General features: G+C 34.4%; 1 protein-coding gene and 3 pseudogenes across 22 annotated transcripts; 1 reads left to right on the top strand and 3 right to left on the bottom strand.

Annotated features, from left to right (window-relative positions):
• The first annotated feature begins 84,489 nt into the window (after window positions 1-84,489).
• Window positions 84,490-228,120, top strand: IKZF2 (IKAROS family zinc finger 2). 22 transcript variants are annotated; one of them, XM_039844683.1, is made up of 9 exons: window positions 84,490-84,682; window positions 86,547-86,613; window positions 88,140-88,188; window positions 88,983-89,090; window positions 174,350-174,616; window positions 180,822-180,989; window positions 212,780-212,917; window positions 220,783-220,926; window positions 226,326-228,120. In XM_039844683.1, exons 2-9 carry the CDS (start codon window positions 86,611-86,613, stop codon window positions 227,048-227,050), a joined length of 1,602 nt encoding a protein of 533 aa, XP_039700617.1. In that variant the 5' UTR covers window positions 84,490-84,682; window positions 86,547-86,610; the 3' UTR covers window positions 227,051-228,120. The 22 variants fall into 22 exon arrangements, with proteins under 22 accessions (XP_039700617.1, XP_039700625.1, XP_039700629.1 ...); XM_039844693.1 differs by having other exon boundaries at window positions 84,492-84,682; window positions 86,547-86,650; window positions 88,986-89,090; XM_039844699.1 differs by lacking the exon at window positions 84,490-84,682 and adding an exon at window positions 85,100-85,372 and having other exon boundaries at window positions 86,547-86,650; window positions 88,986-89,090; window positions 174,350-174,538; window positions 226,326-227,230.
• Window positions 141,836-141,954, bottom strand: LOC120587764 (uncharacterized; annotated as a pseudogene).
• Window positions 228,121-250,631: 22,511 nt separating the features above from the next.
• On the bottom strand, window positions 250,632-250,750 carry LOC120587791 (uncharacterized; annotated as a pseudogene).
• A 25,731-nt stretch (window positions 250,751-276,481) lies between these two features.
• LOC120587760 (uncharacterized) lies at window positions 276,482-276,600 on the bottom strand (annotated as a pseudogene).
• Between the last annotated feature and the right edge of the window lie 11,758 nt (window positions 276,601-288,358).

Raw genomic sequence — 288,358 nt, 5'->3', positions numbered from 1 at the left:
ATAGAATTTATCAGAATTTCTGTACAGGACTCCAACCTGTAGCAATACTGAAAACAGAGAAATGCCTGGGTAAAATTGTATGTTTTGTGCATTGCAATTTGTTGGATCACAAGCATAACAAGTTGGGAAGTTGAAAAAAACTTTTCTGAAATATCAATAATAACAAAAGTCAATTTATCCATGGTAGAGAAAACCTAAATAATCTATTCCTTCTATAAAAAAAAAAAAAAAAAAAGAATGTTAAAATCTCATTATAGAAAGAGGTTATCAAAGAATAGGTAGCCAAAAATGTAGTCCAAAAGGAGTGTTATAAACAGCTAATTAATAACTATATTGTACTTTTTTCTGGATTTTGTGATACTTGTGGTATTTGTCAGCTTTTTAAAATTTGTGATTCCCTGTAATTTTTTCTCATTTGAAATAATTAACTATTATGATTAGCTTTATTTTCATAAAATTCTGTATTCCTTTTCTTAAGAAAAGATCACAAAATAATATAAATTTCAAGTATTACAAAACTGGAATCTACTCCAGAACATATTGTAAGCTTTTACACAGTTTGGGAGTCTTGAATAAAGAATAGAAATAATTCTGGAATAGTAGAGTACACGACAGTAGACTACTATAGAGTTACAGATAAAAAACCTATAGAGTAGTTTTTAATGGAAGTTGGGCAATTTTGCCTCCAAGGGAACATTTAGCAATGTCTAAAGACATGTTTGATTGTCATGACCGATGGGAGAGCTACTGGCATCTAGTCCGTAAAGGTTAAGGATGCTGCTACAATACCCAAGACATTCCTCCACAACTGTTTAAATTATCTGAATTTGTCCAAAAATTATCTGGTCCAAAATGTCAAGGGGCAAGGTGGATAAACCCTGGCCTATACTAAGAATACGAAAGAGAAGATGAGCTTGTAATTATTATATCAGTCTTGATACCAAAAAAATAGCCATTCTGACATGGACCAGGGTGACTCAAAATGAGACTGTGGACCACCCCAGCTTGTTAAAACAGATAATATAGAACAGGGGTGATGGCAAGAGAAAAAGCACACCAGAATTAGAATATCTATTTCCCTGGTATTTCATGTCTAAAACTGTCACTAATATCCAAGAGAGAGAATATTGATAAGTAACATTGAATTTACATTGCCATCGTCCTTCTCTATAATTTGTTGTTATGACATCCTTAGCTTTCAAAATCCTGTTTCTCCCTGTAAAAATGAAGTAATTTTTCATAGAGTTGTTATAAAGATGTCTAAAGTGCCTAGTGCCCCTTCCTTGTAGAGTTCATTATATTGAGTTAGAACAGGGGTGGTTCATGAGGCATGACCTGAAGGTCTTCTTCCCATCTCACACTCCCCAAACACCTTTAACTCTGAAGGCCAGCATTGCCAGAGGGAGAGATGCCAATAGGAAAACAAAACAAAACAAAACAAAACAAAACCCTGGAACAAAGTTTTGCCCTAAGCTTTAAAACCCCAGCCTAAGAGTAGTCAGAAGAAGGCCTACTGAGAATGCTGTTTGCTTTGCTTTGCTTTGCTTTTTTGCCTACCTTGTAGATTAGATAGGAGTTTCTAGAGAACCAAAGGGGTCAAATTAAGGGACTGACACCATGATATGGAATGTCCTGGGTCTTGTTCTCCTTTAAAGTGAGAGGGTGATGATGGAGCAAGGGCAGGTAGAGAGAAGACCTCTAAAGAAGGCTGATACCCCAAGAGGAAAGAATGGCTCACTGTCCATCTGGAACTCCTAGAAGCAGTAGCCTCACACATGCCACTGTGCCATGGAGCAGGATAGCAGAGATGGCCGCAGGGTACTGTTGGACAACCTGAGGCAGCCGGCAACTTTCCCTCACCCCAAAGGACTAGATAAGAAGTGCCCTTTCCCAGCGTCTGTGAACAAAGTGCAAAGTTATCAGAGAGAGAGAGAAAGAGAAAACGAAAGAGAAAGAGAAAGGACTAGAGATGTCACACAGATACGAGGAAGGGATGCTACAATGAGAAGAGGCTTGCACCCTCTCCCTCAGTAGCAAATGAAACCTATGAAGTCTTAGCAGGTGTCAAAACTGTAGAGTTATTGCACATCTCAGCAGAGGCCTGCAGAAAACTGATAAAGGCCCACCCCCTTATAGCCTGTGTAATCTCCATGATTTAAAATCACATTCAGACAGAAAGAGGGAGAGAGGTAAAATCCTGAATTTAAATGGGTTTAAACTTCAAATACCTGAGAGAAATCTTGGAAATAACTAAAACTGCCTGGACGTGACAGGATCACATTTTCTAAGTTTAGTCATGTGATTGCACATGTTGGTTTAAAGCTTATGAAAAATCATACACTATATACATATATGGTTTCTATAACTTCTCAACTAATCTTTTGAGTTGTCTTAATGAAGTCCCAAATTAAAAAATAAGTGCAACCCTGCAAGAAAAATCTCCAGATAATCTTTAAAGAAAGGCATATAAATCAAGTAGAATAGAATACTGTTTTTAGGAATCTTCTTGGTCCCTAGAGAGGATAGAGAGAATCAATATGCTGCTTAGAAGACAGACTGATGTGGGTAGCCCCTGACAGACAAAACTTTGAAGAGCAAATTGCCAGGTTTAGCAGAGAACCAGCTGTCCTGTTTAAAGATACATTAAATATTTATTGAGCAACAAACGAGCCTGTATAAGGCGTCATACTAATTATGGGGCACGAAGAGAAATAAGAACATTCCCTGACTCCAAGGAACACATAAGGACTTTTCCTATTTTACATGTAGTATAGCACCTAGCACATCTAAGAGAGAGAAACCATGTCTTTATGGATCCTAAGAAAACTAAGAGGGCAAAGCCTTGAACTTCATTGAACTGCACCAAATTAAAATAAAAATTAGAGATGATTTTGTCTCAACTAACTTCACTTATTAATAGGGCTGAAGCATTCAACACCAACAGCAGGCTATTTGGCATCTAATTTCAATCCTAAATATAAAGAATAACAGTAATTTAATCCTGATTCAGCCATATCTATGGGATGGTATCAATGATGCTAGGCATCTAAACAAAATGCAATGTTTAATCTCTTTGAATGTTCCTAGAAAATGTTTCATCTTTGTTTATGCCATTTCTGTTTTAAAATGAGGTTGTCAAAGCCAATATTTAAAAGTTAGCTTCCTTTCGTGGCTCTCATAGTAGATGAGATATAATGAATAGGGGAATTCATGGGATACACTCTTTATACCCAAATTACTTGGAATAAAATTTGTCTTTATAAAAGATGAAAGACATCCTAAATATGTTGAAGAAAATTATATACATATACACAGGCCCAAATACAATAGTCATCCATCAATTTTCTGAGTTACAAGAAAGCACAACGGCAAATAAAACAAAAACAGATAAACTCTGTGGAGTTGTCTGCAAAGCATTCTTTTATCGATACATTATTTCACATGATCGATCAACCATGAAAATCCTAGGAAGGCGAACTAGATAACCATGGTCAAAGTAAAATGAAAACCCTAGGATGGCAAACCTTAACTTTTTGATGGGAGCAAAAACAAAACTTAGCAAGAAGGGACTGACACGCTTAACTGCTCCTGTGCAAGGAACATTTGCGAGGACTTTTAGAGAAATGCTCACAAGTACATTTGTGCCTGTCGATCATTTCCACCTTTTTCAAGCTACCAATCCATTTAGCCTAATGACTAACTCAGTATTAAACTGGACAATTGAAACCACACAACCATTACAGGGAAAAGTGGGGAACTAAGTTTTGTTGTCGTTGCTATTATGGTTTTATTTGTTTTAGGATAAAAAATAGCAGTAAATGGATTTAGGATTGTCAAAAGAGCTGGTAGGAGGTAATTTCAGCAATTTGTGAAAAAATGTAAAAACAGATTATCTTCCTAATGAAAACTGAGTTTATTCTAACCCTTAAGATCAATATCATGTATAATGTAATGCTATTGAAATGCTATTTAAATATTATTGAAATGCTGTTGAAATACATAATTGAAAAGGGGTAATAAATATCAAAGATGAATAGAGAGTATTATCCTTATCATGAAGAAAGGGATTCCTCCTTAGTATTATTTCTGTAAGATTTTTTTCTATTATGCTAGCAAAAGTACTGAAATCATTGAAAAGAAAATCATTACATACAAAAGAATTTTAAGCTATCCCAATGGAGCAGTTAGTTAATAGCAAAGGTGTGAGGAAGAGTCTGTGCCTTTAAAACATAGTATTGCAAAAGAATGAAACTTTGGTGTCAGTTCAAATTAATAATGACTTTTGAGGCTGATCCTTGGATGGTAATCCTCTCCCCTTAAGTGAAAGAATGTGTGCACATGTGAGCTTCCGCCAGCTCTGACTCAGCACTTTGTTAGACAGTGACAATAGTGCCATCTACTGGCCAACTACAGTATCATTCATCCAAAATGACCAGTAGATTTTTCCAGCAAATATTATGATAAAAAAAATCTTTAAATTATGTGATAAAAGTATAAATTCTCTAAAATATACGAGAATATGAGGATACTCTTTCCACATGAATAAGAAGTCCCTTCTAGGCTTTTTTCCCACTAGTCATTTTTGTATGCACTTATATATTATTTAAAAAACTGTTTTTGCAAAATAAATTGAAAAATATACCTTATATGGTGGCAGTAAAGATTTCATGGATACTTTGGACAAACTGCCACCCTCTTTTCAAATTTATTTTTTCTGTTAGTTTCCAGGCTATTTTGCAAATCTAATTAGCCATGAAATTTTCCTTGTTAAATTTGGGGAATTTGTTTCTGGAGAAAACTACACAAAGCAAGACAGTGAAAGAAACATGTAGATGTGTTTATAACTTTACTGTATTGCTGCTAAACATTCTCAATAACGAGTTTCGAATGGTAATTGTGAATTCCTTAATGTATTTTATGTATTAACTATCCTATAGAAGAGATAAAGTTTGAAGTCCCTGAATAAATAGACCACATATATGAAATTTCAGTTAAAAGGCATACAATTTAATTGCATCTTTTATGTTAGTCACTAAGAGTTCATAGACTAGGCCTGGAAGAAAACAGTAGGCTTTCGTCAACAAATACATTTTTTTTTTTAATATAAAATGTGACTTGAATTTGTATACTATACTTGCTAAGCCCATTGATATCATAAGTGCTACAATTGGGCAAGTAGTAAGAAAATTGGTTGTCTCTGAGCTTTTTTTAAAAATATGGAATCAAGAATATTCTGCCAAATTTTTTTAAATGCAGCATATTTCCAAGGTGTACACTGGGCTGTGATAAAGGGTGGGAACATATTTCCATCACATGCCCCTTGCTGGCATTAGTTTGACTATTGCCACGATCTTACCTTTCAATTAAAAAACACATCTGTGCTTCTTACTTATTCCAGCTATTTGTCAGTAATGAGCCAAAATAAACATCATAAGAAGTCTTTATTATGAAAGTTCAGAAACTTTCTTATTATGGTATGGAAACTGTAGAAATGAATAGAGGGGTAAGGTGTAACTTCATAGCAATCTTGTGAAATAAAGCAGAAAGTCCTGCCTTTGCTACTTGAAGATGTTTCACTTGTATATTCTAGGAGTTATAAAATCTCTCTATCCATTTCCACAAATTCTGACCAGTTTTTACCTTGCTCAGGGGTCCCTGGAGTCCATTTTCTCCCTTCACATCCCTTTAACCCCAACCCAAAGCATTACTCAGGAATGCTGGAGTATTGAAAACCAAAAGTCATTCTCTATGGGTCCTCTCAACACTCCCCCGGCGAACATGGCAAAACAGGTTAGTGAAGTCAAAACATCTACCAGACATCTCAACAGTAAGGGGAAAAGCATCTGGGCCAGTCATCATGTAACCATGGCTCAGGACGCTGGTGGTAAGTGAGACCAGGTGACAGGATTCATGCGCCCAACTTAAGAGTCTGGACAGCTCTGATCTAAATTCATGAAGCTACTTTTGCAATACTCACAGAATCTCAGTAGCAAGAGAATTCTGAATTGAATGACAATGATGATGACTACATTCGGCCTCATTGCTAAAGACTTTTAACTATATTTATCTTTCCGAAGACAGACCAACTTCAGCGTGAATCCAGCCTAGTTTCTCAAGAATAGAAATGTGCTTCCATTTGCACATGATGAAAACTGGAAAAGTACGAGTGGAGATAAGTGTTACCATAAAGGGAGTATGTTATAAAGGGCTCTGAGGGAAAGTCTTCAAAAAGCTTCATTCGGTACTGAAGCAATTCAACATGCTTGTGAAGAACTCAATCATGCTGGACCACTGGAGGACAGGAAGACTAGAAAGTTGTCCCAGAGTAAACAAACTGTTTTTGGAATAGTAAAAAATATGTTTTCATGGTTTAGCTCAAATTGCTTCTCTGCTTCACTCATCGCCATATGTTACAAAAGAGTCAAATATCTTCTGTTTGGAAGACAGAAGTCATACTTGCCTTACAAGCTCACCACACTGCATGGAAATTCTATGGTTCGGAAAGGTGGATGCTTTGACTCCTCCCCTTTAGGAAGATGTCTAATCCTGAGGCCAGCAAATAGTACTGGAGAAAAGGGAGAAGGGGAAGGGAGGGGGAATTACAAATCTCTTATTAATCTCCACTATAGTAATACTTTTAAACTCACTAAACTGCACTTTTGTTGAGAATAGGGAACGTGCCTACTCTGTTCATAAAATCCAAGCACTTTCTGCCTCAAAAAAAAAAAAAAGAAAGAAAGAAAAGAAAAAGGCCCTCGTAATGTTTTTTGAAGTAAATTCCATAGATGATTCCTGTGTTTATATTTTAGAAAGTTCTTTTATTACAAAGTTAAGTTTGGGGAAACTATTAACTATTTAAAGTCCAAACTAAGGAAAACGTGTACCTCCTCAAATTCATAATACTATCAAAAATTATTTTAACATTTGCAAATTTTGAGCACATTCTAATTCTGAGTTTCATAGATTAGGAAACAAATTAAATCTGCTCAGTCATTCATAGTCGTAAAGAAAATAAATGTTACTTTTTATCCTGATAAAACTATAATATTTTCATGAAAAATAAATTAGGCATTAGAAATATTTTAAAAATTAGATGCTGGAAACATCCTTGTCTCTCTCCTTAAAATATATTTAACAATTCTGTACTATAACAATAATCAAGTATTTAAATTAGAAAGCTTAAATAACACCTCTACAGGAAATTATTTTATTTTCCAAAGAAAGGGAACCTTTTAGTACATTGTGGGCAAGAAAAGAAAAATTTGATGATAGCAAATAATTTCAACCTGCATATATAAATACCAATTTAATTCTGAATTACACCGTTTACATTTACAGATCATTAGCACCCTCTTGTGGATATGGATAAATATGACTCATCAAGATGCTTTCATACCTGACTTTAAAGTTTGAAATGCCTTTCTTTCAAAGGTGATTTTAAACCAAATTCAAATAAAATATTCATTTCCATGTAATTATGGGGTATAACATGCTCCGAGAATATATATCTATATATATGTAAACACATACTATATATAGTAAAAGATACATCGGCAAATAAATCTCAAAAGATTATGTGGGTCATATAAATGTCCAAAAAATTTCTGGTAGCCTTAAGAATATCTTCCAAGAATACGTTCTCTCTCCTCCGTTATTTACAAACTTATATAGAGGCTTTCATCCCCCAACAGCCATGACCTAAGAGTGGCTCTCAATCATGATTGCATATTAGAATTACTGGGGGATAATAAAATAGTAATAATAATAATAATAATAATAATTATTATTATTATTATTATTATTAACACCTTCTCTGGGCATCCTACCAAACATTAAATCAGAGTACCTGGGTACAGGTCAAAGAATCTGTAGTTTTATAAATGACTCAAACACAGCTAATGTTTTAAACCTCTGATCTAAAAGGTACATATAAAGAGTCTTCAGTCGGAAGAAAATATATAAGATAGAGAGAAAAGATGAGTCCATATTACCTGGAAGTGTGAGAATGGTAAAATGTTGAGTCTTATCATTCAATACTACCTGTCCTACACAGGGGCTATTAATCTAGAACTACAATAAATGAAAACAGGTGTTTCTAGAGACTTTGCAACTACTTTATAAAAGCACCAGATTCATTCATAAAAAATATATTATTGTGCCAAACAGAGATCCTATAGATATAGATGTGAATGAACTACATTTTCTTGGGAAAATCACTACCTGATTTGCACAAGTTCTGCTCTACTATTTTGATCAGGCCTTAAGCATATGGACAGGTGTTCATTTTTAAAATTCTTAGGTAATTAGTCTGTACTTCGAAACATTTAAAAATGATCAGCGTCTATACCTTGGATGTTTAAAGGAGTTTTGTGAACTTTGGGGCCATATGTGAATGCCAAGTTTACTTAATGAAAAGGCTGGTTTTACTGCTAGTAGACACCTAAAAACACTCCACAGTTCATAGTAATAAGGCTGAATGTAATTGAATGTCAGCGGATATCGTGATTTACAAAGTACTTTGTACCCTGTATATAATGAAAACCTTTGACACTGAATCCTAATATTTGATGAAACATGATAGTGGCTTTATTTCCAATAGCCAACTTGACCTAGAACCTTCTATCATTTTTATGGTGAACTGCTTTACCCTCTTTCTACCTGTGACTCATGTTTTCATCTATAATTGAGGGGGGAAAAGGTACAATTTGAATTTTACCTTTTTTTTCTTTCTTCAGCTATTTGACATATTTTCAAAGCAATGAAATGAATATCTTAGCAAATATATCAGAATTTTATATATGTCTGAAAATCAACTTGAAAGCAGACGTCTGGGGAAAATGACATTTACCTCACTGATACTGCCTTCGCCAAAAATATTTTTGGAACTTGTCTTTGGGTCCTGCTTTTCGTGCTGGTAGTACATTTTTTAAAACATCTATTTCTATGTCTAAACTTTGCTTTGGGTGGTGGAATTCAGTTTTTGAACAGCATTAAAAGACATTTGAAGTCAAGACTAATAGGTATTCGGGTTAGGCCAGAAATAAGCAACTTAAAATAAAGCAAAACAAAATAAAATTTGTAGAATTATAATCTAGTAAACATGATGGAGGCGGTACAGTGGTTGCAAAGCAATCCCGATGCTTTTATATTTGCATGCTTATTAAAAATAATGTTGTAAAAGAAAAATACCCCATCCAACGACAACAAAAAACTGGGAAGGAATGTAATTGTAGTTTAAAAAGCAAGCTCATAGTTCATGTCCATTCACTAAAAAACAAAATATTTTAATATTATAATAAGAAACTTAGCAGGATGCTTTGACAAAACATACTTCATAAATACCTCAATAATTAAATATTTCATAAGAAAATCGAGAGAGAACAAGAAGTAAAAATAAAATTGGTAATTCAAACTTTAAAGAAAAATTTTGAAAGTTATTTTGATAATATTTAAATGGACATTTTTATTCACTTTAATGTCAAAAAATAGCCTCCCCAAACTTTAATCTCAAATATTAATGTACATACTACCTACCTGGCGATATTGTTAAAATGCAAATTCTGTTTCAATAGCCTTTATTTCTAACGAGTTCGTAGTTGGTGCTGATGCTGCTGTTTCTTGAATTATGCCTCAGTAGGCACAGTGTAGATTTCATCTTGTTATAGATATTCCTACATAGTATTTTCTCCTATTTTCAGCACTTTCAAGTATTTTTTGAAATCTCTGGACATACCATTCTTTTTTTTTTTTTTTTTTACTTTTTCTTTGTTTTTCTGGTTGGTAACGATGAATAAATAAAAATCTTCTGTTACTGTAGATTGCCTGAATCTATGTTCTCAGTGCCAGAAATTTTCTCAAAAGCCTCTACCTCCTTGGCCCGTGTGCCTCCCAAACCCCACACCTGCAGCTTCCACTAGGTGCCTTGACACCAGAACTTAGTCTCTAGCTCAGTTTATTGCCCACTTTAATTCTTCAGTGTGATTCTATGTAGTAAAATGGAACTGTAATATCAACTTCCTGGTCCCGTGATGGTCATAAAATTCAATGATTTCGCTGTTAGAAAAAAATCAGTTTTGCTTAAAAACAAACAAAACCCTGTGATCTAAGGCAATTAATTCATCTCCAAAGTACCATCATTTGCTAAATTTTAAAATAATATTCGTTTTTATGTTTTGGTTAATATGAAACATATTAGTTCCTTTTATATCAATTCTGTAAGATTAAGGTGGAATGATGATTTCCTCTATGAAAAGAGGTGAGAGGTGTCTGTCCTAACTTTAAAGTCAAAAATAGAACAGGAAATTATAAATTAAATTATGACTGGATAGAGTATTAGTAGCTTTGAATTAATGGTTTTCCAATAATACAGAAATTTATCTCGTATAAACTTTTTATTCAAAACTTTGTAATTAGGACAATAAAAAGACAGGAAAATTTAAACTATGATAAAATAAAATCTCAAGAAATTTTTTTAATGCCAAATTTGGAGAATGAAAGAAAAAATTATCAATAAGATAGATATATTATGTATTATTAAGCAATTTGCTTACAATGAAATTTTCCAATCGGAAAGTCTTGTGATTGTGAACAGTCTATAATGAATTCATGCATAATTAACTCATACAGATGCATAATAATTAGAAAAATCAATCAATTCTGAGGCTTTCTAAAAATCCAACACAGACTTATGTATATTTTTACTAGATGTGTCTGTGAATTGCTTCAATACATATCTCCAGTAACCTGACTCTAATTTATAATTCTCTTTATAGTAATAAAAACAAAAGTTACAAGTGAATGTGTCAAAAACAATTAAATATTCTATCTGCATTTCTAATATGGCAGAAAGAGCCCTGGTCTGCGAATTGAACTCCTGGAATCAAATTTTGGCCCCAGCAGTGATTGGCTCATGATCTTGAACAGGTCAATTAAATTCTGACTTCTGGTTTCTGATTCTGAAACAAATCTTTGATGTTAGACAGGAAGATTTTAAGAATCAAAAGAGTCAGCTCAGCCTCAAATCTCATTCTAACCTTAAACTCAACTTCTAAACTCTAGTTCCTGGGCTTAAGAAGCTTAGAACCTTAGATCTGCTAAGACTAGATAGATATCTTTGTCCCTAGTCCTGGTAGAGGATTCTTGTTTCTCCCTTGCTGCTTGTGCTTCTGCAATGGCTCTTACTGAGGACCATAGTTATCCCTTAGGTCTGAAATGCAGACCTATCCCACCAACACTTTCTTAATCCTTAAGACTTTCTTCTAAATCCCCATGCGCATAACTACCTTCCTCACAGGGACTCCTAGGCTGCCTGGACTTTTGGCTAAGACTTCTTGCCAAAATCCTCGTGACTGAGATCACGTCATCTGCCTGGGCTCAATCCACTGCCAAGTCGCTCATCACACAGCCAGTCTTACTTAGGTGTTCAAGGACGCTCTCAGAAACCAGCCTGTGATAATACAGGTGTTGTAATAATAACACTCACCTGAAATATCAGGGGCTAGTCACGGATGGCAGTCTGAGGGTGACAAACGGAAGACACTACTGCAAAGCAAACAGGTCAGGTGGAAAAAAGTGAGGAAGATGAATACTTCACATCACTTCCGTAGAATTTTTTCTTTACCGTGTAGAATTGTCATGAAAAGCAGCAGATTAAGAAAATGACTATAGTTTAGACAACTGCTTTCTAATATCCTAAAATCAAGGCACAGTGAAGTTTATTTTCCCATAGTTAATTCAACCTCTGCTTCTTGGTTAAGTGCCAATATTTATAACCTGTTATCTCTTCTAAGAAGCTTCATTTAAATAAGTGGAAATACACTGAAAGAAGGAACAGAAACAAATTTCAGCATTGACCATTGAGAATTTATTTTTATTAACATACTTGCTCAAATTACTTCTTTTCCTTGATCTCTACTGCCTCTCTTTTACAACAGCAAAAGCTCAAATACAACAAATGTAATAGATAAAAATGTGTTTAAGAAGTCAATATTAAAGCAGGACAGCCTCATGTTTGGTACCTCTCTTCAGCAAACACTACTTCAGTAAGACACTATCCTTTCCAATGGTTTGATTATTTTTGAAACGTGTATGATTCTTTGATCATTTGTTTGTGTATTTGTAACAACAAAAAAAAAAATCTTAGAAGTATACACTTGTCTCTGCATAAGAACATGGGTCGCCGGGTCCACAGAATTAGAATTTCCAATTGTGAACTAGAATTTGTATTAACTAACTAATCAAGTTATTCTGGTGCTGCCTTTCCAGAAGCCACTGAAGAATCAATGTTGTATATTCATTTTAATTTAGCTCCTCTGCCTAAAATATTAGGAATGCAAATGATTTTGTTTGATGAGTACACTTTTTTTTTTTTTAACGAAGACTGAATTTAAATATTTTTAAATAAGTATGCCAATGTCTCATCCCAAATCTCTTACCGACCCAGCAGCTCCAGAAGGTACTCACATGCCTGGCCTCTAGGCATTGAACTTGCTACCCTTGACTTAAGTTATCCCAGGAAAATATCATTACTAGTTGCAGTGAGGTATTTATAAAACAAAGTAGACATGTTACTGTGTCAATTTTTACTACTTAGTTTTAACTAAACTTTCTTTTCTTTCTGTTCTGGAGATATCCAAAAGTCAAACAGTCAATAGCTGTTGTTATTTAAATCTAAAAATAAGGATCATCTTTTAATTTAAAGGTTTTCTTTTCAATGACGGGTAGACTGAACAACCTTGGCACAATGGTTTTAAAATAAAGGCAACATACTTTTAAAAATTAATCTATCATATCTAAAAATAAATTAAATCACTCTTGAATACTGGGCATTATTTTAAGTATGTGAAATAAATAATTTTACAAAGTCAATAAATATTTACTGAATAGCCACTATTATTTAATAAAAGGTACTGTAGACAAAAATAGGGTAGAAACAGATTCAAATTAAAAATATATACTATTTTTCTAATCTCTCATTAATGGGGCTTACATATAAATATATATTATATATATATGCGTGTTCATGTATATACATAAATATAGATTGATAGCTATTTCATTTTTAAGTGCTTATTAATTTTCACCTAATTTTTTCCCTAATTATAAATATTTTGTGACGTCTTGAAGCGTATCTTCACATTCTATGCAGTACATATGAGCAGAAGATTTTAAACTATGTTTTAAAGTAAAAATGTCTGAAAAAAGTAGGCAGTGAGTTAAACAATGTTCTCAAAGGAGAGGTGGTTTCAGTTCTGAACGTTTCTTATGTTTCAAGCTCAGTATTTTCTAAAAGTTAGGTATTAACATTAAGTTACATTTTTTACATACAACTATTTTTAAATCAAAACCAAAGACTGCAGACACTATTATGGTTCTGAAATGAAAATGTCTTCACACGAGTCCCTGTTTTCCAAATACACAGTATAGGATATTCACCGTTTTTTGTACCTTCATGAGGACGCAGTGTTTACAATTGTTTTTTCATTTACTAACCAATGTACACTAAAAACAAATTGCCTCTTTTTTTTATTAGCTGGGTAGTTCATTATAATTTGGAGATAAATGTGATCCATTACATTTGTCTCATTCCAGAATATTCTGGAACAATCGTTAATTTTATAATGTGAGTTATTTCTAATTGTTCTTGTGTGAATAGGGCACATGATATCTTGGTCTTAGAAAAAGTGAACTTTCTAGTTAACCATAGAAAAGTTTAGAATTCAGTTATCTCAGGAGAAGTAATTATTTGTATATCTTGCAGCTTGTGGAAATTGAATGTAAATGAATCAGATACGCAGATCCTTTTGTATTGTGACACTAACTCTTGAACTTGGAGATGGCTTTGGCAGCACCCCAAGCTTCAGTGCAGAGGGTATTAGACGTTTATCTGTTCATATCCTATGGTGAACAACAAAACTGCTTTTGTTTAAAGAATAACTAACAGATGAGTAATGTAGTCACTTACCCAAAGTCAAATTCCATTGTCAATAAGAGATTTGGATTGTATAGTTTCATCTAACAACTATGTTGGAATTTAGATTTTCCAACAAAAGTCAGAAAGCAACTGCTCCTTCAACTGTACTATTCTTTCTTAAGCATACACCAGCAATTCATGAAGTATTTTCATTTGCTCGGTGTTTTTAGAACTGGCTCTTGAACTTATGTTATATTGTAAACTTAACCCCTGGAATAAATTGGTGTCTTCTCTGTTTATTGTCAGTAGAATTTTTTTTTAGTAGGGTTTTTGAAGGTTGCTGGGGTTTCTTCTATTTTCCTTTTCTTTTTTTTTTTTTTTAACTTTGCTTTCCTTTGTTTTTAAATAGCTTTTAAACACTCATTTAGCAAAAGAGTCAATGTGGAACTAGGAAGGCAATTCTTTAACAACATTTTTAACACTTAAAATTCCTGTGACCATTACTGTTATATAAATAATTTTGCTCTTACAGCAGGATATAAATGCAGTTAAGATACATCTCCTACCAAAGTGCAGACATTAAGCTAACTGCACTGAGGTTTGCTGCTGGGGTACTAAATATATGTATATGCAGTTAACGTTGCATCTTATCGTGAAAATGCCTAGGGCTCAGAGAGGGTTAAGTTGATATCAATTTCTGTGTAGCACCCTATGTGGCACCCTCCGTCCCTCCCATTTCAGCTGATTCAGCTCTTCTCCTAAAATAAGAAATAATCTTTAAAATAAAATAAATAAAAACATGCCCTTTTTCTTTCATGGAGATATCTATAATGCTGCCCATGGAAAAATATCAAGCTAGTACAAACCTATCTTTAGTACATATGTTTGCACAATTCTCCATTTTAATTGTTACAGTATATCAACAGTGTCCCCGCCACAAGATTATTTCTTCTCAATCATCTTTTTTTTATTTTAACAGATTTTTTCACCTAATTTTATGCACCTTTTCTATTGCCTCTTTCATCACTTTTTTCTTTGCCCAGCAACTTATTCTTTCAAATACATTTTGATTTTCGCATGATTATATTCCTTTTGACATCATGTTTCTACAGGGTACCTTTTTTGTGAACTCTAGCATCCATGATACACTCTGTCTTCTCTCCAGAGTATATTTACCAACTTGGTCTCTGATAAATGAACCTGAAGCTTAAACTGCCTTTTATTTTACTGTTAGCCTGTTTCTTTATAATCTACATTCTGTTATTGATTATTATTATTATTTCTTCTCAATTTTGCAGTTCTTCTCATATCCCAGAGCCACTCAAAAGATTATTTCTAGTTTATAACTATAAAAGAACTCTGTTTCTTTACATGGTACCAAGTAATCAGAAATTGTTCAGAACATGGCATTTTAGCATTTACAATAAAAATGAGAAAATAATCTTGCCTTAAATCTATATACTTTTTCAAGACCAGCATAACAGAACAGTCACCAATAAAATTTATGTTTAGGGTCATAAATGGTGGATCAATGTATGAGTAAGAACACATGCCTTTCCTTTTTTTCCTATAACCACGGCACCGTTAATCTAATAGTTTTTTATGTTCTTTGAACCCTCAGGTAATGACTATAGCTAAAGACAGGATATTAGGTCATACAGTTATCTGATTTATTGTTTTATGTTGCACATGTTTATATTTTCAGATTTTTCACCGTGATGACAGAAAATCTAGACCCGGAGGAGACTGTTATATGAAGTTTCTCTAACATTCATTAGATTTATCTGAGGACTCTAATAGATACTTTTAGTGTGGTCTCTCCTAAATGCATTGAAATTTAAAGTAATTAATTGAAGTAAAACTCTGTATTGTGCATGTGTTCTGAGTAATTAACTGAAGTGAAATACATGTATTGCTAATCTTGCATGCTGTGATTAAGATAGAAATAAAGACATCCATCAGACGAGATTACTTCTTCATCAAGGAGGCGCAGAAATATCTCCACAGCTGTTTGGCTCATTTTAATTGTATCAGTCTCTCATATCATGGGTTTAAGTGAGGCACTATCCCTACTCTCCCCCACCCCCTTAAAAAGAAAAATATTAGAATATGAGTATACTAATCAGCATGTGAAAGGAATTACAGCGCTTTTAAAGGTCTCCTCACTAGTAAAATTAGATTAATTAAAGAAACAAAAGGCATTTGTGTATTTACTGATCTATTTTCACACTTACATGCATAAACACAGAGCTGGGAGGACCATCTGGACCCTCAATTCTATTATCAAATGTGTTTAAATAATTCCCTCTGGCCTAACTCCTTTATTTAAGAAAAAAAAAACAAAAAACAGAGAATGTGAAAAAAAAATCATATTGATGACCCACGAAAAAGCATTCCTCCCTCAAATATGAATATAGGTTATAAAGTATTTGCTTATTCAAAAACAAACAAACAAACAAACCTCTTACTCGCCGGTTTTGTGGTTAGTTACTCAGAATTGCCTCCAGTAATATAAATTTGGAGTTGGGGTCACTCTGAGAGGACTGGGGAATAGCAGAATAAGACCAGAAGTTGTCTCAGAATAATGAATGATTTGACACAAAGTGAATTCTTGAAAGCCAAAGTTACCATTTCAAGAAATTCATTCTCTTGTGGTTCAGTGAGCCATGAGGGAGGTGAACTGAACAGAATGAGAATAAATCAAGATCGGATATTTCATGCATATAGAGCCGTTTCTTTGGGTGTCTCAAAATGCTGCAAGTAGCAATGTTTCTAATGTCACTTGTGTGATAAATCTACTTAGTTTCATCATAAAGACTAAGTAAAAAACTGTGAACTTAAGAAATTTGAGACAGAAATACATATCCATATTCACAACAGCATGAACTAGCAAAAAAAAAAACCCACTTCCTATCTAATTATTTATGAATACTTTATCAATTATTTGTGCAAAATAAAAATTTAATTTTAATAAACTATGTTTTTTCATTCTGTTGTATGTTTAAAGATTCATATGTTATCTATCCTTTTGATGCCTCTTTTGTTGAACATGAAACCAACATGACTTTAGACTTTCAGGTTTCAGGAATCTGTAAGTCAGAGTGGTTTAGATGCAAATGTGAAAAGACAGAAACGTATAGATCCATAGTGACAAAAAGCCTGGACCATACACTTTACTTAAATTGGAACAACAAATATTTATACCACTAAAAAAAAAGAAGAAGAAGAAAAAGAATCAATAGTGATACTGAAAGTGAGATTCATTTATTGCCCAGAATTTAAAAATTAAAAAAAAACTTTAATTATAATTGCTAAGTCAAATAGCAGCATGACCAATAAATACATTGAAAAAATATATGTTAAAGTAAGAGAAAAAAATGGAAATTGAATATCTTGTAACAACTAAAAATGCTATTGTAAAAATGCATTTATCGACATAGAAAGATGTAGATATTATGCTAAATTAAAAACCAAATTGTAAAATAGTGCTTATATTTATATCCTATCACATAATATATAACAAATAATATTATATTATGTGTAATAATAATAGATAATATTTATGTAGATATATTATCTATTGGCCTAAAATCATATATTCTAGAAGAAGATACAATAAAATTTTAACGATAGCCATATAAAATGGTGATAATGTATTCATACTTTTAATCATCTCCTTGTCTTCTAATTTTTCTATAATAAACATGTATTACTTGCATAGGAAAATATTTTTAATTTAATTCAGGAGACTTTGGGTTCATTCTGGCAGTTAATTAACCATATGTGATTCAGTTTCCCCACCTTTCTAATGAAATATTTCCCAGTAAAATATCCATGGAAACACAACAAATCATATAATTTATCAACAACCCAGAAAATTAAGAAGCTTCAACATTAACTGAACGTTTCTTAAAGGAATTTCCCATAAGTACAATGTGAAAGAAATAAATTGAGAAATGATGAGGAGCAGCCAACTCATACAGAGACCTCTCCCTCTGACTCCAAGCACACCCTACGACAGGACTATGGGGCCTCAGACCCATGGGTACTGATCCTTCACAAATAGCTTCCTAAGCTTGTCAGAGTTGTCTCCTGTTCTTGCATCTGGTCTTCTCTTTTAACATCTGGAAGGCTGAGCTCACAGTAATCAAAGAGCCAGGGACACAAGTGGAACAGCCGTCTAAGAAGGGAAGAAAGAGAAAGAAAAAGCACTCGGAGCATAAGAACCAAGAATTTCAAGAATGAATTTCAAGATAAGTCCAGACCAATCAGAGCACTGTCCCTTCTTGGGGAACAGAGGCTATTTTCCCTTGGGAAGGGGAAGAAGCACAGAGCTTTCCTCTCCTGGCCAGAAGCCCTCCTTATTCTTAAAACAGAGCAATGAGATAGAAATAATTGTATCTAATTCAGAGGGTGATCAACAAAGAACAGATAGATAAATACTTGGCTCAAAATCACATAAAAGTGATAATGAAATTCTGAACTCTCATAATCGACCTTAGTGCCCCAAAGAATGAAGTCAATGCTTGTAAGCACAAATGCCAAAGATAAAATCATGTGGCATCATCAATGACCAATAAATTGAAGAAAATTGTTTTTATATAGTTTTGTTTTCAAACTGATGGTTTCTTAACTGGTGGTTCTGATTTTCTTGAGCCACTGAAAGTGATAAAATTATCACTATTATTACTTGCATTTTTTTCTTATCTCAATAGGTTGTTCAAGGATTATGATTTATAAGATATTATACATAATATCATCATTATCATCATCATCATCATCATCATACATACATACATAATACATAAATAAAGCCAATAACCTCTGGAATTACCTAATCACCATGATCTGTCGTTGTTTTAGTAATCATTTGATGGTGGACTCTCATTAGTTTTTGAACTACTTGAGTAGAGGAATGAGACCTGTTAACTACAAAGACTAATACCATGTTTTGCATATAATGTGAATTTTAAAGTATTTTTTTTAATAGCAGATTAATTAATCCTAGGTAGTTTAGGGATGATGGTTACAGGAGTTTTTTTATTTATATGATACTTTTTGAATTTTTCCTGGAATTCTTGCTATAAATGATAATTCTACCTAAGCTTCATTTGGTAGAAAAATCATCAATGCTCTCAACCAAGGACATCATTTCAATTGATACCAAATAGGAATTTAAGTGCTGCTAAATTCACTGCCAACTAAGGACAAACATAGATAAGGTAATATAGATTTGAGTCACTTTCCACTAACTGCTGGAGAGTGTTTTTATTTTAAATGAGGTAGAGATAATCTTTTGCTGATAATCTAATATGCAAACTTCAGTGTGCAATTTATGCAATTATGTCATTATTAAGTATAACGTCTTCTACGGATTACTAAATATGCCTCCTTATATAGCAATCAGCAGCCTGTAAAGAAGATGAAATACTTTTTCCATAAGACAGGTAGAAAAGCCAATTAGTCTAGGTTTTGCATCAACTAGCCTTTGATTTGATGCTTGATATTAATTGTTTTTAAGTGTGTGAATGTTATGTTATTTAGTGTGCCTAAACCACAAATGGCTCCTGGCGAGACCTGATACCATTAACAATAAGATTAGCAGAGGAAAATTAAAAAACACTCATGGGGATTGTTTGTACTGTTTTTTTGTTGGGTATGTTTTTGCTCTGTGGGATAGAAGACAGTTTAAAACAGCACTGCATGAAAAAAGAAGCGACTGACCGCAGGTTGCAAGTATGCTCCAGTGAAGCAGAGGTTTCTACAGCTCCTCTCAGCAAAGGGGAGGTTTCTAACGGTCCCCTGCTGACTTCAAATGTGTTCACAGCCTGCACCCAGCAGCCACAGTGGAAACTTACCGGTGTGATAATAATCACTTAGAGTGAGACTGTGGTGCAGACCCTTCCCCCGCCCCTCCCCCAACCAGAAATCCCCTGAGTAAAAAGCTTTATCCCCTGGGGAGACACAGAGATGCAAAAGCATGAAAACAGGTGTACAAGTTTCCCTAACACTTAGAAAAATTGGGTAGGAACAGCTTTTCACTCTTGATATCCTCAGAGTCAAAAAAATTTAGCACAAGCACATTGTTACTTGAGCTTTACATATCTAACTTAGAAGTGCCTTAAAACATTTGTTGATAATATTTTTCATATGTTAAAAAGGAATACTTTTTGTTTAAAACAAATAACTTCTGGTATAGGGGAGCAGGTATCAATTACATGTGTGAATAAAATTCCAGAATAATACATACCAATATATTGTTATTTTCTCTGGAATGTGAAATTCAGGGCAGAATAGAAAAAATTATTTTCGCTTTTTAAATTTCTGCATTTTCTCCTTTGTTACAATCACCATATAGAACTTTGGTAATTATTATTATTATTATTTTGGTGACTATTTTTAAAGCTCTTTTTTTTTAATGTTTTTTTTGAACAATTTCCTCTAATGAAGGTGAACTATGTTCTCTAAGAAAACTGACAACTTTTTGTAAAAGGTGGTAGGTTACACATAATAATACATCTTCAAGGTTCAGCATCTTATGGATCATTAGATTCAGGAAGGTGATTTTTAATTAGATTTAACATTTGTATGTCACTTTCCAGATTATAGAGTGCTTTGCTCATTCATGACCATATTTTGTACAACAACAGCCCTCTGAAGTGGCTATTATACTAATTTTAAGGAGTAGTATAATCAAAGCAAATTGGAAAATGTCCAAGTCCAATAAAACACTATATACACTAAACATATTTTTGCTACATTTCACTGAACTATCATGGAATGCTGTCAAACTCTAACATGAGAACGCTAAATGCTGGTGTTTCTGCCGTATCGATGATTCACTCATTTGGGAAGGTTTATGAGGAATAAATGTAAGAAAAGAGAACACAAACAAGATCTAGTTGGTATGCAGGTGAACTTCGTACTGCACCCTCATAAGTCAAGATGTTCTATTCATTCTCTCACTCATCCTTATTTTTCACTCTAGCCAAACACATATAAAATTGGAAAATGAAATTTCTGGGAAATCACTAGATGTTTTCTACAGATGTGGCTGTCAATGCTAGTGCAAAACTAACCTTCCTTCAGATTGAAAATGTCTGTAAAACCCCGCATTCCAGGTTAATTAAGGATATATTTCAGACTTGCTTTGTAGATTGTTTTACATTTATAGATCCCAAGGCAGGCCAAAACTGAATCAGAATTTTTGGGGGTGAAGTCTTAGCACGCATATCCACATTAAATATATGTTTATATTTAAATCTCCACAGGTGACTATCATGCTTTAATTATGAAATATTTATAGAGAAATGTAGGATCATAAAAAGAAAGCAAAAATATCTGATGGGGAAATAACTTAAAAAGTATATACTCCATTTTTCCAATACCAAGATTGAGAATTAAGATTACTTACCTGTAATTAATTAATTGAGTGCAATGATCAACTGAATTTGCACCCTTAGGATATTTTACTTGAAATCGTGTCTGCCCTAGTACAAGGTCCCTGTGGTAAAGTGGGTATTTGCTAAGTTTCTTTTGTCGGTATGCAACCATTTTTAATTTTGTAAAAGTTAAATATCAGAAACGTTTTACATGGAAACTGAAAACTTTATCAAAAAAGTAAATTCCAATTAAATGAACATAGTTTTCTGTTTATGAGCATATCCTCTTTTCTGTCACCAAAGCACTTTTTTAACTGAAGCATGTGCAATCTAATGAGGTAAGTCTTGCATACGCATATTGCTTCCTTCAAGAGAACTCAGAGAATGGATGCTCAGTCATCACTCCAAATTTCCTGTAAGTGGGGGAGAAAGAGTTAATTCTATCTCTATATGTGTATAAGAAATTGAGGCATACACATATTAATACGTTAACAGGAGTCTGTAGCAAGGCCAGGAATAGAATCCAGGTTACATATTTTTAGACTAGTGCCTCTTTGATTTTCACACACAATATGATACTTACCCATATGCTTTAAAAGGACACAGCTTTCAGCAAGGAGAGTAGCAGGAAAGAGGGAACATAACCCTAGAACTGAGTAAAAATCTGCATGGCATAGGCATGCTTGTGTTTCGAGTCTTTTCGTTACGTGCAATTCATGTACGTAGCATGAATTTTTCCATCTCATGGTTGCAGTAGCCCTACAAAATAAATATTATGCCCAGTTTCCAGGTATAGAAACTGAAGGTCCACGATTTGCAAATGGAAACTCGAGTTCTCTGGACCCATTCCTGGAAGTAATGAAAATTTCTTCTCATGGCACATAACCAGTGCTCAATAAATATCAGCCACTGCTATCCCAGCAAGTCTCACTCTGAGAACTCACTGAGGACCCCACACTTACTAGGCCAATCACCTTTTCTGTTATTTGCAGTGGCAGGTGGTCAATCACAGAATAGCCACTGGTCAATCACATTTCCTCAAATAGTATTTTAATACTTAATGTGATAGAAGAAAGATTTTCTGCACATTATTTAGGTCTGCATTAGTTCGAAGTTGTTAAAGTACCTAACACTTATTGAGCATTTAAGATTACCTGGGCTTTGTTCTAACTGTATTAATTTATTTAATTATCAGAATAATGCTATGAAGAAAAGATACCGTCATTACAGATAACTTCGCCATTTAATAAATAACAGATAACAAGTTGTGAGGCCAGAACTCAGATCCAGACATTCTGGCCGTAGAATGCACACTCGTAAGCATTTCACTCTGGTGCTTCCTGCTAGGCTGTGTACTTGATGATTTCATTCCCATCTCTGTGCTTCACAGATGGCATCTATAAACTTGTTTTATTACTTTCCATTCCCAGCATTTTAAAGCCTCGACTTCTTTTGTCATGTGGATAGGCATCATCTAGACTGAGTCATGGAAGGGGATAAAGGAGGATCTTGATTTCTTATTACCTGACAAGACCTTTGCTTTGGGATTATAGGATTCCAGAGTTCCACACCTGATGACACCATTTGCTGCTATGTGCTCTTTATGTCAAGTCAGCACATTACTAATGTCCCTTGAGTCTTAAAAATTGAAAAATAGTGACCATAAAATTTGATACTGCTCATTAAATTAAATGTAAAATAAAATCTTGCATAAATAAAATTTAGTGTTAACTCTTTTTAACATGAAGGGTAATATATTAAGAATAGTGTATTTTAAAACAATGAAAGAGTTTCAACATTAAAAATGAGTCTCCTGATTGGGCTGCATGTGGCAAACTGGTATTATCATAGAGTATAGGTTCCTCATGAAAGAGTTTTCCATATCTGTAGATTAATCCATGTTTCTAGCCACTTATATTATGCAAAATGAGATTTGTTTCAATGCTTCCAATATTATCTGCTATTAGTTTACAACAGAGTGAGAATATTTGTGAAGAAGGATTATAATTTAACGCTTCTCATAACATGCACACACCCACAGAGAGCAAGCAAAGCTTTCTTTTAGTATATTCTTTATATAACCTCGTGAGCTGAGCCTCATTTCTTCCCCCAGGCTTAGAGTTGTACCTCAGTCCTGGTGGCTACTACAGTGACCTAAGAAGTCTCATGTTCTCACTCCATAGCACTGTGTATGTATATTGTCATTTTCAATAAGTATCATATGTGCCAAGGGTGGGAAGTACTGGCTAAGGTATTGTTCAGTATTCTAATTAAGTGTGAAAATATATTAATCTCCTGTACAAACCTACACACACAATGAACAACCTATATAATTTGTAATTATTTTTCCCAATGTTATATGTGTTCTGATTATATTTATTGAATTCTAATTTTATCTGTTGGATCTATTAATAAAAAATACTGCCTCATGTTATGAATCTTTTTACATTTTCATTTTCTAGTAGTCATTCTTATTATTTTACAAAGGTATCTGTCCACATGGAGTTGGGATGGAAATGGTCCTTCACCCCAGTTTCAGAAGGACTGCTCTAGGCTACATCTATCTGATTAATAGGAAGTTGACCCTCTCTTCTCCTGATAGAATCTCTCCATGCTTATTTATATTCAAAGGGTCAGCTTGAATTTATTTCCTCAGCTCTGAAGCCAGAGATCATACCTGCCCCCTTGAGGTTGGAGGAATCATAGTCACTTCTTAATACGACACCACTAGAACATGGAGTTATGATTCTGATAGGGTTATCTACCCCAAGGTGAAATCTGGCTAGTAGAAGTCATGCTTGCATTTGCTTCTGTATGGCTAGTGTGAGAGCATCTTCTCCTTGCCCGATGAAACCTTAGTAGGGCTGCCAATGATAAATGCTATTTCTGCCCTTTATGTTGTCTGAAACCTTGACTGTCAAAACTCTTTTCTCACTGCTACCCTCAGTCTGGGTTGCCAGTGTTCAGGCTGGTTGGATTGCCTTATGTGGTCTGCTCCAGGTTAATAGAACAGCATGTGGTCATTGCTCTTTATGTATTCCATTGCTTCATGGATTCAGAATCATTCTAGTTCACCCTTTTGACCTCATTTAAGGGTCAGCCCAGTAGCCCCATTTCTTTCTACCCATATGCTGACTTTATCTTAGGGAGCGATTGCCCTTATATGCTACAAAACTTAGGTCAAGGCTACCTCAGCTCAACCTAGCAAATTTCAACAACTTTGAATAAAGTGGAAGTGGTTTGGAGTCTTGATCCTTTTCCAAATAGCAACCGGGCTTGGTCACCTTGTCACCAGCAGGCCCTAAGAGTTGCTCATTAGTAGCTTTTTGCCAAAGACCATATATCTCGTATACTAATTCTGCTTACCTGGAAACCCCCTTACATATTTTAAAATTTTCATTAACCTTAAGATTCTTCATACATCACAGTTCATTTTAGACTTTAGCACCTCTAACGTTATCCTGGCAGTCAGTATCACCATAATATTTAAGTATGTGGCCTTTCTTCTGTTTTGCCAATTTAAAATCTGATCCTGTCAGTAACTTCCTGGGAAATTACACTGGTTCTTTTCAATAGTTTGTTCTTTTTTTTTTTTTTTTTTTAATGCCTTCAAATGCAAATTCATAAGTTGCTAGTACCAATTTCCCTAATAATTTTCTTCACCTTTTACTGCTTGACACTATCAGTGAGATAAGAAAAGAATTTATCAAATGCTCTGCTTCCAAGAAATGAGATTTTCAATTGAATGTATACCTGAAATCTAGCTTTGTCATTTGCACTTTATTCACTTTCTTTGGTCAGGTGCTCTCTAGGACACTTCTATGGTGATAATAATAGTTAATATTTATTCAACATCTTCTTAATACCAGGAAATATATGTTTAATCTCATTTAATCCTCACAGCAATCCTATGAGGTAGATATTATCATCATCCACATTCTACAGATGAGGAATTTTGAAGCACAGAGAAATTAAATTGTCCATGGTCCCCCAGCTGTAAGTGACATATTCAGAACTGGAGCCCCAGGCAATCTAAATTCCAAATTCAGCATGGTAACCACTATGATATACTGCCTAATTTTGTTTCTAATTTCATTTTAGCTTTATACAAAAACTTACCATAATTCTATACATTTTCATGAAAGAATATATCTTTTTAGCATATAGCTCTTCTCTATCTCTCTAACAGTTCTGCTTCTTATGAACCAAGGATAATCATGTCCTTTCACAGGGTATTCCAGTAGTGAATTCCCTCTTTCCTTGACTCTCAGGTCATATTCATTTCCTTATGTCACAACCTCAGCTTCATTTTGTTTCTTAATCATATTTTGCAACCACTCTGGTCCCTATATAATGCACGAGAAAAAAAAAAAAAAACAGATGGCCTGACCAGATTAACCTAATGTATTTCTGTCAAGAGTATATTGTTTGGACAAATATAGAGAGGAGCACATATCCCTATATTTATCTTACTTATCTTAGATATTTTTAAAGTGAGAACATTTTTAAGAGTTTATTTGTAAGGTTAAAGTTGAAAGAGATTTGGAATTCATCTAATTCAACACCTCATATTACCGTTGGAAAAAAAATAAGCTTTGGAAATGTTAAATGACCTGTCTATAGTTAAATATCTAGTTCCTTAATTGTTTTTTTCAAAGCAAGGCTTTCAACAATCCATCAATAGTTAAAATGATATTTAATTTGAAATTTATATTTATTAACTATCATTTTCCAACATCTTTCCCCCCACAAGTTAATAGGCAGTAAATTTAAAATATACCCTTTTATTATTTTGTATTTTGAATTTCTAAAGTTATGCTTATTTCAATTATATCCATAGAAGTAGATTTAGAATGAATAAAAGACCAGATGTGACATAAAAACTTCTACTTTAATTAAGGAACACATATTCTAAAAAATACATCTGAAAGAAGTGTATACAAAAATTCTATAGCATTTCTGATGACGAAAACTTTCTGAAAATGTCAAATATAGGCAAAGAGAATAGTAAAAATAGAAATATGGGTTTTAAAGCAATCTCAACAACAGAAAAACAGCTATTCAGTGGAAAATCATTCAGCTACCCTTCTCTCTATTAGCTTTTCTTTTTTCTCCTTGAAAATAGAACAGATTACTTCTCTTATTCTAGCAACACTATATTGATTAGAGTAGATGCCCATTAACTGTGATTGTTTAATTCATTATTTTGACATAAATGTTACTTACTAACACACTTTATAAACGATATTCTGGTTTTAAATGTAAGCATTGGCTTAAAAAAGAAAAAGAGCATTACAAAGAAATGTTTTCAAAATCTACAATTTAATGATAAAAATCTGCATAGGTAGGTCAAGCTGGATATCCAGGAAGTCTGAGAAAATTAAAAATTGTGGAAAAACTCTGAAGTTTCAAAAATGATATAGTTCTAATTATAACCAAAGTCATATCCTTTCATGCATCTGATCTTCATATTAAAAATAAAACTCAAAGGTAATGTGGAAACTAAATTTCACTACATATTATATGCTTCATTTATGAGAAGAAAAGTTTGCAAACAGGGGCTTGAAGGATGGTTTGACAATGATATAATGGAAAAGAATGATCTCAACATAAAGGAGTTTGTTTTCAGCATTTTTCCCCTGGGCTTTTTTTTTTTTTTTTTTTTGAATGATAGTCAACCACTCTAACAAGTGTCTCCTTCTCGTAAGCCTTTATTCTCCTGTTCCATGAAGGGCTTATCCTCCATAATGAAGAGACTGGTAGCTGAATAAAAGTACACTACCTACTTTTAAGAGCTATGGTTTTAAACCTGGAAAGGAATGTGTTTCAGAATGTAAATAGTTTTTTAAGAAAAATAATTTTTAAATAAAAAATTAAGACACTTTGTGTTATGGTCATTACAACCAACCTGGCTTCACAGACATCCTTAGAACAGCTGGGGAGGTCCCAATGAAAAGAATATTGGGTTAAGAATCTGAAGGGCTTGATTTCTCGGCCAAAATTGCAGCTAAAAAAACTGCCAATAAATTGAGTCAAATCACTTACCTCTCTATTCTAAAAATGTTCTCATCTATAAACTGAAAATGACACTAATTGTTTTACAGTCTCCATTTATTATTCATTTGAGTTTTATTTATGTATTCATGCCTCAATTTCATGTCAAAATAAATTCAAAGCAGCTTCCAAAATAAATAGAAAAACATAAGTAGGAAAATTAGAACAAGAGGAAAAATATGAAGAGTAAAAATAAAATAGAGTCTGGGGAAGGGGTTGGTAGACAGTATGAATGACATATATTTGGGTGTAAGAGTTTCTGCAGTCAATAACCCCATCTTAGTGTGAATTAATGTATTCATCTTTGCTATCAGAGACAAGCTTTTCATAGTGAGAAAAAGTAAAGAAAGCACAAAAATTCCTAAATTCCTAAGGAACATAAGGTAGATAAACATCCTGGAACTATTTTCCAGTTTCGCTCACTGCTATATACCTAAAAACAAAGAGGTAGATTTCTAAAATTTAATGTGGGCCAGTATTGTAGGACTCTGCCTATATATCCAAATTATCATATAATTTTTAATATAAAAATCATAATTCCAGAAGTTTAAAGGTATTTTCATTGGTACTGATATATGAATAATATTATAAAATATTGATTTTTTGACACTACTACCATTAAAATGTTATAGAAATATTTTTAATAGAAAAATATAGAATCTTCATGTGTAACTTACACTTTCGAATACTTTCTATTTTTGTCAGTGTCCAATTTTTTTTTTCTTTCTCAGCCCCAAAATATGGAAATAGTTTTTGGAGACTTACAGATGCAAAAATGAGCCTTAATAATGTTAGTGTTAGCAATTAGTTCCATAGCAACGGTTACAGGAGCTTTTACATGGACACACATTTCTAAAGACATTACGTTTGTAACTCACAATAGTACAAAGAAACTTACACTAAAATTATCTTTTGCATCTGGTAAAACTGTAGGAGTACTTCAAATATTTTGAGGATGTTTCTTAAAAGCTCTCCCTCAGTCAATTAAATTGTATTGTTTTGTTTCCAAGCTCGTGCTATTTTATAGCAAGACTCGGAGACTAAAAGTGATACTAACATCTTCTAGCTAAGTGATTTAAATGGTCATGATTTTCAAAGATTAAAAAAGAAAAGAATAATTTTGCCACTCTATTTCATAATTTCCTTTCTCACATACAAAAAAATTGTATTCCTTCAGAAAACCTGCTAAGTTAATATGGAAGTCATTTCCACTACAAGTACTGTACTAAAAAATCACAGTCACCCTTACAGTTCATAGAAAGAAAATCAAATCTATTTTAGTGAAGTTTTCATAACAGCCTTTTGGCTAATAATGTTGAAGAATCATGATATATTTAAGAGATATTAATTCTAGTAATAGTCATTTATCTTTGATGTCAGAGAGAGACAAAGGCTTGAGAAATAGAAGATTTACGATGACATATTATAGACTCACTTGGTAGATGTTAGATTTTTTACTCTTCCTCTGAAACGACAGATAATGAAGCTTTATCAACTTCCTTTTATTAAGGCTAAAAATATATCCTATAATAGGATCATAAACATTTAATGAAACTCACAGCTGTACTGAATTTTAAAATTAGGAGAGAATGGAAAAGTAGTTCATAGAAAAGTAAATCAGACTAACTCATACATTATGAGTTGACAACCTAGCTGTTTTAATTTAATATATCTCTGGGTCTGACCTCTCTCCTAAAGTTCAGACATATATTTCCAACTGCCTAAATAAATCTGGATGTACAAAATGAGTTGATTTTCTTCCCAAGCACATCTAGATATCTGAGACAAGTCAGCGAAGAAAGCTCAAATTCAAGAAGATAGAAAAAAGTGACTGATATTCCTTTTATTCTTCCATTGCTTTCTGGGAAGAAGATTAAATTCCTTATTACCTCTGTCTTGAGTTGGGCTCCCCAGAAACAGATTTTGAAATGAGGATTCGTGTGAATATGATCAATAAGAAGTTTTCCCAGGAAACACTGGTAGAGAAGTAGAGAAATAGTAAAGCAGTTTTATTATGGAGAGTCACTCTGGCTTTGTCCCACGAAAGATATCTGAAGATAGTGTAGGTCATGCCTCACATTCTCCTGACCAAGGCAGGGTAGCTGGTATATATGTACCCCTGCACCTGTCAATCATTGGTTAAAAACTGCTCCTGGGAAGATATAAACTCCTAGGTACTTTAACAAAAATGGAACAAAGCAAGGTCTTGCAACCTGAAGCAAACCCTCCAACAAAGAGACACAGTGCTGACAATTTTAGAGTGAAAACATGTCAGGAGCCAGCATGCATGGGAATGGAGAAAGATCTAAGCAAGTTACAGTGGTGCACTTGCTGGGTCTGTTCCAATCTCCACTGTGTTGACTTTTTAAAATTATTTTCCTAATATCTATCTTCATTTTTTATTAATTTATTTATACATATATTGTCTTCTCCTTTATTCCTTCTCTTGGGTGGGAGGTCTCAATTGCTAACTGTAAAGTGCTTTATATGGACAAGATTGTAGTTCTTTCCATTCTGTTCCACAGCTCATTGATGTGTATTATTGGTCAGCTCCATGTCTTAAAAACTCAAATATGAAAATGCCTTCAGATGAGATATGTTTTCTCTAGTTCACCAGAATCTCCTAACAACTTCAGTCACAATCTAATTCAGCTGTACATAACAAAAATTCAAAGTAATAGTGATTCTCAAAGCATGGTGCCCAGATACGTTGCATCAGCATCATCTGGCAGCCAACAAATAATATGATTTTCTATAATGTCATCAAGGACCCAGTCTCCTCCCACTTCATGGTACAAGAAGGTTGCTTTAGCAACACCCATCACCTCCCCAGGCTAAGCAGCAGGATGGAAGAAGATGCAAGAAAAAAGGTTCCAGGGACTTCTGCAATGTATTTTTAAAAAAAGAATAACGCAGTTTATAGCTCATTGTCTTAAACTAGTAATGTATTGGTAAATGTTCGATAAACAGCCCTTCGATTTTCATATGTAAATACTCTTGACATGGTTGATTTTAAGCTACCAACTTGAACAGAGATGAGGAGAGATATGTGCAACTGATTCACCCAAGCCCAGCCAGCTCCTGCAAAGCACTGTCCAGAGCTCTAACGCAGGGCCACTCCTAGCTACAAGAAAAAGGCATTGACATGCAGGTATTATTCCAAGAAATCATGCACTCATTAAAATTTAAGGTTCTATTGTTAAGAATGAAAGGAAGAATGGATATTGTGCAGACACTGCTTCTCCCCACCCAATATGACTTCCTTTGCCCCACACCTGAACTACTGCATACATTTACCCTACCTGTTTGGATCCTATAGAAATAAGTCTCTGCCTCAGATGGTGCCCAAAATTGTATTAGATGGCTTTCAAATACAAATAATTGCTTATAAGAAAAGACTAGGGAATTATTACAGATGCCAGAATAGCTCAGAATACACTGCATATGATCATATATACATGAAAAGGAGCATAGATATGTAGATAGATAAAGCTCATTCAGTAACTAAAAAGTCCTATTTTTCTTTGCAGTAGGAAAAAAATAAAAATAGAATATTAAATTGTCCATTTCATGATACTGTGAGAAGCCATGTGGTGCTCTAAAGAAACAGAGGCTCTGTTGACAGGCAGACCCGATTTTAAACCATGACTCTTCCACTTAGACTTTCTGAAAGTTTGTTCATATTCTTAAAATTGTATCCTTATGTGTAAGCAAAAAACTAATTAAGTAAAACAAGAAACATATTTGGTACATAATTGTTTACATATCTTCAAAATTTCCTTACATGAAGGAGCAATACTAAAAAGGAGTACTAGATACGGTTGCATAGCAACCTCCCATAAGAAAGAGTACTCCTATTTTGTGTATTCATGGGGTCAGATAATGTTAATATAAGGAGCCTTTAGTAGCTTGCTCTTTAGTTCAAGAATTTTCTTGTAGAAAATAAAGCCATTTACACTCTTCCACCTTCTCCTCCCTACAATATGTCGGCTAGTCCACACTGGGTACAATTTGTAGCCCCTTTGCCAACTCACCTGTCTTAGCTTCCTGCATCCTTCTCATGGGAACCATTACGATTAGACTGGATCCACCTGGATAATCCAGAATAACCTTCCCATCAGAAGATCTTTAATTTAATCACATCTGCAAAGTTCTTTTTGCCATATAAGGTAACTTTAATAGGTTCCTCGGGTTAAGATGTGGACATCTTTATGGGGGCCGTTATTTGGCTTGCTACAATCTGTCCAATTTGGCTCCAAAAGATTCATGTACCTTCCATATGCAAAATACATTCATCCCATTCCAAAGTCCCCAAAAGTCTCAACCCATTACAGCATCAATTCAAAGTCCAAACTATTATCTAAATATCACCTTCTCAAAAGTCCCAAATCTCATCCTCTAAATCACCTAAATCAAGTGTGATTAAGATGCTGGATATGGTCCATTCGGGGGCAAAACCCTCTTTTATCTCTGGACCTATGAATCTAGCAAACAAGTTATCTATTACCAAAACACAATGGTGGAACAGATATAAGATAACTGTTACTGATATTTTCATTCAAAAATAGAGAAAATAGAAAAAAGAAAGAAAGAACCAATGAAAGGAAGAAAGGAGTCATCAGTTTCAAGCAGTCGAGGTTGATTATTCCTGAGTATGTGCAACACTGATTATGTGCACAACTTTTCTGACTTCCTGAGTTGACAAGGATCCCAGCAGGGCTTATCTTGGCTGCCTCTTTCTCTGGCCCTATCTATTAAACTCCTGACAACACTACAGTTTTTACTGTAGAGCTAATGGCTTCCTCTTAATTGATTGATCTGCACCATGATCTCCATTGTTCTTGCCAACAACCTTAACTATGAAGTTCTCCATTCTCTGTTTCGGATAAGACAAGTCCCTTCAGGTAGAGCTGCAAAGCTCTCCCTCCTTATGGCCTGCCTTATACTCTGGGAAGAACCCCTGTACCACTGCACCAGAGCAAGGGGTTGGGGGTCTGCTTTTCCAGGAATGAAACTTACATTCTACAAGTGGTCATGGGGGAAAGTGGTGGCTGCCCCTGGTCTTCTTGGCTTCACCTTGTCAACATGGAATTTCAGCCCTATGAGTGAGCTGAGAGAAGAGGAGGGAAGGGCTACAAACAAGGCCTCAGTATTCTAGGTCTGTTGTGTCTGGGCCAGAGTTTCCGACTTACAAATGGAGGCTGGATAGATAAGGGAGTCCTCTCAGCCATGCCTACTTCTACACCATGGATTTGGAGGAGGGGGGCGGGTAGGAGGGAAGCGGGGGTAATAAGACCTTCTGGCAACCTACTCCTCACATAAAGATATCATAGCCCCATATAGGAAGCTGGAGAGATAGGATGCCCCCTCTTATATGCACACACCAGGACTGAGTTTATACAACACCAAGTGAATAATGGAGTGAGTCAAAGTTCAAATGTTATAAATTCGCATTGTTCTTACTGAGAAATAGTGGATTTTCTTGATGAGGGCTTCTGCATTCACTGTATGCCCTTAAAGCAATGTCACAAGTTTTATATGAATGCTTTTTATAATTTTAGCCTGTTAAATTCTTTGCCAGAGAGAGAGTTATTGCTCCGGAAGTCCTGCTTTCTCACTTTTTAAGCTTCCTTCTCTTCCCCTGTAACATGGAGATGATGATAATGGTTGTATGAGCACTGACTGAGAATGATATGTTTTCAGAGACTGAGAAATACTAAGTATTCAAAAAAAAAGTTACCTATAATTAGACAAATATACAGTGATATCTTCTTCCATTTTAAACATATATTGATAATATTTCTAACTTAACACAGAAGTAGGAGAGATGTATTATAGGTTAGGAAAAAAATAGGGGATCTAAGCCTCAAACTATGGAATATTCCATAGAGTAGGCAAGTTCTAATTTCAGTTCTGTCACGTACTCTTAATAAAATTTTTGATAGTTTATTTCACTGCACAAAAATTGCTTCATATTTAGTCTTGTTCTTTACCTTCAGAGTTTGCAAAATGGTCAGATATGGAACCTGCCCTAATGAAGAAATAGCTCAAGGAACAGTACTCTTTTCTTCATATGAAATGTAAATAGAGAAGATCATCTGGTAACACATTCTTGTCAGGAAATAGGAGTTGGTTGAATATATGCATCAATATTTGTGACATGAAGACAAAATGTTCTACAAGCAGGTAGTTCCATCTTTCTTCTTGGAATGCTGAAACTCTATTTGACCCTGGAGCAAACCCGAATGAAAAACAATCAGCTATTTTAAAAAAAAGATTAGCATTATACCTTCTGGTGACTCACTTAGCAGTTGGACTTGCCCTAACTGGTTCTGTTGTTCCTTTTTCTGCATTAGCCAGCCAAAAGATTATCCAAAGTAAGCTGTTTTTGATTTCTAATATGGACTAAACCTATTACTCTTTTAGTTATGTAGATGAATTTATACACATTCATCTCTGATTTCTTCCAAAAACAAGTTCTATGTATTTGTAAGCCATAAAACCTGGACTAGGGTGAGTTAGAAACACTACCTTAGAACTAAATGACATCAGTTTTGCAAGGCCAGTCTCAAATTAAAACGACTTTCATGATGTATGTAAAACCTCTGAACATTTAAAAATAGCTTACCCATTTCACTGTTTGATGCCTATAATTGATTAAAATATAATCTATTTGATTTTAAATCATTAGCTCTTATTTATGTGCAAATAATCTTAGAATATTAGCCAATGCAAATTATGAACAACTTAGTTTGTTTTATTTCCAACAGTGCAATTCTTTAAGATAAGTCTTTGATAAATGGAGAAGAGATTGAGAGAAAAGGAAATTCTCTGAGAATGATTGTCATGGAATCATGAAAGGGTATATAGACCCCAAAAGAAAAAGATCTCCTGTACACATATACAAAAATCAATCCTTTCACAACTGTCCCTAGGCTAATACAGAATCTCACCAAGCTGTGCTACATTAAAGTTGTATTTGAAGGTATACCAAAAGAGGATACTAATGTGTGTGTTCAAAAAGCCTCTATAATTTTTTGTCAGGGGCACAGATGTAGTGTAATTTAAAGGGAATCGAATAGTTCTTCATAGCTTCAAAACAAACATGAATCAAATGAAAGGCACAAAAGAATCTAGTATGAGACATAGGATTTTTTTTTCAACTGTATTTTCATATAGACCAACAAATATACGTCATTAATTTATCCAAGTCATGTCCCCATTTTCATTCCTACTAACAGATTATTTGTAACTTCTCTTTTTGCTCTTAATAAATGTTGCCAGTCTTAACTAGTTTTTTTTTTAATTTTATTGATCTTCTTTTTCACTTATATTTTATTTCATTAATCTGTGCATTTGCTTATTATTCTACTTTCTTGCTTTTATTCTGTTGTTCATACGCTAACTTCCTAAGTTCAATGCTTACCTCATTATTTTTTCTATCTTTGTTTTCCCTAAGATGTATATATAAAAAGCTAAAAATGTCTAAGAACTTCTATAACTATGTCCCATAAATTTCTAATATAATGCATTCACTGATATTAAGTTTTAAATTTATAATTTACATTATTATTTTTTGACTCATAATTGTTTAAATTTAGTTTCCTAGTTTGCCAAGATAGAACTAGATGCTTTCTTTCCTTACTTAGTTTATAAATTAGATGAATTTGGGGCTGAAAATACAATCTACACATCAATTTTTTGTTATTTATAGAGATTTCCTCTGAGCGTAATAGGTGGCTAATTTTTATAAATAATCCATATGTGATTAAAAAATCTACATTCTGTTGTTTTGAGCATCTATACCAATAGATTGAGTTTTTAAATGTTAGTAAAATTTTCTTTGTCATTATCACATTTTTGTTTAGCTTGGATTTATTGACTTTTGAGCAAGGTGTTAAATTATGTAAATATGGTGATGGATTTGTCAGTTCTTATAATTCTGTCCATTTTTATTTTTTATATATTTGAGGCTACTTTGTTATATGCCTATAGACTCAAAAATGTTTTATTTTTCTAGTAAATTAAAACTTTATAATTAAATATGTACCATGTTATCACTAATAAATTTTTGTCCTAACGTCTATTTTCTCTTGTATTAATACTTATGTTATATTATTTTTGGTAATTATTTTGTGGTATTTCTTTTTCTATCTCTGTATATTCAATTATGTATAGAATGTTATAAATGACTGTTTTGTGCAATGTATAGCTGTGCTTTCAAAAAATTTGTTTGGGAATCTCTGTCTTTTAACTAGCAAGTTGTACTAATATATATTATGATGATGTCACCCAGCATACCTGGATTTGTTCCTTCCATATTATTTGAACTTTCCATTTACTATTCATTTTCTTTGATTCTTTTTTCCATTCTTTCTGCCTTCTAAGGGAGGATGATTTTTTTTCTTCCTATTTTTTCCTTAACCAGTTTAAAATTTGCATATTCTATTTTTATACTTTTAGTGATTATCCTTATTATATAACACACTTAAAAAATTTAAAGGTAATCATTATACAGAGGGGACTAATTAAATAATTTACTTACTTTAAACAATAGGTTATAAAGTGTTTTTTTTTTTAAATTAGGAATTCCTATATGTACTGACACATAACAATCTTCAATTATTTAGTTTCATAAAAAAATGCAAGGAATAGTTATGTGTTTATATGTTACTATTTTTGCATATACATGTATGCAAATGAATTAATATACACAAAATATCTCTGGAAGTATACCTAAGACACTGGTAGCAGTGGCTGCCTCTGGAGAGAGAAAATAGGCACATGTGAAATAAATGTGGGAAAGAAAATACTTTACACTGAGTATCTTTTGTATGTTTTGAATTTTGTTCAATATCCACATATTACATTTTCAAAAGAAGCAACGCTTTAAAATATGTTAACCAATACTTCTCCCAAACAATTCAAGAAACTTAGAATGTTTTAAATCCAATTTTCTCTGTTTTTATATCTAATCTATCAGTTAATATCTAAGATATCAGTTAGATATCGCTGCCTAACTGACAACTACAAAATCCCAGGAGCATTCAACAATAAGAAATCATTTCTCACTCTTGTGTCTGGGTTATCTGGGTATGACCGAGCTAGGCTGGATTGAACATTGGGTCTAAATTGCATTGGATCCACATCTGCTTCCAGGTGTCTGTCATCTTCTGTGAACCAGTGGCCACCTGGGAAGCATACTCTTCTCATTGCAAAAAGCAAGAGAGAAAGGGCAAGAACAACAAGAATGCATGTTTTAAGACTTTTTTCTTACCGCATCTGTTAGCATTCCATTGACCAAAGCAAGTCCCAAGTCCAAGCTCAATGTCAATGAGTTCGAGAAATAAATTCCTTCCATGCATGTGAAGGATAGAAAGTCAGCGAATATTTGATGAATAATCATCAAATCTGTCACATCTAGTATTTTAGCTCTTCTTTGCTTTGAAATGTCCCCAAATTTTTCTATTTTTAACACTCAGTATTTAATTTGATTTGCTTAATTCTTCACCAACTTGTTTGCCCAACATTGCTCCTTGCATTTCATTCTTTTTCACTTAGTTCAATTTCTGTCTTAGTACAGAATTCTCCCAGCAAGTGTCCTTGAGTAGTAAACTTTAATTGTCTTGTTTAGAAATGTGTCTTGAATGATAACTTAGTGAGGTATAGAGTAGAAAGAGCTGGAACTTAGATTCAACAATTGAGTATTTTACAATATTAAAATGTAACTGGGATTCATAACTCTGCCAAATCTTTTGTATGAAAATTAGAATTTGATTGGGAATAAATGGACCTTAAAACACAGAATGAGCACATCTGGGTATATACTCAGACAAATATGAGAATCTGGAGCTGTCAAATATCCCTGAACATCCCTTGCTATTAGAAGCAGTTATTTCTCTACTATCTGACAAGATAGTCATTTCCTCGAGTGAGGACATCATAACAACCTCACTAACACAGTTACCTTGCAAAATAAAGCCTATTCTTCTCAACACCCTCCGATAATCTTCATTGATTCCAGACCTATAACCAGAGTCAAATCCTAGCATACCCCTGGGGTAAAGTACAAAGTCTAACCATACAAAGGAACTGTGAGATTTTGCTAAATTATATTGACAGATTTATGAGGAATATGAATTCTAACAATGTTAGATCAGTGGGATAGGATAGACCAAGGTTAGATCAGACCAAAGTTATCAATATGATGTACTCATCAGAAATTCTGAGTTTAATGAATAAGCTTCAGCAGCTGAATCTAAAAGTTTGTTTGCTTAACTGAAACATAGATTCAGTGATGGATTATAGCTAATGAAGGAAAGATTCTAGAATTTCCCTTGCATAATGTAGAGGAAATAATCTAAAACTGAAGAAGGCAGAAATGTCAAATTGTATGGACATATGTCCTGCACACTCGCCTTCCCATGATGTCTCACAGGACAGTCCAGAGTATACTCTCTTTTTCAAAACATTGAGAAATGCATGATAAGGGGCCATGGGCATCCTTGAATAGCACTGTAAAATCTGATCCATGTAGGCCAGGGAAGTTGCTAAGAAATGCTACCATTGAAATGCACTTCCTGATTTCAAAGAGTATAATGAGATCTTGAAATGCTAAAGCTAAGTAGGTATGATTAACTAGAAGACAACAGAGATATAGATTGTCTATATCTCTTATTTGCAACATATATTCTACCTTAAGACACCTGAGAGTTTTATTAAACAAGATACCATTCCCCATGACTCCCTGATCACACACAGGTGCACAAAACCTTCTGATGCTAGTTCACAGGATAACATTCTTGCTCCTATAATGAATGCAAAAAATACTTTGAAAGAAATATCAAGACAATTTGGTGACTTGTAATAGGATCTTAAATAGAGACTTTCTATCATCTCAGAACTAAGATCCAAAGTTTAGGAAAAAGAAGCATTAAGTAATCTCACTCTCTAAATAAAGTAGCAAATAGTTGAGTAAATAGTAGGAGCTAGATACTCATTTTGGAGATAAGTAGCACCTGAACCAGCAATTTCCTCCCCAACTATAATCCCAGCTATAACCCTGCCTTACTGTCTATATAAACAGAAAACACAATAGGAGTGAAGTACCGTGTTTTATATTTATTTTATATTTATATTTATTCCCCCCCCCGCCGGCCCACCATAGGTGGAAGAAGACAATGAGGTGGGAGGGATGCTTCCCTTCTCCAAGATCAATAAGAGAGGAACTCAAAGAAAATCACTCATAAAAAATCGAAAGTGCATGCCAGAAGTGGAGAGTGACATCATCCAGTTCAGCCAATGGATTTTTTGTTTTAATTTGAGCCTACTAGAACCAAGAAAACTATGTAACTAGAAAATGATAACAGGACAAAGACAAGAAGGTAATGTATCACCCAGCTACTCCATCATTTATCATTGCAGAACTGCCTAAATTTCTTGTGAGCCAAGAGACACAAATAAAAGGTTTAATCCATCTTGCTGGTACCTAAGAAGAAAACCTGCCAGGTGAGGGGGAAACCAGCAGAGACTAGCCAGTGAGGATAAACATAGGAGATGGAGAGTTCTGGAAGAGTAGAAACCTGACCACTGGTGATACAGGGAGCTCAGGGAGAATAGAATCTTCTCTCCAAATGCCACTAAGTGATGGCCAAGTTTTGACAGTCGATTTAAAGCAGTGATTCAAGAAAAGTAAAACCTTTTTTGTATTTGCATCCTATTGATTTCAAAAGGTTTAATAAATAGGTTCTAAATATGTAGAATGCTAAGAGTGTGGGAAGCCAAAGAAGAAATAAAGAAGACTCTGAGGTTTCAACCTGGGGACTTGGGGCAACGATGATTTTCTTGACTAAAGGAAAGAGAGGGAGATGACCAGTTGGGAGGGGGCTGCAAAAACTAATGGGTTGAGTGTTAGCCATTTGAGTTCCAGGGGTTGCCGTGATTTCTGAATGGAAATATCCAGAAAGTAACTGAAAATACATGAAGGAAGGTAAAAATGGGGTCAAAAAGTACAGATATGATGGTGCTTCGGAAAGAGTTGCTCACTGACTCTGTGAAAGGGAATAGATTTTCCAGGGTAGAGTGCTCATTAAGAATATTCACAGGTCTAAGTCATAATGAAGAGTTCCGTTTGTCCATTTCAGGACACCAGCAGAAAAATTAAAATATTTAAACATTGTATTAAATTATTAATGGAAAAACTAAAAATGAGTATCCTATGCCTTTTAACTACTCTTATTACTTTATTGATGAAAACTGAAGCTCTTATATTTAATGATATTGTATTTATAATAAAGTCTCTTCTATTTTTTATGAAAAGGGCATGGCTTTCTTTTGAAAAAAGCCAAGTTTTTTTGAAAGATCTTATCCTGTCACTTAACAACTCTAGCTTTGCTATTCAAACAGCCCGGATTTGTCCTTAATGACCAGACAAGTGTCTGCCACTGTAAAATAAGGCAAGTCAAACTTTTATCTTTAAGAAAGTTAAAGTTAACTTTCTAAAAATGATTCTTCATAGGAATGAGGAAACAAAAGGTATAAGGGCCTAATTTCTTGGATAGATACTCATAACCAAAAATAAATGTTATATTTATTTACTTCTATAAGTTTGGTTTATACCACCTGAACTTCATTCATAAACACTAAAAAAGATTAGGCTCTTCATTTCAAACAGAAGTATATGTATCCAGATGTTCATGGTGTTTAATAAAGCATATTCTAATATGAATAAAGAAAAAAATCTTTAATCTGAAAGCAAGGGTATTCCCCCCGCGCCCCCCGTGGCACTTTATGACACTTGGCAGCTCATTATCACACTTCACAGAGTCTCATGTCAGCATGTCAGATTTCTCTAAATTTTGACAGAATTAAAGTAGTGCCATTTGATATAATTGATATTGTACAGTTAATCAGGCAGTGGCTCCATAACAGAGTAACATTCTCAAAAGGCTTAATTACTGAACTGTGAAGATTTACTGCCATCTGGAAGTTCCTTCCCAAAGTTCTGTTCCTGGATTTTATGTAGGGTTCACAAAAATAACTTGGTCCATTTAGAAATCATGCCCTCGATTTGAAAATTAAAATTGTTATTTTTGGAATCTCATTTGGCCTAGAGATCATAGAAACCTTATGAAAAATAAAGGAGCAATGGCAAATGAGATGGAAAGAAATAAAAGTGGAAGCTCTGGAAATTATTTTCTTTATGTAATGTTTAAGAGTACAGACTCGGGAGCCAGATGGCTAGATTTCAAGCCCCAGTTCCACCATTTACTAACTCTGTGACCTTGAACAAGTTATTTAAACTTTCTGTGCCTCAGTTGCTTCATCTGTGCAATGAGGATACTAAAAGCATTTATATTATAGGGTTAGAGTGAGGATTAAATGTGTTACCAGTTGAAAAGTGCTTTGACTTATGCCTGGCACTTTGTAAGAACAATGTAAATTTTTGACATTATTGTTAGTATTGTTAGTATTAAGATATTAAAATTCATTTGTCCTCAGGATTTTTCTCATCCTAAGAGATAAATACACCATTTGAAAAGTATCTTCTGGGCTGTGAAATTATCTATGCCTAAGGACTAATAAATTAAATATAAAGTAGCAACATCATTTCTCAGGCATCTTATAGCCAGGACCCCTACTTTTGAGTAAGAGATTGAATCCAATTCCCTCTGAATTCCATTCTAGTCTCAGAGTCTATGATTTTATAAAATTAATTATAATGAGTACAATTGACTGAACATGTCCCTCCAAAATTTATATATATTGAAGCTGTAACCTCCAACGTGATGGTATTTAGAGATGGAGTTTCTGAGAGGTAATCAGGTTTAGGATTAGTGTCCTTATAAGAAGAGACACCAAAGAGCTTGCTTCTTCTTTCTCTCTCTGTCATTGGAGGACACTGCAGAAAAGTGTTTATCTGCAAGCCAGGAAGAGAGCCCTCACTGGGAAATCTAACTGAATGGCACTTTGATCTTGGACTTTCCAGCCTCCAGAACTGTGAGAAATAAATCCCTATTGTTTAAGCCACCCAGTGTATGGTTTCTATGGCAGCCCAAGCTGACTAATACAACAGGTAAAGTAAGTGATAAGAAATTTCAGAAAAGGAGGCTTTCATCTAAAAGAAACATTCATTCATGATCTTCTTTCTGTTCATGCAATATCTATGAAGAACAAGAAGACAAGCAGCAGCGGAAGGGAGGGAAGGAGGATTATTACTATTGTTGGAATTCTCTATTGGTAGGAAGTTAGAAATAATTTCTAGAGAGGAAGTAAGGTCTTCTGCAGCCTGAATAGAACCTCATGAAAATATAGCAAGATATATAAGGAAAAAAAATGGTTTTAAAAAGTATGTAAATCTTAGTCATTCCCAAGAATGAGAAAATTAGACAAAACAGAATTGATTTTATTAAATCAGGTCATACATTGCTAATAAGACCAGATTTTCCAATTTAAAATTTATCATGAATATTTTTATATCATCACATATCCTTCTATTATTGTGTTTTTTTGTTGGGGACTCACGGTGTTTCATTGAATTGACATACTACCATTTATTTAACAAATACTAAAGTGATGGAAATTTACATTGCTTTCATTTGTTTAAGGATATGATGAATGTTCTTCTGACTATAGTATTGGACACATCTTAAACACTCCTTTAGATCCTTTCATTCTTACCTGTCTTTATATTGGATACTTATGTGGCAGCCAGTGCTGCACATACTCTGGCCAGCATCACATAAATGCAACCAGCTAGCATTTGCCTTAGGCACCTGTGATGAGGCTCACCTACTACCCAGGAATTCTCCATAGGCTCTAAAACATGGGCTTCCAGGGAACCCCTTGATGCCCATATTTCATGGAATGAAATTTTGACCACTAGGAATGAAAATTGTGAGATTTATGCTTATCGCCCTTCTCTTCCATGATGGACAGACCTGATATATATTTCATAAAGATTCTCAGATGGTGCTACAGAATTTAGCAACCAGTTGTCCATAGTGATTTTCCTCTTTCTTTTCTTTGCTTGCCTTGACCAACCCTCTCCAAATAAAGCATATATACATACACCTTTGTTTTAGGTTATGGGGAACAAATCAAGAAAGATGGTATCAAGAATAAATTTTGAAATCATATCCTCAATGGTTATTCAATGGTCAGACATTAATGAGGATCCATTACAGATAGTAAACCCTTGTTATGCAATGGCATCGCAATTACTAAGGCTTCCTCCTTTGGTTGATTGCAATGAGGCATAAGTAGAAGGTAAGGCATCTGAATGGTATGGGGGCAATTATAATATTATAAGGACTGTGGCATAGGCTACCTTTTGTTAACAGCGTTAGAATCCTTGGAAAAAACTCATCTTCTCCAGCTACAGGGCTCACTTGGGTAAATATCAGGCTCAGTATACAATTAAAAGGGTAGCAGAGCTTAAATGAGATTATAAGGCAGCATCTGAACAGATATTCTATCAGAGGTAGGGCCCATACAGGTAAAGGATTGGACCTGAGAATTGAAATGAGAACATTTGGATGGGAAAAGCTGAGAATCACAAACCTTCACATTCTCCTGAACCCACCATTTTGCTGAAGCAACCTCTTTGCCAGAACAGAGGGCCCTTCCCTTGCATGGAGAAACTGCAAGGAGCTCTCCTGAGGTTGGTGCCTTGCAAGATGATATAAGACCTGCCCTTGAAATATATCATTACCTCCAGGCCAACAACCATGGTCAAACCTCTGAGCACTACCATGTATAGCCCCTGCCACCAGTGGAAATCAACACATGATATGGCATTATTTCTTGAGGAGATAAGGCAGCCAGGTTTTGCATAGGATCCCTTTGTACTCTGAGGGCCAAATACTGGCTATGGGTCAGGAAAATCTTCAATTGGCGAAGAAGGGAAACAATAGCAACTGCAATCTCAGGACCAGCAGAACAGTGGAGATTGTTTGCTTCGTTTTGTCTTGGTTTCGTTTGCTTATTTTTCACTCATCTTTCTATATTAAGTCTTTGCAGAGACCATAGCTTTCCTTCACCTTGAATGGTTCTCAGGCAAATTTGACTTGTATCTCTCCTCTTTCAGAGAAAAAGAGCAACTTATTCTCACAAAAAAACATGAAGGCCACATAACATAGTAGGGAGAACTACACAATGGAGGACACAAGCAGATCTCAGTGTTGCAAGGGATGGGCTTTGTTGGACATCTGTGCACCATACCAGTTCCTCCCAGCCTCATATTCCAGACAGTTCAAGGGCATTGATCAGTTCAGATAAGTGCAACCTGACAGCACCTCACATCAGGCCCAGGTAGATCGCCTCTCAAACTGGACTTGAGACTCTGGGAGGGTGGGAGATAGCGGGAGCTGTTCATGTGCAACCTGGAAATGCAGTGGAGTTTCACTTTCTGTGGGTAAACTTTTTTCCACTGAGACATGGAAGCAGGTACGTAAGTACCGCTCCTTTCTCCCTCAGATGGAAAGCCTGACTCATTTTGCATGACTTCCCGATGATCTGAAGATATCAAGCACCCTCTTGTCCATAATAGTGACTGAATAATGCATCTTTGTGCTGACTCTCCCTCCTTCCCTACTTCACGCCACCCACCCCCCGCCCCCATCCTCACTCCTGCTCCCTGGCATAACACTCCAATAAAGGACTCACCCATAAGGCTTTGTTTCAGGGTCTGCTTTTCAGGAACACAGGCAAAGACATGAGATTTCCTAATGTATTTATGTTTCCTTAGGATAAATTCCTATATCTGGAATTACTGAGTCAAAGCGCAGTTTTAAGGTTTAAAGTGTGGTGCCAAATTTCTCTCAAGTAAGATTTTTCAGTTTACTCTCATGTGGAATGTATGAAAGCGGCTATTTCCCCCACATATTCATTAAGGATTGAGGTCATTTTTTACTATATGGTAATTCAATATGTACAAACGGCATAGCCTTGCTATAATTTTTATTTTTCTACATAAGAATAAATTTGGACTTTATTAAATAAGCATATGCTTATTGACCATTTGTTTATATTTGGAGAAGTTTTATCTTTTGTCAATGATATCCATTTTATGTAATTTCAAGATACCTTTATTTATTAAAGTTATAAATAAATCCATAATCTTTCTTATATGGTGACTATATTTTTCTGGTTTGTCATTTACCTTTAAATTTTGCTCATGATGATATTAGACATCCAAACATTTATTGTTACTGTCTTGGAGGTCTGTACCATTGATCAGGTTTTTTCTATATCAGAATCACATTGTTTTATTATGAGAGTTTTATAGTGTTTTAATATGTTATAATGCAAATCTCCTATTTATTCATTTTCGAAAATCTTCTTGGCTCTTCTTACATAGTCATTCTTTCTAAAATCCCATTGGTATGTTGAACTTAACAAGTGACATATGGACTAGGAGTTGACATATCTTTTTCATTTTTACCTATTTCCATTGTGAATTATAGCAATATATTCCAAAATTAAACAATTGTTTAAGGTCTTGAATAAACTTTACGTGGTCTATTTCTCTCTATTCCTATTAGGGCTACTTAGTTTAGACCTTTATCATTTTTGTATCTGGCTTGTTACAATTGCTTCCTTCACAAACTCATTATCCTAAAATCCTGTCCCCTCTTCAACTCATAAGATTTTCTTCAAAGGATCAAATCTGCTTAGTTTTACTGGTTCTCCATACTCTTCAGTATGAATTTACCATAGTGTACAAAGCTCATCATAATCTAGCCTTTGGATATCTCTCCCCTCTCACCCTTCCCTACTTTTCTCTCTCCCATCTCAAACCAAAGTGGGATTCTGGGGTCCTTTAGTTGTTTCTAGAATGGGCAATGTGCTCTGTCCTTGGTGCCTCTGCCCAGGCTGATGCTTCTGCAAAAAAATATCTCATCTTTTCACTGCTCATCTTTGTCTGTCTAATGACTATTCATGATACTTGGCTCAGCTCTCAACTTCTCTAAGATGCCTTTCCTGATCCAATTTTGAATTTATTTTCTTTGCTATGTATTCCTAGCACATCCCATACATACTGCTATCTTTACAATATTTATATTCCATGATCATTGTTCCTAAATCTTTGGAATCAAGGATGATGTCCAGTTACTTTTGTATCCCCAGAGTCTAGCACAGTGTGTGGCATATGAAAGTCAGTCAATATATGATGGCTGTTAAAATGAATAACTTTGTTTTCACATCTGAATGGTGAGGATGGTATTTCAACTGAATAACATTATATAATGATAAAATTAGAAAAATACATAAGAGAGATTTGTAACAATTAACACTGTTAATTGGCATACAAATACAAGGTAAGAGTCAAAGATATAAAGTTAAATGACCAGAGTGAAGGGTTTTTTACTTCTTAGATTAAAAAAGAAAATGTAACCATTCACATATTAAATATTGTTTTAAATCCATTAATTCTCAGGAATAATTTTGAGTTTATAAACATTTTACTTGGATTTTTCCTTTAGTATCAAAATGTCCTTATGATATATAATCACAGTTATTTTTACCTAACCTTTATATTTTGTGACATCCTCAAGTTTAGAAACTTTCCTTTGTTAAAAGGTTGTATTTTACTAATTTTTTTACAAAGCAGTTATATCAATTATCTCAAAAGAAGAAATTATATATTTTTTACCATCTGAAAACTGTGGATATCTATATTCATTTGGAAATGTTTTTAAAGGGCAAGTATACACTCTAAATAACAAGTTATGTATATTAAATGAGTATAGTAAAAGTTGAAAGACTGATCATAATGTCTAAAGTTGCTGACATTTTTACTACATTAAAAAAGAAAAAAGAGTACGCAGTGGAAAGTTTTTTAAGTAATCCGTTAAAAAGCAGTTTATAAATGAATTGAGAAAATGTGATCTCCTAAAACTTTAAATTAAATACAAGTTTTCATTTTAACAAACTACCAAACTGATTTATAGATAGTATTCAGTTTTGCCAAAAGCTTTTAAAAGCTTTTCTTTAGTAATATATGTACATATGCTTGTTTTAATATAAATTTTGTTTTATAATCTTTAACAGTTATGTTAATGTAATATTGTTATGATAAATTTATAGGGGGCAAGGTTTGTTTAAGCAAAATATGTAAATTAAGAAACAAGAGGAATGATCTAAATGTGTGCCCATTTAACACATATTTATTGACTAAATTACTTTCTAAAACATTCAGAAATTTTTCATAAGAGCTCACTTCTGGTTTTCTTCAATTATAATCTTCCAAAAATGTATACTTCTGCTCATATTAGTTTTTACTTTTTGGATGGCTTAAATCACTCATATATTTGCTTCTTTTTAAATGTCCTAATGTCTTAAGCAAACAGCATTGCTTTGATCTCTTTTTTGAAACTCTTTGCTAATGTTAGATCTATATATGTTCAAAGGGAAATTTTTTCTCTTTCTAAAAAGTAATACACATGTAATGGAAATTTTCAGTACAGTACTTGACTCAAAATGTCATGAATTAAAATAATATATTCTTCAAGAAAAAGCAAAGCATTTCTGTTGGATATGTGTTAGGGGAAAGGATAGCCAGTAATTGTAGTTAAGGAGCTTCCAAATACTAAACTTCCCTTGCATTTAACCAAGTCTCATCCTTCACCGTTTTTATGTTTGTTTGTTTGTTTGTTTTTGTTTTGTTTTGTTTTTGGTCTATTTTTTATTTCTCTTTCTGGCTTCCAGAGTTTAGATTTCACCTTCCACAGAGTCTATATTTTCTTATACACTTCATTCCCTCTGACTCGTTCTCTCTTAAAAAGTTCCCAGCCCTTTCTTGCTGTATCTTTACTGCCAAAACACTTCATCCCACATATATGAAAGCAAACTTGAAGATGTGGCTGCAAATCTGCACTTATCTTTGCCTCGTAAAGGAAAACAAAAATAGTGGGGTAGTGGTGGATATGACATGTAAGCAAAACCTAATAATCATTTCTTTCTGATTGATTTCCTCTTCAATACTAAATGCAAAAATCATACATTGTTTGTATTTGAGTGGACTCCTGATAAATAAAAAATATTTTTTTCATCATTTGGCATGAGGCTTGCTGAAAATCATTCAGTATGCTGTTTTACTCCCATTTGAAATGCCAGCATGGAATTTTTAGCATCATGGGTATGTTATGGGACCAACACAACAGACTGAGCATTGAGTCCGTAAAAAATGAACTTTGCATATTTTTAAATATCCTTTTTTACTTAATAGGAAGAAAAAAGATTTAAAAAATAAAATTGACAAAACTCATATAAGGTATATTGCAGATTGCCAACAAAGAACTTTCTGTACTATGTCTAATATGGACATATTTGATCTTTTAAAATCAAATATGCCCTTCAAAATAAAAAAACTGAATGACTCAAAAGCTTGCTTAGTGAGCAATACTTCATGTAGCAAGAAAACAATATTTCATGTCTTAGAAAAAAATTACTTAAAAGTTTCTTTAATCTTAAGAACTGGTGTTAACAATTTTGCAAATCTGATGTACATTTCTCTACATTTGGGATAGATCTCCACTTTCAGAGATCCACTTGGGGGACAAACTCTACGCTGGAAGCAGGGTAACTCTCCTCCACCATCCAACTGTATGTCTCAAATTCCTTCTCATCAGTATAGCGGCCCTTCACAGTTACCACATTCCATCCACAGACAGCATACCACTTTCACAGGAAAGCTCCAAGTCCATGTTCCCCAATGTTTCAAGCCAGAGACCTTATAAGTTCTTTTTTTCTTTATTCTCTAAGTCTCCTCAAGCAAAAGTCTTTTATCTACTTTCATTTATAGTCATTTAAAAAATGTTCTATATATAATTTTAAGTATTCTTTCAGTGTATAGAGTATGCTTTTTATTTCTATAAATGATTGATTTTTTAAAGTAAAAATGGCTTTCTTTTCTAATTAGCAAAACATCGTTGTTTAATGTAAACAGTTCAGACTATATATAGCACTTTTCATCATGTGTATTTCTATTAATATTTTTTACAAAAATGGAAACCTACTGTAACTTCCTTTTTTTCACTTAACATTACATCTTAGACAGTCTATGTCCGTATCCAGAGAAATGATTCACTAAAAATTTCTTAATGACTGAAGTGTATTCCAATCCCCTATTACTGTCAAATTTATTTTCCATTTTCATTACTTGAAACAATCTTACATTCTTGTACATACATTTTTATTCACCCATTGGACTATTTCCTTAAGCTAAAGTCTAAGAAATTCTTTCGATATGTTACAATTTGCCAAATCGCCCTGAACAGTATCTACATCAGATTCCTCTTTCATCAACACTGTGGGAACTCAGTTGTACACTATTTATATTCCCATACTCTCACCAATGCTGGGACTTATCAATTTTTAAGAATAAATCAAATCAACGAAAGATGAGATTTTTACTATTTTATTTGAATCCCTTTTATTTCTAGTAAAATTAATGACTATCTTTTGCCTTTGAGGTAATACTTAGGACGTATTGTCTGTTATTTTCTCACATGGCTTTTCTCTGTACACATGCATTCCTGGTGACTCCTCCTCTTCTCATAAGGATGGCAATCATATTGGGTAAGAACCTCACCCTTATGTACTCAACTTAAATATCTCTTTAAAGATCTTGTCTCCAAATATTGTCACATTGGAAGTTAGAGCTTCAACATATGAATATTGAAGACACAGTGAAAAGGGGGCCATCTGCAAGCCAAGAAACCTCAGAAGAAACAAACCCTGCTAGCACTTTGACCTTGGACTTCCAGCCTCCAGAACTGTGAGAAATAAATTTCTGTGGTTGAAGCCACACAATCTGTGGTCTTTTGTTATGGCAAACCCAGTTGACTAGTACCCTTTCCCACCTCAAGATTATAACATTATTAATCCAAATTTTCTTCCCATAATTTATGATCTTATTTTTTCAATTTAAATCTCTAATTTTAAATCTGAAAATAAAGTTAAGATTTACTTTGGTGTAAATGGGAGGTGAAGTTTTAGCGTTGTATTTTTGCAAATGCTAAGACATTTGTTCTAAATTTTTTTTTTTTTTTAAATATACTCAATATACTGAATGTATAGGAAATGTTGCCTATAGTGTTTGCTAAATTCCCATTTGTGTCCGCTTCTGGATGCTTCAATCTCTTCCACTGATCTGCCTGTTTATTCCTGTGCTGGTATCACAGAGTTTTACTCTATTTCAATTGTCACACCTTAATAATATGACGATATGTTTTGGGTAAATTTCTTCTCATTACTCTTCTTTCTCAAAATGTTTCTAAACAACCCTACATGTTTAGTTTTCCAAATAAATAAGAATTATGTTGTCATGTCAAAAAATGGAGGGAATCTCTGTGTTATATTTGTAAATAAATTGGTAGAAAATTCATACCTTTATAATGCCCGTCTTCTCAACAAGAACATGCAATGTATCCCCATTCACTCTGATACCTTTTCATGTCCTTCATATGGTTAGTTGGTTTGTGTTTTTGCTTCATACAGGTTGTACATATTTCTCGTTAAATTTATTCTTGGCATCTTTTGTCCTGGGCCTGGACTTTGCTTGTAAAGATAAGATGCCCTGCTGTGTTGATTTCAGTCTGGAACTTATCTCTCTTTTTTAGGTCTTGTTTATTTCTAAAAACACCATTATGAAGAACTTTGATAGGCTTTCAATCAATTTTTTTTCTTGAGAACTCCATCACTTAAAATACAGAGCCGGAAATTTTGAAACGAGAGGTTTCTCCCTGCATTACCACATCCACCTCTTCCCTGATTCTCAATAGCTGCAAATTGTGACCTGAGAAAGCGGCCTGCAAAGCTTTGGTTGCTTAGCAACAAATGGGACAAGCTTCTCCTCTCCCCATTCTTCTAGAAATAAAGGCTTAAGCCTCAGGGCCCTGAAGGGAAACATCAGTTAGAAGTTACAGTGAAGAGTCTTCCTTCCTTAATCTGCCTTCACTTACTTCCAAAAGCCCATCCTGCATTCCAAGTTTGGCCACAGGATAGGTTTAGAAAAGAAAGACTTGTCACACTTAAGGGGATTTGCACTGGAAAGTACCTCAGAGAAGCAAAGTGTCCAAAATGCCCCGCTCCCCCCATTCTCCAGGATAACATTCTTCCTGTTCAAGAACCCAATCTTAAAGAATGAAAGTGGCATAGAGGACTCTGCTGCAGTCACTCAGTGGTCTCAGGGCAGGAAGCAGGGATAAACTATATCCATGCATTTCCCTGTGTGTTCCCTGCTGGACAAGCTTCCTTCCATATGTCCCTTTTTTCTATGTACTTCATTTAAGGCCACAAAGATTCATCAGTTCACTCCAACAGCACCCTATCATTCAGCTCGTTTGATTCCCCAAATTTAAGAAATGAATCTGATCCTCTCCATAGCCTTTTTTGCCAGGACACAAAGCACAGGCCACTAGGCAGACCACAGCTTGGTTATCTTCGGTTAGGTGTTTAACCCTCATCCAAACAGCTGTAGGTCAGAGCGAAGGGATAAAGAGTATGGCCTTTATCCTGTGGCTGGGCTGATATTACACAGAGTGAATGTGACTGGGTAATAGCAATTAGTTTTTCTGCCATACTGTCTTTTTTCTTTTTTAACTTTTTTTTTAACTTGAGTCACTTTATTTCAGTTTTCTCTCTTTATACACCACAGAGACTTCAACCTAATGTGAGGGTTCATCTTTTAAATAAATGAATTGTTTAAGCCCAATTTTATTTATATTTAATAATAGCAATATTTGATAATTTAAAATAAGTGTATTAAATTATTAAATTTAATACAATCAGTATTTATGGAACATTTAGTATGTGCTAGGTGCTGTCATACTCCCTCTTCATATAAGTGATATATTATCACTGAATCGTCACATATAGGGCATTTATTATTCTCATATGATAGATGAGGAAACTGAGGCATGAACAGGTTAAGAAACTTGCTCAATAGCACACACTTAGTAACCATCAATTCAGAATTGGAACCCAAGGTAATTGACTGCAGAGCAAGCTTTTCTCTATCATTTTAGTTTTGGTTTTCTGTGCTTTATGCTACTTCCTCTATTTTTAATTTTTTGACCTGTGATCGATACTTTCTTCTCCACTTCTTCTGGTCCCCTTATTCCTGTCCCTCTCCATTTCAGACCTACCCCTTCACATGAGGGAGATCCCCTCCTCTGTTGGAGGGAACTCAGGCAACTACCAAAAAGCCAGATCAGAGAAACAAAATCAGGAGGAGCTAGGTGCTCACTTGACATTCCAGGGATGCCAGCCTGGCCCAGAAATGTTGTTGGACGAGGGTAGCAAAGAGGCTACGAGGCCCCATTCTTTCTCAGTCAGCTCTCTCCAATCTTGATCTGTTAGATATTAGCAGGGCTGACAGAATTTCCTCCACTTTTCATAAGACTATTATATTCCCTAAAGAAATGGCATCTTCCTTTAATTTGCTTCTAAACTCTACTCTGTTTGGAAGAAATTGCCATCTTCGATGTCTGTGGTCTGTGTTTGGTATCTTTCCCAAAGTCAAGCATCCTCCACCCCATCCCACCCCACATAACCCTTGTGGTTGCTTTATTTTGATCAAAGAGGTACTTTTTGGTTGAGGCAGAATATCTTATACCACCAGCACTCTGAAATTAACTTCTTTTTGTTTCATCTCACTTTAGGTAATCTTTAATTCATTTCCATCTACATGAGAAACATTTTTCAGCTACCCAATACCACCATTAAAATTATGTCTAAATATTTTAGGAATGAACATTTAGCTAGAATTTATTTTTTCTGTACACAGACTTCATTTAACTAGAGTGCCTACAAACTAATGTTAAAAAATAACAATAATGATAATAATAAATGATAATGTTAATATTTTATATAATAAAATCATTAACTATGTGTATATATTATAAATTAATTGTTATCTACTAGGAATCTAAATGTCATTATAAATACTACGTATTTATCAAAAAATTCCATTGAGACCAGGAAAAACATTAAAAGAACATTAACCTGCTATATAGCACAAAGTTCACCACTTTCTCATTTATAGTTTGTATTCTTGGATGTAGCAACAAATTAGATTCTGGATGTCTGACAAAATTTTACCGACTCCAGTAAAAGTCAATGGAAGTTTTGCGTGAGTCAGATCATGCTCCTTAAGTTATTTAAAAACTAAGTATGAATTTGGACTAATAGAAGAGAAATTGATTAAGGTCAAGTAGTTTATAATTAATGTGTAGACCAATAAGCATTGCAGAAAGTTTAATTCTAATGGTTATTCCCAAGTAAGACAAAATAGTTTAAAAATTAACTAGGAGACCCCTCGTTGAATCTTACATTTTCTTGAAAATGGTAAGCAGAAAGATGTAATGATGTCTTCTTTTAAAGATATTGTACAGGACTAGCTGAAAAATGTATGTATATTTATTACATTAGTGTTTCACAAAGTAGTATGACGAAAAACTTAAATCTTTCTGCTATAGAAATATAGCAGTAAAATGTCTAAATATAATAGATACAATACTACTAAAACTCATAAAACACAGAATCCTTTCTCACCACTAAAGTCCTAAATGGGGGATGCAACATGGTCAGATTTCTGGTTTTAAAAACGTCAATTATGAAAACCATTAGGATTGTGTTTTTACCAGCAACTGCTTACCACATATCTGGGAATTGTATAATTTTCACAAATGAGGTGGCTAATGCAGTTTTATGCTACGACTTACCTCAAAATAGAACTATACTTCTCAAGGAGCATTCTAGGTCTTGAGATATTGAGTGCCACACAGGAAATTATATCTATGCTCTACAGGAAAAAGAAAAATATCATAAGACATGTAAACTCATGAAAGGAAAAGCAGGAAGAGCAGCAAAAGAGAACAAAAGGAACAGAAAGAGGGATGAAAATGTAAACAGAAAGAAAATTATGACCTCCATTTGGCTATGAAGTAATGATTCTGGTTTTAATGTGAAATATTTTCCATTGCTTTTTAGTTATATTTCCTACATCTTCCATACAAGGAAAATTCACTTAAAAATTATGGCATACAGCTGAAAGCTAACATCATGCCCTCAGTGAGAGAGCAATTAATCCAGGCAGTGTTTAGCATCCAGTTGTAACCCTGTGATCCTTGCATTCACCTACCAACAAATCTAGTTCATTACTATTTGGAATATAATTTTTCTACACTGAATCGTTTCCATAATAAATTACTTTTGTGGCTCTTTTTATTATATCAGAAGCTATTGCTTTACTTAAAAACATTAGTGTAAAATGAGTCTTCTTTACCATATTTTGAAAAGGAGTTTTAAATATCTCTTTGGTCTCAACTTTGAGGACCGATCAAAACTAATGTATTGATATTCCTTATATATTAATATATGTAGTAAATATATACTATATATACATATATACATATGTAAATATATACATACATACATACATACATATATATATATATATATATATATATATATATATATATATACCTAAAACATGTATAGTATTACTCAAGGCCCCTTGAATACATAACTCCTGAGCTACCCACACCCCAGTGTGCCAACTTCAAGTTCAACATGAAGAAATTAAAGAACTTCAAGGTAATAAAAAATAACTTTTACATGCATTGAAAAATATATTTAGTTTTTCCCTTTGCTACCACAACTGACACTGGTCTTGATCTAAAGAAGCTAGGATACACGATTTCACCACCGATGTGACATTTGAGACAAATAGCATGTAAAACAGCATGGTGGAAATAAACAAAATGAAAAAGACCCAGAAAAAAGGACTACTCCTGTTGAACAAACTCCAATGTCAAAGGGCCAGACAAGTAATATAGATGAGTGAATAGAGCCCGTGTAAGTACATATGCATCGCCAAGGGAGTAGTGAGCACTGTGGCAAATTAGAGAAATTTAGAGTACTGTCTAAAAGGGTAGACTAATCTGCTGGTATACATATTTTTTTTCATGCAGACTTATTTATTAAACATTTATTAGTACACTCCTGATCAACACTCATTACCCTGTATTGTCAATCAGTCCCATGGCTTTAAAAACATTATTTGCAAATGACTGCCAATATTATATCCTAGTCCGAACTACTCATATTGTCATATCCAGCTGCCTACTTAACATCTCTCCTTGGACACATGCCAGTCATCTTAAAGATAACAAATTATTGAGCCTTGATTCTCTCCTCTGAAATCCAAATAAGATCCTCCTCTTTTTTCCCATCTCATGGGAAGGCTCTACCACTTGCATTTTCTCAAGTCAAAACCTTCAAGTTTTGATACTTTTCTCTGTTCACCTATCCTTAAATTCAATCCCTCATCCAGTTTCAGGGCTTTACTTTAGAAACATGCTCAGAGTCAGACCACTCCTCACGTCCACCATTACTATCTAATTTTATCTGTGCCCTGAATGATCGCAGAGTCTCTTAACCGTCTCCCTGCTTCCACTCCTGTTTCCTCATAGTCTCTTCTCCATGCGCAGCTAGAGATTCTTTTAGATACTAAAATAAATAGAATGTAAAGGCCCCAGAGATACTTAGTCCCAGGATGACCTTAGTTGGGAAAAAAGTCTACAGTCATGCACCACATAACATTTCAACGATGTACTATGGGGGTAGTTCCATAAGATTATAATGGAGCTGAAAAATTCCTATGGCCTAGTGACGTTGTAGCTGTCGTAATGTCAAATGTAATGTCATAAAGCAACACATTACTCACATGCTGATATAAACAAACCTATTGTTCTGCCAGTTGTATAAAAGTATATCACATACAGTTCTGTATAGTATATAATAGTTGATAATAATAAATGACTATGTTACTGGCTTATGTATTTACTGTACTATGATTTTTTTTTTGTTATTTTAGAATATACTCTTTGTACTTATAAAAAAAGGTTGCTGTAAAGGTGTACTGTGTGTGTCCGTAGCAGCCTCATGCATCTCGTGGTTACTGCCTCTTGATTGCATCATTTTCTCTTGTCCTTGATTTAATCGCATGTTGTTTTGTACAGTAACATGTTGTATAGGCCTGTAGCTTAGGAACAACATGCCTAGGTGTATAGTAGGCTATATCATCCAGGTTTGTGTAAGTGTGCTCAATGATGTTCTCACAATGACAAAATCGCATAACAAAGCATTTCTCAGACGTATTCCTGTTGTTAAGAGGCATATATCTGTTTTCAATACTTCTCTACCTCAGGGATTTGCCCTTTTTTTCCATCTCTGAATGCCACTACTATATACATCAATCTCATCACAACCATTGCTCTCAAGCATTCCAGCATTGTCTGACATACTACACTTGTTCTCTTGTTAATTATTTGTCTTGTGCCTCTAGAATGAAAGCTCTAGAAAGGCAAGCTTTGTCTGTTTTTGTCACTGCTATATTCATAATTCATAAAGGCAAGAACTGTGCCAGGCACACAGTGGTTACTCAATAATGGATGGATGGATGGATGAATGGATGGATGGATGGATGGATGGATGGATGGATGGATGGATGGATGGAAGGACGAAAGGAAAGATGGATGAATGGATAGTTAAGATCTAAATCCAGGCATGCAATCTCAAAGTTTATGCTTTTACCATTAAACACCTTGACTCCTGGATGTACCAGCTCATGAAAGGCCTTATGAGTCAAAACAGAGTTTCAATTATATTCTGAAAGCAAGAAGTTGTTGAAGGGTTTTAAACGGAAGAGTGATATCATTAGATTCATGCTTAAGACAGATTATTTTGACAGGATCCCTGGAAAATATTTCAGATGAGAAAAATCATTTGGGGAGATTTTCAATAATCTAAGCAAAGGATGCTAGTGGCCTGAAATAAGGTAGTGGCAATAGAGATGGAAAGGAAAGGACTAATTAGAAAGTTTTTATAAGATGGATTCATTTGGACCTTGTAACTGATTGGCTGTGTAAGTTAAGTGGAGTGAGGAATTAAGGATAATGTACACATTTATGCCATTCTCTACAAAATGTTGGCTTGGAGGATAATTAGTTCAGTGTGGTCATACTAAGTTTAGATGTCTGCAGGACATCCAAATGGAGTTATCATAAGACAATTAAGCCTAGAGTTTTAGATTTCAGAGTCCCTTACTATAGAGATTATAAGTGAAGGTATTGAAGAAAATATCATCCAAGAAGACAATGAAGATTAAAATTTGAAGAGAATCTAGAATAAAAACATGAAGAAAAACTATGTAAAAGGCAGACACAGTAAGAAAGTCTTGCGAAAGAGAATATGAATGGTCAGCAGGTAAAAACAAAACCTGTTGTTGTTTACTCAGAAAGAACTTACTGGGCAAAGCAGCTTATTGAAGTGCCTAATATATTCTCAAGAAGTAGTATGTGCCAGGAGACTCTGAATCAAATTACACTATCATTCAAAAGAGCCAATGTATAAAAACATCAGAGCAGAGTGGATGGACAAGCTAGAAAGACATAATGGATTGATCAATATAATGTCATGCTTTATATTAAATATGGTATATGATAAATAAGCAATAACAAATAGCAAGGTGCTGGGAAATGTCTAGTAGAGAAATGACAGAAGAAATAAAAGAAAGAGAAATGAAATATCATTCTAAGGCTACCATGGAACCTATTCTACCTCAATCATCTCACTACACTCACTGTTTACTCGTAGAATTTTGCAATACTTTAAAATCTCTGGAGACTGCTTTTTATCAACATATTGGATAAAGAGTTAGCAAACTTTTATTTGCATTTTATTGTAATTCTATTGTGTACAGAGTCATGTTGCTTGTTGTTAATTCTTACAATAAAGTAGTCATTCAAATAGCAAACTCAACTAGGTTTCAATGATTATTTCAGAGCATTATTGCAAGATCTCTGAGATTACTCTTTTAACAATTATAAATGCCATTTTCCGTATAATTTTATGTAATTAACAAACTCAAGATAAATACTGAGATTACTTTTAAAAATATGACTTGTTTAGTAACAGCTCACATTTATTGAATGATTAAAATATATTTGGGACTCTTTTAAGGGGTACACATGTATCAACTAATTTAACTGCATACCAAGTCTATAGAGTAGTTGATGATGATAATGATGATGATGATTGCCATTTTACAAATTGAAGAAGTTGAGGTACCTAGAGTTTGAGTGTTTTGCTTGTTCAGCAAAAGAATCAGTAACTCTTGCTGTCTGGCTAGGGCACTCATGATCATTTTCCTTTCAATTATGTTGCCTTGAATATTTCATCGTGTTGTCCATTCACTTATTTTTGGGTGAGAGCTAGATCTCATACACTACACCACACAAAATGATGCAGAATGTTATCTCTATCATTTTAATATGATGCAGTATTAATTCTTTTTTATGGTGACAGTAGAAGAAAATTATTTTGTGTTGTTTTTTAAACTGAACAATCATACAAAAACTGAATTCAATAATGAAGCACTTATATATAGATTTTAATATGAAATAAATATAAAATTGTGATCAATATTTAATCTCTTACAAATAATGGGCTTATTTCCATTTTCTGGTGAGAAAACCTTGAGAGGGAGCCTCAGCTGACAGAACTGATGACTGCAAAGGGAACACACAGCTAGGCAAGTATTCTCCAAAGTAGTTCCTGAATGTCAAGTCTTTTTGTCCTGAAATCATTTTAAAGGGTTCACAGCACACCACCTAAATCATCTTCTTCTATTTCCCTCCTGCTGCCATAAATTTCAAGTTTTCTCTAATTTCTCATACTAGATCAATGTATTTATTGGTTTATAAGCATTTCTGACTATAATTTTATTCTTAGAAGATATTGATCATCTGGTATAATTCTTATTTTTAATATTTTATATTAAAATACATTTAAATACATTTTCTACTTAATGTAAATAAAACACAGTGTTTATATTTTAATATTTTCCATAAAGAGGTCTTAATGTCACATACCTCTGATTAACATGGGTAAATGTTGTGTATAAAAGGTGAAATAAGAGTTTGGAGTGATTAAGCCAGACAGCAAAGTCACCGGTTTGATGTTAATAACATTGGATAGATCCCTGTATTTCAAATATATGGCAATAGAGTGTGGAGTAAATAAATGAATGAATACTTGTATTTTCAATTCTATTCTAGATAGATAGATAAGTATATGGAGATGCTAGGGAAATGTATGTACATTCTCAAAAATACATAGTCAAATGTGTCCTGTTAATGAGTGTTGCTCAGGGAAATTTATATCAGAAGCACATGGGCACTTGCAAATAAACCTGGTCCCTTGTAATCTAGCAGTAGCATGGTTGAGGGGCTCGATTCATAAGGATGGTTTATTTGTTCATTTGTTTTTAAAAGTATTATTGACTTAGTCTCAGTTCAAAAAGTAAGTACAGGATGGGCTGGAGGGAGGTGTGATGTTGAAACTGTTTAGTATCAAGACTGTGAAGGTGAATACAAGAAGGAACAGAGGTGTGAAAATTGTAAAGAACTCTACACGTGCACATGCACGTACACAAACTCACGAATGAGGACGAGTAACACTGAGAATCTGAGATTGCTGGATTGAATCAACAACGTCAGTATCTTGGTTGTGATTTAATGTTATCATTTTGCAAAATGGTTCTATTGAGAGAAACTGAACAAAGAGTATAAGGGATCTCTCTGTGTTATTTCTTACAACCCGCATTTGAGTATATAATGACTTCAGTGAAAATTTCAATAAAAAGTAATTATATAATTTTAGATTAACTTCATTAAACAGTGAAGTAAAATAAAAATCAAATTAATTTTTTAAAAACCTACTTTTTATGAATGAAAAAGGTTTTTTATATGTTAAACTTATTTGAAAGGCCTCTATTTACCTTATTTAAAAAGTAACATCTATTTATATAATTATTTTATTGTTGATAACTTTGGTACTCTCTTCTAGGGTACATCTCACTTAATTTTCTCATATGCAGATGTATTTGTTGCATGGGCATATGACCAAAAAAGAAATCCAGCCAGGATTTCTTTACAGCATACACGGGAAGGTTATTTTTTTAAATTGTGAAGCGGAAAATACAATGTTTTATAGAAACCGAAAGTAAAAAAAGTAGTTTTACATGGAAAACAGCTGCTGTTTCTTAACTTGGATGGCAATAACAATGTCAGAACAATATTGTAGAACAACAGGAAGGAGGAGGCTGAGGAAGAGGAGGAAGAGAGGATTAAGAGGAAGGAGAAGAAAAATAGCACTTATTAATAATTTATTATAAGTAAAAATCTAAATCTGTTGTTTTTATTAACTCATTTTACCCTACCACCATAAGTTTGATTGTATAATGATCTCTATTTTATAGGTGAGAAAACTGAAACCAGAGAAATAAAATAATTCTGCCAAGTTCAAATATCTAGTAAGAGTCAAAGCCTGAATTAAAAGCAAAGCAGATTCATTTGGCCTTGGGCTATGTTCACTGTATCCAAATTCTAATGTAAATCTCTTTACTGAAGATAAGGTTGCATTAGCTAAATAAACTGTCAAGATACTTAGCTTTTGGCTAGACTATCAACAGAACTAATAACACTGATTATTTCTTGCTAATCTTTAGAACTGTAGATGAACTATGTTGACATCTTAGGAATTTTTGTGGTCCATGAGGAAGAAAGTGAAAAACAAATATTGTTACAGCATTTCCTATAGCAAGGAAGAGAAATAAGCAAGTATAATATCAAACAATAAACAATAATGGTTTCGTGTTCAGTTTATTCAACAGTTTTAGAATTATTAACATGTAAACTGTAGTATGGTGCTAATCAGATCAAATGCACAGGTTTGATTTTTTTAATTTTTACAAAAATTTATTAAGTACTATGACATGCAAAGTAGTATTCTGAAAGCTAGAAGAAACAGAGAAATATGTAAATCGCAGTCTTTGCCCTCAAGGAGCTCAAAATTTGTGCAGAAAGATAAGAAATGTAGGCAAATTCAGGGAGAGTCAGCACGTGCTGAAATTCAAATAAATGGGAAAAATAAAATATTTTAGTATATGAGTATAAATATAATTCAGAAAGGTGTCTCAGTGTCTCAGTAATGCTACTTAATTAACCTTTACAATAAGGTTATTGACTCACAAACTTAAAATTTTACTAGTAATAAAAGTTCGGGTATGACATGTTCCAGCAGCTCTCTGGTGTCCAAGTAGCAGTTTTGTTTTTCTCTTCAGTTTTCTTTGTAGTGTGGCAAATTTATTCCAAGGCTGGTTAACTTTGTGGTTGCAAAATGGTTTTCAATAACCACAATAAGAAGGTGGGAGTGAGAGAAAGAGAAAGTGGGAGAATGGTAAACTGACTAAATTTTGTTACCCCAAACACCAACTAAAGTCTTGTACTTCCTTCTAACCACCCATGTCCTCTGCTGACCTTGGACATTCTCTTTGACCAGGAGAATGCCATATATTAAGTAGGCTTAGGCCTCAATTCATATGACCCATCATACATGAATCAATTTCTGTGGTACAGGGACTCATGGCTATATCACTAAGATTGGCATTAGCTAAAGAGTCTAGTCTTAGAGGCGCAGTCCTTTCTTAATTTCACTCAAAACATGTGGCTTCTAAATAATGAGAGTGGTACAGAAAGAACACTAGGCAGCGATCAACTATGACCACTATGGTCCACTCCACGCAGCCGTACACACCCTTCTTCCCATACAAGAAGTGGCATTTGAGGTGACCATTGAAGAACAAGAAATAAATATACAACAACTCATTATTTTTTTGATGATTTCAGGGGGCACTTCAAAATCTTTTAATAACTTAAGGCCATCACTATATTCAATTTACTGGAGTCTTTCGAGTCTCCCAGAGAGCCATTCAGTTTCAGGTAGAGAAAGCTGTTCTTAGAGGTAGAGTTGTTTTGACTCCTACATCTTATCAAGAATCTTCTTTTCCTCTCCCCACTTCCCCAAGCAAACTCCCAAAGTCAAGGTTTCCAAAACCGAAACCTGATCAGTAAAGGTAGGTGCACCATGATAAATTCAAGTTTAGATATTGAAACTGACCCATGTCTACCTGTATGTCTGTGAAGATATTTGTCTTTCCCAATAGTCTGTGTCTGGAGCCATCTTTGATGCTCTTTAGAGACCTCCAAACTTCTTCCTCTAATTCGTATCACTCATACTAGCTATCTGAGATCCAAATTTTCCCATCACCACTTCCCAACTCTCAAATTTGATTCTATCTTCTCTGTTCCCAGGTCCCACAATTGGTCATTTTTTCTACTACGTATTATAAAACTACTTCACTTATCTAAACTCTCCTTTCACAGTTCCATATTTATGTCACCAAAAAATATTAAATAAAACGGAGTTATCATTTTCTAATCTTATTTCATTATCCACTCCCCTTAAGAGAGGCTTTTTTTCTTTTCATAAAATATCACAGCATAGATTTAGTCTCTAGTAAAGATTACAGCTTTGTTTGCCTTTCTCATATTACTCAATGGGGAAAAGAGAAATTGATCCATGGGTCTTCAGATCCTTAACTCATCACTTTAATTCCATTTTTTCTTCCTTGGATGCTTAGAACATCCAGGTATGCCACTTTTAAACTTTTTTTTTTTTGCATTTATCTCTTTCTTTTCTGTATCTATACCCAAACTATCCCCCCAAGAAACATTGAACCTTCCTTATTACTTCCAGAATTTCAGAAACTGGCACATATTTATTCTGGCATTTAAAACTGGTGTCATCATCAAAAATTTCAAACTTTTTGTTGAATGCTCACATGATATAATGAATTTTTAATTCTTTGCTATCTTCACACCTATTAAGCCATGTGTCTTCTCAGTAATGACTCTCCAACAACATACTAACTCTTGGTAGACGGCATTTTCACAAGGTTCAGACTCACCAAGATTCGTCTTGGTCCTCTCCCACTTTGACCATAAATTTATCTACCATCAGTTCCATTACCACTGTACCTACTCTTCTCCTCCATCCAGAGGTTAATCATTTGATTCTTTTCACTTCACTCAGTCCAGTTGACCCTTCTTGTTCCAACCTTTTAAGTCCTAGTTCCCTTTACCTTCCTCGAAAGGGTAAAGCTTTAGCTGACCTTTCAAGGTTTTATAATTTTCAGTTTCTCTCTCACCATTTTCTTATACAAATTATACATTCTAGTTAATCCGGTTTAATTACGGCCCCATGGACACATCAGTGATTATTATTACCTTGTACTCTATGTTCACTCTCTTTCCTGTAGGAAGAGTAGGTTATTCCTATTTTCATATTTATGCAAATTTACTCCTCTCTCACTCAGCTTCTACCTCCACAAGACTTTCTCTGCCCATTTAAGTACAAAGCGGTCCCTCTTTCTCATGGACTTTATGACACTTTTCTGTATAACTCAATTGGAACTTTATCATGGAGATAAGATTATTTAATTTGTCATATGTATGCATGTGCTCTTATTCTCAAGTATTTAAGATCACTGATGAAAAAGTCTGCGTCTTGTTTCTTTTTACATAAGAAAAACAGTATAGAACTGCTGAATAAAGTGAATGAAGAAAAACTTGGTTCTAAGGCAGCAGGCCTCAATTCAGATCTCCTATCATATGGCTATACTATATTTTGTTTAAACCACATTGCTCAGTGACAGAATAATGGAACAAAGTAAAAAGAAAGCACACAAGTTAATTTTATTAAGCTTTCTACGAATATACCATATGACCAAGTTGCAGGCTTTACATCAACCAAGCCTTGATTCGAAACCAGCTTATTAGATGTATGAGGATGGACAAGTTTCTTAACTTTTCTCTAAGACTCAGTTCCTCATCTTTAAAATGGAGATTGTAATGCTACCAATCATATGAAAGTGTTTTAAAGATTAGAGCAAAATATGTAGCACTCTGCTGAGCACTTAGTAAGTGCTCAAGAAATATTAAATACTATTATTAGATAACCATAACATAAAGGGATCCTCCTATCCTAAGAGATTACTATGTGGCTAGTCTGCCACTAGAAATTGAAAAATACTCTGCACTTGTGCACACTGACCCCAAAGCATGTCATTATTATTACATGATATACATGTTTGCAACAGGAGCTTGCAAAAGACCCAAAGTCTCATGATGTAAAACAATGAGAATTCTCCAATAAGATCCAAAATTTTACACCCGATTCCATTCCCTACTACAGGTAGCTGCCAAAGACATCCTAGATAATGAAAATCCTCTGTGGAGATGATCGATCACTGCTATCCCCAAATGTGATCAGCATCATTGGCCTCTACTGACAAACCTTTCTATACTGCATCTCCCCTTAGCCAGTGGCCATTCTCAGCTGCACAATACATGCCATGATTTGGGTGCTCTAGATTTTAATAAGAAATCGTTTCTCATGTTTCATTCAGAGGCTATTAATTTTTGTTTGCTTCTTGGACCATGTGTGTATTTTTTCCTGCAGAATCCAGAAGTTTAAAAATAGAATGCTAAATCATAAAGTTCCATCTCTGAAGGCATCTCTTTTCTGTTGGCAATCTTGCAGCCTCTTCTCATTCTTTACAGAGCAGAAATCACCAACTTTCTTTTATTGAGTGCCAACCATGTGCCAGACACAATTTCTATGTTGAGAATTAGGACCTCTGCCCACAGATGATGTTATAAAGGGATGAGGTTTGATTGGTAAAGGGGGTGGTCATGTCCCTTTATTTTGAGTTCATTCATTCTCTTTGGGTTACTGGGCAGCAAGCATCTAAGCTACTGCAACTCATCCAAAGTCTGGGTGAGTTTCCTAGCCTTTCAAAGATCAGTTTACTCCTTAAGATGTGTCTCCTTTCTTGTTCTGGGGCTGACAAGAAACTCCAGTAGACTGCAGATGTGCTCTCATTAAGCAATAAATAGAAATTGTCAGTTTCTCAGGTATATTGATGACAAGCTGTATCTTAAATGAATGCTCATTAGCTCCTAAAATATTTGGCCAGAGGGGCAGTTTTAAACTCTCCTAAATCTAGTTAAGGAGACCAGAGGTCATAGCTCTGAATTGTTATTCTAATTAAACAGAATTCTTATTTTAACTAATCCCTGGAATAAGGCAGTGGTATCTTTTTACACAAATCTTGGAATTATTGTCCTGAGCTGTTAAGGTAACATTAAATGCACATTATTTCAAAAAATAAAAAGCAAACCAATCCAAGCAAATAACCAAACAAAATATTTCAAAAATGGGTTTGGAACTGAGTGTGAATTATACATTCCACTCCTTATACCATCTTTATAACTATTTTTCCATAAATATAAAACTATTATAAAATTCAAAAAGTTTATTTTAAAAATGTTTTCTGGCAAAAAAAAATGGTAGAAGGGAGTGTAGACATTATTTGTTTCCCATTTTAGTCTTTCTTTTGCTTCAGATCCTCTTTTTACTGTGAAGCCATTGGATAGGAACATAAAATCCTATTTATTATATAAACTACATTATAAGATGTTTCTTCTATTTCTTTTTAAAACGTCTTACTTGATTTGCTGAGAGTTAAGCAGATAAAAATAAAAGTCATTCTAACCTTCATATCAGATAAAGACTTAAGTGCCCTGACATAATGTGTTGGCCTTCATATATAATCATAAGGCTGACATACTGTCAATAGCACTCAGCTTAGTGCTGAGCAGTGGTGACAGGTGGATGCTGAGCTATCCACAAAGACCCAAAGAACATGTTCCATGGAAGATGCGCCTGAAGCGTGGATAGGAGTGGGACTGGGTTAAAATCTGATTCTGGCATACCTGGATGAGAGCCAACATAGTTTAGAAGAAAACTGAGCAGAAGGCATGAAATTTTTTCTACCTTTTGCCAGGATGTTTACCAGGAACCAAGCTAGGACTAACCTTTCTGGCTAGGTCCAATAGTCTGATAGTGGTCCAGCAGTGTACATTTTAGACCAATGATGATGAAAGTGGTATAGTATATGCACCCTAAACAGTCTGCAGAAAAATCTCTTGAGTTTAAAGGAAGAAAATGTTAGAATTTGTACTTATTTGTATTTTTATCTAAAAAGAAATACATTAAAATTTACTGATATTTAATATATAGGTTACTCCTGGCATCCTCACTAGAACAATTTGTTAAATATCTTTGGTAGAAGAGAACATTGTTTTCTCACACCTTGCTTCTATTAGAAGGGACTTTCTTAGTCAAACCCTTGGTCTTCCACCCCTTTAACTCCATGCTGTCACTTACCTGAGGAGTCTTCTTTCTTGGAGAGAGGCCTGTCCCAGTCCAGCAATACCTAGACTGGGTAAATCTGCTAATTCTAGGGCCCTTTAGCAGGTCCATTTGGCTCTCACATTAAACTACATTCTCTAACCTAGATTTTTGTAATAAAAATAATAATTTGTCTTCATACGTCACTTGTCATTTTATTTCTGTTTGTTTAGCGAAGAAGTCCCATCAAAAACTTGATAAAACATGATAAAACAGTCTTTTATCATGTATGATAACATGACGTTTTCTGAGGGAAGTGTAGGAGTTCCACAACTAGGGGACTTGACAATTGTACTCTCATTCATTCATTCATTTTTAGTCTCTTAGAGTTCACATGTGTATGAGTAAGTAATTTTATGGGTGTGTTGAGTATCTTTCATTGATTCCTTCAGATCCCCTTTATACTCTCCTCTGTGCCATGGGTGACCAACCTCAGTGGGCTACACCCAAGGGCTCCCTTGACTATTAGTTTCTGGTTAGTTATATTTTCTGTGATAACCATTGGCTATATTGCCTAACAGACACCTACAAAACTATAAATAATTAATTCCTTCATGGTAGAAGTAATGTTTTAATAACGAGTGAAACAGTAATTGCTTTTAAAAAGAATCTCATTCTGTGGAGGCCACATTTTGAAAAGGAATTTTTGGAATTATTTCTGCTATTTTTTTTTACATAACTAAAACAGTGTAAACAAATCTGTCATCTTTAAAAAACACCTCTCATATGCTGATATTTAGAAAATTTAAAAACAGAATTTTCTGACACGCTTAAAAATATTTCAGTAAATTTGAAGTACATTTGTCAAAAATGAAATAGTTAATCTTTTGATTACTTTGAAAGAACCACTAATTGACATTAGGGAAAATGCCAATTTAATTTTACAAGTAGAATTTCAACTAAATTTTTGTGTCAATTTGTGAACAGGATTGAAAATTGAGTATCACTGATTTTTTAGTGCAGGCAAATAAATATATATTTCTCTCATTTGGTTCTACCCCTGATTATAAGGGGATTTTTTTCATCTGTGACAGCTCCTAAATGCAAGTATTAAAATAAACTGAACTTCTAAATAGCTTCAACAAAAGATTCTAAACCAACATTTTCAAAATATAAGTTCTGGAAATACAAAATAAATTTAAGGTAGAAAGAGCCTGGTTTGTTCTCTTAATCACTGAATAATATATCACTTATCATAAACCCATAATGGGTTATGTGAATAAAAATAATCCTTAGTATATTAAGGCACTGGGATTTCAGTGTTGAGCTACAGTAGCTATCCTACTTTGATAAGTATAGAAATTGGTACTTTGACATGTACTGCTGTTGTAACAAAACCCAGAAATAAGTGGCATTGGTTTAGTGACTGGCCAGCAGAAGGTGAAAACACAATACAGCAGGCTGGATGTCTGGAGAGTTTTGCTATAGCTCAGCAGGTTTTCAGTAAAGCTGTCATAGGAGACCACATACCTCCTGAGCCTATAGCTCTGGGGAAGTAATTGGTACCATCAGTATGATAGCATGTTGGCCACTACTTAAGCAAGAAGAACAGGCACTCTGAGTTTGGGCAGACTTTCAAGCAGAAACTGCCAAGTGTAGAAAGTTAAGGGATCAAGGATCTCCCATGATTGAAAGTTGGTAGCTTTGGGACCTGAAATAAAAAATAGTCCTGAATGACAAAAGGGTCAGTGAGATTTCTCAAACAACTCAGCACTTCAGTAAATATCAGATTAAGAGAGTTACTACATTTCCATCTTAGCATAATTTTTTCATATTTTTTTTTTCATATTTTTTTTTCAAAGTACCTGCCATTAAGTTGAAGGAAAAACACAGGGATCAGGAAACAAAGAATAAGGCAAGTTTAATAACTATTAAAAACTTTGGCATATGAAACCAACTGGAAGCAAATAGATTAAAAATATCACAAATTTTTTAAAAAAAGAAATCAAAGTGCCAAAGACACTGTGAGCTGGGCGAAACAAGGCCTTAATTCCACCCTGGGGCAGGAAAAAGATATGAAAGCAGCACGATCCACAAGAAGAGAATATTCCTCAACAATCTTTCTAGATATTTCTGTGGAGGAAAATGGTTAAGGAAGAAACTCAGAGAGAGGAGCCAAAGGCCACAAACAGAAGAATCGGGGACAGAACAAGAAACTATCTACATCCTGGGTAGTCCCCCTTCACAGTGCTTACCCAGAAGGATTTAATAATTTCTCTGGGTCATTGATGGCTATGTGTATTCTATTTTTTCCTTTTCTGATTGGAAGCTTTTATTGCAGTTACACTGGAGAGAGGACATGGATTACCAGACCCGAGGAAGGCTACATATTCTGTGGGACCCAAAGCAAAATGAAAATGTGGGGCCCCTTGTTCACTAAGTAGGGAAAAGTTGCCATTAAAGGTACTAAAATATAAAGCCTTCCCTTTTCTTTTATAGTATGTTTGATTTATCATGGTATTTAATATTTGCTACTTAATGTCATTCTAAGTAAAGAAATACTTAATTTTACTATTTATCTTTTTATAGTGCAATGCCATTTTTAAATGGAAATGTAGGAGCATTTAACTCAAATGTGAAATTACTGAAACTACACAATTCTTATTTTGTGGTTCAAACATGCATATATATTTTGTTCTTACTAGAACATTAGAAATGCTATAAACTAACCCAACTGTTTTCAGTCTTCTTCTCGATATGTGCACATTCTTTCAATTCTCTACCTTTGACTTACAGATGAGTAAGGAAGAACTGAAAGAAGGAACTATGGTTGCTCTATCTTTCCCTTTCCTTACATAACAACAGTTCAGGGTAAGTGGTTGGCTAATATGGGGAAAGATAGCACAAGAAAAACGGGTATCATAGAGTTCTTTGGTCTTTTGTCATTTTCAGGATGTTATTGCTTTCTTTCTATGTTCGAAGCAGGGTTTTGGTTCAAATGGAAAGCATAATCTCTCAGGGCCGTCAGTGCCCTGCTTACTGTCATAGATATAACATGCCTATCTTGTACTCAAACTGAGTCCTGCTAAGAGCATCATAGGTCCACTGGAAATCTATGCCCATGGGCAATACAAACACTGTATGTCAGTGGGTAACAAGGAACGGAGGACACACTCATTGCATATATCTGCTCTGCTCATGTACATGCTTCATTATTCCATTTGACTGCACTTAAAAAACACAAGTTCAAAGATAAAATTATTAGTAATTTCATGACAGTAAGAGCAGACCATTAAATCAATTGTAGGGGCCCATCTGTGTATGAGAATCTGTGCAACTGCTCACCTGCGGCCAGTCCTGACAAGACCTGGGAGGGCCATAGCAGACGTGAGCCTGGTGATCCTGGACTTCGAGCTAGATTCAGTGGCTGGACGTGGCCTTGGATGATCTCACTTGGGGAGAGGATCAATAAATTCTCTGTGTGGAAAAAGAGTGAAATGATTGTTTTAGTGAATAAAAAGATACACCATTATTACTCACCAAAACCTATTTCTTTTCTCCTTCAGGGCACACAGACTATATCTTCCAGACTTCCTCATAGTTAGGTATGCCATATGAGTGAGTTGTCATGTGGTAGATGGTGGGTAGAAGTGTTCAGCACTGAATGAGTAAATATATGAATACAAACATAAATACATGCATAAAGTTGCTCAATAATAGGACATTTAACACTTCAATTGGTTCCTGCCACATGAGTGACTATCTTATGTCCCTGATTCATTCAGTTGGACCTCTACAGTTTTGCCCACCCACTGCTTAGACCTCTAAGCAGTTTGACATGTTGACCTCTGCCCAGCACCTGCCCCACCTCTGCTTGGATTGATTTTCTAGGCCTTATTCCGTGATTCAGATACTTTCCACTTAGTAACTGTGCCCATCTTCTCATTCTTGATCTATCTTCAGACACAATTTTGTGTGTTTGCTAATTTTGTGTGATACTAACTTCATACCCAGGTCCAACATCACATATCTTATCACTGCCATTCTGAATCCAAGTGCACCCAGACAACAGCTACCTCTGAGCTCTCCCTCTCTCTCCAAATTTCCTTAGTATTTGACAGAACAGGTTCTTCATGCTCGACTCACTAACTATCCTCAACTAATGTGGTTCATACCAAATATGCACACTTCTAAAAATAAAACTGTTGAAAGAGGAAACAATTTAAATTAAAAATATATTTTATTAGTGCCTAAAGAAAAGGTGATACCAATAATTAGGCATTAATCTCAAGAAAGGGCTTGAGAGGCCAAGGATTGTGTGTAATACCTTATATTATACACGATCCCCAGTAGTATGCTTTGCACAAAGCAAGTACTCAGTAAATATTTCTTTATGGGTTTCTTGGTTATCGAGACTAAAACTTCATAATTTTGACAAATACTGATGTAGTAGAACATGCTACAAAGTCTGTCCCTAATTCCAGTCCTCTTTAACAGTCTTGGCTTGCTATCCAAATGATTATGTTCTGAGGTCTCTCATAGCCACATTTCATCACAGTAATGACAGCAATGAAGTGGCTGAGTAAACGTAGTGCCTGTTCATAAAATCATTTCGAATAAAGGGCTTCAAGATCCTTCCAGCTGTTATTCAAATCTATATCATTATATACTATAGAACATAAAACACCAAGGTCCCATATATTTCTTCTCTCATTGAACTTATACCAGCCAAGCCATGACAGGGCATTGATGTATGATCAAGTTCGTCACTCAGAATTTGTTTTCACAAGCATTCTATTGTTTGTCTAAATTGTAGATAACTGGAATTGACAGTCTCATGGACTTTAAGGGAATTAAATGCATTAGGTTAAAGCTCTGGTGCTTTGAAATGAACAGGCTACATGCAGTGGGTGCAGAAAACAGGGAAGTTACTATGTATTTGTTTTGAGATAAACACTTTGCTGCTGCTGACATTCTGTAACTTTTTCTTATATTTTCAAAAAAAAAAAAAGTAAGCCAAACTGGTTGCCATGGAAATGATTATGATGTCACAGAGGATGATGACTTCTTGTAATCTGTAAGCAGCAAGAGCAGATGTGCTTTTAAGAAACAAAGGTCTTGTTTTCATACAAATGTTCTCAAAATAAAACACAAAGGAAGAAAAATACTCAGAGCAAATAATGCAAAGAAAAATAATTGCTTCTAAATAGAATGTTTTACAAAGTTTTCCATAAAGCCTCAGCTGCTCCTCAAAGCACAACTAGCTTGAACATGGATAGCAAACGTGAAATTACAGTACTCACAAAATTAGTATTCAGGTTGCACAATCTCCCCTTTCAAAGGCTTCAAGCATACTTTATGCATGCACAATTATAGAAGCAGGTAATGAGAGAGATTCTGATTCTCCACCTATTGTTGTTATTGTACTCAGCTAGATAAGGTTTGATAAAATTGCTTTGTTAAAAATAAGTCTAAGTAGTATTTTATTAATTCTATTGAAAGATCTTTTGGCTTTTATTGTAAGATGCATTGGATAATTTTTCTAAAACACATTATTCTGTCCATAGAGATGGGTAGCAACATATCAACTCCTAGTAAAGAATCAAAGCTCAGTCACAATTAATAATCTGGAAGCTATAGTGATTTTTTTTACGGTTTTATCATTTCACATCACAATTAATTTACTTCAGTTATTAGAGATTTTAAAAAGGATATTCAAAGTTTATGACTATGACCTTCTGAAATGCATAGATAGGATAAACAATATATCACATGAATGGTTGTGTCAAAATATATTACAATGCTTCGATTACATCACTTTAAATTTAATCCCATACTTTGATGATCACTTGACGATACCTTCCTAGATTTGACAATAAAAATTTTAAATTTTTGTATAGCTAAATGAGAGATATGAACTGAATGGAAAGGAGATAAACTAACAATTCTGACAATTTTTAAAATATATTGCTCTTAAAGAAATCTATAGAACAATCTTTCAAATGAAAATATAAGACAAGACTAAGACACATGGGGCTAGAATTCTGCATTACTATCAAGTGGTAACATACACATTTAATTTTACTTTCAATTTAATGTCCAAACTAAGTATTCATTGCTATTTAAATGAAAGTTGAATTTGTCAACTTCATTGAGAAATGCAAAAACTAGAAGTACATAAAATAAAAACAAATAAAAATAAAAGAGTAATAATTAAAAGTTCATGAAGTTCTCTAGCCTGAGTTAAAAGAAACTGAGAATAAATAACAGGTGTTTCTGACAGTGAGACTTTAATTCCAGTTTTAGTTCTGTGATCATATTGAAGTCATATACTATTTTCAGACATAAGCTCACTTTTTAAAAGTACATAATATGAATACAGTATTCTAAATGGACATCAATGTTTGAGGTGTATAGTGAGCACTGAAATACTATAACACAACTTCTAAAAAGGAGGACTAAAACATGTAAGAGACAGGCTTTTTATAAATACTACAAAGATTTAGAAAACCAAGATGTTTGTTTAATAAGTACAAAAGACAATAATAGCTTAGTTGATTTAGCCAAAGTGCAAAGGCCTAAATAAATTAGCATAGCATATTTAAAAATAAAAAAGAGAAACTGCATTAAAAGCGCTTTTTAATGAATGAATGTCTAGACAGCATTGGATTATTTTATACTACTTTATTGATGAAGGATTCCATTTCTATGATAATTCTTATTAACAAAGATAGTACCAAATCTGTGTAAATCACTGTTAAGAAATAAGAACATTACAAAAAATGACCTAGTCTTTCTCTAAAATTGCTCTAAGATAGTAAGGGAGATAAGATACACACATGAAAAAATATATTTTGTTGTGAGCTAAATGAAAACATTATTGATATAAATAGATAATAAGTAAGTTAACCTAAATGAAATTACAAGGCATGCATTTATAATGTATGGTAGCAACACGGTTCATGGGCACAAACATATCATGGTTTAATGATTCAACAGAACTAAAGCTGCTTATAAATGTGATAGAGTATGTTGTCTTTTCATATACAAAGGTCTTTGTCTAAATTAGGTGTTTTTTGTTTTTGTTTTTTTGTATCTTTGAGTTTATTACAAAATGCTTAAATCAAAATTTTCCATTTTAAAGATTCCCAGTGAAGGCGAACAAACAAAAACTGGACAATTTTTCATCTTGAGGAGATGTAGTAGTTTGCAAATTACTGAAAACCTTGAACCCCTACATGAGAGTGGGTTAATTTAGCTGTTTGTTGCTATGCGAGGTTTTCTTGGCAAAGCCACAGATGCTCCAATTTACAGTCTGTAAAAAATTTTGAATCTGACATTTTATTAGGAGGATTACATTTTGAAGAGAAGCATGAGAAATGGGTATTCCAATCCATGTGGCAGAGAATATGTTTATTTTTCTGATTTTTCTTTTTAAAAAATAAAGAGAAACACTTTAAAAAACTGGAAGAAATCAATAGAAAAGCAAGGTATAAAGCTATGGATAGCTTTTATGACACTACAATAACTGTACAACTGCAATCACACTAATTTAAGAATGTCCTTTGCAACACTGCTTCTCAGAATATTTGCTTGCTTAATTTATTAAAGAAACATGATTTAAACCTAACCAGCGTACACGGCTGTGTCAGACTTGATTTGATAAGTTACCAATATTAACTCATTTAATCCTTATTTAACAAAAAAAATACGAGGTAAGTTCCATTATTAGTATCCACTTTTAAAAGATGAAGTAACTGAGATTAAGAAGCTTGTCCAGGCTGGGATTTGACCCCAGGCCTTCTGTATCACCAACGAAACTTGTGTCAGTGTCACCTGGGTCAGTTCCTCTTGGAGCACTGAGCTGGGAAATTTTATGTCTGTGTTTGGGCTGATTTCACAGGCTTCCTAGACAATTAGAACAATTAGTGTTACCTCTTTTGCCTGGTTGCTGAGTTCAGAAGTAAGCTTTGTGTTCAATTGAGGCTTTTCCCTAACCAGAAGTTCTTGATGCTTTTTCTTTCCCCTTTGCTTCTTAGTTTCTTTTATGTTACATATAGTTTTTCATCTTATTGTTCTCCGAATTTCCTGTGAATGCAAATTATTTTAGGAAGTATTGGGGGATCAATAATCAATGTCTAACACTAACCACAAGTCAGTCTTGAACAGAACACCTGCCTGTTTTCTAATTTATAAATAAAAGAACTACCACAGACATGGCTACTATGAATCATTTAAGATAATGCATGGCTAAACTAAACTGAAAGATTACCTGAAACCAGTGATCTTAACTTCTTTTAATATCTAATAACAAATATATATATTTAATTAAATTTGGCTTTTTCAAAGCATTCATTCTTTGCTTCTGTGGCATTAGAAGAACCATTAGTCACTAGGCCCACGTTATATGGTAAAGACAAGGATATTTATGATCTCTTTATCATCTGCGATAAAATCATGCCATGTCCTGTTATCTTTCATTAAAGGCAGAGTTAAATGGTAGAGAAAGAAAGACTGTGATTCTAGATGACTTGCTTCTATCTAGCCTGACTTGTACACGAACTACCTAGTTAACGCAGAGAAATCATTTAAATCCTATGTGTTAAATATTACGTGATTAAAACGTATCTTCATTATAGAATTCCACATCTCCTTCCATAGAAAGAGGACCAGAGAAATGAAGTAAGTCAATCAGAGTAAAACAATACAAAGGTTTCCTGACTTCTAGAATTTTTGTTATTAAGAAATCGAACATAGCAGGTACATCCCATCCTTCTCCCTCTCAACCCAGTAATCACTGCTATTCTGAAAGTGGTATCTTTCTTTTCGATTTATTATACTTTTACTACATAAACATATATAAATAAACAAAACATAATATTGTTTTCAATGTGTTTAACAATTAACTTAAGAATCCTTTCGGTTGCCTTAGTTCTCTCAACATGTTTTAGATTTTATCCACGTCGATGTATGTAGTAGTATACAACTGCGGCATAGTATTTCAGTCAAGTTATTCACCTCGATGTTTATTTTCTTGACAGTGGCTTTCAACTTTTTTTTTTTTTGATCATGTTATCCATAAGGGGTAAAAATACAGTTTATGTGGTGACCCAGTAGATATGTGCCTCTGTGAAATCAAAGTTTACTTTTTTGTTTATATTTGTCATATTTTATGTACTCTATTCCATTCTATTTCATATTTTAAAAATACTACTTATGACACACTAAATACATAGCTCGCTAATGGGTTACAATTTGACCTTTGAAAACTACTGTTCTAGGAAATATTTTTTTAAACTGCTATAACGTTCCCAATACTCTAATATTCCTCTAGGATGAAGTGGGAAAGTAGGGATCGGGAAGTGAGTTCAGCTTATAATTTTTTTTTCAGAAAATGAAAGACGTAACTAAATAGGAATATATCAAACACGTGGATAGCTTAGGTACAGAAAACAAGTTTGTTAACAATGGTTTTGGGCAGTGAGGATAATTTCTTATCATGAGGTAGTTCTGAAAAACTATATATTTTTAATTAAATGATTAATATTTTAAATTGATGCTGCAAGCTTATTACAAACTTATTCTTGTGAACAGTCTATTTATAAATTAGAATGAATATTCTTAGAAAGTGAATAAAAACCAATCATTTTAACTTATATATTTATTTGTCATGGAGACTGAAGAATGTCCATAGCTCAGGGAAATATGGATATGGCTTTATCCATATTTCTATAAGCTATACTGATAACCTTTATGTCTCCTTTTTATTGCAGTATGTATTTGCAGACTTTTCAAATGACTGCGTTGACTTAGATGTCTCCTGTGAAGATCCCATAATGGGGGTTTCTGTTTAGTGGAAGTGTGACTCTAGAGACATAAGAATATTTTGCTTTTAGCGAGGTTGTTAATTTATATTTGCTTTGTGGCATTGCCGTCTGACCTAACTACTCCTTTCATTATCAGCTCTCAGTGGACAATGCTTGGCAAAATCTAGTAACTTCGATGACTTAACAAAGCAGTCTTCACGTGATCCAGAGGTCTTAAGCTGCCTTGTTTTCTTACTCTGATTTTGAAGGAAGTAATGGAGTTGGTTTGTCAGAAAGGAAGCTGAATCTGCCTAAGCTCAGAGGAAAGAACAATCAAAACCTAAGTGTAAGGGGAAGCGACAGTTAGGAGGCTATCACCTCAATCAGGAGCCATTTTATGGCAATGGATCTGCAGGAACTTGGACTCTGTGAAACATTCATAAAGCCTCTCACTTGAGTCTTTTACCTTTAATACAATAACTGCTGCAATTTCTAGCCACAGTGTAAAGATATAAGTAATAATGGGCATAGTTAACCTCTGAAGGCATGGCTGTCCATCTGATTCCAGATTAAAGGAGCCAGCCAGCAAGTTGATAGGGAGACTGAAATGGCAGATTAGAGCTCCAAGTGAAATCGACTCATCTATTCCACACTCTCCATTCAAACATTACTTGCTATCTCCTTTTCTTTGATTCAATATCCCACTGTTCCGTCCCCTCCCAAACTTTCTTACTATGCTCCCTGAAACTCATCTCTCAAGCAAAACAAGCAAGCAAGCAAATCCATCCTATATCCTCTCACTTACTTTTTAATGTATTTCCTAAATAAAAGAGCTCTTCCTTGAGGCCACTACTCCCCTTTAAGCTGGAGTGAACATGTAATTTAATATAAAAACCAAGACACTTTTAAGAGTAAAAGGGGGCACTATTAATAATAATGTCAGGACCAGACCACAGATACGGATCAGAACTGTTACTGGCAAACCAGATTATATGGTCACCTTACCTATAGTCCTCTTACGTGGTGGTCATTTTCCTGATTCACTTAAATCAGGGTCAGAAATGGGGTCAGCATACCCCATACAATCCAAAACCATTTTTATAGTGTTTATACTTTTGTATGAAACTCCAGTTCCTTGGATATTCTTTATTTCCTGCTACCTTTTACTACTCTTTCTTCTTGCTGTAATTAACTAGACTCATTCTTCCAAGGCTTCAGCAACCAGTTTAGTATCTTCCTCTATTCTCCAAGATGCAAGATAATTTCCTGATTAAACTATCACTTTTCTGATCATCCAACTCCTAGAGGCCATGACTGCCCATCCTCCATTCTGAATCCTAGCATCTTGTTCTCCATCAGAAATATCAAGTTTCTCTTCACAATCTTCTCTATTTTCATCTCTCTCACTCGGTATGCCCTCTTAGACAAGTTCTTCAACCTCACTGGGATCCAAGGCCTCCATAGCTTTCTACTTTTTCCTATCCGTCAGTACTGTTTGTATTCTTCTCTATATAGCTTACTCAGTGGTCCATTACTTCAACTTATTTCTTTCAATTAAAATATGCTTCTTTGATCCTGCGTCTTCCAGCTAGCCACCTAATGAAATTTCTATACTGGATCAATTCTTTAATTTTTTCCAAGATTATAACTGGAAAGTGAGTTCAGACATAGTTACAGCATCAAGAATATCAATGGCTTATTTATGGTCACCAGCCTCAACTGGTACCTCTATTCTACCCATCAATTTTTCCATATATTTTTTAGTTAGCTTCTTTCATATTCTTCATAGCAACTTTAAAGCTTATTCACTCTTCTTAAACATTCAATCCAATCATTCTTCTCTTTACTCTCTCAGTAAATAACACTGACACTTTCTTCAAAACCTCAACTTCCCATCATGTCAATTAGAAAACAAAAAGATTTGTAGCCATCTTTTCTTGCTTCTCTTAAGTACAAGAGAGATTGCCTCTCCTCTCTGGAGCTAATTATTTCACTTGTGCTCTAGATCCTTTTTTAGAGTCCCTGAGTGGACCTTACTTCACCAATTTTCTTCTATCTTCAATATCTTAATTGCTATCAACACCTTCTCATCAACATTGAGACATGCTGAAGTCTTAAAAACAAAAATTCTCTGAACCCCACTCCCTCCTCCAGCTACTAGCTTTTCTCTCCTTTTACAGCTATACTCGTTGAAATTAGTGTCTATATTCACAGTATCTATTCCCTCACTTATTATCTCAACAACTCTGATCTGTTCTGCCGTTATCACTACAGGTAATATTTGTTGCTATTAATCTTTCTCCTTAGATCTTCTGGTTTTCCTCTAAGACCTCTGAATGGTTCCATTTATATAGTGTATCTCAAATATGTTGCCGTCCCTGTTGAATCTCCTTGGCTTGATTGAAGTTGAATGATTCATTGACGTTCTAAAGCAATGATATCCAAATAATGAGTCCATATTCTCAAGGGTCAGGAGAAAAGTCTGGCCAGATGACAAGGGTCATGTGCAAAATGGCAAGACTGTAGTGGCCTTCACTGTCCAGGGTCTGGCCTTTAGCCTTGTGGGGTTACAGAAACTCAAGTTCCTAGGTCTACTATTGTTCTTAAAAAGGACAACTAATAATGCCTAAAGCGATAAGAAATGGCTGTCCTAAACCCCAGAAACATCATTTATGTATAAAGAAAAACATAATTGTCAAGTATATTCTCTCTACATAGAAAAAATGACATGGAAGTGAAAATATCACCAAGTTGCTCATGTTGGGTTTGGAATTGGTCAACCAGGCTCTGTGTATAATAATCTGTCTAATGGTACCAAGCTTGACAGACTGCAGTGTCCACCCCCACATGAGGAATTACCTCTGAAAGCAATATTCCTAGAGACTTGGGAGAGGGGTACTCACTCTCGTCCATGTTAGATTAGGAAGAAAGATGATCCCTGCTTAAATACGTAGTCTTCTGTTAAGTATTCATTCTCTAACATAGAATCAGGAAAGTTAAATTATTTTTAAGACTATATTATGAGCATACCAGATCCCATCTTCATTTTACCTGTTGGCCGTTTCCTGATCTTTAGGGGAAGCTCCTCCGGGTTCGGGCAGGCTATGCAAAATGCCCTATAGCAAAGTTCCCTCAAAGCTGCCAATCACCTTTCTTCATAAATAGTGTTTCTGGTATTAAATAAAAGTATTACTTCTTTTTGTTTTTTAGAAAAAAACATGCCACGAGAGAATAAATATGTAACTTCCATAACTATGAAAACAGGGACAGAAAAAACTAAAATAGTAGATCTTTATTTCTCTACTCTAATATTCACTGTATTTGAAAATTAAAACTGAGAGAAAAGTCCTAATCTCTCAGGCTTCACTTAATGAATCCTAGCGAAATGTTCAAATTGACCTTTACTACAAACTGAGCTGCTCTCCACTAGAAAAAATCTGTTTCTTGAAATCCAAATGTCATTTAAGAATACCATAACCATTTAAATCACAATGTTCACCACAGAGAGTCAGTAATTCTTTATACATATAGGTGAAGTGTAGAAAAGGGAGAAGTATGATTCATGTTTCTGAGAGCAATAAATCAGAAATGATCCCCTTTGAAACAAAATGTACAAATATGTTTGGTGATCCAGAACTTAAAGGTAAGTTCTTGTCTGTATCTCTTTGTCACCATTAAGGTAAGTTCTTGTCTGCATCTCTTTGTCACCATTAATTATTATTCAATACTTTATAAGGTGGTTATCTTTGAATTCACTCTCAGTGTTTCTCTCATGTCATTCTCAGGACAGAAGAGGTCAAGGTAGGTACAGAGGAATATCTGATGTTGGAGTATTAGATGTCAAATAGATCATGTTTCACACAGGGAGGCACAAGAGTTGGTAGAGTTCCAATGAGTACCCCATTCAATTAACCTAAGGACACTGTAAACATTCAGCTTTCCTTTTAAGTAGTTCAATATTAGAACATTACCCAACAGTTTGTTACTCAAAGGGCTAGATTTAATCATGCAACAGTTTTGCATGATTAATAAATATATTTGGTTATTTAGGAGACAGTATAACGTGGTGGTTATTATATGGGCTTTCTAGAACTTAGACATCTGGACAAGATATCTCCAATCTTCAATTTCTTCATGTTAAAATGGGGCTAATATTACCCCTCTAAAAAATGATTGAGGGCTAAATGAAGTAATGCATATTACATGCTCCAACTTCATTGGAATCAAAGTTATATCAATTTAAAGTGCAATAGATTCTTCATAGGATTTATTCAATAATGAATGGTATGCTTCAAAAACATTGTCTTCTAATAAAGCAGTTTTTGGAATATAGTTGATAGACTTTTGATGATATCTTTAGTCTACTAAGACTTTCCCACCATGACATCAAATTTTAAGTACCTTTTTGCAACTTGAATATAGCTGCTAGACAGATACCGATAGTGTTATTCTCATCCTCACATATCATGTCTTGAGGGTTCAGAATGCCCACACTAATCTCTATATTAAGCTAACCTTTCTCTAAACCACAAGTCATGAGCATTGGGAGAGGTGACATTTGACTTTACTACCTGTAAATGACCTTTCTTTGATTAATTTCCCTCGGCCACGTCACACACTCTCTTTCAGTTATGAAGCAGGAAATAGCTCTTTACTTCTATCCCTGCAGGGCTTTTAATTCCCTAGGTTGCCACCATCTGGCTATAAAAAAGAAGTTTAAATCCCTGGATTCTTTCCTTCACTTTCTGTTTGTAATGCATTCTTCTGTTTTCTTCAGTCTATATAGTATTGTGTTTAAATATGCAATTAGAGTCTGCTGTACTATGAAAGGATTTTGGTTTACAAAGAGTTGAGGCTTCTCACAAACACTGACCATGTAATTCCATGAGTTTTTCACAGGATTAAAAACAAAACAAAACAGGATCATACTCCTACTGGCACTGGTTTACATACCAAATATTTCTCTTGAGCTGCAACCTGTCATCACCCTGCTTTAGAGTATGGTTATCCCCAGCAGAATCCAACCATTGGTATTATAGATCTTTAGGATGGTCTGTTCTCTTTCCACCTCCCAGTTCCAAAGTCAAACGATCATTTTTGGTTTTCTTTCTTTTCCTTTTGGGTGTTAATTATTCTGCGTCTAAATTAATGCTCACTAGATAATGTGTTCTCCTTTCACTGCTAACCTCTTTCTATTCATGAGCGGTGTCTTCAAAGTTTAATCATCTTTTTCTTGTGCTAACACTTTATTGGAGGTTCCAATAACCTCAGTGTACTTTGTGTGATTTTAGAGTTTCTTAGAAGAACATTCTTCCCAAAGTCTTCTAGAATTTTTTTTTAAGCAATAGCTACCTACATGTGACTTCTCTCAAAGTTTCTTGATTTTTGCATTAATGGAACTCATTTCTTCAAATTCTGAACACACGTGCATTTTAAAGCAACTATGATAGCTTTTAGTGACATCTTTAAAAATGTGTACTTTAATTTTTATTCAGAAACCTTTCTGATCTTCACCCTCTTTGTCTAAGTTTAACTCCCACAATTTATAATCCTCATTTGGGATAGAGACAGTTTCATCTGCTCTACAGCAAACGTGCTCTCTAGAAGAAATCCGATAGTCTATTAAAATGTGGATTTAAGTGATAACGTTATCTTTTCTAGGGACATAGGTATTTGTGTAAGAGCCTATCTCTAATTGTAAAGTGACACTCTTAAGAATTATTAAAAGAAACTATTGTTCAAGATAGATAGAATGAGAAAACTCTTACCATGTGGAACTCACGTGCCACCCAGAACCCAAGACTATCAATTTAGTCAGGGAGGCAAAGTTGGGCGGTATTAAGATGCCTTACTTATGGACAGGATTTGGTATCTTAGAATGTTTCTTTTGAAACTATGGTTCAAATTCTGGCTTCCTTGCTTCTTCACAGTGCCAATCTAGGTTGACAGGAGAAAGTGAGAACATTGCTCCATAGCCTGCTTAAAAAGAGAACATCACTTCAAAGGGAGTAACATCTAACAAAAATAAAACAAGTAATCAGTTTTAAAACATTGTGCCTATGTGTGCTTGTTAATCTTTTTCAGGGATTCAGGTTATTTTAGGGTACCTAGTCTGGATGATTACATTCTATATCTAGCACAATAATGCCATCTAAATAAAAAAAATTAATATGTAATTAGCCTCCAATTTTTTTCTGTTATTAGGAAAGTATTGCAATGTTTTAAATTGTCCCCTCCTATCTTCTGCTAGGAACAAAAGCAAAAGTTAAAAACGTGGAGTTAATTCCTTGAACAAACAAAAATACACTTTTATCCAAATTCCTTAAAAAGCCAACTAGGGTTTTTAAACCTAAAACAGATAAAATAAACCATCTAAAGAAAACAAAACTAATATTTCATAATAGACCATTTAACTACACCACCTTTTAAACTTTTTTCTTTTACTAATCGCATTTAGTGGTTGCATTCCTTGATTGTCAACCTGGTCCCTAAATTATCAGGTATTAACATGAAATAATTTGTTTATGAAACAGAGGGGTTACATAAATGTATTTTACTCAAAATTATATTAATATACAATTTTAATCACTTCTATTTATACTTGTAAAATTTATATTACAAGTACAAAGGCATCTACATGCTTCACATGGCCCATAAGCCAGAGCTGATCTGTTATAGATATTTGTAACATGACTTGTGATTCAAGATTGGACCAGATTCTTTATGGAATGAGAATGTATCTGTGATATTCTACCCTTTTTGTCCCTTGAAAACAGAGTTTAACCCATGGAAACTAGGTGAGTATGTGATTAGCTCCATATTCAATCATTCAGTAAATGTTTATTGAGTACCAACTTGTGCCAAATACTGTGCCAGTTCTGAGAAAACAAGTGTTAGCAGGATAGGCATCATCTCTGCCCTTAAAAAGATGCCATTCTAGTGAGGGAGTTCGTTTTTTAAAAGCTCAACAAATGAAAAAAATATTTACAAATTGTATAATGAAGGAAATGTGCACGGTGTTAACATAGAGGTTGGTCCAGGGAAGGTGCAGTTTTGATAGGATGGTACAGAAAGGACCAGGAAGACCCAGCTATGTGAAAAGAGGTGGGGTCAGGTACGTTTCTCCCCACCTTCTCACCCCCTCCCCAAGGTGAGATTTAACTACCCAACTGGATATAGTAGGCAAAGAGTATAGTATTGCACTTCATTGGTGGGACATTTTTATGCATAGTCTAACTATGCTTTTAAAATGTGTACAGTATAGTTACAGCAACAGAAATATATTCTCTAACTGCTATGAAAATACTGTTGAGAAAAATTGTGAACAATGTGAATTAATACAGTTTATACAAACATTCCTTCCCATGAGTGGAACTCAGTCTCAGAGCCAGGAATATTCAAGTGCAGAGGATGAAACAGAACCCCTAATTTTAGTATGTAAACAATCTTGTCTTCTTTGAGGTGAATTGGCTATATCATGACCTGCAAATGGGAAAGCAACATAAGATGTTCAAAAGAGGAACAAGTTTCCCAAAATGGTCTAATCCCCACAGTGCTCATGAGATTTTGGCCATTCTAAAATTTGGGAGCCATTGCCCATCTGCCCAAATTCCCCATTCTTGGGGAGACAAGAGTACCAAACATAGTGTCCACTATGCTTAGCCACTAGAGGGAGAGAGTGTGCCTTTGGTGATTAGGGAGCCAATGAAAGTAACTCAGGAGAAGGATAGTCTTTCAAGGGAGCTAAATTAAGCTCTAATCAGCCAGGGGGCAAAGACTTTATCAACAGTGGTAGCTTTGGGGAACTTGAGGATGATTCCTTAAGACTTCACAATGGATCCTCTTCTAATAAATAATTAAATTGCTTAAACTATCCAGATAGTTCCTCTTAATTTTTAATATGTTTTAATTTATCTTTACTAAGAACCTCCATAACTTTGCAGATACTTAAACACTTAGGCTTAGCTTTTGGGAGGGATTTATGGCAATTTAGAGAAGTTATGTTACCTTTTATATACTGGAAATTTATATAGTATGAGCAACATTCCACTTTTCTAAGATAACTTGATTAAAATTTTTGCTACCTATTGGGATGATTAAAATGATTTGTGGAATTGTATGTTGTCTTCCCAAATATGACTTGAGGAAAATTACTTTTATTTACATAATTGTCAGGTTAAACAAAAATTGGCTTTACCAACATGCATAACTCTCAGGAACTGCAAATCGGTTAATCTCGTTAGCTGTATGGCATCATTTTCCATAATTTAATACTGGCTCAATTGTTAATAAATACAATGTATGAAACAAACTTTTAAAAAGTAATTCATCATTAAATCTCAATTTAGTATTATACAAGTTATATGGTACCCATTATTTAGTGTGTATCAATGTGAATGAACTCTCAACCCATCTCAAAACCTAAAGAAAAGACATTCTCAAAAATTTCCCGGACATAGAGTGGTGCTTAAGATACAGATCGTGATTTTATTTTCAATGTATCATTTCTCCTTCCTCAGTGGGGAGGGAGGGTGGTACCACGTCAGCAACTATTTCTAGGATTCTTGAAAGGAGTAGGAGTATGGTGCCTGCTCCTACTCTTTCAGCATTGATTTTCTTCACAATCTGCGATATGGTTTCTCAGAAATGCTGTTTGGCAGTCCTGATAATTTCATATGTTTTCAAACTTAAGCCACCCAGACTACGCAGTTCAGTATTTTCAGCTCCTTTCATTTTCCTTTTCCCTTTAATTATAGAAGTCTCTATTCCCATTTTTTGCAAATGTGGTCAGGAAAGATGCTAAACGCTACCATTTGTAGAAAGAACATGCATTTAACACGAGGATCTATATAAGTTCTTCTCAAATAATAAAAGCTGTGACTGATGATATTGATGGGCAACACGTTACTCCTAACAACTTTTGGAACCTCACCTGTTCCTTGAACTCTGGTGGGTGTGGCAGCTGCCTGGGGGAGAAAAAGCAAGTAAACACTTTAATTTTAAACCTGCACTGTAAAGCACTTTCCAAACAGTAATAGTTGAGCTTCATTTCAGACCTAAATTTCCTTCTCAATCCATTCCCAAGGACCCCTCTACCCTGATTCGTGTCCTGGTCTAGCGGTGCCGTTTACTGAAAACTGTACCGCATAGTTTATTGCGAAGCCCGAGTGGGTGGGTCCACGCGCACACCTCGACTCGGGCCAGGACGCCGATCCCGAAGCTTCGCGTCGGGCGCCTGGATCGCAGTCCGCTCCTTTCGCCCGGCCTCACCACAAATCCCAGTTTGAAAGAAAACTTCACGCGGCTGAAATGCACGTCCCCTCACCGTTGCAATCCTTCCTTCGCAGCCGGCAGAAAATGTGAGATTTATTGTGACTCAGGGGGCGTGGGTGGGAGGGGACTCTTCGTGGCACTCTCGGAAGCGGGTTACCTGTGGCACCTCTCTGGGGGCCGGGGCCGCCGTCCAGGGGGCCGCCGGGCGGGGGGCGCCGCGGCCGAGCGCGCGGGTGGGCGCGAAGGAGGAGTGCGCGCGTCGCGGAGCCGCCGGGGCAGCACTTGTCCTGTAATCGATTGCCGAGCGCGCCGAGCGGCCCAGAGCGCAGACACGCGCCCTCGCCAGCCCGCGCGCGCACACCCACACACTCACACACGCACGGGCGCCCAGGCCCCGCACACACGCACACACGCGCGCGCGCACGCACGTCCGTCCGCCCGCGCCCCGGGCCCCGCTGCCCGTCGCCGCCGCCAGCCCGCCCTCCGCCCGCGGGCGTCTGCGCGAGCCCGGCCGGCGGGGGAGATGTGCTCGGGCTCCGGCGGATCGGTTTCTCGGGGTTTGACCAGCTGTCCCGGGCTAACCCTGCTCCTCGCTGAAGATGGAGGAAGTAAAAACAGGATTACCCTTAGCTACAGATCCACTGCCTTAGTTTCCACCACCAACTGCAGTGCACAAACACACGTTAGGCACAGGAAAGAAAGAAAGAGAGAGGACACACTAACAGTAAACACAAACAAAAGGGTGATGGGATTATTTTACTGCATGCACTGCTGAGGTAAATCTCCGCTTGGCTTTTGCGTGGTGAAGAACAGCTCTTGTTTTGTCTTCTGATTCATAGATTATATATAAATGTGTGTCTGATTTGCAAAGGGGGGAGTGTTTTCAAAGTTAAGTGTAATTATATAGCATCTCGTTTTGCACTGTGTTGTGATCAAATGACTTGTTGCTGTTAACCAGTAATAATAATAATAATAATTAATAATAATAATATATTTTTTTTCTCCGGGAGGGATGGATTGTGGTTATGATTAGGGTAATAATTTCTGTAAAGGACGCTCAGGGAATCGGGTTGAAGATGATGTCCTCTGCTTTAATTTATCGTCCCCTCCTTGTAATCTTTCTGGGATGTTAATCGATTAATCAGTTCTCATCTCTATAGCTGTCATGGATTTGGACTTGTTTTGCTTTGTTTTAACTTGAATTCCAAGAAAGGTTGGGTAGCCTGGAGTAAATTGTAGCTGTCTAGATAGAAGGTAATATCCAGATTTTGTTGGAATAATAATAATAATAATAAAACAGGTATGACACATGTTAAAAAAGCGGCAGTTAAATCACTTTGACAGGTTCTAGTATGGGCGAAAGAGATGGAATTAAGATTTATTTATTTGTTTATTTATTTATTTATTTACTCATTTAGCCAAGGGCGAAAAACAGTCCTGTGAAGTTGGCCTAGGTTCCTTGCTGGGTTCTGCCTGATTGTCCCTCCCCTCTAATTCCCCCCACCCCCCTTTTCTTTCAGTTTTCTTGTCTTAGCTTTTGGTCGATTCTTAAAGAACCGGTGGATCAAGTTTTTTCTCTTCTTGTTAATCGCATTGCTGTAGCACTGACTGACCTCTGTCTCTCTCTTTTTCCTCTTTCCTGAAAGTACGTGGTGCCATTCCTGAGTGACTTTTCCTACTAGACCATCCCAAAGGGACGAGGGGGAGGGGTGAAAGGAGGAGGTGGAGAGGAGGAGGAGAAGGGGGGTGTTCCTTCTCTCTCATTTCTTGGTTTTGTTTATCAGCCGATCTGTTTGCTGGATTTGGGCTCGGAATGACCCACCTGTAAAGTGCTTTTCCTTCCTCCTCGCCTTGAACTCTGCAGGGGGCTTGGCTTGGAGGGGACAAGGGAGGGAAAGCGAAGGGGGAAACACAAAAAACTTCTTTCTTTCTCTCTCCGTTTATCTTCAGCCCGACATTGTCACCTCCTCTTTGAGGGGTTAGAAGAAGCTGAGATCTCCCGACAGAGCTGGAAATGGTGATGAATCTTTTTTAATCAAAGGACAATTTCTTTTGTATGTACATTTCGTTTCTCTTTCTCCTTTTCTTTTTCCTTCTTTCCTTCTCCCGAGGGTTAATAACCATTTCATTGATGGGGCAGACTTCTTTCGCTTCTCCCTGACGTTTCTTTTTTAATATGTGTGTGTTAAATGTGTACATTTTAAAAGAGATAAACTCATTTGTAAAATATCCGAAGAACTGCGCCCCTTTTAAACTTTACAGATGCCTTTCTTTAAAGCCTTATGTAATCATAATTTAAAAGAATTTGATAACAGTACAGCAGGTTGAAATTTAAGTGCTATGTAGTGGCTGAGTTGGGAATTTGATCTGATTATTCCATAAAGAAAGAAAAGTTTTTTGGGGGGTAGGGAGGGTGGTGGTGAAGAAGGGGAGGGGAGGGAGAAGGGAAGTGGTTTTGGAGACAAGAAGTGAAGCTGCCTGTTTTCCAGTAAGTAATGGAGAAATTCCAGGAGCCAGGGCTAAATATACTTGGCGATCAATACAGAAATGGCTCATTGTGAATAATTTAGCTGCTGGTGCAGTGAGAGTTTTGAAACTAAAGGCAGAAAGGACCAGGGCCAAAGAAAAAAAAAAAAAAGTAAAAATCTCCTCAGGACATGTCAATTCTTTAAACTTTTTCCTTCAAAGAATACAGTTAGCTTATCGATCTTTTCATTATGTAAAATCAAAGCTAGGGGGTGTCATCTCATACAACTTACTTTTGTTTCTGAGAATTAAGTTCTTGTTTTGCGTCATTGGTGCATGAGAATAATTCCCCAAACTTTAAAAAAGTGATTCCCTTCCCAACAGCAAAAGTTTATGAAATTTTTAAAAATCAGAATGTATTAAGTAAGCTTGGCATTTATATCCAACCATGGTCTGGCAGGAAATTAAGGTTACATTGAACAGGTGCTTACACAGAACTTGGGGTAGGCTAAAATGTCAATACAAGTCCGAGAGTTGGGTAACTGCTGCAGAAATCTTAGAGACACACTTGGGCACTAAGTTTTTTTGTTTTGTTTTGTTTTATGTTTGTTTTCCCTCCCCCCTCCCTATTAGAACATGATGAACCAACTTGCAACAATTGTGAATAGAGCTATCTGTACACTAGGGAAGTCCGCAAACTGCAGTGTGATTGTGGGAAGTAGTGAATGGTAAAATACTTAAATCCCAGTTAAAACTGGCACGTTTCAGATGTAACCCCCTATTTTTTTTTTTTCTTTCAACCAAGTCAATTCTGGTTAAGGGAGTCATTCCTTTCTTGCTACAGCCCATCTCACAGCACACTTATCTTTCCTATCTCCAGCAGGAATCAGATCATTTGCAGAAAGAGTTCAGTGACTTGCAAATGAGCACATACAGTACATTGTAGTATGTTTCTTGGGCACAGGTTGCAGCAGCAGCAACATGGGCTAACTGCTTGGAGCTTCAAATAAGTTAAGCATTTTAATGGCAGAACTGAAAGGAATCATTGTGTTAAGAGTATAATCTTTTGTATTGCAGCACTGCACTTTGACTATGGAAACAGAGGCTATTGATGGCTATATAACATGTAAGTATTCATTTTCATTAATTTTTTATTGGTAATAAAATTATGCTTTTGTATTACCTATATTTTAACTTCTCCATTATAAGTTTTTATGATGAATTCAATACTCTTATTTTCTCCTTGTTCACAGCTTTACCATTACATTAGAGAAAATAACAGCACACAAGTGAAATAAGAAGGAAATGTAGAAATATACTTAACTATATTAAAGATAACATGTAAATCAGTAGTAGCTTAGCAGATCCATACTTTCGTATTTGATTAACTAAGTTTAGAATAGATCAGGCTACATATATATCTACTAGTATATACTAAATATTTACTACTCTGTAACCTAATTTTTCAGACACATAATGTGAAAGAGGATTAGCTTCCTTCAGTTGACATGTTTTTAGCCAATTCTTTCAAACATCCAACTCTGATAGCTAGTATTTTGGAAATGCTTATTATAAATACCGTATGCTTAATGATTAAATTAGAAGTTAAAAGAAACATTTTTTTTCAACTAAAGGATACTTTAAAAGTCAACTATTTCAATTTTTCTTATTTTACAGTTAAGATTACTGTGATGATGAAATTTTCTAATTTTTTTTATTGTGGGCTAGTTGTGGTTTTTCATCATTTCGTTCATTTACTATATATTTCTAAATGATATTTCCTTATAGTTTCTTTTAAGGGAAAAAATGTATTACATTAAAATTTCAAGGCTATTCATGCCACTGCATGTATGAAACAAAGTTGCTAATTAGATTTTATATGACGATGAACAGAAACCAAAAGATTTTATTTTGTGAAAGCAGGTGACAATGAGCTTTCACCTGAAAGGGAGCACTCCAGTATGGCAATTGACCTCACCTCAAGCACACCCAATGGACAGCATGCCTCACCAAGTCACATGACAAGCAGTAAGTCTTCATTTTATGATTTTTTTTTTTTCTATTTCTCTAGTGACAGACGTGAATTTGTTAGGTCTGTGGGGTCCTCTCGCAGTGTGGTGTAGCTGCTGCTATAGATTTTGCTAAAGAAAGAACAACAGAGATTTATTCCTGTTCATTCTAGTATCATAAAACATGAGCTTGCTTACTAGTCTGAACTATCCCAAGGTGGCATTTGGGAGCTGGTGCTTACCTGTATCAGGTAAGAAATGTTAGGCTTTGCTGGTTATTGTTTTGACTTGCCAGGTTTATGACTAGATTTGTTGTTGTTGGGTAAAAAAAAAAAGATGGAAACAGGTCACTTCCAAAGGACTCTTCACAGTAAAAAAAAAAAAAGAAATTAATTTAATATTGCCTTGGTACAAAAGTTAATCCATTAGTGGTAGAATTGCAGTGTTACAGTGTTACTTGTTTTTTTTTTTTTTTTTTTTTTTAATGTGAAAGTTTTTCTCTAAAGCATTGGAAGTGAAGTGTAATTGAAAAATTTGTAAAACTCATTTACATCTATTTCTCTAACAAAGTGAAAGTTTTGTTTTAGAATAGAGAAAAACAGAAAATTTGGAAGGATGTTTTGAGCTTACAGGAATAGACAGTTTTGGCTACTATTTTTAACGAAGAGTCTTTCATTGATGGAGTAATCATTGTTTTTCTGTAGTAAAAGAGCAATTTACATGCCAACATGCCGTCAGTGACAGAAGACAAAATACTTTAAGAATATGGTTTGTTTTTCCTTCTATTTTATCAGTTTAGTTATCAAGTGTAAATTCTGTATTATTCCCACTCAAACAGTTTGAAATTTTGTGTTTCTCCTATACTTTTGGTATGTGTTATATTCTTATGTAGAAAGGACTTCTGACTTATATGTAACTTGTTTTAATTTAATTTAAAAGTGTTCTATTTGAGTGATATGTGAAGGCAAGGCATTTTCTTTCCTTTTTTTAAACAAAGATTTAATAACTAAAGAAAACCAAATCATCTACTGGATTATGAGCGTATTCTTAAGTTAATTCTGATTACCAGAGAAAACAAATTTTTCTTTCCACTTTCCTCTTACGGTCCTCAAAACTTAAGGTTATTATAAAGCTACTAGCTTTGTAAGTAGTAAAAACTTCTGAATTATAAGCAAACATAGAGTACTACTGAATACATTTTGCAATTCATTAACTTTAAGTGATTCTAGCTATTGACTTGAAATTTTGATTGAACGATGTGAATTTACTTATTTAATAGTTTTCTTTTTATTAATATGAAACACTTCCTAGGAAGCTTTTGTTCTAAAAGCAGTCATCAAAATTCCTTTATCACATAGAAAGAAAAATAGCGAGTGAATACATATTAAATTATAGTGCTGATCTCTCATAGTGGATCTTGTAGCATTAATTTATTTTTTTGCTAGTAGGCTTGATTCGATAAAAGTTATGCTACTACTTTAATGTAGGCAGTACAGTTTTTACATTTTGCCATTAATGTTACTAATTCCTTGGCAGAATAGATTTTTATTTCTCAGATATTTTTTGTATAACTTCCTAAAGAGTAAAGATAGATTAATATGCAATTTTTGTTAGCCAAATATTTAGCTATTGGCTTTAGAAACATTGAATATAGGGGGTAGATAATAATGTTAATCATAGATTTTGACTGTCATCCCCTAGCCTCCACTAGTTTGTCAGCAGGAAAATGCTTTTTAATTGGTTAATTGGCTCCTTTATTTGTGAATTTGATTCTGGTTTTACAAGTAGTAGGTTCAAAAAAGCAGTTCACCCATTTATTTTAAAATAAGTAGTGCAGAGTGTAGGCATGGTCATTTGAGCAAATAAGAGCTGTGCTTTTGACATTTGAGCTTTTCACACCCAACGACAGTAAAATTATGTTTGGTAGAAAGGTTTTGTTTTTGTTTTTTAAACTTACTAGCCTGTGGCAATTTCATGTTAGCATGGTTTTTGGCTAAGCTGCACATGTTTTTGCGTTCTTTTCCAAAGAGTTGCAGGTTAAATATTTTGGCTCTCACTTCAGAGCTGTCTGTTGCATCCTTTATGTAGCCTCTATTTACAGTATCTAGGTTACCCACTTAGGTGTTAGATGGAGAAGATACCCATTTTTCCTCTCTGTTAGATCTAGGAGAATATCAGCATTTTAGATTGCCAAAGCAAATAGTGGTAGAGAGGGACTCTTGTCTATTAATTTGAACAAGAGACTTAGAGTCGGTCTGTCAGATGTTTTTCTGACTTGAAATAAGTTTTTTTGTGCTTGTGACCTGTCAAATCACTTGTATCCAAGATCACTGGTTTTTGTAAAACCCTTACATGCTTTGTTGACTTTATTAAATGAAAAGAGCTTAATTTATTTTCTGTATTTTTTTTTACATCTTCAAATATACTTCCTGAAGGGCTGTTGCTTCTATAAACAGAATTGCAATTTTGATTGAAAGTATTAAAGCCTAAGGTAAATGTGAAAATTTTTATGTTAGCCTCCAGTAGCAGCCAGGAGAGGAAAGGAGTATATGTATAAGAGGGAGAAAGTTATTTTAAAACAGCTTAGAAAATAAAATAATTAAAACCTTTGATTTTTATAAAATAATGAATATTCGGGCCATAAAGTATTGACAAGATGTGATAACTCATTTATTGTGGCTTTAGCAAAGTGGTCAGTTTTACTATAAGGTCCTAGCCATTTATTTAGGTTATTTGATGACTATACTAAGATGAAAGGTATCTGTACAAGTTGCTGCCAGCTATTGTATAAAAATAATGACAGCAGCTATCATTATTTGACAGTGCTAGAAGAGAGAATCAGTGACTTGGGAGAGAACTAAAAATGTTATAATGCCTGACAGTTTTTGGTTTTAAAATTCAGATATAAGATAATCTTAAAAAGAAGTAAAGGATATTAGTGATCTTAACATTTTATAATGACTACTTCCTATGTTTTAAAATGAATTTTCTTAGAAAACTTCAAACTTTTTCTTCTGGAATAAGGATGTCTTTGATAAGAAGATGAGCATTGTTGCCTGAGATCATTAGTGTACATATTGAGTCTGCTGACAATCTTCAGTGTCAGGGATGACAGTATATGCCTTGATGGCTACTGGAAATACACAGTGTTAAGTGATTCTAAAAATAGAATCTGGAAGTTAAGAATCTGAGACAGACAACTCAGACAGAACAATATAAAAATAATCCATATTGTATTTCGGCCCATCAGATGAAACTTACTTTGTGATTCCTTCTCTTTCTGGGTTAGCTCATTTCCAGTTCTTGCAGAGTTGCTTCAGGATCAGTTTCAAACTGGTCTGTGCCTGCTGCTGACTATTTTGAATACATTTTAAGGTTCGAAAATTATAATTAATCTTATTTTTCTTATCATCTACTTTTATAATACCAATGAGTAAATTTTATTTGGAAATAGTTTAATGGTATGAAATACAAAATACAAACTTCGTTTCTATTACTTTAAAACCTTCACGCGGATCAAGTTCGAAGTCAATACTATTTATCAGTCAGTTTGATGGCTGGGTGGCATGTATGGAATTGGAAGAAGTAGTAATTCTAGTTTTACAAGACTCTGACCAATAATCAGGTCAGAGAATCTAGCTTATTCTTTTTAGAGTGCTTTGCACTTATTTATTTTTTTTCTTAGTTGCCATTTTTAGAACCTAGTGAAGCAGAAGTATATTATGATTTCCATTTTTCATATGTGGAAATGGAAGCTTAAAGAAATCACTTGGCCTCTTAGCAGAAGGAAGAAGTTGTCAGGATTGAGACATAAAACTGATATTACCTTGTAGGTTAGTTAGATTACTTAACTGATATTTCTCTGTAATGTCATTATCTCAGCGTGCCCACCATGTCCAATACTGACCCATGTTTTGATGACAAAAACTGTGTTACAGAAGTAGAAGAGGGTTCTTATGAGGATGGAATAATATCAGATAATCTTGTTAAGCATATACTTGAGTGTGCTTTTAAAAATATAGCTTGGATTATGGAACTCACTAGCTTTCATATAGCTTAGTTTGGCAGTCACCCTTGGTTGGATTTCTATAGGCTACACCCTAATATAACACCAGATGGGCTTGATGTAAAAACTCACTCTGTTTTGAATTGTGGTACTGAGGCTTGTGTATACACCCAACATACCTTATATTTAGTTTTTACTTGTTAGGAAATTTTAGAATTTGATTTGATTACTTTATATCTATCATTGTCATGGCTATGTACCAAAAGGAAAAAAAAAATAACTAAAAGAAGTATGTACAGTGGAATATTACTCAGCCATAAGACAAGATGTGACATTTGTGACAACATGGGTGGATCTCGAGATAGTCTTGCTAAGCGAAATAAGTCAAACAGAAAAAGTTGAGAAACATGATTTCACTCATATGTGGTATATAAAACTGAAAGAAACAAATGAACAAGACAAACAACCAAAAATTTAATAGGCACAGGCAACAGTTTAGTGGTTACCAAAGGGAAAGGGGGTGGGGGAAGAAGGAGGTAGATAAGGAGAAAAGGGGTTAAATATATGGTGTTGGAAGGAGATTCAATTTCAGGTGGTGAACACACGATGCAATATACAGGTGATGTGTTATAGATCTGTACAGTCAAAACCTATGTAATTTTATAACCAATGTCACCCCAGTAAACTTAATAAAAAAAGAATTATAAAAATAGAAGTATGTATGTGTAGGGAATTAATTACAAAAATACTGTGCTGTATGTTTTCTTTGTACCTCATTTTTCCCTTCTCTCCATTTTCAGACTGCTTCAAAGTTAGAATAAAAGTCTGTGTTCGAGAAATAAAACAACTTACTGTAGAAGCGTTATCCTTGTGCCTCTATCTTTGTCCAAATCTGTCTTCCCCAGATTTTTTTTTAAATGTAAATGATTAATTAGGTTCTATTGAGAGCCTTCCTTGAAGCTGTGATGAACTGAGGTCTCTGCGTCTCATGCTCTTCTCTCCTATCTTTGAGTAGTGATATATTCTGATCTTACAATGTTCTGAATGATCAGTAGCAGGGTCACAGTCCTAAAATGAGTAGGACATGTTGTTTTCTTTGCCTTTTTCCTTTCTGTTTATATAAAATATATTTATTGATCAGTAGTACTTTTCTTTTGTGAATTAATTAATACTCAGAATATCTCTGCTTTGAAATAGATAAGGAGTATTTAGGAACTATTTCCCATATCATAAATGTTTAATCACACTGGAATGAAAGGAGAGGGCATAATTTGTTGAGTGTAGATGGGATGCCCACCACTATGCTATATGCATCTTATTATTTCACTTAGTTTCCTTAACAGCTCTGTGAGGTAAGTAGTTACTCCATTTTGTAGCACAGAAAACTGAGGCTCAGAAACTATAGGTTGTAAATGGTTAAAAACACAAGCTTTGGAGTTATATAGGCCTGTGTTAGAAGTCCTACTTTGCCACTGACTTGCCGTGTGACCTTAGGCATGCCACTTCACATCTCTGAGCTTCAGTTTCCTTATCTGTAGAGTGGGGATAAGCAATATCTGCCTCAGTGGACTGCTGTGAGGTTTAAATTGAAGCAATATATGCAAAATGCTTAGAAGAGTTTCTGGTACATTCAATAAATAATAATAATCACTGCTGCTATCAGAGTAGTCAAGTTAGTTTTTCATCGACCTATGACTCATAAGAAAAAGAGTTTGTTTTCAAATCCAGATTGGTTTGAAATTCAGGTCTTTGACTCTTTCGTTTTTACTACATATGTCCATGGAATAGAGGCAGGCATTTCTAATAATTTATGGTAAGAATCGAAGAAAAAGACCTTTTATTATTTAAAGCATCTATGCAAATTTCAGTTAAGAAAAAAGTAGTTTGTCTTTATATTAGAAAAATTTTTTATTGGGTTTCCGAGTTTTATGTTTTTGGTTATATGTAAAGAAAAATCATTACTTACCCTCAGTGCTCCAAAGACATAGGTTGTTAAGAATGGAAAAAGATAAAGTCCTCTTAACAGAGTAACCTATTCATATCTAGAGTCAGTTCTTTTTTAGAAAGTCTGCATCTAAAATTTCACTTTATTGATGCTTTTGGTAATACCATTCATTCTCATTTGATGACATTCATCAAGTTGTAGGACTGATGGTTGCTAATTGTGCATATTGAGAGTAATAGTTTAAGCGTTTGAAACTTGAAGTAAGCTTATTAATATAATGCCTATCACTTATAGGCATTTGACATGTTGTATTGTTCTGGTTGATTAATTCAACAAGTATTTATAGGCTACTTTTTATGTGTCTGGCACTGTAAGGTAAATGCAAAGATAAATAATATACCCTGTTTGTCCTCCAGGAGCTTACACTCTAGTTTGAAAGACAGACATCTAAACAGGGCATTATGCTGTGGTAAGCTCAGCATTCTGATTATTATGGGGAGCGAGGGGAGTGCTAGTTCTGAAGACTATCTCGAGGGAGAGGCTGTTTGAGGTGAGACTTATTAAATGAATAGGATTTAGGAGAGAAGTAGAAGGCTTTTTCAGTAAGCACACCCACAATGGGAGCTGAGAAATAACATGTTTTGGGGAATACAAGCAGATTGGTATTTCTAGAGTGTAAAGTTGGAGTCTAGGATAGGAATTTGAGACCTGAGATGAGAATTAATTCTGGAATTAATCAAGGTAAGATGATGGAATATCTTGTGTAAGAGAAATACTGGAGCAAGTTTCTAGGCAAATATTTCCATTTAGTTTAATTCAGGATACAGAGAGTTTGAAGCACCTATGGAATTTGGGAGAGGATAGCAATCCGGCAGGTAGATAGATTAGACTCAAGTGTGAATTTTTCTAATTAGAGAAATTGAATAGGTAGCTTGTGGTTTGGTTTCTTTCTATCCTGTATTACTTTAACAGTAGTTTAATATTTCTTAAAAATTCTTTCCTAAGTAATTCTCAGCATTTGATCAGTGACCTTACTTCCCCAGTTGCCCCATTAAATCAGAATTCTCTATTGAAATGTATGAGCACAGGTTTTAATGAACTCTCTTTGCTTAGTGGAGTCCTTTTATGCTAGTCTCAGAAATTAGATTAGTTGATGTGATTGACTCACTGATTTTTAAACAAAATATGCCGGCCCTTGTCTTTAAAATTTTGTTGTATATTTAATATCATAACCTTTATGGTTATACATTTTAAAAAATCCTAAGGCTAATGTATGCCAAATACTCCAATGCCTCTACTGTAATGATTTGTCTTTATAACCTGTTTCTTTACATATAAACGTATAATTTAAAATATATAAGGAAAGATTTGTTAACTCAATACCAGCCAGTTCTAGCACATTAATAGTTAAGGAATTTATTACTTTTATCCAGAGCTTTTTTGAAAGCTTTGAGGTAAATATACATATACATAATGCATAAGATATATATTATTTGAAAATGATTTGGTATATACTTAATAGTTTTAAAAGTTTATGGTATTGTGCCCCCTGGGGTAAAATTACCTAGAGGGAAAAGTGTAGTATAGATAACATCTTAATTAACATATTTATTGCCTCAAAATATCTATTATGGAACTTCATCTTAAGAATGTAAGCTCTGATTACCCAAGACACTGTGGAATTCCAAATGAATGTTAATGATGGAAATACTTCATCTGAGATTTCCTGTATGTGGAGATTCAGAACTCTCTAGAGAGATATTTTTCATCTTTCAAACATTGATCCAGCCAACATTTATTAAGCACTTACTTTGTGTGATGCACTGCTGATGATGGGGCACAAGAAATATGTTCGTGTTTTTTTTTGTAGAGAAGGACATTATCTTTCAGGGTGCAAATGAATTTATATTTTATATGAGATATTATAATCTTATTGAGTTTAGAAGCAAATAAGTGTGATGTGCTCACCATGATTTATATCCATTATAGATGAATGAATTGCTTCTTACCTTTTACTGTCAAGAGTTCTTCAAAAGTGTATAAATTTGAAAATGCCCAATGAAACAGACAAAAAATACAACCAGCTTTTAAGATAGGTTCCCACAGGATAACATTTCCCCAAGAAATTTTTTATAATGCCAGATTTGGGTCTCAGCCTTGCAAGTTCCAAAACTTGCTTGACAGCACATTGAGAGCGGATTCATATCTCAGAGTTGACTCACATTAAACAAGTTTACAAAATTGATATTTAGAATCAGAATGTCAGTTTTTGGTTAAAAACAACAACAAAAAAAACCATACAAAAAACCCCAAACAATGAACATAGGCTCTGGATCATTTGATTTGATCAGATCATTTTGTTCTTGTGAATTGACCTGTACGGGTCATCAGAGAAGATCATTTTGTTAGGAAGAAATCAGAACAAAGGGAGTAGTTCTATAATTCAAATATTTAATGGCATCAGATTAAGAGAGTCTAATATGATCGGCATCACAATAGAGATACATTGCCATTTGGATCGTTATGGTTGAAGTCTTTTCTCCAGTTCATTCTCTCCTAAATGGACATGGATTTAGATTCCCTAGGTATAGATTCAGCCAACATACTTCTGAGAGTCATTTTTTTTCCTTGACTTTCTTGGCTAAATTCCCCAGGTTTAGTGTTTAACTTACATTACTTTATATAATCAGGTTACAACCAATTCTTGCCATCCTAAGGTGCGTTCATTTTCTTTAGTGTAATTTTACATTTCTGCTTTAGATTTGCTAAATGTTGATTTTATAGCTTAACTCTATGAAAGCAATCTTTTAATGCCTATAAAGGATAACCCAACTATTATTATAAATTCAGACTTCCATTCCCAGAAATGTTGATTGGAGGTGTAGTTTAAGAGGTGTTAATATCTATTATAAATGAAGATGGAAAATAGCACTGCCACCTGAGAAAGACACCTTAAGTTAGCTGGGGATTTAGAAGAGCTTCAGTTTATAGGTCAGGAGGAGCAAACATCACAGCAGTTTCATGAAATCATTGAAGCTATCTGACTATGTCAAAGAGATTTTATAGAAAATTATGCTAGTTTAATTTAGGTAATAGGGAAGGCTATCTTAATTACTGAGTGTTAATTTAAGAATATTTTTCAAAGCATACAGCTTTATTTTGGGAATACATTGATTACAAAGAAATTAATTGGAGATTTTCTAGATGTGAATCTTTGGGGGAAATGACCATGCCTCATCTTTTCATCCTCAGTATAGAGTGTCATACTGGGGCATTGTGGGAGCCCAGTCACTATTTGTTGAATTAAAGAACTACTTAAGATTAGCATATTCCATATGTGTACTTAAATAATGTGCTTCTGATCTATTTGAGGAAGTTTGGAAACTTAATTTCTTAGATGTTGAAGTAACTCTGAAATCCTTCTTGTGATTTTTTTTTTTTTCTGTTTGAGTATGCATTTATTTTAACCATGTCTCACTCTAGAAAGAATTTTGTAATCTTTAGATCAGCCCCTCAAAAGATGATCTCTAAGATTCTAAATAGCTCTTAAGTTTTCTGATTCTATACAATTTTGTTTAGTCGACTCGAGGTTAATGTAAATGTTTCTGTGAATATTTTATGGTCGTCATCATCATCTTTATTACTAATATCTTTATATAGCCCATTTAGAGTTTACAGATTGACTTCCACATGCTTATAATTTTAAAATTAGTTCTCTATCACTTATTTAAAACTGCTTTTAGTAGCATGTACAAAATGGAATGCTTCAATTAACTTTTCTTATGCACTGCAGATATTTTGAGGAGCACATAATTAATCAGTGTAAAGTCACGTTCTAATAAATTAACATTCTGGGTGTCTACACCTTTGACATTTTTGTCATTGCCCTCTTATTATCATGGAAGCTGTAGCTCTCCTTACACCTGACGATGTCAACTCTACCTGCTTTTTACTAAGACATCAGTATGCAGGGCTCAGTCATATTTTGAAGTGCTAGGACACTACATTGCTCTGTTTCCATTGAATTAACTTTAAGAATTTCTGGTTTGGTTCTGAAGAGGCATAGTTTTTTCTACATTATATAAAACATTTTCTGTTATGGTAATTTTCGTGATGATCCATATTTTGTTGTTTAAAACAAACATTTTAACAAGTAACATTTACACATGGATATATATTTCATCAGACATATCTTACAAGTCTTTGAATAAGACATGCCAGCATCTTTACTACGTAGATCATCTGACAGATTGCCTTATTTTCGATCCATTGTTACCTTTTTGACTGAAAAGTAGAATTTCTATACCTTTCAGGGCAGAGGATATATGTTTAATTACTAATGGAAACAGGTCAATTTATTTCTATTGGAAATGGTTACTTAGATAATCCACATATCACTTGGAAATTTGACCGTTTAAGAATTTTTAGGTATTAAAAATAGGTAAGTAGTACATAATCATTTTTAGATACTGCTTTAAATTACAATCTTAAAAACACTGGTTCTAATATTTTGAAATATAAAATGAATTCTATTGTTGAATGTTTACAAAATATTCGAAAGCAGTGATAGATTTGTTTTGGATATAATAGAACTAGAAAAAGAAATATGAGATATTTTCTGTGAGTCTGCTGTTTTTAAACTCTCAAAATATGAATTACACATTGCCATCTGTCTAAACTATGACAAATTAATGACCTAATGATAGTTTTTGGATTCAGTTTTTTTGGAAACAAAAACAAAAAAGGAACACACCCCCCACCCCCCAACAAAACACAATTTAAGAATAAATTATTATACATAAATTGTTATTAAGTAAGGCTGTTTACATAAAAAATTTTTTGATGAATTTGAGAGTTTTAGTTGGTCCCAGAGTTTGAGTCCAAAGTCTGAGAACAAATTTGTAGAGGTTATTTTTTCAGCAAATCAGAGAAGTTATGGTTAATAAGAAGTTGCTTTCAAACAGCTTGTATATATAAATTGCCATTTTTGTTTTTTAAAGTGTGTGTGCGCGAGCATGCGCATGTGTGCACATGTAAGTAAATGCAAAGAAGAAGGAGCAAGAAGGAAACTCAAATGATTGATAGATTTCACTTTGGGGTATGGGAGGATAAACAGGGTATTTAATCATTTATTCTAAATAGTTCTACATTATTTGGATCCTTTACAAAAGATCTTTTACTTGTGTAATTAAAAAGTAATATGGTCAACCATCTTCTCAAAGAAATAAAGTATGGACTCATTCTGTAAGAAAGCCAATGATGCTCTGATCACATAAGTCTGACCTTGAAATTTCAGATATCATAGACTCATCAAAATGTACTACTCTCATTGATAAAGAATACTGGTCAGGGATATTCTCATCTACAGATGCTGTCTACAGACTTATTAAATAATATTTTAGGTTTAGTCTGAACATATTTTCTTAATTGTTATGATACAGTGGAATGTCCAGATAAAGTTATATACTCTGAAATTTTGAGTGATAGTCATTCATACTGTGAGAAGTCGTAAAGTAAATAACGTATATATAAGTATACTCTGGTGATGGTAAGGAAACACTGTAGAATTATGATACTAAAAGAAACCCGAGTAGAATAAGTTAAAACTTATACGTAGATACTCTCATCTACCTTGTTTAAGTTTACTTTTTTAAAAGAGCCTTAGTCTCCTTTTCATTTTCATAAATATAAAACGCCACTGAGTACTGATGATGTTTTACATTAAAACTTTTAAAGATACACTGTTTTTAGCAAGACAGCTGGTATGTTGCTAATGGGAGTAGGACCTGTGAAAATAAATTATATGAGAGGAAAGAATGGAAGTGTGAAATATAGAAGAGAATATAGGAGGGAATATAGAAGGGAAATATAGAAGGGAACATAGAAGAGACCTAGCTCAAAGGAAAGAAAGAATAAAAAGGGTGAATTCAGAAGTGAGAGACAAGCCACAGAATCCACCAGAATTAGTAGATGTGGAGGGAGAAATAGAGCAAATGAAGTATAGGATCTTTCCCTCCTTTTTTGTCTTCTTTCAGAAAACATAAAGAAGAATCTGAATTTGTAAGTTAATTAAAGAAGCTACTTGACTGAAGGATGAGGAATGTAGCAGTAAGATAAGAATGGTTTCTGGTAGAAGATAAATGATAAATATTGATATTCGATAATAAAAAGTAGATTTCCTCAGATCTGTGAAAGTCGGGGAATAAAAGATGAGGGTAGACTGTTGAGAAGAACTGGAGCCCTAAAGGTTTCAGACTAGAAAGGCTGGAAAATTGAAGCAGTGTAAAAAGTCAGTTGTACCTAGAATAGGTTGTTTGCTGTCAGAAAACAGTGGCGTTACTGATGGTCATCTTGGACTAATCTATTGCTTTTATCTTTTGTGAAAGTGACTGTGTAATATATACTGTGTGTGAGAGATATCCTAACTGGTTGTCTTCCTGTATTATCACTGATGCAGTAAACTTTGGTCTTGTTCCTCAACTGCCTTTTTACTTCATTTCAGTGGAAAAGGGTGTTGGGGAATTAGGGAGACCATAAGCTTGTCAGAAGAAGTTTCTCTACCTCTGCCGCCGCCGCCGCCGCCGCCGCCGCCTCCTCCTCCTCCTCGTCCTCCTCCTCCTCCTCCTTTTCCTCCTTCTTTTTCTCTCTTAGGAGGTGGCAGTGAAGAAGGACCTTGATATTGAGCAGATCAGATGGGGTTTTGCATCCAGATTTTGTTCTCTGCTCTCTTGTGTTTCCATTTTCCTCCTGAAGTATCTAAGACATCAGCCCTGAGTGTTTCAGAAAACTTTCTTGAGATCCTACTCTGTCAGGGATTTAGAATTCTTAGGTGCCTTATACCCACTAAAACACTCTTCTAAAATTAACCTTGTGATAATACTGCAGTAAAAATTTATCAGACGTGAGATGAAGTTTACACATGTATTATTGTTAAAGGAAAGGTATATTAAGCCCATAAATAATAAAAACAAAGTCAGGATTTATGTTTAACTTGCTTAAGAAAACAAACATTTTAAGCCTATTAAAAGTAACATATTTTATTTGTAAAATATATTATTTGAAATGCTTTCACATTTAACATACAATGTGCTCATTAAAGCTTAAACTTATTATTTATTTAAGCAGTCTTAGAAGAATCTACTCTTCCTGGCATTACTTAAGCATTTTATTTGTTACTAGAAAATAATAAACATATTTTTAAAAAATTACAGAATTAAATGAATTTTCCTCTTGCCCTCCCTCTATAGTATAAAAAAGTGAGTTCTGATATGTATCAAATGTGTGACACTTAGGCAGATATTTCATCTTGTGAAGTCTCAGTTTGTAAAACAGGGACATTAATATCTACCTTATCAGAGGAATGGTGAGCATTTGAAATAATATGTGTAAAGTCTCCAGAATGGTGACTGACATGTGGTAAGTAAACCAGAATGGTAGCTATTATTTTTTTGTTAGATAATGAGTATGAGAAAGAACTTGAATCAAATAACTAAGAAACATTTCGCACCAACATGTTATATCAAATAGTCTTCTCGGAAGGACATGCTTTTAGTCTGCTTTTAATCAACAAGAAATAATAATTTAAAAAAAGCTCAAAGCATTGCCGATAAAACACAAGATCTCAACATCACTGACTGGATATTTTTGCTCTTCATCTGTCTGAGTGCTGTCAGATAGCCCTTGTTTGAAAAGAAATGTGTGTACAGATATGAGGCAATTATTAATTCTGTTGTATTCAAATCAATTACTAAAGAAATGAAACTAAAATTACCTAATTAAAGCGAATCACAAATAAACCTGCTCTGTTTATGAAAGATATAATTGAAATGGTAATTATGCAGTAGTAACGCATTTCATTTGAGGACCACCATTCAGATGCGTTTGGTGGCAGGACTTGACTGCTAGGTGCTCCCACCTGACCTGGTCCGGAGTGATATTTCCACAGGGATTTGTTTACTTTTTACTAGATATGTTGGTGAGTGAATTCCCAGTATGGTTCTGAAATTTCGTGAATTTCCATATTCATGGTGCTGTGTGTCCTACATCAATAATGCATCTCTGTCGCATATCTGGAATTCTGAGAACTATGTATCAGACCCCAATAATGTCCATTTTTTTCCTCTTATCCTGTGAACAATCAAGGAGAAAAGTGGATATTTGTTTTAAAAGATTTCATAGCAGACTGCATATACACAGACTACGCATAGGTCATTTGGTTCGAACATGCAGAAATCTTCATAAATCTCAATGAGATCATTTAAAGATACACATTTTGCTTTAAGCGTTTGAAGTTTAACTTTTCTTGGGTCAGAGTTACTTTGCGGGAAGTGCATAGAGACAGTGCAATAGGTCCTTAACACCGAAGGATCCTTTTTATCTAGGATTAGCTTCTTTAAAAACTAGGAAGCCTTTATCACTTCCTATCTTACTTTACTATTACTCCTTGAGTCCTGTGTATCTTATCTCGGCTCTATGACTGGGATCTCCTTTAGGGCAGGGAGATGACTGTAGTTTCTACAGCCTGAGGGTAGCAGACAGAGCCTGACTTTAAAGTGGACCAGACTTGGATTTATAACTTGGCAGTGCTGCGTATTAGTCTTCATTTCCTCATTTGTAAAAATAGGGGAGGTTATTGGTTGTTTCTTGGGGTTGTTGTGAAGATTAATAAAATAACTTTAGTAAAGCTTCTATCATAGTGCCTAACACATTTGAAGAAATAATTCAAGAAGTATGGGTTTCTTTTTTCTACAAAAGCTGGCTAGCACGGTGCCTTAAACATCGTAGACTCTCAATTAAAAAGGTCGCTTATTAATTTTTAAATATATTATGAGTTAAGATGTGTTGGTTACCTGACTGGACAAATTAGAGACGTATCTCGGTATTCCAGTATGTTATTACTCAGATTAATCCCACCAATTTGATCACTTCAGCACTATGTACTGAGGATACCAGTGACCAACTCTCCCAGCTAGTCTTTTTACCCACAAAGCAGTTATAAAATAAATGCTCTAAAGTTATTTCTAGCTTAGACTCTTTGACTATCTTCTCAACACTCATTCAAACAGAATGCCACATTGGACTAAAAGCTTAAAGTACTTAGAACGTCACATGGCTTCATAAAAATACATCTTTCAGGCCAGTGTCACTCTAGAATAAATAGAGAGATTTTACAAAAGACTTTAAAAGATTGAAGAGCATCTTGAAATTCACTTTGATCCATTTTGGTTATTTGTTGGTAAGAAGTATGAGATAAGAGGTATTTTTGAGAAAGTTCATAGTTTTAAAGTTATTATTAATTATTATTATAATTTATCTAATGAAGATTTCTGATCTCCATGAGCTAAGATTTCCAAAATTATAACCTGGTCATTTAGTAGGCATACATGAAAATGGAATATAATACCAATGTGTGTTTAGTCAACTCTTATCCAGTAGCTAAATCTCAAAGGTTATTTAAAAACCTGTGAATCAGATAGCTCTTCCTTGAAACTGTACACAGTTCTGCTTATGCGAGATTGTGAGACCAGACCTCAGTTTTCTTAGAGCATTGTGATAATTACATTTGTCCATACTGTTATAATAATACTTAGGATCAGATATACAGTCTTTACAAGTTTTTTCCCCCAGTTTTTATCTGAATCATCTCTTGAAATACTGTTTAAATATGTCCAAGTAATTTTAGATGAGTAGTCATTATCTAGTTTTACAAACATTTGTTTGTAGTCATTCTTATAGCTGCAAGAAATAAGACAGTGCATTTAATAGCTTGGAGAATAGCAAGTCTTCTCATTGTTCACACTGTAACAGATCATCTTAAGAAGTGATCTTTTTATTGCTTCTCTACCTTGGTTTTCTTTTTTTTTTTTTTAATTTTATGACAAAATCGTATGTTATTTGGAGGCTTGTGAAATGTAGTTTGCTTGGCATAAAGTTTTGTAAATTAAGCCCTTAATATTTAACTGGTATATATAGGAAAGCAATGTACTTAAATACTAACAGAAGTGCTTGTATCTATATAATAGCAATTTAATGATGACAGGTCATCTGCATTTTTATGCTGAAAAGAACCCTTTGTGGTAATTAATCTGTAATTTTCTGTTTGCTATTTTTTTCTTTATTGTGTGAGTGGTTTCAGTTCAATTACTGTAAAACACTTATAGCTGCTAACAAGGTGTTTTTAATCAATTAAACTGCATTGTTACTCACTCTGGTGTCTGTTCAAGATTGTAGGGGCTTCCATACTTCCCTAGCTACTTACTTTCAAGCGTAGAGTTCATAGGTATTTTTGGATGTTAATATATATTCAGGACCATGTATCTGGATAGGTACAACTCTCATGTTTGATGCCTATTGTATCTATCATTTTATAATAAAGCAGTTTATTGCTTTAAGATGCTCTCATGCTTTGCATTTGGTGTTTTTACTTCTTTGTTGCCTATGACAGACACTGGGCTTGGTTATTAGAATCTATTTCCAATTGTCTCTTTTTACCATGTGTTTTGATTTTCTAGATTGCTGGCTGTTGAGATAAAGGAAATCATCTTCATATATTAGCAACCCTTATGTCTCGATCTGTTGGTCCTCTCGTTTTCTCAGTGTATTTCTTTAGATATTGCTGATGCTTTAACTTTCAAATCTATATTTGGTGCTATTTCCTTCTTCAAACTCTACATCCAGTCCATCAGAAACCATTGGCTCCATTTCTGAGATGCATCTGGAATTTATGTAATTCTCACCATGTTCATTCCTACAGGCTGAGCTATCATCATTTTCTAGTCCCTCAAGGCTAAAATACTGTAAAAACTGACACCTGGTTTTCCTGCCTCCATTCTTGCTCTTCCATTCCCTATAATCCACCCAGTAGGCAGAGCTGGACTTACTAAAATCTAAATCAGATTGTAACAGTCCATTACTTTAAACACAAAAGTGTTGTTGTTCTTTTTAATTAAAACTAGAATAAATTTAAAATTTTTTCCCTATAGTCTGTAAGACTTCGAAAGGTATGGCTCCTGCTTCCATCTCTGACCTCCCCTTTGCCCATTCTCTTTCTTGTCCACTGAACTCCCCAAATACCTCCCATCTTTCTTCTCCTTGGACATGGCAAATTCTTTTCCATTGGAGGGTTTCTGTACTTTATGTTCCCTCTTTTTGGAGCCCTCTTCGTTCATAAATTTGCATGAAAACCTCCTTTTCTTATCTCAACTCAATTGTTGCCTCTTGAAGAGGCTTTTCCTAAGCCCTCTTGGTAAATAAGCCCCTGTCAGGCATTCTGTTAAATTACTCTATCTTATTTTCTTTGTTATACTTAATGGTATCTGAAATTATCTAATTTATTTATTTGTCTCTTCCAGTACACGCTTGAAGAACATTTGCCTCGGTCACTGATCCAGCCCCAGTGCCCAGAATGGGGCCAGAAACATGGTAGATAATAAATTTGGGCTCAAGGATCAACTAAATTTCTGTCCTTTACCTTCCATTAGTAGAATTCTGTGTGTGTACACACTTGTGTAGTAAACACAATGGCTTACACTGTAATTTCCATTTTAAAGCATATATTTTAGAAATTTGTATATTGAGGCCAAAGGACACATGGGGAGAGAGTATTAGAGCAATGATTTAAAACTTTGTCTTCTGGCTCTTGGCTTGGTGTTTTTTCCTTACATAATATGCTTATTTCTTCTTTTTATTTATTTATTTATTTACTCCACTTATAGAAAACATTGAGCACCTGTCTGCTCTGGAACATACCTGTGGGTGCAGCTGTTCCTATGTTTTGGGGTGAGGCTCAATGTAAATGGTTAAGAGTACTGACTTTCAAATTTCATAGACCTGGGGTCAAGTCCTGGCTCTCCTCCTTTATTTTAATGTTAAACCTTAGAGAATTGCTGATATTTGTTTTTTTTTCAACTATGTGACCTTGGGACTGTTCCTTGGATTTTTTACATTCAGTTCCCTCAGCTATGAATAATAATATGTATCATAAGGTTTTAAGAAATAAATGTAATAACTAACGTAAAGCACTTAGCTCATTTTCTGGTACAATTGACTGTTATTGTTTATAGATTGTAAATATTTGCATATGGTTTGTATTCTTATAGTTCCTAAGTACTTGAAATATAAGTAATATCAACTCAGTCTAAGGTTATCTCTTGCTTTCTAGAGAATATTTTTCTGACTATTGTTGTAACATTTAGAATATTCTTTTCCATTAAACAAACAAAAAACAAGTTTGCCATCTGCAAAATTCACTGTTTCAGAAATCCATTGTGGTGTTTTACAAATCTATTTTATAATGGTAACTTTATTTAGCTTTTCTATTTAATTTTATATTACACTTAATAGTATTTTAATTATTATGGCTGATTATCATGGTAATTTAATGGTCTCATAGTACTTAGGAAAGGGAATGCTTTATAAAAACAATCAGATCTCATTTCTTTAGTTCTTAGGTTGTTTTGGAAATACATATTTTTTAAGTTAGTTAATTAGGTGGAAAAATTGCACATTATAGCTTTTTAGAAAAGAAAATTGATATGTCTAACCAAAAATTCTGATAATAGATTAGGATCTAAAGAGGAAAAAAACCCCACTATACTATTGATTGCAAATTACCTTTATTTGGGTTAGATTAACTGTCTTTATTCTATGACTATATGGGCATAATATAGATCAATAAAGTGTTCAGAATGGGGTTAACTACGTGGAAGGAAATGACGTTTTCTGAAACCTACAGATGGGAAATATGAGAATTAAAAACTAAGTTGATTAATACTGGATCACAACAGTGTCCAATGATTAAAGACTGCTAGGTAGAACTGATATAATAGTATTTTCTTTGGGGAAAATAATGTCTTAATTATAATGATGTTCCACTGGTATTTAGTATAAAAGCAATTCATTGAGAACATACATCGGGTTTAAAAGAAGACTTAACCTCTGTAGTTTAGTAGTCTGGTGCTTCCGATGCAGATTTGGGGAGAGGTTTAAAATTAGGCTGTAAAGTCAGAAGGGCGGGACTTCAGCTAATACACTGTTTGCCCTTGACCCCTTCTCTACAACCTGCCAGTAATGACAGGTCTTTGATAAGTGTGACTGCCTTATAACCATTTTATTTACAGTTTTTATAGCTAATGAATAATAAGAAAAAATTCTACCAGGACCTGATTGTTTACCTCTCTAATAGCAATTTACAGATGGTGCATGCTGTGGCTGTTACAAACCGTGTTCTATAATAGCGTTTGATGTAAGTAGCCGCTCACCATTCTGTATTGTGGTTGGAGCTGGAGAAATAGAAAATTGGTCATTTCCCGGCAGATAGCAGTAAGTTTCAATTCAGTCAGAATGCTGTATGTACTGCGATAGGTTTATAATTATTACCCAAAGATTGATGGTTTTTTGGTGAGTGTAAATTTGTGCAGCAGTAATCCATTAAGAAATCAATAATCATTCCATTCTGATGTGTAGTTCCTATTCACTGTTATAAATGTGTACCCAGAGCTGCAACCAATGCCTTTTATAAAAAAATTGTAGTTGACACTATTGGAAATGAAGAGATTTATAACATTATTTTCTTCAATCAGATTTTTTTTTCTTTGCCTGCGTTCTCTTGCCCCATAGGGCATACCTAATGAAACGCTGCATATTTTCTTAACATTAAAAAGAAATTATTTAGATTTCTTTTACTGTTTGTCTCCTTTTCTTCATCTTTTACTTAGTTGTTTAATGGCAAATTACTTATGCGTTTAAAGTACCTCAGTCTTTCTTTCTCTGATATGGAGGTGATTTATTACCAGATATGATCTGGAGAGTAGTAGATTCTTTCTTTTAAAATACAACGTTAATCTTAAGCTATACTCTCCTTATAAAAACAATTCTAACATTTATTTATTCCTGGTACCTGCGGAGCACTGTGCTAGGTGCCAGTGGGGGAAGCGAAGTTTATGGCCACGTTGACCCTCCTCTCAGAAGAGCTTATGTTTTAGAGAAATAGAGACAGAAATCAGCACAAATAACATAAGGATGTGAAGAAAGAAGAAAAGTGGGAGGGAGGGGGAAATGTCGGCTTTGAAACCATCCCTTACGTAAGTTCCAAACTGGAGCTTTGGTGTGAGGCACGATGATAGTGCTGGGGGTGACGGGGTGTGGGCAGAAAGCTTCATCCCGCAGGGGATGTGGCCAGTGTTACAAAACTCTGCTATGGTTTGGGGCTGGAGAGTAGTCTAAGTAAAGATTCAAAGTACAAAATGACATAGAAACAGAGTATAAAGTTACAACAGTGGAGAAAGATATAAGATGAAGAGTAAAACCCCCACTGCCCAGGTAATCCCAGTCCTCAGATTCTCCTGTCAACCAATTTCTTATTTATTCTTGAATACTTTTTTAGTTTTTACTAGTGGGTTCAGTATAGTGCTAGTTCAGCTATTATGTAGACTACCACATCAATATAGATATTTTTTCTTTTCTTTTAATGAAAATAGGCTTACGCGGCACGTATGGCTTGATTTTTCAATTAGGGATTTTTTCATATCAACACTTTGTTCTTGAATGCATATAATTGCATTATACATCGAGGATACACCACGATTTACTGAGCTGGTTCTTCACTGATGAGCATTTTGTTTGTTTCTTTTTTGCTATTACATAAACAGTGCTACCGTGAATGTCCTGTCTTTCCATTTTCCTTAGCGTACATCCTTAGGATAACTTGGCTGTAGATTTACTATGTCAAGAAGTCTGCGCAGTGACCATTATGGTGGATAAAATATGGTCACATTGCGTTTTACAAAGGTTACCAATTTACGCTACAAGTAGTTTGTGAGTTTCCGTTTTGTTACCTTTGACAACATTGAATCTTACCAATTTTGGTTAATGTGATAGAGGAAACTGGTATTTAGGAATATATGATATTTCTTAATTGTGGATACTTAATCTTTGTTTCATATGTTTATTGATGGGAATGTTTGTGCTTAATTTCTGTCCCTGAAGAACAATTCTGCTTCCGTATTCAACATAAATTATACTTAAAAACTCTAAGAAGTAGGAAAAGGAAGAAATAAGTTTTATTTTGGATCTACATGTTGAGGAAAATTTAATAAGAGGATACTGTTCTTTTGATGTTAAGTACAAAATTCCAGATGTTAAATACTCTGCAAGAGAAGATGTAGCTTTTATTCCTTATCTGCTTTTATTTTACTGGTTCATTTTGATAAATTGCTTAACAAATTCTTCCAAGTTATTGAGCATAGCACTTCAATAAAGTTCAAAGGTTAATGAAATCTTAAATGTTATATCATGAAACCTGGCTTTCTAGGTAGCGGCAATTCTTTTAAGGAGAAGAGAGTGCGTACCTAAAGAATGGAAGTAACAATCAATAAATACAGAAAGAAAAATAAGGCTTTAGATAAGTATTTGAATAATTACATTTAAGGTGTTAGGTGAAGTAAAGGGTATGCCTCACATAAGGTGCAAGGGGGTAAGAAGCTGCCTGTGTTGCTCCCCATTTCTCCTCCTTTCCTATTTCAAGAGTAGTGGAGCTCTTTGTAACTGTCAATTGATAAGCAAGTCAAATTTCCTGGAAACTCACTAAGAGAAGCTAAAGTCTAGTATTCTTTTTAAAAATTTTTTTGTACACTTTTCCAGGAAACTACTAGGTTTGGACTCACCCTTTGTTTTACTCACACGGGATATTGAAATATGCATGAGAGCAGAGCACGTTCTTTGCATGACAGATATGTTTTTCATGAGCAGTTATACATCCAAATGTGTCCTGTAGTTTTGTAGCTCCCAGTCTGTCATAAAAAGTCAGATTTTCGGGGCCTGATAAAGAGTATGCTAGAGTTCACCAAGGACTGGGCTTGTCTTTTGACTCAGAGGTGAAGCAAAATTGGACCTCTTCCCATTTTTCCCTTCCCCAGAATGGTGGTTTGAGGACATAGCTGATTCATCCTATGCTTTTTTGTCTACAAAATCACATTAAAAAATATCAGGCTTCTAAGTTCTCTTGGGGCCACAGGTGTGTGTGTGTGTGTGTGTGTGTGTGTGTGTGTGTGTGTGTGTGTACACTCATGTCATTCATCTCAGCACTGAAAATAACCTTGATGAATCAAACACTGACTTAGAAGTGACTCCAGAGGTCATTTAGAATAACTTCCTAAACAAAGCAAGAATATCCTTGACAGCATGCATGGCAGGTGGTCTCTGGGATTGTGCTTGACCATTTCAGTGCTAGAGGAAGGAAGCTCACTGGTGCATTGTTGATCAGCTCTAATTCTTAGAAAGTTCTTCCTTGTATTGAGCCCTCATCTGCCTCTTAGGAGTATCACTGCTTTTTACTAAGACACAAACTAAATACTAAGGGTAGTTGTAGATGCTTTGTTCTATATTAGTGCTTGTAGAGTAGGTTTTCATTAGATTTTAGAGTTTCATATTGTCCCTTGTCTTTAAAAGATTATCCTTAATTTCTTCTCCAGAATAATGTCACAGTTATAATCCTGCCTCTTTCCATCTTTGTCCAAATAGCTACGAATATACCATCTAAGCATGTAACAGAAAAACTGACTACTTTTAATAATTTGCATCTTATTAATGTTACTTTTGGTTATTTTATCCTCAAATAACTTTAAATCTTTTATTCAACAATTCAGATTGTATTATAGTTTAAACAGTTTTGCCTGCAAACTGCATGTTTTGAAGACAAATCCATTGATTATGTTGCCATTTCAAATGCAATGCAAAATTTTGACTTTGTGCATAGACTTTTGAGCAATTATTATGTTACTTTAAAACTTGAAGCTTTGAGGCTTAAAAGTGAGATTTAAAAATGAAGAGGGATATGGAGAGGTATTGAAAAATTATATGAAAGAAATGGATCATCTTTCAGGGGTTCATTTAGCTTAGGAAGTGGAAGCATACCAAAATTTTCCAGGTGAAATTTCTTATGAAAGATTTCTAGGTGAAAATAAGATAATATGGAGCCCCCTGACAGGGGTTCCTCCGAGGACATTTGGATTAGCTTATGACTTTGTATTTCTCCCTTGCCTAAGTGGCAGTTTTACTGCACCTTTATTGGATTTACTATTGTAATTGGATATGGAATTGTGCTGGGAAGCATATATTTCAATACGTGCACCTTAGCAATCTAAATCATTAGAATGATGACTCACGTTTCACAGGGAAATTAGCTATCTTTGTCGGTGTGTGAACATTTGCGCAGGAACTGACATGAGCTGCGGAGGTATACCTGTGTTCCATGTCACCTGTGGCAAAACCTAGCAGTGTGGAGAGTGGGGATTTCTCTTGATTTAGCTAGGCGAGGTTTTATTAGACATGGCTTTGCTTTATTTTGGAGAGTTATATCATTAGGGGATTCACTGGTTGATAAATGATTGGATGTCTGTTTAGGAAATGTGTTAGCCCATTCAGTTATGTCACTGCAGATTTTATAAGGGTGCTTCAACAAGTTCACATAGTACCGTTGGGTCTCCCATTCTGGCAAGGGACATTATGAAATTCTCAGGAAAAAATAATTTTTACAACCAAATTATTTAAAAAATAGTTAGGTAATAAAACCTTGTTTCCCAAACTTGCTTGATCATAAGAATCATCTGAGATGCTTGTAAAACTAGTCCCGACACCTCATCCCAGGTGTACTGAATCAGAATATTCAAGGATGGGACCTGTGATTTTGATGATCAGGCACGTTTAGGAAACAAATACAGGAATCCCTCGTTTCATCGTGCTCGGCTTCAGTATGCTTCATAGATGTGGTGTTTTTTATAAATTGAAGATAAAGCCATTCACCACCAAAAAGATCATGACTGACTTTATTGTGGGACTCGCTTATTTCAGTTGTTTGGAACCAAGCCTGCAATATCTCTGAGGTGTGATTGTAGTATATCTGCAGGGAACTGGGAAGGACTGCATTAGGAAAGAAGAGAGTGGTTGCTCCAAGGAGCTAGGAAATTACAGCATGTGTTACCGTCAAATGCTGAAACATCTCTTACATTTCAATGATGGTATAAGAGTATGACTGAACTATATCTTTAGAGTTTACAGGGATGGGAGGAAGGTGGCGGTTGCTCTTTAAAAAAGTAAACTTCAAAGTGTAAAGACACGTTTCATTTTTTAATTGCAGTAGGCAAAAGGTCTTTACTCTATTTTGTTCTTTTGCTCTGCCTGCTTTGGTCATTTTCCTTTTTCTCGGCCTTCCAGGTTATTTTGTGGGGGACGTTTTATACAACCATGTATAACAGTGTCACACTGCATTTTACTTGACTGAATATTTTATCTCTCCCTGTCTCTCTCAGTTGTGTTCCTTCAGCCTGTTTACGAAAAATAGACACATGTTCCTGTTTCAGCCAGGGAGCTTGTGCGTCTGTTGACACTTCAGAAATAATCAGTTTAGATTTCAACAGCTGATTAGTGCTCAGTTCTAACCAAACTGAGAAGGAACTCTTAAGAATGGTAACAGATATTATTCTACTTAGTCGTCTGTACAAAAATGTAATAATGCTCATTTTAAAGCAATGCTGTGGTTTTAAAGGACTTTTGCTATAGTTATGTTTTTTGTTTATTATACCTCAAAGAAGTTATCAAAACATTTAGTGAGCAGCCTGCCAAGAGCAGTTATTCCAAGAGTAATCACAAACATTAGGTTCCTTTCACTTACTGCAACTCTGAATGTTAGAAAAAATATTGGTGGAATGCCAAGAGTATCCTATATGATCTGCTAAAATGTTTCACAAGGACTCCAGCTTCCACACTGAATTACTACTGAAAGTAAGAAATACAGCTAATAGTATCAGCATGGCACCCAAGACTGATTTGCCTAAGATAGGAAGCCGTATCCCCGTGGGCTGGAGCCAAAAGGAAAGAAGAGATACACGTTTTAAATGCACTTTTGCAAAGACTTACCCGGTTGACCTTATATTTCTCCAATAGTCTGTGGAAATAGACTAGAGATAGAATTAGAGAACACATAGAATCGATAGAAATAATAGAATAGGTAGAAATAGAATCAGAAAGCATAAAACCGATTTGTAGAATAGATCCTATATGAGAATTATTTCAGTATTTGCTGAGTACTTACTTTAAGAAAAATATTGTGTAGAATGTAAAAAAGAATGCATTTTTCCTTTAAAGAGAATGAAATTTAGCATAGAGAAATAAATTAAAAATTAAATATCAGTTGAATATTTTAGCTGTTGAGTTTGATACAGTCAGACAAACAACAGAATTTCCCAATTATATTCGTATAATTAAGGTAGGGGATACACTTATTTTTTAGGAAGAATTGGGAAGTCATCTACCTTCTAGTTATATTCATAGAATTAATAATTTTCTTTCTGTAGCCTTGTCACCTATTTCTATAATACAAATATGTCATTTCCCTTCTTGAGAACCTCCATGACTCCCCTTACCTACGGAGAGCTACAAAGAGTTATATTATCTACAAAGAGCTAATAAGCTCTTCAGAATTTTATACTACACCCTTTATTAAACAACACAATCTATCTTTTTAGCTTCATCTTCTGAAATTCCCTTTGACATGTACCACGTTTCAACCAGACACTTGCCATGTCTTAAACATAACAAGTTCCTTGATATTATTGCCTTATCTTTCATAACCGCTTCCCTTTTCCTTGAACTTCTTTCCCTTTTTCTCAACCAGGCAAACTTCCTCCCAGTCCTTCTTAAAGACCAAATGTTATTGCTTCTTTAAAACTTTAGTTACTCCCCTGTATTTCAGTAACACCAATTATGTACATATCTCTATTATAGTATTTACCACATTCTGTTGTTCATTACTGTTTTATGTCTGTCTCTCATATTAGACTTTGAGATCTGCCAGGGCAGAGACTGTGTCCTGTTCATCTCTATACCTGTAATCTTGCCACTGTACCAGCCACAAAGTAGGTATACTCCTCTCCAGTGTTTTATAAACAAATGGCTAAGGGAGAGTAATGGCCTTTCATAAAGTGGATGGGAGTAGGGGGCTGCTTTTGAGGAAAGAGAGGTGGCGGTGGCTCCTTTAGGTGGAGGAATAAAAGAGAGATCAAGCAGTAAAAGGCCAATCTTAATCTGATTTCACCTGTGCTTACGTGAACAGGATTCATATAGGATGGCGACCTCTGAATCCAGATCTGTAGAAAGTCATCCACTCAGCACTCAAGCCTATTCAGGTCTTGCTTCATGGTTATTCTTGCAATTTGGAGCTGGGCCTCATAGTAGTCTAGAGTATTAATAAGCAAAATTCCAATGGACTTCCTTATATGTGTCATCTGTAACAGAATAATAACAGTGGTACACCCTTTCTTCTTTGTCCTTCTCATATTTCTTCTCTCCCACACTTTCATCTATCCTGTTTGTGCTGGCTCATGGTTTTAGACTTCTAATGAAACTTCCTCTGGCTAAACCTAGGGAAATTTGTTTCAGCTCAGTCATTTGCCCTTTGTGAAGCTGACCTATTTCATTTAAAAAAATGAGGTTGTGGTGGGAAGAGTACTTAGAACGCAGGAAGGGGCATGCCACCAGTGCCCCAGCAAAGGTTATGTAGATAAGGCTAGCTTTAATGAAGTGTATGAATTGTCTCTGGGCCTCTTTTGCTATTCTTTTTCCTTTCTTCACACTCCCCTTTAGAAACCCACTTCCCTTGTGGTACTTTCTTGCTGCTGCTCTGTCCCACTCAGTCCTGCCTTCCTTTCAGGGTTGCGTGATGCGGATATTGTCTCCACAATCACTCTTCATCCAAATCAGTACTTGTTTATGGCACTTGGAACCCTTTTTGTCCCATCATAGAACAGTTCAAGTTAACTCATTCAACTGAGATTTTAGAGAGTGACATAGTTTATTACTTTTGTTTTATAGTAGCATGTATGCTTTAGTACAGGTTTTTCTAGAAATAGAGAAGTCTCAAGTTGTTGTAATAAATTTCTACTAAGGGGAATTTCAGGCACCAGATCAAACTGGAGGGTGTGAAGGAGAAGTTTGGGACCATGAATATTATTTATTTGTTTTCTATCAACTTAGTAACATTAAAGTAACTTCTTCCGGCCCAAAGATAGTACCAGACCTGAGTTGAGATTTTTTTTTTTTTTTCACAAGTACAGAATATCAGCACCGAAGATGAAATTTGTGGTTTAAAATGTATTAGAGAATATTAGGATCTGGAAGTGACTCCTTGGCCATTCTTTGACCCTGAGCCAAATAATTTTTAATGGGGAAAAGCTATAGTGGCATCTGTAAGCCATACAAAGCTTGATTGAGCTAATAAGTTTTGAAACTGCCTTTTCCAGTTTGTTGGAGTTAGTGTTGTTTACTTTTGTTATTATGTAAGGAACTTCACGTTATAGTTTTATAAATACTTAACACATTTCCAAAGGTCTTTGAATACTGCCTTAATATACACTATCTCAGCCTGGAGACCTCCCAGCCCTGTCTGTGCGTAAATGGTGTTCAGGCACGTGTAGAGTGAAAAAGGTGTGCTCACTTCATAATTTCCACACTTGTCAAAACTCTGCCGTGGAAAGCAATTGCAGCTGTTTGGATAAAGCCCCTGTAAAACCACAGCTTCTAAATATCTGTAAAAGATAAAATGCCACGGCTTTAAAAATATGTTTTGTAAAAATATCTCCAGCCTTTCTATTTTGGTATTTAATGCATTTATCTTAGGAAGGAGGGAAAACCAGATCGGTTGGAAGACACAGAGCACGAACTCTTTATAATATAACAGGGGTTGGTTTTAGGTCTTTTATAAGCCAATTTTTTAAATTAAGAGTGTATTTTTGTTCTGATTCCTGCATGTGGTGGTAGTTACAAGAATCTACACATGTTGTAGAACTGGACACTAAAGGGGAAAGAAACTCCATTTTTTTTCTGTATGATAATTTAAAAAATAAAATGATGGAATAAAGGAATGCACTTTGTATTTAAAACCAACATAAAATGACGGTTACATTTTCAGAATAACCAATAAAAATACTTAGTTAATGTGGCATTTACCTGATCAATAGTATTAATAGTATTGTGCAAACTAACCATTTATGAAGAAATATATTTTAAATCAAAAATCAGCATTTGAGGTATAAATTTTTCCCTGTATAGGCAGTAGTGAGAACAGAGCTATGGCAGTTAGACTTCTGGTGGCAGTGGTGATAAATGCAGCTCAGTGACTAGACACCAGTGCTTAGCGTCTGCCTATGTTCAAATCCTGGCTCCACTTACCTACTCTGTGACCTTGTATAAGTTACTTAACCTCTCAGTGGTTCATCTCCCAGTTCCTTAAAAGATTGTGAGGAACACCTCTCCCATAAGGCTGTTGGGAGGATTAAATGAGGTGAAGCACGAAACTGTCAGCAGATTTTGGGGGCACCTAGTAAGTGATCCCATAAATGTGAAATGCTGTTATTAAATGACTGTTGGATAAATGGCAGTAACTTCTGTTTCTTTCTGGGGAGACAGTATCAAGTGACGGTGGCTCATTTACATGTTGGTTTGTTTATGGGGTCAAGAGATTTGTGAAATTAATTTTTTTTCATAGTCCAGCACACAACACTCAGATGTCTAAACTTTTAATGTTTGTTTGTTTCTTTCCTTTCCTATATGCTTTTAGTTCTGAGCTTTTCTCCTAATGCATTTTACCTTAAACAAAAATGTTTAGGTATACCAGTTATGTGAAGGATTTATAATATATGTGTCATATGTAACAGAATAATAATAGTGGTACACCCTTTCTTCTTTGTCCTTCTCATATTTCTTCTCTCCCACACTTTCATCTATCCTGTTTGTGCTGGCTCATGGTTTTAGACTTCTAATAATATGGGTTATTTAGACTTCTAATAATATGGGTTATTCTTTTATAATATGGGTTAATTTTCCTGGATTGTGATTATTGGATGTGAAAATGATGATTTTAACAAAACATTTTGATTATACATATTTTACTGTAAATGTTTTTAATAGAATGAATGCAGGTTAATTAAGGAGAAAAAGAAAATATGCATAAGTAAAAAAAAGGAAAGTACTAATAATCTCACAGTCAGACCAATTACTGCAAAATAATAGCAGAAATTATCATATAGCATTTATTGTGTATCAGGCATTGTTCTAAGTGATTTGCATATAACTTAACAACTCAAAATCTACACAGATCATTTTCTATTCCTATGTAAACATAGGAATGGCTCAGGTCATCTAATAAGAATTGTTAATGTGACTGTTTTTTCCCAACAGTATACGTTCTAAACACTGTTTAATATTGCTAAGTACATCAGACACATTATGATTTTAGCAACTATAGAATATTATATTCTGTGTTAATGAACCCACGTACATCTAATGGTACATCTTTTTGTGTTCTTGTAGCCCAGGGAAAATTTGCCATGTAAGATGTTTATAACATGACTTTGTTTCTCCTACAAATACTGTTATTAGCCAGAAAGTCAATAAAGTATCATCTGTTATTCTTTCTCATTAAAAGAGTTGCAGGCAGTGGTTTGGTATATCTAAGAGTTTTACCGTGCATCTGCATACCTGCTCTACAAAGTAAGAACGCTCTGATGTTATACAGCTATTTTTTTCTCCCCATCATACACCCAAACAATGTGATTCTGTGATAGCTATTTCTTTCCTAAAATGTTTTAAAGTAAAGTAAGATCTAAGTACTTATGCTGTGTAGATAACTAGACTTCCTTGGTTCACTGACATTTGGCATGTAATAAAGAAATTATCTTTTAGTTTTGATGGGAAAAACTTGGCCTAATGCCAGTTATGACTATTTTATGATAGTACATGGGACATATTTGCTGAGATACACATGGTTTGAGTCATGCAGTGCCTTCACCTATCCCTTTAATTTATTTTTAAGGCAGGAGATGAGAGTGATGGATTGGTTTCAGGGTGTGAACACCAGTCTCTGATTGTAATTCGGGAGATATGTGGATCTGAAGTTGATGGGCAGGCTGCCTGGTTAGCCAGGTGAGCTTCCATTATCTCAAGAACCTGTACCGATTAGTTTGCTATCATATTGACAGACCTCACTATGAATACAGACATTTTCCCAGGGTGGCTGAGGAATAAAAGGAGATATTCCATCTGAGTTTTAATTCTTTCGTTGTTTCAAGCCTATAGGATTTTATCTAACTAATAGGATAAATGTTTATTCAGAAGGGGACTGGAAATCTTATTTTCCAGTCACCATTTCCTTCCTTTTACCTCAAATTAGGGCCAATTCATATCTAAGGCATAAAATGTGTAAGTTTATTTTCCTAGGCTAGTGTCTTACATAAACTAAAGTTCAATACATTTAACAACTATCGAGTGAATGAAATTAGATTGAGACCTATATAACATGAAATATGCTTGACATAATATACGTGAGTGTGTATATTTGTTATACAGCTTTTCACAGCTACCGAGCTGCACTATTATCTAATTTAGCTTTGATTTTGCTTTCTTAGGGCCTGATTGAAACTGCTTGTTAGCAGCTTTTAAGAGTTAATATGCATTTGCTTTAATTCTAGAAAGTTTTCCCTGAATAGGTTTATGTTTTTGTTTCTTAAGAGGCTTATGCTTTGATTAAGGTCGTATTAGATATATTGGAAGATCAGATCTTCACACCTTTGGGGGCACTCTATGAGGAATTTCTTATCTAATTTTCACATACTCTTTCATATACTTTAGGAATGCATTAAGTTTGTACAATGATTTATATCACATAGTCAATTAATATGATCAGTAATAATTACATTTCTCAATTCCACCCAACAGTAAATCAGTGGGTGAACTTTGAAAGTCACAAAACAAAACAACAGAAACGCCCCCAAACCCAGTCTTTCTTACTTATTTTATTTTATCAAAATACTCTTGGATTTTTCTGTAGCAATTATATTTAGGATCCATCAAAGTGAAACTGTCAGTTTATTTGTCAGTAAAAAAAAACCAAACACCTTTGTCCCTACAACACACACAGACACACAGGCACACATACATACACCATCTCTTTATTTTAGAGGAATATTAAATTTTAGATTTCTCTGAAGAAGCTAAAGATAACCATATTTTTTTTCCAGAAATCTTACTGTCATTAGCAAAGATGAACATTGAAAATATATTTTAAAAATTCAGTCAGCTATTATTTGAACCTAAACTTTGGAGTTGGGTATCAGTATTGAAGGAATTCAAGAAGTCATTTAAGGTCAGAGAACAAGGCTGCATTGGGCAGGACTGATTGCTGTAGGTTTATTAAGAGGTGGGTGGTGGTGCAGTTTCAGTGGGAGATAGGTATTCTGTTAGCCTGCTAGCACTTGCCATCCCTGTGATAAGCATAAAATTATCCATTTAGCTTTATTTCTATCAAACTTGTATGCCCTGCCCCTCCTTGTTGAATAGATGCCAAATTAAGAATATAATCCTAGTCAGATTTAGAAACATGCTAACAAAACAAACACCTTCTTCCATCTCTTCACCACAATTAGAAAAAAATCTGCCAAATGTCAGTGAGTAAAATTGGGAGAGAAGGAGAGATGAGAAGGAGAGGGAAAGAGGGAGAAAGAGTTGGGGTGGGGAGAAGAAACAAAACTTCTTACTTCAACAATAAATGAACTTTCTTTTTTTCTTTAAAAATTTTATTGAAATACAGCTAATGTAGTTTAGTATACGTCATAGTTATTCAACATTTATATGCTTAAAGACGTGATCACTGTGATAACTCTAGTAACCATGTATCACATACAACATTATTACAATATTATTGATTATATTCCCTATGCTGTACATTACATCTCCATGACTTACTTATAAGTGGAAATTTGAACTTCTCATTCCCTCGTAAAGGAACGTTCAAACATGATTCTCTCTTTGTTTTTTGGAGAAATAGACACTTGTATAGATTTCTTGAGATTGTATATTAAATTAATGTAGCATGCTTACCAGAGAGAGCTTAAATATTAATATCATTTGATGTGTATAGTGGATAGATTCCTGTAGGTTGATGGAACAGTGAAATTACATCTAATAAATACCTATTCTCCATTGGCTTCAAAGTTCACTTGGGAGAGGCCCTGGAATACTGGGAGTTAAGGAGGAAATTAGATTATTCTTTCCTCCAGGCTGGATATAAGATATTTATACACCTAAATACTGTAAAGATTAGAATACTCTCTACTCACCATTTCAGACAGAATTAGAGTTGTACCATCGTATAGTTCCTGATTGTCTCTTGCTACAGCTGTGCCAAGAGCTGGGGTGTATATTAGTCTTGGCAAATAAAATAGACTCATTTTTCTGTTATTGTGCAAATGATCACTGGATACCTATACTCTTTTATATGGATTTTTATCACATGCCTATCTCCACTTCATTTTTAAACCTCCTAAAAATTTGCATAGAAGTGTGGAGAAGGAAAGCTGTTTCTATTCCTTAGGAGGACATTTGTTCACACCAAATCTCTTGGTGCCACCAAATTCTCCAATAGGAATTTGGAGTAAGAGACAGTGAACCCATGGATTCCAGGAACTTACTTGGTCACTGAGTTCCTTCTGACATACCTGTAGTTACACTGAGGATACTGTTACCTCTTACACTACTCAGTCAGAAGCAGTAGGGGCTACACAATAAGCCAGAACGTTTTCATAAGTATCTTTAGGAATCGTGGCATTAAAGTGTTTCTTTATTTAGTTTAGAGATTCGAAAATTTGGAGCATAAGACTACATCTACTAGAGATATTTATGCATTACTATGGAATAATTAAAAATTATATAATTAAGAGTCATAATATATGGTGACTTCTTTATAATGTACTGGTAAATTGTAATTTTTTAGCATGCTTATTGGTTTCGTAAAGGCCCTAAAAGGACTTATGTTCATCTGTGTGTAAAGAGAGAATAAAACAAAGACCTTAATGCATATTTAATTCAGCAGATATTTATTAATCATCCCCAAGAACTTGGAAAGGAAGACATGGTCCATATCAGACATTTAGATCCTTTTAGAATGTTCATAATTATTTCTAATAGATGATAGAAAGTCTATATTTTTAATGATTTTTTTCTTTCTGTATTTTAGGGATGCTGTTTTACTTTTGTAGGGTCCAGGGAGATATTTTATCAAACCAGTCAAATTTATTATTGAAACATGCATTTGCAAATAATTTAATTTTCATAAAGCCCTGTGAGGTAGTTACTGTTGCTCTTGTCTTATAGATGAGACATGGAAATATAATTAAAAGCCATTAAGAGGTAGAGTCGTGATTCAAACGCATGATGTGTGACTCCAGAATCCTTGTTCTTCGCTAGTATGACAATATTTCCCAAACTACAGGTTATAATTTATTATGAATGGGAAATAAATATAGTGTGTTTCAACTAACACATTAATAAAAATTATAAGAACAAAAAATTAGAATATAAGCTATTATCACATGTATACATTATGTGTAATAAGTGTATTTTATGAAACCATTTTATGAACATATTTTAGATAAACATAGATGTACATATATATTGAGTTGCAATAAAAAATGTATTTCTTGTTGTATATTTAGATCAAAAAACATTTCCAAGGCACTGAACTATACTATAGAGCCACTCAGTGCCTTGAAAATAGATGTTCAGTAAATCTTTATTAAGTTGAAATAATGTATTATTTTTTTTAAAACCCTCATATAGTGTTAGGCTAAAAGGCTTCTGCTGAACATATAATTTCTTTGTGGAATAGGACTGAAAATATTTGTCCCAGAGTTCATTATCAATGAAACTGTAACAGTTTATATTCCAATCCCTAGCTTAAATTCAAGTCATCTTTCCCAAATTTTTCTGGTTGGTAACTTTTATTGCTTTAAGACTTAGCCTTTTATAGTTTAATGCAATTAAATAATAATCATAGTCCAAAATAAGTGGGGATTCCTAAAAAATAAGTTAACAATCTAGATTCCATTAAAGTAATAATATATTATCAACAAGTGGGGTTTATTTTAGCAATGCAAAGATGATTCAATAGTAGGAAATTCACTAATATTTGTCATATTAAACTAAGAAGATAATCAAGAGATTATCTCTATAGACATTGAAAAGACATGATAAAAATTAACAACCATTCTCAACACTCAATAAAATAGGATTTAAAGGAGACTTCTTCAGTGGGATAAAATATATTTATATCATCCCCAAAGCCATTATGATTAATGGGAAAACACATGAGGCATACTCACTAGCATCACAAACAAGAACAAATTTGGCTCATTTCCTTCACTGTTATTTAATATTGTGCTGGAGGAAATTGCCAGTGCTGTTAGGTAAAAGGAAAAAAGTATGGGATAAAAATTAGAAAGAATTGGTATTTACAGATGATGACATTTTACATCCACAACCCTCAGAGAATCACTTGAAAAATAATCACAAACAACAAATTAATTCAGTAATAGGGAAGTTCAAAGTTAATATATAAATTTCATTTAATTGCACAATATTTATATTAAAAATATGCAAAAGAATGCTTAAAATGGGAAGAGAGACTATAGTCTTTGAAAGGTAGACTCAACATCATCCATATCTCATACTGAACATCAGCAATTGGAACAAAGTGAAAGGTAAAACCATAATAGTAGTAGAAGAAAATATGAATTTCATATGGTCTGAGAATAGAGGTCTTTTTAAATAAAATTCAAAATCCAAAAGTCAAAGAAATATTAATGTATTTGAATTTATAAAACTAAAACTTCTGTATGGCCAAAAAAATATGAGCAAAGCTAAGAGATAAATAAGTTGGAGGTAAAAACTGCAATTCATTATGAATAAAATCTAATATGTCTAATACATAGCATCTTTTAATAATTGATAAAGAAGACCTAATGGAAATCTGGTTATCTTAACAAATAGTTCACAGAAAAATATCATTGGCTTTTACACATGTAAAGAGTTTCTCAACTTTATTCAAAATGTAAGAAATTAAAGCACACTGACAGCATTTTTTAATCTAGTACATTAGCAAAAATCCAATGTGTAATAACATATTCTGTTGGCAAGGCTACAGGGAAACAAGGATTTTCATACATTGTTGTTGGGAATATGAATTAGTATAAATGCAAATTAGAACAAATGCATATAAGCTTCGATTCAGTATTCGTATATCTAAACATATATCTTACAATATATTTGTAAAATGTTAAGCTTACAAATTTATTCATGGTACATTGTTTTTAATAGCAAAAGATTGGAAACATTTTGCAGAAATTGTCCATCAGTAGAGGCATGGTTAAATAAATCAGGTATATAAATGATGGAATATATGTAGGTGTACAAAAAATAAGGAATCTTATAAACACGGAAATATTTCCAAAATATATTGCTGTTTAAAAAAAAAAAAAAACAAGAGCAGAGTAAAATGAGCTACATTTGTGCAAAAAAGAGAAATTACTGGCAGTTATATTAAAAATATCAGAAAATATATACAATAAAGCAATAAGCTGGTTATTTGTTTGGGGGGTATGTAGATAGATGGTTTATAGCTGAGCAGATTAGGGATCAGGATGGAGGCAAGACTTTTTATTATATAGTTCTTTTACAAGACTTTTCACTATATACTTTAAAATTTTTTTTTGAACCACACAAATATATATCTATTCAACAAGAACAATAAAAGAAAAGGCAAACACTAAAAACAACAAATGAACCATGCCACTCAATGTTAAAAACCAATTGAACAAAAATCAGAACTGGCATTCATCTTAAAAACTATAGGACATTGTTCTACAACTTACACTCTGAAAATTATGTTGTTAAAAATCTCTGTATTATGCTCTACCTTGCTTATGCTTATCTCCTTGAAGCATAACAGTGTCATATTGCCATACTATAACATGATGGTAATAGCAGTAATGTTAGGAGTTTGTTTTCATTAGTATTACAATACAGTTCATAAATATAAATATATAGTATGAAAATACAAATGAGAACATCTAACATCTATTCAATATGGGATTCAAGAGCCACATCTTAAGTGTTGGTAGAATTTATTTATTTGCTCTGTGAATTATTTAAACTTTCAGAAAGTTGGCCTCTTAATTTGTAAAAGGAGATACCAATGTTTAACTCAGAGTTGTAGTCAAGATTAGAGTGAATGTCTTTTAAAAAACACTTAGCATAATAAATACTGAATACAAGCACTTATTATGCCTGTGGTTATGTTAGTTATGATATGCAGCCTTAAAATTCCAAGGTGGATATTAAGACAAAATGCAGTTTGCCACTACCTATAATATTTACTTGAACAAAATAAAGGTGGGGGGTGATTACAAAATTTTCAGTGCTGTAAGTTTGTGTCTACTTGTATTTTTCATTTATTGAGAGTTTGATAGGATTAACTGCTAAAATTACTTTTAAAATAACCCCAAATTAAGTACTTAATATGGAAAATTAACTGTTACATTTAAATTCTTTGAAATATATTAGATAACGGATGATTATTTTAAAAATGGCATACCCACTGGATGGAATAAGATACAGTTATTAAAAATTAGGTACTATAAAGATTTTTATGGCATAGGAATTTTTCAAAATACAGAAATTTAAAAGACTGCACAAGTTTATATAGTAGGATCTCAAATTTGTAAATAAAAACCCACTGTATATGAATCTGTGTGTATATTTCATGTAGGAAGAATATGCATCAAATGTTAATAGTGGTTATCTTTGAGTGTTGGGATTATATTTGTTTGCTCTGTTTTCTTTTCTGGATTTACAAATTTTCTACAATGATCGTTTATTACTTTCACATATATAAAAACAGTGCGTTTTACATATACTTTGAAAATAGATTTTAGGATGACTAGAGTCTAAATACATGTACCTCCTAAAGGAAAACAGTATCAAGCTGTATTAACTTTGTTAGTGGAATCTTATTCCAGTCGAGTAGAAGCTGGCACCTGGAAGCGCTGTTGGCCCTTCTGCGTATTGAGGAGGGGTTTATTTTGGTAAAGTGACACTACCACTGTGGCTACTGCAGCGGGATCAGATCTCAGGTCACATCAGTTCAGTAGCTCAGCATGGAGCTCAGCTCTCACATTGTGGGCCACACTAAGGGTTTTTTAGAAGATAATCCCTATGCGTCTTTTCATGCATGTACATCTGTTTATTGAGACCAGATACAGATCACAAGGTATCGGGGATGGTGAAAGTAGTGCATCAGGCTAATGTAAGGAAAGTTTGTTTTTGTGCTGTGAAAATGCAAGAGAAATGTAAAGGCAATGTGTAAAGTTCTGCCATTCTTCTGCTCAGTTTTTAAAAATTCCTCTACTTTCCAATGAAATAATTCTATGTCTTATATTTTCTTCATTATTTCATTTTTTTGCAGCTGGTGTTACTCTTGTTAATATCAGACATAATACCCATTTTGACTACATTGGGAATATTCAGTGAACTACTGAAAAGGATGTTTTGTGGGTTTCTATTTAGTAGTTTCAATAATTTTTTTTTTTTTTTTTTATTTATAGTCCATCCTCCTGATGATTCGATTTGGTATCCCTGTTGTCTTTATATCACCTTTTGCCTAATTTAGGATCATGCCCCTGATTTTTTTCATTTCATTAATCAGAGCTCTTGAGAGATATTTCAGCCTCCTTCATTTTAGAGATGTCAAAGAGACATAAAAGCTAGGGAGTTATCCAACGCTACACAGTTAGTAAATGGATAAACTTTAAGTCTTGACTTTTGACTCAGCATGTATTATACGCTACCTTGTTCCAGTTATTTTTAAAAATTCTCTCAAGTATTGTCAAGAAAAGTCTAGGATATATCTGTTTTCACCATATGATAGGTGCAATGATAGATACTTTGAATAAAATTTACGTTAAAAAAATTTTAACTCTTCTAGCTCTAAAGTACTTAAAAATTGGAGATGCTTTTTAATACCATCATCCAAGTATTACATATTAATTACACCTTAACTACCTGTATTATTTAATGTGTTCATCATAGTACTAAATATGAACAAGATTTATGAAAATGAGACGAGATACTTTTAGATTTTTTTAAGTGGCAAAGGGCTGTTAGATATTTGGTATCAGAATGGAATACCTACAAAAAACAATGTTTTTTCTTTAAAAGTAGTTAGACCATTTTTTCATTTAGAAAAGCAAGATTGGCCTAAGTTAAATAGGAAAAGAGTTTGATTCTCTCTTTCCATAACCTTTTTTTTTTTTTAGAAACCACAGAAGAAATTTCTTTTAAAAATAGGATTAATGTCACACATATTTAAATACTAATTGTTTGATCCATTTTTTTTTAGTCATTATAGTAATGCCTTTTTTTAAAGAGAAGTTGCCAAGTTTAGGTAACTTTATATCTTAAAAAGTGGAATAATTCTTATATACTATATTTCTGGTTATAAAAATGTATAGATTGAAGATAATGTCCTCAGAAAGATTACACATTTATCTTTTGTTCCAGAGATGTTTTATTACTTGAAGAAGGCAAAAATTAAATAGTGTAAAAGAAGTTATTTCAAAACTCTTAAATTTTAATGCAAACATTACAATGAAATAGAGTTTTCTGATAAGAGTTTGGTTAAACTGTGAGCATAGCATTCTCGCAATAGAAGTTTTGAGCATGGTGCCAATCTATCAATAGTCTTGGCTAATCCTTTTTTTTTTTCTGTTCAGAATTCTGATATCCAATGTTTGATAGGAGGTCAAAAAGGATCTTTGCACTTTAGCCTTTTGATTTTGCTTACAGTTTTATAAGATGATAAGCTTTCTGTAAGCCATATTATTTTGGTTAGGGAAATATACTGCTACATTTTGCATTTCTTTAAGTGTTTTAGAGGAAATTCATTAAGCAATTTGGGACAGTTTGAGTGTGTCAGAGGTTATATGATATATTGTGTATAAAGAAAACTTTCAGATAAGACAAAAACCAGTTCAGGAATTAAACATCATTCCTTCATCCTGTGTGTGTGTATGTTCCTTTGCTACAGTGGTATTCTCTTCCCTCCTTCCCAAACCTCTTGTGTATTTTCACTAATAGTGATGTCAGGTTCTTTTGGGAGCAGTTGGAAAGGAAAACAGCAGGAGAGAAGAAGATTGGATCTTTGGGGAATGATTGGGAGGAGAGGTAGTGGGGGAATTGGTTTCTATGGGTAGCTCGTGGGAGAGAGCTCCGCCATAGGAGAGGAGGAGTCAGGTCTTTTGGGAGGTTCAGGGAGTAAAGTGTCAGGAATCGAACATTTCAGGGAGTCACTGGAATTGAAAGAAACAGAGCACTGATGGAATTCATTTGGATATTCTTCAACAGAGACCAGTGAGAGAAAGCACTGCGCTCCTCTGAGAAAATTCTGGGTCTGAAGCGGGTGGGGTGGCGGGGGGCGGTGTAGAATCGCTTCACTACTTTTGTTGTTGGCTCCACTTAGGTCCCTGGTGTAAGGAAGGATCTAGATAGCTGTAGTTACAGAGGGGTTGGTTGTGTAAATCTCTTCGTGTATGTAAATGTCAGTTCTGATTTCTTCTCCTTTTTACTCTCTTACCTGAGTATGGGAATGGCTGAAGGCTTTATTGCTATATCTGTGTTGCATGCTATGTGGATCTTTTAAGGTGTGACCTTATCAAAGTTGGCATCTAAATGCAAAGGAAAATGCAGGGCAAGCTTGTTCTAGTTGGGGTTCCTGTCACCAGACCATAGCAATGTGGAACAATGGATACATTAGCTGAATTCGTTGGGTGCAAGCAGAGTCCCTTCTTCCAGGCTTGCCCTTATTAGTGTTTAAAATAGTGCCGAGTACTGTGAGTACTATCTGTTAAGAGAACACCTTCTTCCCATTCTCTTCTTTCTCTCTATCCTTTATGAATATTTTAGGGGGAAGGCTTTTGTTTGAGTAGTTAGAAAATGTGGAAAAACAAGATTACAAGGTCGAGGTGAAAGTAGTACAAGATTGGAAGAATGAAACTCTTTTTCTTCACTCAGAGTAAAATGATACTTTTGGCTCAAGGCCAGAGACATAGGAGTTAGGATGGTGCAGACAGGACTGGCAAGAAGTTTGTTAAGGAATGGGCTGAGAGAGCCTTGTCTCTGCCCTGTGGTTTACTGTTCTATTTGAGTTTTAACTCTTTGTTTTTTGTCCATTGGAAGCAGTATTGATAGAGAGATTACACCGAACTTAAACCCACAGCAAAACAAAACTTTTAAAACACTTGTGTGGTGGTTTAAGAGACAACCAGGTTCTGTTTTTAACTGTGCTACTAATGTTTTTCTGAGGGATTGCAGTAACTCTGGGCATAGTGGAATAGTTAACTCTTTTTCTCTTTTCATTTTTATCTATATTACAAATAGAATCTGAGGCGTGTGAGCATTAAAATAATGGAAACACCACCATTTCTATACATGTAATATACATCTTCTGAATATGCCATTTATGTGACATAATTAGTATTCTTGTTATTTAGTATATTTCAAAATACTGTATAGTATTCTTTTTAGAAAATTCAAGGTAATTTTAACTTTTTTCTTATAAATCTGATATATTTGTGATTAATAAAGATTTTACAGTATGTATTCCCGTAATAATTGTTCTGATTTTTAACAATATCGTTAGCAAATCCACCTACACCTTAAAACAGCTCACTCTTAAGCTCCCTTCACACATTGTTACATTCCTGTTTTCCCTAGTTATTCAGAGTTTACAAAACAAACATTTATTGAAGGATGAGATATAATTTTATTGTAAGAAGATGTTTCCTTTCAGGGAATAGAGGCAACAATAGAAAAGGTTAAAGGGGTTTCGTTCTTTTCCCTAAAAAAAAAAAGCCTGTTTATCTTTTTCTTGCAATTATTCATTCTTTCATTCAATATATTACATATATTAAGTGCCCACTAAACTTATATTAAGTGTTTGCTTTTGAGCCTGTTGATTCGATAAATCAGAAGGTTATCTTTTGTAATCATTAATGCTTTTTGATTAGCCTTTTACAATTTTTTTTTTATTAAGTTGTCAGTTCAGGCTTTGGAGATAGGTTAAAATCTACGTTATTTTGGTTAGCTGTGATAAACATGCATCCATGTCTGTCTATCATCATTTATTATAATCTATCCTTATTGATCTAAAAGAATAACTAGTTACTGACCTTGTGTGATTAAATTAATATCTGTAGGCCTCAGTTGACACACCTATATGAAGAGCAGTGATGATACTTATATTTGTTAGGATTGTTAGAAGTAGATTAGACGTATGTTTAAGCCCCTATATATTTGGGATATATAGGTACTTAGTATTGGGAATGTTATATGTGTTCAGTTACTTATTATTGTTATTGTTTATATTATCATTATTGTGACCACTACATGAACTCACACTTCCAATTATTCTTTGCCTCCATGCCATCTTACCTTTCTTATGTTTCCATTACTGCCAACTCCATAATATTCTATAATAAAAAAACTGGTTTCAGCTGCCCCATTTGTTGCCCTCGCTTCCATCCAGTGCTTTCGTGCGTGCAGCGGAGTAATGCTAACGAAGGACTGCTCCCCTCCCCTGCTCCTTCGTCTTGTATAGCTGGGAACAGTCACAGAAAGAGTGAAATATACCATTATTAGTTAAATCAACAGTGTATTTTTCTATAGAGTCAATATAACTGAGACTCCTTCCCATAAATATTATAGATAGTCTTAATAATATCATTTTGTCATATGCTGTGGGTTCTTATGAATTCTTTTTGTTAGTTTCTGATAATGAGTTATTGGACTCTTAAAAGATTGACATCTCATTTCTTTTTAAAATTTCATATTGCTTGTATGTTGGAAACAAAGAAGAGGTACAAAAACAGCCTCCAAACTTGTCTTGGTGAATTGTGAACCGCATTTAATGGTCAAGTACTGTAGAGCATTGTGCATTTTAATTCAGTATTGAAATTTTAGTCTGCAAATGTTGTCTTTTTTCACTTTCAGTTTATGCTTCAAGAGCTTAATACCTTTGCTCCAGCTGGATAAAAGTTAGGCAAACAGATACCTTGACAACTGCTAACAGTACCACACCTTGGCTTTCCTGGGTACAGAAAGTAGTCACTTATTTCTGGGTTTAAATATTTGTCCCATCTGAAAGATGCCACACAGAAATTCCATTTAAAATATATTATAATTGAAAAAATGAGAATCACCAAAACTTTAAAAATATGTATTGCATATACTTCTTTCCTGATTTTATCCCCCGAAAAGTGAAAAATCTATGTAGCAGATTCTGGTATACAGCTTAGAAATCACTTCCTGTTGGCCTGCATGGTGACACTGTTCTTCTAAGTTGCCAGTTTTGAATACTAGTAACTGGTCATGGATCAGTTATCCAAAATGGAAGTTTATTTGTTAAGGGAGGAATGACATTATTTCCTGTCCTTTAGACAGAGCTAAAATGAGAATAAAAGGGTTAGAACGTTCCTTTGCACTTTAGGTGTGAACGTGCTATCATTTGTGCTACCTATTTGATTGCAACAGCTACTATCATTAGCATCTTGGACTAAACATGGAACAAGCTGTACTGTATTTCTTTCACGTATGTTGGAATATGGAGACTGATTAAAAGTACTCTGAAAGGCACTGGATTATTCATTTGATGGATACATGAGGATCTTAAAGTTATTTTCATTTGTGGCCATGAAACATTTTTAATCATTGCTCTTTGAAAGGAAATAATAAATTTAATTTATGCCTAGGGAAGGCTTTTCTCCATTTGAAAAAAATTGTTTTTGTAATCTTGTAATCATTTTCATAGTAGTGTTAGTCACCAGAAAAACCTCAATGTGAAGAAAGCTTATATATCATAAGTCCTTTTTCTAGTGCATTCTTAAGGCAGATTGGAGTGAAGACATCTACTCCATTTCATCTCTGATGCCTTTCCTGGACTACCTTAGGTAAGACGCTTTTAGTATGACATCTGAAAGAAGAAAAACTCACATTGGAGAAAGAATGAGTAATGCTGGTTTAGACTGCTTCTTATCTTCTCCTAGATTTCAGTCACTATTGGTGTTTTAAATAACCAATGAAAACATTTCATGGTTTCTGAGATTTAAGGGAAGCTCGAAAGGTATGAAGTGATTTACTGATAAAGCGAACTTTATTATTATAGGCACAAGAATGTTTTTGTTCCATCTCACTTTGTTTTATCGTATTACTCTCATTTTAGGGATAGGAATATAGGAGATCTTGTTTTATCAATAAGCTAGTTATATATATCTACACACACACGTGCGTGTGTCTGTGTGTGTGTGTAGATATATATAGCATTTATATATAAAAGGTCAGCCTTAATAAAGTTCAACTGTGTAGGTAGGGCCTGTATTATTTGCATTAATACCAAATTTGATAAGAGGTTGTGTTGAAACCATAAAAGAAAAGAAAATACAAAATAAGCATTTTTAGTTTTGGAAGAAAACTAACTTTTTAATGTATCATTCACTTTGTTGGCATTATACTAGTGGCACTTGTCTTTAATAGCTCTATACAGGCAAATAGCACTTTTTCAAATGCTATCTGAAGTAGCAAAAGGTTGTTAAAGTTGCCAGGTGTCCCAAAATAAATTATAGTTAGGTTAGTGTAACGAGCTTCATTTAATAATTTCAATGTAAACCTGTGAGGTCACTCATTATTTGTTTTTATCTTAAACTATTATTATAGTTTATTTAGTGACTGTTCTATAGCATAGAAGTTATTCTGTATTGCTCTATACTAAATCAGTATTAAATTAAAATCCAGTTGCTTCATTTAATAACCTCTTAAGACAGTGTATTAATATGTGGTTTTTATGAGGGGTTAGTATGGTATACTGGCTATTTTTTGTGTGTTTTTTAAATTAATATCTAATTCGAGTTGAGGTTCATATAAGTGAAACATTAGAGAAGGATTTTTAGTTTTTAATTTTAGTTGTATGACAAAACCGTGACTCTCCATCATTGCTAAAATCAAGCATTCTTTATATCACTCATAAAAATGTCTGTGGACTGGGAAGTGTTTTGTTACCTTTCTTCCTTGAGATTAAATATAGAAATTGTGTAAGTATAGAAATTGTGTCTTCCTTGAGATAAATATAAGAAATTGTGAAACAAATTGCGTAAAAATTTGACAGTAATAAAAATTATGATCTTGTATTTTGTATTTCTCTAATTTCACTTTTATCGTATTATACAGTTATTTGTAACAAATTGGAAGTTAAATAAAAATGTGGTTTCTTTACAGATTATTTGATAAGCACTGCTTTAGAAGACCTTAGGAGATTCATCCATGTGCTCACTGTTAATTACTTATAATGCGATACACTAAAATATTCACATATCCCAAACCGACTTATATTACTAACCTACTTGTGTAGATAACCATGTAATTTTTATAAAAGAAACTAAAGTGAAAATGAAAGTCAACTCTTCGTTACACCTAAAGCAGCAGAGCTTTTACTTGTATGCCTAAGTATCATTTATTTAGTGCTTACAATCTGCCAGGTACAACAGGTTTGCTTTATCTCATTTAATGCTATAAAAGCACAATGGTGTGAGTTCCGTATTAGCCTCATTTTAAAGACGAGGATGGGGGAGGGGCTGTTATACATGTAAATTTTGAATGTTAGGACAGGAAATGGTGTTTTCTAATTTCCATTCTAGATTTTTAGGACTTTCATTTTTAGTAATAGTAGGAAAGAATTTATGTTTTAGTAGATTTTAATATTTTTAAATGTGCGCTAAAATCAGGAGCTCGTTAGGGGTAGAAGAGGACAGCTCGAGTATTTGCAGATCTTCAGGGGTAAGTTGGTACAAGAGGTTAAGATGAAGTTTCATCACACATTTTGATTTTGACCACAGAATCTGTTACTGCCAATTATCGATAAATATAAACTTTTAGAGATCGTGTGTACATGTTATAGTTGATACTGTTCGGGAGGTAGAATCCTTCTTTCCAAAAAAGAAATGAGATATGATATTTGAATGACATCCCTACTTTTCACGTGGTCTCGACTCTCAGGAAACATGTATATAATATTTGCATCTAATAAAGTAATACTTACAATATTTTTATCCTCCAACTTCAATAATCTGTTTTCTCTTTATCTTTGCAAGGGATAAAAAAGGAGGGAGGGGGGAGGAAGTGATGAAAGGGGCAAGAGAGGAGGAGTGACTTTCCTTATGAAGAGTCCCTAACCAGATATGCCTTCAGATCTTCATCAGTAGATGGGTAAACTCAGTTTACAAGATTTTTTTCTTCTCTAAAATTATGTAGTTCAGCTAGTTAATATCTGGTTGGATTTATGTTTTCTTTATTTGTTCAGTTCTACCACTGATCATTGATGTGTTCATCTGCCTGATGGCCTTTAGACAGTGTTTAAAGATTAAGGATAAAAACTATCAAGGGCAAGACTAGAAGAGGTGACTGACTGATTCTCTGCTGCCCTTGAAGGCACTGGATAATGGAGAAACAAGTGTCTGCATGTGCTGGATTTGTTAATTGAATCCAGCTCCAGCAAAGAGACAACTGAGGTCACGTCAGCACCTTGGAAGGCTGGGAAGCTGGAACTGGAGCAGCTGAGCCAATCCCCAGACAAACAGGTTTTAATCAGGACAGAGAGAGCGCACTTTGCTTTGGAGACTCTTTGCCCATTTACCTAAGGCAGTGATTCTATTCACATCTTTTCCTGCTGTCTGTTCATTTATGTATCAAATAGCTTAGTTATGAAGACCTTTCTCTTTATGTAGCAAAAAGTAATGGCTCATTCTTATGTTAGACCTTGAGGTCTTTTTATTTTCTTCAGACTAAGAAGCAAGGAGATATTAGTTCTGTAATTAGGTATCATGATGGAAAGACTATTTGTGCCAATAGTAAGGGTGACCTTTGTTAATGATCAGCATTTGGCGTAAGGTTAAATGCAGATTAAATGTGGTATCCGCCTCAATAATGTGTTTAAACATATCTAAGTTATGTAATATCACATACTGAAACCTCTTTTGACTCTAGAGTGAAATTTTCTTATAATTCCTGAAAATGGGGACTTGGATTCTAGTCTCAGCTTCGTCACTGCCTTCCACTCCAGACCAGTTTAATCAAAATCTTCATGGGTGGGACTTAGACATCTTTAATTCCCTAACGGTTCTTTAATTCCCCTAAATAATTTTACTGAACAGTGAAGGTCTAGAACCACTGATGTAGAATGATATAGCCAACTTAACTTTTGAGATTTACTGAGGTTATTTAATACATATTAACTGTTTTAATCACACTTGCAAAAAGTAGTCTATAATTCATAGTGTCTCCGTCTTTCAATATTGAATTGGAAAAGCGTCCTCCAACATGACCCTGTATTTTGGCAGATTATATTTAACCCTTAATAGGGTGTAAAGATGTTTGGTGATGGATGTCATAAATATATAATTATAGCATATTTTATCACACATAATTACAAATAAATAATTTCTCAGCAACTATGTACTGACAGAGGGAGGGGTGGGAGAGTGAGGATCAAAGGGAAAGGGAGTAACACTTATTGAACATCTCTGTGTGCTCTGTGCCAGGTTCTAATAGAATAATCTCTACTATAGGAATCATTGTTACTCTTTATAGAAAGAAATCAAAACTTAGAGTTTATTAATTAAATTTAATTATATTTTATTATAGAATCTCATGGATATGATTAATTCTAAAAGTCATCTAAGTCAGTTATCTACTACACATAAAGACTAAATGTGGAGGTTTCTGGGCAGTTAAAAATATTCCATTAAGAGTGAACCTTGGGATTTAAATCATTGTCTATTGTCAAATGTAAACATAGTAAAAAAATAAAAAGTCCTGAGAAAGAGAATTGGTATAATACAGATTACATAGTTTTAAAATTTATTTAGTAACTATAGCAGAGGTGGAATTTTAATTATTTAGATATGATTATTCACTATTAAAATGTTTTAAAATATCATGTGTCAATTTATAAGTCTGATTATTTCCAACTACTGAGTTTTTTAGAACTACCATATTTAACTTGAATATCTAAATCGTACACCAATTTTATCTAATGATGACTTGTTGCTTTGAGAATCACAGAAAAAATATCAAAGTTTACATATAATTATCAACAGCTTTATTGGGGGGCAGTCGTGATTTGCTGTTCTTAGACATTTTTAGATCTTCTTAGATATTTTTAGAGTCAGTATTTTACCTGTTAAATCTGCGAATTTCATATCAAATTTAGAGTGATGCTCTCTTGATCAAGCAGCTTACCCTCAGAGAATGGGTGCTGTTTTTTGAGATTTCAGTATTTTTCCTAGGCTCTTCTGTTCCTGTTTTCGAGGTTATCTTTTCATAGACTGTCTGATATTTAGAGCTCATTGTAACTCAGAGATGGGTTCTTTATGAATATCAACTAATATTATTAAGGAAACTGCAAATGGGATTCTTTTACTCCAAGTCATAATTATTTACATTTTATTTTAAATATTTATAATGCTGTCTTTGGTAAATGAAAACAATATCCTTAGATGAGCTAGAAATATTGAATTAGGATTTTTTTCTGAATTTACTTCTGCTGAAATACATACAATTACTTATTTTTTGTACTCTATTTAGTGAAATAGAAAAATATACTTAGTATAAATTGAAATGTCAGTTTGCTCTTCTGCATTTCACAGATATTTTCACCATAAGAAACTTCAGTAAAATAAGATATGAAGCAATCTCAAAGTTGTATTAATTTTCATAAAAATATTTTTAAGATTTAATCTTTGAAATTTTCATATATGATAATCTTAGATATTGAACTGTTCACATTAAACAGTTAAAGAGTTCATTGTATAATTTAAAAACTAATATATACATGTTTTAACATTTTCGACTTCAACATTTAAAGTATTTTTACTATCTAGATAAATATTGTTGTACACCTCTTCACTGAAGAATACTTAAGTTTTTTTATTTTCTCAGCTTGTGATATTTGACTTTATAGTTCTCCCACAGATCATTTTATTCAGTCATGCATGCATGCATGCATTTCTCATTGATGCGTTTATTCATGCAATAAACATGTATAGGGTGCTTACTATTTATGGGACACTTTTTCCCTAGGTCACAAATCTTCCTAGTAGAATATTTCAAATAAATTAGTTGAGTGACTAAAATTGGATATAGTTATTTTTGCGATTTTAGAATATGTTTTAGTTTACTGGTTCCCATTTAATTGGTCAAACATCAGTGTATTAGTCTGCTCAGGCTGCCATAACAAAATATCTTAGCCTGGGTGGCTTAAACAACAGAAATGTATTTTCTCCCAGTTCTGGAGGGTGGAAGTCTAAGATCAGGGTACCAGCTACCTTCTCACTGTGTCCTCACAAAGGAGGGAGGCGAGGAGAGATGGAGAGAGAGAGCAAGAGCCACATGCGAGCATAAGCGAGCTGTGCGTGCAAGCTCTCTGGGGTTTCTTCTTAAAAGGGAACTAACCTCATTATGAGGGCCTTACCCTCATGACCTCATCTAAATCTAATCATCTTTTATAGGCCCCATCTCCAAATACCATCACATTAGGAGATAGGACTTCAGCAAAAGAATTGGGGAGAGCAGTTCAAACCATAGCAATCACTGTATTTTTAAAAATTACCCAAATGATTCTACTATGCATCCTGGATTGAGAATCACTGTTTTAAATGATTTGTGTGTTTCAATATTATATAACATCCTAATTTTTAATTTAATGGTATAGTTAGGTCAATTTTAGTTTACTTTATCCTAAAAGCTAACTCTATCAATCATTCATTATAATGTTCACTGACTTAAAGAGCTTATTTACACTTATCACATTTATACTGATTTTTTCCAAAGTCTGCAACTTTGATTTTAGTTCTAAATTTAAGATTTGTGTTTGTAGCCGCCTTTAGAATGTTTGGAAATAACTATAAATAAACATTTTACACTCAACAGATTAAAAACTCAGAATTCTCACGTGCCATGTCACTCAAACTTATTCTATTTCCGAAATATTTTTTCTCTGTCACTAATGTAACTCTCTATTCCATATGGTTCTTCAGGCTCGAAATCTTGAAATCATTGATTACTTAACATCCTTTGTATCTCATAAGTAGTCAGTTCTCTAGTTTCTTATTTTTTGGTCTTAAGATTTCTCTTGGTTGGATCCTATCCTTTCTCATCCTCCTTCTCCTTGTCTCATCTAGGATTTCTTTACCTGGGGCTGATATTCACTCAGCCCTTGAAGGTATAGTTATATTGGTTGCTAAAATATTAAGATGCTTTTTTGGTATAGGTTTGAGAAATAGCCTTTTCCTCAAGTCCCTTGAGTAACCTCCCTCCACAGGCAAATGGTGAGTACCCACCTGCAGCTATGGTCATTCCTTGCCATTTGTCTCCTGCTGTTGCTTGTGGAAACTGTAGCCTTTCTGCCGTGTACCAGTTTATGTAATTGTTGAATGTGTAGGATGTCTCTCCTGTCTGTACGTCAAGCTTCATAATGATTATGGTAGATTAGTAAGTATCCTCTTACTGGCCCTTTACCTCTAGCTGCTTTTCTCTCTAACATATCCATCATATTGAGACGACTCTCCCTGATGTCATTATTCTTCTGACCAAGAGATGGAACTCTAAGTTCAGACCCTTTATCAAGTGACCTTACCATTGCTGTTTAACTTGTGATTCCATGCCCCTCTCAAGTGAAGTCAGATTGATCTTCTCACGTAAGGTGGTCTCATTTCTCTTTTTGTGTTTACCTTTGTTCATCTTCACACCTCTAAAATTCTCTTATCTTGTGCCATTTCAAGTCAGACATTTCCGTTAAGTTCTATGTCAGTCCTATCTCAGATAATTCTTCATGAAACTTTTACTAACTTTCCAGATTATAATGACCTTCTCTTCTTAGAATCCATATAGCAGCCTATGTCTTAAAAAGTATTAGCTCCCGTATGAGAAAATTAGAGTTCACGTAGTTGATGTTTCTTTCTAACTCAGGAATCCTTTCTGTAAAACCTTTGATGTACAATGAAGAATTTTTCCAAGACTGTAAAGCTGCTGGTTCTGTTGTTGGGCACTTCTAGTTATTATTCAATTAATTAATGAAATATTCCCTAATGTTTACCCTGTGCCAGGCACTGACATTGCTTTACAGTAATGAAAAAAGTGGTTGCTGCTCTGTCCTTATAGAGCTTACAGTCTAGTGAGGGGAAGACATTAAAAGTGTAAGCATACACAGGCATGTGGTATAATGAGATATGATAGGTTTTGTGAAGGAAAAGAGTAGAGGGATAATAAAAAAGAACATTCAGGCCTCAGTTTATATGGAATATTTAGAAGAGATGAAGTTTAAGCTGAAGAGTAGATAAGGAGAGGATACTCACAGAGCAGTAGTGTCTGAGAGATGAGTATGTATAAGTGAGCAAAGGCTGTAAGATAGAAGAAAGTTGTTTTAGTTAATCAAAGAAGAAAAAGAAGGTAAGTAGGCCTAGTATTTGCGAAAGAGATGAAGGTTGGGACATGTTGCTGGAGAGGTAGGAAGGAGCCCCATATACACTTGTAGGTCATGGAAAGAAGTTTGGATTTTTAACATAATGCAGTGAGCAGCAACTGGAAAATTTTGAACATAGACTTGGCAGAATTCGATTTATGGTTTTGTTTTGTTTTGTGGTTGTTGTTGTTGGGGGGGACAGGTTTTAAATTTAGAAAGGATGATTTTTTGTATTTCTTAAATGCCTTTCTCAGTTATGGAAATGTAGAAGAAGTACATGGCCTTTGTTTTGCAGTAGAAAGTTTTCTGACTTCATTAATAAAAGTCTGCCACTCCTTGAGAACGCAGGTGTGTTCTGCTCTGTAAAGCCGGTTCCTGGAAAGGTGGAGATCACTTTACATAAGATGCTCAGGGCTTTCTGAGAGAGAAAGAACTAATATCTAGTCTTTCTTGGGATGGAACTCTGTGGCCCTTACCCGCCTTCGCGCTGCCCACCCCCTCAAAAAAAAAAAAAAAAAGACAGTTTCAGGAGAAGGCAATGAGAGAGCCCTAAAATAAAATTACAGAAAGAGGGGACCCAGAGTGGGAAACAACACTCAGAAGAGCTTTTGAGCTTGTGGGGCTGATATTGGAAAGTTGTGTAGATGTCATCAGGGTAGTTTGTACGCTGGGGAAGAGTAAGCATGAACTGCAGAGTTAAAGTGCTCCTGACTGAGCTGGGCACCAAGTGAAACCGGATCATCAAGACCGTGTGGCTTGAACAGGGAGCTAGATGGGACAGCATTGATGGGTGATAAAGACCAGTAGCCTTGGAAGTAGCAAACTAATTAATGCTTCCCAGTGCTCCTTCAAGTATGGTATGTAGAATGCACTTCTAGGGCAAGTGAGAGCTCTAATCAGTTATATTTAAAGTAAGAATTTAAATATGACCATAATCGTACCTTCAAATGATACAACAGGTTATTATGGTTACAGTTTATAAAAGATGGCTCAGCCTGTTTTTTAGAAAATAGATTGGAAATGCAAGAGGAGAAATGGGGAAACTAGTGGACATGAGGAAACCAGTAATAGTTAAGGAAAATATCATATTAATTAGAACTATAGTGACAGTGGTAAAGAGAAGTGAAATTATCTTTCTTGTATTAAGATCGCAGATCTTTCCTGCAAGAACTTCATCTATCCTACATCTTCCCTATATCGAGCCTTGAGTTTTCAGATCTACCTTCTCTGTTCTTTTTCTCCTGGTTAAACATCTCTCATTCTTCCAGTGATTCCTCAGTTAGATGATTTCTGGAATTCAGACTCAGCCACTTGGAGGATCAGATTTCCTTATCGGTTGTGTGTCATCCACAGGTTTGATAAACGTGCCTTGCATGTTTTTTTTTTTTCAGTCTTGTTAAAGTAGCCCTGTGGCATACAACTTGAGACTTTGAGGTAACATCTTTTCATGAATCAACACTCTTTGGGCGTGGTTGTTCAACCTGTTATGAATGTACCTAACTTATATTATTTCCTGCATATTTTGCCATTTCGACCTCAAGAATATCACGAGAGATTTCTTCAAATGTGTAACGAAGTTCAGGATGAACAAAGTCCATGTTATCTTTATCTTCCAGTCTAATAGTGGGACCAACAGTAAAATTATTCTTAGTGAACCCATATTGGAACCTTCTGTAAAGTTGTCATACAAACATTTGCATACCATTTTTAATGGGTCCATTGTAAGCTTACTTATCTGAGATTGGCAGAATTCACATCCTTTGCCTTTAAAAATGATAATATTAGACCATCTCTGGTGCTCTGGCACCTTTCCTCTTCTCTGAAGTATTTAGGAAGGCCCTTGCAGTAGTTTCTTGATCACCTTTACATGTCCTTTGAAGTCCATGGAATATATGCCATCTGAGCTTGAGTACCACAAACTGGGTGGCTTAAACAATAGAAGTTTATTGTTTCACAGTTTTGGAGACTAGGAGTCTAAGATTAAGAGGTCAGCAGTGTTGGCTCTTTCTGAGGGCTGTGGGGGAGAATCTGTTCTATGCACCGCTCTTAGTTCTGGTGGTTTGCTGGCAATCTGTGGCATTCCTTGGCTTGTAGATGCATCACCCTGATCTTTGCTTGCATGTTCACATGGCTTTCTCCTGGTGTACATATCTGTGTCCAAACTTCCTGTATAAGGAAATTCGTCATACCTTAGTTTAACTAATTACATCTATAATTTAAAAAAAAAAAAACAACTTTAATTTTTAAAAATTTATTTATTTTTTAAATTTTTTAAATTTATTTATTATTTTTTTTAGGCGAGGCAACCCTTGGTTGACCTCATAGATTGCAAGGACCTTGTCAGCTTACAATCCCTTATTTTTTTATTTTTTATGCCTACAGCATCCGGTCTTCCTAGGTGGTCTCCCATCCAAGTACTAACCAGGCCCAACCCTATTTAGCTTCCGAGATCATACAGGATCGGGCTTGTTCAGGGAGGCGTGGCCGTAGACAAAAAAACTTTAATTTTTAAATTGATTTATTTCTTGGTAAAAACGAAGTATGATATAAAGCAATTTCATTGTATAATTCTCTCTCTATATGGCCAGAGAATCAAATAAGTGTGAATGCCAAAGTAAATAAGCCTAGAGCTGGTGACACAAAAGGTCATATTTGTTTAGTCTCCATTAGAAACCTTAGAGTAAAAGAAAAAAAAATTGGACTTCACCTGTAGGCAGAACCTAGATGACTATAGGTAAACCTAGGTGTTTTAGACCTCAACCAGCCTGTGATTTTCACATAAAAACACATATATTTTAGTTAGCAGATTAAGATAGTTCAGGCTCCTCAATAATAGCCCCACTGTCCTGTGATATGGAAGTTAGATCTCTTCACAGTGTTCCTAGTTCCTAGTTACCTCTGGAAGCCCACTATCACTTCACATATGTCTGGAAATCATTCTGTCAGCTGTTATTCCCACACACTGCCTGCCATTCCTTCTCTGGCTTCCAAATTTCAACATCCACAGCTCAAGAAGTTTGTTGACGAAGACCCTTTGTTGCCATTACGTACAAGGAGAAAGTCAATGCTCAGATCATGGATGCCGTATGTGGCTTCTGAGATTTTTCTGTAGGTGCCTTCTCTCCAGCTCTATGCCATACTATGTCATCTGGATCTTAATCAAACTCTGCTAGTGCCAGAATATCAGCAAGTGCCTCTTGATCAGTTTCTGGCCATGATCTCTTTTTCAGAATTTCATTTCTCATGAAATACAGTTTCATTTTTTGGCCCTCATTCTTCTACTATAAACATTTAATCTAAAGCAAGGAGTCACATGGGGAACAGATACTAGGTTGCACTTTCACCTCTGTACTAATCTGTTGCTTTGGTTCTATTTCCTCCCTCTTCTTCCCTTTACAGAATAGATTCTTATATATGTGAATAGTAACAGAATTGGGATTAGAGAGTGGAGATTACATTTTGGGCCCCAGATCTGTTAGCCAAAAATGTTCTGTTACATAAAGTATTAGATTTACTAAATTAAGATTTATTAGGATCATTCTTACGAATTTTGAAAGTTTGCATATTTGGTATATTTGAGGAACAGCAAGACCAGTGTGGTTATAGTGGTGTGAGTCAAGAGAAGAATAGTAGGGGGTGAGATATATTTCAAAAGGGCCACTCTGAATTCTCTGGAGATTAGACCAACGAGCTATAGTGCAAGCAAAGTGACATTAAGGAGGCCTGTGTAAAAGTGACCTAAGCGAAAGATGTGATGGATCTAACTGGAGTGGGAGCAGTGGAGATGGCCAGACATGGGCAGATGTATTGAATAAGTAGAGCCTGTTGAATTTGCTGATGGATTGAAAGTGCATGTGAAGGGAAAAGAGGTGTCAGGAATGACTGCTGGGTTTTGCTCTAAGCAACACAGTGAATAGTGATGTCATTTACTGATAGGGGGAGGTCTGGGGGAAAGAATGGATTTGGAGATTGAAATGAAGAGCTCTCTTTTGGACAGATGAAGTCTGAGATTCATTTCTATAAGACAAGCAAATAGAGATCTTGCCTCTTAATCGAAAGGATTGGAGAGCCAGAATGGGCTCACAGAGTAGCACAGTTATGTGATTCCTCACTGTGTACTCGAGGTTCAAAGTCAACAGACATGTGAACATCATGATGACGTTCCTCCTGATGTATATGGCGGATCTTTTATGTGTGACACACTCTTTTTTACCCCCTTATCTTTGTATGTTTTTCTTTTTTCCAAATCTTTACTGTCCAAGATTTTGCTACTTAATAGTTGTAAGATTTGGCTAAGTTACTTAGTTTTTTAAGACTTAGTGCCTTTATCTATAAATGAAGATAATATTACTTATTTAATATTTGCTGATTATGTTAGATAATGTTCTTGAAACTTAGAACACTGCTTGGCATGTTACTAGTAACTATTAAATATCTTCAGTTATTATGTTTTACCAAATGCATATTATTCTTAAAAATGATTTTAAATATTTTGGAATGAGATAGAGTATAAATGAGCAAATAATAATGGATCATCATTTTACATATATATGTAAAGTGATTTTTTCTTATTTAAATGAGTTGTTTTTTACCTCATACAACTACAAAATATTAAAATCAGTATCTTGAATTTTTTAAGCACATGTAGGTATTTTCTGAATTGTAAATATGATTAGTGATATTAGTATTTGGTGCCTCATAAGATCTGCCATTTAACTTTATGCAAATCAAAATTCCCACAGAAATAATGAGTCAAAATGCAGCAACAGGCAATGTTTGGATCACATCTTGTCTCTGCTCTGTTAGAGTTAATCTCACCATACATTATGCGTCATGACCTTTTATTTGCTCAGGATTTTTTGTTGATTAGACCTTCCCTACCCTTTGTTTTAAAACCTAAGATTACTACTTTAAGTGTACTAGTATTATGGAAGTGTTTTTTTCAGAACAGAATAAATGTAAACTAGAGAATATTACCTTGAGACTCTTCCTATTGCATTGATAGAGATATCTTTATGGAGCAAAGGCTAGATCACTTAATAAAAAAACTACAGTCTCTTCTTTGGCAGTTGTGTTGAACCTGGAAGAAAGCCAGCCATGGGCAGTATAAGGTTAGATTCCATTCCATCAGCATAATAGTTAATAATAGTTGACTGACAGGGATGTGAAAGGTGCCCTCTTTTCCTCCCCTTCATCCCCATTCCAGGCTAACCTCTCTAGGGAATATGCCATTCCTTTCCCCATTCCTAAAATTCCTTGCTTAAGCACAGCCGGGGCTGCTGGACTGGTGCCTTATTGTATAAGGGGAGGGGAAGGGGGAGGTGTCCCCTAAAGTGTTATTAGTTCCTGTGGTTCCTCCTGAGGGAGTCCGGAAATCTCTAAACATCTGTAGGGATATGGAAGAAAGGTGAGCTGCCCCTACTGTGGCTAGTGTTTATGTGTGAAAAATAACTGGACTCCTGTCACTTACCTGGATTAACTTAATACCATATCAAGATCACTTCTGCTACCCCGCAGTCACAGGTGACGTTCTTGTCTATGGAAATTTAGAGCTATTTTTGTCTGTTTTTTTGTGAATCATACCTCATGTCATATATTATTTTGCATTGTTAACTGTATATTTGGAAAGTTTAGTGTGGTAAGTTAGTAACATTTGCAGCTTTCTTCTAGCCTTTTTTTTTTTTTTTTTTTTAGATGCAGGTATTTGCAGGATAGGAACTATTCAAATAGTTACAGCATTCCAGAGATTCTTTCCCTGGATTCTACATGCTTACGTTTCAGAGTTATATTTAAACACGGAGAAGTATTGCTGAATATTGAAGAACAGAAGATTCATTAGAATAGTGTTTAAGTGAAAATTCAAGTTTTTCTAGTCGAAGTATTTCCTCTTCTTAGTGGGGTGGTGATTCATGTACTAAGCTGTCTTGAGTGCTATAATTTGGTGAAGTTTAATATTTGGTGTTGCCTGCAGTTTGGGTTAGCAATTATTCTTTACCTCACATCTCACCACTACAGAGCCACTTGCTAACTTTTAATCACCACCTTCTCAAGTTTAAGAACTTGGCCAGAGTGATCCCGGAAAGTCTCAACATTTTCCAGTAGGTAAAGTCCATCTCTTTTGGAGATCTTGACACCTATCATTAACAAGACTGCAACCTCCTTAAGGATATCAAGAATAGAGACCTTCTCTTCTGTATATTTAGCAAAACATAAAGAGGTTATATGTCAGGATAATTCTTAAATAGAGAGCATGGTATTGACTGTCAGGCTGACCCAACATCATGTCACTGCCTTCATTCTACAGATTCTGTTGTGGGTTTCAAATGTTTTTCTCAGGTCAGTTTCCCTATCATTAATGCTGCAACACCTTTGCCGAGGAGATATCCACTCTCATTCTTTTATTTCACCACAGTGAAACCAGCATGCTGACTCTCGTGGGTTGATGAATAAACTCCAGTTTTAATGGCTTTTCTAAATAAGCTTTAAAAGTTGTTTCTGGAGTCCGAATATGGTGAATAAAGTCCTAAACTTGATTTTTTTTTTTTTAAAAGCTTCATTTAAATGAAATCACATTGAAGTGTGTTCATATACTCATATGCATGCCATTCATCCTCTGAGATGTCAGTGGTGTCACTAACCTGACCGGCACATTTGGCTGGTAACATGAGCGTGCGTCCAAAAGCATTTCTGTTTGATAACATACATAATCTGGAGACTATTTAGTTGCTCTTTAACACCTTTTAAAAAAAGAAGCTCATCTTTTTATTTTTAAAATGCCCGCTAAAATCGCTTTTAACGTCACCTGTTTCTAAGTGGTTTTTTTTATGACAAACCAGAAAGATATTGTGGGAAAGGATTGAGTTTGATTCAGTGAACATTTTCTGAATATCGTTACGTGCCTGCCGCTGTGTTAAGTACCCTGGGATGCAGAGGTGAAAGAGGTTGTTCTCAGGTCACAGTGCGCAGTTTAATAGAAGTGACGGGGTGTGGATTCAGTGCTCTGATAGCAGCCAGAAATTCTGCCAAAATTGGTCAGAAAGGGATATTCTTTCAGGAAACAACATTAGGACTGGACTAGGAATGATGAAAGCAGGAAAATGAAGACAAACAAGGACGTCCAATGCAAAGGAGTACTGCATGAGCAAAGGGCTCTATACCAGTGTGTGGTGGGGAAACGGAGAAGAGCAGCAAAGGTTGCAAAATAGGACTTCAGTTAAGGTTAATGTTATTGCTACTTTTCAGATTAGAGAAGTAATCATATTATTCTGTTCATATATGAAAGGCCTTCAAGCGATTTCAACAAGATCTTGAGAGAGGGTAGCAACTTAGAAAATACTTAAAGAAGAGATGGTTGGGGGAACTTGTGTTACTCTATGTGATATAAACTGTAGAGTTTTCAAATGAGTAACAAGATTTCCTAAGATTGAAGTCCCTTAATTTTTGATGGGAAGGTGAATAATGTCATTCGCACATTTATTCAGTCATGTGTTTATACATACGACGTTAATGGACCGTCTGCTAGGAACCTAGTACTGTTCTTTATGTTAAGAAAGCATCAGGTGACTGATATACGTGCCATCTTTAAGGGAAGGGAACTTTAAGGGAAGGGAATATCATGATTTTTCTCTACGCAAGTATATTCTTGCTTTAGAATGACACAGATGATTTTTTTGAAATTCATATATTTTATCATTTTGTGATTGTTTCAGAAATATTTTCTGTGTCTTTTGTTACTTCTACAAGGTCTCATATATGTTCATTTCCTTATCCCAAGCGATAATAAAATTAATTACTAAGCGCTTTTTTAACACTGACTACGGGAACTAAACCAATTCTTTGTGGGCAAACAGTACTTTAGGAGAATCCGTGGGAGAAGGAGCAATGAATGGAACTAACATTTATAGAGTACTACTGTGTGCTAGGCCCTGTGCAAGGTGATTTCTTATAATTTATACCATTCAATTTTTTAAAGTATCTTTGGAAAGTAGCTGTTATTATTTCACTTTTTCAAACCAGGTAAACATTCTAGAAAAGGGAAACTGAGGTCAAGTAACTTGCCCTATGATACATAGTTAATAAGTGGTAGTTTTGGATTTAAGATCACGATGATTGAGTTCCACAGCTTGTTTTCACTTCATTATGGCTTAGACAGGGATATTGGATAATTGGTAAATAATAAGTATCAGTTTGGGTATTTAAACCAAGGCCTGACTCACTCCAAAATTTATTCTTTCCATTAGAGTTTGTGCAAGATATTTAAACTTCAAACACTGTTAAAGCAGAACGTTTTTATTACTTAATTTTTAATATTTATTGCCTTCTGTGCTATAGTTTTTAATAGTTTTTCACCTATATGGGTCACTTTAACTGAAGGTTAGAAAATTCCTTATCTTGTATGAAAGGTATAAAATTACCATCATATAAGCAGACACATGAAGAAAAAATACAAAATACTTTTCTGGGACTTTCAATAAATTGCTAATAACTCTGCCAAACAAAGCAGAACCTCTCATTCCAAGTTGTATTTTGCAAACATATTTCAGAATGAAGAAGGAAAATTTGAATAATCAAAGGTAGTGAGAATGTCCTTGGTTTTAATGAATTATTAAGTTAATTTGCTGAAAATCTCATCCAAAGCAAAATTTATGAGTCCTTTTAGTATTTGTATAGAGTTAACAGCAGATATTTCTTATTCACATGTTCACCCAACTTTGAAGGAGGACATTTTTAACTTTCGCTTCATAATAGGTAAAATCAAGTGATCTAAATATTCCTTCCTGTCTCGTATACTGAGGGCTTTGAGTAATTTGAATGATGGATTATTGACTGTGTATGTGAGTCAAACCCTGTAGACTTAAAGTTTTAGAATTGACTGGTCGGAGGAATTGCTTCATTGCCACCATTAGTACTGATTCTTAATGGGCTTTTGCTCCTTTTCTCAGTATTATTATAAAGCTCATCACTTGTGTCATGAATATAACATTACAGTGTAAGCTAGTGAAAATGTACATTGATAATAAAAGCACTAATCTAACACTTGTCTTTATATATTTGTTCATATATTTAGGCAGCTTTTTTATTTTCTTTAATTTGGCTATAAAATTCTTCAGTATAAAGATCATTCTTTATCATTATTTTTATTCTCCAAACAGCACAATTATTTTTATATAGTAAGCCTTTAGTATATAGTTATTGTTGCTGGAGTTCATGGTAAATATTTTCAACATATAGTGTACAACAGTGATTAGAACAAAACTAGAAAAATGAGTTCCTATTTGACATGTTGCCCCAAATCCTAGATTTCTCATAATTATTAAATACCTTGTAGTCAGCTTCATTTACCTTTTACTTGATCATGTGTTCCACTGGTGTCTTTGTAGACTTTTATTATGTGTATAGTTTAGTTTTACTTTATTTCTTATTAGTATATTTAATGATCTGCCTGACTTTACAGCCTGACCTTTGATGTTAACAACCAAATATTCTTAATGGACTCAGATTCTGGACCCTAAGCAGGGAGAAAATCAGGAGCTTTGTGGTGGGTCTCTAGTTGAGTGTAGAGTTACATTTAATGTTAGTCTTGGTCTGACCTTGATACCTCAAGGCCTGAGTTTGTGGTTTGCTCCTAGGGTTTTGAGTTTCTTTGCCTTTAAATCTCACTTCTCCCACGTTTAGTTTCTGACTACCACTGTTTGCATTTTTTTTCATACTTCACTGCATTAGTACATGTTATTCCTTCTGCCTGGATGTCCTCCCATCCAGTTTGACTAGTAAATCCCTCATGTTTCAAGATGGAATTCAGTTATTTTCTTTGAGAAACCTTCCTTAGCTCACTCATACTTCTTTGGTCATCCCCTCCTTTAAACCTTCTTCTATATCTAAGTTCATACATCTATTAATGCACTCATCACACCATATTCTCATTATTTTTTGACTGTCTGTCCCTATTAGACTTTGAACTCTTTGTAATTCAATGTATATTTAAAAGAATGAACGACTTATGCTACTTCATTTTGGGTCATTGCCAATCACCTACCTGTCTTGCATCTGTTTTGAGAGTATTGTGAATACTAATTGAATTGAATCTAATAATGACATACTTACATAACTGTTCTTTATTCCTTCTATTCGGGTAATATATTGATCTCAGTGTACCTTTGAGCCATGTTCCAGTTTGTGGATTGCTAGGGCAACCCCTGGCCAGCTCCCCATGCTGGGAGTCCTCCTGAGCTACCTCTTGTGTTCTTCCCAGGCTTGATATGTCTGTACTTGAATTTTATGGGCAATGGTTCCACCTTATAAATCTTTCTAGCCTCTGGGCTTATGACTCTGCCTAATTTAATAAATGTTGGACAAATGAACAGAAACTAATTACTTTTTATCAGTTTTAATAGTTTTATACTAAAAGAAATCCCAGCCTAACACTAAAAACATTCTTTATAAAAGGGATTTTTTAATGATGATAACTAATTTAAGAATAGGTCAAGATTGTGCCAAACATTCTATTTCCTATTAAGTAAATTCTGGAGAGAATTTAGTAAGTGGACTTTTCCCTCCATGTGTGTTGCAGTTATGAAAGCTATTAGAGTTAGTTAGGATTTTGAATCATTGATATGTTTAGTATCATATAGTTTCAAACCAATGGCTAATGCATATATTTCATCTTAATTTTGTCCCTGTTTTGAAAATTAATATCGTTCCTTTAAAAAGTATTCATCACATCTGTGAAAAGTTACTAGATTTAAGAAATTCTTTGAAAGCATTTTCTAAACATTTAGTTCTCATGATTTTACACATAGTCTTAATCACTTGGATTTTACCCCATATCTTATTGTCATATATTGTTAAGGATTTTTTTTTCCTTTTTATTTTTGAGCACTTATTTTCTATTTCAACCATTTTCAGGGTTCTTTCTAAATTACACTTATTGCATTTTTATAACTGTTGCCCCTGGGCTGATTGATCAGTTGATTGATTTTTTCCTCCCTTTTTTCTGTTTTCTTTTAATATGAAAAATTTGATTATACAGAGAAGTATCCATCACCTAGTTTCAATAATTATCATTTCATTGTTAGTCTTCTTTTACCTATACTACCCAAGCCACTTTTTCTCACAGATTATTTTAAAGCAAATTTTCAACTTCTTTGGAAGTTCACTAATACAATGTTTGTAAATTACTGGGTGAGCAAAAGACTCTTTCTTCCTTCCTGTTACCACATCAGAACTGAACATGCTATACAAACACACGTATACACATACATACACACACACATATATATATACACACACTGAGAGTATATAGTAGCTCAAGCTTAGTGCTTCTTAATTTTTTTCTTAACAGTATTTTTATTTTTTTGTTCATTTGAACTTCTTAGTTGTAAGTTATAGGAAGGAGAATTGGGATACACATGGCTTTTAAGCATTAATCAAGTTTTATGCTAGAAATAGCTTATCAGTTCATCAAATTAGGTAGTTGGTTTCTTAAGAACTTCCCAGAATAGGGAAGGTTCCCAAGAATAGGGAAAATGATAGGTGAATTTTGATTGGAGCAGATGATAGGAAAGCATATACAGAGAGTCCCTTTAGGGTATGTCTTGGAAGGATTAACTGGAGAGTGGAAAAACATATAGGTACTAATTAGATGCCTTAAGGGTGCTAGCATTTTGGGAAAAATAGAAGTGGCTGCAAAACATAAAAATGGAGGAGATGACAAATTTTGCCTATTTTATTCACATTTTACACAATTTTACTTGGACTGGCAAACATATCCCCCTCCCCTCCCCTTCCTCCTGACCTCCCCTGCCCCTGAGCAGTTCTGGTGGGGAAATACGAGCTTCCTCTCTTGGTAATATGCAAGAAAATTATGATGGTGGTTTATGGGTGGAGCCTATTGCTGATAGATACTTTTTTTTTTGGCCACAATCCTCAAAATAAAGAAAATTAAAGAAAACATAAAAACAACAAATGCAGTATTTGTAGTTTTTCAATAGAGTTAAGCTCATGATGTTGGGTTTGTCCTTTTATGTCAACGTGATATTTCAGAAGTCAGTACTCACCATGCAGCTCTTGTCCTTCATAGATCTGGAAGCAGAAAACTTAGAAAAACCGTTTGGCTATGAGATTGACATAGGAGAGAAGAGTGACTTTGGTGTCTCAGGAAATGACAACAGAGTTCCATTCTGTTTGACGGGTTGTTCATCTGGCCCGTGCTTATGAGGTAGATAATTGAAAATTCAGTGGTTAAAATTAAGTAGCCACTCACTTTATTTCACCAAAATGCAAAATTCCCTTTCTGGCCCACTTTTCAAAAGGAAGAAAAAGTACAGTATTTGGATCAAAAGCACCAAAGCAACAAAATCTAAGCCCTGGTTCTTCAACTTAGTAGTTATGTGATTTCATTCAAGTCAGTTGAATGTTCCAGGATTCAGTTTCTTCTATGTGTATTGGAAATCCATGTGCCTCCTATTGTAGTGTGAAGATCTCATGAGATGACAGACAATACTCAGAACTACCTAAGTATGAGTTACATTATAATATAAACTCAGACATAATGGTGTCATAATCTCTATAAGACAGATTTTGTTTCTGATTAGAACATAATAATTGTTGCTATGGGTTAAAGAACTAATATAACATAAAGGGGAGAATCCTCCCTTTTTAAAAAAATGTATTTTTCTTTTAATGTTTTTACAGACTGTAAAATATTGCTATTTATATATTCAAATTTCCTTAAAAATTTCAGCCAGTTTTTTTTTTTATTAAGTTTATTGGGGTAAAATTGGTTAACACAATTATATAATTTTCAGGTGTACATTATAATTTGACATCTGTATGTTCTCTTGTGTGTTCACCACCCAAAGTTCAGTTTCCTTCAGCTACCATATATTTGATCCCCTTTACCCACTTCACCCTCCCCCTACCCTCCTATATTTGACCCCCTTTAACTGTCTACCTATCCCCTCCTCTTCCACCCTCTACCCTTTGGTAACCACTAGTCTATAGTCCGTGTCCATGAGTCTCTGTTTGTTTGTTCTGAACAGCCAGTTTTCTTACACTTCTAAAATTCACATAACTAAACATAAATTCATGTATTTATGAATTGCTTTTTGAAAGGACACATGGGTCATCTGTTTACAATTGAAGATTCGAGGATACAAGAATATGTAGATTTATCATTGGGATCCCTATTAGGATCATAGAGATTTAAAGCCGGAAAGAAATATATCCTAATCCAACAGACTTTTGTTGTAGATTTAAAAACAAAAACAAACTGGATTTCAGAGAGAAATAAAGATATAATTTAATCATTCAGACTAACTGTGAACATGACTTTTTTTTTCTTTATATAAATACATGGAAGGAAATCACAACTAGAAGCCCAAAGGTCAGTTTTAAAAAAATTGGCAAACTAAAGATGCTAGACTATTTTCCTTTTCTGTCATTCATATTAATTTGCTATTTTCATTCATTTTGTTTGCCGCATTTATTATAGATAAAAGGTAGTTAATAGCGGTAGTTTAATATAAATTCTTATGAAAATTTAAAACTGGAGAGTTCTAGAAATTGACTTTCTGTGATGGGAAAATACCAGTATTATTTTACTTTAGCTATAGAATATTTCAACAGCATATGGTGGAAACTTTATGCTTTTCAGGAGTACATTTTAAGAACTAATAATAAACTGACAAATACATATTTGTATTTGTCATATAAAGTATACATATTTGTATTTGTCATATAAAGTATACATATTTGCCCTCCATTATAATATTCATTGGATGTTATACTTCCGGAATTGGAAACTTATGATTTCACTAGGAAATCATAAAAATAAGGCTTCTCTACACCAGATTTGGTGAATTTCACATTCGTAAGATGGAAATTTCTATAAATCTTAGGCAGCCTTCCTAGAGATGTTCTAGAGACCTTTTGGTAAATATATGCCAGTGTACAACAATATTTTATTTTAAGGTAACCAGATTTTCCTTGAAATAATTTTTACATTAGTTATATACTTCCCGATTTTCTAAATTCATGTGCTTTGATTTTTTTAAATAGTGAATTATAGAATTTGGATGTAGAAGTTGGGACATCTCTCAGGCTTCTTCTAATTTAAAATAACGTAGAGAAATTTTCCTGAACAATTGAAAATGAATAACTATTCCATAGTGTTGAATACAGGGAAATGACAGTATCCCATTTATTTCCATTTATATATTAGATATTTAATTCTAAAATATAATAACTATAGTTAACACATACATTTCACTTTAGAGTTAGAAAGTACTTCAAATATGTTATTTCACTTAATTTAAATAAAAGACAAAGTATAAATGTAGATACAGAGGTAGATGCTATGTCAGTATAATTACATTGCAAACTGTCATATTTAATTTTCACGTTAGCATTATCTGCCTGATACACATTATTTGCCCTCAATAGTTCTGTTTTGTAGCTTATTTATACCTTGTATTTAGAATTATTATTATTATTATTATCATTGTTATTATTATTTTAGAAATAACATACTGTATGATCCCTTTTCTGTTTCAGTGTTTTGGAACAACTGGAATACCTATAAGGAGGTTTTTCTGTATCAGTGAAAACTATGTGGTAATCCATATGACAGCTTCGTCCTTAGAAATATTTTAAGTTTTATAATGAGGCTCTTTGAGGCTTAATTCATTTATTTTTCTATTTACGAAAATCTAGTTTTACTTCAAATAATCTCATGTGTAGAAAAGCATTGGGGAAAAACCTATGTTATTATTATTATTATTTTTTTTTTTTTTACTAACAGCGATTTAAAAAAAACATTACTATGTCTATGTGTTTTAAAATCCGTACATGAATTGCTATGATACCTCATCCGCTCTGCTCTTTGCTGTGTGCTAGTAACCTAAATTTGATAAAGTCCATTGCCTGAGTGGTGGCATATCCTTAGTGCTTGCTTGTGATTATTTTATACCTGAGTCTTCTGACAATTTCATCCCAGGTGAAGAAAGATCATAACCTTTCCATATTCCTCAGGTTGTTTATCAGTACTTGTATATATCAAGATAGAAGTCACATGAAAATGTTTTATCTGCATTTTTCACCCAAAGGAAGATGATTAAAATATACTTTGTTCAACATAAATTACTTAATGGCTATTATGTCAGTATATATCAGTTAATGATAAATGAATCAAATGTTTCCTTTGACAATACCAGTTTCATTTTTGAAGATTTTTATAGTAACTCAGAAAAACAATATTTGTACTAGAATACTCAAGTGAGAGTTGGTAAATATAGGTGACATCTACATAAAATTGTGACACTTTAAAAAATTAAACTTCTAATGACGTTATAATAACATCTACATTTGAACTCACATGTGGAATAAGATGTAGTTTCTCAGTGAAACCCAAACATACTTGGCCTTTTCACCCATTTCTTTGTTAATTTAAAATAATTCTGCTGATATGATAATTTTAAGTGTTTAAATGATCATTTTGCTAATGGACATATACACATACAGCATATTGCAATTGATTACTTCATTAATTCATGGCATAATTTTTAGAGAACTTTTCCCAGTAAGATTTACTATTTTATATTTAATGTTAATGAATGAGAATAAAACATATATTAAAATACCGTTAAGGCCATATTAAGCCAAAACAAAATAAAACCTTAACTGAAGAAAATAAGGCAGTACAGACTTCAGTTTTTCTTTTTATGTGAGACTGTCTAAATCATGTTAATTATAAGGTATCAGTATGGTAAATGGCTGAGAAACAATGAATTTGCCATTTTAGAATTGTTTCCTAGAAAAATATATATATAGTCAAATCCGAAATCACCGAAGTCACACTAAAAGTTAGTTTTAAGAAAACAAACTGCTGTTTTATCATCAGGAACCATGCCCGTCTCTCTGCTCTGAGTAAATTAGGCTTACATAAATATTTGTTTATTATACTTACAAACATGTCAGAATAATTATATTTCATTGTATTTAGTTTTATATTGGGTTACAAGTGAAGAAAGCATGAGAAACAAATACTGTGGTGTTCATGTTTTTAGTTAGTGATAGATCTGTTTTGTTAAAGTCCTTTTTTTCTTTTTGCTATTTTACTATGTCAGAATTGGTCTCATATTTTGATTAATGCTCTGGACATTTGCTACAAAATAATGAAAAATATTGTTACTTTATTTAGTTTTAGAGGATGTTAAAATATGTGCATTAAGGAGACAGGGGAAATATGGTTATAGAAATTGGGTTAAATAGGTACAAGTTTCAGAACCCCAGGAATTAATAAGTGAAATTGGAATTCACTTTTTCTCAACCTCTAGATTTTGTTTAGAGACAGTTATATCATTCTGAATTTCTTTAGTTTATGTTATTTATAAGTTTGTACAGACCTCTGCTTCTTTGGAAGCTAATGTGGTTTTCACTTCCCTGATTTGAATGTTATATGTTTAATATAAGCTTTGCATTTTGGAAAGGTAAAAGAGTAAATTGATTTTCTGCTGCTTTTCTTGTTGTATAAAAGGTACATCCTTTAAGTATGTAGCATGCTCTCTATCAATTGCCCATCAAGCATTGAATAATTCTCTCTTAAAACTATGAAACATTTTTATGATTATGAAAAAACTTTTGTATAATTCTTCCCGGGACATGTTTTCTGCTTGATTTCTGTAAAGTTTTTCTATAGTAAATATCGAATTAGTTTATGTCCATTTATTCATTGGGAAACTGAGATACATAATGTTTACCCTCATTTTTACTCAGTGAAATCCATTACTAACAAGCAATATAGGCATCTTCTATCTCTGTGGTTGTTTTATTGTATATCATTTCCTAGGATCACATCAACTACATTAGTTTACTTTATTAACCTTTATTATTTGTGATGTTTCTCAAGGAATGGAAAAAAAACAGTTTTCATTTCCTTCTTCTCCCAAATCATGAAGAGCATGGACTTATGACATGTTATTGTTTAAGTAGATTTAAAAATTTTTAAGGACATTATTTATAACCAGTCATTTAGACCTTTGGCCTCTTGCATCCAGGACAATACGTACTTGTACTGGATAAGTGTGTTAATATTTTTGAATGCATGCATTATTAAATGAATGAATAAGTGAAATGTTGATTGGACATCAGTTGAGAATATAGAACACCATTAAGTAGAATAAAACATATAGAACATAAATTCAGGGTCTAACTGGATAGGTTTTAGTTACCTTACACTTAAACAGGTTCATGTGTCATTTGAGTTGACTTTTCATATCATGTTCTAGGCCATACTTAATTTTTACTAGGTTACTATGTTTAACAATTTTCAGCAAAAAACTTAAGAACACTAGAAAATATAAAGTGTAGTGTGCCTAACATACTGGGCTTGAAAAGGTACTCTATAAATGGGGATAAAAATAAAGAAATATGACTCCTTCTCTTACTAGGCTTACTTTCGAGAGTGTTGACATTCACTATGGCTTATAGAAGTTTATAATTAAAGTCAAGCTATGTAAACAGGCATCTGTGTCTTCTCTATTTCAGAATCACCTGCTTGGTGACATATTCCACAACAGGTCGTGTTCAATAACCATGACTGATAATGAAATAAAACCTACAGCTGGGGTAGAAATAAATTCTAGACTATCTACTGCATTATTCCTTGCCATTGATTACCAGTACATATTTTGGCAAGTTTTACTCAATATCCTTGCTGAGGACAGAGTGAATTTAAGAACAAAGAACAGCAGCCGACATAATATTTGAAGAGCTCACCTGTACTAACAGAAAAAAGCAAAAGAAAGGAATCTGAAAACTAATCTTTTTTTGACCAATTAGTGACAGAAATTTCTGAATTACTCCTTTTTTCTTATTTTTTTGGTCATTAGTTGATTTGATTAGGAAAGGAACAGAGATTTTAATTTTACCCTTGTCATGCAAGGGAAAAATTCATGTTTCAAAATGGAACTGACAAGTGAATTTTATTAATACTGATAACATGGCAGCATAGTGAAAGTTTGCAACTATTACTGGCTTGTAGAAATTTTAAACAAGCTATTACTTTTTGACCAAATGTTCTATTATTTGTCAGAGTGATCTTATATGTAATGATGGTGAATATAATGGATTGAAGAGGTTTCTTTTTAGGTTGTCTTTCAAATTTTGTGTTTATTTGTATGTTTTATTTTAGTTTTGGGGGGTTTGCTCACATCATGGGGCTACCGTCATGGTGAAAAAAAAGGCAGTTAGATAATTTGGTTATAAAATTGTACAGACAGTGTAAGAATTATTAGTAAAAAAATCCCAGCAGATACTTACATGTCATGTTGATAGAGCTTCAACAGTAAATACTACCTTGTTGTTTACATACTAAAACAAATTCACAGCAGTAAAACAGTAATGAGACAAAGTTATTTCTGATAAAGGTATATGTGGTAGGACTATAAGTCCTTAGTTCCAGGAATTTTAGTGAATTTCTTGTTCCAAAGTCTTTGCCTTTATACTACCTCCTCCTTACACAAAAACAAACTCTTGCAGGATTACTTTCTCCCCTTGTCTCCACCTGATATGGGCAGAATACGAAAGCAAAGACTATGTTCGATTTGATTGTCACTATATCTTTAGCGCTTGTACATCTGGTACAAAAGGTATGCCCCAGACATATTTGTAGTATGAATGAACACTCACACTTTAGCCACCTTAAAAGCAGGCAGAGAAGTTCAGTTGGGGTCTTATTCATTTCATTCAGTTCCTTTTCTTTGCACTTGTGTCTTTATTACGTTGCATTTCATTTGTTTGCATATTACTGAGTGAATGAGTTTTTTTTTTTTTTTGCTTAGTGTAGTATATCTTTATTCTGTACTATTCTGAGATCAGTTGCTAATAAAAACTTGTTTAGTACTTAGTAAAATATGAATGTCTTAAGATGGTACCATCGATAGAAAATGAAATTTGAATTCCCCTATTTGTGGAAATTTTTTTCTTCCCATTTGGTTCTCTGTAACCAGTGATATACATTTTGAGGATATGTGGCTGGTTCAGAGGCATGGCATATTATTCAGCATTATGATGAAAAGGTTTGTTTGAGAATTAAATGGCAAAATGGGCCTTCACTAAACATTAGTACTTCTCCCTGTCTTTTCATCTGCTCCTTCCACTGCTGGCCATTCAAGTTGGCCCACGTAATAAATGAATCGCTATGGCCCCATTGGCACTGGATTTAACCTTTAAGATTCTCAGTGTCTTTCTTCTTCAGTGGTTCTATTTTAAGAGGCCTGGACATCATCATTGGCTCTCCTGTCTTTTTCTTTTTCCTCCTCTCAAACTCCATATGTTTTGTTCCTGAAACCTGTGTCCCCCTGGCACACTATTCTTTCCAGAGAACTACCTACATTATTGGGATCATCTCCATCTCCCACCAGACTACATGCCATACTTGTCTTGTTCACTCTGGTACCCATCGCTCAGCATTGTCTAGACTGTGCTATATAATTTAATGAACAAGTAGATTTGCTTATTTATCTGTCTATTTTTATGGGAAAGGGATGATGTGAAGATGGCATCAGGAAAGCCAGTGAGTCCCCTGATCTTGGAGTACAACCCAGCACCTTCCCACTATATAATAGATGTAAGCAGTAACAAGAATTTTAATATCTGAAGAAAGAAGCTAAGTTTTCCATCTGTTAAAATCTACTTATTAGGGCCCTGTGCCTTAATTTGTTTTTCCTTTGTATGGTTAAAGATATGCAATTTAAACCTTACTTTCTTTTTTTTAAAATAATGCCCCCTCTTTGCTAGTATTGAGTATAGTTAAAATTATAAGTCACATACTCTATATATTATCTGAAAAACTATATCAAGATTTTATTGCATTCTTATTAACCTTATAAATCTAATTTTGGTGTCTATGATTTTAACATAGTTCAAATTTTGGAGAGGTAATTTTATTTTTTTCTCTCATAGCATAAAAGTGGAACCAGACATTTGAAAATAAATTTAATCATGAAATGTGTGAAAATACTAGAATGTACTGGACACCTGTTTTAAAAAATATAATTTCACAATTAAAGTAAGACTACCTTCCTATTAGGTAAATTAGTTATGCAACAAGTTTAAACTACTTACAAATAGCACTACGAAGGATAAAATAAAATTAATTCAAATGGTAATGTCAGATGAAAAAATATATATATATATATATATATATAAAATTCTTGCCAGGCACATATTATTAATTTTGTTTAGGTGGCAGCTCTTGTGGTTTGTTTTAGTTTCGGCTTGTCGCAGAAGGTGTTGCTACTCTGAGAATGTGTTAGGCTGCATAGTAATAAAACAGGAGATAAAATGAAAGGCTCATAAAATGTCTTATCATTTGAGCTTTTCTGGAGAAACCTAGCTTGAATTTCTGAGTGGTCAGCTTGACATTTTAAAGCAGGGAGAGGTTGTGTCATTATTTCTAGAAAACTACAGTAGTTAGAGAAAAAGATTTGAAGTTCATTGCAGTAATTGCTGACAGCTTCCACAGGATGAGGTGCTTTTAGTGAGCATGTGCTGTTGTGAAAAGAGGCAACCTCCTAGGAATGTGGAAGAGGACAGTGAGCTTTGTGAGGTGAATGTGACAAAAATTAAATTTGGGCATTTTTGTGCCCCTGTAACAATTAAATTAATTTAGAAGGTGGAAAAGAAGTAAAATGACATTTATTGGTTCATGTATTTATGGTCTTCAAGCAAAGAAAGATTCTAGGCTTCTGAAATTTACAACTTGTATATTTTCAGTAACTTAAAGTACAAAACCTGGTGGTCGGTTTTCACAGCAGCGAGGTAGCTGGTATAACTGGGCTCGGCAAAATCCATGTGAAGAGCTGGGACAGTCTCTACTATAACAGCATTCTCTTTCCCTGGAAACCTGCAATTCGCCTCTTAGTCCCAGATGGGGAAGAAACTTGCAAACAGCCACAAACCACACGTAATGGCAGGGTTCACATCCTTACAAGGCCAAAGTAGAAAAAAGGAAAAATTCAAGAGTCTTCATGACATTATTTGAGTCTAAGACTTTATAAAGCTTTTTGTGAAGATTGTAGCACTTTTTTTTTTTTTTTAAAGTTTTGGGTATGTTGTGTTTGTTTTGCTCTTTCTTCCTCTCCTGGATGCCAGCCAGTATGCAACTGAAGGAAACACATGGGGATGGCACATTAATCACATGGCACTATCTTCTGCTTAAGCAGCTAACATTTATTGCTTAATAAAGAACATCTTGCACACAGAACAACCAGGTTTCCAGTGTAAGGACTACATATTTGTATAAATGTACATTCACATTTAAACATACTTTTACCTATGACTTTCAGAAATACACGAAGATATAGATTTAGGAATGCTGTTTTTTTTAGGCAGGAGCTTTTAAATATATGATCTAAATATACATCTTTATCTGAACCTTAAATCTAGGAACAGATTTTGTATAAAGAAATTTATTCATTTTTAAATGCTTCCTGAATTTTTCTAGTTTTATTAAAATTGTCATGTATTTAAAATGTAGATTATGATGATTTGCGATATGTATACATCATGAAAGGATTCCTTCCACCTAGTTAATTAACATATCCATCACCTCACGTTTATTTTATTTCTTTCTTTATTTATTTTTGGTAAGAACAAGTTCTACACTCTTAGCAAATTTTAATTTTACAATGCAATATTGTCAACTATATGTTATATATTAGATCCTCAGACTTTATGCATTTTATGTACACCTGAAAATTTGTACACTTTTACCATTCTCTCTCTGTTTTTCCCAACTCCCAGCCCATGACAACATACTTTTCTACTCTGTTTCTATAAGTTTGACTGTTTTTAGATTCCGCATATAAGTGATACCAGGTAGTATTTGTCTTTCTGGCTTATTTTCCTTAGCATAATTCTCTCAAGGCCCATCCATGTTGTTGCAAACAGCAGGATTTTCTCCTTTCTCATGGCTAAATAATATTTCATTGTATGTATGTATATATGAATGAATGTGTGTGTATATATATATATATATATGTGTGTATACATATATGTGTATACACATATACACATATATACATACACACATCCCATCTTTATCCATTTATTTGTTGGTGTTCACCTTTGTTTCCATGTCTTGGCTCTTGTGCACAAAAAAGAAATAAAGCCTTTCAAATCAAAAAGGAAGATGTAAAACTGTCTCTATTTGGAGATGACGTGATATGATATATACAAAATCCTAAAAACACCAAAATCAGTTAGAACTAATCAGCAAATTCAGTAAACTTATAGGGTAAAAATCAATATGCAATAATCAGTTGCATTTCTATACTTGAACAATGAACTACCAAAAATAGAAATAAATAAAACAATCCCATTTATGATTGCATCAAAAAGAATAAAGTACTTAGGGGTAAATTTAACAAAGAAAGTGAAAGATCTTTACACTAAAAACGGTAGTGTAAAGTTTTCTTTAGTCATTGATTAAAGAAATTGAAGAAAACATGAATGAAAAGATATTCTGTGCTCATGGACTAGAAGAATTAATATTGTCTGTATATTCATACTGTTTATCGAAAGCATTCTTCAGATTCAGTGCAGTCTCTATCAAAAGTCTAATGGCATTTTTCACGAATAGAAAAATCAATCCTAAAATTTGTATAGACCCACAAAAGACCCCAAACAGCCAAATCAGTCTTTGAGGAAAAAGAACAAGGCTGAAGGCATCACACTTCGTGATTTCAAACTGTATTACTAAGCTCAGGAATCAAAACAGTATGGTATTGGCATAAAAGCAGACACATGGATGACTAGAACAGAATGGAGAGCCCAGAAATAAGCCCATATGGTCAGTTAATTTACAACAAAGGAGTCAAGAATATACATAGGGAAAGGATAGTCTTTTCAGTAAATAGTGTTGGAAAAACTAGACAGCCACATGCACAAGAATGAAACTGGAACCCTATCTTTACACCATACACAAAAATCAACTCAAAATGGACTAAAGACTTAAAACCTGAAATCATAAAACTCTTAGAAGAAGACAAGAGGATAAACTCGTTGACATCAGTCTTGGCAATGATTTTTGATATAAAGAAATTCATATTGAGATACTAAGTAGCTAATATTACCAGTTACACAAAATATTTTTACCTAAGATTTCAAGCATAGTCTGAGTCCATCCTTATATGTCACAGACTGAAGAGATCTCAAGAACGTTAGCCTTAGACAGGCAGGTTTTTACTTATTTTACCTGCACAAATAAGTAGAATTATCTTAGCCCCATTTCACAGATAAGGGACCTAAGTCTCTTAGAAAGTAACTTGACCCCCTATAGGTAATGGAGATGTAGTATCAGCACTAAATCATAAGTTAATAGAAGGAGAAATAAAACAGTTTGTATAATTTTAGTCTACTTTTGATCAGAAAACGTGAAGTATTTTAAAGTCTTTTTTAAATGAAAAAGGAATTATTTTAAAACTGACAGAGGTAATAACTTTTCTTTAGATATTTGTGTCCCCTTTTAATTTGCTTTCTGTGATACATAGAACTATGTCATCACTCAAGACAATTTCATATACTTTAGTTATGAGCTTTAGAAAGCTGTCTAAAGGCTGTTCCAGAAATGGAGATAGACAGCTCATTGAATAATCAAAACTTCAGTTCACAGATAGATAAAATGCTTAAAAAAACAATTCAGAAGAAGGTAACTTTTTGAAATAGTGATCTTATGAAAGTATTTGTTGATTATGCTCTACATTTTGCACAGATTTTAATAGCAGTAGCATATTCTGGGGGAGGGCTTCAAGTCATTATATTTCTCATTACAGTATAATATTTTACTGTGCATCGTTATTCATATGTAAGAGCAACATATAGATATACATATGCATATTTACATATATAGATGTGTATATATATGCATATGCATAAATTTCACAAGTGCCATGAAAGCAGGCACCATATTTGTCTTGTGGTACCTGGTACAAAGCAGCTGTTCAGTGAGTAATTTTGAATAGATGAGTGGATAAATTCTAAGGAGTTACCTCCTTCATATTGTATGTTAAGACACAAGTCTATTAATCAATTGACAGCACTTGTCTTTGAAATTACTGCCCTGCATCCATTAATTTTTTTATGTCTTACTCTATTTTAAACTCTCTTAGATTTTAGAATATTTTCTGTTTACTTATCTGTTGAATCCACATGTTCCAGAAGAAATGGTGTCACTCAAAACCAATGTGTACTCATGCCTTTTTCCTTTCTTCATGCTTACCCCCAATCCTGAGTGCCATCTATCTTCTTTGTTTATTGTATAAAGCATATCCAATCTGTAAGTACTATCTTAAATGCCACTTTCTTCATGAAGCTTTCTATATTATCCCTGTACTTCCCTGTAGTAGACATAGACTACAGTAATAGTTGATGTTCTGCATTTTATGATACACTTTCATGTGATCTATTAATGAGAAGTAGAATGGCTCTTAAGAGTATTATATATACAATCGTGTTTAATACTCAGAACAGCCCTGGGAGGCAGATATTATCATTATCTTTATGTTATAGATGAGAAAAATGAAGCTTAGAGAGGTTTCATAAGGTCACGTGGTTAATAAATTAAAGAACCTGGCCTTAAACATCAAGTCACCGAATCTAGATCCCTTATTCTTAACCATGAGCTATGCTACCTGCTCTAAGTGACTGCATGCTTTCTCAATCTTATGATTTTTATGTAAAGAATATTATCCTCAATTTACATAGTAAGAAGCATGGAGGTATTAAGTGACTTCTTAATAGTCACACATGTAACAAACTTAAACACAGGTATTCTAATCTACCTTGTCTATTATTCGCATTAGTTGCTTTGTAATTATTTTTTATCTTTTAATACATGTACCTATATGACTATATAAAGTGTCTGTTCATCAGGGGTAAGAAGCTAGATATGAGCATTAATTAAAAAAAAAATGTTGCTGCCTTGTAGAAAATAAATATCTGGTACTGATCTGTTCAATTTTGCTGGGTGGTTGTCCAGATGCATTTTCCTTAGTCACCACTATAAATGTCTCTCCTTTGTTGCTGCTTGGTACATTTTATTGGTTATATATTTTTAACTGCCCAGTCCTGTATCTTGGGGCCAAGTGTTTGCTATTTCACACAATTAGTGAAGTGTTTATAGAAGAACACCAGAGAAAGGTAAGCGTGATGTCAGTATGTGGGTTCCAGATTGACAACCAGAGTTGCCATGTTTGAACCCAGGGTATTGAAAGCTGTTGGATTCCCCTGTCTTTAGCTTAGAGACTTTAGCTTAGAGATTCAGTAAAGATGCTGAAATGCTTCACCCACTTTGGTTCTTCCCTCTGTTGCAGTTGCCCCGTAATAGAAACCCTGCTCCATTTCTTATCTCTGTCTCTTTGGCGTGCCGGCAGCACTGCCTTCTGACCTGGTTAAAGTGTCCTTACTGACCTCCTGCCACCCGAAGTGTGGGTTCCTTTGGGAATATGCCCATTCAGCTGCATTTTATAGTAATGATTTTACTTCTTACAGAAATTTAGTTAAAAATTTTATACTCCCTTATTAAAGAGATAATTTCACAATATAATTAGCTTCACAAACCTCCCACAGTTATATTAAGCAGATGGTTGCCAAACACCAGGTCAAAGTAGATTGCTCTTATATGAAATAAAATGCATGCTTAGAGAAAACCTGGCAGTATAAACTGGTCTTCTTCCAAAACAGGCTCTCAGACAAATTTCTCTTTACTCAAAGCTGGCAAACTACTACACCTGTATTAGACATGTAGTTTAAAAAAAAAAAAAAAGTCAAATGGCACACTTTGATTCAAAGTTATTTTTCTTTAATATACTGATATATATATTTTTTATTAGTAATTAGAAATTGCTTTGTTTTTTTGTGACAAAGGGAAAATAGCAAGAGTTTGGTCATCAATTAGTTCTGGGTTTCAGTCTCGGATATGGCTCTGAGTAGATGTGTGGTTTAGACATGTTACTGGTGTCAGCTATTCTGACTTTTAGTTTTCTCATCTGTAAAATGAGAATAAAGATATGTACCTCACAAAATTTCTGTCAGGAATATGTCAGGCAACACATATAATGTACCTTAAAAGTCTTTCCTGTTACCCAGGAGTCCTTTAATGTTATGCTGGTGATGTTTTATGTTTAAAACCTCACTCTGTATTTTTACATTTATTTGTCACCTGTGGTTAATTTATGCATGATCTCCATAACTTAAAAAGAGAAGTATAATAGATAAATCAGCAACAAACATAATATTGGGTACCTAGAATACGTAAGGGTAAGACAGTTTTAAAACTGAATAAAGCCAGCATACCCTTTCAGGGATCTTACACTATAGGGAGAAGGACTGTGCTTTGTAGGGAGTGTAGAGTTAAGACAAATACACTAATGAAATCGCTGTAATGTGTCTTTGTGCTCAGGAAACACTTCATGAAAAGGTAGCAGATAAGTGAGCCTTGAATAGTATGCTAATATTGATAGAAATAGGAAAAGGAGTCCAGAAAATAATAAAAGCCAGGAAAAAAAAAAAAGTAAGTAGAAAGTACGGGTTGAATTCCAGGAAGAATGACTAGAAAGTGACTGGAAAAGTTATGATAACTAAAGGATGGATAGGACATATGACCAAGGGATATGATGGAGCTGTGCTGGGCATGTCCTTAAATTCCACACCAATACCTTTGTATGTAATTTGTAGATAGCGGGCAGTCATTGAAGACGTTTAGAGGAATACCATGAGCTTTGCTTTAGGAAGATTAATTTAACAGCTGAATATGGGATCAATCGGGGGTGTGGAATGTGGCTAAAGATCGAAGAAAAGGACCAGTTAGAAAGCTGTCAAAATTGTTCCAGGAAGGAGGTCAGAGGAACCTTAAAGAAGTTCCTTGTTGCCCATGAAGGTGCAAAAAAAGAATTGGATATACAAGACGTGGCAGGTATTGAACCTTTAAGACTTAGCAAATGACATCATTCATTTAAAGGATGGAAAAAGGGATAGACTGTTGTTTGCCTATGGCATTTCTATTTAAACTAGGCTTGTTTTCTCCTCATTGTGCTTTTCTCATGAAGTAGTTGTCTGCCAAAAAATAGAAATTTCATCTTTAGGTTACAATAGTGCCACTGTGCTGGTCAATAAAGTTGTGTGATTTGCTGCTGGGCATGCTATGTTAGGTGTCATATATTGTGGGAGATCGTCAGGGAGTCAGATGGCTTGCCCTCCTTTGTTTTACCTTTTTTTTTTTTAAGAAGTAGAGAAGACACTTTTTTGTATTTTATTGTGAACATCTCTTTAAGTATAAATGAAATGCTACACAAGCTACTCATAAGTATGACTTATCTTTATAACAATAGACGTAAGACCGTCAAACTTGACCACAAAGGAAATCTTAAAATGCCATCCTCCCTAAACTGTTAGTTTAAGGATTAAAATTGGTAATACTGATTTATTCCTCAAATGGCTGTCTTTATCTATCACTGATAAGTCATAACATGACAATGGGATATAGAAAAAGAGGGGGATGAGGAGAGGATCAGATGTTTTTAAAACTAACAGATTCTTCAGGAACTAGTTGTCCCATAAAGACCTACCTCTGCTTTAAGACTAAAGCAGATTTTCAAATTAAGAGTCAGTTCTTTTAAGTGGGCACGTGTATCTCAGACTTAATAGAAAGTATTCAGTAGTTCAGTTTATGGAAACTTAAATTGTCATTATCTTATCAGACCATTGTGGACTTGAATTCTTGGTATCCTTTTCAACTGATGGAAATTGTTTTATAGCATTTGAGAGATCTATTTGCCCATGACTTATATTTGTCTTAAATACCAATATTAGTTACTTGTTTAATTGGAGAGCCAGTATCACGTCATAGAAAGATGGCTAGGATAAGGGACAGAAGATCTTGAGTTATTATCAGTTTCATATTTACTTTGTATCTTTGGGAAAGTCACTTAACACTCATGCCTCTATTTATCTATGGCTGCTGTACCTACAATTCACTGTTGTTTATTAAATGAGAGAGAATATGTATTTTTTTAGTTATAAAAATTATAACTTGCTATTTTTCTATTATTATTAAAAGGATTGTAAATCTTTAGTGTAAAGAGACTATTTTACTCAGCCTGATGTTTTTAGGAACATCAAATATTTTTTATATTTCGGATGATGCAGCTGGTAGGAGGAGAGGTAAAGATACCAGTTTCCTGCCTTCAGGTGCAGGGTAACTTTCTGCTACACTATTCTCAGAATGATAACAATATTTCAGAAATCAGCACTGTCTCGATCTAGTTCCTTTAAAGTGTTTTAAAAATATGTAATCTAACTATATTGGAGAGAGAAGAGGGTGGAGAGGAAAAAAATGAAGTGCTACAATGTACAGGTATAGAATGCTACCCACAAATGGCTCACCTGCAGTTCAGTGACACCAGCGTCTGGACTTGTCCAACCATTTATGAAACGAAAATACTTTAAGGATATGAGAGAGCTGTTTTGCAAGGCTTACCCATTTATTTATTCGCAGTTAAAAGAAACAGGTTTTATATTATGTGATATTTTTGAGAAAATTTTAAAAAATTGTATATACCTTAAATAATTTTTGTTGTGATGATTTTCCTTTAACTGTTTAGACTGTTGGTAAATTCCTAGTAAATAACTGTGTTTTACATCAGAGTTTTGAAGGCAGTTTGTTTTTCTAACACATTATTTAAACAGCTGCTGGGCTGTTAGTATGGATTTAATCATGTTTGGTGTTTCTGTTTTGAAAGTTTAAATGAGAGAAAGTTATATTAGCTCAGAAATAACTTCAACAGATTATTAGATAGACATATTGATCAATTAGTGTGCATAACGCAATTTCAAGTATCTATCATAAACTAGGAGAAATTGATGCTTGCAGGTAATAACAACCCTTAAGTGACCTCTTGAATTCTCACACAAGAGAAACCAAGCATATAAAAGTCCACTTACATATCATCCTGAAAGATTTTTTTCCCCCAATGTAGTAACTAAAGAACGGCATTTTAGCTATCTTTTATTCAGCACTGTGATACAAACATTTCTTTAACTCCTATAGTATTTACTTCCTTTAAAACTTAAAAATTGAAAAATATCTTTTGGAAACTAAACAGAAATAAATCAGTAATTTGATAGTAATTAATCTAGAAAGCCTATTTTATATTTCATAAGATCAGCAAATATTGCATCCTTTCAAATAGAGCAAATAAATCGTAATACCTTTGCATTATTTTCTTGGCTAGGAAACTTGAATAATCTGTGGATTAGTAGAATCAAGTCATAATAATAATAAAGTTTTAAGATATAGGAAGTTTAAATATTAAAAACATTTTAATAATGATATTTTAGGATCTAGTTATGGTATTTCTAAAACTTGACATTGATAAGTGATGGGCTTATCTGGGAAAACCATATTCGAAGGATGAGGCTAGAATTTATTCTTTTAATTTGATAACTCAAAAGTAACTGACTATATTTTATCATGAATATAAAAAACTGATCTTTCCTCCCAAATCTTAAAAATTAATAATTTCATGATTTGAAGACATCATTTTACAGACATTGCAAAATCATTGCTATATTGCATTAGTAGATGTCTTGATGAGGTAGGGAGTAAAAATTTGTAAATGCCCAATTTCTAAGGAAAGGCCTCTTTACATTTATGTACCATTCAGGTCAGTAAATTTATTATGTAACCAAATTATATATGTTAGTAAAATATTTCCTGTACTCTTATTCTTGAATTTGTTTATGACCTTTTTCTGAGTATATATTATCCTGTTAACATGAGTTTCTTATTTGACATTCTTTAGCTTTTTGTCTTAAACTTCATAATCATTTATAGCAAAGTGTTGGCAAGTAGCAGGTACTTTAAAAATCATTGAACGGGCCAGTATTTATTGAGAGAATTCAGTTTTGGTTCTTTGCTTGAGGTGCGTGAATTCAAGTATGAGGTATATACATGGTACATTTTATTTTCTATTTCATTTTTAAATGGTTTATATTGGGGTTTTGAATTCTCTTTTTTATTTTCAAAGTATAATAGTGGTAAAGACAATGCTCATTATAATATAGACCAAATTTTAAAAAATTGTTTTTAACACCTTCACAAAATAACACAATATTTCCCCATTTGGTCCCCTCCCCTTTTTTTATAGTGAGCTATATCTGTTTGCCTGTGTAAATATCCTTATTTCCTTATCCCTTTATTTAATCCCCTATAAGTGAATTAAAAACAAGTCTGGTATCTCTTTATCCATTCAGTATTGTTTTTTGAAACTATGATAGTTATGAAACTTTTGAGTGCAATTTCAAAGAAACTTTGAAATTGAAAATCGTTTGGCTTGAGAGTCACCTGTAGTAAGATCTCCTAAATCTCTTTACTTTATAGCGTTGCTGTGATCATTTGTAAACAGAGGTGATTAAGCTACATGTTTTTATTAGCATCTGTAAGGTATATGCTAATAAGAATAGTATTTGAAAGCATGAACAAAAGGGGGAGAAACCTTTCATTCATAAACATATTTTCACTATGAAGCAATTTTTTTGCATAAATACATATGTTGAACTTTTTATCCTGAAACATATTTAAAGCTTTTTCTATGTTAATCATAAAAGTTTTTTCTATTAACTATTATTATCCTTTCCATGTGTTTATAAAGCTCTGAGTCTACTAAAAAAAAGTCGATATAACTTGTTCTTGATCATTAATGCTGGGAAACATGAGTTTTCTTTGTTTTAAACTATAAAACATATCTCTAACTTAAGAAAAAAGATACCTATCTTAAATATCTTTATTTTATTCATTGAAAATATTCAAATATCTACATACTGTAGAGAACAAATCAGTCAATTTATTAAAATCTTATTTCATATCCCCTTTTCACTACTAATAATTTCTTCTGATAGAATATAGTTTTTATTAAGCTGTTATTGCTTGTCAGTATATAATAATGTTTGTAAATTCCCATAGATATTCCTGAATTTTATATTTTTCATTTCATATATTGCAAACAAGCTTAAAAAAATAATTCTTAGTGTTGAGATTTGTAATAACAAGATTTCATGTCACGCACACTAACAAGTTCTCATCTTTATAGAAATTAGCCCATTTATGAAAATTTCTTCCTGTTACCAAATTATAAAAGAAATACTATATAAAGAAGAGAGAATATAATTTCAAAGATTCGATAACTAATGTACATAGTTATTTTATAGTGAATAATAGTTATAATAGCTTTATATAGTATAACTACAAATAATTATAATACAGCTTTTGTTAACATACAAATTGTAATTTAGAGTATACTTAAGTTTACTAACACTTGAATTTAATCGTTGAGTTAAAATATTAAGTGCTCTGCATTAATTAGAAACATCTTAAATAGTGAAAATAAACCGTGGGGGAATTTCTTTTATATTCTTTGAGTAGGGAAAATATTTTTCTATTTCACAGTTAAAATTTAAAGACTACTTTGTTTTTGATCCTAGAATTTCAACATAATGTTAGTGAGATGGGTTAAAAACTAATTAGGATGGGATTTCGTTTGTACATAGTCCACCATATATATGCAAAATTTAATCTCTGATGTGTGTGTATTAAAATGTGTTGCAGTTTATTGATTTACTCTATTAGTACAGCTATAGTGTATACACTCATACTTGATAAATGTATAGTTCCTTAGGGTATAATATTGTTAAAGATTATTATAATTTACCTTTTTTTTCTATTTCAGTTCTAGCAAATATGTACTTTTTGATATTCATTTCAGGTATATTCTTTGGATAGAAAGTTCTAAGTATAAGGGTAATATCTATTTTTCAAATGACATTTTTACCCATGTTTGATATTTTGGTGTTCATATTATAGTATTTTCACTATGGAAAATATGATAATTTGACATCAAGTCAAATTCTCATAATTCTGTGCTATTTAGAAATTTAAGAGGCCCATAGTTTGACTCAAAAACTACTCTTTTAGAGTAGTTTTTCTTCAGTTCCTGAAATGGAATGCTGGTCGACTTTTTATTTATTAAATGTACCTTATCAGATGTTGACTAGTTCAGAGAAATAAATGATGGCATTGCTGTAAAATTTGTTATCTTTAGTACATTACTTAAAATAAATGTATGAGGCAGTTTGCCCATAGGTTGGTATATGAAGTAATGCTACATAAAGTCATACTTTTCATTTGTTTTCTTAATTTTTCCTTTAAATGACAGTTATGAGTGAAATATGAGATTACATGTGGTAACCAAATAGTATTTTATCCTGATTAGAAAAACCTTCCCAGAAAAAAAATATCATGGAAGAATATTTTTGGAGTAAGGAAAAAAAACAGTTGAAGCAAGATACAGAATAAAAAAATTCAAAATGTATAATAAGCATGCATGCCAAAAAATACCCTTGAGTAAAAAAGTGAACCAAAATATTTTCAAAACATATCAAACATAGGGCTAAATTCCTTAGTATATAAAGCATTTAAATTCAGTGAGAAAAGACTAACAATCTAGAAAAATGGGCAAAGAACTTTGATAGTTTGCCAAAAAAAAACTTTAAACATAGAAACAGATACACAACTTCACTTGTAATAAAAAAAATGCAGATTAAAAACTAGAGTAAGATACCAATTATTATCTATTAGATTGACAGTTCTATGCGATGATACACAATGCCTGTAATAGTAACAAATAAGAAATGTTAAATTTCTTGATAGAACCTGGATGAATAAATTACTGTACATTTGTAAAATGGAATTTGTGCAGATATTAAAAATAACAATGCAGGGTTCTGTGTACTAATGCGGAAAATATTAAACAGATATTGTTCAATAAACAAAGCAAAGTTAAAGTCAGGTGAATCGTACAGTCTCATTTGTGTAAAATGACTGTATGTACACACATACATGTAAATACAGAAAATTGATTTAGAAAATGAGGATAATGATTGCATTTGAGACCGGAACTGAGGGATGGCTAACTTTAGGTTGAAAAGGACTTTTTATTTTTTATACTTCAAGTTGATTAATTTTTTACTACGTTCATGGATTCTTTAAACAGATAAAACAAGTTGAAAGAAAATTCTTAAAACACCTTACCGCCACAAATTTCTTGACTTTGTTGGGGATTTTAAGATGGGTAAAATATTGTCCCAACTTGTCTCAAAAATCAGTAAAGCAGTACTGATTTCTAAATAAGGTAAAAGAGATGAGGCCAGGAAGGCTATATATCCCTTTTAGATCTCAGAGTAGTTTACATACTATAAGTTAATTAATCTGCACAAAAACCTTATAGAAAAGAGCACTATAGTCCAGAGAAAAATAATAGCTAAGCCCATTTTCTACATTTACTGATTCAATGCTCACATCAGCCCTAGGAAGTGAGTACCATTTTAAAAGAGTACGTAGAGAACTTAAGTAACTTGCAGAAGGTGACGCTGCTTGTTCTCAGTGCCATTGCTAGCATTCAAATCTAGGCAGTGCAGTTACAGGATCCTCACTCTTAATAGCAAAACTGTTCTGCTCCAACTTTATTATGTAGTCTGAATTCATCTCCACTTTGCAAATCAAAGACATGAGACTCAGAGGTTAAATAATTAGTTGACGATTAGTTGCTAGTAAACGTCTAAACTAGCAAGCACCAGAACAATGTTCTTTCTAAATCCAGTGATCTCATTGTACCACTCTGCCTCTGGCTGATAGGGGAGTTCCAAGGAGGGAACAGGGGAAGAGCCATTTTGATAACACTAACTGTCATAAGTACTAATGACAAGTCACAGAATGTGTGGTTTCTCTAAGAAAACAATTACAGTAAAAAGAACTTCCTTTATATGAAAATATTTCCTCTATTCAAGTAATACCAAATAATTTGTTTTGCTCGGTAACCTTGATATGATTTCTTAAGAAATATTCAGGAAAAAACTGGTATTCATTTAAGACTTGCTTCTGCTTTGTGAAAAGACTCTGTCAGCAATCCAGAATGAGGGCTGTGCTAACAAAATTCCAACTTTTCTGTGGGATGATCCAAAAACAGCAAACAGAAGGCATTAAATTTCTTCACAGTCACAAGTGCATGCACGCAGGCTATGCCATTCCTGTCATTCACTGCTTTTCAGTGTGTACATTTTGAAGGTGGAATACTTTGATTTGCAGACTAATATGTTCCATGGAGTACTTTTTTTCACATAGGAAAAAAAAGCAGAGTAGCTTAAGAGCATGTGAGGTCTGTGTACTCTGCCCTACATTTATACAGCTCTTAACTGAATGTATGTGTTTAGTCTGATTTTAGGATATTTGCTTTGACGGCATAGCTTCAAATGTCTAAGACATTTGCTGGATTAAGATCTCGAGTTGTTTCTCTTGCTCAGTTCAGAAGCAGGTTTACACAAGTACTCTGCCATGAAACACAGACTATGAAGTGTATGTGTGTGTGTATAATGATTGTTAAATTAAGAAGAGGTATAGCTCAGTGGATTAAGCAGTATCTTATCTTTTCCATAGTCCTACCTCAGTCTCAGGAGCCTTAGTGACAGACTCGAAAGCCAATACAAGAATTATTTAGGGACTTGCTTTAAAAGTATGTAACTGAGTTAAAGAAATAAATGTGTGCAGAAATAAAGTGTCAGTCTGTTTACCTAGAGCTTTCCTGAGCCATCTCTACTTTCATGCCAAAGCTTTAATAAGATATCATAGAGTATATGTTATGGTTGCATTGGTAATGGGCTGTATTCGACTTAATACAGCATTCCTGACTGTGTTAATAGAATGATAGTGGGTGGAAGAGAGAAGTAAGTGACAACACGTAACATGCATTTAAAATGTCATCTTTTTTTAAATTACAGCAAATTCAGTAAAGCTAGAAATGCAGAGTGATGAAGAGTGTGACAGGAAACCCCTGAGCCGAGAAGACGAGATCAGGGGCCATGATGAGGGTAGCAGCCTAGAAGAACCCCTAATAGAGAGCAGCGAGGTGGCTGACAACAGGAAAGTCCAGGACCTTCAAGGCGAGGGAGGAATCCGGCTTCCGAATGGTAAACTGAAATGTGACGTCTGTGGCATGGTTTGCATTGGGCCCAATGTGCTTATGGTACATAAAAGGAGTCACACTGGTAAGCAGCTGAAAGAATAACCTGATGACTGCCTGTGACATCTGATGTTGATATTACCTGACATCTATTCTCTTTCCTTTTTATTCAGGGGTGGCAATGGTGAAACTACCTTTTCAGAATTCTGCTAGTATTGGATTGCTGAAAAGCAGAGAGTAGCCTGGGTCTTGACTTCCAGCCTTCAAATCTGAATAGCATATCAGAAAAGAAGTTTGGGATTCAGTTTCCACAGTTCTTAATATAGCAATAATATGATAAGGGTTCAAAAGGTATAGGAGAATTTCGTTGTGTAACTTAATCTTTTTGTATTTCTATACATATTTTACCATACCCATGGGCAGGTAATGCAGTTTGCTAGCTAAGAGTTTATACTATAAAATGGTACTCATGCATTTATATAGGGGTGGATCATTTTCACCTTATCTAGTTAACTTCTTGGAATACAATTTCCAATCAGTTTTTGCTTACTACATGTCTCTGTAGTACACAGATACTTATTTTCCCTAGTTTGATCATTTTACCAACTTCCTGGCAAGGAGGTATGTAGTGTGGGGTATAACAGAGGGTGGTGGGTATGCAGGTAGGAATCTGTAATTGTGAAACAGGGCGAGGAAAGAGACCTCAGGTTAATTTATTATGTACTTTTAAATATTCGAGTCATGTAAAAAAACAACCAAAGGAGAAGGCCTTATTTAAATCTCTTTAAATCATTGGGAGCGTGGTGGGTAGGGGACAAAAATGTGATTGTGGCAGATTGTTGACTCTTAAAAAAAGTTTCAAGTTCATATGAAAATTGATTTAAAGGTAATGATCACTTTAACAATAATGTAAAGTAGTAGTATATGGCAAGATATTAATAACTAATACATTCAGAGTTTTAAAATATGGTACTCTTTTGGAAAAGAGATTAATTATAGTACAAAATTGATTTAAAAGGTTGGTTTCTAAAAGATCAATTTAATAAGTCAGTGCTTAAACATGAGAGATACAAGGTACATTGAAGTGTTTTTTCATCCAGATTTCTCATTTACACATGAAGAAACTGAAGCCCAAAATAGTCAAGTGATTTATCCATATCCCTTAGTAAGTTAAGGGCATGTGAGGCTAGAATCAAGGTTTTATGATGTCCAGAGTGGTTTTGTGTAAATATACTGTGCTTGGTATATCAATATACCTACATTTTTTGATGAGGTATTACTATAAGGCTGATAACTTTACACATTATAGTGATAAGTTACATATTAAAATCAGTGTTATTTTAATCAAAATCAACTTTAGAGCTTATACCCTTATTCTAACCATACAGTCACATTTTTATTTTTTGTTTTGTTTTGAAATTTCTTTTTAAATAACATTATATTTTAAAAATATCTTTATTTAAAAATTTTAGAGTAATATTTATATTACTAGTGCAAATCCTTTTTTTGTTTTAATTAAAAAAAGTCTCATGAAAAAGTTAAAAGATCAAGTATGGATACCATATTTGATAAGAAAGGAAAAGTATTAAATAAAATAAGGAGTCTACTTTTCTTCTATGCTCAGGAAATAATTCTAACTGCAGTTCTAAGAGTTCCATAAAATTATAATGTATTCATTATCTCAGAGTAAAAATATTGAGGAAGATAACACTCATTCAAATGTCTAACTTCTCCCATCTAGCAGCATACAAACTAAAAAAAATTAGTCTAAAGACTTTTCAGTTGAATTGTATACAGCGTTCTCTTTAAGGCTAAAAAGTATACTAAAAACAATTTTTGTAAGACTTTTAATAAGCCTTTTATGGTCTGAGAATTAAGAAAATTCAAAGAACCTGAGTATGCTCTCTTGATAATTTAGGTTAATGTTTTACTATCTGAAGTGATTTTCATAAGGGTTGTTGGTTTGTAAACACAGTAATAATTACATACCTACTCTACTGTCCACTTACTTTTTACTACTGTAGTAGAGTTGAATTATTTTGATTATAAAATCATCTAATTGTCTCACCAATTATTTTTAGCTAGTATAAAAGGCACTGTCTTAAATCCTTATAAAGCTATCGGGAAACGTGTTTCCATATTTTTAGTTCATAGAATATCTAATATAGAATTAATAGTGAAAAAGAATACACAACCACTCAATTCATTAAAATGACAGAGTATCAGATTTAATTCACTTCTTTCTCTTTCATACTCTACTAAAGAGCCAATTCCAGTGTCTTATTAATGGCTTAGTGTTATTTCTTTGATATTGCAACTTTAGTAGGTAATCAGGTAATATTGTCATCAGATACTCCAGGCATTTTTCACTGAGAATACAGGTAGAGTAGGGGTGTAGTAAGTTGATTCAAGCATAAACATGAGTTGATACAAACATTATAAGTAGAGACTATCCTTAACATTGCCCCTTTTTGGGGTAGAGTACTCTCATCTTTGTAACTTCAAGTTTTCAGCACAATATTTTGTACATTGCAGTTTTGTGGAGCCATTCTTTCGCTCCAAGGCCCTCTCTATAGGTGCTTGGGATTTTTCATATTCATAGGTGGTGGTTCCATCCAACACAGGAACACCTTCTGTCTTTGATTCACCAAAGCAAGTTAATGCATATACACTTACATTTCAATATAATATTTAAAGACAGATCTAGAAATATGTGTTTATGAAAGTCTATAAAATATTGAAATAGAATTTAATTATTCCATAAGAATAATAGATAACTTCATCCAGTGAATAACTAAAATGGTCCTTGAGTAGATTAGTAGATTGATTAAAAAAACAAAACAAAAACAGAATGAGAATGAAAATGAAGGCTAGCATGGCTGCATCTTAATGTTTTCCTGAATTGAGAGTTGTTAATCCAGACTTTCGTGCCTACCCACAGGAGGATTAGTTTTCCCAAATACAGTAGTCTACTTTGAGTTTTTAAATTGGATTACTCTGTAATGTCACTAATATGTTTAGTAAATTTGTGGGATATTCCTGAGATTTGCTCTATTTACATCTCAAGAAGAATGTGATTAATATTTTTTTCCAGACAAAGTTAAAACTGCTAGAAAAGGACCAGTCGATACAGTCTATTTATTAAAGAAAATACAAATTATAAAAAAGAAATAATTGAGATGTGTTGTTTCAAATTACATAGACAATATAGGTTGTTAACTGAACGTTTTACATAATTATCAGATCATTTTACACATATTTTTATAAGGCTAGGCCAGGAAAATCCCAAAGCATTTAATAAAAGGATTGCTCACATTTTACAGGGATGATGTTTTAGAAAATAATTAGTCAACCCACTTATTTTTGATTTGTTATTAAACAGATTAGGATATGACTCTTCTATTTGGATTATCCCCGGAATATAACAATGTATTCTAAAAAAAAAAAAAATAGTCTCATAAGTTAAACTCTGTTTTCATCCTTGTCTCTAGCAGTGATGTCACTGAGAATTTTCACTGTAATTCCAACTAGATTTAGTGTGGAATACGTGAAAAAAAAACCCAGAAGATTGTTGAAATAATTGTCGTTATGTAATCAAGACATTAAGAGTAGTTAAGCATAATTAGCCCAAAATGAGTAAAACCAAAGAATTAGTATCCAAGAATTAAAAAATTAAGATTTAATTCATATAAAGCCAATCAGTACATCTCAAAGGTTTATCTGATTGAAATTAAAGTACATTATTAACATTGTCTCTTCTTTCTTATCCATAATGGGAGCATGACCATTCACTTTCATCATGCCTCTTTCTTTACTTCCCATAGCCTTGGGAGCATAGCAAATGCCTCCACTCTAGGATTTAGACACTCAGCAACACAGCGATATTTCCCAATATACCTGGACCCATTTTCATTTCTCCTACTCTTTTAAGGATGATTATAGTTCTTAAAAAATATTTGAAGTTATCTGGAATAGTTTGTAAATGTAAAAACTAAATGACCCTGTCATTAATCTCATAAAACTCAATAAGATGAATTTAAAAATTATTTTTAAAAGACTTGTCCTTATATATTTTCTTTTTTAGATTAGCATTATTTAGAATGATAAGTACAGCTCTCTATATTAGAGATTTTAAAATATTTGAATCGTAAGAGGCTTAAAGAAAATATAATTAATATGCTACTGGAGTACTTTTCAGAGGCAAACATGATTTCAAATGTTTTTGTTCACCACCCTAATTTAATTCATTATAAAGTTATTGCATACTAATTTATTACTTGCCTGGGAAACCCTGCATAGACAGATTTGAAAAGCAAAATATTTGGAGTTAAATTTATAATTTACATTTCTATTTTCATACTCTCTAAAAAGTTAATTTCATGAAGAAAGTGTCTCCTGCCTTTTTATTACTAATTCCATAGTAGGTGTGGGGAATAGAAAATCCTGATTTTAAAAAGCTGTAGACTGCTATCCCACTGAAAAAATGTCAAAGAATTAAATTTTACATTTGTGTGTGTGTGTGTGTGCGTGTGTGCACAGGAATGTGTGCATGTGTAAAATAAAAAAGGTTTACCCAAATTAGATTTATTTTAAAAGGTCAACTGTTTTGTAAGACTTCATATGAGAGGTTTTAGGTAAAGTATTTCTCTTTTAAGCTGTACTCAATGTTTATTTAATTTGTCAGTTTTACCAAATGAATCAAAAAAGTTAATTAAGATAAAATTTAAGGTAACTTTGCATGATAGATAATTTTTGTTTTCAACCTCTCCATCAGTATAGGACTTTTTATAAACTTAGCTCATAAGATCTACAGATTTCTTAAGAAAAAACCTTGACCATTGCTGCATATACACAGATTACACTTTTTTGGTATGTGTCTTGTCTTGGTAAATTCTAAAATGAGCAAGTACTGCATACCTGATGTATCTACTTTTCAGTTTCTTTAGAGTTTATAACAAATCTATATGATAGAATGTGCAGTGGCAGCTAATAGAAAGGGACCACAGTTTTCTTTTTTATGCTTCCCACCTTTCTATAATAAAAAGAATCACTGAGTTTTTGTTATATTAAAGGTCACCCCAAAATATTGAGGTTTCGTAATCTAATATTATTACTGTTTCACTTAAAGATATAAAACATGATGATTCTGTTCAAAAAAATGTTTTAAACTATTAAAATTGTGATCATCCAACCTCAAGTACAGAAATGGTCCAGTTTAACCAAAAGGGGATTATTTTTAATTTTATTTTTATTCTAATCTTTGAGCTTTAAAATATTTATGCTATTTATATATTAATTTGTAATATATATCATGTCTATTTTTAGAGATAGACAAACTTACAGTAGTATTTTTTTCATAGTTTGATTAATGGTATCACTTTAATACACTTGCCATTTTACTGCTTCATCAACTACGTGTTTTTGTTTGATGACATTGGTGCATAGCCAGTTAATGATAACAAACTGAACTGATAATTATGGCTTAAACAGTTTTATAGCAATAGGAGAAAAGATTCCTTTCAAACAAATGATTTTTTACAACAAAAAAAGAGAATATACAGGAAATGTCTGAATGAATAATTTTCTTGAATTTTCCATGGTTATATAAGGAAACTTGCCAAAGGTTTTACTGTTAGTGACTAGGAGAATTGAGAGACCTGAGCTATATTTAGATATTTTGTAGTAATGAGCTTTGAACCTAGTTTATTCACTGAACTTCTTCAGTCCCCTGATAAGAATATTATCAGCTAAATGAGAGTTAGACTAAAGCTCCTTTTCAACTCAAAATCTATGTGATTTTTAAGAGAGCATGGTACAGTAAAGAGAGCAAGGTGTAGTCAAACTGAGCGAGATTCAATTATCAGCTCAAGAACTTATTAGCTCTGTTACTATAATCACATGCTTTGATACTTTAACTTCAATTTCTTCATTTGTAAACTGAAATTATAGATACCTGATTAGTAATGTCATTATGAGGACTGAAATATTGTATGTAAAGTCAGTAAACTAATAGCACCTAGTTGTTCAACCAGTTGTCAGTCCTGTCATTGTTATTCTTTTGAATCAATGACAAGAATCCTGCAAATTTATATGAAGAGGGGAAAAGACATTTGACCTAAAGTCTGAGACTTTGTATTAGCAGATCAAATTCTAGGAAGATAAAAGTTTAGGAAGACTCAGGAGGGAATGGATATCCTCAGTACAGAGAACTGGCTCTAGTTAACAGTGTATGGTGAATCAGCCACTCGCACATAACCTCTCTGATCTCTCACCTCTTTACCCTTCCACAGGTGAACGTCCCTTCCACTGTAACCAGTGTGGAGCTTCTTTTACTCAGAAGGGCAACCTTCTGAGACACATAAAGTTACACTCTGGAGAGAAGCCGTTCAAATGTCCTTTCTGTAGCTATGCCTGTAGAAGAAGGGATGCCCTCACAGGACACCTCAGGACCCACTCTGGTAAGTGTTACCAACTCTTTGAGAAGAAAGCTAAAATTTGAGAATTCGAGAGAGTGCTACAGAATAATACACAGTAACTTAAAGCTTTAATACATAGCTAGGAATGAACTAGACAATCCGTTTATTTGTGTATATTGAATAACTGGTAAATCTTGTAGGATGCATGTGGCCCTTTTAGACTTATAGACGTGGGAAAAAGGAGCAATGTCTACTGAAAACTGTCTTATTTCAAGCCACTGAAGTAAGGAAATAGCCGTTACATAAGGTTTCTATGATTTTTTTAATGTGATTATTAGTACAGTAATTATGGTTAATTCCAAATAATGGAAAAATCTGGTGACATATCATAGTTACATACTGATGTTATCATAGAAGAGATGAAAGCTGTGATATTTTTTGACTGGTATAGTGCTCAGACTGGAGCCTCAGTAGGAAATCAAATATTGCTATTTTTAAACTTGAAAATATTATGCTTATTAGAAAATTTGCTATTAGGGTAGTTAGTATTTTATTTTAACACCATTTCTTTTTTTAACTCTCAAACTATAGTCATTTGATGATCTATGAAACTTTTCTCTGCTTCCTAAATCATCATTAAAAATCTTGGAATAAGTTTTTTTAAAAAATGCTAGAATATAGTACATGAAAGAGAATGATTAGAAATCTGAATTAATCTTACTTGACTATTACCTGAATTGCCATAACCAAGAAGTTAAAGGTGGAGAATTAATACAGAATACTCTCAAGCCAGTTTTATATGTTCCTGCTATCCATAATGACATATTAAAATTTTATTTTAATACAAAGATATGATAGAAGTGATATTTTCATCTACATTGAAAAATGGTCTTACAGAGTGCTGTGGATTTTGAGCTAATGCTTGTATTATCTTTCTTTACATTTTTTCCTGTTAAACCTTAAGGCTTTCTTTAGTTTTTTTAACATTAGTATGATAAAGAAAGATAGTTGTACATGAAATGTGTACGACTATTTTAGACATTAACTCAAATTTAGGGCAGTTACAAAAAAATGAAATTAATGCAAATGTTAAAACAAAATATTTTAAGAATATATTTTACTTTCCTTCTTGACCGAATGTAATTCACTTATTTCCAACATTTTATATTTTATTTTGAAATTATGCTATAAAAATTACTTTAAAGTGATATTATAAAAACATTTTTTATTGAAAGTTATTTTAAAGACATGACAGTTATTAGGTAGCCATGTGCTCTGGTTTATTAAAATATTATTGAGTTGACCAAGGATTATATAAAACACAGCTTTTTATTTGTTACATGAAATTGAGGTAAAAATAACTTTAAATGTCTATTTTATTCTTTATAAAATTATGTTGTTTTCAATATCATAGTTTACTGTATACATGTTTCTTTACTGGTGATTGCTTTATTCTTAGAAGTTTCGATGTGTGGTGACACCTCTCGAAGGCATTCGATATTCATCTTGAGTTTTGTTTCCTTGGTTTCCTTTTTGTTCTTTTAACAGATCTATCCCTGTGGGTGGTGTCTAACAAGACATCTTGGTTTTTATGTTAGATTGAGCTTAGCAGCTACAATCAGCTTCTTTATGCAAATTAGGCATGGCCCATCTGGGGGCACCTGGTTGGTAGGTAATGAAGTGAGGGGTGGGAAGAATCATACTCCAAAAGTAAGCCATTCTCATTGGCTTTGGCCAGGCCAGACCTTCAACATTATTTACATGGTTCTACATAATTATAAAGTTTGTGTGTACGAAGCAAAGCTATTTCTGTGAAACTGTATATATTGCTACTTTGAGGTATGGACCTAAAAACATTGTCCTTATAACTACAGGCATGCTGATTTTGCAATTTGGTATACCAAGTCATGATTTTTGCAGATATATAAACAGTGTACTCAAACTGGCTAATTAAAGAGAGTAGCGGAGTGATGAGAAGGAGAGAGCGGTGTCATCTAGTTACTGCAGCATCAAGGGATGATATCAATTCAGTCATCCTTCCAACTGGAATCTAAAATATTAGCCATCACCTAAGTTTTTCATAATAGCTGGAACATAAAACAAAGCAGCTAAAATCCATGCTTCTCTAATTGGTCAGAAAACTCAAATTAATCATTAGAGCATTCTTCTTCTACTACCAATTCTCTTTCTTTTACCTTCTTTATAGCACCTAGGCTGGACGATTTCTTTACCTGATGGGTGACCCAAACCTTAATTTCTATAAATTCTGAGTACCTCATGTTCCTGCCTTTTTGGATTACTGCAGTTTTTCAATAACCGTGATTATTGGGCAAGTTTTTTTAAAGAAGTGTCCTGTGTTCCAAACATAGTTGTTCTTGCCCCCAAATCATCTTGGTAATCTGGAAAAATTACCAATCAATAGTCCACTTCTCTCCTTGTAGTTCAGCAGCTTGAGATGCCCTCAAAGAGCCAGGGAGTACTCTCACCTTCCAATACAGCAGTACTAGGACTCTGATTCCTGGTGGAAACAGTCTTCCCCTAGGCACTGAGAGCTCTTGAACCCCCAATCCCAAGAGTTCATTTCAGCACAGGAAGTAAAAATCCTTTAAATGAGTTACATGATGTATTTCTATTGTGGTCTTTCCTACCTCACTTCCTCTTTGTTCTCAGACTCATGCATTGATGCTGTGGAAGAGATGGCTCTGAGCATATATCATATCCTGTAGACACACCCACTTGGCATCCATACATGGACCATTCCACTAGTAGGCCATTTTACCACTCCATTTAGCTAGGTGATTTGGATGATGGGACATGAGTATGACCAGTGAAATATATAGGTTTGAGTCGATTGCTACATTTCCTTTGCCATAAAATGAATTTCCTGGTTGAGGGCACAATATTTTAAGGAATACCATGGTCATTGGTAAATCATTATGTTAAATCCATGTATAGAGGAGCTTGCAAAAGTATTAAAGGAGGGAGAGGTAAGTCTATATCATGAATATCTATTACTTCCTATGAAGATAAATTTTTCTCTCCTTCATATTGGAAGGAGTCCAATGTAACCTACTTGCCACCAATTGACTGGTTAATCCTGCTGAGGAGTGGTGCCGTATTAGAGCCTCAGCATTAGAAAGCTGTGAACTCAGCAGTGGTAGTTGTGAAATCTGTCATAGAGAGGAGATAGTCTGTGTTGCTGAATCCATGCATGTTTTCCATCCCATTGTCACTTTGTACACGGGCCACTCACTTGAGCAAGCATCAGAGTAGCTAGGCAAAGAATCTGACCAACATTCATAAAATAGACTGATTGATTTGAGTCACCCATCAGGTAATCTTGCCCAGATTATTAAGTGCCATCACACTTTGTACCAATTTTGAGAGGTACATTCAATAACTCTCTCCCAAACCTTCTATCACTAGTCTTCCAGTCTTCTTTTTCTAAGTCTTTGACCATATAGCCATGCCATGTATCACTACCTCAGTCTCCCTCCTTTTATGCAAAGTGTGCAATCTGAAATTCAGCGGGGGGGTGGATATCCTTTCACCACTGCATTTCAGGGCCAGTCCCCTTCAGTATGTTTAGCACATTGGTCACAGATCTTACCAAATACCATTGAATCCATTTACAAACTAGGTTCACACAGTTTCACCCTCCACTTATTGATCATTGAGAACACCCTGTGAGGCCATAGGTGTGGGTTGAGGAGAGATTGTGAAGCAGTAATAGCAGGTATCAAGGATACCTGAACCACTTCCTTGTGAAATGTACTTGGACTTCCCAAACCTGCACGGTTCTAGTTTCATTTAGCAATAAAATGCTTTTGTGCACATCTTTTTAAATGTTATGTTGAATGAGATAACATCTAGTTCATTTTGAGTCGTTTAGGCCACATAGTCAGGTAGAGTCACACGGCCCAGTACTCGGTCTTAAACAGTGCAATAGCAAGTTAGGTGCAGCTTTGCAAATGGAGAATAAGTATTAGTAGAAGATACGTGTCTTTACACCAAAAAAGGGTCTACACTCTGATACTCCTATTGACAGAGATGTTATATATCATCTCTGTCGGCCACAGACATTTCCAAATATCATTGCATTTCTGGATCTTAGATCCAAAGGTATAAGGCAGCTTTCTTGACAGCAGAGGCGTGCTGCAGATCCTTCTCTTGCTCCAGTCCTCTCTCAACACTGGCAGCCTTGTGGATCAGAGCAGCATACCTGATGCGAATCTCCCTCTTCCAAAATCCAAAGAGAGCACCACATTTGTGCCACCTTCTTCATGATGAAAGGTGCAAGGTACAGCAATTTGTCATTTGCTATAGAGGATCAGTTTCAACCTGCCCAGACCACTAGGCCCATAACATTTCAGCAATGTTGCAAGTCTCTGAACTTTTCATGGAGATGATCTCCTATCCTCTAGCATATATCTTACTGAAGCATCTTAGGTATTTACTACTTCCTGCTCATCAAGTCCGATCAGTATAATACAAGGAATGTAATGTTCCAACTTGATGTTCTGTGGGATGTCAAGATGAACAAGATTTCTTTGGACTATATTATGACAAAGAGAGGAGAATTGACCTAACCTGAAGGTAAGATAGTGAAAGTATGCTGTTCCTGCAATGTAAAGGCAAACTGCTTCTGATTATCTTCGTTGATAAGGAATTATTTTTAAAAGAAATTGTTAATAGCTTCATACCTGGTGTCAGTGGTTATGTTAATATGATCCAGTAAAGATACTACAGCTAGAACAGCCATCTGCAGTTGGTATTATGATGTGATTAAGTCTGCATTCATCCACAGAAACATCTAGGTCTGACATTAGCCGAACAAACAGTTTAAATAGGAATGTAATAGGGATCACCATCCCAACATCTTTTAGTTTTAGTTTACCATCTTGGGAGAGGTGACAGTACTAGGGCTGCGCTCTTCAATATGGCAGCCACTAGCCACAGGAGGCTAGTAAGCACCTAAATGAAGTTAGTGCCACATGTTGAAATGACATTTTTGATTAAATAAAGTATATTATTCAAATTTCACCTTTTAACAATGCAGCTACTAAAATATTCCATTGGACAGCACTGTTCTTGGCCCTGCGTGGTTCAGGGGAGCAGTGTAAGGATTCTTCTCACTTCTAAATGTATGTATTCGTATAACGCTGTAAGATGGACTTGGGTAAAGTCTCCATATATATCTTGACCTCAATAAGCCTGCTCTTTGACCGCTGGGCCACAATGGCATTTTAGATTTCGGGAATTAATGTCAATTCAGAGCTAGTTTCATAGATCTGATAACTTCTGGAAGGACTTGGTTATTTTCCTTTTACTAATGCACAGTCATCATCATGAATGACCACAGGTGATTCTGGAACCTTTGGCCAGGTTTCAGGGCCCTTCCTGGAAGGGACTGAGTTTTCACCTAAAATTATGTGACTCTGGGTCTGTGAATAGGTTTAGATGTAGACGGTGGATAAGATCATGAATCCCACCATGGTGACAAAAATGGGTTTTTGCCCACAACTTTTTCTGCCTGTGTAAGTCAGCAGCTTGGTAATCTAACCATCTGTTTCATTCTTGGGGATTCCGTAATCAATTAGCCATTACCATAGAACCCTATGGCACAAAACACTCTGATTATCATCCCATTCCTGTGGCTTGTTAAGGTAATTGCATCTTCCTGAAATGTATGCCTACCACATAGCCTCTGCCACTCTGAGATCCCATTATTTCATTTAAATCAGGGAGCCAAGATCTATTTGCAACATCTATCAATATTCTGTCCATCCTACAGAAGATAGTTACCATAAAGCTTTTCAAGCTTACTGGTTCTTTCCTCACTAATGTAATTCTTTGGTGAAGGGAGTATCCCACGGGCCCTTCCAGTGGTATGGCTAGGGGAAGGCTGAACAGGGTGATTCATAAGAGATCCTTCCCAATAGTCTTACTTACTTGAGCTTTTGGACTTCTTCCAATTTGGTCTGCCAGGAAAATTCTGGCATTTCAACTTTTTACTGTATAAGCCATCATTGAATCAAGGAGTGAATTAATCAGTCACTCCCACCTGCTCAAGGCAATATGTTAAATCCCAAATCCCAGATGAATGCACATATATTGGTAAATTTGTCCTGATCTATACTAGACCATCAACTTGGTATAAAACCCTTAAAATCAATCCATTCTATTCCCTTACATGCTAACTAGACTAGCTGATACAAATTGGCAAAGTTTTGCAATTCTTGCAATGTACACATAGGCTTTCACCTCCTGGATCAGGCCTTGGTTTTAGGCTGTATTAAGATCTAACTTGTTATGAGCCTTGAGACAACAAGAGGTAATAGGAACAAGTCCTGAAAAGAATTGCCATTCTCTGGGTTCTTGCTTCAGCTGAAGCAGTCGAAAGTCTTCTTACTTTATGGGAATACTGATCTGTGGGAATGTTGGTTTCCTTAGATTAAAAGGTAGGGAGTGAAGAGGATTGTGTCTTCTGGTAAGGATGTTTCAGTAATATCTGGGAGTTCAGCATTCTGAACCTCCTCAGTATTTGGTCAAATAGTACCATCCCATGTTTCACCCTTTCCCCATCACTACTTCGTTACCAAGACAGTGGTACTAGTATTGCCCACTTAGCATGGCAATTCCATAAGCCTCCAAATCAGATTCTGGAATTGGTCTTCAGCGTTATTTGCCCTGAGGCTTAAGGAAAGGCACTTTTTAAAAAGCTTACTGAGAAACTTTCTGATATTTTACCTCTGCTCCGATTTGAGCATTCAAGGCCTTCAATTTGTTCTCTCTCTTTTGTATTCTTCTTAGGGGCATCAGAAATAGTCATGTCACACTACAGTCTTCACACTGCACATCACCACTGTTGCTTTAGCAAGTGAAGGCCACAGCTCCTAAAGCCTTGCCTTGCATCTGCACTTCCTTCCATGCCACCACCAGTGATCATTTGAGTAATCATGTTCCAGCACATGCCTGAAATTGCCAGTATTCCATTAACCCCCTGGTAAGGAGGCCATCCTGTTCTCTTCAAACATGAGCAACCCAATGACAGAATGTCATTTTGATTGACTTGGGCCTTGGGCTACTCCTGCTACCCATAACTATCAATCAGGGTCCTGACAGGAAAGCAGCAAGACACTCAAATGGGGGTGCAATTTGGAGATCTCCATGAAAGGACTAATATTTATGAGAGAATGGTTAGGCATAAAGGAAACCAACAATGGATGGTTGAAGTACTCTGAGGCTAGCAATAGCAAGAAAAGATAGTAGCAGCTCAATGTGTGAAGAGACAAGGGGATGGAGAGGTCACTGGCATTAAGAGAGGTAGGAGACGGTTTTGAACACTGACTTTTAGTAGATGAATGTACACCTGCTAACCCGTGACTGAAAGATAAACACCTTGACCTCACTCTTTCCACCCTCCAGTCTCTTGCCGATCGATACCTCACGTTAACTGATCCTAAACAGAAGCCAGGGGACAAAGAAGCCTATTGAAGAAGCCAATAGAAATTAGCTTTATGCAGCAGCAGAGTAGAGCAAAGAAGGGTGAAAATGGCTATGGAGGCAAAACAGAGAATCACAGATTGAATAAAATTTAAGAACTAGTGCTTAAAATAACTAGTATAGGGTATTAAGTGTAATGATTTTAATTCCAATTTCTGTTTGTTTTTTTTTTATCAATATTGTTAGTAGTAGAAAGTATTTTGCCCCACCCCCATATACTTTGGGTAATGACTGTCCATTGTTTTCTTTTATTTAGTTTTTGTTATAAAACCCTTGTATCTGACATGAGCAAAACCAGGTAGTTTATTGACTAATAGCAGTAAGTCTAGTAACATGAGAAATTCTTTTAATAATAAAAGGTCTTTACATTTAAAAATATAAAATAGACATTTAATCATTTCTCTTTTGATATAAGGCCAAGCCCTTTTCTTTTAGTGAAGAATCTGGTTTTGGAATTCCATGTAATTTTCCTGGCCTGTATCACACTCGTAATGCATCATCTCTAATTCCATTTTCAGTTTCTTTATGTCCTTTGTAATGCCATTAGACTTCTATTAAATTTTAAATATTTTTCTCACTAATTTTTATTGTCTTTACCCATCCCCCAATTCTTTAGCTTTCTTTTTTTAATCAACTACCTTTGTTTCATCTTTCCAAAGTAGTAAAATAATTTTTTGTAGAAACAACTTCCTTTTGTACTTATTTCATTGGAATATAGATATTTGAATAATTTACGTAATCATAATAACAGGTGCAGCTGGCATAAACAGGTGAGGCTAGAGTCATAACTGACTCTTAGTGACTATCTAGTTCAACTACTGGAAGTGTTTATGTGAGCATAGGAAAGAGGGGCCTATAACTACTAGGAATTCAGTGTTTCAGGTGACCCATCAGTATGTTTTTCAAAGGGAGGTCAGTCAAGAGAGCTTCTTGCTATTATAATTTCTATTTTACGGATCGGGAGACTGAGGCACAGAGAGATCATGCAGGCAGAACCTGGATTCAAACTCCAAAATCTATATGTTATGCTATGGGATAAATAACAACTCAGTATGTTAATTCTATAAAATTTTAACTCTATTAAGTTAGCTCAAATGATAAAGAATACTATCTGGAAGTCAAGAGGTTGACATCCAGGTTTTAGAATGGGCTCACTGCAGATTAGCTATGTTACTTCGAGTCACTTAATTTTATCTTCAAATCTCCCTATGCTACTAATATCATATGGTGCTTAGTACAATGTGTTTTCTTTTCTCCTGGGACTTTGCTGCTGATCAGTTACTATGACCAACACTTCAAGAGCAAAAGAGTAGTCCCCACTCCCCACTTTTTTAATATATTGCTGTAATTTAACTTTTAAAATAGATTTGCATGAAATGGAATAGGTTTTAAGTGGAGGTTGTCAGATGATCTTAACAGTACCAACATTACCTCTCTGCTACTACTGTCTGCTAACCTGATTGTAAGAGCCATCTTTGACATAGACAGTTTCTGATTTTTCGCTTGTGGTCTAGACATAGTTTGTTCACTCAAAACACATTCCCTTTTGATAAATATTTTTGTAAAAGCTCCCCTTGTCTTGCTGAAAACCAGCAGAAGTGTAAAACAATGTTGAATTTTTCCTCACTCACGCTGGAACAGGAAATGAGTTTAAGTGTACAGAAGCCTGATTACTTGATTTGATTGCATGTTTTAAATTTTGATTACAATCATTGATAACATTTTTAAATTTTGAAAGGATGCCTGGTTTTACAAATAATAAATCAGAGCCCTTTAAAGAGCAAAAATACTTTGGTATTGTTTACCTTTATTTGCCATGGAAGTTTGTTTTCTAATAATGCTTTTTTTAAGAGTATAGTTTTATTATTTCTAGAAATAGACCAAGAGCAGATAATTTTTTTCAGTAGCAGATAATTGTCAACAACTCCTATATTTTTTTCCCCACTTCTTAATGATGTAAGAAATCATCACCTTTCTTACTTTAGTTATGGCAGTTCAATATCCTATTTATGAAATATTTTCCATTCAGGAAATAAAAAATAAAATGATATAGTCTAAGTTTTATTTGTACAATGATCGTCAGTGTTTGATTTATACTTAAAATTAATAATAAAATAAAACTAAAAAATAAAATTAAAAAATGTCATTTGTTATGGGTTATTTAGAGCTATTCTTTTTGTCTTAATGCTGGGCATGTCCTTAGAATTCCTTTATTTCATTGCAATTATGTTGGCTAAATTTTAGCGTATCTAACAATTGCATCTCTCCTTCTACTTTTGCCCCTTTGCAATACACACAAAAAAATGAATGGCTGATAAAGAAAAAAATATATATGTGTATTATCTTTAATTATCCGAAATTTAAATTACATTTTAAGAGGATGTGGAAGGAGAGGAGAAAGAGAAAGAAATAGGAGTTGGAAAATATCATCAACAATATATCAGCTAAAGATCACAGTCAAATTTTTTGCCCAATGGGAAAATATACTTTTATAAACATGTCCCAACCTTGTACATTATATAAGGTTGCAAGAAAATAAAAGGCACTAATTTCTACTTTAAACTCTCTATTCCTTAATCTTATAACTTATCACACAAATCATCTGACCTGCTTTATATAAATTTGTAGCATAACATAGTATTTTTGAGTTTTTAATGATAAATCATTGAATCAGTGTTCCTGCTACAGAATTTTTTTTAAATTAGATACTACTTTTAGGTTTTTAGTTTAACAAGTTATTATGGATCTTTCATTCTTAGAAATTTGGTTTGTTTGCTTCATATGTTCTATATTATTCCTTTTATCTTATACTCAATTCATTGAGGAAATAGTATTTCAATTAAGCCATGGACCCCTATCAATCAAAGTAATAGCATACTTGTTATCTTTTCAATCTAGGAGGAACTAGAATTGCGTATTTTTTTCTCATTAGTATTTCAGGTATATTTCTCACATACTCTAATGTTGTGCCCAAATTAAATATTTAATTTAGAATAGAAGCATATGTATTTCTAATGTATGGAAATTTATATAATATGTGTGTTATAAATTCCTTTGCATAAATTATAAAGAAAAAGCAAACAGTAAGAATGCTTCTCAAACTATCTTAAATGTTTTTATGCCATATCTAAAATTCAGTTTTGGCCATTGGATTATACTGGATTCAGATTACAAAATTTATGTATTGCATAAAAATGGACTATTTAAAAAACATTTAAAAATGAAAAATCCTAAAATTTTAATGAAATTTATGTATTCCAAATTTTTATATTCTAAAAAAAGCCAAACTATTCCTTAGCACTAGCATTTTTTAAAATATTAAAAAAAAATTTTCAATTAAAGTTGGCATACAGTATTATATTCGTTTCAGATATACAATACAGTGGTTAGATATTTATATAACTTATCAAGGTAATCAACTTGATAAACCTAGTCCAGTCTGACACCATACCTAGTTATTACAATATTATTGACTATATTCCTTAGGCTGTACTTTATAACCCCATGACTATTTTGTAACTACCAATTTTTACTTCTTAATCTCTTCCACTATTTCGCCTAGCCTCCTACCCGCTCTCATCCGGCAAGTCTCAAAATGTTCTCTGTATCTATGAGTCTTTTTTCTGTTTTGTTTATTTTGTTCTTTAGATTCCACATGTAAGTGGAATCATGGCACTTGTCTTTCTCTGTCTGAATTACTCCACTCAGCACAATACCCTATCGGTCCATCCATGTTGTTGCAGTTGGCAAGATTTCATTCTTTTTTTTATGGCTGGGTCATATTCCATTTTATATATGTACCACTTCTTATTAATCCATGCTGTCTCTTGTGGATAGCACATGTCCATTGATGGACACCCAGGTTACCTCCATATCTTGGCTATTGTAAATAATGCTGCAATGACCGATGGATGTGCATGTTCCTTCAAAGTACTATTTTGGGTTTCTCCGGCTAAATACCCAGAAGTGGGATTTCTGAGTCTTTCTTTGTGTCCTGTTATAGCCTCTGTTTAAAAAATCTATTTTGTCTGGTATAAGTATTGCTACCCCAGATATTTTTTTTTTCATTTTCATTTTCATGAAATATCTTTTTCCATCCCTTTACTTTCAGTCTGTGTGTGTGTCTCAATCTGAACTGAATCTCCTGTAGACAGCATATATAAGGGTCTTGTTTTCTTATCCATTTAGCCACCCTATTTTTCGATTGGAACATTTCATTATTCTTCATTTGCAGTACTTGTTGACAGACATGTAGTTATTGCCATTTTATTATTCATATTTTTTATCTTTTTTTTTCCTTCTTAAAGAAGCCCCTCTAACATTTCTTGTAATACTAGTTTGGTGTTGATGAACTCCTTTAGCTTTTTCTTTTCTGGGAAGCTCTTGATGTCCTTTGATTCTAAATGATAGCTTTGCCAGGTAGAGTAATCTTGGTTGTAGGTCTTCGATTTTCATCACTTTGAATATTTCATGCCATTCCCTTCTGGACTGCAAAGTTTCTATTGAGAAATGAGCTGACAGTTTTCTGAGAGCTCCCTTATAGGTAACAAACTGCTTTTTTCTTGCTGCTTTTAATATTTTCTCTTTATCTTTAACCTTTGGCATTTTAATTATGATGTGTCTTGGAGGTGCCTTTTTGGGTTCATCTTGTTTGAGACTCTCTGAGCTTCCTGTGGTTGTATGTCTATTTCCTTCACCAGATTAGGGAAGTTTTCCATCATTATTTCTTCAAATAGGTTTTCAATTCCTTGCTTTCTCTCTTCTCCTTCTGGTACCCCTGTGATGAGAATGTTGATATGCATGATGTTGTCCCAGAAGCCCCTTAAACTATTCTTCTTCTTTCTTCTCCTCCTCCTCCTCCTCCTCTTCTCCTCCTCTTCTTTTCTTCTTCTTCTTTTTGATGCTTTTTTTCTTGTTGCTGTTCTGATTGGGTGTTTTCTGCTACTTTATCTTCTAAATTACCGATTTGACCTTCTGCTTCATCTAATCTGCTGTTGATTCCCTCTAACGTAATCGTCATTTCAGTATTATATTCTTCACTTCTCACTGGTTCTTTATTTTTTTCTATCTCCATTTTTGTTTTCTATCTTTTTGCTAAAGTTCTCACTGAGTTCATCTACTCTAACCCTAAGTTTATAACTTATAACCAGTGTTTTGAACTCTGCATCTGGTAGATTGCTTCTCTCAATTTTGTTTAGTTCTTTTTCTAGAGCTTTGTTCTTTCTTTCATTTGGGACATATTTTTTTTTCACACTATATTGGCTGCCTCCCTGTGTTTGTTTCTATGTATTAGATAGAACTGCTTTTTCTCCCGTTCTTAGTAGAGTGGCCTTATGTAGTAGGTGTCTTATGGGGCCCAGTAGCACAGTCTTCTCTGGTCCTCTGAGCCTGGTGCTCCAGGTGTGTCCCTTGTATGGGTTATGTGCGCCCTCCTGTTGTAGTTGGGCCTTGGTTACTGTTTGCACCACAGTGGCAGGGGTTGACCCTTGGGCTGATCATTTGTGAGAACTGGTTGGTGAGGGCTGACCCTGTGGAGCAGGCTTTGGTGTCTATAATTCCTATTTTATAGATGAGGAGACTGAGGCACAGAGAGGTCATATAGGCAGAACCTGGATTCAAATTCCAAAACCTATACTCTGTGCTATAGGATAAATGACAGCTCCATATGTTAATTCTATAAAATTTTAACTCTATTAAGTTAGCTCAAATGATAAAGAAAGAATACTATCTGGAAGTCAAGAGGTTGACATTCAGATTTTAGAATGCGCTTACTATGAATTAGCTATGTTACTTCGAGTCACTTAATTTTATCTTCAAATCTCCCTATGCTACTAATATCATATGGTGTTAAATACAATGAGTTTTCTTTTCTCCTGAGACTTTGCTGCTGATCAGTTATTGTGACCCAAAGAGCAAAAGAGTAGTCCCCACTCCCCACTTTTTTATATATTTTGCTGTAGTTTAACTTTTAAAAGAGATTTGCATTTCAGCCTCGCTATTCCTTCCCCACTCCTTACCCTCTGGTAACCACTAGTCCATTGTCCATGTCCATGAATCTCTGTTTGTTTGTCCTGTTCATTTGTTGCTTTTAGGTTTATATCCCACATATAAGTGATGTCATGTGATTTTCAGCTTTTTCTGTCTGGCTTATTTTGCTTAGCATGATTATCTCGATGTCTATCCATGTTGTTGCAAATGGCATTATTTCATCTCTTCTTATGGCTGAGTAATGTCCCATTGTATATATGTACCACAGCTTCTTTAGCCAATCATCTATCGTAGGACACTTTGCTTGCTTCCATGTCCTGGCCACCATGAATAATGCTGCTATGAACATCGGTGTGCAAATATCTTTACGGATATGAGTTTCCAAGTCTTTGAGGTAACTACCCAGTAGAGGGATTGCTGATCATATGGTACATCAATTCTTAGTGTTTTGAGGAACCTCCATACTGTTTTCCATAGTGGCTGTACCAATTTGCAGTCCCACCAGCAGTGTATGAAGGGAGGGTGAAGTGGGTAAAGAGGATCTAATATATGGTAGCTGAAGAAAACTGGACTGCCCTTGGGTGTGTTGTCCTCTAGTGCAGCCTCAGGTGAGTGGTGGTCTAGCTCAGTGGAAGCCAGCCTCTGAGTTTGCTGGCCCCAGGGCCTCCTGGGAGGGGACCCACTGCAGGCAAAGTTCAGCTACACCTTGTACACTGCCCAGGGTCACCTGGCAAGAGTCAGTCACCAAGTAGTCCAAAGATGGCCACCGCCCATGCTGGGCTTAGAGGTGCCTTGAGAGGCCAAGCTGTGAACTGAGGCCTGGCTGCCGCTAGTGCCAGGCTTGGTGCTGCTCAGCAAGAGGTATAGGACACACTGAAGCTAGGTACTGCTTGTTTGGGTTTTATGAACCTTTAAGAGATTTTAGGAAAGTCTACAGCATGAGCCAAGACCGATTATTTGTATGGAAAAGCCACTGGAGGCAGCTTGGGTGGGCCTGCAAGAAGAGAGGGATAGGGTCTCAGGGAATCACCTGAGCAGGGATACCTGTGTTAGCTAGGTTGATAGAAACCCAGATATGGCAGCCACCTGTGTCTGCATGTGGGGATAAGGGAGAGCTCAACAATGGAGCAAAGGAATCTGCCAGCACTTATGTCTGGGAAAAAGCTGCCTATCCAGCCCTAGCCCTGAATCCTGACAATTCACTTTCTCCACGTATGTGCCTGGTGCTTTTCAATCAGCTGCCCAGTTCTGGAGCTCAGAGCAAGTTAGTCTATCAGTGACTAAGTCCGCACACAGGCTCTTTAAAAGGAACACCTAGGACTCCAGTAGCCTTCCGTCTCAACCACAATCTGCTGGTTTTACAGCCAGAGGTTGTGGGGACTTCTCTTTATGGCACTGGAACACTGGCTGGGGAGCCCAATGTAGGGCTGGGACATCTTGCTCCTCTGTAAGGATTTCTGTGTGAAATAGGCTGGTCCCACAACTGCATCCAGCAGCCGAGATATCCCTCCTGATTCTCAGCTGCTGGATGCAGTTGTGGGACCAGCCTATTTCACACATTCATCCCTCTTCTGGTCTACAGATGACCTCTTCTTTATGTTGTAGGACTTTTGTTTAGCCAGACCTCAGGTGACTCCCAATGATGGTTGTTCTGTAGTTATACTTTTGACGTGGTCACGGGAGGAGGCGAGCACAGCATCTACCTGCTACACCATCTTGACCGGAAGTCAACACTAGCATATTTTTAAGATGCCTGTTTGTTATAATGCTAAGGTATTATACCAAGATATATAAAATATCAAGCAGATCAGTGCAGAAATTGTTTCTCATATTTTTGTTCATCATATTTTCAGAAAATAAGAATTACTTTGTGTTTTTAATAAGACCTGCTATAAAATTCTAAGTAAAACCTTTGCTTTCAGTTAAACCAGTATTTAGTATATAATTCTTTATTTGGAAATAAATTCGTAAAAATAGTTTAGCTTATCCAGTCATGTGCTGCTTAACCAGGGAATGGGAGGAGTTGGGATATATTCTGAGAAATGTGTCATTAGGCAATTTTGTTGTGTGAACATCATAGAGTGCACTTACACAAACCTAGGTAGTATAGACTACTACTGTAATTTTATGTGCTAGTCTTTTATACCACTTTTATACCTGCATCACCACACACATGTAAGGCGTTGCACTGCAAAATTACGATGGCTACTACATCACTAGATGATAGGACTATTTAAGCTCCATTATAATCTTATGGAACCACCATTGTATAGGCGGTCCTTTGTCAACTGAACCATTGTTATGCTGTGCTTGACTGTAAATCTGTATCACATAACCCTGGAGTAATTGATTTTTGAGGAACTTTCCAGTGTCAAAGTGTTTTTCTGATGTAGGGTCAGTAAGCCTACATTATTCTGAACAAATATCTAGTTTATTTCCAAACACCTCAGGAATGTTGAATTTTACAACACTACTTTATTACCTATTCAATATTTGACAATTTTCAGCTAAAGAAGTTTGTTCTTTATGTCCAATTGTCAGTTTAAAGCTATTTTGTCCTATAAAAAGGAACTGGACCAGATGTACTATGTAAATACCCATCTGTTAAAAAAAACAACTTCCTCCTCATTGTACGTTTTTAGTTTTTTTATATCAGGACTGTATTTTTATTTTTCAGGACCTTGTAATTTCAAAGACTTTATTTTATCCATAGAAAGTAGTTCAGAAACATTGAATGCTTATATTTGCTCTTAATATTGATTTTGAAAAACAATCTGTTAAGTACACTGCTGCAAACTCAGTGTTTTGTTCAGTTATAACTATTAATGAATAAACACCTATAAAATAAAGTGTTGACTCACCCTGCTTTTGAGTATATTTGGACATTCACCTTTAGTGGAATGTTAAGCCAACCAACAGGCATTTTTAAAGTATAAACTACATACTCTCAGATAAACTGGTAAGAAGAGAAATCGTTCTCCTTATTTTCCAATTTCTTGAAAATAAAGTTCAAAAGTAGCATCTGGTATGGGTTGAGATAGAGCTAACCTTTGACCATACTGTTAAAGAAATGACTTAATGTCAGTGTTCTAGTTTTGTCTCATATAAGACAGTCTGTTAATTCATCATGAGAATGATATGCCCTCAAACATATATTTCTTACTAAAGAAGTTACTACCACAGCCACATTGCTTCCTTAAATTGCTGACTGATCAGGAATTCCATTAAACTAAAAGGTATTCTTAAGCGCATGTAGCATTTGTAATCGCTCATTCTCTTTTCTAATACGCCCTCTTTCCATCTTGTTTTATTTAAACTATCTTCCTCTCGTCTCATCTTTTGCCTTCTACTCTTTCGTCTTTCTCATAGATTTTCTTCCCAATTCTTCGTTTACTTCAAAATTATTTCGCTTTATTTTTTGAGGTGACTGCCAGAAAAAGTACATAAATAAGTAACTTTAGTTTATATTACATACAAAATGACTTTTATAACATGAAATTGCTGCAGGTTATAGACCTCTGGATATTAATAGTAATGTTTTTTGAAATGAGTGGAGTAAAAATATGTCTGAATATTAGATACTTGGCCAAAAGATTATCATCAGTTATTTTTATATTGACATTATTTTAAAACCTTGATCACCATGATTTTCTACCAGATTTGCCAAAGAGGTCCATTTAAAAAATACTAATTTATTTGCCAGTAGATAATGATAGACATATTGGATTAAATTATGCTGGTTCAGAAATTGAATCTAGTGCAGCTCATTCATAATAGTGATGGTGCATTAAGTGTAGTATAATTTGTCCTGCAGGCTTCCCACGAGAAGGAACTGTTTTTACCTGATTGTAGACCTGGCACCTGGCCCACTCTCTGGGTGATCTCCCAAGTGTGAACTTTCCCCACCCTCCACCCCTTCCTTTCCTTCCTGGAGGTGGTTGATAGAGTGGATTACTCTGATAATTATACAGGCTGTGTCAGTTGCACACATGATTTGCATAACTGTGCTATGCTGATTTCACCCTTCAAATCCTGATACTGATGCCCATGGTGCCTTCTCTGTATGCTTTGCAATAAACACTGAAGGGATTAGTATCTTCATTCCTGACTCTTAAAACATACACTTGAGACCCTGCTCATTGAAATTTGATTATGAGGGAAAAGCCACTTTCAGTCAGATCAGCTGATAAGATAATCCATGTGATCTCCACCCAGTAGAACACCTTTTTTTTTTCTAGACACATAATCTTTATATACTTTGCCCTATATGTTCCTTATAAAAGAAATTTAAATTTTTAAATAACATATATGATAGCATATTTTAAATGGAATATTTTCAAATAGCAGTAGTCAAGCTTCTTTAAATTCCAGACACTTATTTCTAGAAAGAATAATTAAAGAGAAATTTTTTTTTCTATAATACATATTCATCTGATGTAGGTCTTCATTTTGGTACAAAAACATTTATTAGATGAGTTTACTACTGGAAGATTTCCTCTTTTTTTTCTTTTTTTTTTTTTCCAATTTTTGGTAGTTCTAAAGAAATAGGCAACAATCGTGGATCTGTTTCTCATTCTTCTCAGTCTTCTGTAGACACTGTCCTCATTCCCAAGTTTACTATCACAGTTTTGCACCTTACGTGGATGTTGATGTGGACAGTCTGAACTTGTGGCCATTTCACATTTCCTCTTTCACATTGCTGAGTCGGCAGGCTTGGCATGTTTGGAACATCATGGCAGAAGTGGAAGGGCGGCCTGCCAACCTCATTACTCACTCAGTGTCCAGAAGGGCACATCACACTGTTTTTTGTTTTTGTTTTTTTAGGCTAACCCTCACCCATTCCTTTTATTTTCTTACTTGATCTTCATTTGCGAGTCAAGGATACCTGTTAATCCACAGGCTGTGCTATATTGCCAAATCTTGTAAGAAAACTCTCAAATGTAAGAAAACCATACAAATAAAAACCAATATATCATTTATTATAAGCATGTAAAATATATATAGAATATAATTGAATTTTAAGGTATCATAAATCATCTATCAGAGTGGTATCCCTTTACATTATACAGAAATACGATGATAATAATGATACAGATAAGAATAAAAAGATCCTAAATTTAGCATCTCGAAATAAGAGATCTTATTATATTCTCTTTTGCATCTGCACCTCCTATACCGCATTGATTGAATGAGTGAATGAATCTGGATGCTTTCAGTTGAACATTTTTGCATTTTTACTAGAAAGTTAGTTTTTTAAGATTAGTAGAGGTCAATGGTGGTTATATGTATTTTCTAACAGATGATAAATGTCAATTCATTAGAAAACAAAAGTTAATAGCTAATATTTAATAGTCTCTCATGTTGTGACAAGCACTATTTTAAGGCCCATAATTTACAGATAAGGAAAGCCAAATTTACATAGAAATACTACTTACCATCTCCCTACTCTGTAGTTTTAAATATTATATGTACAGTCCCAATTGTAAAGTTTTATCTTATTAAGGTTATTATCCTTTTACCTTATTTTTTATATTTTGCCAACATTATTTGGATTAGATTTTAAACACACATACACACACGCAAAAGTGCTCAGCATAATAAAACTAAAGAACTGAATCATGCTCAAATAAACAAAAGTGATCCATAATGCTTGAGGACATAGAGAAATTTAGAATAAAATACACCTAAGAATAGTATAAATTATCTTTGTGAGAGTACTTTTTAAAAATTATTCTCTGATATAGCAAAAATCTTCCCAGTATAACTACATATGTGTATTTTATACAACTTCCAAATACTCTGGAAAAGCTGGGACATAAACTCTGCCTGACTCCAGAGCCTGTGCCCTCAGTCACCATACTCCTGCTTTCCTGTTTTCCAGACAGCAACCAGAATGTCATTTAAAAACCCAATTTAAATTATGTAATTTCTCTGTTTAAAATCTTTTAATGACTTCACATTGCTCTTATAATAAAATCAAACTGCTTATCATGGCCAATGGAAGTTCTGCCTACTTCTATCCGATTGTACTCCACTCTACCCTCACTCTGTATTCCCTGCCACCCCTAGGTTTTTTCATTCCTGCTCTTGGGATTTTGCACTGATGATCCGGGAAGTCTCTGCCTTCAGCCCTTTCCTTAGTTCTTGGCACGCTTGTCTCATTATCCTTCAGATATTTGCTTTAAATGTCATTTTTCTTGGAGATAGTGGCCTTCTATAAGCACCCTTCCTAAAGCATCATCCTAGTTACTCTCTATCCTCCTGTCTCTATCTTTAAGTCTTGTAAAGCTTGATTCAGAATCTGTGGTTATCTTGGCTTTTTGTTCACACATATATTGCCTGTCTCTCTCCACCCCAGCCCTTCTAATGTAAGCTCTGTGAGATCATGGACCTCCTCTGTCTTATTTATTAAAGTGTCCCTAGCTCCTGTGGCACATGATAAAAAATATTTGTTGATTAATTGAATGAGGAGGGTCATATGGTATAATGTACATTTTTTTGTTTTGTTTTGTTTTTGTTTTTGTTTTAATCCATAATAGGAAAGGGAAGAAAAACACTGAACCATTATAATTTCTGTAGGGTCAGCTAATGCAAATTTTTCAAGTTTGTGAATCACAGAAATAAATAATACCTTTAGATATTTTTTACTTGTGAAACTAAATGTAGCCCAAGAGTTCTGTTTTTACTGAATAATGTATATAGTACACATGGGTGATGACCTCTTCCAGTTAAAAATCCTTGGTACCATGTGAAGAAGCCTGAAAAAGCTCTAATAATGAAATTACATTTATTCATTCAACACATATTTCTTAAGTTTCTACATGCTAGGCATTATTCTAGGTACTTGAGATACAGCAGTGAAGAAAAAAATATCTTGCCCTGTGGAGCTTACATTCTAATAAAGGGAGATAGGCAATCAACAGAAAACATAATAAATAAGTAAACTGATAGTATGTTAGAAGGTGATGAATGCTAATGGTGGGGAAGTGATGCCATTTATTGAGCACTTACTGTGTTTAAGTACCTTGTTAAGTTTGCCATATACATTTTTTTTTTTTTACATAAATGCTATGAGTTAGGTACAACTATTTACTCATTTAACTTAACCTAGGGTTCACGCACAGCAAGTGTGAAACTATCTTATGGATACATATAGACACACACACAAATTCCTTATTCTATATAAATAGCCATAAATTAAAGTAAGTTATCTGCTTCCATATTAATTAGACCTCTTTAATATCCAGATTTCTTGCTTACTTGGGTTATTATAACATTTGAAAGCCTCGCTTACTTACCTGAGTTATTATAATATTGGAAATTTAGATAAGAAAAATTGTTTGAAGAATAGAAATCATGTCAAAAAAGGAAAATTTATGTAATCAGATTATTAATTTATTCTGTATGCCTCAAAGTTTTTACTTGGCTTTCAACTTACTTTTTATTCCCTATGATAAATGTTTTGTACATTTGTAATAGTGAAACAGTTTTGAATACATCAGTTTGTCTTGTGTCTTAAATTTCTACTTCACAGTATCCTTGCTGCATTATAACTCTTTGCATCTCTATAATGTCTGTGGCTCCTTTTCTAAAATTCATCAATCAATCAATCAAATTAATTTGAAAATTAATATTACATTATAAAACAAATGGAAATATATGAATAGTTAAGTAACACTGGCTAATGTCTATTTTGTGTAAGGTTATTCATAGCACCTAAAGGTGCTCAATAAAGTATGTTAAATGAATTAATAAAGGAATTATATGTCCTTACTCAACACTTGGCAAATCCTATAAAAGAACAATGAAGTTTATTAATGCCAGTAGTGTGTGCCTATTTTATTATCATCGTGCGGTATTCCTCAAAGTAAGTCCACAGAAAAAATATTTACTTGAGAAAGTAATAATTGTTTAAATACATCTGCATTCAAAATAATTTTGAGGAAACATTGGGTTAAACAGGTTTTGTTTGTTTGCTTGTTATAAAGTTTAAGCATCCAAAAGAACCTTAGATATGCTAACATACATTTTGAATCTCTATGAAATCCACCTGAAATGTACTGGCTCAAAGATTTGTTTGAACATTTAACATTTCCCCCTCCCCAAATACCATTGGAAAACCCTGCCTCTAGAGATAAAAGTTCTTTCACTGTAATAATTTTTGATAGACACCTAATTATACTGTAATCATTTATTATAACAGAGGTTCTCTTTGCAATATAGCTCACTTTTCAGGTAGGGATATGTTTCCTTTCTAAAATATTCTTTCCCATTTAACCATTTTATAGAAGAAACCAGACGAACCTGGAGTTATTAAGACTCCTAAAAGTTTAGAAAAAAATAGATTTGAATATTTCTCAAAAATTCAGTATCAGAAAGAATTTTAAAACTTAGAACAGTTAAATAGATCACAAAGGGTAAAATTACCAACATTTTTAACCACATGAAAATTAAAAACTTCTAAACTTCAAAAAGCATAACTATTTATAAGAAATAAGTCAAAGGAGTATTGGCATTAATAGATAAGCAATTGAACGAATTGATGAGAAAGAGAACAGCAATAAGAATATAATTGATAAATAGCTAAAGGTATTGAAAAGTAATTTGAAAGGATGCAAATGGCTAATAATTTTTTTTTGTTCAGTGTTCAGTTTCAGTAGTGCAAATTAAAAAGAAATACAAATTACGTTATATTGCCTAGCACATAGATTCCCAAACTCTCTTGATTCACAGTGCGTGCACTAGTGTCTCAGTAGTTTTTTCCATTGTGACTTTAGGTCCAATAGAAATACCTCACAATTTCATTTATGAAGTGGTCAGGTCCAAATAACTTAAGTATTTCTGTCCTAATAACTTTAGAGCCATTTGAAAAAATAATACACATGAGTTGAAAAAGAAAACAATGTTTTCATTTCATTTTTAGTCAGGCACAATTACTACTGGGATTGTACACCTTGTTGGGCACTGTACAGCTTCCCAGACCTTAGAGTCGATTGGACACCACCACTCTCGTTTTCCGTTCCACACTTATTTTCAGATAGTACTTGCTTTGTGTTGCAGCAACCGCTGAAACCTAGCTTCACAAAGAGATGACATCATTTAAAGAAATGTAATATGATATAGGTTTGAAGCTGTGAGCAAGTAGTTTGGAGGGTATCTGAAGGGTGTTGAATTATTATTATTTCCTTCAAACATTTAAAATATCCCGTGCTAATCTCACTTTAAAATATCCTTCCTAAGAGTTTGCTTCAGTGCCCCCAAAGTGCCTTGCGGCAATTTGAGGATCACAGGCCAGCACATTAGTGGAGAATTTATTATTTTAATGAGAGTACTTGTTGACATTATGGTGAAAAGGCTTTCTCATAGACTAATAGTGTGAATATGAATTGGCAAAAACTTTTCTGAGGCAGCAGTATAACAATAGGGATCAAGAACATTAAAATTGTTTATATAGAGATTTCATGCAATAAAATAGACTACTAGTTCTACACTAGACAAATTATAACTTATGGGTACTAAAAACAAACAAAAAAATGTCAATTGCATATTTCAGTGCTCATATTTGTTCAGATTAATTTATAATTCTGTAAACAATTGCCAAGTAAAATCAGATATCAAGTTCCCAGTTTTTGCATAAGTATATAAAGTGAGTGCATTTAATTTTATTAAAGGAAAATAAATATGATATATGCATGATACTCTGTTGATTTTATATGCTATGACAAGTGGTAAATATATTTTCTGTATATAGATGTTTTTCTTTGCATGTTTCTATATGTGTAAACACATCTATATAAAGAATAAAACATTTGCCGCATGTATTAGTGCTATTGTAATTTGTTTTGTAGGTTTCACTAGGATAACTCTTTAAGTGACATATTTCAAGAAAATGTAAGACTTGGTTTTGCTGTTTATCTTCATAACACCTTATGAATTTATGGTAAACATTCCTACTTCAAAATTCCTTATGGGTATTTGACTTGTTTTTAATTCTGAGTAGGTATGTGGGGTTCTTAAGAATACAGGGGCAGGTATTTATTTTGAATTCCTCATAATGACAGATGGAGAAAATATTAGTAAATGCTAGCAGTTTTTTTTAACTTAATAGTTTTCAGGATTATCAAATTACTATGTCTTCAATTTGTAACTTATTGCTTAGGTCAGTAATATGTATCTATATTATTGACTGATTATGCTGATATTTTGTGTGTGTGTGAGTGTGTGTGTTGTGTGTGTGTGTGTGGTACGATGTGTCAAAGAAGAGACTATATGTTAACTTTTGAGATAGTTGGGAGCACTGTCCCAGTTATCTTCTGTGTCTTAGAATACTTAGTATTGTATCTTCTTAGAATTATACTTTTAAGAAACTTTATTTTGGTTACTTGAATTGTATTGGTAATGAAATTAGTGTAACTTTCTTGGTATTTAATCCAATAAAAATATGACTTTTGCTTCTAATCATGATGAGGTATTTGGGACCAGATTTACCCTCCTGCCTTGAACAACTAGAATGCCAGAGAAAATATATTAAATGACTTTTAGACATTCAACAATAGCCACTATAGGACTGTGATCCCTGAGAGAAGAAAAACAAAGATGATGAGTCCTATGATTACCCCAGCTTACTTCCTGGGAGCAGTTCTCAGGCCACAGCTCAGGAACAGCAGAACCAAACAGAACCAGGCAGTGGTTAGAGTGTGGAAGGCAGAGTATCAGACAGGAAGAAGCTGCACAGACAAAGCTCTGGAGTTTTGCAGAGGGCCCCTTGACTCTTTGGCTAAATAGTGATGTTCTTATGTATATGAGGAAACCATCTGAAGCTGGGAAAGGAAACACCAGAAAGCACAAGATCAAACAATTCCTGGAGCTTATGCAGAGATGGGACAGTTCATTCTCACCAGGCAATGTGGAAAGATTCTGTAATATGTAGGGCATTAAGTAAAGTCCTCAGATGACTATCATCTTAGTACTGGGGCTAAACTAGCTGTTAGATTGAAGCATGCTCTGAATCTGTCTTAAAGCATAAGAGCAAATATCAAACGAATCAAACTGATTCCAAGAAATGTAACGGCATCAGAACAAGTCAACCACACTTTAAAGAAATGCAACAAAAGTTAGAACCCACTAATGTAAAATTTCCAATTTCCACCATCAAAAAAATTAACAGATATGCAAAAGAGGTGGAAAATATTACCCATAATCAGTAGAAAAATCAATCAATAAAAACAGACCCAGAAATGACGAAATGGTAGAAATAGCAAAGTTGATAAAACAGTTATTGTAAATATACTCCATATGTTTAAGAATGTAAAGGAAAACATGAACATGAGGAGAATAGAAGTGGTAATTGAAGGGAAATGTATATAGCATTAAGTGCTTATATTAGAAAAATAAATCTCTAAGTAAGCTCCCTTCTTAAGAAATTACAAAAGAGTATGTGTAAAGTAAGGAAATAATAATAAATGCAGAAATCAGTGAAAGATAGAAAAATAATCCTGAAAAATCAGTGAAATTAAAGACTGATTCTAGGAAAAGATCAATATAATGTATAAACCAGTAGGTAAACTCAATACTAAAAGAACATTCAATTTACCAACATCAGAAATGAAAGTGGGACATCACTAAAACTCATATAACCATTGAAAGTATAATACAGGAATATTCTGAACAAGTTTATGTCAATAAATTTGAGCTGATGAAATAAACAAATTCATAAAAATTACCGAAGCTCACTTAAGAAGAAATACTCTGAATAGCTTTATATTTATTCCAAGAATTGAAATTACAGTTAAAGAAAAAAAGCCTTCCCAGAAAGAAAACTCCAGATGGCTTCCCCTATAAATTATGTCAAACATTTAAGGAAGAAATAATTTAAGGAAACGTTTAAGGAAGAAATTCTTCCAGAGAATAGAAATGGGGGTAACACTTTCTAGCAAATTATATGAGTTCAGCATTACCCCAATACCAAAACCAAAGACATTACAATAAAAGAAAACAAGCAATTTCCCTCATAAACATAGATGCAAAAATTCTTAACAAAACTTTAGCAAGTAGAATCCAGAAATATATATATAAAAAAAAAGGATAACATATGACCAAGTTGGGTTTATCTCAATTCAAAGAAGATTAAATATTGGAAAAAATCAATGATTTAGTTTTCCGTATTAAGACTAGAAAATAAAGATTATATAATTATCTTCACAAGTACAGAAAAGCATTATATGATTCAGTATTTATTCATGATAAAAATTCACAGCAATAGAAAGGAACATCTTTGACATGATAAAGGCCATCCTTGGAAAAACTTTCAGCTAGCATCGTACTAATAATAAATAAAATGAAACTTCACACTTAAGAGAGGGAACAAGGGAAGAATGTCTGCTCTCTCCACTTATTAAATTCGACATCATACTGGGAGTCTTGTCAAAGCAGTATGGCAACAGAAAGAAATGAAAGACATACAAATAGGAAGAGAATAAGTAAAGCTATATTTAATTTTAGTTGATATGATCATCTATGTAGAAAATACCAAGAAAAAAAAAACAAAATAAAAATAAAAATAATGATTTTATTAAGATCGTAAGATTCAAGGTCAATATGAAGAAAACAAGTGTTTTTCTACATGCTAGCCATGGACAATTGGAAACGAATTTAGAAAGCAGTGCCATTTATTCATCCAAATATATATGAAATACCTAGAGATTCATTTAATACTACATAAAATACTTATAGATAAATTGAAGTAATTGTGTGCAAAAAAAATTATAAAACATTGCCGATAGAAATTTTAAAAAATGTAAGTAAATGGAGTAATAATAGCATGATCATGGTTTAAATGATTCAGTACTATTAAGATGTTAATTCTCCTGAATTTGAGCCTATTGGTTCAGTGCAATCCCAATTAAAATTCTAGCAGCCATTTTTGTAGAAATTGACAAACTGATTTTAAACATATTTTGGAAATACAAAAGTCCTAAAATAGCCAAAATAATTTTGAAAAAGTGAAGTTGGATGACTTACATTACCTGATTGGAAGACTAACTAAATTAGTAAGACCTACTCTTTCAGAGTTTTTTCTTTTTTAGACATTTATATAATTATGAAGTGATTCCCCCCGATTACTCTAGCACCCATCTGGCACTATACACAACCATTACAATAATATTGACTCTATACCCAGTGCTATACCCTAAATCTCGTAACTGTTTTGTAACTACTAATTTGTACTCTTCATCCCTTTACCTTTTTCACCCAGCCCCCTACCCTCCTCAACTTACCTCCCCTCTGGCAATTGTCAGTTTGTTCTCTGTATCCGTCACTCTGTTTTTTTTAGTTTGTTCATTTCTTTTGGTTTAAGGATAGACATAGAGATTAATAGAATGGAATAGAGAGTCCAGCAATATACCCACAAATATATGATCAATTAACTTTCAACAAAGGCAGTGAGATAATTTAAGGAGTGAAGATAGTTTCCACAAATTGAGCTATAACAACTGGATATCCACCTTTTAAAATAGAATGATATAGGCTTTACCTTATACCACATAGAGAAATTAAGTTGAAATGAGTCATAGACCCAAATGTAAGACTTAAAAAGAACTTCTGGAAGAAAACAAAAAATATTATTGTGACATTTGGTGAGTCAAAGATCTCTTTCACAGAACACAAAAAATACAAAGCATAGAAGAAAATATTGATAAATTGGACTTATTCAAAATTTAAAATTTTGCTCTTCAACAAAAACTCAAAAATAAAGCAAGACACAATCATAGAAAATATTTTCAAAGCATATATCTGGATGAAAGTCTCGTATCCAGAATAAGTAGTCTTGTGATTCAGTAATAAAATTCCAGACAATACAGTAAAAAGAATAGGCATAAGGTTTGAACAGATATTTCACCAAAAAAAATATGTGAATGTCAAAAGATTAGTCTCATAAGATATTAGGAAAACACAAAATCACCATGAGATACTAAATCACCATGAGATACAAAATCACCACATACTACTAGAATGGGTAAAGTGATCAAAAAAAGATTGACAATGCCGTTTTGGCATGGATGTGGAACAATGGTACCTCTCATATATTGCTCATGGAAATAAATGCACAGTGATACAGCCATTTTGGAAAACAGTTAAGCAGTTTCTTATAAAGTTAATCAGATACATATCATATAACCCAGCAATCCCATTTCCAGGTATTGAAAACAAAGACTTAGCTGCAAATATTCATAGAAGCTTTATTCCTAATAGCCATAAACTAGAAACAACCCAAACTAGTGAATGGATAAACAAATTGTGGTATATTTATACAATGAAATACTGCTCAGCAATGAAAAGTAATCAACTGCCAATACATACAACAACAGCATGGCTGAATCTCAGAATCATCATGCTGAGTGAAAGAAACCAGACAAAAGACTCCATAGTGAATGATTGAGTTCATATGAAATGCTAAAAAAAAGGCAAAACTGTAGTGACAGAAGCAGATCAGTGGTTGCCACAGGCCTAGTATCAGGAAGGGAATTGGTGCAAAGGAGCAAGAGAGAATTTTTAAGGGTGGTGGAAATCTATATTTTAGTTATGGTGGTAGTTACACAACTATATACGTCCAAACTCCTTGAAAACAACACTTGAAGTGGGTTGCTTTTATTTTATTTAAACTAAACTTCAATAAAGCCAATTTTAAAATAGATATGTTGAATTTTAGATTTCAGAGGAATCTAATGGCAATACTCAGAAGGTGTCTGAAAGTATGAGTTTCAAGAGCAAATATATATTGAGTATCTCCTACATTTAATAACTACCATAAGCACTATCAATTCAAAATTGAGTAAAACATGACCTCTGTCCATATGACAGGGTTCGTTATTTGGATTAGGGAAATAGATATCAAATGGATCATTACAATGCAATTATCATAAGTAATAGATCAACAGAATATGAAGAGTTCTGTCAGAGCACAGATGAGAAAAATGTGACTTTGAGTCCACCAAGGTCATTTTAAAAAGGTTTAAATGACAAGTAGGAGCTTGCAAATGGGAAATTATTTGGACGTTCCATTGAAACGAGTGCTTTCATCTAGAGGGAGAAGAGGGGACTACTGCACTGAGAACACAATCTGGAGATACATATATATTTGCCAGGGAGGAAGAGGTTGAGAAGCTAGTGAGAGGGAAAACAGCATCTGACTCCAGAGCTAAGACCAAAGATTTATGACACATGAAAGTGTGATAATGACCAAGAAATTGGGAAGATTTAGAATTGATTAAAGTCCACTGGATTTTGTGATTCAGAGTAATCGGAGGGATCACTTCGTATAATTTATGAAGTGATCTGAATCACAAATCAAAAATGTTTTGTGATTAAAAACATTTAAAAAAATGTTTCGGTAATATCAGAATGAAGGTGTTTCAGATAGTGAGAATATATTTTATAATATTTATGTATTTCATATATCTATAAAAGTGAAAATAGCAAAAAATCTGGTTGCTTTTGAGTATCTGTGATATACATATTAACTCACATGGTTTATAAGTATTATACAGATAAATGCATATATGGAGAATAAATATAAACAATATTTTCATGAACTTCAAGAAATATCAAAGAAATGGCAAGAAATATTCTTGTTGCGATAGTAGAGCCATTAGATTTGGCAGAGATTATTGCTATTTGAAAAAATTTTCAAAAGACGAGTAAGGGCATGATCTAGACTTCGAAGGAGCTAAGTACGTGAGAGCAAATAGAAAGAGATGACAGCAGTTCCCGGAAATTCTGAAATACTGCCCCTCCTCCACCTTACCCCTACCCCCCATTATCTGACTAACGTCTACTTTTTCTTCAGTTATCAGCCTAAATGTTCCTACCTGAGACAGACCTTTCTGTTCAACCTTCTCGAACTAAATTAGGTCCCCTATGTTATACTAGCTAGCACAACATTCTTTTGCTCTGCAGAATCTACTACAATTTGTAATACCTCCCATGTATATTTTATTAAATGTCTTGTGGTCCTCAGCAGACTGTCATTTACATGAAGATAGGCACCATGAGAATCTTTCTTCACTTTGCAGTCCAGCCTCATCAGTGTTGATACATAGGAAGCTTTTAATAAACATGTATTAAATGAGAGAGGTAAAGGAAAAAGGTGTAGCATTTCCAGAGCAAATTTCATGGAGATAAAATAGTTATGAGATGTCAAAGTTCAACATGTCACCCAGTATTTAGATTGCTGGAGTGGGATGCAGATGAATATTTAGGAAAATTAGGGAGTTATACTTTTAGAAAAATTTACTCAAACTCCTTGGACTCACCAAGAACAAGGAAGAGATGAAGAGGAAAGGGTGATTTTTAAAAACAGCTGAAGTAATACAGATGGGATAGACTTCAAAAATAAGGGGAGTAAAAAAACGAGTTTTGAAAGCAGTAAAAAATATACTGTCTTTTCTTTTTTGTCACGTAAGTTGGGAGTTTATAGAGGGTTGTGAGCCCAGGGGAGTAGAAGGGAACTATGTTTTAATTGAGATGAGAAGGTATCAAGTTTGCCTATATAAGTAAAAGAAAGAACGTATAGGAGATTATATTCACGGTAAAACAGTTATCATAGGATGCAATGCAACAGGACTAATAAATGGGAAGTTGGAGACAGAACTAGTTTATAGTGGTATATTAATTACAATGTATGTGCTTAATAAGTATTAATTAGTTAATAGATTTGTTCAATGCAAATTCCTCACTTATTTCAAGAGAAACAGCACTAAAGAACCCCAAATTGAGTAGTGGTTATAGCAAACAAAGGCTTTTTATAATGTATAGTCTCATGACTTGAAATGCAATTCATGTAAATATATTTATATTATTATACTATATTTTGACTAAAAGTATTTTCTAATGCTCTTAAACAGTGACACAAATTCTTCACAATATATGCACAGCTGCTTGTTTTCAGCTTCTCAGAAATTCTGGGTTCTGAATAATAGAAGTTACTTTGCCTAGTATTTTAAGAAATGACTAATGCCTTAGATAGCTTTTGTTTACTTAAGACAGTTTACGAAAAAATCATAAGAACTTATTATGTTATATGTGCAGTTTAAATACACTTTAAAGGTTTTGTGTTTTTTTTTCCAAAAATCACTAGAGTGAAACTTTTATGTTGCTGTGAATACCTTGCCTTATTACAGTATTTTAGTCTCACTTTATGACCAGTGTCACGGAGTGGGCTTGTAAGGTGACTGCAGTCAGGGATGCTGTCTTTGGCCATGAAAAAGAATTGCCTACTTGTCTTCTGGGCAAAACAAAATGATTGCTGTGGGAGTCCAGTGAGAGCCGTTGACTTGATTCACACTGTGCTTTACTACTGAGGGCGTTGGCACAGACCACCTGGTGTCTTGTGTTTTTCTTGTTACTATTCAAAACCAAGAATCGAAGAGCTCTGTGATATCCTTCTGAATGGTTATACATTAAAACATGCTTCTTTCCATAAATGTGTTTTTGTTCCTTTTATAAAGTTTTTTTGTTTTCTTTTGTTTGTTTGTTTAAATGTGAGCGTCACAGTGTTTTACCAGGTATACTGCAATATGGCTCTTTAGCTATTAGGAAATAATTTATTTCCCGAATGTGAAATGTATTGGAAAATATTACTATTATTGTATAACTGAATATGTTAGGGCTTCGGTGGTATTGTTAATAGTCCTGACTCAAAGCACCTAGTAGATTAATTCTTGGTAATATAAGAACGGCACAGATGTGGGAGAATGCACTTAACTGCTACAAAGTTTTGCATGTGTGAATAGTTATTACCAAGGTGGAAAGAAAAAAGAAACTTTGCTTTTATCTGTACTTTTTTCTCATCACTTGAATTCTTTTTTAGTATTCTTGGTACCTATGAATAATCTTTTCATTAAACAATGACATTTCGAGTTGTTGCATTTTGGTTTTCTTCAGTAAGATTCTCCTTATCCCCCGCCCCCCTAAAAAAATAAATAAAAAATATTTCTCATTATGTATCTAGGGCACTCTTGATTAGTCTTTTGAATGAGTCAAAGCTGAGAGAACTGTGTACGAGTAAATGTTAGTGTTAAGAGTCAGATAATTTGAAAATTGATCATCTTGGATACAGTCAGAGCATGAATTTGATTCAGTATTTCCCCTCTCACCAAAGGTACACTCTGCCTTATCTTCTTTCTGTCTTTTAGTCTTGGTGATTTATTATCTAAATCCCAGTGTGGAGGAGGAAGAGATTTAAGTCTGAAAAGCGTATAAATGCTTCCTCAAAAGTTATCTGTTAATTTTGCTTTGGCTGGGACTGACAGCACACTAATTTTGAATTCTCTTCACAGTGGGTAAACCTCACAAGTGCAACTACTGTGGACGAAGCTACAAGCAGCGCAGTTCACTGGAGGAGCACAAGGAACGCTGCCACAACTATCTCCAGAATGTCAGCTTGGAGGCTGCTGGGCAGGTCATGAGTCACCATGGTGGGTAGAAATGGCATTCACAATTTTCATTCCCTTCTCTACTGCTTTTGTAGTTTTTTATGGGTTAAATAGTTCTCTTTAGCCTTCAGCATGAAGATAAAATCTTACTTTGTTTAGAAACAATTTTAGATCATGTTAATTTTGTATGGGATTATCTTCTTAAGTATTTGAAATGAGTTGAGCTTTGGGACACTTCGCAAACAAGCTATATTGAGTTTTTGTGATACTCTCTAATTATTTCTCATAACGTGTTTGAATTGACAGTAATGGCAGCCAACCCGAATAAACCAAAAGAAGGTACTATTTACTCTTCTCTTTCATTGGTTGCACCAAAAAGTTAGAGATGGTTCTCATAAGTCTATAGGTTTCCTAAATGATTTAATTGGTTATTGGTGTATTTTCATTTCTTTTAGGTAAATGATCAGTGATATAATTGGAAATTTCTCCAAACTGTCATGTGATTTATCTTGGAAATTACGGATTTTGCTTTCTACAAGTGTGGAGAACCATCTAGACCAAAATAGGCATCTCTTCCCTTCACAAAAGTCAAAACCCAAGCAAAACATCCTTTCTCCACAATACCCAGTAGCAGATAGGAAGGCAGTCTCTAAGGTTTATCTGTCACCAATCCTCTAGGATTGAAAAATTAATGTTAGCAAATCAGTCTTCAAAAGGAAAGCAATTAATAATTTCAATGCTTTAGATTTGAAGTCATCTGTCTTGTCCTATTATATTTTTATGCTGGTAGATTTTATTATTCATAGAAGCTCGTACAAAAATCTTAACTTATTGGTGCATTTATATCTTTCCTATAAAAAAGACTTGGCCAATATTTAATAATAGAATTGAGGAATGCCAAAGGCACTTTTAAAATATACTTATTTAGTGATTTATAGACAGCTCAAAGATTATTTCTGGGGTTGTTGTTTGTTTTATATAGTGCATACTGTGGAACTGTGTTTATTGGACAGCTAGTGAGTATATGTTGTTGAGAAATTTTTTTAAATATTAAAATACTTTGTCATCCTAAATAATTAAAACATTTCTTTCTATTGAGGATATTTTATATAATATAAAGAAACAGATTTATTTCTGTTTATCATTGTGCATCCATTTCCTTTTATATTATTATCATTATTAACTAAAATTTTTTAAAACATGTTTTAAGTCTTAGTAAATTTGATATTACAAGATTGCATTATCTGCTTATGAGGGCAGCATAGGTTCCAGAGCATAGAGGTTAAAACGATGAGGCTAGCAGTCCAACAAACCTGGTCCGGCTATTTGATGTCTGTCTGAGTGTGTTACTCATAGGCTTGGTATGAGAATGAAATGTATTAGATGTGCAGTAAACACCCACTAAATACTTCTTTTTACTAGTACATTTCTAGGCATTAAATATTAAGAAATAGTAAATGTTCCAGCCCCCTTAAAGTTACGTTACTTACCAGCATTAATTTAGGCATTCAAGATTTCATTTGCCTATTAGCACACTATTTCTGTTGAAATTGTTGGTTTTAGAGGTGGCTTGAGGCAGGGTAGCTAATAGAGGCTTGGGGCCATGCCAGAGTTTTCCAAAGACACCTTATGGCACTGCTACTTTTTCCATATAATGTTCTTTTACTGCAGTTTTGACATTTGACTGGATTATTAATTCTATGAATTCAGTTTTCCATTCACAGTTATTTGTGAAACTCTATGTTGCATACAGATCTGAGTAAGTTATTCTAAAAGACTTTATATTATGGGGAGATAAGGTATATATAAATAATTATAGTCAACATTTAACTATCTCTTGGTGGCAGATTAACCAGTTATAGAATAAGTGCTGATAATTTAAACAGGTATATTTTGGGGGAAAAAAGATTCCCAAACAACTGCAGCCTCAGCATGAACCCCATTTCCCAGGTTGCTTAGGGCTTGACAGGCAGAGGCTCTCATGGGTGGCTCTGAAACCGAAGTAGAAGATGGAGAATGAGGACAGTGGGAGATGCGCTCAGGCGTTGGAGGGAAGAGGGGGCAAAGCCAAGGAGGAGTGGGGGAGGGGGAGGTTCTGCTATCAGGTATAGACCCAAATATTTGTTCTTCAATATTGAACAGTTTTAACCACCTAAGTTTATTTTAATGCCATTTAATTCTGTACTTTTTCTAGGCATATTGTAATAATAATTTAAGATTATCATTAATCTCCTTTTCTCTTTGTTAACATACTTAGAGAGGAACTGACTGTATGAGATAGGAATTGATAAATGCCATAAGAGAGAAAAATATGCTTAAAATGCTGCCAGAGCTCACCGTTAACCTTGTCTCATGTACATAGCTTGGTGTGTATCTCCTTTTAAACAGAGCCACACTGGAATCATTTTTATCCCCTTCCCTCTCTTACTATCCTGCTACATCTTTATCTCTTTTTTTTTTTTTTTCCTCTTGTGGTAGGTCTAGGGTTGCCATCATTGTGGTTGCCATTAGTTCCTTGAAACTAATTAGTATTCTTTTATTTTCATATCTGACATCGTGCTATTTCCTAGCCTCTCTTTCCCAAACATGCTCTTCCCCACATTGGCTCTTCTAGTAAGAAAGTGTCTGAAATCAAAGTGGCATTCTTTCACTATCTTCCGGAAGCATTCATCGAGGGTTTGCTATGTGGCAAGTTGTATGGGACATTCTGGGGATATAAAGATAAATGGACACAATTCCTTACACTTATAGTCTGGTAGGAAATACCTACTTAAAAAGTAAAATGAAATTAGGTAAATGCTCTAATGAAGGCATATAAATGCTTTTCCAGGTGCACAGATGCCAGACCTGACCTAACTCTGTCTCGAGAAGTCAAGGAAAGCTTCTTATGTACAGCGTTTGATCTGTGTATGAGGATGAGAAAAATTGCATAGATCAGACAGATTCACAGAGAATGTACATTTCACAGGCATTTTCACAAGCTAAGAATTGGAGGTATAAAAGAATATTAACAGGTTCCTGAAAGTTGAACCTAGTTGGAATTAAAGGAGTGGTAGGAAATGAGACTGAAGTAGTAGGTTGTGATGCCAAGATAGAGCCTTTTATGCTAATCCAATGTTTGAATTTCACTGGGGTAATCGAATTTGCATCTTCTAAAGAAAACTGTCACCAATGTAGAATATAGGATAGATGCCTGGCTGGTATAGTAGGAGAGGCTGGAAGTGAGAATGCCAAGGAAAAGATGAACATGTAATAGCAGGAGAAGAGACTAGGGTGAAACACTGAAGATGTATTTAGCAGGTAGAATAAAAAGTTCTTCAGTTTGATGGAAAGGGAAAAATAATGACTTGTAGTTTTGGAAATAAAAATAATTAATTGGGTTTTATGGAGGATTATCTTATTTGAAAGTTATTTTATGCCCATTGTTCAAGTCTTTTCAGCTTGAAGAAAAGGCTTTAAAAATCAAAGTATATAATTAACTTTTCCCTCTTGCCCGAAGACAAAAATGAAAGTGTGAACCAGAAAGAGAACTACCTTTAAAGAAAGAATATATATGCTTAGGTTTATGGTTTGAATTGTTTGGTAAATTCTTTATTGCAAGTATGGAGGCATAATTGGTAACCTATACACTTTCTAGTAAGCTTCTTCAACCTATTTCCATTCGGTGACATTTCCTTCGTTAAGTCATTTAGTAATCATCCACTGAATATTATATTTGTCTCACATCATAAAAGGTACTAAAGATATAAAGTCAAATAAAATGCAGTCTCTACCCTAAGGTCATTTACCAATTTTTGGAAGAAACTTACCATTAAACCAACAGTTAGAATACTGTGTAATATGCATTATGGGGGCACAGAGGATAGATATCTAAATCACACTGGATGTCCAAGAGGAATTTCTAGGGAGAGATATTTGAATGGAGTTTTGAAAGGCAAGATAGCCCATTAAATAAGTGGAAAAGAGTGTTTCATGTAGAGAGAACAGCATGTATGAAGAAACAAAAGTCTAAAAGAGCATGGTGGGTTAAGAACCTACAAGCAGCTATGTATAATTAGAGCCCAGTTTGTAAGAGCAAGAAAAATTGGAAGGTTATAAGGCTAGAGATACAGGCTGTGAACAAGGCATCAACGGCCTGTTGTGCTAAGCGAAGAATTGGTAATTATTCTAAAAAGCATTATTACATTAACATTTTATTGTTAGAAACATGGGAGATAGATCAGAAGGGTCAAGAAAGAGGCAAGTAGAGCATCGCAACAATCTGCTGATTGGTTGAGTTGGCTTAGTAGCCTGCAATATGCAGAAAAGTTAAGTAATTTGGAGCAACTACAGATGTAGAATCTAAGACACTTGGGACCTTCATGTATGTATATAATAAGGTAAGGTGGTTGGGAGGAGAGACAGGAGACTGGGTGAAAGGAAGAAGTAGGGGATTTGCAGAAGTTACCTAGCATGGATGACCTGGTAGAGAATAGTGACATTCACTGATGGAAATTAGGAAAATAGGAGAAAGTTTGGAGAGGGAAATGGAGATTTCAGTTTTTGTATACATTGTCTTATAGGTACCTATAAGTGAGAGATAGCTAAGTAAAACTGAGAAGAGCTATATATAGCTTAAGCTCTCAAGAGAAATATGGGTGGGAAATAAAGATGTGGGAGCCATCATTATTAGGTAGTAGCCTGAAGTAATAGGTTTTATAAGGTTTTATGGGTAAGTATAGAGTGAGACATCTAGAAGGCCAAGAATACACCAAGAAAAAAGCCATGAAGATGAGTAAGAGCAGAAGGCTTGAAAATGGAAAGAGTGATTTCACAGAAGCCAAAGCAAGTATCAGCGTTGTCCAATGTTCTCAAACTAAGACAACTGAAAAGTTTCTTTTAGATTCAGCAACATGGAGAAAATTTGTGACAATATAGAAGACGTCTGTTGTTTTTGCTTGCCATGGTGGGACTGTCAGTCTATGTGCCCTGCCCTCTTCTGGCAAGGGGATGGACATATGACTTCATTTAGGCCCCTCAGACTGTGTCTACTTAGAATTTGATGTTTGAGTGGATTGTTCAGTACAATAGCTCTAAGTTGGGAACACTTTTAAGGCTCTGTCTTTATGATTTATCAATGTGATGAGATAATGAAATAATGCAAGTATAGATCTGTTTTTATCCTGGTTATAATTTCAAAAATAAAGTCAAGGAAGATATCTGGTTATGATGTTTTCTCTAACAAGTTAGCATATTGGTATTTTTTTAGCCTACAGGAATGTCTCACTATGTGATTAATGTATTATTGAGTTAAGTAGGGAACTTGTTTTGTGTTTCAGGCAATATATATCCAGAAACATTTTTTTGATGAGTTACACCCAGATCTATGAAAGCAAAAATTCAGATTAGTTATGTAATCGAGAAAATGTATCAGATATTTTCCCAGTGGCAGACTAAAAATATGTCAAACTTGTTTATAAAAAAGTCAACATTCGAATTATGTCTACAAAGAATACTATATTATAGTGGTCAGAAGCTCAGCCTCTGGAGCCAGACCATCAACTCATATATTCCTTGCTAACTGGATGTAAACTCTGAGGAAATTACTTAACATATCTGAGTCTTTGTTTCTCCATCTGTAAAATGGAGATGGTAATTGTACCTACCTCAGCGTTGGTACAATTAAGCATTAAATGAATTATTAAATGCAAAGCCTTAACACAGTACTTAACACATAATATACGTCAGCTGTTATTGTTGTTGTTATTGTCAATATGATAGCAAAAAGGTCGGTATTTGATATGTAAAAGACTTGTAAAGTGGAATTTAGACCAGAGCTCTGCCGAAGTCATTGTTTTCAGTTCACATGAGCTTCATTGAACTTGGGACAAATCATCTGAATTGAGGTGGATGTGGTGTGGGACAGTTCCCACACCCAGGTTTCGTTTTGAGTGTTAAATGTGTGCAAATATGAAAATTCAAGGTGAGACTTAGAGCAAAACTGCCAAGTTTTAGACTACTCATTTCAAAACTAATTAGTATATTCAATTTTGGGGCAAACCCTGTTAACGAGTTTTACTGTTTTTTAGCAAAATTTAGAACAACAAACTTTTCTTTCTGTCCTTCCTTCATTTTGGATCCTGGTCCATGGCTTATTTTCATCTTTGGTCTTTAGTTATTTGGTCTATATTTTTTTAAATAGTGTAGTAAATGCTTACGAATCCACCACCAAAAACAAAAGTTAAGATTTTGACAATAATCTGTAGCTAATTACATGGTTCCCCATCACATCACCGCTGACATTTCATCTGCCTGTCCTTCCTTATTTGAATTCTATGGTTGTACTTTCTTTGCTTTTCTGTTTAAGTTTTTTTTTCTTTTGTAATTTTAGTTGTTTCTAAGAGACAACACAATGTTTTACATAATATATGGGGACTTACTTTTTCCACTTGATAATCATTAATTATCTCAGCATAGAAAATGAGCTAAGTGTTTCCCTGTTTCTGAATCTCATCTTGGTTTTTTTTTTTTTTTTTTTTTACAAATTCACATCTAATAATTGCAGAGCTCTTGCCATTCATAATCAGAGCCTCTATAAAAAAAGATTGAAGATTAAATTTTTCTATTCCATCTACTACACGATATTAGGTTAACCCAAAACTTAGATTGAATGTCAATCTCTTTAAACATGTCTAATTTAGGAAAACATTTTTTTAATGCTATTTTTCATTTTTTCAAATTTTTTTCAAATTTGTGTTGCTTATTAAATAGGTCACTTGAATTGTATACTAGATTTTCTTAACTTGTATCTGAGTGTCCGCCCTTATAAATGAGAATGCCTTGTGTTTCACACAGTGGAACTATTCTTTACGAATTGAAAGGAGCAAAATAAATCATTTTACACTGCATGCTGAACCAGTAAAGATACCCTAAGATGTGAAAACTCTAGGTTTCCAAACAGTACTGGCACAGGTACAACTGGAGAAAGCAGCAAAAATAAAAAAGTGATAAGTTGTGGTCTTTCCTGTGAACATTGATTTTAATCACTTGATCTTTATCTGTTTCAGATATTACACTGTTAAACATTCTTTGATAGTATTTTTATTTAAAAACAACTTTTATAAGTCCTTTGTCTGAACTATGAATATCAATATCTAACATCAGTATCTATGAGCTAGTACATTAGCCCATAGCAACTTAGACAAATGGGATGAGGAAGGAGCAGTTGGAGAGGTTAGGTCAAATGAATTAGAGCAGTTTAGTGAGCAGATATGCCAATTTGGAAATATATTATTTTATCCTTCTATAGGCCTCTTTTAAAAAATAAATTACAATCATAAAGCTACCACAGTTTACTATGCATAGACACATTCAGAACTGGATCTCCTTCGTGAAGGCTGCTTTGTGCAGGTATTTAGCGACTGCCAATAGGGCTGCCAGCTCACTGAGCTCATCAAATAGAAAATCTGCTACAAGAAAATACATGGGTGAAAAAAAGCTGGTTAAATATTGTGCTGTTATTCTGTGTCTGTCGAAGTATTCCTCCAAAACAAGTGACTTAAATTGTTTTGCAAAAATAAACTCCAAAAGCCTTGAGAATAGTGCAATCTTAAAGTAGTATTGATTTTAATCAATGTTAAAAACACTTTCAGAGGAATAAGATGAGAAAAAGGATGAACATGTTTGCCACCAATAGTGGCAACAGTTTATGTCATTGATCTGAGAGAGACTCAGACAAAAACAAATCCTCTGTGTGTGTGAGTAAAATTACAGTGTACTTTAACGCTAGAGGTTATATTTCTGCTTGCTTTTATTCAAGCATACTAGCTTATGTCTGTTTAACACATATTGAGGTGGAAAATCCAGCTTTGTATCTTTAAAATGTTGAAGAAATTATCAGATTGCATTTTTTGTATGGTTTTATATAGTACCTCCTATAGAAGATTGTAAGGAACAAGAGCCTATTATGGACAACAATATTTCTCTGGTGCCTTTTGAGAGACCTGCTGTCATAGAGAAGTTCACGGGGAATATGGGAAAACGTAAAAGCTCCACTCCACAAAAGTTTGTGGGTAAGCATTCCAGATGCTTTTATTTCTTTGAAAGGTGATTTTAATGGGCAAAGACATTTTCCCATGTATTAGGAATATATATGGTGTAAATCAGCTCATGGAATAAATGCCAATCTCTTTTCTGCATTATTCTTTCCTACTTTATGCCACTCCACGTGTAACACGCACACACACACACACACACACACCCTTAGGTATATGAGCCTAAGAAGGAGAAATAAAGGGAAGACTAAGTAGTAAATTGGTATTTCACAATGGTATATAAAGTGAAATAGCGTGTAAAAATAAAATGTTTATTTACTTAAAAAAAAAATACTTAAGAGAAATAGTGTAGCCTGTTAGCCAGTTTTGTGATGTTTTTAAATTTGCAACACTAGGTTTTTAAATTGTTTTCTTTACATGATATTCACATTTTCAGTATTTGATCTAGGATGAAGAGAATGTTTTTAACATTCGGCATGAGAAAATTAATGCAGCATCCTATCAGTATGTTTCATATTTGGATCTGTATTTCATATTTTGATCTTTGTTTTCATCCAGCCTATGATTTTGAACTGAAAAGATTAAATATGATATATTAGAGTTTTCTTTTTTCATTTCCAAGCCCTTAGATATTCTTTGATACACTCAGAGTTGGCATCATTCTTCATACTGTAAGTCATAAAGTATTTCTGAGGATACAAAAAACATCTAATTTTTAAAAAGACTGTATGAATAGCAATAGAGATTCAATATAAAGAATTGCCATTAATTTTATATGCAATACATGTATTCTTATAGAAATTAGAAGAAAAAATATTCAAATAGTCTTACATTCCCGTGTCAAAGAGCATTATGGAACATCTAATGTGAGTTGAGTGGTGATGGGGAGAAAATATTTTCTTTCATCATTTCAGGGAGGAAAAGGTAATTAAATTCTATTTAAATTCCAATAAACACTTAGAGAAGGTTTCCTTTCCATCTAAAAGTGAAGAACTAACAGATCACAAAAATGTCACTTTAAGAGAAGCTGGAGAGATTGACAGAGCTCATTGAAAGAAGGATCCCAGATTGTACTAGGTCAGTTTAAAGCTCCTGAGAAGAATATATTAACAGGCCTGCCATAGGCCCTAGGTAACCTTTCTGTCTCTTTCTTTTTATAAGTAACTTTTTAAAATGCCAGTTCATCTGTTTTTAAAATTGATTCATTTGATGGATGCCCATTAAATGTGTCTATCTCAACTAGACACTAGTGTAGTTGGGAAAATATGAAATTCATTACTATTCTTTCTTCTGAATTTATTTTTAAAAATGTCAGTTTTCATGTTTTTTATGACTTAGGGCTATGTTCTCTCAATTTGATTTGATTGCATTTCTTAGAAAAGAGGGATTTTTTAAATTTATATTTTGATTTTAAAATAATGACATTAAATCTTTATTAGGAATTTGATGTTGTTTTTTTTTAATTTGGATTTTGTCCTAGTAGTAATAGCTAACGATCACACAGTTAACTTTTTGCTGTTTGAAACGAAAATTTCATCACTTAACATAAATTCCTTTTTTCCATGTCCCTGCTAAATACTGTTCTTTGACCTTGTCAAGCCATCCAGGCCACTGATCCCTGAGCTTTCTGTGTATATATTTGTCTTCTCTGCTCTTTTCTGATCCAGCATAGATTCATGGTTCATCACTTTTTCTACCTACCCTCTTGCCAATATTCTTGACTCTCCTGCCTTGTCCTTCTCTCACCTTCTCCTGGTGAAACCCCACTCTCTAGTGAAGCTGACTGAGCCTCTCTTCCATATTTACTCAGCTGCTAGTGCTTTTGGAGAAAATCCCACAACCTTACAAACTGGTGTCATTATAAATGAATAACTGATCTCAAATACCAGTCGTCCCATCCATACTACATAGTAGTCCTCCTTTAATCCATCCAACCTATCTCTGCTCTCCGCAAACGTGGTATCTTACTCCTTGATTATGTTATATCTAGATTTACAGAGAATAAAATCAGTTGAAATGATTTCAGTATAATATAACTAATTCTATAGGATTATATGCATCCACCTGAATACTTTCTGCTTTTCTCCTTGTTTCAGTGAAAGAGTATCCCTCTTTCTGATTAAGGTTAATTCCTCTTCTTATGCTCTGGAATTCTCCTATCCCAGCCCCCCAAATACCTTACACTAATTTTCCTCTTCTTCATTTATCTTTCAACCTCACCTCTCTATTGGCATTTTTATTTAAGCATTTAATGTGATAAACTCTCATGATATAAAATAAACAAACAAATAACCCTTCCCTCAGACCCAGTCTCCTTCCAGCTACTACCTACTTTCTCTTCTTCAAAGATGGGAGTTGTTAAAAGAGTTCTCTATGCTCGTTTTCCATAATTTCTTTCTATTCATTTCCCAGTGAGTGCAACCTAGCTTTTTCCTCCTATGCTCCACTGAAATTATTCTCATTGAGTTCACCACTAGCTTCCATGGTGCCAAATCTAGTGGACCCCAACTCATAGGGAGCATTTACCACTATTAATTCCTTTTGAAATATTCTCTTTCCTCGGTTTCTGACATTGACCTGTCTTGCATTTCTTCCAGCTTCTTTGACTGCTCTTTCTCAGTCTCCTTTATGGATTTACCCCTAAGAGCTATGCAAATGGAGACAAAGTACTAATGAGGCCTCCAATCATATGCCTAAATATTTTAACATAAATCAAGTTGAAAAACTATTACGTGCTACCTTTCTGACTTAAAAGACTAAGTTCAAATGAATATTGAATTATCAGATTTCTTGGAGTGCCACATCAGACCCTGGCATCATGAGCAGAACCACACCCTGGCCTGGAGCCAGGCCTGTCTCTTAGACATACTCTTGGTTATGTCCAATACCGAAAGGAGCCACAGGCACACACGTGTAGACACCTCAGTTCTTTTCACACTGTACCCACACATAGCATGTGAAGAGTAGTGTGTTGGCCATTCCTCAAGCCTAAACGTATGCATACCAATAGCACAGTTGGTATTCAGGAAGGTGGACTCTGCGAAGAGGACTGTGCCAACCCTGGGTGCAAGCTCGAGCCATTTTGTCAAGAAATTCTGGGGTCCTGGGGTGATCTAGGGAATGAGCTCCAGATAGGCACATTCCCTTGGCCCTACACATTCCTCGTTCCATGAGGAGCAAGGCCCGGGGCTCTCTAAACATGGAGCCCAGTATAGGAATCCCACTTGCACTGTTCCATGGGCAGGCATAGAAACCTTGATGTTCTTTCAATTTCTATTGTTGACCTTTTCTTCTTCACACTTTACCTATTTGTGGGTAATATCTATTCCCATAGCTTCAGAAGTTACTTTCTATCAACTGGTGACTTTCATCTCTAGCCCAGATATCTTTCCTGAGTTTGGGACTATACCTCAGTAACCACTGTACATGATTGTTATTCATAGTTTTCTTCTACTGAATTCATCATCTTTTCTATCTCATTGCCATCCACTAAGTTTCTCAGGCCAAAAACCCAGGTTTCATGCTTACGTTCTTTCTCTTTCTCATTGTCTATGTGTAGATAATCACCAAGCCCTAACAACTATATTTTATAAGTTTCTCTCCATTCCATCCAATTTTCTCCACTTCCACCACCACTATACTAGTTCAAGCCACCGTGACCTCTATAGCAACAACTTTCTAAACCATCTTGCTAAATAAATATCTAGTCAAGTCACTTCCCTGTGTAATCTTTTCAATATTTATTGCTCTCAGAATAAAATTCAATTTCCTTAGCTGTTGGATGAGCCCTAAATTATGTGACTCCATCTTTCTAATCTACTTTCATACTCAGCCATATTGAAGTATAAGTAATTCCTTGAAAGAGTCATGCCCTGTTACCACCCCTACATTCCTTTACTTGGCTAATATTTGCCATCACATTCATATTGCTGATGCCACTTCTTTCAGGAAGTCTTCTTTTACTCCCCTAGTTTGAGATATGTATTCTTCTTATTTGACCCCATAGCACATATCACACTGTATTATAAAGGATCCCTAAATTACTATCACTCCCTCTAAACTGTAAACTCTTTGAGAGTATAGATTAGGTTTGTATAGCTTAATTTTTAAACTTTTGACATGGCAATGTCTTAAACTAGGTACCATGAGATAATTTCTCATTTTTTTCCTTCCATTTTCATTGCTCTGATCATTACCCTGATCTCACTTTGGGGATCTTTCTTCAAAGCTGAGGTAATACTAGCTACTTCAAAGTGTTTTTCCAGAATGCAGTTCTGTGGATCAGTATTTCCTATCAACGTTACAAGTTAGGCATTCATCTACAACAACACAGAAATGTTTATAAGAAGCCCATGTATATTTTTAAGAAGCATTTTTCTATAAGATTTACCCATCAGAGTAACTAGGTAATTAGTAGGAGACCACATCGTTTTAGTGGCAGAAATCTAAAAAGAAAATATTATGTCCATAGATGGTGATATTTGAAGGAGAAAACTTAAAATTACTTATTCTATGCACAAAACTCTTTTATAGTTAATGTTTAGATATTATATTGAAGTAAAATACTGAAGTAAAATTAAATTTGTTGAAGTAAATATTAAAGACAAAAGTACAAAGATCCTTCAGTCAAGAAAACTGACAATGGGTGTACATACTAGAACCATTTTACACATGTCTGAATAAGGAAGGGGTGATGTAAGAATGAAAAATTATCCCTTTCAATAAACAAAACAAAAAACATATTTTCCAAGTATATAAGTACTTTTGGAAGTAACTCCTATTTTTAAATAGCTGCAAATGTCATTCACTTTATCAGACAGTACAACTTTTAATAGTATTGAAGTAGTGACTTCTTTGAACTCTCCAGAATGACATATGTTGGTTCTGTAATTGACTTTTTTTTTTAGTATGGTAGCTAAATCAACCAAATTAACCCTACACAACAGTGAAGTGATAGATGTTATAACCAGATCACTCTTGCTTTATGATCTTTGTGGCTTGGTCACTGATGTTTAAATATGCAAAAACAAGCATAGTCCCTGAATTTTTTTCATCTGATATTTTTTCTTTCTCATATTGTTGCTGAAATCTAGACAAGTGGAAATTTTAATAGCAAATGAAAATAAGATAACACACTCCATCATATCTTTCAGGCTGGATGCATTTTCATGATGGCATTAGAACAAGTCTAAATGGCTTGTGAAATTTTTATTACTAATCCTCTTTGCAAGTGTAGGGTGTTTGTGAGCCTCAGCAGAATTAAAGAGCCCAAATACTTGATCTAAAGAGTAAGATATACCATCTTATGCAAAATGGATTTCATTAGCTTTGTACTTTTATATTTTTAGTCTAACCACTAATTTTGTTGTATCCTTTTCTTTTTTCTATTTTCCTTTTCTTCCCCTCTCTGTTTTCAGGGGAAAAGCTCATGCGATTCAGCTACCCAGACATTCACTTTGATATGAACTTACCATATGAAAAGGAGGTTGAGCTGATGCAGCCTCATATGATGGACCAAGCCATCAACAATGCAATCACCTACCTTGGAGCTGAGGCCCTTCACCCTCTGATGCAACACCCGCCAAGCACAATCGCTGAGGTGGCCCCAGTTATAAGCTCAGCTTATTCTCAGGTCTATCATCCAAATAGGATAGAAAGACCTATTAGCAGGGAAACGTCTGATAGTCATGAAAACAACATGGATGGCCCTATCTCTCTCATCAGACCAAAGAGTCGACCCCAGGAAAGAGAGGCCTCTCCCAGCAATAGCTGCCTGGATTCTACTGACTCAGAAAGCAGCCATGATGACCACCAGTCCTACCAAGGAAACCCTGCCTTAAATCCCAAGAGGAAACAAAGCCCAGCTTATATGAAGGAGGATGTCAAGGCTTTGGATACCACCAAGGCTCCTAAAGGCTCTCTGAAGGACATCTACAAAGTCTTCAATGGGGAAGGAGAACAGATTAGGGCCTTCAAGTGTGAGCACTGCCGAGTCCTTTTCCTAGACCATGTCATGTACACCATTCACATGGGTTGCCATGGCTACCGGGACCCACTGGAATGCAACATCTGTGGCTACAGAAGCCAGGACCGTTACGAGTTTTCATCACACATCGTTCGAGGGGAGCACACATTCCACTAGGCCTTTTCATTCCAAAGGGGACCCCTATGAAGTAACAAACTGCACATGAAGAAATACTGCACTTACAATCCCACCTTCCCTAAGATGTTGACATACTTTTTTTTTTAATATTATTACTGTCATTAATTCTTATTTTGTGGACACAGTGTCTTTGCTCTGCCTAATTCAGTAAGGAAGAAATAGAAAAGAGAAGGGACAGGGGATATTGTTTCTTGATAACTTGGCTTGTTTATTTTGTGGGAATTTTAAGAGCAGTTCATTTCTACCATGCATGGATATAAGGCATATCATGCTTTGAAAAAAAATCACTTGATTCATGTAGATTCACCTAAGAGATTCTAATTTGCCACTGATGTCAGGATTATGTTTGAAGGCAGGAAAATTCACAGTTTTCTGGGTAAGACTTTTGCAGTTTAAAACAGTATGAGTTACTTAACACTTCAAAGAACAATGTTTCAAAATTAAACCTTTCCTCCCCCCCGCCGCCCCTCTAGAAATCATGGAACACAAACACATTGTTATTTTCAGTGATGACTCCTTGGATGGGTTGTTGTTGTGGGTTCTATGTTTACTTCCCCTATGGAATTTATAACATAGTATGTTATACACTGTACCAGATAGCAAAACTTTTAAACTACAGGTAGTTAAGGACACTTAACAATACAGCTGAGGTCCTATGATCTTATTTTTCTAAACTTAGGCACTGTTTTTCCATAATCTTGATGACTGGCATTGTATAGACACCCTGGCAGCCTTACTTATAACACCTTCAATGAATAGTATTTTCATCTAATTTTCAGAATAACATATGGTCTAAGAGTGGCTTAGAAGCAGTCAGTAGTTTCCAGAAGGGACCTCTACTTTTCATTAATTTGGGAAGTTTTCTTTTAATGTTGTAATGTGATGGCCACATAGTATACGTGTTTGTTTCTAGAAGTATGCTTATGATTGTCACTTTATCAGCATTTAAGCAGTGTTAACCAGTCAGCAGAAAAACATAATTAGGCTAACAGTAGGGGGGAAAAAAATCCCACTCAGAAATCTCTTTCCTGGCATTTCTCGTTTTTTTTTTTTTTCCCCAAGCTGTGACCACCCAGTGTTCTGTCCTTAGTCCATTCATCTTTTACTCAAAATTTTACTATAGGCTATTTCTTTCAAAATCTCCTTGGAGCAATTGCTAATTTGATCTGAATGTGGTGACTTGAACTTCTTAAGGTTATGGAAGTAGGGCTATTTTTTATAGTATTTCTTCAATGATTACATTTACCACTTTCGGTTCAAGGAAAGGAAACTTCTTTGTTACCTATACGTTGGACTATAGAGAAAACAAAAAATGAAGCTTATTTTTAACCTTCTTGGAATATAGAATGCAACTGAACCCCAAGCAAAAGCTACTATGTCCTGCACATTTGTCTGTCTTAAAAACATTCAACTATTTCTAAGTCCTTGTCAGAAATGAATTTGAATCCCTTGGTACAGAATTTCTCTTCTTGTAATCCATTCATGTTACCTTATTTCATGTGCAGATTTTAATTTAATTTATATAGGTGAAGTTCTACAGCATTAGAGGGGAGGAACAGAAATTGATTCAAGTCATTTTGGGGAATGTGGCTTGGAGGCAGAACTCGCTGCTCGTTTTTAGGGAAAGCAGCCCTGACTGCGACTGGATTATCTGATAACCATTTATGAACACTGAAATGTAACTGATAGCTACTCTAAAAAAAAATAATAATTAGATAGGATGCTGAAACTATGTTTCTTAATATAGAATGATGTGAGAAATATCAAGATTAAAGAACTATGGACACATAAGCAAATCTGGCTGTAATACTGCTCTTCACTCATTTTTTAGTTTACTTTCTATTTAAGCAACTTCTAAGCACCAACAGCCAGAGCTAGCAAAAAATGGTTATAATTCAACTCTCTTTTACTAGCCCCTGTCATAATTATTTTTGGAGTAATGTCCGAACTGTGTCTTTAAATCTACGAGAATGCACCAAAACAGAGATGTGACATGTTTTAAATAGAATATAAACTGTCATTTTTTTTCTGCATGTTTTGGTACATTAGTACTATATGAACATACAACTTATGAAAGGTAAAGCATGTCTTTGAGACTCCCTCACCCCACCTACCCTAACCACTCATAGATAATTGGAATTTTATTTTATTTTTTTCATTTTGGTGGTAGGTAAATAATTTAAGGTCAGTGATTTTGTGTATTACTGCAATTTAAGGAAACATTTGGATGGCCGTCAGTATGTTCATAACTTTGGCTGTGTATGAATTTCTGCTGGCATTTTCTATGAATTTTCTTTCTGCCCGCCCCCCCTTCCCCTCCCTGCCCCCACACACTTTTTGCGTGTGTATGAACAATCATGTACCTACCTGCCCTGGAATGAAACTGAATTTAGATGGACCTAAAGAGTTGTATAGTACCATGAAGACAGTACTTATGAATCTCTTTTTCTGATTTAATCTTTTGGAGAAATTATTTTATTGAAGGAACTTAGTATTTGTGAGTGTATATTTGGTACAAGTATATACTTGTACTTTCTTAGCCTCATGATATGAGGAACAGAAAGAGGTAAAGATGGCTCAGGGTGCGGCAGGGACAAATGAGGACAAGGTCAATTCAAATGTGTAGGTTAGGAAGAATTTTCGTGAACACAGTACTTTCTGGGAAAATTTGGATGGCTTATAAATAAGCTGGTAGCACCTAAAAATAAGTATGAGGGTCAGACACCAAATAAATCAAGTTTTATATAACAGTTACATGCCTAAATTTATTGAGGTGAGATTTCACAATACAGAGTATTTGAGGTACATGGAAATGGGTTACCCTCTGTATTTTCCAATTTGGCAAAAATCCAGAAATTCATCACATTACTTTGCCCTAATTTTGCCCAGATTTTATCTCTAGCTCTTGTTGGAGAAGTGTGTAGCCTCTCTCTAATAGCGGTCAGTCACTTAAAAAGCCATTCTAACCTGACATTTTAATCAGTGAAAGTGACCAATAAGCAGATGGGAAGAAATGTTGAGTTGTTGAAACATTCCGTTGAGAATTTTCTGGAGGGACGAAATGGAAGACTGAGAGACTAGGATTTAGATTTGGCTACAAAGCAGGAGAAGTCTATCCTATATATATATACATATATGTATATATATATATATATACACATATACATACACACATACACAAGCAATTATGCACACACACATTTATTCTTTTAAAGAGAATTCATGAAAAGAAGCAACTAGAATGATCAGATATATTGCAAGATGCAAGAGCAAATAGAGAGTTAACTGTTGTTAATACCTGAGCAGTTTAGTTGGTTTACTTTTTACCAGATTGTATTAAGAGATATTAAGAGTTACTAGTGTGTCTTTAGGACTATTTGTAACTATTAAACCTTGGATCTTTACTGTCTACTTCCAGAACAAATCAAAAAAGAAGAGATTTTAAGCTGATTCGATATAACCTCCAAAGTGAAAAAAACATGAATTACCTTTGGATAGGAAGACATAGAAAAGAAAAATTATCAACTGATATTTGTTGACAAATGGACAAAGATAAAATTTTAGTGAGCTTGCTATTGCTTTTATTTATAGCTTTTGTGTCTCAGTTGTACACCTCACAAACCACCGTGAAGTCTTTATGATATTTTATGTAAATGTTTGACAAAATTTACATCAGCGAAGGCATTTAGATGAAAATTATGTTTTACTTTCCAAATGTTAATTTATTATATCTCCAAAATGATTCCTTAAGGTAAAGAACAGAAAAGGCTGCAAAAATATAAGAAACTGTATGCCCTTAGATTTAAGACAGAACTTAGATTATGAGAGTTATTGGCTATGTTATTTTTCGACTTTAAATTGTTCATTTTACAAAAAAAGATAAGTTACATTTGTGGTCATCTTTACTTATATTTTATATATTAGTAAGTACTATCTGTATGAAGACTACTCTAAAATAGAAATTCAAAGAAAAAGAGAGTAAGGGTGAAATTGAAGTTTGTATATATGAAAGTTGTCTTAGAACTCTTTTTAAACCTCCAGTTTCTGCAAAATAATTAAAATATACAGTAACTGGTCTCTTAAGATCCTTAATTTAATGTATTAAATACTTAGAAAATTTCTTTATATTGGTGCCTTTTTAAAATGCGTTGAGAGAGTGTTGATTAGCTATTGTAGTCCTACAACACTTTTATTATGTATTTTTAAAAATCACATAAAATTGAGTACTATATAATTTATCTTTGTGTTCTTAATGCAAAACTATTAGAGGAATTTCCAATACCGAGACTTTCAACTCATTTATGTAAACTAAAAGGAAATTTTGAAACCAGATTTTAATATCTTTTTAGTTAGATAGTATTTCTGAATACCGTCTCAAGATTATGCAGGTAAAATATGAGGTAGAGGGAAATTTAGCTGTGAATTGCATTATGGTATGTGCTTGTTTTGTTTTTAAGGAAGAAATTCTAGTATCATGGAAGCCTTTATTAGTGAAATTTTTGGTCAATAAAACAGTATTGTTTTGGAATTTTATCTAATGACTAGTGTTATGCTAGTCTTAGAAGCTCTGTATTCTAATATGTTAAAGTTTTAAGGAATAATATAAAGAAGCAGGTAATTAATTCTCCTTGAACAAAACAACTAACCAGTCATATCACACAGCTCTTCTCCAAAGCATAATCTCAAATGGTTTCCTACCATGGTTGTGTATTACTTGCAATGGATGTGTTAGGATATGACAGATTTTTTTAAAAAAATAAAGAGCTACTTGTTATACAAAGCAAATGTCCTATGACCAAGAAGCTGTGATATGCTAGTGTTTCTATCATAGTGTATTGCTAGGCCAAATCATGACACCTTCGATATTTTTACATTTATTGCAGAAACCTAAAATTTTGGAATTTCCATGAGGTTTTAATGTAACATTCAATTTCTAGCTTTTTAGTTTTCTCTTGCTGTACTGTAAATTTGTGGATATTTTTCACATGCACTCTTAGAAATAAGTTTCTAATTCTGTTTATGGGGTTTTTCTCCCATAATATTGTATTTGTATATTTTCTGTATAAATTTGTTGTGAATTAACCTTTACCCATACAGGGAATGGTACGTGAATGACTAGTTTTCTAAGATGTTCTTTTTATTGTGAACAAAATATAAAATTGAGAGGCCCTCTGCTAAGCCACATAAAGTATAACATATAACTTCAAATAGGTACAGATAAGCCAGTTTGCAGTTAATTGGGCCCTTCAGATTACCTCAAGTGACACACAGTAAGAAAACCTTCTCAGATGGGTGGAGGTCACTGAATCCCCTACTATGCACTTATCAGGATTCTACTTAATTTAATTTACTGGAAATGAATTTTAAAAATTGAATACACTGTAACAAGGGAAGGACTCTGGGTTTTGTTTTTGTTCTTGTTTTATTCTTTTGTGTTTTTTAAAAGTAGTTTAATTTCTGAAACTGTGATAAAAAAAAATTTGACTATCAAGCACTCTCAGATTTTGAACATAAATCACTTCCCCTCGTGTGTAACAAAATTCTCTTTGTTATCTGTCCTTAAATTTTGTCTACTCTTCCCCACCTCTTTTCTCCTCTCTGTCCATGCCATTGCCATCATTGTCTTTGGACTTCTCTGCCTCTCTTTCCCCCTACTAGTTTGAAGATAGGGTCAACCCTTCTTTCCAATTCACGGGTCTCTTAAGTCTTAATTTTTTTGTGATTTTTGTTGGCTGTATAATCTGCTGACATATTTTTATACTCAAGTGTAGTTTTATATTAAAAAGAAAAGTAGTTGGATTAAAAATGATAGGGTATATAACCCTCATGTTACTTTCACTTCCAAATATTGGGTACCTAAAATAAGATTGCAGAGATTATGTGATCATAATATGGTATGTTTGCCTTCCTTTTTTGTTGAATTTTGTGAATTCTGATTTGGTTTTTCCTCTTAAAGTATATATTATGAAAGATTAAACAGTTTTTTGCAAGTATTTAGGAAGATGTCAAAAATTTAAAGCAAGAAGTCTTAATTGTCTCCCAGGTGGGAGAAAATGCTTTAACATTACGATCATATTATTCCAGGTTTGGAGGGAGCTCTTCAGGCTCCATATTTGCTCTAAATAGTTGAAACTTTTAGACCATGTGTTATTTGCAATCCTAGAATGATTGCTTCTGCTTTTTAGTCTAAAAAGATATTTTTCTTTTCTTTCTATACAAGTGCAATACTTTCCTTGAAGTCTTAACTGTGCTTATTTTTTGTTTTGTTTTGTTTTCTGACCTGTTCTTCCTTTAGTTAATGACAAAAAGAAACTCCTTGAAAACCATGGTATGTTAGTTAAAGGACACAACAGAAAACACTCCACAGTCAAAAGATTAAAGAATGTGGAAACTATTGGTCTAATCTCATGGTACTTTTTTTTAGGCTAAATTTCCATTGAAATTAGTAATCTTTTGCCTGAGAAATGTGTCCTAAAGTTGAAATTCTTAAAGACTGAATTTTATTCTTAGACCCTTGCCCAATGTTTTAAATTAAGAACCTACTTTTTTAATTTCAATTTTTCCCTTTTTGAAAATGAACTTTAAAATAAAGCAAAGCACTTAGCTCAATTTTAAACACCTATGACTTATTGAAGAAAATTTTTAAGAAATATTTGGAGCACTTCTGTTTTCATACAAATTTAAGTAAGAAGTATTTTTCGTATCATACATATTTATATGTAGTATGTTGGTTTTCTTTTTTATATCTGTGTCCCTGTAGTAAAACTGCTGTAATGTAAATACATATTTTGTTAAAAGATAACATTTCTTTGGCAATTCTTTTAAAGGCAGTTACTGCATTTGTACAGTACGTGTCTTGGCCATTTTAGATTTTTTTCTTTAACAATACCAAAGGTAATTAGACTACTTTAAAAACTAATTGCTTGACAGTTTCTAGGATATTTTGAGTTTTAGAAGCAAAAAAAATAAAAATAGGTCAAACCAGTAAACCTCATTTTTTTTCAAACTAATAATTTGAGAAAATAAAAACTATTGTTTAAAAAAGAATTATATATAAATATATATGTAAAATTGAAATTCCAGACCTTGTATGTCAGGTTCGCTCAGTGTAATGTATTTTTTTTAAGGCGCAAATACCATACCTCAGAAAATGAGGTTTACTATGGAAATATTGAAAACAGTCTTTGCAGCTGTGTGACAAGTCACTCTGCTATATACCAATTTGGAAACCTCCGATAAACAGTTTTATCACTGCAGACTAAAAGATGGGACTTGTATTTTCTTTGTTTTTAATGCACACACATACATGTTCTGTGCATGTATGTGGGTACTGTGTATATGTGTACGAGTGTTGTATATGCATGTGTGAATGTGTGTCTGTATGTGTGTACAACTAAAAAGCTGCAGAAACTTTGTAATACTTTGTGAAAAGGATTATATTATAAAGGTTTATACTGTCTGAGTGCACAGCTACTGGAATAAATTTAGGGAATCTCAGGAACAAGCATATAATTTGTCCAAGATTTATTTCTTCTCAGAAGTGTAAGTGCAGTTTTTAATTCTGTATATTATTTAATATTTTACCAATAAAATAAACTTCTGACATAAAAAGTTTGCTATAAAAACTTTCTGGTGAAAATTCTATACACATCTTCCAAACACAGAAGATTAAGCTGTTTAATAGCATCTGGCTGATTTAAGTTACCATTGCCATTGTGTATGTGTCACACTCCTGATCTAGGGATGTGGATACATGTGACCTCAGTAATCTCCATCATTAGTGTGTAGTCCACCAGAGCAGAGAACAATGTATTCCATTTGTTAAGGATGACATCTCTTCACTTCAGTTTTATATACATACTTATCCTTAAATCTAAGAGGTATAGATTTCAGAGCCTATCTCTTATTTATAGAAGAGAAAAAAATGAGACCTGAGAGAAGAAAGCTGTGACTTGGTCCAAAGTACACAGTGAATGACACAGGCAGTCTAAGTAATGGTCAATAATCATATTAGAAACAAGCATTTCTTAGGAGTCAGACCTAAGATTAAATAAAAGATTAAGTCAGAGATTATTCAGTCACATTGGCAAAAATGTGTTTGTTCTGCTTCGTGATATAGTCCCACTATGTGAGTCATAATCTCCTTTGATTTTACAAATGAAGTTAGTTTTAAAACAAGAATTTTGTAGTTATAAGTATCTTCATAACCAAAATGTAAAAGGGCACATAGATTGCAGACTCATTTTATTTAGCTTTAGCTATTTGCTTATCCTCTATGCCAGTTTAAAGTCCACCAACACATTTGATGTAGCTATTAGAATTTGTTTTCATCGATACGTGTTCACAGAATTTCATGGATCTTTATCACATTTCCTATTTCACATCCACATGCCACATAGAATGAAAAATACTACAAATTCAAATGAAATTTTACTCTCTTGACCATCTAATTCAAAATACTAACCTAATTGATGGGGGGAAAGTACAAGTGAAGGAAGGAAAAAGGCAAGAGAAAGAGGATGAGAATAAAGTACTCTCTAGTGTTATGTTTATGAAGGATCCCTTCAAGATCAGAAAGAAATATTTATCAAATTTCCCTGTTTATAGTATTGAGCAAAATTAAAATTTTTTTTTTAAAAACATGCCATGTGTTCTTGATTTTTCTACTGCAATGGGGTCATAGAAACGATAAATAATTGAAATCTTTATATAATTATAGGACTTTTTATCAATATGCTCAAGGCAAAAGGCTGTTCTTGGAGTGTGAGCCACCTGGTAATTACAGATAGTTAGAATATTAGAGTTCTCAAATGGACCCATTAAACTTCCAACAAAGCCTCATGTTTTGTCAACAGCTCTACCAACAGTTTCTAGTGTGATTTTTTAAAACATCATTAGAGGTACCAATGAGTATAACAACTGGTGAAATCAAATTTAACTGCTTTTGTCAAATTTGGCACAAAACATGAATGAGATTCCTCCATAAACTAGCCTAACAAGCAGACAGGAGGAACTGACAAAGATAAAATGTCCATAATCCCATATAAAAATGGTCAAAAGTTGAGGGAGATCTTGGAAAATAAAAATACGCCCAATCTGAGAAAAAGAAATGTCAGCTTTTTTCTTTTTGTCCTTACTTCTGCTCTAATCCTAGAGTATGTCTTGGATCAGACCGACTGAAATTTTGTCAGGCACAGGACAAATCCATCAAAACAGTAAAAACAGATACTGCCCATGTTGGTGTGAGTTGTTCTTGAAAGGCTCAAAAGAGCTATATAAACCTCATCATTTGACCAATTGGAGCACAAGCAAAGAAGCAAGATTGGTAAGTGCTCCAAGAAGAACCAAAGGTAAAAAGGAAGGAAGGTAAGGAGGTGTATGTATACTGGGCTTTAGTAGGCTTAGACAAGCCTATGACTAAAGAGGCAAGAGTCACTAAGTGGTGTCATTTTACCTCAACTGATGGAGGGAGACTGGGACCAGAATCAGCTGTCCCCACTGGGAGTGCTTCATAAAATACCTTGACAGAGAAGTAGAATTTAACTAAGAGAGATTGGGAATAAAGTACATAGTATGTCAATGCCCTGGATCCACTATATATATATATTGGTTTGGTGGACTTAAAAGCCTAAAAGACTATGGCCAACACAGTTTTTGTAAATGATAGAGGAGTTTCCAAATCTAACACTTCCCATGCTAAAATAGGGATGGGGGGACCGAGGTCGTTTGGCTGTCTGAGCAGTAAAAGTGAATGCATATCTTCAAAGTGAACTATCCCAGTGAGTAGCCTTCTTCCATATTTTTTTCCTTTCCCTGTTTTTCTTTTCATTATGTCATGTAAGTAATTTACGTTTCTTTCTAGCTCATTTTCACCCCCCTCCTCATCTGTGTCCACATCAACCTTTTTACACTTTCCCCTCTGTTCTCTCTATAACCTGCTGTGCCAATTTGCTGTCTGTTCCTTACCCTGCCACCATTCTAATGAACTAATTTGAAATACAATCAATCTCTTTCAATGTAAGTAATTTTAATGCAACCAGAATATATATGACTTAATATGCCCCCCCTCCCTTTTTACAAGTACTTTACAAATTCACATGATTGTTAACTGGCTTTACCTAAAGCACTCAAAATTCTCATAGGAAGTGTAGGGTATCTGATACTTTATTATATTGATAAAGAAACAGGTTCAGATTGGTTGGGATTTGGGTCATAAACACTCCAAATGAGTAAACTAGGCTCTAATTCCATATATACTTAGTCCAGTGTTTTATTTTCTAAAGAAGTTTATTTAGCATTTAACTGATAAGCCCCAGTAATACAGGGGAATAGCAAATCTATTGTCTGAATGCTTGTATCCCTCGCAAAATTTACATGTTGAAATCTTAATGCCAATTTGATGGTCTTGGGATGTGGGGCTTTTTGGAGGTAAGTAAGTCATGAGAATGGAGCCCTCATAAATGGGATTAATGCTCTTATAAAAGAGACCTTAGAGAGCTCTCTAGTCCCTTTCACCATGTAAGGACACAGCTAGAAGACATCAGCTATGATCTGGAAAGAGGGCCTTTGCCAGAACGTGGCTACGCTGTCACCTTGATCTTCGACTTTCAGCCTCCAGAACTGTGAGAAATAAGTTTCTGTTGTTTATAAGCTACTTAGCATGTGATATTTTGTTATAGTAGCCCAAACAGACTAAGACAGCAAATATTACAAAGTAGTGGGTAACAAAAAATGTTTTAGCAGACATACCTTACAAGTCATGTTTTGCTTATTCTAATTTTTAAACAGAATGATCCCAAATGAACTAACTCACACAGTCAGGAAGGCTGAGCAAATACAACATTAAGTAGGAGGGTGAAAATAACCTGGAATTGAAATTTTTCTGCAGAAATTTTTGAAAATAGATAAATTATCCTAACTAGATTTTTAAAGACTCTTTAAAACTCAATTTAAGTAAATGTGGACTTTCAATTATTTACCAAATTTCCTTTCTAATTGATGGACTTCTTTATAATTGATGGATTTTCCACTTTCTCCATACTCCACACCTCATTTCTCTCCTTATTGCAGAATGTAATTTCCAGTATTTACACTTTGTTTTCTGATTCCTTTCTATTTAAAAACCTTGAGGTGACTCATCATGAGTAATATGAAGTTATCAGAGCTGGAAGCTCTGGTTATGATATCCAAGTGTTTGTGATGATCAGTCGTCATTTTATATGTCTTCATAATTCAGTAAGCAGCCTGGACATTATGCTTGCTCTTCTTAGTGCTAAAATCAATACTAACCTCTTTACTATTAATTCTATAGCATAAGGGCATTTCCGAGATTCACCCCCAGTCCCAACTCTGTCCATCCTGAAGTGATATATATACAATAAAATCTGACCTCATGTTGTCTCTCCCCAGGAATGAGACACATACAACCATTTGGAATTTCCTGGCTTTGACCTGACGAGTTTCCTCAGACTTCAGGATGGTTGCTGTAGTTAGACCCACCATCACGTTCTCCTCGTCTCACTTCTACAATGTAAGTAACCCGATATTTTGGCTTTTAAACAGTCTGTTCTTTGTCTCCCCACCCCACCTCCCTTCACTGTTTTACTTATTTAGTTATTTGCATCAGATCGTAACATGTATCTATATTTTACTATCATTTGATAACACTCGAGGGGGAAAAAAAACTGGGAGAAAAAATGACTCATGTTTTTCCAAACTCTTAGCCAAATTACTTTGTAGTCATCCTAACAAATGGTAGTTTAGCTATACCATAACACTGATATATTTCCCAAGCTACAAGTGTAAGCCTACAGTCTTCTGCTTTCTTCTTTAATGTTTTGACAAATCTGATTTTAGGTAAGAACATGGTCACTTGATCACATAACACACAAGCAAAAAACTCTGCTTCGGGCATGGGGAAGGGGACAACAGTATTTTATTAGCCAAGAATTCCAGTAGCTCTCTTAAGCTTTTGAGATATGAAGGGGGTTGTTGCCTAATTCTTTTGAAATAAAAATGGGTTCTGTGGTATTATCTTTTTGTGTGTGTTTAATAGAAACTCTAAAATAGACATACAATATTATCTATTTAAACTATAGTACACTGAAAATAATTATCTGCCTTAATTATAAAAAATGTTTGTTTTTTTAAAAAAATTATCATCCTCTTGAGAGACCAGCCACCATATTCAATATGACATCTCTCAGCTTTAATAAAATGTTCATTTGTGCTGACATTTCGATTCTTCTTATCCTGGTTCATAGTTCCTAACCTACAGAAAATTTAACACTCTCGCCTCTTGGAGAGGGGGAGGGACAACAGGCAGCTAGAAGTCCATGGAGCTGTGAGCCAAGTAGTCCTTGCGGCCGATATAGTCCTTGCGGTGGTGACTTTGGGGCTACATAAGATTTACTAACATGTCATTCCATCAATATAAATTGTCTTAATGATTTTTTTTTTTAAGATGATGTATGTTTTAATATGCTTGGTTAGTTGTGTTATCTGACTCAGAAAGCAATTAGCCCACATAAAAACAAACAAACAAACAAACAAAAGCCTTCAAAAATGACCAAGATAATAAAGGATATGTGTTTGCCTTTCTGTAATCGAGTGGCTCATTAATATCAGGAGGCCTTGCCAAATACATTTCCAATGTGGTGTATAACTCAACTACATTTATTAGTCACCGCATAGAAGTTTATACAGAAGTAGCTTTGGGCAATGCTAGTGTCCCATGGAAACCCAGCGCATCGAAGCCATCACATATCAGTAATGGTGCTTATCAGCCTTCTGTTGGAGAGTGAGTGTCACCTATACCAGCAAAGAATTAAAAAACAACTAATATAATTTATTCACTCTTACATTTTTAAATCTGTAGACTTTGGTTTCTATTTATCTGCTATTCTTTAGTTCTCTGGAGGCTGAATTATAAATAACCGTTGTATTTCTCAGAAGCAAAGATTTTTTCTACCTTCCTTATTTTTAAAGTAAGACTTATTTTCACCATTTGAGATCATATAAACCGCAAATGCAGTAGTCTGGGAAGAGAAAAGAGCTTCAGCTTCTAAATTTATTTTGGTCTATGAGATCTGAATTCATCCCATTTGTCCAACTATTATGGCAGAGCTCTATAATAAAACTAATTTAGAGAAACAAGGACAGCTACATCATTGGCCATCTGAATGACAGTAAAAGTGAATGATTTATCCCATCCCATTTATCACAATGTACAAAGCAGGCCTGATTTATATGTAGTAACATCTAATTTATGACACGGCAAGGCCTTTTGATATTTTACTATAAGTAAGCCTTCATATGGATCTAAGCATGAAAATATCCTTGGTCATTTTACTGAGTAATATTAAACAAAGTATTTAGAAGATCTAGTTATGAAAGAATGTATATACTTTAAAACTTAAATTTAAAACTAATTCTGTCATAGTAATAAATTGTTATTATTTGAAAATAGAAAGTTTTTATTTATTTCTTTTAAGAACCCTAAAGAAATTACTTGGTAAATAGTACTAGAAGAACAAGAAAACAAGTATAAAACAACATAGTCATATTTTCATTCTAGAAATCTGGCCCAGTGAACATTATTTATTCTAGGATTCTTGGCAAAGTCACTTTGTGTCCTGGGAGAAATTTAAGCAAATGTGTACAGAATTAGCCTATAACATGAGAATTTAAGAGGATAGAGTGTATAGATTTAGTTTACAAAATTAAATTTGAATCCACTTGGAAAATTTGAGAACATAAGCTCTGTCCCTTTCCTGTCTACACTCTTTTTTCTCCATGATTGGTTCCTGATACAGTATTTACTAGTAATATCATCTAAAACTTAAGAGATTATAATACCTACTGCATGCAGCCATGTTGCTAAGTACTGTAGTTTATTCATTTATTCAGTACTTTCAATGTGCCAGACTGGGTGGTTAGGACATAATATTGAATAAGACGCGGTCCCTGTATTCAAGAAAATTATCTTACAGTGAGAAAGCAAAGGAATAATTAGGAATAAAACATTAGTTATTATTGTAAATATAAAAGTAAAGTGCTATGGAAACAAATGGAAGGAGAACCTAATTTTCTCTTGGAGTGAGGAAATGTATCCTGGTAGAAGTGACATCTAAGCTGAGTCCAAAGGGATAAATAAAAGTAAATTTGATGAAGACAGAAAGGTGAGAGAGGAAGATATGTTCTGAACAGAGTTAAGACACCTAAAAGTCCTGGAGGGGAGGAGGGTGGAGAGAGAAAGACAGGTAGACACGGGGGAGAAGACAAAGGCAAGTCAGAGAAAGAAGAAAACAGAAAGAGCAATAAATACGAATTGGTACTTTTAGGGGATTGCATGTTCTATATGGCTGGAGCATAGGATGAGAACAGAGATGGAGCAAGAGATAAAACTGGACTGATGAGTAGCATCAGGTATTAGAGTTTTGTTTTTCTAACTCAAGGGATTTGAATTCATACCAAGGGAAACAAGGCCTAATGAAAGTTCTGACATGATAAGCTTTGCAAAATTACTTGGGCTTCATTCAACATGAGGTTAGTTTGGAGGGATGATAATGTGGAAGTAGAAGCCGCTGCAGTAAATCCTGGAAAAAGGTAACAGTAACTTGTGTTATGAGAGTGTTCTAGAAATGGGGAGATGTGGTTAGATCCCAATGATAATTAAAAGGTAGAATATGCTAGGCTGTTGATTGATTGTAGGTAGGTAGTGAGGAAGAGGGCTAAATTAAGGATGATACCCTAGTTTCTGAGTTGGAAAAGTAGATGCTTAATGGTGCCATTTGCTGACATCAAAATCACAGGGAGAGAAACAGATTTGAGGGGTAGAGAGAAGAGGAACACACTGAGCATATCGAGTGTGAAATATCAGTATAGCATCCAAGTGGAGATAGCTGGTAGGAAACTGGAGATACTGGTTGAACACCAGGAGAGAGATCTGAGCTTAAGTTTTTATAACTTCTGCTTGGATGTCATATACACGTCCGCTTGGTATTTCACACACACACACACATACACACACACTCACACATACAGAGATGAGTGTATTCGAACACAGGTTTAAAGTATGAAGTATAAAGAGTTCTATCAAGGAAGGCACAAAACAGTAGAAGGAATAAGATGTGTATATAATAATGACTATAAAGAAAAGCTGTCACCGAGGGTCAAAACAAAGGTACAAATAACATTATGAGAGAATGTTTAGGGGCCAAGAATAGCCTCATAGTAAAGGTGGTATTTACAATAGATTTTGAAAATTTTGTTGGAAAGTTTCCAGAAAGGCAACTAAAAGTTTAGGTATAAATTGTTACAGAGGAATTTTAAGGGAAATGTACCTTAATTTTCAGTTCCTCTGAATTTGAATGAGCTTAAAAAAGAGAAACAAAGAGCAGAAGCAGAGAGTCGGGACCTACACAAACGTAGAGCACTGCTTGGCCCGTGTGAGTCCCTACAATTCCTCAGCTGGTGTTGGGGGTTGAGTCTCGTCATGTGTATCTCTTCTGTAATGAATGTTTAAGCAGTTTCTTGTTTCTTTTTATGATCTATACAGTAAAGCAATATTTAAAATTACCCTTTAAAAATTTGTGGTATATGTAAATGTAAAAAAGTAGGTGTCTGTTTATACTATTTATTCGAATATGCTATATATTATCATTTTATTTCTGAGCTAGCGTTATTGGCGATCATCTCAATTTACAGAGATAGAAACTGAGGCCTGCATCATGAGGCTTTGGTGAATTTATTTATAAAATACTTTTTTTTTTTCACAACTAGTTATCACATGACTGGGTTTTCATCATAGTCAGATGATGTTCAAGGACACACAAGAGACAAGATGTACAGTCATAGAGCAACCCTATCCCCAGACAGCTTTTAGACAACCTCTTTTACTTACACAGGCTTCTCTGGGGCCATTTTTTAACCACAATCTATTATTGATCTTCTGGTAATCTGCATGCCTTGTAGTAAAATCAACTAAGTTTTTCCATCTACTATCATACAGACCTTCGATTCCCCACACAGATATAAGTTAACTGGGTCCATAAATATGTTATACCCAAGTATCAAACTTTAATTATCATTTTCACAGGCTATATAAGGACATTTGTTAAATGTTATCAAAAGAATTTCAAATTATAATATTGGTCAATCTTTTAATATCTATAATTCTAAGAGAACATTTTCTATATATCTTATAATGAGAGGTTTCAAAATATTTCAAATGTGTATATATAATAAGATTAATAAAAGTTCATTATCAGTGACAACATTTTACCTGAGCTAGAAAGTTTACAATGGGAATTCTAAATAAAACTAAACCCACTTATGAGTTTGTGATTATCATTATCTATAGCAGTGCTATGCAATAGAAGTGTCATATGTGTGACAAATACTAGCAACATACGTAATTTTTTTCTAGTAGCCACATTAAAAAATTAAGCAACTGAAATTAATTTTAATATATTTTATTTAATCATGTATATCTAAAATATTATTTCAACATATAAGCATATAAAAACTTATAAATCTTTTACCTTCTTTGTTTTTCATAAAGTCTTTGAAATCCAGTTTATATTTTACATTTATGTTGCATCTTCCTTTGGACTAATCACATTTCAAGGGCTCAAAAGCAGATCTATGATCTATCCTAAAAATTAAATTCAACTATGTTAATGCTCCTGTGTAGTAATAATGATCACAGCTACCTTTTAAGGCCTTATCATGTAGCAGTCACTGTGGCGATTTTCATTTTTTTTTTTTTTAAATTTCACCCTCAAAAACAGTCATATGATGTGGACGCCCTTGTCAACCCCATTTACTAGAATGAGTAACAAGACACTTAAAGTGACATAGTGGTGTGCCTCAGTCTACCAACTTACCAAGTGATGGACCAGGCATTCAAACATGAAGATAAAGCATACTGAAATGATATTTATATTTTTTGTTTTTAGATGATTTTGTATTTTTATTTTTAAGTAAAGAAAGCCCATTTGATTTTAGGGGAACTAAATTTGTGGTAAGTGATTTAAGTAAATTCGTAGCTGGAAAAGTGAAAGACCACCGACCCATCTTGCTTGTGGGTTAAGAAAATTTATAACTAGTAAAGAAAAATAAAAAAGATGATGTTACAGAGATAATATTGAAGAAACTGACCGCAGGGACATGTATCTTTGCCAAATAAAACTAAAAATGAGTAGAGGTAGGAAGGATAGTAGTATATCCCGGATTTATTTTCATCAGATGATACGGAAGAGAATTAATTTGTGGTGAAACTCAAAAAGTTGAATCTCTACATTATTAAGTATACGGAAAGAAAATCAGATATAGAAGTGTTAAGCAAACTGGAAAATTGATTTTAGGTTTGAATTTTCTAAAATAGGAAGTTACTGGTTTCAGGCAAAGATATTTGCATAAAATATGGTATTTGAAGAACTCATATGATTATTAAGCAAGTCTAATTTGGACAAAATCAAAGATGAATACCAGGATCAGTGGTATGGAGTTGGAGGTCTGAGAAAATCATGAATAAAAAGATGTTCTGTCTTTCTCTTCTTGATTCTGTGGAGATTCTCCACTGCTTACTATAACGTTTCAATGGCTCTTTTTTCACTCTGTCCATTATTGAGATTTGCCTATTTTTTATTTGTGTCACTTCCTTCAATATCACTGGAATTTCAGCCTGCAGATTAAATCTATTTTTCCAAACACTAAGATATATTTTCCCCTATCATTCAAGATACCACTTGGAATCATTCTATTATAGGAAGCCTTCCCAAACCACATATGGGAAATACCATGGAGAGGAACGATGGAATGGATAATTTACATGAATGTTCTCATTCCATGGGTTAAGTAATGCCATAGGATAAAATCTATATCCTGTGGTCTAGTATGCTTTATATAGTCTCTGTTCCACCTCAACCTCCACATTCCTCTAATTCAAACCACATACTCTTCCTTATTGCTCGGGTTTGTATCCTTTTTCCTAAGCATTTTTCATCTGCCCTTCCTCCTTGCTATTCACCTATAAAAAAATTAAGCAAAGAAAATATTCACAAATGGCTCGCAAGTAAAAAGAATTGATTGGGGCCAGGAAATACTTTATCCATTACTAAAAGAGGTTTAATCTTATTGGGTGATCAAAGGAGACAGAGTTGAAAGAGAACATGAGCTTTGGGGTCCACAGACCAAGGAGACCCCAATATTTATTTGCTTTGTAGTAGTATTTAAGCTAGTTAACTTTTCTGGCTTCGGTTTCCTCATCTAAAGAATACCTACATGGCGGAGCTATTTTATTTATTCATTCCTTTTCTTGGACAAATAGCATGTGCCATTCATATATTAAACATACCATATAAAAATAAAAACAATTTTCTGCCTTCAAAGGATATGTAATGGAGTAGAGAAAAATAGAAACAACCGTTAACAGGGGTATTTTAAAGTGGTATGTTGGGAGTAGGTGTAGAGTACACTAGGGCAGAAAAAAGGAAGTTATACATTTTATTTGGAGGATAGAGAGATCAGTCAGGAAGTTCAGGCTGTTTAAAGCAGTTGACACTTCAGCCACCGTGGAGGAAGAATAGAGTATGAGGGGTAGGTAGTCTACATATTTATTAATATATACAACTCTTCAGCAAATATTTATTGTGTGACACATAGCGGGGAACATAGTGGTGAATAAAAAGAAAGATGGTCCCTATCTAAGATGTGCACACTTCTCCTGTCCTCACAGTGCCTACAGTCAATGTGGAAGAGAGAGAACTATGTTAACAGTACTCTTAACAAACCTCCACTTAACTGACTTGGCACATTAACCAATACTACCAATTGCCTTTGCAAAACAAACTGATTAATATTCAGAGTTCAATGAAACCTCCCCGCTAGTAGGCCACACTTTAGAAATCCTACACACTTCTCTTGGTTGAGTTGCAAGCTTGCCAAGAATTAGTTGTGTATATGCCCAAACTATTTATGATAGTTGACTTATTACTATAACCATGTAATATAATTAAACGTTGCTTACATAATTCAATAAAATAGAGTGTAAAATGAAAGAGTCATTTCTTTGAAAATTGAGTTGCATATTTTGGAAAGACTAAGTAAAGGAGAATCATTAAAAATGTTTCTATCAAAATTAGGTATAGGAGATACAAACAGAAAAGACTCAGAAGAAATTCTTAATAATCCAGAAAATTCTACATTCAGTTTGGTTTGCAAATGTTTTTACATTTTCACTCCACTCTAAACAAAGCGAAACTAGAATTTACACATGGTTCACCAGGTTAAAAAAAAGACTGAATGGATCTTCAGTCAACGGACCCATCTCCAAATTTAAAGCCATAGTTCCAAATCCAAAAATTGGTGAATGGTTGCATATTTAAATGTATTAGGTTAAAATAAAATTTTAAGGAATGTAAATAACATTTGTATAGTTCTCTGATTTGAATCTAATTACTAGCTATCAAATGCGTAAGAGTTCTTAGTAATGAAATGTATTGTAATGAGATGGAAAGTACTGGGATCTTAGAAATCTAAAGTGGGGAGACATAATCAATCCTAGAGAATAGGAACTGGGAAGTAGGTGTAAGTCAAGAAAAAGAAGGGACTCCTGGGAGAGGAGAGAATCTCAAACAAGCAAAACAGGGACAAAAAAGACACTGGGAACTGAATAAAGTTTAGTGCAGCTAGATCACACAACACAGTATGAGAGTAGACATGACAAGTAGTCTGAGCTGGTAGACAGGGCCAGGGCCAGGTATTGGAGAGCCTTATAAATCATGTTAAATCTTTGAGCTTTATCTTGAAGCATTTTAAATTAGGGGTTGTATTATCAGATTTAGATTGAGGTAAAATAACTAGTTGAGTATGGTGGAGAATGGGTTGATGAGGAGCAAATTTGGAGGAAAGAGATAAATGAATCTAAGTAAAATCGTGGCAATCTGGATTAAGGCATTAGCAATGGATCTGGAGATATATGACAGATTTTAGAGAAATTCATGAGTTGTAATCAATAAGATATGATAACTGGTTGAAATTTAGGGGTCAAAAAAGAATGGAGGTCAAGTATAGACTCTCCTAGATTTTTGCCTTAGGAAATTGGGTAAGTGGTACCATTTATAGAAGTGCGCTTTTTTAATGAGAAAAAAGTTGGTAGAGGAGTGTAGGGGGATGATGAAGTCCCTCCTGGAAACATTGTGCTTATGTCACAAGACCATCAAGTGGGAAAGTCCTATGAGCAATTGAATATATAGGGTTCAGGAAAGAGGTGAAGCTTAGAAATAGAGGATTCGTTGCCATTTGCATACAGATTGTAATTGAAACCATTAAGAGTACAAATGATCTCCCAAAGATAGTCGGTAGAATAAAAAAACAAAAACAAAAACAAACAAACAAACAAAAAAACAGAAAAACAGAGAAGAGAAACTGTGTAAGAAAGAAGAATCCCAGAGGAAGAATGTATAGAAACAAAAAGCCAAAAATGTGATTAATAAAAGAGCAGCCAAAGAATTAGAAGAAAGAGGAGTGTTCAAAGTGTCCATTACTGCTGAGTGGAAAATACCCAGTAGATTTAGCAGTATATGGGACATGGGTGCCTGGGATGAAGGGCTAGTTCAAGGGAGCGCCTGGAGCCTAAGTCAGACTAAAGTGGCGCGAGGAGTGACAGGGAGAGGAGAAAAGTGAGGTGAAAATACCATTATTATACTGTTTTAAGAGTCCCATGGAAGGTGAAGTACAGAGAGAGAAAAGACTGAAGAACCTGAAAAGGGTCAGGTCTGGAGGGCCTTATGTGCCAAACTAAAGGGGATTGATCTTTGTCTCATAAAAAATGATGAGCACATGGTAGAGCGTACATAATAGACACTTTGCTCACTTTGCCAACAGATAATGAAACCGGAGCTTAGAGAGTTTGAGCAACTTTCCCAAGGTCATCCAGATTTTAAGTCGCATGAGTAAGGTTCAAACCCGGGTTTACCTGATTCAAAATGCTTTCCACTCATCATTATCTTATACTGCTTCCCAAGTCCAGAATGCATCTCACATTAGTTATTTGGTTGGTTGATTGTAACATCAAATTACAATGGTAAATACAAGATGAGGAGTGGGTTTAGCGGGGAAATAGTGAGTTCAATTTTAAGCCATTTTAAAAGCCTGGAAAATGTCCCTGGTGAAGATGTCTAGTAGACAGTTACATATATAATTTTAGAATTTAGGGGAGATGTCTGGCAGGAGATGATGATTTTTGAGGCATTAGCATTTAAATTGTTGGTAAAGCCATAGGAATGGATGAGCTTTCCCAGGGAGACTGCAACATGAGAAGGGAATCAAGTGGAGAGCTAAGAAACACAAAAATTAAAAAGGAGGTCAGAGAGAAGTATTAGTGAAGGAGACAGAGAAGGAATGTTAATACAAATTAGATGGAAGTAGCAGAGGGTGATATCACACTGAAACAGCAGAAAGTTGAGAAGCATGAGAAAAGAATGATCAAATATTATCCTATGCTATGGAGCCCTCCAGGAAGATGACTGAAAATGTCCCCCAAATTAAGAGGACAGTGAATGAGAACTACAAGTTAAAGCAGCATGAGGTTTAATTTAAAATTTTAATACCCAGTATTGTCTACTGGGTGTTAAAATATACAGGATCTTGAAATATACAGACAACTTGTGGGACAGAAAAGTGTACACCTTTTGAATATCAACTACCAATGCATTTGAAAAGCCAAATGCATTTGGGAGATTTTTCTAAGAAAAAATAAGAAATGAAGATATTCACTGCAACATTGCTTATGATAGAAATAAGAAATGAGGATATTCACTGCAGCATTGCTTATGACAACCTAAATGGCAATCTGCTATTTTCTAGCTCTGGGACCTGGGACAAGTTACTTAAACTTTCTGTGCCTCAGTTTCTTTATCTGTAAAATAGTAAAAAGATTATCATTATCAGTAAGGTTATTATAGCCTAATTGGGTTTTATAAGAAGTGAGTAAATACTATAAAGTATTTATATTGAGTATTTGTTAAATTAATGCAGACAAAAATAATCAGATTATTCAATGGTAAGATTGCTTAAAAAAACATATATGCATGCCTTGTGATAACATGCAACCATGAAAAATTATGTAGTTTATTCAATATATGGAAAGATATTAACAGATTATTAGAAAAAAGTTATAAACCAACAGAATAGAATGATTCCATTTGTAAATAAACGTGTACATATGTATTATATATGCATGGCAATTTTTAGAAACTATATCAAAATGCTTATTTCTAGGTGGTTGGATTATGAATTTATTTTATTTTGCTTTTTAACTTTTACATATTTCTACATTGTACATATATAGAGAGAAACATTATTTTTATGATAAGAGAAAAAATTAAAAGCATCTGGAGGTCAGGATATAGAAGAGCAAGTGATAATTATTCTTTGGCAAAACTTGTCTGTGAGTGGAGGTAGAGTACGGGTTTAGTAGCTAGAGCATATCTATAACCAATTGAGAAACAGCCTATATAAAATGCTTAACAGAGTCTTGCCACATGCGAAGTTTCCTATAAATGAGGGCTGCTATTATTATTACTACTACTGCTATCATCATCATCGTCGTCGTCATCATCATCATCATCATCATCATCATCATTAAAGTTAATTTCAAGCCTCAGACTTTACATACCAACACAGCTCTACTGAGTAGCCAAGGGCAAGAGGTAGAAGAAAAAAAATTTTAAATAGGGCACATTCTAGGAAAAAAAATCTTAGTAGAGCATTCTGGACACTGTTCTGGACACAGCGGTTTCCAGAGCTAATTATCTATAGGGACTGTCTCAGGACGACAGAAGATAAGACTCATGTTATCAGACAATCTATAAAGTAGCTGAGATAAGAAGGAATATATTGCTTTAAGATCTTTCTCCCCACCTGTCATTTATACAAACTTGTTCTTGTATCTATCCATTTGGACTACAAACGTTCTGCTTTATCTCTCAGATAGCTTAGACTATAAACCCCAACAGGTTTATGAATTATATCCATCTTATCATGTACCCTCCTGTGCTAATCATCTTACATATTCAATAAACTCTACTTGAGCAATTAATGGCATGAGCAGAATAACCTAACCACAATTAAAATCAGTGAGCCACTTAAATAATTTTAAAGGTCTGTTAAAAAAAAATAACATATAACTTTAAATTTCTGATTTCTTAGTTCTAAAATGAACTGTGATACTAAAAATAATAACAATCCCAGAAAGACCTATAGCCGTGGCTCTTATCCAAGAACACCAAGAACAAAATTTGGTGACCTTAGAACTTTGTCAATTTTAATAATTATATTAAAAAAAATTCTGAACCAGTTATATCATCAAATAGAGCCATATAAAATAGAAGCTCCTATAATTGTAATCTGTTATAAAATAAATTTGAAGTGAACTAAAAACACAACTTTATTCATTTATTTATTTATTTATTTTTAGGTGAGGCACTCCTTGGTTGACCTCACAGACTGCAAGGACCTTGTCATCTCACAATCCCCTATTTTTCATTTTTCGCACCTACAGCACCTGGTCTTCCTAGGTGGTCTCCCATCCAAGTACTAACCAGGGCCAAACCTGCTTAGCTTCTGAGATTAGACGGGATCGGGCTTGTTCAGGGTGGCATGGCCGTAGAGAAAAACACAACTTTAAAAAGAAACTCAGAATATATTGTGCATATGCTTCAGAATAAAGATAAATATACCCTATAAAAAGGCGTTAAGTTCAGATGTCATTTCCTTCAAGTTTTGTGTCAGTGGCCTAACCAGTTAGCCATCGTCCTTAAATTTTAGACTAGGATAGTAAGCCTGTCCAGGCCTCTTAAATTCTTTAGATATTTAAGTCTCCACATTTGAAAGAAACATAGCCATGTTATCTAAACAGATGAGTCTAACAATTTCAAAGTTCAGGGAGACGGGGTTAACACAAAAGAGGGACTTATCACTACATTAGTGGTTTGCCACAACTCCATAACTAAGCCCCCAAGTTCCCTGTCCCCTTTCTTCAGCCCTGCCACACCATCCTAGTCTATAGACAAACAAGCTCTCCAATCTAATTCTTATCAAGATGGAAACAAGGCCAGACCTGCTCTTTTAGATAAAATGCTTTGGCTTCTAACTGCCTGACTGCTTATCTTTCATCTTGCAGTGTTAACCATAACCCCTTTCCTGACCTGCTCTACTTCTTGTTTTCAGATGAGCAGTAAGGACTGGGGGAAAAACATGCTTAAATGGACAAGTTCACTTTCTTATGTCCCTCTTTATTCCTTTTAAAGTCTGTTCAACCCCCTTCGTGTTCAAATTCTCTTCCTAAAATTATCAGAAATCATGTCGCGTGGACATGTAATTTGATTATTGCTAAGTTTCTCAACTTTTACTCTTCACATATTTTTAAAATTTATTTTTCCTGTTGATTTTTTTGGCTGAAGGGGATTAGGTTGTCTAAGAAATCGCAGAATTTTTAATTTTTTTTTTCTTTCTTATTTTCCCCATTTGTCTCCCTTAGTCCTAATAAGCTGAATCATGTTCTTGACTAAGCTGTTTGGTTTGGCTTACCTGAATTCCTGTGTTTTCATCCAAACAAAGCATTGGACTTTCCTGTTCTTTCCTGAGCAGGTGAAAGTTAATGCACTATAGATCTTGAGTAGTCAGGCAGTGTTTTGGCTAGCTTGCTATGTGAGGTTAACTATGGCCCTACCCTTCTTTGACCCTTGTTTCCTATACATGAAGTGGGAAGAAAAAAATAAATTAGTCTCCTATTCATGAGAATTCTAGGAAACTCAATTTTATGATTTAAAACAACTCTGAAGGTGCGTAGTGTGAGATTTTTCAGGGCCCCTTTGCTGTAAACACCATGTTCTGCTTATGACACTTTTACCCCATACAAACTCATGTACCTGAACCTGCATGTCCTTGAAAATATGCGAGTGCTTCCAAAAGAACTTGTACTCCTTAGATGTAAACCATTCTAATACAACATGTTGAGGGTTTTTTCCCCTTAATTTTTACTTTTTGGCATTTATAAATAAATCCACATTACACATCAGAAAAGTATCTCATAGGTGCCCTACTCTGATTTAGGTCTTTCATTTTATTATCTTAGCTTAGAAAAGATTGAATCTGGAATTATACTGCCTATTTTCACTTTTCATTTTCTTCCTGCAAACTAGAAATCTCACTGAAGCCAGTTGTTTAACAGTTTTAATGTCATTAATATTGGGGGAGGGGGATATCACTGAATTCAATTTTAAGATGCATATTAAATGCTTACCCATGTATAAGGTATTTTATTAAGTGCTAATGGGAAAAAGAAACACTTGCATTTGGAGGATTAAAAATTTTATGCCAGAATAACCAACTGTGATATTTTCCCCTAATTATGGCATTTTGATAACAAATGAATGATGTCATGTTCAGATACCACATTCTTGAAAACCAAGAGAAGATACATTTCCTAGCTGTCCCTCTGTATCCCTAAATAAGGTTCTAATGCTTCTCTTATTCTCAAAATAATTGATATTCAATTATTACTTTTCTTAAAGGAGAATCATATTTATTAGAAAATATTTTTTTCTCATCTCTTCTACTAAATATTATGAGGAAGCAAACTTTTAAAGTCTGTTTAAATTATGATAAATATTACCTTCTCATGACTTTCAATTAGGGCTAGAAAGTCTAAAGGGTAATTGGACATTTATCTAAGTTGAACTTATCTACATTTGTTGAACATTTAATTAAAGAAAGGGGATCTTTTGTCATTTCTGAAAATTCTCCTTGAGTTGCCTATAGTTACAGGAATTCATCCTCTTTATTATAAAATGCTAGTCATAACTGGTCTACTTCTTGTCTTAGAGACATGAGATCATTTTTTTTACTAGACTACTTTTTCTTCACCTTATAGTAGGTTCTTGTGTGACTATAGGGCAATGGACAAGTATAATAAAATCAAATCATCCAGTGTCAAATGATTGGGTATCTTTCAGTCTAATGAAAACTCTAAAAGTACAGTTTAAATAGAGTTGGAGGACTAGGAACCAAATTCTGCCATGGTTGGTGGACTTTACAGGTTTTCTACAAAGTCTTTAAATGAATGTAGCTTAAAATCCCCTTCTACCTAGAAAATACTTTTTAAAAAAACCAGCCAGTTTCATGTGTAAATGAGAGTAAAAAAACAACTAAATAGGAGCAAGTTAGAGGAAAGTTAGAGGGAAACAAATCTAGAAAGGAAAACTGTGTGAGGATTTGACTTGAGAACAAATTTTCATTAGAAAGATAAATCTGAGAAAATGGCACGGGGCAGGAACAGTCTAGAAGTGGGATGATCAGTTTGGGCTTTCAGTCATTCAGGCATGAGAAAATGAGAATATGAATTAACAGTAAGAATGGAGAAGAGAAACCATAAATGAAAGATATTTTGAATGAAAAAAAAAAGGTCAGCATATGATGATTTATTGGATTAGGGGAAGTAGGACAGAACTAAGTTGAAAATGAAGTTTCAAGTCTGAGTGACAGAAGAATGGTGGTGGGGCTGACATAAAGAAGCTGGGAGGGAGAGCTAATGGGGAGTGTCACATGAGAAGTTCAGAAAAGTTCAGAGCTTGAAGAAATGAGATTTCTAAGTATAGTTGTTTGTGTATTGGCAGAGCTGCAGGCCTGGAACTCAAAGGAGAAGCTAAAGCTAGTGAGCCTGTTTTAAAAGTTTATGAAAATTGTGAGAAAGTTTCCAGAATTCACTAAGGCCAGTGATGTTTAGAGAGAAAAGTTCAAGTCAATAACAGTACCAACAGGAATAGCCACAGTTGGTTAATTTAAAAAGGAGACTAACACTACCTGATTTCAAGATTTATTATAAAGCTACACTAGTGAAGATGTTGTGATATTGGTGTAATAATAGACAAATAAGCCAATTAAAATAAATAGAAAGAAATCCATGCACATATGGACAATTGACTTTGACATGGTTGCTAGGGCAATTCAATGGTGAAAGGATAGTCTTTTCGACAAATGATGCTAGACTAATTGGATATCCATATGCCATAAAATTAACATTGATTCATACCTCATATATCATGTATAAATATTAACTAAAAAATGGATCACAGACCTAAATGTAACACTTAAAAACTAAAACTTCTAACGTGAAACAAAATTTTTGTGATTTATGATCAGGCAAAGATTTCTTAGATACAACACCAAAATATGACTCATCAAAGAAAAAAATTATAAATTGGATTTCATTAAAATTAAAAACTTTTTGAAAAATACTTTTAAGAAGAAAGTCACAGATAGGAAGAAACATACTTCGAAATCGTATATCTGATAAAGGACTTGTATCCAGAATAAATAAAGAATTCTCAAATTCAACATAAGAAAACAACTCAATGTGGGAAAAAACTGGCAAAAGGTTTAAAAAGATATTTTACCAAGATATATAGATGACAAACACATGAAGGATGTTCAACATCATTAGTCATCGGAGAAATGCAAATTAAAACTATGATGAGATACTAATACATATGCATTAGAAGAGCCAACATTAAAATATTGACCATACCAAGTGTTAGAGGACCTAAAACTCATATATTACTGGTGGGAATGTAAAATGTACAGCACTTTGGAGAGCAGTTTTCCAGTTTTTTTTAAAGGTAGATATACTACCATGTGATTTATTCATTCCAATAATAAGTATTTATTTACCCAATAGAAATAAAAGCATACGTTCAGAGGAAAAACTGCACACAAATGTTCATAGAAGCTTTATAATAAATAACCCTAAACTGGAAGTAATCCAAATGTCTATTAAAGAGTAGATAAAATCAAAATAAGTAGGCAAATTCTAGTATATTTATACAATGAATTCAAATTTAACAATAAAAAGTAATGAATTATTGATACATACAACAGTAATTCATAATCACTAGGCCAAGTGAAAATAGCCAGAGCAAAAAAGAGTGTGAATACTGTATCATTCCATTTATAAATATTCTAGAAAATAAAATCTATAGTGGCAGAAACCAGATTTATGGTTGCTTAGGGATGAAGTGGGGGGCAATTAGAGGAGAGGGAGGGGAGTGTGGGCATAAAGGGTCATGAGGAACCTTGTGGGGGGTGATAGATATTTCACTATCGTGATTGTGATGATAGTTTCATGGGTATAGAAATATATCAAAACATAAGTTGTACACTTTAAATATGTTTGGTTTATTTATGTACATCAATTATATCTCAATAAAGCTCCTAAAAAAGATGAATAAACTCATTAACTCACCACTATATAGAAGCTCTAAAATAGAAGAAAATAAATATAATGTAAAAAAAAAAAGAGAGGATAGGTAGCTACTACAAGTTGAAGGAAGAGACCAAAGGAAACCCAAATAAAGGCAGTGTTTCAAGGAGAAGTGAGCAGTTAAAATAACATGACACAGCTATACCAAGAATGAAGACTGTCCAATATACTTGACAAAAAGAAAACAGTTGAACATCCAAAAAGGGGAGGGGGGTGGGAACCAGAATGTCAGATGCTGAAGGGAGGCTGCATGAAACAAAGATGACAGTAGCACATTGAAACCACTTGTTTTAAAATCTCAGCAATGAAAATGAGAGAAGACGGTAGCTAGAGGGGACAGCAGAACAAACTAAAAGTTTTTTGGTGAAGTTTGAAGGCAGAGAAAAAATAAAAGGGGAATGAAGAAGAACTGAAGATTCTAGAGATAAAGGTAAAAACATGTGGGAACAAGTTTATAGAGGAATTTGGAAGTGATGGGATCTAAGGCACAGGTGCCAGAGTAAGCCTTGGAAAGAAATCTGTAATAGTTAACTCCTGATAGTCCTCCCCAAATGATGGGTTACAGAGTGCCTACATAGATTATTTTAAAATTTGAAGAAAAAAATTTTCTTTTGTCTGATTTCTTGGGACACCTGCATGACTGGACATTCTGACATTTCTTAGACTGATCTCAATTTAAAAAGACGTCGTGTTAATCACACCTCTCCCCCACCCAAATGTGACCTTTTCAGGCTATAATCTACTGACCACAGCCCACAAGTCATTGTCCCAAGTGACATAATTGTATTTTTACTTCATTAATCTCAGAGTCTTGCTGCTTCAGGAAGATTACTGAGTCAGATGTTTTAGAAGGAACAGAGGGCAGGAAAAGAGTCAGGGATAAACTTTGGGTTTATGTGTACAAGGTAATGGAGTAATCTCCATGGAGAAAACAACAACCCGTACTGGATGTCTGAAAGGCATTGCTAAGGCTTATAGAAGAGTGGAAGGGATATGAACTTTAGAACTAGACAGGCTTAGTCTCAAATCCAGGCTCCTCCTCCTCCCTATGCTATGTGACCATAGGAAAACTGTTTAGTTTTCATTAATCTTATTGCCTCATCTATTTAGTGGGTATACTGTTTACCTCACATGGTTGTTCAAAGAATTAAATAACCCGATGAACTCAAGTATATAGTAGAAAATAGGCAAGCAATATAAGGTAGCTATATTTTTTATATAGTAAGTGTTCTTCACCCTTAAAAAAATGCCCAAGCTGTTTTATTTCCATCATTTGTCTACCCTACCATATAGTCAATTAATGCCTGTTGACATTTAAGTGATTAATTTAACAGTCCTCTCTGTACAACAGTGGCAAACTGTCTCAAGGTCAGATAACACATCAGCACACAAAGATAAAGTCAAAATGCAAACAATTGGCCTTTTTCCACGTCGCCAAGTTGCTTTCTCTCTCGGCGCGTACTAAAACTTAATACAACTTATTCTCTCTTAGTACAAGTGAAGACCTGAAATGAGGAGACGGTAACTGTGAGGGGTCCCATAACACCAGATGTTGAATCCCTACGGAGGAGTGCAATCCCAGAAGTTCTTGATATTATAAGGCCATGAAATATGGCCCATGTTCCAGCATATGCCCACACTTTTAAATCTGTGAATATAGATCCTTACCCAGAAGTGAGGAAAAGGAATTCAACTATTCACTGGGATCAAAGGGAACCTGTCTTTAAAGTAAATTAATCCTTTAAATGCATATCACATAGTAGTTTGAACCTACTTTAATTATAGTATTAGGCCCACTGCTGAATTATTCCTTTTTGATATAATTGAACTGTGCCTTTTTAGGACAACTTGTAGTATATTTCAGCATTCTCTGTCTGGCAGTTTAAAGGATCTAGAATTCGTGGACTACATCTATTCTCCATTTGTCAGGGCAAAAAAAAAAAAAAGTTTTATGATAAATCCTTAGAATGAATGCATAGACTCAGTAATAAGATCTCTGAATCATTACTGGAAATGCAAATATGTAGTACTGACACATCATCATGACCTTAATCATTGGTGTCTGGGGTTAGATCAGCTTGTCTCCAGTTTTATGCTACAATCAAGAATTAGTTCAAGTGCAACAGGGAATGTGGTCTTAGTGATCAGGATACATTTGCTAAAGATAGCACACCCCTTGCCCATCTGATCCTCTTGGTGGCAGTTCACTGCATACTGAGTCCTATGACTTAAGAGCTATAAAGAGTCTGGCGTGAACTTTTCGCTGCTCTATATCATGGCTAGAATTAGTTGATAACCCAATCCTAGGCTTTGGTTTGGCTCTAAGCACTACTAAATTAAATCATATTACTGCTGGAGGATCTACCATAAAAATTTTTGTATTTATTTCTTGGGATTCTAGAGACCATGTGATCGGGCAAAATATTATTGAAGCAAATATTTTCTTTGAATGAAAAAGAAAAAATATTTTACATGAGTCAAACCTATAAAAACCATCCAAACTTGAACTGAGCTAATTGTGTAAAGTTAACACTGCAAAGTTAGTATTGTAAAGTTAATTTGACACATGTTTAATGATACACATTATTGTATGGTAATAAGGCATAAATAGTAAGCAATTAATATGTATAGCTGAAATGAGAAGTGTTACACAGCCGAACCAAGTTTGAATTGATCTTTTTCTTCTTGCTTCATGAGTTTTCCATTTTCTATAAATAGCATCAACGTTGACAGCGTCTCTGACATCTTGCCTTAGGAATCTCAGTAGAATATTATTGTGCTGTTTATAAGGTGCACTCTAAATCACTCATTCCCTAAGGATTGCACTGTTTGCCAACCCATACTGACTGCATAGATACTTATGATAAAGTATTAAAGGGGTGCCAAATAATGTCACCTCTGGATGCGTGCTCCATTCTCCGCACTACCTGTGGCCTAGGTGGCTGAAGTGTGTGGACCCCATCAGTGAGCCTCCTCACTCTCTGACTTCTGGACAGGCAGACGAGTGAATGCTGAGAGTGAGGGTGAGGGGAATATGTATGCCTCAGGCCCCCGCCCCATGGGGTTTCCAAGGTTTCAGCTTCGTCCTGCTGCCTCTTCACAAACACCATTTCTGTCTCCAAGTTCCAGTAACTCCCCTCTCCCCATCACCTCTGGCTGGCCTAAGAATTGCACAGAGCCCTGCTCTCACAGTGGTGCACTGCACTGTGCCTGTATTTTCCTTCCCAGCTCCTAAAAGGGACATGATACTCTTCTCAAACTTTCCCTATTTGAATATGCTGTGTTTCCCGCTCGGACCCTGACTAATTCAAAGGGTATGGTTTCACCTAGAAGCATTTATTTTGTCATGGTTAACAAAAAGCAAGGTTCTTATAACTTCCCAGTATTTGTTTATTTCTGTTGTAGGTTATCAGTCTTGGTGCGTGCAATGTAGTAGGTACTGAATATCTACTTGTTAATTGAATGAATCTATATAATGTATATTTCCTGAATCAATTTCTAACATCAGTATTATTCCAGTAAGATGATTAAAGATTAAATTGTATATTATATAGAGATTCGTGTAGATAAAGAATTATTTTGTCATGGTTATTGAGAGAGATAAATAAAAAACATGCCCTCGTTTGCAGTCATTCTGATGAATTTAGAAGCAATCTGCGTACATGGTATTAAAACCTTGTTTTCCAGGTTGTTTCTTTAGAACTCTGCTCTTTCAATTGCCAAAGCTTTACCTTCTCACTTAAAGCATAACATTGCTATAATCTTTTGAATCACCAAGGTAACTTTTTCCTTGCACAAAATACATGCTTAATAAATTCAGTAAAACAATTGATTACTCAGTGCCTAACAGAGGGAAGATCATTTGAGCAGTTGTGTGAAGAATGAACTGGACAGGAGAGACTGGAGACAAAAAGATTAGTTAAGAATATCCTGCAATAGTCCTAGACAAGTTAAATATTTACTGAGCTTTGTGATGGCTTTGCTTTGGCTGTTTCAGTCCTGCTTAGTTTTGGGGTTGGGCTTGTGAAGCAAAGCTGGTATTTGAGTTGTTCTGGCAAATTCTTCTGAGTTACAGTGTTTGCTTTCTTTTCCTACATTAACTTTCCTTCCCGCCCCCCTGCCCCCCTCTTTGGTCAACCAATTAAAAAAGAAAAAAATAATGATACCTTCCAGGAACTTCAAGCTACTTACAATCTAATTGGGAAACAAAATTTTAACACAGAAGAAGTAACCGCAAAATATTAAAGCTACAGAGGAGATATCAGAGTGTGGCTGATAATAATATTTGGGATTAATATCCAAATGAACGAAATAATAAATGCCACAAACTTATGAGACTAAGGGGTTGTGGGTGGGACTTTGGGAAATTTTCGTGAAGAGATCGGCATTGAGTGATAGGCAGAGAGCTAGAAAGAGAAAGGAAGACGTTCATGGAAAGAGGAATTCTAAGAAAGGCAGAGTTGCAAAACAGTCTTATTTTTCTTATCTTTCTTTTCATCTCTTGTCCTCTTCTCATCAAAGTGCAGAGCTGTCTTAAGTTATGAGCAGGGTGGGGAGTGTTATCTCTGATTGGAGGAGGCTATTTCACTTCCTTTTCCCATTCCTCAAGGCTTAGCCAGAAATGAAATGCTCGTCTAACGTGCTGAGTTACTACATGTTTTCAAGCCTGGCCTAAGTTCATGCTAAAGACCCACTTATATTTCAAATAAAAACTAAAATTAAATTTACTTTATCTTTTAATTCTAAAATGCACAGAGATGCTATTTCTTTCAGGAATGTTGTATCAGTGGAAGATATCTATATTCTTTAAATTATTCTAAAAGTCCTGAGGAAAAATTAAAATGCCTCCTATCAAAGGAGAGTTGCAGAAAGAAGTTTATCATTTATTAAGTGCTGATCAGTCACAAGTACTGATTTGAGTGGTTTGTATGTATGACATGTATTCCTTGCAACAACCTCATGATACAGTACTGCAAAATCACCCAGTTCTGTAGACAGAAAAGCATGGCAGAAGTAAACAAGCTTAATGCCCCACCACTGGAAAATGCTGGAACCAGTAATCAAACTGGGGTACTCTGACTCCAGGTTTTTGCCACTAAATGCCTTGAGAAGTTATGTCGCTAATCTGGTTCCTCTTCTATAAAATCTGGGAGGTTGAATTAAATAATGACATTTGCCCTTGTGTTAAAAACTGAATGTTGGGTTTCTAGCCTCAATTTCTACTCATCTCACAGGACTCAAGTTTGAAGCTTTCTTCATTCACTTCCAATGGAATTAGTTCTCCATAGAATTACTGACATTAACATTAACGGTTCTGGGATTCTGTATGTCTTAAAGAGGATCAGATTACAGGTCAGTGATGAGTGATTGACTCAGATGTACAATCTTCCTGACTCTTCCAAGTGCTAGAGGACCTATTTTCAGTATGTAATTATAAAATTGCCCTGTATCATGACAAACCTTAACACATTGGTAACTAAAAAATGATTCCATTTCTTTTCACTGACATTAAATAGGCGATCTAAATTGGGTGAATATACCTACCCTCCCAAAAGACCAAATGAAGCTATTCTCACGTTGAATTTTTTAAAGTGGCCTGGAAACAGTTTTTCCTGACTTGGTCTAAAGCCACCAGTCTTGTAGGACATACCCGTATTCCTCATCTTTCCTAGCTACTTCAGTATCGGAGCAAGAGACGTGAGGCTTGCTTTAGGAGCGGAGTAAAACCCTGTCTTCATCAGGAGTTCTTTGTCTCAGTTTTGATTAGAAGAATTTCAGACCAGCTCCTAGTTCCATTATCTATACCTCCTGAAAGTGGGTATGGAGCAGCTGCCATTGGATTCCAATGCAAGAGAATATGGGGATGAGAGCAAAAATCACCCACTACTGTCACTTCCCCCATCTTAATCTTAATGAAGTTCAATTCAGAGCCCGTCTCTTAAGTAAATGTGGTATGATCATAGAAATGTCCGACGGACAAAGCTTTACATTGCAGAATTGAATGCAAGGGTTTAAAATGCAAACCTCCTTGAAGAAAGTAGCACAGTGACAGGGCACGCATAGAAAAGTATAAATGAGAGAGGTGATGGCACAGAGTTTTCTAGCTGCAATCTCAAAAGGAGAAAAGAGGACAGGATTGAGGGTGAGATCTAAAGACAAATTTTGTATAATTATTTTTGTTTACTAAACCAAAAAGATTCTATACTTTTATTTTTTTCTGTCCTAAATAACAATGAAGCAGCAGCCTAACGAGCCATTGACTGAATCTGCAAGAAGCCTAGATATTATTCTTTACTTCATTGTTCAAGTTCCCACAGTAAATATGAAACATCTAAATTTAGGGGGAAAAAAAAATTATGTTCTCCCTTCTATGATATCATGGGGAAAACAGTCTCTAGGGAAAAAGAATAGAGATAGGGGTGGGTATTTGGGGAATAGGAAGGTCTATTTTCAGGTTTGAGCCCCTCATTTTGATCAATCAACAGTGCTGACGACACGCAGGAATGAGAGGAGCATGGACGGAGCTGCAGCCTTGGGTTCAGGGATGCGCTGCTGCAGTGTGAGAAGGATCACTAATAAGCAGGATGGTTTCTCCTGGACTGGGGTAAAACAGTGTTGATGAAATCCTGAAGCTGGAAGCTTCTCAATATCTTGGTATTTGCTATATTAGCCCATTGTCTGTCCCTATTTTCCTCTCATTTCTTTTCCCCTAGCAACCTACAAAAATTCCAATTCATTTCTATCACCTTTAAAATTTTTTCTTATGTATATGAGTTAGCCTTCAGTATTAAAAGGTATTCAAAGGCAATTCCTCCCTTCTATTATGTTAGCTCAGGAATATATTTTTGCACCCCACCCCCAATAGCTGTTTTTCGAAAAACGGCAGGGTATTTCCGCTAGTTTGTAAAACTGAAGGTATTTGATTAAATAGTTTGTCTATCTGTTTGGATAAACATACTATGTATTTATAACAATTTTTGATTTTGCCAAAAGGCCAAGAAGCAAGGTGTGCATATGCTGGTAAAATGTAAATTAGTGCTAAATACTACATATTGGGATAGTATAATGGTTATCTATGTCTTTGATAAATGAAGAAAGGGGAAGGGAGCAAAGAAACTTAAATTGACTTTTTTTTCAAAGGTAAAGGAGTGACAGCAAAAATAAAAATAAATTTGAGCCCACCATGCACATTTGGTCTTTTAGCTAATACTACATGATAAGTATCTTCCTGTTCACCTTTTAGCATACACTAAGATTCCACTGTGGTCCTTTCAAACAGACACATATTTCTAATTTTCTAAATTTCTAATAGTTTCATCTTAGCTAAAAGTCTGCATTTTAGTCCCTAAAGAGATCCTAACAGATAACTGAATAAGAGTTTCCACTTCAGTAGTAGCAACGTGTTTGGAGTACACAGATCACTGGCGAGTCCTCTTCGTCTCTTCTGCAAAGATTGGAAAAACTTAGCATCTCAACATTCCACTTTTTAAGCAAGAAGATACATATTCTAAATACTACATATAAGGATAGTATAATGGTTATCCTAATCCACAAGGAAATTCAGTTCTGTTAAGTGTCACACAGATTAGGACAAACACATGAAGGCTGAGAACAATTCTAGGTTCTTCTACAAAGAGAGGTCCACTGTAATCTTGAAGTTAGTTTTAGTCAATCTACCCAGTGTAGCACTGACATGAATCAACTTTTTCTAAAACTTGAGTAATGAGGAAAATGAACAAGTTGGGTGGAGCTCAGAAATAAACAGAAAATACTTAGCATGTAGAGGCATGATTTAGACTGGTGTCAGCTTTGAGGGAGGAGGGGGCATATTTGTAAACAATTGGCAAAATGACTATTGCAAATAATTTGTAAGCAAAGCAGAATGAAAGGTGTACTCTATGTACACAAATTAGCTGTGTAGAATTAACGTTTTTGTTTTACAAGGAAAAGAAAGCAGAATTCCGTGATTTCTTGTGACCTCAAAGTTCTCTTTCTCTAGAGTAGTTCAAGTTATCTATCCACCCCAGGATTCCATATAATGAGGGCAGAGTATAGACTCTGAGCTTTGTAGGGTATTCTACTGGGCTGTCTTCTTGACATAATTCTTTGACTAATTGCTCAGAGTACCTCCAGGCCACTGGTTTTCCTCAGCAGCATAGTAAGTGCTTACTTACAAAAATGTTCATGTGTGAAAATTTCTGTGAAACACCCACTTAATGATAATTCATAAACATATTTTTGGAATTATTCTTTATATTAAGAATACATTTAAAAGTTTTGGTTTTCACATGAACTATTAGTATCTTCATACCCCCAAGCCCTTGCTTCCTCCTCTTCTTCCCAGAAATTAAGTTTATGATTATTACCTATAGGGCTGCATTCAGAATTTGAATAGATTTCTGAAATCACTCTAATGGTTCCTGCAGGGCAGGATAAACTCACTCTCACATTTACAGCATTATGATGTTTTCGCTGATCTGTTTGGTGATTCCAGGTTTATTACCCTAATTATAAGCTAATGAGCACAGAGCTTTGCAAGGAAATTTGCATTACTTGCTTAAGTAGGACAAATTATCAGCTTAACCAAGATAAAACATCCCTTGTTGTTTGAGACCCTTTAACTCACCAAAGAAATGCCTAATGTCTAGCCAAGTTAAATAGGCTTGACAAAGAAGGGTACAGGCTAGCTGCTACCTTGAAAACAGTAACTCTTCTGCAATTTTAAGGAAGTTGCTCAGTAGGTCCAAATATCTTCAGAATCCCTATCAATTCATGTTCTCTTTTAGCCACTTCTAGATCTATCTCATATTACTAAAACAGAAGACCGTGAAGGAAGCGATTGACAAGTCTCTTCGCACCTAAAACAGGAGTGCAGGAATAACTTAGCATAAAGAAAATATAACACAAGTGCAAGCTTTTTATATCAAATATTAAGCTTTCTTCTTTTAAAGTGCAAATCATTACATTTTAATATTTTTCTTTATTAGAGCCAAAAAAAAATTGAGCTGTACATTTTTACTTTCATAACTCTTTCCTTCATATTTTCTCATCCAGAGAAACAGGTTTCGCATTTGTTTTGGAGTTAGATAATTATCGCTTTACTAAATAAATGCCTTAATTTTAACATTCTTTTTTTTTTAAGTGTATTCTTCTTATATTAAGTATTATTTTGAGAATTCTCTGAAAAAAAAAAAACATATAAAATATAAGGGGATCACCAGGATGTCCCTAAGAGATTAAGTAGAAAAGGTGAGTAAGCTAATTAGTCAGCTAAATTAACTGGTTGTTTTAGAAGACACGAGATATTTCGCGCCATCACATTATGCCTCGTTAGCTCCATTAGTTGCCTGACATTGTCATTATTCTACCTACTTCTTTCCGAGCAGTTTCACCGTGTCAGCTTTGATTTTCCCTGTACTTATTTTTCTCCAACTTAAAGCTATTATATCACCTTCCAGGAGCATTGATTTTCAGTCAGGTGTCACAGATTTCCCACTCATCATTTCCTTGCAAGCATAAAACTGACTATTGTTGCTAATGCTGCACCCTTTTATTATTTCAGAATTAATCACTTATTCCTTTTGGCCAGTTCTAGCATCCTACTTCCCTATTAAACTCAATGTTAAATTTTTAAATGTGTTAATTGACAAACATTGGAATAACGTCCCATCTGTATGCTTTGGCAAAAATAAATCATTAAGAGGTCAAGGAAGAGGTAGATGATATGAGCATTTGTTTTAAACAGTCAGGCATTTGTAGAGCATCTATCATTTGTCCAGAATTACAATAGATGATGGAGGCGTGACAGAAATATATCATCACTCCTAACCCTTATAGTACTTAAAATCTTGCTATGTGAAGCAATTTTAAAAGTAGGTTTAGAACCTCAACTATAAAATTCACTGTCTTAACATTTAGCTTAGTTTTAACTTACTTGGATTACTTTAATGATTTAGGAAAATTCAGTAAGTCAGTAACCCATGGAGGGTTGTTTTTGTTTGTTTTGTTTTTTAACAATGTAAGTAGCAATGATTTTTAGGACTTCAAACAAAAAAATGACTTTTAGGAACAGAAATAACTAGTGTTGCAAGTTGAAATTTTCATATAACTATATTTAGAGGAGCTTCCATACCCATGCCAAAAATACAACACAGCTCTTAAAAATTGGTATATACACCACTGTCTCACCAATTTAAGATTTAAAAAATATATATTTTAAAGAACAGTCTTTTTTTTTTTATCTAGAGAAATAAAAACTGAAATGACCTTTAGCAAAAATTCCTATAAAAGAACTATTATTTTACAATAATATCTGTCTTAACTGGCATAAAGACCATCACTTTTTAAAGAAGATGTTATAAACTCTCAGGACAGAGACACATAGAAGGCATGGCATATACAGACAATATTTCTAAGAAGGACATAAGACATATGACAAATATAGTAACTTCATTTTGTCAAATGTTATATACCTCCAGGTTGAAGTGATAAAAATGGTGATTTTAGGGACAAAGAGTGAGGATCGGGGTCAGGAGGGATTTGTATTATGATCTACTACAATTCAATATTTTTAAGTTTCTTTTTGAAATATGTAGTAAAGAATACTTTTCAAAGCATGTGAGATGAATTAAAAATACCATAAGAAAAAAATTATTTCTCCAGATCATAAGTGGTGAGAGGATGGATTAAAAACGATGACCAAACCGATCCAAAGGACTATAAAATTTCATGATCTTCACCTGGCAAGCCACCTGTCTGTCTCTCTTTTAAAATTTTTTTTCTTCTCAGGGTCATTTCTAACTTTTGTGGAAGTCCATCAGCAAGCAATATTGGAAAGAATATCAAAGTGATGGAGTTGCGGTCTGAATACAAATTCCATATTTCTCTCCTTGGGCAGGTAGCAAGCTCATTTTCTACAATAAAATGTGAATAATTCTAAAGGCCAAATTTACCCATATCATATAAATGCTGTTAAAATAAAACAAGGTAATAGATTTGAAAGTACACCGAAGGAAAACATTTTATCCAAATGCCAAGTGATGTTCTATTCTCCCCATAATTTGTGAACTTCTGCTTCCCTAACATTTCCAATCATGAATTCTATGTTTACATATGCTATATTTAAGCTCAATTAAACTTGCAAGCACTGTGGGAAATATCATTGAAGTAATAGTGGGATGCATTATAGTAAAGAAAACATGAAGAAAGGACTTTTCATCTGACTGCTAAACATTAGTAATGCTTGATCAGATTTTTCAGACGTTTTCTAGATAGCCATTTCTGTTTCAGATGCCATTTATAGACTTGAGTATCCTGAGTTTAGCATTTGACTGAATTATAGTGTTTTTCCATATTTTTATTTTTTACTGAATTATATCACTTCTTATAAATACACCCTATAATTCTCAACACATTATTCAATGTTACCAGAAGTAAATACAAAGTTTCCTAGTATTTCTGTTCCATTGATTCTAATATACAATGTACTTTGGTAAACACCAATCCCTCTGCAGCCTTCCCTCAGGGGAATTTCCTGCTTATACACCTATCATCATATTATTTCTTCTGTTATATAAAATGGGCAACATATAAAACCTGCTCTACAAATAGTAATACAATGCCAGAATATCATATACCTAGAATAATTTTTTCTTTTTCTGTAATTACACAGCAATTTTAGAAATCCCAATTTAGTTTGCACTATTACTTGACAGAATAAGACATAATATTGGGCAGAAAAATGATAACCAGTATTTTTTTCACCTGCAATATCTGCCAGTGTGTGGCAACTGTGATTCTGTTATTTAATTTGAAAGACAGAAAAGATTTCTTATTTGCTTAATATGACTTGGAATTATTGTCTTACCTAATTCCATGTACTAGAGAGACCACTAAAAAAGGGCTAGAGAATGTAGAGTAATTGATACATTAGCATTTCTGTTCTGGGGTAACTAGTATTTTGTCTTAATCTAAAGCATTGTAGAGAAAATGCATCTGTAGGGCTTTCTTTCAACTTAATGCTTCTTTGGGAATGTGCTTATGACCTACATGCTTCTGTACTCAGTATGTGCTTGTAGACTCAAAATAAAATTCCTTTATAACTAATGAATCTTCCAATCAAGATATCTTAAGATAAAGGCCTAGCTTTTCCAGTTATATACAGAAATATGAGTCTTGCTTAAGATTATCTTGCATCTGTGCTAATATTGCTCAAGATTCCTAATCATACAAAAAATTTACTCATCACCCCCATGAAACAGAAGATTAAAATTATTGTAGTAAGGCCTCAGAACTGCAGCAAATGATTCAAAATATTAGCTTTTTTGTCTTAATATTTCTAAAATCTAACCATGCATTTGCTACAGAACTTTCTTGTTCTAACGGTATGAGACTCTTCCTTTGTGGTATCTTTTTATTACTATTTTTTTTTAAAAAAATGAAATTGCTTTCTAGATATCTACCTATATATTTTAATGTTAAACTTGTCCAAAAACCCTCTAAATTCCTTAATTTTTCTTGAGACCTCCATCCTCATGCAGCTGCCATTCCACACTGGTTTTTGCCCTAAATCATTCTTTCTTTGAAATGATTAAGCTGATGAGCAATATTATGTTCAGTAAAGTTTTTTATTATTATTAAAAACACAGAAAGTAATGAGCGGGAATATCTATAAAGAACATAACTGAATATTTAGAAAAACACATGGAAAGCCCCTTGCCTAGTAACCAACTTCAAAGACGTCACAAGAATTGTTAAACATTATTATTCGGCACTCTCAGCACTCCCCACACATCCCTGTCAACATTTTTTAATAAACTTACAGCACTATAAGAAATTGAAGTTCTTTTTGAATCAAGAAAAAATAGGATTATCTATCCTATAATTCAATTTTGTATGCCATACTTTACTTATATAAAATCAGAATAAAATCAATTTCCAAAGGTGTAGAGAAGAGGAAAAAAAGGAGAAGAATATTTCATTTTGTTAACTGTAGACAGAGCCAGACTTTCCTATTCCCAGAAAATTCAAAGATATCAGGCCCCAGTGAATTCCATTTCCTAATAATGTCAGAGTTTATCATATGTATTATGTTTTGCTATTCTGTATTGTTTTCGGCTCATTTCTCATCTGGGTTTTGATTATCTTTACTTAAGCTAGTGTTTCTTGGTTCACCATTCATATTCAAGACCCTCTTCTCTACAGATATGTTTATCTAAATGCTACTAACTGGTTTCCATTGCTGGATCGCATAATTCTTTTCTGAAAATCCCTTAAGCACCTGAATTGGGTTTTCAGGTCATCTATCAACATTCCCATTGTTACACCTAGCTTTTGTTCTGTTTTTCCTACTTGCTTCTCCAAGACCTGGCCTTTAGTCACACTCTCATCTACATTCAGTTCTAATCTTTTCTCAATACTCAGCTCAAAATCTACTTTATTCATAAAGTCTTTCTCATTTTTGTTAAATCAAATGGAACCTTTTCTAGCTTGACCAATGCACCTTTTTGTCTGCATAAAATGAGTTTAGAGATATATTATGTACAATCATGTGACTATGATCACATGTATTTAATTTGGCATTTCTTTTATTGGATTATCTCAGTTGTAGATACTGCCCTTTAACACATAACTTAGGGGTCTCCGCACAGCTCAAATGCACTGATACGAGCAACAAACACTTACTTAAACATATTTTGGATGATTCATGAATAAAACCTATGTTAATCTATGACCAGGCACATCAATTCATAGCTAAGATGGCAAATACTGACCTTCTTCTATTTGTCTACAGTGCTCTAATCACCACCACAACTCACATTAATTCTGTCTCCTATCTTTCTAAATGACTAATAGGAATTCCAGATGTGTAGAAATAGGATACTTTGCATTGGCAAGTGGGACAGTGAAAATACAATCTTTGGGATAACTGTTTTTTGATGTTCTTTTGTATTATTTTAGTTATTTCTATACTTGGTAGTAGTGTTATAGTTTGTAGTGTTTGGTTTGCTTTTTCCATAGTCTTTCTAATCTTTGGTAACAAAATCACATCTGCTTGATCACCAGTTTTTTAGTGAAGCCAAAGGCATGTCGGCACTAGAGCCCAACTTAGGATAAAATCTCAAATCTAAGGTCTTATTAGAAGATATCACCTGTTTCACAGAGATGCATGCTAGTCACAAGTTACTAATAGAGATGACATCTTGCTACCGGTTTGTCTTTGCACACGAAGCAATCTCTATATTCTTTGCACACCACATGATGAGTACTTTGAGTCCCTGGCTGAATTTTTCTAGATGGGAAATAATTTCAAATAAGGTAAACTCAAGTGTTAAAATAAACAACCAACCAACATGACTGTCAAGTTAGGAAATAGGATGCCAAAGTGGAGTAATTGAAAATGGCCTAAGTCCCTGGATAAGATCAAAGAAAGTTCCCTTTTCTGTTGATACTGCTTCTGGGATGGGAAATGGCACCTTTCTGTGGTCAGTATTTATTGTCTGTGCAAGCCTGAGACAATTCTTATCTCTGGTTCCACAGCATGAAAGCCTGTGAAACAGGCATGGGTTACCCAAGAGAGTACTGGAGCAGAGGGGATGGCGGAGAACAGGGCAGCCCTGCCAGCTGGGTAGCTCTAGTTAGGGGTATTTCAGGAGTATCTACGGGTGGCATTATACATAGTAGGAAAGCTGGTTCTGGCTCATGCTTCTGAATTGAAAAAGTATTTCTGACATTTCTAATTATGTGTCCAGAGAATGGTTTACTTTTTAAAATAAGACTGGTGTACAATTGTTTATCAGAAGTTACAAGTCTCCTTCGCAAATATAGTTCAGAATTTCACATATACAGACTCTTATTTCTTCATTCATTCAGTTTTTCTTAAAAATATAATTCCCTTACTTTGGAGATTATACCTGCAGCATCCTAACTAAAATACCTTTCTTCCTTTCTTTTTCACCACAGGTCCATCTGTACTTTGCAAACTTTCTGTAAAATTCATTCCACAATTTTCTTTCCTATTCTTATGTCTTTATTCCTTAAAAATAGATGCTGAGCAAACAGACACCAAAGACAAGAAAGTATCTCTCATCTGTAAAGATAAAGAACTACAGGCAAAAACAGGAGATGTAGGCTTTAATACTCATGGAAAAGATAATGCCCTCCTAAAAAAAAAAAGACATTGAATGTGATGTTCATCAAAAATCCACAGAATAATAATCATCGACAAACACAGGTGATGTATATGTCACAAGTTTAGATTTTATAGAAACTCAATGTCTTTTAGATTTTAGAATTAGAGGCAACCTCCAATACGAAGTAGACCAATGTCTTCATGTTACAAATGAGAGAACTAACGCTCAGAAATGCCAAGGGTTCACCTCCAGGCTACATGGTGAGATCTACCTCATCTCGCTCTCATTTTACTTCTCTCTCTAAACAACCATGATATCTCTCATAAAATAGTGAAAAAATGAAAAGAAATAGTTATACGTAAAGATGGTCATTTGGGAATGAAAGATACAAGGATAAAACTGGGACAAAAATTGGACGATGAGGATATATATAATAACAATCTAGATTCTAGTTATCTCAAATCATATCACTTTTTAAAAGGACTATTATAGAATTTTTTTTTAAATAAATGAAACAGACCCATTGCAGTGATTCATCACAATCATGTACAATCAGTTGAAACTTCCTGGGAAGGTAATAGTGATTAGAAACTACTTAACCAGTTTTCCAACATATTCCTTTTCTCATGTAGAACTGTCCTCAAATGATTATTTTTTAGTGCTCATAACCTACTTTCAGAACATTTGAAACTTAGGGCTTCATTCTTTTCTTCAAAAATATAATTTCAATGTAATCTGTCTTGGGAATCAAAATATAATCCTTAGGAAACTGATGTGCACTACAGAAAAGTTTTAGCATTGCATCTGATGGAGAGGTCACCAATTGCTATCTTAAGATGTGAAATATCCTGGGAATCTCCCAATATTACTTAACAAATGACATATAGCCAAGGCAAGAAATACTCTTACATTCCTCATTAACCAGCCAGGGCCATTTGGTCATTGGAATATCATCTAGTAGGGACAGACACCCAGGATGCCTGAAATGTAAGTATATTCAGGCTTGCTTGCCTGGACAAATCCCCAGTAGAAGAAGACATATAGTGCAGTTACTAGATGCCATGTAAAGAGTTACTAGCCAGCTGAGCAGAGTGAGTGACATTTGGTGGAAACACAGTGTGGGCATAGTACTCCAGGCAATTTGGCTTGCATCTTCTCCAGTATTTATTTGGCAAACTCAGCCATCATTCCCCACTACTCCCCCTCATATGTAAAGTAGTCATCCTGGGGTGAGATGATGTATTATTAATTTCATATAGTATTAAAGAGTTTCCCAAGGGAAATAGATCCTCTTGTAAGACATGGCCAGATCAAAGAGAAATGGATGGCAGCACCAACTCTGACCTGGCCTGACTGACCTCAAGTTCTGGCTTCCTTGTGTTCCTGAGACCTTCCTTTGTACTTTTAGATGAGCCCTAATCAAGTTGCAGCCTCTTTAGATAGGGGAGAGAGAACACACCATGAGACAGAAGCTTCATTTTCCTCAATAGGCCGAGAAGCTATGAGGGTTAGAAGGAAGAAAGGCATTCAGTCATTTTCTTTGTTTACTGCTTCTCTTTGGGGGAATGTCAGGGTTTCCTTATCCTGATAAAGGATGGTGAAGAGACTGAGTATTCCCAGATGAGTCCTTGGTTTTTAGGTTTCTTTGTTCCTCCTGTGTCTGACCTGCTTTATTCAGGTCAAAGTTAGGGAATTGGCTGTAAGGAATTCTCTGGTCAAAGGAGGAAAGACACATGCACGCACATGCACACACACATGCACACCAATAAGTGGGGGCTCTTTTTCTCCTCCAGTATCATAGTCAGCCTTTTGATTTCCTTTGTGCTTTTAATCAGGACCACAAGTAGGGCATGTGACTAGGACACGAAGGTTACCGTTTGAAGGTGGTAATGGAATGGGTTTCATTTGTTCCATTTCCTATGTTCTTTGCACTTATGAGATCATTATCATGAAAACGGATTTGTGCTGCGCCATTTCCTGTTCTTGCTACAATCTTTATCATGACAAGGAGGTGCCAGGTTTTAACGCCTCATGTTATACTTAACTGTTGTCAATAACTGCTGTGTAGTGTGACTTTTCTTCCTATATTGTGTTGTCAATTTTTTGCTTTGCACAAAAAGCAAAGATAGTCCCTCTAGGTGTTTGAATGATGGTATACTGAGTTGTCTCGAGGATATGAAATATCAAGGTGGGGACACACACCTTCTTCCTTCAATATCCCAACCTAACCAACGGGAGAACTTTCACAAGAGGCTCTGACTTGCTACTGTACCCTCCACATAGACTTCAGATGCGCACTTTTCTCATCCCTGGATCTTTATAGCCCAAATGACACTCCTAGTGACAGTCAGATTTTATAACTTAAGGGGCACGGCAGTGCAGTTTCCAATTATCATCAAAGAATTTCCCCACCATTACCATGCTGAGACTTCAGGCTATTGATACGATTAGATCAAAAATAGAACATGGTATAATAAGAACCTTCGCTTCCTGTCATGGACTAGAATCAGAATAGCTAATGGTCCAACACTTTCAAGCTCCTTTTTTTTTTTTTAAGTAGGTTTAGTTCTTGTGAAAGCTGCTGAATTGACAGCTCAGGATACTATGGTTAGAAAAATGATAAGCTTTTCTTCTTCACCTTTCCCAATATACCTTCGGCCTGCCCTGAAGGAAATGTCTCAAGAAAGAGGTTAGCTCTTTCTCCAGATACTTTTAATCTTTGAATTCAGGAGTAGGAGTATTATCCAAGCTGCTTATTATGAAGAATGTATCAAGACATGGTTATGTGTTTCCTAAGATCAGAGCTAAAATTGACAGATCATTTCACATAGGCAACTGCAAAACCACCCAACTAGAGCCAGTTTTGAAATCATGTGCATCTTCTCATAAGTGAATTCCTGAGTGCTCCAATTGAGTTTTGCAATGCATTGTCTGTGGTTGAAGTTTGAAGAACTCAGCTTTTAGAGGAAGATAAGGTAGAGCAGCATTTGCTTCATAACCAGCACTTATGAAAAATCTAGGCATTGCTACTGATGACCGACCTGTATTTTTTGATAGCAGAGCTCAGAGCAATGGGGCCGACTAGGAAAAGCTAAGGACTTCACCCATAGGTTGAGGGGTGGTAGAGGTAGAAATTTCCACCTTCTCATTATATAGGACCTATCTGATATTCACACACTTTAGGGTGAGGGTCTATTGTACCTGTTAGGGGGGTTCTGAAATTCCTGAGATTCTATATAAAATTATTTGTGACCATATAAACATTTTTTTTTCTCTCAAACATACCTTCCTAGTCTTTTTTTTTTTTTTTTATCAAAATTTCAAGGAAATCTGTGACCTCCCATGTTTTAAGAGCCAGTGCTTTAGACAGTCAGGTCTCATGCCTCACTTTCCTCCAGTGCTGGAACCAACTGTCACTAGTTCCGGTCAGAAATCACTCAGAGAAAAAAAGCAGTCGATCACTCACAACACAAAAATATCTTTTTAAACTATTAGAGTATGTCTATACTAACATACACACTCACCTACTAACACCACCCACTTCAAGGAAAGAGAGAATTCCCTTAATAAACACTATCGTTTTAAGAAAGGGAAACTAAGAAAAATATCATCCAATTTATAAAAGATGGAAGTTCATAATCAAATGTAACAATTCCCTCTGAGAAATAACCTGTGAGTGCCAATGCAAGCATAACCACACATTGCCTGCTCTAATTTGGGGGGAGGGGGAAGAGAGAGGGGAAGGAGAGAGCGTGAGCGAGAAAGAAAGAAGTTAAGAGAACAGCTCCTCCTTTTCCACCTAATATTGTTCTAGGGAGTTCATAAGGTTAGGAACTTGACACTGGTTTCGAGTGGAAGCCAGTCAAGCAGGATTTCTTTGCCCTCTGGACAAATGGTTGGCCTACTTCAGGAATTTTGAATAATTATTGCTGTTCTCTTCAGCCAGGAGAAGTTTACCTTTCACAAAGAGAAGAGCTTGTGGCATTAATTTAATCCCATTGCCTCAGTGCACAAAATCAGTTTTGCTCTCAGAGCTATGGTTCCTAAGTTATAAGTCTGAGACCTATTTTGTCTCAATCTATGGGTCCTCATGAAAATGAAGCACTCGTGGCTTTGCTTAGCTCCTGACATAATGCCCTGGGCCCTGTATTTTCTGGAAGGAAATCCTTTCACAAATACGAGACGGTGAGAGGAACATATTGCTGTTCCTGCTATGTGTAATGTCATTTTTCTCTAAGGGGCACGGAGGCAGCAATTTTGTACCTGGAGGCATGACACTCATGAGTTTTTCATCCTTACTCTTTTCTCACTAAAACTACTCCTGATAATTCCCAGATAACCTTACTCTTTTCTCACTAAAGCTACTCCTGATAATTCCCAGATAACCCGTGTAGCCCCACAGAGAGTAAGTAGTCAGTCTCTGTATTGAGAACATTATTGTGTTGTGATAAAACAAGTAGTGGAACAAACAAAATTCTTCCATAGTCAGGTTCTTGAACAAAAGTAGCATGTAAGTTGGTTTGAAGTATAGTATTGGCGATCACTGGCCAAAATTGCCAGCAGCAAGATTTTCATTAGAAAATCAAGGTCCCTCTCATTTTTTTAGCTCCCTCTTACTATTCCCTGGTGATTTCTATTGTTTTGGAATCATTCTCTAGCATACATAACAAGTACTATTAACCATATGGGATTACCCATCTAAATTTCCAGGGAACAGAAAGTAGCTGTGAATATTTTTGTGCCTGCTATATTATTGCCTTAGTGCTACCTCAGAGTACTAGAATAATTTTCATGAAGAGTCCCCAAGCAATTGATATCTCAGGAATTATTCTACTTCTAATGGGAAACCCATTATCTCTGAGGAAGAATATATTATTGTTTCATAAGTGCTATATTGACTTTAAAATATGTATGTATTTTGATCTAGTATAGAAAAATCTTGTCTGTCTTTTGGTAATCTATGAGGGTTTGTAAATTTGTGTGTGTGTGTGTATTTCATAATATCAATCAATCCAAGGCATTATTTTAGCCCAGTAAAAATATACACAACGCAAACCGCTAACTTTTTTACAACCTATGCAATTGAGCTTGTATCCAATAAAGCAGGCTACAAGACTAGTGTTTTGCACAGTTAATTTCTCAATACTTTTGACTCATGTTTGATGTCAGCTTTATCATCATGTCAGTACCCAAAAGGGTTTCTAGATTTATTAAACTATAGCTGAGTTCAGTGAACTCTTACATAATTTGCCTTGGTGTCTTATAACTCAAGCTCTTCATTTACATTCTTTATATCACCATTTCATGGACACAATAAAGAAAAAGTGGTAATGACATTTACTTATTTACTAAGTGTTTTGAACTGCTTAGGTAAAATTAAATATTCACAAGGAACATCAACTTAGTATTTGATCACGTGATTTAGCCTAAAGTTTGAGATCTGACAGAGTTAAGTTTATAGGCATGCTCTCAGAATTTTCTCACGGCATATGTTAGGTCACATGCATTTAGTTTGCCACAAACAGAGGCACCCTGATTTAAAAACCCTCACTTTTTTTGCTCAAGAGAATCCAGATTTTTTTTAAACAAAAAATTTAAGTGTACAATACAGTATTGTTAAATATAGGTACTCTGCTGTACAGATCTCCAGAATGTATGTATTTTGCATACTGACACTTTATACCCTTTGAATAGCAACTCGCTATTTCCCCCTCTCACCAGCCCCTGGCAACCACCATTCTACTCCCTGCTTCTATGAGTTTGATCACTTTGTATTCCTCTTATAAGTGGAATCATGAAGTATTTGTCCTTCTTTGATGGGCTCATTTCACTTAGCATAATGTCCTCAAAGTGTATTTATTTATTTTTTATGTTTAGGCGAGGCAACCCTCAGTTGACCTCACAGATTGCAAGGACTTTGTCATCTTGTAATCCCTTATTTTTTATTTTTTACACCTATAGCACCTGGTCTTCCTAGGTGGTCTCCCATCCAAGTACTAAACAGGCCCGACCCTGCTTAGCTTCCGAGATCAGACAGGTTCGGGCTTGTTCAGGGAGGCATAGCCATAAACCTCAAAGCTTAATATCTATGTTGTCCCATATGGCAGGATTTCCTTCTTTAAGGCTGAATAATGTTCCATTTTATTAATACACTACATTTTCTTTATCCACTAATCTGTTGATGGACATTTACATTGTTACTACATCTTGACTATTTTGAATAATGCTGCAGTGAAGACAGGAGTGCAAATATCTTGTGGAGATCCTTATATCAATTATTTTAGGTAACTACCCAGAAGTGGGATTATTGGACCGCAATAGGACTTAAGTCCTAAACTAATTTTTAAGTAACTGGTTATCTATGTTATATCTTGATTCCCATCAGCACACAAACATTAAAAAGCCAAAATGCAAAATAAACAACCCTTCTGTGATGGCCATGGAGGTTTATTCAGGTCTGCCTTTTAAGAAAGGTCTTGCTGATCAATTGCAAGGAGCTCAGCTGAGAGCATCCAGCTGCAGCACCCTTGGGTCTACCACAGCATTTAAGCCCATTCGAGGCTTTTCCCAGATAACCCTGGCCAATAACCGGGCATGGCACGGCTCCAAAATCCAGGCCATTCTGCCTCTTAAAGGACGCTTCTATGAGCTATTTTTATAACACAGCTCTCCAACTGGGCTAGCTGAGACTTTCTCAGAACTGCACCATAATCTCTTCCTATCTAATCCCCTTCTTTGCCCCTCTCCTTTCACAGGTGTCAGACCTATTTCATTTTCTAACTGCTTTCCCTCCCTACTGTTCCCCTTCTATCTTTCAAAGGCATTATCTCAAAAAAAATCTCTTGTACTTCTATTTCCATTTTGTGGTCTGTTTTCCAGAAGATCTAACCAGCACGCCTCCCATGAGTCCCAAATCCCTCTCTAGCTACAGCCCCATTTCTTTGTTCTGCTCTGCAATAGGAGTTTGCACAAGAACCATCTAACACTGTGGTTTCTACTTCCTATTTCCTGCTTGCTTGTAAACCCCCATCTCTGTCTTCTATTACCAATGTTTCACTGAAAAAGTTATCTCCACTAAAACAATCCATCTCCATGTTACAAATCCAATGGGTACTTTCTTGTCACCTTATTTTGTCTCTCAATGAAGTTTGTCATATTTTTTTTATAGATGATAGAAAGTTACTTTTCATTTGCAAATAAGAGAGCCAACATCAGGTCCTATTTAAGAATATGGCCTTTGCAAATAGACACTTTTGATTTGAGCCACTTATGAGCACTATAAACTTGGGCAAAATGGTTGATTCACTGTGGCTTGGTTTCCTTGCCTGTCTGGGGGTAAAATAATAGGGCCTACCTCTTGAAATTATGAAGATTACATTAGTTTTTCAGTTAAAGCAATATTTGGCACTGGAATTGCTGGTAATCATTGTTATTTAATAGCACATTCTTTTGGTTTTTCTCCTACTTCTGAGTGTTCCATCTCCATTCTTCTTTGCTAGTTCCCTTTTATAAAGGAGACCTCTAAATGTTAGAGTGCTCCAGAACTTGATCACTTTGCGAGCTATTTTTCCTCCTAGCCCAATGAATTTACATGCCACCTAGATACCATTGGCTCCTAAGTGTATGTCTTTAACTTTGACCCATATCCAACAATATATTTGACATTTCTCCTTATATATTGTAAACATATCAAGTTTAATATATCAAAAGAAGAACTTGAGAACTCCCCATCTTGTCAAAACCTATGCTAACCTTCCCCCTCCACCATTGTTTCTTTATTTGCTCTCGCTGAATACTTAAGAGTCTGATTTCTCCCTTTCTCTTCTTCTCTACTATGACTACCTAGGTCTAAACCCCATACCTCTAGCATAGATTATGAAAATAGTTGCCAAACGGGGCTCCTAGATCTCACTTTGTTCCCCTCTGCAGACGACTGAGCACACAATTGTCGAGTTTATTTTTTTAATACATAGTAAAATTATGTCACTCCCCTCCTTCTTAAAATCCTTTTTTGGCTTCTTATTGAATTTGGAATAAGATCTAAACATTCTCCTTTGGACTACATAACACTACATGATCCGGTCCCTGCTAACTCTACCTACCATCTCTTCCTGTTTATTATACTCTCAACTCTACTGGTCTACTCACTGGTCTTTGAAGATGCTAAACTCTTATCTGTCTCAGTGGCCTTGGATTTGATCTCCTTCTCAACACAATGCTCTTCCTTGGCTTTTTATCTGGCTGGTTGCTTCAGTTCAAATTTCAGGCTTTGGCTTAGATGACACCACTTCTGGAGGCCTCCTCTGACCAGCTAACTAAAGGAACACATACGTCCCTTGTTCATTATTTTTCAGCCTTTTCTAGTACTCCTGGAAATCTGAAATTTTCTTGGTTACTTGTTTGCTTATTACCTGTCATTCCACACTAGAATTTAATCAGCTTCAAGGAAGAGACCTTATCTTAGTCACTTCTATATGCCCATCACCCAGAGCAGTGCCTGGTACACAGCAGACGCTTAAGAAATATTGGCTCAATTAATAAATGACAGTCTTGGCAGCTGGCGAACATTTGAACAGAAGAGCGACATAACAATGATTAACAACTTAAAGGAACCACTCTGGATAATAGAATATAGGTACTCACAGCTCTTATTATCTGCACTGGAAATTGTAGAAGTCAGGCAGATGAACAAAGTGATAAATTTAATAATGTTAAACATAGAAATATTTTTTAAAAATTAAAATGTTAGCATTTTGTCATGGACTTCTATAGGTTATGTTAAACTTTAGGTTATGTTAAACTTTATGTAGATATTGGGGTGAGGGGAAGTTAACATTTTTTAAGCATCTACCACCTGCCTAAAACTTAGCTAGGCTCTTTATATAAATAAAAGAAAAATAATATATATTTGTCTGACATGTTCACATTTTACTTTCATATTAAATTGATGAAATTCATCTATAGTATTTATGTATAAGTACCAAATAGAATTTTTATAATCTAATACTTGATTTTTATGTTTATAAATAATACGTGATAAATTTCCTACATAATTTAAAAATTCGAACCTTAAAATAAGAACATAGGAACCTATAAAACCATTTTACATTTAGGGGATAATGCATTTTATATTTTAAACATTATAAATCAGAAATAAAAATTGTGCCATATTTCATTATAAGTAGAATACATTCCTGAATATTTTAAGTGATTACATAAGGCAATGGGAGGCATTTAAAAGATAAAAAATGACAACTATCATCTAAACATTTCCTATATGGTGAGGATTTGCTAAGTACTTTACCAATAGGACTTCAGTGAAGTAGCTGACTGTCCCTTTAACATATTTTAAAGACTGAAGCTTAGAAAAGTTGAGTAACTTGCCTAAATGCACTCAGAAACTATCTCAACCAAGATCTGAATCCAGATCACTCTGACTTGAAAGCTCTTAACAACTTTTATAGATTGAACATCTGTGTATACTCCCCCGCCCCAAAATTCTTATATTGAAAACCTAACCCCCAAGGTGATGGTATTTGGAGGTAGAGCCTTTGAAAGGTAATTAGTTTTAGATTTGGTCCTAAGTGTGGATGTTCATGGTGAGATCAGTGGGTTTACAAGAAGAGGAAAACAGATCTTTTTCTCTCTTCATGGACATGCACCAAGAAAAGGCCATATGAGCACATAGCCAGAAGGTGGCTATCTATAAACCAGGAAGTGGGCTCTCACCAGGATCTGAATCTGCACGCACCTTAATCTTAGACCCCCCAGCACCCAGAACTGTGAGAAATAAATTTCTCTTGTTTACACCACCCAGTCTTTGGTGTTATGTCACAGTAGCCTGAGCAGACCAAGACCACCACATTGCTAGGCAATCACTATATAAGATTCTACAGCATGAAAAGGAAAGTCACCTTAAAGAGAAAAAGCTGAGTTCTTTTCTGTGCAAGTTCTAACAGTAAAACCCAGAAGGGATTTTTCTTTTGGTTCAAATATTTTATCAGAAATTAAGTTATAAAAGTATATGATGAGCTTTGTCATCAGAGAGCCCTCGATCTGCCTCTGCAGAGTTGTGGCTGAAGCTCTGTGGGGATCCTTCACTAGACTCCAACAAGCTCTCTGGGGTACCTTGCTTTCATGAGCACTGAAAATCCACACAAGTATTGAAAGGAAGACTTGAAAGGCCCTCTGTGCTGACCCGGAGTCTGAGTGTTGCTTGTCTATGCTCTCTAGTAGGAGATTTCCTTAGATTTTCACTCACAGCCAGCAGCAACTGTACATGCTGCACAGGAGGCACTTTAAGCTCCCGAAGGGATGAAATGCCTCATCATCACTCAGCAACCACTTTGGCAGACGAAGGGGGTGACATTGATTAGCTCTGAACAAGTGAGTAAGAGAAACAGTATCTAAATCTCAGGAGGAAAATATGATAGAGGGAGGAAAAAAAAAAAAAAGCAAACTTTTTTTAAACCAATCTTTAAATCTCTCACAGACCCATAAAAAAAATGCAAATCCCATTTACAGTGGGAAATCCAGTCATTCAAATGAGGGTTCCAGCAAACTCATCCTTAGACAGTGACACATTCATTATTTTATTCATTTATTCATTGTTTACCGAGCTCCTATTATGTGCCAAAAACTGTTCTAGGCCCTAGGGATACAGACTGAACAGAAAGTCCCTGATCTCAAGGAGAAAGAAATAAATAGGTAATGATATGTCAGATGGTGATAAGTGCAAGGAAGAAATGTAAAGTGAAGTGAAACAGAGTGTACTCTGAAGAGAGAAATGGATGCTGTTTCCACATGGTGATCAGGGAAGGATGGCCGAAATGATTAAGACATCTGAGGGAAAGAAAGAGGTGAGCCTTCCTAATATTTGTAGAAAGACAAAGTAGCAAAAGCAGGATGGTATGTTAGCCTTTTGAAGACATCGAAGTGGCTGGAACAGAGTAAAGAGGGAAAAGAAGAGATGCAAAGGATAGCGTGCGGCTAGATCAGGCCTCACCTGATAGGCTATGCAAGGACTTAAGCTTTACACTGAGATGGAAAATGGTCGTCAAGGTCCTGAGCAACAGAATAACATGATAATGGGTCACCATTTAAAGGGACCGCTCTGGATAAAATAATATAGGAAGCAAGGTGGAAGGAAGCTAAGAAATCAATCGGAAGTTACTCTAGTTGTTCAAGAAAGAGTTGATCGTTCAAACCAGAGAAAATGCAGGGGAGGTCATGAGAAATGGTCAAATCTGGATATATTTTGAAGGTAGAACTGACAAGATTTGCTGAAAGCTTGGATATGGAGTGTGATAGACCAAGAGGGTGGCTTAAGGATCAGTTAGAGCCATTCATGGAGATCAGGAAAATTGGAGGAGGAAAAATTTAATGGTCAAAAAATTGACAGTTCCTCCATAGACTGTTAATTTTGAGATATCATTAGATAATCTAGTAGAGTAGGTAATTGGATATAGACATCTGGAATTCAGGGGAAAGAAGGTATAATTTTGGGACTTGTCCCAATTAAGGAACAGAGTTAAACACATGGGCCTAGAGAAATTACCAAGGAAGTGAGGCACAGTGGTAACTGATAAAAGCTGAGAGTGTTCAGTGTGTGTCAGGCATTATTCTAAGTGCTTTACTTGTATTAAATCAACTTAATCCCCATAATGATATGATGTAGATACCATTGTTCAGCACTTGAGGAAACTGAGGCCCAGAGAGGTTTAAGTAATCTGTCTCAGATTACACAGCTAGATAAGTGCAAGAGGTAAGATTCAAACACAGGCAGATGTGGTCCAGTGTTCTACAGAGAAGGCTCAGGTTACACATCACCATTTTCAGACATCGTTTCTGCTTCAGTGTCCACACTGCTTACTGGTCAGAATGACGAATAAAAATAAAGGTCAGAGTTTTGCACCATTTAAATTCTAGGCTCATACAATCATTAATATCAGAAATGGAAGGCCCATAAACAAGTTCTTAAAAACTAAGCACACGTGTGGGTGCGCACACGCACACACACACACACACACACACACACACACACACACACACAAATCAAACAAACCTCCTCTTAAAAGAAAGGCAAACAACCCCAGGGAAGAAACAATGATTTTATGTTATTCTATTTACCCAATTTCATCTCTAGGTTGTAAGATGCCTTTCGATTTTAGAGATCAAAAAGGAAGATAAAAATGTGTGTCTTAGAATTGTGAATTACGATATTTTAACTTTTGCAGCAATCTGGCTTATTTTATTGTCTGAATTCTGGCCATTATTTCATCAGAAATGCATTGTTCTTAATATACACTTCATTATATTAAATCACAATGCCTTCTCTTTGATAGGAATGACTTTCTTCTATAGGAGTAATATTCATTGAAGGCTCTAGTAAAACCTTTATTTTTAACTCTTCAGTTATCTTATTGTACGTAATATCTCAGAGTGATATTCATAATAATGGCTAATAATGGGCCTAAGAAACAGATACAATTTTCACATTGTTTTTATTAAAGACAGGATCTTTATTGCATTCTCTTTATATTTCTATTATAGTAGGGGCTTGGTAAATCTTTGCTAGAGTGGAAATTTAAATTTAATGCTCATTCTTGGTATCAAAATAGTACCACGTACATAACCAAAATGCACACATAAAGCTCTCCTCTTACCAGAGTTTTGCTGATCTGCTCAAGTGCCAATGTTTATGAAAATAAACATTACTCTTGCTTGGTTAATCTGTGTATTTACTAAGTTTCTTCATCTCAGCCCACCCCGAGTATTTCATCCTAGAGAAGTTGCTGCCATTATCCAATGGCAGCAAAGAAAAGCTACACTGAATAGCTTAATCAAAGTAGTAGGGCAGACCTTAAAGACATTATGCTAAGTGAAACAAGCCCAATACCAAGAGAACAAATATTTTATGATTTCACTTATATGATGTACCTAGAATAGTCTAATGCATACAGACAGAAAGTAGCATAGTGATTACCAGGGGCTGAAAGGTGGAAAGAATGGGGAGTTATTTTTTAATGGGTATGGAGTTTCAATTTGGCGTGATGAAACACTCCTGAATAGCTTGTGGTGATATTTTCATGACAATGTGGATATACCTACTGCTACTGTACATTTTCATGTTATATACCACAACAAAAACTCACATATGAACAATAGCCCAGTTACAACACTACATATCTCCATTCTTGTTTAAGTGGTTTTCTAAGGCATGGCAGCAAAAATGGGGACATGTGTATCCACTTATAGATAGATGCATGTGTGTGTGCTCACATTTACCACCAGATCATGCTTCTTGTCTCCAAACAAATGATTCTCTCACCTCCTTCATATCTGTCATCAATCTCAAATTTTAGTTTTCCATGTATTTCAGAAGTGAAATTTACCAATTGACTTCAGGGTTTGTCTTAGCTCAGTACTTATTAACCTCTAAAATGAAGGCCCGAATTTGCCCTTGCTTGAGAGAGGAAAGGACACTTTGTACACAACAGTCTATTTGCCCCTGGGCAGTTTACAATGAGCCCTAATCACCTGCTGGGAGAATCTGAGAGGCTGTTTGAGAAAGCCTCAGAAACAAAGTTCCCCAGGGTTGGGGGGTTAAACACTGGAAATTTCAGGAATCTTCTCATCTGTGGTTTCACTTTCCACGGTTTCAGTTATCCGCAGTCAACAACAAATTGAAAAGATTAAAAGGAAAATTCCAGAAATAAACAAGTCAATAAATAATTCATAAGTTTTAAAGTTGTGTCTTTCTGAGTAACATGATGAAATCTGACCTACACAGGACATGAATCATCCCTTGGTTCAGCATATCCACTGTATATATGCTATCCACTTAGTAGCCATCTCGGTTATCAGATCCACTGTCACAGTACACAAGTGCTTTATCTTACTTAATAATGGCCCCAAAGCACTGGAGAAGTGATGCTAGCAATTTGGGTATGCCAAAGAAAAAGCTGTATAGTGCTTCCTTTAAGTGAAAAGGTAAAGTTTTCAATTTAAGAAAATTAAATTGTATGCTGACGTTGCTAAGGTCTATAGTAAAAACAAATCATCTATCCATGATATCGTAAAGACTGATAAAGAAATTCATACTAGTTTTGCTGTTGCACTTCATACTGCAAAAGTTATGCCCACCATGCTTGGTAAAATAGAAAGGCATTAAATTTGTGGAAGACATGAACAGAAAATGTGTTCTGACAGCAACGTGTTACACCATAAAGCATTGAGCCTATACAAAGACTTCAGCAAACGGTCCCCTGAAACTAGTGCCCACATTTGTATAACTTTCATTACAGTAGATCCTTATAATTCTTCTGTTTTATTATTGTTGTTAATCTCTTACTCTGTTTAATTTATAAATTAAATTTTATCTTAGATATGTATGTATAGGAGAAAACATAGTATATATAGAGTTCGGTTCTATTTTTGGTTTCAGGCATCCACTGTGGGGTCGAGAACATATTCTCCATGAGTAAGGGGGGACTACTGTACATTTAACTTTTTTTTTTTTTCTCCTAGCACTGGGTTTTGATGAAAGGGCACTTAACTTTGCTGGTTGGAAGATCTGGATTCAGACTCTGGCCCTGCCCCCTATTACCATGTGGTTTATGCAAGTTATTTCTCTTAGGATACAGATTAAGAGGGAACTCAGCCTCCTAATCTATAAAATTGGAAACACTAGTAACTCTTTTGCTCATTGTGGTGAATATAGATCTACCATGCTGGGCACAAAGTAGATACTCAAGAAATTCTAAGTTTCCTTTCCTTCATTAAAATGGCTTGGCATGACCAATGAAAATTTGGATCTTGAGATTATAATTATGGGCAACCCATAGCTGGTCTATAAACCAATATGTATGGAGAGGGCTTTGACTGTGACCCTGTGGCAAAAGAAAAGGAAAAGGAAAAAAAAGAAAATAAGAAAGAAATCTGTAATACTGACGGCCATATACTATGATGGAGAAAAAACAAATGGTTATTTAAAACCCAACCTATAGCTACCTTGGCTCAAATGAGGAGTGACCAAACTCATCAGTAGAAATCAATTAATATTGTTCCCTTCCCTAAAGGGAGGCAGAATAAAGCAAAGTCTAGAATTTCAATGCATCTCTGTGGTACTGTTAAAAGAAATGAACAAGAGTATATATATAGCCCATTGTTTAGGCTGGCATATTGATATGTCGTCACTTATGAGAGGTTGGAGAGCATAACTGCTCTGCATAAAATGAGGGAAATAGAAATCTGAGGAAAGCTTCAAAGAGGCAATATAAGGCAAATGGCATAAATTCCCTTGTTATCTCTAAATCTTTAATTAAAAAGTTCTACACACACTCGACTAGTGAGAATGATACTTTAGGGGGGAAATCAAGGATACAGTTCTATATTCTGTTTCAGGAATGATATGGTATAGTATAGACATAGCTCTTAGAGAGAGCAATATAATCTATAACAAATTTAGAAGCAGCAGTTCAGAGCCAAAGTTTACTACCAGAATCACACACCATCCTTTCCCTTTCCAGAATTTCTTGAAAAACTATGAGGAATGTTGGACTCCCACCATATGTGAGATAAAGTTCAAATCCGTTCCATTTGAATAGGGGGAAAAAAAAAACAATAGCACACCTCAACTGATGCATGGGATATTCTAAAAGTAATGGGCTGGGATACAGTTAGGGATATAGGTAGGAAGGGCGCCCAACCCCTGCATATTTCCTTGAGCAAAACTCAGGATGGCACAGCAGGGGTATTACTCCACTGTCCACCTATTGCAAAGGAAAAATCAAGTCATCTCTGGAGAAGGTTTATTTTTTTCTATTGAGTTTTTGTTATAGATACACATAGAACAATTCTAGCTTCTAAAAGGGAACTGGCTTCAAAAGAGAAAATTCATCGAAATTTCCTTTCAAAGTATTTTTTAGATGCTAGGATGTATATTTTAGACTCCAGCTCCCAGTTTGGACAGGAACAGAGATTCATAACTTCATTAAAGACCCCATCTTATTTCTTGGAGATAGAGGGAAGGTATGCAAGGAGACAGGCTTGCTTTTAGGTATAGTTTCAGTGTAAAGGTAGATAAATCACCCTTAGTTATTGTTTTCTCTCTCACGGCTTGCTTTTTTTTTTTCTTTTCTTTCTTACTACCTAGAACTTGTTCCTATGTCACAATTTATTCACTAACTGTTAAGACTAATAGACCCCTAGATGGATATCTAATTTAGATAGTATTTTTGTTTCAGTATTCAGGGTTTTTTTCTTTTTATTTGTTTATAAGTTATTTTGATATTAGTGAAATAAACTCAGACGTATTTGAGTTATTTACTCTATAGACTTACAATAACTTATTTTCCAGCCTGATAGCTTTTTGAAAGGAGACTAGCTGTGCTAAGGGGCAATGCTTGGAATATGGTAGGTTCACACGAAATATTTTGAAGGAAATAAAGATTAAACAAATCAGTGAATGAACTAATAAGTACATCAAGAGTTGGCCATATTTTCAAGGAATTGGCCAAATGATCTCAGCTCATACATGGATAGATAATAGTTTCTCTCTTTGACTATCTATTGTTTCACCTCCCCATCAAAAACATCTCCAACAAAAATGTGCATGCAAATACACAGGCATCAGTGTGTTTGTATAAATGTTCGTCTAGGTAACTGGGTACCTAAAACTTTTAGTTTAGTCTTGGACTTAAAGGTTGAAGTCTAAGAAAGAGAAAGGAGACTCTTCTCCTTCAATTGCCTTCCTCTTTGTTTAGTGAGTACTGACTGAATGAATGACTAAGTGAATACTCGACTCAGGATAGTACTCTCTTCTATCTGAGCTCTCTTGACTATTCCTAAGGATTTTTATGAGTATAAAATTGCGATTGATTTTTAATGACATGTGCTTTTATCTATATTACTGTTCTCTCACAAAAATAATGTTAAAGATTATACTATGCAACTTTATTAGAGTTCAAATGGGAGTTCTTTTTCTTCTCTCCCTCATTTCTTCCTTTCTTTCAACAAACTATTTTCTTTATGGGTCTGCGTGCTGGTGATTAAATAATTATAGCACTCCATACAAATCTTGAATTCACATTGTATTGTAAATGTTTAATATTTATCCGTTTTGTAATTAGAAAAACAGACATAGCACTAAGAGAATTATAATGGGTACTATTCATTGTATTATTGAATAAAATGTTAAGGTTATTAATACCTGGAGTTTACTGAGATTTCTATTAAGGTTTATACTTTAAACCCTTGGTGGTTTTGCCCTTTTCTTGGTACCATGGAAATATATGCAATTAGTCCATTGCCATCAAGAAGAACAGGCACATAACAGAAAAATGCAGAACCTGTAGCTGGCACACACACATTAGAAGACTCAAAGAAGCCTGTAATGTATAGGACTCTAATGTACACAAAAAAATATAGGCTGGAATTTCCTTAACCAAATTAAACAAAATTCTAAATACTTGTGTTAATTCAAAGAGACTCAACCTATGCTCAAAGGATTAGTGCAGATTAACATAAATTTTTTTAAAAAGAGAACAAAAGAAAAGGTGTTGGCATTTGTAGGTTAGCTTGAGTAAGTTCCAAGGACCAGCAATTGAGGGTGAACTCTGATTCTTTCCTGGCTTCTCTGCATTGTTTGGAATTAAAATTGACTAAATACCATGAGTAATATGGAAGTTTTCTGAAGGGTAAGTTAGTGCTCTGATTAACACTTATTTTTGGATAATTCAACTGGAAACATAATTGAGTAACTTTGCCAGGGCAGTTTCCCAGAGATGGGAGTGATATGCAGAGTCACTCTGCTTGGAACTCTATCAG

The sequence above is a fragment of the Pteropus medius genome, unplaced genomic scaffold (genome assembly GCF_902729225.1).
Source record: "Pteropus medius unplaced genomic scaffold, Ma_sr-lr_union100, whole genome shotgun sequence".
Classification (NCBI taxonomy): domain Eukaryota; kingdom Metazoa; phylum Chordata; class Mammalia; order Chiroptera; family Pteropodidae; genus Pteropus; species Pteropus medius.
This window is presented reverse-complemented; position numbering and strand designations above follow the sequence as displayed.

What these genes read in the sequence shown, in the direction of transcription:
- IKZF2 (XM_039844683.1), top strand. An exon ending in TATTGATGGCTATATAACAT is followed by an intron (nt 88,189 to 88,982) that starts GTAAGTATTCAT and finishes ATTTTGTGAAAG; the next exon opens with CAGGTGACAATGAGCTTTCA. An exon ending in CACTCCACAAAAGTTTGTGG is followed by an intron (nt 220,927 to 226,325) that starts GTAAGCATTCCA and finishes CTCTGTTTTCAG; the next exon opens with GGGAAAAGCTCATGCGATTC.